The sequence below is a fragment of the Eretmochelys imbricata genome, chromosome 15 (assembly GCF_965152235.1).
Source record: "Eretmochelys imbricata isolate rEreImb1 chromosome 15, rEreImb1.hap1, whole genome shotgun sequence".
Lineage (NCBI taxonomy): Eukaryota > Metazoa > Chordata > Testudines > Cheloniidae > Eretmochelys > Eretmochelys imbricata.
Window position 1 is genome coordinate 19,477,067 of NC_135586.1, and position 288,358 is coordinate 19,765,424.

General features: G+C 42.6%; 1 protein-coding gene across 1 annotated transcript; it reads left to right on the forward strand.

Annotated features, from left to right (window-relative positions):
- Positions 1 to 13,337: 13,337 nt before the first annotated feature.
- On the forward strand, positions 13,338 to 229,479 carry GALNT9 (polypeptide N-acetylgalactosaminyltransferase 9). The gene is made up of 11 exons (XM_077835145.1): positions 13,338 to 13,581; positions 57,375 to 57,555; positions 90,589 to 90,755; positions 93,231 to 93,405; positions 114,064 to 114,261; positions 132,758 to 132,875; positions 205,384 to 205,569; positions 209,266 to 209,403; positions 212,399 to 212,494; positions 227,692 to 227,859; positions 229,332 to 229,479. The coding sequence occupies exons 1-11, from the start codon at positions 13,338 to 13,340 to the stop codon at positions 229,476 to 229,478; spliced, it is 1,818 nt and encodes a 605-aa protein (XP_077691271.1). The 3' UTR covers position 229,479.
- The last annotated feature ends 58,879 nt before the right edge of the window (positions 229,480 to 288,358 follow it).

Here is a 288,358-nt window from a genome sequence, read left to right on the forward strand (position 1 = left end):
TTTTGCTGATGGAGATATTGAGGACCAAGGAAGTTAAATGACTTGCAGCAAGTGACACAGTATATCAGTGGCAAATGCAAAAGATTCGATAGCAAGACTTCTGAATCCCAGTCTTATGCCTTCTCCCTCCCTGCACCATACCCTGTTAATTGTGTTGAAGATACAATGTACCCTGTTCAGTATGTGTCTATACGCTATTACTAGAAATAGTATTAGCACTGAGATAGGAGATTGCATGAGAGTGTAGGGTGATAGGTTTTGCTGGCATGAATTTGACTTGATCACAGTACTCAGGAGTGGGACATTCATGTCACCTCAAACAAGTGCCCATAAAACCTTTAGAGTGCTCCCAAGCATCATGTCCTCTGCATGTGCCTTACACCCTTCAAAGGTTTCTTCCACCTGCATAGAGGTTATTGGTTCAAGTAGTAATTCCTCATTTTAGTTCGGGAATATTGCTGGAAACTGTACTACTTCTACAAGTGGGATGAACTTTTCAAGTGTGCCTGTTGTAGGTCACCTGTGTCGGAGATGGCGTAGAGCCTGGTGATTTAGTTCGGAGTTCTGCAAATCTTTTCCTATGTGCTCCACCTGTACTATGCAGGTAGTGCTATTAGAGACTAATACTTACACATATTTAGCATTAAGCTGTTTGCGGGACCAGGGTCTACATCACTGGTACTGCAGCCATTTCAAATTCACCAATAATAAATCAACACGCAACTGAAAGAGAAAAAAGAAAAGGAGGACTTGTGGCACCTTAGAGACTAACCAATTTATTTGAGCATGAGCTTTCGTGAGCTACAGCTCACTTCATCAGATGCATACCGTGGAAACTGCAGCAGACTTTATATATACACAGAGAATATGAAACAATACCTCCTCCCACCCCACTGTCCTGCTGCTAATAGCTTATCTAAAGTACTTATAAATAAATACTTTAGATAAGTACTTATAAAGTACTTGTACTTATACTTACTTATAAAGTAAATACTTTAGATAAGCTATTACCAGCAGGACAGTGGGGTGGGAGGAGGTATTGTTTCATATTCTCTGTGTATATATAAAGTCTGCTGCAGTTTCCACGGTATGCATCTGATGAAGTGAGCTGTAGCTCACGAAAGCTCATGCTCAAATAAATTGGTTAGTCTCTAAGGTGCCACAAGTACTCCTTTTCTTTTTGCGAATACAGACTAACACGGCTGTTACTCTGAAAACTGAAAGAGAGCGAGCACCAGCATCAGATTTGAGAGTGTTCCCTGTCCCTTCACAGACTTCCTATGTGACCTTCAACAAGTCATTTAGCCTCTCTGTTTCTCTATTCCCCTTTGTATAATAGAGACAATACCACCTCACCTACCTCAAGGAGGTGAGGCTAAATTAATTAAAGATTGTGAGATGATGGGGGGGCCATACAGGTATCTAAGATACATAAAAGATGGGGATTTTGCATGTGTTCAGTGCTAAAACCAGAACTGCTTTTGGCCAGAAATGGGTCTATTTTTGCTTTAAAATGTGCAAACCCTCATTTAATTTGAACTGTTCATTGCCTACCAACTGGCTCATTTTCAGATTCTTTTCAAAAAGAAAAAAGAAAACCTTTTGCACCGGGAATCATTGCCTTTTATTTGGCGCATTTTAAAATACACCAATAGATAAAAGTGGATTTGTCATCCCATCCACATCCATCAAGGCTTTTCACTGGCTAAATTTCCAGGGTGGAATATAATTCTTTTTTTAGATAGTTGTTAATCATTTAAAATATTAGGAAGTCTTCGCTGCTAGAAAGGATTTGGTTTGCGTTGTCTAAAAATGCGGAACTGCTCCTTTAAAAGCGGACGCAGAATGCACAAAATGTTCTTTGTTTCTCACACACGCAAGGTGCCCCTGAAAATAATATCGTAACCACATCAGAGCGTGCACGTTGGCTTCAGACTTGCCCAACAACAAGGCACCGCACAGCTAGACTTTGCTAAAAATGTCAGTGTCAAGTCTATTTGCTGAAACATGTCTCCTTCTTTCAAGCTGCCAGTTGTTGTTTCAAAATAAATGGAATCTAAAAATCTCATTATTTTTATTGTTTCAAGCCAGCAGTGGCTCCAGCTCTGCAGGTCAGAAGGTAATAATGCCATTGCCCCTTTGCTGCTGCACTTAGAATATTTAATCTCCTATGACTTTGACATAACAACTGGCTGCGTGCCTTAATTTTGTTGTGGAACTTTTGCTAGAGGGCTTCACATCTCTTAATAATGTGCACTGATATATAAACAAGGAAATAAATAAATAAATACTGCATTAGGCTCTAATCCTGCAAATGGGTCTGCATCGACAGATTCCCATTGAAGCCTGTAGGACTCCATGTATGTATAAGGGTCTCCCAGCACCGAGTTCATTTTAAGATCAGGATTTAAGACATTGTGGGCAAAATCTTGCTGGATTTAGGCATGCCAGTGGTCCTACTCAATTTATTGGGCATGCTCGTATGGGCACGCCAAGCAGGATGTGACCCGAGGTACCACAGTGATGAGGGTGGTATAAGAACTTGTGCAGAATAGAATAGACTCTGTATTGTAGATATACATGCACAAAATCTAATGGAAATAGGCAAAAACGCTTCCAAAATGTTTGGGTACCTCAAAGCATAGGAATGAAAATGGGACATTTGCCAGCCATTGGCTATATATTCAAAATGGCGCAGCTGGTAGAGACCAGCTGACGATCTAGGCCTTTGGACCTTCTAATCACCTAATTTAGAGTCAGACTAGTTTCTGACCCCATCTCCTGCTGAAAATAAGGGAGGAAAAGCATGAAAGGCAGAAAACCTGAATAATTTTTATTTAGGGTTTCAATTCATTGCATTTATACGGAGTCTACAATTATCCCTGCTTCTAGTAACTTGCGATGTCTACTCATTTAGCCTCTTGTTAATTTTCACCCTCCTGGCCTTTAAATTGGGTGTGTATGTGATCACATACTTCCCAGTCATATTCGCCATCCGCATATCTGTGTGGGGTCCAGTGTAGCTTATTGGCTATTCTGCTGGTTACAGTGGAGCGCTCCCATGTTCAAGACTAGCCTGGTAAAATCTGCTTTCCCCACTTCTTGGCACTGCTTCCTTCTGTAAAAAAGGCATCTAGGTAAAAGGACAGACATAGACGTTAGTGAAAGGACACACAAAGAGAGTGACATTAATATGGAATTTGACCCAGATGGTACTTCCTGAAGTACCACGATTACCAAGGTGCCTGTGATAAAATACCACTGGGGAGGCCAGCTGTGAAAATTCTAAGTTGGAACAAGGTCCGTGATTAATAGTTTAAAAAATAAAAAAGCCTCCATTCCTGGCTCATGATCTCCTTGCATTGTTTTCCCCTCCTCCTTGCTACTTTATTTAGCACCATTTCAAAAAAAGGACAGGAATAGATGGGTTTTTATCAAGGAAGGTTGGAGCCTCACTGTGCCAACCTGCAACTTGGTGTATTGCTATTGCTACCCATCCATAGGTGTCCCCTGGAGGCCTCAGTCCAAAATGATTAATTGAGTGACGATTTATTATTGTTTATTTGTACTATGGTTATGCTTAGGAGGTCCAATCATGGACCAGGACCCCAGCATGTCAGGCGCTGTCCAAACACAGAACAAAACCATGGTGTCTGCCCCAGAGAACTTACAATCTAAGTATAAGACAGGAGACAGCAGGTGGACACAGACAGATGGGCAGCACAAGGCAACAATAAGAAAGTATTCGTCAGTGTGATAGCCGGGGGTCTCAGCACACCAGCTGCCTAACCCTTATCAAATTTTGTGTAGGCATTATGGCAAAGGAGAGTTTTAAAGAAGGATTTGAAGGAAGATGATGAGGTAGCTTCTGTATGTGCATTAACTCAATGCCTAATTATGTTTGTATATCTCTCTCTTATGTATTTTTCTTTACCAGAAACATTATAAATATAGCAGCTGCCCTTGCAGGCTTTCCAGCTTCGCTTTCGGTAGCTTGATAACGTTACCTGATCTTCTACTTACTGCAAGGATTTCCTAGGGAACGCTATAGCGAATTCGGAGGTAATGTTTTTAGTTACTAATACTTTGGTTTGCAACCTGGGGCTCACAAGCCAGCAATCTTCGGGGGAGTCTTTATAGCTTGAGTGGTGGAGGGGGTTTTCCTGAAACTTGTGTTAGGTGGAGGCTAAAACTTTTTTCTATTGTGACATTGGGCTCATGATATGACAAAGGGCAAGATCTAATGATTAAGGCAACTGGAAAGTTTTTAATGGTGAATGATCTATTTTAGCATATTAACATGTACTATCTCGATAGGAGACAATAACAAAGAGGAAATTAACAAGGGTCTGAATTTGTCTAAAAAGATGTGAGCTATATTAAAAATTGGCCTGAGTTATAGCTGTCATATAAATGAATTAAGAGCCTTGTAAAGTGTAAGCATGTGGGCTGAGTATTTTAGCCCTGGCAATTATTTATACTTTGTTTGCAGTGGCTGGATTATTGTCTTTTGAAATGTGTACTTGGATTGTTGCTGGGTTTTATCTATGTGTTATTTACTGTACTGTCTGTACTCATCAGCAGTGTAGTATTATGAACATGACAGCATTAGATCTGCATGGGACACTGTGCTATGTGTATTGTTCTATTCGATGTAGGTTTTTATTCAGCACTCCTCACTCTGAGCTCCTTCTAGTCACGCATTAAGCAATGTGACTACCCTTCTGCCACGTGCTGTTTGTTCTCTCATCCTTTCTTTGGGGAAGAAGAATGTACAGTGGCGTGTCTTCTTTTGGTAGGGGTTTTTCCCCCTCAAATGTATCTGTTGCTGTGTATTTGTCTTGCACTTGGCGTGGACTGTGATGAGATTGGTGATGGTCCTTAGTTCTTGGGGAGTTCATTCTTCAGTCTGAGACCATGTCTCAAGAAAGTTCTGTGTCCCACGCTGATGCACTTTATCCTTGTTGTAGAGAGCTCCATTGTGCCCAAGGAGAAGAGTTGTCGACACCATCTTTATTCTGGAGCATCAGGCTCTTTTAGATCTCCTGGATCTGAGCCATGGAGTCCCTTGAAGATAAGGACGGATAAGATTGATCCTGATTTGATAATCTAGGGGAAGCCAATGTAGAGAACAGAGGCTGGGTTTGATGTGCTCACAGCAATGTGTGTTGCTGAGGAGACACACTTCAGTATTCTGTACTAGCTGGAGTTTCTTAAGTTCTGAAGCCTTCATGCCCAGGTATATCACATTACTGTAGACCAACAGTTGCAAATCCCATCAGCAGATCAAACCTGTACTTGTAATGTGTGGAATCTGCTGGTCATGCATCTCTATATTGCAGCCTTGATAGCTGGGACTGACAGCAGACTGCTTTAATGCATTTCCCCCAGCTTGAACATTAGCATGCAGTTTCAGAAAGAAGGACCCCATGAGACAGTTTGGAACTATGATACAAGCAGTTGTGTTGGAAACTTATTAATACATTACAGTAAGAGAGAGAAAATAGTGATATATATAGACATCTTGCTAAAACGAAAAGGACACATTTGTACTAACTGCTAAAATCTAGAGTAAGAATAATATTAAGTGGTCTTATTGGAATTGGAAAAAGCCAAGAGTTAGTTACCATTAGGGCTTGCCTTGCAATCCCTTACTACCTGGCATTGCACTTAATGTGGTTTGTAGGTCCGTTGATGCCAGTGCTGCTGCTCACAGTAGCCAGCACCATTCGCAGTATGTGTGTGTCTGCAGGATCAGCTCTATAATTAGCATGGCAACGAGGTGGGTATCAGTGAAACATCATGCCCTCAGCCATATTTCACTGTGTTGAAAGCATAGCAGAACTGGGTTAGATCACTGCTCGAATGGGAGACCTCCAAGGAACAGCAAGGAAGTGGTGGTGTTCATGATGCGCTATAGGTATCACTTTCCCTACTCAGTCAGCACTAAGCTGGTGCCCCAGTTATGTTTTGGATGAGGTGTGGAAGGGTTAGGACACTCGTCTAGGGCTTGGGAGACCTGGATTCAATGCCATGCTCCACCACAGACTTCTTGTGTGACCTTGGGCAAGTCACTTAATCTTCCTGTGCTTCAGTTTATCTGTAAAAGTGGGGATAATAGCACTGTCCTACCTCAGAGGGGTGTGGAGGATAACACGACTGTGTAGCACTCAGATACTATGGTAATGGAGGCCATATATGTTAAATAGGTAGGAAGAGGAGGCATTTCAAATTACCTTTGTTTATTAAAGATCCCACTATGTTCTTCATAAGAGTCAGATGTTAATTCCAGAATCCAGTTGAGGCAGTTATATTATAGTCAGCTAAATTCCCCCCTGCAAGTGTCAACTGTAAAAAGTTTTGCCTTGTCTTCCATTTCCTCTCCCAAACTATTGTTTAATGTAGCAAATAGGTGCTGCATTTTGGCCTAGGGATGGCTAGAACAATCGCTGTGTAAAAGAGGCTCTGGGATTCTTTAGGAGGAAAGATGCTACATAAATTTAAGATTGTAATTATTGTATGTGCTGCAATACCTCTTCACAACAAGATGATGGCACCAGCACTGTATGACTTTGTAATTTAAGATAGAATTTAGGATGTTTACCTTTTAATAGCAAAGAATAAATGTAAGCAGGGTCTGAATGAATGCTTCCCTGAGCAGCTAGTTGGGAAGGGAAAAGACTATGGGTGTGTTTATGTAAATACAGTTTGCTCCTGCTCTGTTTACATACTCATCAGATACAGCTTTGTCAAAATGATCAACTTTGGCTGGCGTTGGGTACAAATGACCTTCGTACTGAATGCAGGGGTGGTGAAATATGGTTACCAATGTTGTAATTATTGTAGGAATATAGGAAAGCAGGACTGTGCTTAACCTGTCCCAAATATGGGGGGGTCACCCTCAGTAGAAGGAACCTCGTTAAGCAGGGGCTCGAATGTCAGAGCCCTGTGAAAGTAAGAGGGGAAGGAGTGGGTATAGGTATACCAGCCAGGAGGCTGCATACCATCAAGTGTCCTCCCTACACTGGTTTAACATGTTCTTCCCCACTGTTCAAAGAATAGGGCTAAATAGGCTTCATTAGGAGCCTCTTTTGGTATTTTAATTGCTCAATCAGAGCTGAAACCAGTTGTGGTAGGACTGTGTTTTTGTCCTGCCTGCCCAGAGCTGGAAATCACTGAGAGCTGAAATCCTGCACAGAGCTGAAATCACTAAGAGACTGGTTGGCAAGGGTGGCCGGTGGAATGTGCTTGCGAGAAAGGAAGAATTGTCTCTTAGAGGCGCCCAGAGGGTAGAGTGAAATTTTCCCAGGTTACTGGGTGGGGGCTTGAGCCAGTTTTGGTTATATTGTTGAAAAGAACGCTCTGGATATTGAACCTGGCCCTTCTTGTTGCCCACTCCAACTGGCAGAAGGGTTGCATAAAATGTTACAGAATATTAAATTCAGTCTAACTTGTATATTGGTAAATGCAGTTAGGATTTCATTATAAAGTGGTAGATGGTGTAACATATATCGGAGTGGCCAACTTGCATCTGAGGAGGAGCCTGAATTTACCAATGTGGATTGCCAAAGAGCCACAGTAACACATCAGCAGCCCCCCCGTCATCTCCCCGCCCCCAGTGTCTCCCACCTGCCAGCAGCACTGCCGATCAGCACCTAACCCTCCATCCCTGTGCCTCCTGCCCGCCGTGATCATCTGTTTGGTGGTGTGCAGGAGGCTGGGGGCATTGGGGGGCGGCGGCGGGAGGAGGAGGAGCAGCAGACTCCGGGGAAGGGGCAGGGCCCTTGGGAGAAGGAGTGGAGTTGGGACCGGGGCCTGGAGCAGAGACAGAGGTTGAGCAGTGAGCACCCTGTAGCACATTGGAAAGTTGGCCCCTGTAGCTCCAGCCCTGGAGTCGGTGCCTGTACAAGGAGCTGCATATTAACTTCCGAAGAGCCGCACGTGGCTCCGGAGCCCCAGGTTGGCCACCCCTGGCATTTTTGAAGAAAATAGCTACTGCTAGGAGCTATATTTGCAAAATTTCCTTCGTCAAAAAATCTGCTTGTTTTACTTTAAAAAAAATGCTAGTTTTCAAATATTTTTCACATCCTAATCTTCTTTCATCTCTCTTCATGCCCGCTCTTTTTCAAATATTATGTACCATCATGGCACACCTCTTTAGATATGATAGATCAGTCTTCCTCTTACTGTTGTTTATAGAGCTCAGTTGGGAAAAAATGGGGGAAAATTCATAAAACTCTTTCTAATTTTTAAAAAATAAAATAATAAATGCCATCTATATGGTTGATACCCGCCCCCTTCCCCCCAGGTGAAATAAACATCAATTATTTTGTAGGGTTGTCAAAATTAAAATTTTAGATGAAAAATTAAAATTGAGAACATTTCAACTCTATTTACTTATCATTTGGTAAGCCCTAGCAGAGTGCCTGGTGCTGTACAAAACAAGACACACATGGATGCTCTTCCGAGGAATAGCTTACCGCTTAGAGGGTTGGAAAAGATGAGATGTAACCCATTATGTATCCTGAGGATTGTGCTAGGTTATGATTCAGTTCTGTGAGGTACAGAGCACCTCTACCTTCTGGTGATATCGCATGATTGCAATCTTAGAGCATCATTTGGTGCTTCTTTGCATGTTGGAGAAGGTGGTATTGTTAGTTTTTAGACGGTATGTTTAGATATCACACACAAAGGAAAATAATACATGCTGAAATCTACCCCAAAACCCAATACTCCATAGAGGTGTGCTGGGCTGGGGGTAGAGGCTGGAAATGCCATCAGCAGGAGCTACAACAAAGATAGTGTTCTTAGGAGGGTTAGCACGGGCTCATGGTCTCAACCCCCAACCCCCCTGGGTTAACGTGTGGGAAAGCAGAGCTGAGGAAGTGTTACATTCTGTCCAGAAGGCGGTGAGTTTCCTGGTCATTCTGAGCTCCTGCAGGAATGAATTCCACTGTGTCCACAGCTAGTGAGGGCTCTGCTCCCATATCACTCTTGAGGTCAATAGTTCCATAATTCCTGAAGAGCCATCAGGAGGAGATTGTGGAAGATCTGTGACTTGTCCCATGAAGGGCTCTGAAGATGATAATGCAGCTATAACAGCTCACACCAGCTGAGGATCTGCTCCCCCAAACTTTAAATTTAGACTCAGCATTAAACAGGGAGTTTGTGAAGAGAGCTGGAGTGACAAGTGCTCTGAAACTTGGCAACCTAAGAAGGTGGATTGCTGCATGCAGAATCAGCTGAAGCTTTTCCAGCATCAGTGTTTTTGTGTTGCAGTAATCAAGCCTGGAGGTCACAAAAGCATGGATCACCTTGGCCAGGTCAGCATATGAGAGGCCTGGGTTCAGTTTCTAGGAAAGCCATAAGGCTATGAACCACCTTCACTGCATTAGGAGAGACTACTCTTAACAGATTGTCTTTTCCTTTGCTTACTGTTATCTCCATCTTCAGCCTGCTGTTCTTCACTTGGGTGCTCATCTTAGCTAGGCACTGGGATTGCTGGAAGATGGAGGAGGACATCCACAGATGGGTGGCATTACACAACACTGTGTCTTGTGACATCTCCCAGCAGCATCAGATAGATATTAATATGGGTGAGAAGACTGAGCCCTGTGGGACTCGTGGAGGTAGAGAAGTAATTAACCATCACAATAAGAGGCAGTATGGCCTAGTGGATAGGGCACAGGAGTGGGACTTAGAAGATTTGGAAGCTATTCCCGGCTCTGCCACTTGCCAGCTGGGTGACCTAGGGCTTGTTCCTTGCTCTGTGCCTCCCTTTCCCCATTTGTAAAATGGGGATCGGAGGTGATTGGAAAATTTTTTACTATATGTATTTTCATCGAAATATGCTGTTTCATTGAAGCCAAAATCTTGTGCAGAGACATGTCAATTTCAACCAAATTTTCATCTGGACCATTTCTGAGGTCCAGAGCTATCCTGCCTCTTCTGACTAGAGAGAGAGAATGGATAAATCTGACCCTCCCGAGAGGAAAACAGCCATTTTGACAGTTTCATTTCATGAAAACATTTGAAAGGTTTTGTTTTCATTCCAATATGAAATAAAAACAAATGTTGAAATCTGAAAAGTTTTCATAAAATGGAATGGTCAACTCTACTAATGAAACTGACCTCCTTTGTAAAGCGCTTTGAGATCTGCAGATGAAAAGTGTTATGTAAGAATTAGATGATATTTATTTGTTCAACATTCTGGGATTAGCCAGAGACAAGGGAGCAAAGCCACGTAAGCGTATTTCTATTACTGTACTACTGCATAAGCACAAAAGATTACTCAAGCTAACCAGGTAAAATGTTTACTTAACAAAAGAAAATACTGTTATGGCCTAAACCATATTATGGATGAAATTATGCCTTTCAAAGAACCCATTTAAAGCTACACTGGTGTGGAACACAAAAGGAAAAAAGAAAGCATGCTTGGTAAACTTCTGTGGTGGAAGAGGTGTTTTTTTTATTCACTCCTGGGACCAATTGCCTGCTAGAAAGGCTAAATCCAAAGTGAATTCTTGCAGCCAGCTTGTAAACTTGGAGTTTATAAGAGAAATAGTGATGCTGACAGACTCTTAACTATATCAGCACCAGCAGGTGTTGCTATAATATATTAAATCATATAAAGGCATCTAATAAACTATGTTTGAGTATTAGTTCAGTGTATTTTCTTACATCAAACTGGTAGTTTCCAGGAAAATATAACTGCTATGACAGACTTTTAACAAAAATAGTACTAAAATAATGAAAACATAAGTTGGTCACTGGAAAGTTACAAAACGCAGTCCCTTAAAGTCAGTTTGAGTTTTGCTTTTGCCCTCAGTGAGATCAGGATCAGCCCCTACATTATGTATTCTTAGAGGTTTTAATTTCTGTGTAGAATAAGCGTGATTAGTCTATTCAAAATAGCCCAGTCCTGTCCTGGCCGAAAGCTTATGCTCAAATAAATTGGTTAGTCTCTAAGGTGCTACAAGTACTCCTTTTTCTTTTTGTGAACACAGACTAACACGGCTGTTACTCTGAAACCTCTTTGAGAGTGGTAAAGCTACAAAGTTCTGCGGCCCATGTTACGCCATTAAGCCAATTCTGCCCCTCTGCTTCACTGTATAGGGAATCTAAATGAGCCACAAAGGACCAGGAGAGAATTTCCCCAACGCAGATTGTAAGTGGCCCTGCAATGCCACACCTTGCAAACTCCAACATAAGGGGCATGCTGTGTGCAGGAGGGTGTATAGCATGGAATGCTGTGGAGATTCTGTGCTGCAGTACAGCCCAGAGGCAGCCTTGGGGAGGCTGCAGTAACTTAGAATTGGCCCAAGGGTGCTCTTACACTGGGGTTGTGACCCCTACAACAGTGCAACATGGCATAATGCCAACCTCCCTCCCCTCCCCCTAGGGCAGCATCTTCTCTACGGTGTCCCTTAGGATACACAGCACAGAAGGTGGCTCTGGGAATCTATGAACGTTCTAGTTATTGAACAGCTCAAAGTTTATGGATGTTCAGAACTGGCGTTTTTGTGTGGATCTGCATTCTAGCAACCTTGCATAATTATGCTACCTTACTGGTCTGCCTTCAAAGAGGGATAGAGCCACAGAAACAAAGAGGTTTCTGTTGACTTGGAGGCAGAGCACTACTTAGCTGCTAGACTGCATTGTTACTGGCACAGAAGGATGTTATTATTTTCAGTCCTTAAGTCAATCAGAAGCTGCTAACTGAAGGAGTTTGTCCATCTTTTGTTAATGAGGCTTACGGCTTGGAGATCTTGTGGGATCTTTGGCTGGATGTTCAAATAGCAGCAGTGGCCTAGAGAACTTTTCTCCCTCTGTGTTGGGCAAAAAGGCTGAAACTTTTGAACGCAGACCTGTTCCTAGTTGTTCTCTCCTTTAGTTGGGATCAGTAGTCAACACACTCCACTTGGGATAGCTCCAGATAGGAAGTGTGAAAAATCAGGAAAGGAAGTGGGGGATAAGCACCTATATAAGAAAAAGCCCCAAATAGCGGGACCGTCCCTATAAAATCAGAACATCTGGTCACCCTAGCTATGACTGAAGATCATTAGGAAACTCAGCTGGTGCTGAATATAGCTGCCTTCTGCTTAGCGCTACCTCTTGCTGGGAGCATACCACCCTGACTTGAATTCATTTCTAGGTGCAATTCAAGGGTGATGCCTATAAAACAGTTTCAGCCCTACCTACTTTAGAAGACTGTCTGTCTTTCTCCTTGCGTTCGTGGGATGCTCAAGGTGGCTTGTCCTCGGTATTTTGGGGCTGGGGCAGGGCGTTCCCAGTGGAGAATAAAAAGAATGGCTGTTTTTAGGATTGTTGGTTTAAATGCAAGAAATCGCAAAATCCCACAAATCCAGTCAGAGCGAACTAAGCAGCTTTCTCCGCCCTCTCCGGGGAGAAGGCGGGATCCCATGTGCTTGACTCTCTCAGAAATCAGGTGCACTAGAAGGCACCTTTGTCTTGGATGGTTCAGACACAAGGAACCCTGCCTCTTGCCAGGGGCTCAGGCTGGGTGACCCTTGTGGTCCTTTCTCACCCCTAGGGCTCGGCTTCGGTCCCGTTCCCCTCCCCTGGCTCGGTGGGGCAGCCGGTGCTGTGGAAGGCGGAGCCGGGCAGGCTGGCCCCACGGGTGGGGCTCTTTGCAGCCTGGGGTGAGGCGCAGGGACCTCCGGCCGCAGAGACCGGCTGCCCTGCCCGGGCTGCGGGAGGGGGACCCGGCGGCACCCCGGGGAGCAGGTTCCCAGCCGGCTCAGGGGCAGGGAGCGCGCAGGGGGGCCGAGGCCGTTGGCTGTCGAGGCGCAGAGCAGGTCCCGCCAGCGCCCCCCCAGGGAGGGGGCAAAGGGTCGCCCCCCCCCCGGCCTGCGGAGGGGCGGAGCGGCCGGGCCGCCTGCCTGCCGCGGCGCGTCACTTCGCACCGGCGCCGTGCGTTGGGAGGGGAGGGGGCGGCCGGCGGGGGCGGGGGCGGGGGCGGGGCGAGCCCGCCGCACCACAGCCAGCCGGAGCCAGCGCGGGCCGGCCGCTCCTCTCGTGGCGCGCTGCTGCCTGCGCGCGAAGCCCGGGGGCGGGCGGAGAGCGGGGCGGGGGGGCAGCCGCGTGCCGCCGCGGGCGGTGGGGGCGGCCGCTGAGGAGCCGTTGGGCCGGACCCTCCCCCCACCCAGCTCCGCGCTGGCCGCAGGGGGGAGCCGCCCGCCCGCCCGCCCGCCCGCGTGGTGCTGAAGGACAGCTCCGCGCCGCCGGCCGAGGGGCACCGGAGCCGGCCCCGCCGTCCATGCCGCCGCTGCCCGGGCCGGCCCGGCTGCCATGCCTTGAGGCTCCCGGCGGCTCCCATGGCGGTGGCACGGAAAATCAAAACTTTGTTGACGGTGAACATCCTGGTCTTCGTGGGGATCATCCTCTTCTCCGTGTACTGCCGGCTGCAGGAGCGCTCCCCGGAGCTGGTGCAGATCGTGCGGAGCGCCGACCGCCGGCTGCGGAGCCGCCACGCCAAGGGGCTGGGCGGCCTGAGCGAGCGGGAGGCCATCCTGCAGCGCCTGGACCACCTGGAGGAAGTGGTGTACAACCAGCTCAATGGTGAGCCGGGGGCACCAGCAGCCCGGCCCCCTGCGGGAGGGGAGAGCGGGCGGCCTGGAGCTCGCTCCTCCCTGGGAGCAGAGCCGGTCGCCTCCAGCCCATCGGGGGAGCACGTGGGGAGTGGTCCCGGGGTGCCCGCTGGGGAGGGGGAGGCCGAGTGTGGCTGGGGGGAAGGGTAGGACTCCCGCCTACGGCTTGTGGTCAGTATCGCCTGTTGGATGCGAAGGAGGCGGCCGGGGAGGTGGAAGTGAACAGAGGGGGGTGGGGAAGGGGAGGGAGGTGTGTGTCCAGGAGTAGTTGTGAATTTTCTCCGGTTTCCAGGTCTACAGGTTGCCCCAAAGTTTGTTGGTCAATATTTTTAAAGTAAGGGGTGGATGGGAACTGTGTGCGCGCACTCGGGCACAGAGTTAAAGATCGGATTTATTAGCAATCCGTGTGTAACCTAGAATCACATTGTCATGTCTGGTTTCAACATTTACTTTCAAAGCCACGTCTGTTACGTTCTTAGAGTATGCATCTTTTGTCCCATTGTTGATAGTACCATGTGGTTCTTTAATGACACTGGCACTTAAATCTGATAAGATCTTGGGGGGTGATAACAAAGCATGCATCTCTTTTTTTTTTTTGCTGGACTCAGTTCTGATTCACCAGCCTTGAAAAATCTCGTTAGATACACAAATGAGATCATGTTCCATGATGGATAGAACATGTTAATTGATCAAAGTTACTATACCCATACTAGTCTTTCATACAGAAACTGGTTCTGGAATGATAAGTGCATTGAAATTTTTAAATATTCATAAACTGCTGAATGTGAAATACTAGGGGATTAAGTATATAATTAAATACATGAGTGCTTTGGACAAGAAGAGAGAGAAGGAATAAATGTTACATTTACAATATAATGTAACATATGCCTTACATTTAGTGCCAGATAAAACTTAGAAGTATTTTTAAATTATAGCAAATGTGCTTGCAATTGTACGACTCTTCTTAATCATAACATTGATTTAACACAGGCAACTGCAGCCCCAAAATGCAGAAAAACTCTAAGGTTAGTGTAAATGTATATTGCTGCCTCCTTCCCCCCCCCCCCCCGTACTCTTTTCTGAATGAGGGTATAAATCTAAACAGTTTAGACTATTATGGTAATAAGTAGTGTACCCAGGCAAGTAATAACGTAGCACAGACTGTTCCCCCCTCATCTCCCTCACATATGCAAGTGTGTGTGTGTGTGTATCATATACATACAAATACACACAAATGAGCATGAGAGAGCTGTGTCTACAGTTGGGTGTTTTACTAACAGCTCAAAGGAGATGTCAAGAATAAGCAAATATAGGGATAAATCCTGTCCCCCAGCTGCACCACAGCACTAGGGGGCCTGGACTGCAGTGGATCAGTCCCCACCCTGCGCCCAGTGAACTGTGGGTACAGGTGCCATAAGGATGCTGTAGTGGCTGCAGTGCTGCCAATCCACAGGTTTTGGGGCAGATTCCTTCTTTCCAAGCCCAAATCCCCAATATCCCAGTTAATTGGGCTATGTGCTGGGGATAGGATTTGGCTCTTAGCGCACTGATTTTTAGTGACTGCGTGCATCAGGTGTGACTCTAGGTGGAATCTTAATACCAGGAAGATCAGTCCTGCTTGATAACTTCTCTTGAAGTCAATGGGAGCGCTCAGTGTGCCAGGCATATAGAGCCAGGCAGGCACCACTGCATGTCGTTGCTGTGGGCTTGCATCAAACAGGAAGTTCTTTGTAATTTCAATTGTTTTTGTTGGCAATTTGCTGGGTATGGGGATCCATTTGTATTATATGCCATTTGGGCAACAAAAAGTCTCTGGGCCTTTGCTAAGTTACATCAGTGAATACTCAGGCCAAGCTCCACTGAAATCAGTCGAGTTGCCTTGGTATAAGTGCATTCAGAACCAGGCTATCTATGTTTGGGTTAGGCTCATGTTTTTTCTCTTTGAACATTTTGACTCATTATTTGGCAGGAAACACTTCGCTCTGACGCTGTAATTGCAAGTAAGTCGCTTTATGAAAGTGTTATGTACTGTCTTTGGGAAAGCCCATGATATTAGATACAGGTTCAAATTGTTCCAGAGCTGTGCAGTTTCATCCTGGTACACAACACTATTGCTCTACATCTAGGTTTCCCAAACTTTGTCATAATATTTGTCCTCTAAGGTGAGCGAGAGTTCCTAGGCCTTCTCTAAAGTTATCTTTTGTTGGGACCAGTAATCCACTAGGGATGCAGACTGTAATCATAAGGGCTCTGATCCTGCATTCCTTGTACACATAAAACACCCAGAGACATCAGTGGGAGTTCTGACTGAGTAATGGCAACACAGGATGGGGCCTGGGGTCTGGCCAGTTCATTCATTTTCCCCCTTATTGTTGAGTCATTTCCACGTTGGTCTCAGCAAATGAAGAATCATCTACTGAGTACTTAGTATTTTGGTAAGGTTACCCCAGTATTCCATACTGGGCTCTGATTAAGCTTAGTCCTAAACAAAGAAGACCTCATTTATATTTTCCATGAACCTGTCTGAAGCGCCAGTCACAGAGAAAGGACCTTCCATAGGGAGACCAATTTCATAGTTTGAAACGTGCTGGTCAAAAAACCTGTCTCCCATATTTGTTTCCATTCAGCCAAGAATAAACTTCGTAGAACTCACCTTCTCTAGAAAGGAGGAAAAAAAAAAAGAGGGGGGATGGGGAGTTACATGTGTATCATGTGCCAGCTCAAAACTGTTCAGCTGAAGTCCTTAGGCAACAACCATATTAACTTTCAATTCTGAGTAAAGTGTACCAATATCCCTTCATCCATGCAATGCCCACAGAGATGCCCATACAAAAGTTCATATGTGAAAGCCACTGTAAGTAAGTATAATCCTAAGAATTATATCTCATGAAACAGGAAGAATTTTTAGAATTGTATGAATAAGAATTGTAATGCATCCCTGTATGAATGTGCAAACATACATATTAAACAATTGTTTTCAATATACTGATCCTCTGGATTCCCATCATCTTAGAAGATACATATTTCTGAAAGCTTCCAGCATACCCAGCTGCTGCTTGCTGCAGAAGTAAGGCAACAAGGGGGAATCACGTGACTCTAGAATTTACTTGATAGGGTTTATATAAATCTGTTAGTTCATGGCTTTCAAAATATCTTCTGTAATGAACACTGAAATACTCTAGCTCCTGTTCATCCATCTATGTATTATCCTAAATTTGTTAAAATGTTTCTTTTCAGTGAATATTACTTATCTAAAAGTCAACACTGATATTATGGCAGAAATAACAGACAGCGATTTATGAAATAGAATAATGATAATTTCTGATCGTTCTGTTTTTTTATCTTGCAGCACTATTTAATTGACTAGATTTTCCCTAATTAGTTCTGCATCTAACTCTGTAGCTAATAATTTACCACAGAGAGTGAAATATGTTTACTATCCCCAACTAGTGCATAAGCTTTCGTGCCAAAAGCAATTGAAGGGTCAGACTGCAATTTTACTGTAATAGCCTTTTTCCCTTTTCACTGTCTCTTTCCAGAAATACATAACAATCAATACAGCATGTAATTAGATTTCATTCAATCTGAAAAGATTAAGAGAGTTTTCATCTTCTCATTATGTATGCTCACATCATGCCTTCCTACCCATGGTTTCCTTATTAGACCTCTTTGCCCTATTAGGTTGCAGACGTGGAGGGATAACTTCTAAATATTCTCTTTAATTCAGCAGATTATCATTCTTTACACATAATAATTTGATTTTGTTCTCTTTGGAAAGATTAAATACAACCACAATTTTCAGTGTGATAAATGGGTCTTAAATTGCATATGTATTGCATGAAGGGAAGAAGTGGACATTTCACATAATTGCAGCACACAGACTTAAAATTATGTAAATAGCAAGTCCTGGACACAGAAGACTGATTCATGAAGGCTCTGACTTCTGATTTTAGAGTGTACTGGAAGCAAAGTGATTGCATTTAAAATTCAGTTGGGCAATCTGCATACTTAAGAGGTACAGCAGTATTTTTAAAAGGACAGTTTATCCTTTGCAGGCTAGGAACTGGTTGAAAATGAGCCTTTTCAAATTTCCATATGGGTGATAAGGGTTGGAAACAGGTTGCAAATGAATCATTTAAAATGTCCACATCAGATTTGTCAAAAAGAAGCTTTTACGGCTAGAATCTTTCAGATGAAAGGTAATTCCTTTGCAGAAAGCAGAGGCAAAGCCATGTGTACAAGAGGGAGGATTAAGTGTGACTGCTAGCTTTGCATTAATGAAACTGCACCTTTCGGAGACCAGAGAGAGAGAAAAGGAGGACTTGTGGCACCTTAGAGACTAACCAATTTATTTGAGCATAAGCTTTCGTGACCTACAGCTCACTTCATCGGATGCATGCTGTGGAATTTCCACATGCACAGCATTCCACATGCACACATTCCACATGCACACATTCCACATGCACAGCATGCATCCGATGAAGTGAGCTGTAGCTCACGAAAGCTTATGCTCAGATAAATTGGTTAGTCTCTAAGGTGCCACAAGTACTCCTTTTCTTTTTGCGAATACAGACTAACACGGCTGTTACTCTGAAACCTGTCATTTAGCTTTAATGGTTAGGAAAGCTCTCTCTTAGTTATTAATCCTCTGGTGAACACATAAATTGAGCCTCTTTCCCTCTTTAATCAATATTGCTCTGGGCTAGAAAGTTGAGAAGCTTATTTATTTATTTATCTATTTTAAGAGAAAAATATTTCTTACCTACTGAGTTTTGCCAAAGCTCTCAGTGCTCTCCTGGAAGAACACAATGGATGAAACCCTGGTCCCATTGACTTCAATGGGGCCAAGGTTTTACCTAATATATAAGTAATTTTCATTCACGTATGATACTGTGTATTGCAAGTACAATATGTTTAAAGGTGATGAGCTGTACAGTCATTTCAACCAGGGGGGTAACATTTTACGCCAACTGTGCAATGGTGTCAGTGACTACATGAGGCGCAGGCAATGAAGAATCAGGCCTGTCTTTCCCATCTAATAGTGGGGGTTTCTTATCAAACATGTTTTATGCAGAATGTGTGCCTGATAGTAGTCTCGCACCTGTTTTACAGCAACATAACTGTTAACTTCAGTTGAGTTCTTCCTGTTTTACACAGGCCAGAGATCAGCATCTGGCTCTGGGGGTTTTCCATCTGGCAGGTTGCAAGTGATGAGTTATGGGGTTTTTAGTGCTGGTCAGACTACTTTATCCTTTGGGTTGGTGGTAGAGTGGCCTCTTCAAAGATGATGTGGACAGTCCCTGTTAGTAGGTGTCCTACGTGGAACAAGGCGGTAGTCTCAGTCCCGACGGGACACAATGGGGGCTGGTGTTAGCAGTCTCAGAGCAGTAGTCAAGGACTGTGGACATGGAATCCGAACAACCTTTCCGTTCTTAGACTGGCCCCTCCACGTCAGGAAGCTAGAATGGCAGCTGCTCTACTGGTGTGTCTGAATCTGCTCTCTCACGCACATTTAAACTGGTTTACCTCCACTGAATTCGGTGGAGTTACTTCTGATTGACCCCGGCGTAGGACAGCGCAAAATCAGGCCCCATACCTGTTTCATGGATGAGCAAGTTTTCAAGACTGTCTTTTGACCAACTCTAATTCATTTAAAACAGAGGTTTCAACGGCTGTTTAACAAATGGAACACTACAAGAGGCAAGCACCACTACTTGTTAGTATGCATTGCTCAATACAATTAATAAGGTACCTTGCCAGAGTAAATGCTAAAGGAAAACTTGGGTAATAAACTAGGTGAAAGCTTATGTTCAAATAAATTTGTTAGTCTCTAAAGTGTCACAAGTCCTCCTTTTCTTTTTGCGGATACAGACTAACACAGCTGCTACTCTGAAACCAGAGAGAGTCTTCCATTGTAACTATTTAATTTGATTATCCCGTGATGCTAACACACATCTGATAACATTAGCACTTAATTATTCTCAAGAAACAGCCACTCAGTTTGGGGGACTGCTCTCAGCCCTGCATTTATCTCATTATGTAGGGCTCATTCCTGCAGTGCCACTGGGAGCCTTTCTGGACAGCAGGATTGGGTGATGTGCAGGCAGGAGGAGAAAGTATCAAGCAGATTATTAAAAAGGCTGTGCTGAGTTTATCCGTTAGTCAAATGGCATAGGATAAATATTTACATATTTCAAGCCAGTTCCTCAAGCTGGTGCAAATCAGCTTTGCTCCAGATCTGGCCTTCCATGTTGCAAAATGACTGTGGAGGCTCCAGGACTTCTTTCTGATCTCATGTCAGTTTTACCACAGTAGGAGAATCAAGCCCACGCAGTGCATCACGGTTTTCAAGAGTTTTAGGGCTCACATCTCCACTGCTTTGGCCCTTGCATAGTCATTTACCTGTGTAAAGCTGCATGTAAAACACAACCCAATCAGAAAGGTAGCATTTGCACCCACTTTGCATGGTTTTAAATGACAACACAGTGGGGAATTGGACCCTTAAAGTCCCAGGGTGAAATTCTGGCTCCATTGAAGTCAATGATAAAACCCATTGATTTCAACTGGACTAGGATTTTACCCCACAACATTTAAGGGGGAAAAACCATGTAGAGTAGATTTATGGGTTGACTCCATAAAAAGTCAACACGTTCCTTTATTTATTTATTATTTTTTCCAAATACAACAAATATACCAAAATACCAGATTGATCATAATACACAAAGTGAATCAAGAGGGTTAGAGTAAAGGGAGGGGAGGGGAAGTGACATATCTATCTGCAGGGTCTATGTTAATCATAGACCTCTAAAAAGGCAGCCCAAATTGCTTTGAATTTTTTGGGCATTCCCTTTCTGCGGAATGCCAGTCATTCGTTAGCTACAAGGTCAGTTGTATCACTGAGCCACACCTCAGTTGTTGGTGGGGATTACTGTCCATTTTTGCAGGATTAATTGTTTTAATGACCAAAGCTGCATGTTGGAATCATGCCGTCTTGTTTAGGTTGATGAGGAATATATCCAAGAATGAAACTTAGAGTGGGAGAGGGAAAGCTCCAATTTAGCATCCAATATCAAATTGGTGCTTTGACTCACCTCATACCAGAAATTCCCAAACATATGAGCTAATGTATCCCCAAGGGAGTTACCAACTGTATTCAGCATTAATGAGACCCATTACCATTAGCCTATGTGGGGATCAGTAAATTCGAAAAAGCTGTAGTCTCAGGTCTGTTAGCCTTTTGCTTAAGTCTGTGTGCCAGCAGCTTGCCAGCTCTCTTGCCAGATTCCCAGTAGTTTTGCTTCAAACAGAATAAAACAAACTCAGCCTTTTTGGACAGAAGTTTGTTGATTTCATATCTTTAATTGATAAGCGTTCTGAGTATCTCTGGGGATGGCGCAGAAGCACAGTGTACATTCAAGGCCTTAATTTCTTTTGCAAGAGTATCAATTCTGTGTTCTCTCCATTTCTTTTTAAAAGTGATATAAGAGATGATACAGGTTCTGATGAAGCCTTTAAAGGCTTCCCAAAGTGTGGGAGCTGATGAAGTGGTGGGGGACATTTTTAAAAAAATTCTAACTCTGGATGGATGGAGTTAACAAATGGTGTATCAAACAGCAGAGAGGTATTTAATCTCCACATTTTAGTTGAGGGTACATGCCCTGGGGGCCTAAAAGACATCTGTGTAGGAGCATGGTCAGATATAACAATAATACCAATGTCACAGTCAGTGACAAAATTGATCTTGTCTTGTGGCACTAAAAAATAGTCTTGTGACACTAAGAAATTCAACTAAGACTATGTTGAATGAGCTGCAAGGGGGAAAAAAAAATAGTCTCTGGCTGTAGAAACTCCACACGTTTCGTAGGCCTAAATCAGCCATGTATGTATGAAGTACCTGATGAGCATTTGTGTTTTTATATAGAGATGGAGAAGATTTGTCAAGAAATGGGTCTAGACTTTTATTAAAGTCTCCAGTTGTTATAATAGCATGGCGGCCCATGTCATTTATACTTATAAAAATTATGAAAAAAACTGGAATCGTCCTGGTTTGATGAAAGTATTGAAAGTCTCTTACTGCATTGTGCATCTGATGTACTAATAGTGGTTTTCTATAGAATATATATATATGTATTCTTTTTTGCTTTGTAGCTGGTAAGCAAACATACTCTGACATAAATCGTGTAACAGTTTTATGGTTGACTCATTTGTTTATTACTTTTCTGTCTAACATATAGAAATGGAATAATTTGTACTGTGTAATATTAAAATTAACATTTACAATGGTGCCAAAGAAAAAATAGTTATTTGACTGATGTTATTTTACTGTATTTGAAAAGATGTTCCATGTTCTGTTCAATTTCTTTGTGAATCTGGTTAGAGTTTGGATAGTATATAAAGCACCATCATTTTTCTAGTGGAGAGCTAATACAATTTGGTTTTTTCATCTGTGTCAACTGACTGGCAGATTTAAGGGTTTATACTGACCATAAAACATGGCTGTGATTTAAACCATGGGATTGTTGTTGCTTTCTTGTTTTGTTAGTTTGTTTTTTAAGTAAATAAAGGAAGTGAAAAATCAAGAGTATCATTTAAAAATGCAGTTTCAGGCACTGAGCACATGGCTTTTCTCCAAGGAAATAATAAGATTTATGACTCTAAGGAACAAAAATGAGTCATTTTTAACCAATCTCCCTTTTATTAATGCCCTTCTCTAACCCCTCTAGTGCACATGCTCTCTTACTATATGTGGCATACTTTTTTGTTTGTAGATTTGGACTTCTTGGTCCCTTCCATCATTTCTTTTTATACTAGTAAGCTGGACAAAAAAAAGAAAATAACTTCAGGTGCTCTGGGTCATAGGAAATATGGGAGCCGTTGAGAGCAGAGGCACTGCGCTAAGAGAGTTTTAGCCCCATTGACTGAAATGGTCCTCTGAAACCCAGGACATTTTAGCTCCTGAAGAATGGAAGATCAGACATGAAGATCCTCCCCATTTCTAGGTATCCTGCTCGTAAGAGGTTCACGATATTTCAGGAAAGTCCATGAAATATGGTAACAATATACTTTTTAAAAATTGGTTTATAACACTAGTTCTTTAAGGCTCCAATTCATCAAAGCCCTTAAACATGTGCACATCTTTACAGGCATACTCAAATGTGTTGTTTTTCAGGCCCTGAATTTAGCACTGCATGTAAGCACATGCTTACTTTAAAACATATGTTTTTAAGTCCATCCCCATTCAGCAAAACACTTAAGTGCATGCTTAAGTTCCATTTCCTTAAAGTTAAGCCTGTGTTTAAAGGCTTTCCTGAAGTGGGGCCTAGCTGAATAGTAGTAACAATCAGAGAGGTCTCAGCCAAAGACCACTGAGGTCAATGGAAAGCCTCTCATTGATTACAGAGGATACTGGATGGGCCCCTAAGTAAGCTCTCAGTTCTGCTCATAAGGAACGTGTGAGTGAAGCTTCCATCTGTTGGAGAATGGGACTGCTATTGGTTTGAATGGTGCTTTCATACGGTTAGATTGAGCTCTTAACATTAATTAAAGAGGAGAAAATATAACTTAGCAACATTGTTCAGACAGTAGGGATGGCAAGGATCTTCACTGTACTTCCAAAAATTATCTCAATTTGCAAGGGATCACAGAATCAGATAATTTGCTCCCAGGTGCTGTGAATCAGATTGTCAAAGTGCGTGCCACAAAGAAATCCTGCCTGAGTGTTTGGTAAGTCTTATAAATTTAAAACCTTGAAATAGATTGACTCATACAATCACCATGGTGTATCCCCACAAGGGTATGTGACAAAGGGGGTGGGGGGAAGGGTCATAACCAGATCTACCCATGGCCGGTGACAAGATAGGAAGGGACAGGTGAAAACACCAATTTACCCCATGGCCTCCTTAGGAAAAATAGCTTATGAAGCTACATCAAAAGCACTGAAAATTAAGGTTGCCCTGGGTTACAGACAGTAACTTAAATGTAAGGGCTGTCAGTGGATAGCCCAGTCCAAGTATGCACAGCTCCTGGAGGCCTGTAGCTCAACAGGAGTAGAGTCCTGCTCATATTTTGATGACTCTTGTCCTCTTTTCTCAATCCACAACCACGATGCCATGGAAGTGGCCATGCACGTATGTGATACTGCAGTAGATGGAAATGTGATTTCATTGTAAATAGAAGTGTGGCCATTTCTGTCATGTGACTGTTTGGGTTTTCATGGCAGTCGTGGTACATTTTTGACCATTCCTAGTGCTCTCTCTGATGCTCAGATTTCAGAGAGGATTCAGTGATCTGTTACAATGTAACCTCATATGTCAGCAGGTCAGCAACCTTTAAACTATTAATATACAGCCCATAGGCCAGGTTCTCTCCTGAACCATGAGTCACTTGGCTCAGGGCTGAAGAAGGTGTCATCTGGGAGTAGTCTACTGTTCTGCAGTTCTGAAGCTGCCTGGGCTCCTCTGACTGAAGGGGGCTACTTTAATGTAAGATAGCTGACTAGGGAGCCCCCCTTAGGGAGCCCCACTGTGATTGCTTTAGGGGAGATCTACTCCACCTCTACCACTCTTCCCCTGATACAGCCCCTATGCCAAGGGAGAGGAAACTGGAGCAGGAGGTGGCTCTGTTGGCTTTCCCACCACGAGAATTTCTCAACTGATCACACTACATTCCCTGTGCACCACTCAGACAACACTAAGGGGGTGAAACGTACTGAACATCTGGCCTCATAAAAATTAATTGACCTGTTTGTCCATCTTGTCCATTCCCTCACTTGTGCAAAAGTATCTGCTACAGCACTTTCAGGATCTAATATAAATCAAGCAATGTGGGGGTTTCTAGTGCTTTTCTTGGGAGACCGTTCCCTAGTCAGGAAGACTTCATTTTTAGGAAATGATTTTTAGACCAGCTTAACTATAGTTTTTTTTTTCAATTTCATTTCATTACCCCCATTAACCCATGTAGGCAGTTGGATCTTTCAAGAACCTAGCAAACTCACGGATAATCCAAAATAATTAAAAAAACCTTCCTCTTACCTTGGTTTTTACTCTGGAGCAGTGGCACAGACGGTTAATGGTCCTCTGAAACAGAGGCGATCAAGGTTAATGTTGCCATTACAGGCTGATTTATAAATCACGCAGGGACTTTCTTACATTGATCTGTCATTTAGTTTATTATATTCTAAAACAACATATTTCAAAGTCTGTGATCCTTACTTAGGGCTAAATTCAGCCCGAAAATGTGTGTGACTTCAGTGGAAGTTGGCGCGTGTTATTTGAGGGCAAAACTTTTCCCCCATTTGGCACACAATTTAAGTGCTTAGGGAACGTGTGCTTATTGTTTTGGCCTCTTTTTTCCCTGGTGATTGCGTTAGTACCATATTTCAGCTGATTTAGTTGACTCAGAATCCAAAAAAGGCTTTGCATTGGTTCTGTTCCTTACGTTAGATTGCCCAACCTCCTTTCAGTTCTGAATGATGGGTTTGGTTTTTCTTTTTGTAATTTGTGCATCCTCTAGCTGAGAAGCATATTGAGTGAGGCTGTTTGCAGGACCAGATCTGATCATTGTAGCTTTGTCATTCAGACTCTGGAAGTAAGAGGACAAAATTAATGAATTGCCTCAGGAAAAGGAACACCTGCTCACTGACTGCCATCAGATTAAGCTACCCAAGTGTCTTGTTTGTCCATCCTTGCTAACTGGTATTGTGCCTTGGATGATGTGGGTGAGGGAGACAGCTTCTAACTCTACTTCATCAGGATGATGGAGATAGGGGAGAGGCACTCTTGCTGCCAGATGTTAGGGCTGAACTTGTGAGGACTGCTGGCTGGCCATTCTCAGTGGAGAAGGATCCCAACTACTGTTAGTCTCTCTATTTTGTCAGTTAGAAATCATCAGCACCAGAAATCATGCCTAAGTAGCCAAAAAGTCAGTGTCTTGGATTCTCTCCTGCACTTGAGATATGCTTGGAGTATCAGGGAGCCAGTCATGCCTCCCTGGTGCATTTGCTTCAGCCCCATCTGCATAAGTTAGAGCACCTTCTTAGAGGCTTATGCAAACTGGCTAAAGTTCTTATGGGACCTTATACCATTTGTGAGTTGGTATAGTGCAGGTACACTCCATCCTACCCTCAGCACAGCCCTAACGCCACTTGACCCACCCACTAGACTAGGACATGTATGTGGAAGAGGACAGTTGGTGTCAGAGCCATCTATATCCTTTCATCCCAGCTAAGCTTCCCTTCACCGGGAGAAATCTCGGCTGGACAGTTAGGGCCAGATTCCACCACCTGAGTACCAAAAGGTGGCCAACACCAAGGGAGAAAAATCTGGGCCTCTGTGCACAAGAAAGAGCTATAGAGCAGAATTGTGGAGGGCTTATATAAATAACCCAGCTGGCTTCAAAGGAACTATGCGCTCACTAGCGTAAGGACACCAATCTAGCCCACAGTGTACAAAGGCGTAATAAAACTCAGATTGCTGCAGATTGGTGCTTTATCACTGCTTGATACAAGTGGTGCAGTCGTTTATGTAACCCGCCCCAACTATGCTTTAACATGTGATAAGTGGATCTTTAATGAAAATAGATTCTAGCAGGTATTTTTCAGCTCTTCCTTCTCTCTCTTGCATAGGCTGCCATAAATATTCATATAATGTGAGCACAAGTATCATGTATGGAGATTTATCAAATGCTTTATTAGTCTCCATAAGGACAAATATGTAACAGGTATTGCCATGCCCTGCAAAATATTCCCCGCTCCACAGTTCTGGGAGGGTTGTCAGTCTCTGTGGTATTGACAATATGTTATTAGTTTGTGTCCCGAAGAGGGTTACTAAAAGACTTGTCTGTAATGAATTAGCAGTTGTGTTTGGACAGAGTGAATAAAAGTGAAGTGCAAAGAAAGAGATAACTTTAGAAAGCAAACCACATTCTCCCCACCCCTTTCCCCAATTCCCTGCCTCAGTATTGTCATCATCATAACTAATTGCTTAGACAATATAGAGGTATCATCATTTGTACAGTATTCCTTGATGGCTTTTTTCAGATCAGCTTGAACAGATGTTTTGTTTACTGGTTGTTTTTCTGTATGGGGAAATGTTCCAAATTCTCACCTCTCTCATGTGCTGTTGAAGTCAATGGCCCAAATTCATCCCTGGTGTCATTGCAATGCTTTCCAGTGATGAATTTGGCCAAATGAAACTATTTCCAGCAATAGGGCGATCAGGATATGGCCAGCTACACTGTTGTATGAACAGCATGGAGGAGTTGTATCTTCTGATCTTCCCATGTATTAGTTTCAGTAAGACTGGGAACAGGATCATTTCATTTGAGGGTCCATGTCTTTTGAATGATATAGAACCCTAGAATTCTATCCACCTATTGTACTCACTCTGACAAAGCTCTGTCCTCATCTCCATGGGTCCCACGTTTCCTGGCAGATTTCACTAGCCCCAGAGGCTCACTGTGACCCTCCACATAACCCTTCTCTCTCTAGAGAGAAGGGTCACAGTCTACTAAGCCATTTTCATCATAAGCCAGCAAGGAAGGTGAGGAGAAGTTATCCTTCCTTGCACAGTCTCTGTTGTCTCCCAGTCTCAGTGATTAATCAGGGGCCAAAGGTGGTGGTGGGGGAGCCTGGACCCACCCTCTACTCCGGGCTCCAGCCCAGGGACCCTAATAGTACCAGCTATGGTAGCTGACCTTTTAGAAACATGACATGTACAATTCCCTGGGCTACTTCCCCCACAGCAGCCCTCACTTCCTCAAGCTCCACTTCACCCTTACCTCAGGGCTTCCTTCCTTGTACCCAATATGGTGTGTACTACTCAATCTCACCAACAGCACAACTTCTTCCCACAGCTCCTGACATGCACCCCCACCTGACTAACTGGGAGGCTTTTAACTAGTTTCAGCCAGCCCCTGATTGGCTTCAGGTGTCCCAATCAACCTAGACTTCTGGAAAGTTCTTAATTGGCCCCAGGTGTCTTAATTGACCTGGAGCAGCTGCTATTTCACTTATCCTGGTACCAGGGATTTGTTTAGCCTGGAGCTAATATATCTATCTCCATCTACTTTTCTATAGCCATCTGGCCTTGCCCCGTCACATCACATTTCCCTTATACTATCGTATCTGAACACCTCACAATCTTTAATGGATTTATGCTCACAACACCGCGGTGTGCTGTGGTATTATCTCCATTTTACAAATGGGAACTGAGGCCCAGAGAAACTAAGTGACTTGCCCAAGGTCACAGTAAGTCTATGGTAGAGCGGGGACTTGAAGTTACACAGTAAGTCTATGGTAGAGCGGGGACTTGAATCCAGATCTCTTATGTCCTCGGCTAGTGCTCTAACCACCAGACCATCCTTATTTTCATGCAGGAAACAGGTGCTCTTTGCAGAGGAGCTTAATTTTCTTCAATGGTATCCACCCAGAAAGCAGGAAATCCCCCCTGCATTCTCAGCAAGGATAAAAAAGTTTGCCTTTTGTTTAGTTTTTGTGGGTTTTTTTGGTAGGGCGATAAGGGTTAATTGGTTGTTTTCATCTGGATTCTTTTATGCTGGTTTTTGTATTTTATTTGGCAAGGGAGGCCTTGTTGCCCTTTTAGAAATTGAATTAATTTTTCTACAGCTCCCGGATGCCTCTAGGAAATGCTTTAATAAATAAAAATGTATTTTTATTATATTAACTCGTTTTCCAACAGGCTTTGTGTTGTAGAAAAGGTTGGCAGTGTTTTTTTCCCCCATGCATACCAAACTGAAAGCAGTGATAAAACTAAATATATTCCTTGATTGAAATAGAATTGTCTAACCCAAAGGTTAGTTTTCCTTGGGATTAAAATTTGTTGTCACTTATAGGTTCCTTGTTGAAGATTCCTAGCCAACTAGCCAAATATAGAATGAGACTATTGATAGCCATGCAGTTTCGCATCTCCAGAGAAATTCAGCGCTATTAGCGGCCACTTTACTACCAACATAAGCCAGTTGATTAAAAAGATTTTGATGCCTGATGTGTTGATGTCAGCCAACAGACTGGGTTTACATAGTTCTATAGAATTGTTTTTATTATAGTAGCACATAGAGGCTCTGATCAGGGAGGTAGGCCCTATACACACGTGTAATAAGACAGTTCCTTTCACAAAGAGCTGACAGTCCTAGCACATGATGAGGTGTAGGTGGGTACAACAAGGAGATGGGAATGAAGCATGAGGTAATATAGGATGTTTAATATAACAAGCAGCAGTCATGCCACACAACTGCTTAGCCATTGAATTATTTGATGCCTACAAAACACTCAACAATGAGTAGGGTAGACAAGAAAGGAAGGCTGGTCCAGTGGGTAGGGTGCTAGCTTGGATCTTTTATTTCTCAGCTCTGCCACGAACTTCCGGTGTCACTTTGGACAAGTCACGTACTGTCTCTGGGCTTCAGTTCCCCAGATGTAAAATGGGACAATAGCACTTCTTTATTTCCTGGAGGTGTTGGAAGGATAGATATAGTAAATGATCATTAGGTGCTCAGATACTACAGTAATAGCATCGATATAAATACCTAAGGTGAGAGAAAGATGCACAGAATCCATTACCTGATTACTTTCTGTTACTGTTACAAAACAAATGCGGAAGGGGTTGAGGTATTCTATTGTTTCCTGTCCTATGCTAAGATTGTAAGCTCTTTGGGGCACAGAATGTAAGAACATAAGAACGGCCCTACTGGGTCAGCCCATAGGTCCATCTAGCCCAGTATCCTGTCTTCCGACAATGGCCAATGCCAGGTGCCCCAGAGGGAATGAACAGAACAGGTAATCATCAAATGATCCATCCTGTCGCCCATTCCCAGCTTCTGGCAAACGGAGGCTAGGGACACCATCCCTGTCCATCCTGACTAATAGCCACTGATGGACCTATCCTCCATGAACTTATCTAGTTCTTTTTTGAACCCTGTTAGAATCAAATGCCTTTCATTTTACTACATCTGTGCAGAATGCCTACTGCAATGGGGCCTTGATCCCTCTCTAGGGTTCTGTAGGTGCTACCATAATATAAATGAATCCAAAGTTGTAGAAAACAAGTCAGAGAGTGTAGCCCCTTCCAAACCTTGGTCAGAGAGCATAGTACCATCATTCAGTTTTGGTGACCGTTTGGCCTATAGGTAGGAATTAGTTTTAAGTGATCTTTGGAACTAAAAAGAAATATCTCCTGTGTGCATTTGCAACATAGTCTGCTAGAGCTTTTCATCATTACAAAAGGCTTGTTTAGCATTAAAAATAAATACATCTGACAATGTCAGTGCAATTATAAGTTCAGTTCCCTTTAAGATATGTGTCGCTGTAAGCACAGCATTTTTTAAAAACCTTTAACTCTCCCTTAGTGTTTACTTAAGGCTGGGTTAGATCTAAAACAGCTGTGTAGAAGACTAGCAGTGGCGGATTAGCCACTGGGCCAATGGGGCCTATGCCCTGGGCCTGGCCAAGTGGGGCACCCCTGTGTCCCAATCCACTCCGCCCTCCCGGCACTTCTGTCAGGGAGCGGGGGAAGCCCCCATGCCCCGAGCCCGCTCCCCCGAAGGAGTGATGGGTGGAGGGGGCGGGGCAAGCCCTCGTGCCCCAACCTCATTTTCCTGGCAGGAGTGCTGGGAGGGGGTTGGACTGCAGGCAGAAGGGGTGGGGAGGGGCCCCCATTTGCTCTGGCCCAGGGCCCCACAAACCCCTAATCCGCCTCTGAAGAGTAGAGAAGGCAGTGGTAAGACCCTCCACCCTATGTGTGACTTTATTAAGACTCCCTGGATTGAGTCTGTTCACAAGGGCAAGAGCAGGAGCTGCATACCTGATACTCCCACCCATGGGAGTATATTGCATGTAGTCCTCATTTACGCAAAAGTTATGCAATATGCAATGAAAAACTTGGAATGCACAGGGCCAGATTCTGATCTAAGTCCCTCCAGTTTTATACTGGGGTAACTGTTGTCTTCAGTGGAGTTATTTTGTAGCTGATCCCCAACACTACAATAGCTCCATCTGCCTGAATTAGTTTTTATCCAACAGAGAACTGATTCCCAAACTGAGGTGGCTTCCTAGCAGGTGTTATTAGTCAATGGAGTTATCATTGTATGATATCTCATGGTATCTCACTGTATATAACCTAGTCACTCTTGCTGTCATTGGGGATGAGATTTTATTCCCTCTTCACCGCTCCTTGTCTTTCTTTTTTTTTTAAAGCCCACATAACCATTAACTATTTATGGGCATGTTTGCAGACATAAGGTTATTTTTTTTCATTTGATTGCACTGAATCTGAACTGCTTATTAATCTGATTCTTTGTCTCCCTCTTTTCTATCAGTGCATTCTAAAGTACATAAAATAGGGCTTAAAACTGCTGTTCATGTAATTAGAAGAGCAAACAGAAGGTAAGCAAAGATTGAAGAAAAGCTTACATCAGCGAACAAAGATACAAGACTAGCTTTGAAGCTGGGACAGTGCCATCCATTGCAATGCCAACATGCTACAGGCATACACTGCATCAGAAGGAAAAAGGTGGGACTGGCAAAGAGGGTGTGATTGGGAGCTATTCCTTCATTCCAATGGGCATTTCCGCATATGTTACAATATTAGTATTTAGGCATCTTTCCCCTTAAATCCTACTGAGAGGGAGTTGCAAAACAAGTTGTGCTAATGTGAAGACATACAAGAGGTCATGGAAGAATGAAAGCAATGAAATATTTTTTGTAATTATTTTAATAATTGACAAAGAGCATAAAGGAATATTAAGTCACTTCAGTGCTGGTGTTCCCAGAACAGGCTAATTAGATGTAAAGGGACTGATTGTGCTGTCATAGACGGGCATAGATTAGGTTACTCCACTTCTGTGCCAGAGTATCTGAGAACAGAATCTGGCTAATTCAGATTATGTTGCTGTATTGTAGAAAAGAATCTGTTCCATTGTACTCTCATGTATGACCTAGCTCTGTATAGTAATGTAGAAAATTAAATTTTGGGGGGAAAAGTGCTATCATTTGGGCATTTATTTTTTAATCTTTGTCATTATACTAGCAGAAAATCCCTCTAGTCCTTTTTGTTGTGACAATACTAGCTGTAGCTCACGAAAGCTCATGCTCAAATAAATTGGTTAGTCTCTAAGGTGCCACAAGTACTCCTTTTCTTTTTGCGAATACTACACTGTGGCCTTTATATGCTAATTAAAAGTGCCTAGGGCCTGCAGTTGGGAAGCTCGTGGAAAAAGAGGCAGACTATTTTCAAAAGCAGTTCTATATACTCAGAGTTGACTCATTGACAAGTTCCTTGATTTTACTTCATGTGCTATTGATGGATGTAGAAATATGAATGCATGCTGCATTTCTTCATGCAGACTGTGAGAGGAGGATGCAAGGGGTTAAAGTAAGTATAACAGAGAAGGGGGTAATTATCTTCCAGAGGAAGCAGGAAGAGGGTCTGGCCCACTCAAAAGAAGCTGCTCAACCTGTTGGAAAAGGAGGATCCCGCAGCTGGGCTCATTAAAATGGGCATATAAACAGGAAGGGGGAGTTGCCTGAAGCATAGAATCATAGAATATCAGGGTTGGAAGGGACCTGAGGAGGTCATCTAGTCCAACCCCCTGCTCAAAGCAGGACCGATCCCCGACTAAATCATCCCAGCCAGGCATCTGTGAGGGAAAGAAAGTTGTTGTCCTCCTATCCCATGGAGGTAATAGGCCCAGGAAGCATGGAGATGATTGTTGCTTAATCACACAAGTGGGATGTGTTGCTCTCTCTCCCCTCTCAGCTCAGGAAGCTACTAAGGCCAGGAGACTCCCAGACCATCCCTGACTAGGTGACATGAGCCCCTGGAGAAGGACTGCCTTCCTCACACTGGAGGAATGAACATCCTTCCTTTTGTGTGATATTTATGTAACAGCATGTGACTCTGAAAGGTGAAGGCATTTCCATGTGAAAGCTGGTATTGTATCACGCATACCTGGAACCCTCTCATGCTGTGACTTTCACTTTACCTTATGTCAGGGAGTAGACTTTTGCACAATGAGCTTGGTTTAGACTGGGCTTTATTGAGCAGATCATGATTTTGTAGTCTATGTGCATCATTTACTTTTATCCCTTGTTACTGCTGTGGGTAAGCATCCTACTTTTTTCTTTTGCTTGCTCAGTGTATTCAGAGAAGTGTCACCGACAACTTCTATTACACACCATCTCCAAGTTTGTATCTATCACTTCTGAGGTGGGAAAAGCCAATTTATCAAGCCAGGCAGTTCTATGTTAATTTCCAGGGGCACGGTGCTTGTGTGGGGAAGTGTCTCTACATCATTAGAGCGACATTGTTATTTCATTCAGAAGTATGCCCTAAAGTGTGACCAAAAGGAATATCACTGCATCCCCTGAACTTGGCCCTTATCTCTGTCCAAAATAACTTGACAAGGACACATAATGTATAAAGATACACATATAGATTACAATGCAATTCCATATTAATGAAGCCCCAATTTTCTAAGGTAACATTGTCTATTGGATAGTACATTGGACTTGCATAGAGTTCTATTCCCAGCTCAGCCACGGATCTGCTATATGTTTCCTCTGTACCCTCCCACTCACTGATATATAAACTCTCTGGGACAGGAACTGTCTATTCAGTGCTTAGCTCAACAGGGCCCTAATCTACCATAATATAAATAAATACATATTCTAAACATGGAAGTTCAGTAATAATGGCTTTAATTAACACTAACCTTCAATTCAAAACTAGATCAGAACCAAATAGGAACGTCCTCTACTCATTTAGGGTGTGTCTATATGGCAAAAGAAATCTGTGGCAGCAAGTTGGAGGGCCCAGGTCTACAGACTTGGAGATGTTCAGGCTCAGGTTGGAGCGTAGGCTCTGTAGCTCAGGGAGGATGGCGGGTTTCAGAGCCTGAGACAACCGGAACAGCTACACAGCTGTTTTTATTACTATAGTGCAAATCCAAGTGTGTAGACCCAGGATCTGAGACTCACTGTCGCAGGTTTGGGTTTTTGGTTTTTTGTGTTTGTTTTTGTTTTTTTGCTGTGTAGCCATATAACCCTTAGACTTAAAAATGACAATAAAAATCAAGCTCTTGGAGAAATCTAACTCAGATCTTCAGGTTTGTTCCTTGTCTTTAAGCTTAGTCATTAGTGACACGAGCCAACTTTTAAACCAAGATCAAGCTCCAAGTTACTCCAGCTCCGGTGTTCTCAAACTTCATTGTACCGCAACCCCCTTCTGACAACAAAAATTACTTCACAACCCCAGGATGGGGGGACTGAAGCCTGAGCCTGCCCAAGCCCTGCCACCCCGGGCAGGGGGGCCAAAGCCTGAGCCCCACCGCTCTGTGAAGGGAGGCCAAAGCTGAAGTTCAAGGGCTTCAACCCCAGTCAGGGGGCCTGCAACGTGAGCCCTGCCACCCAGGGCTTTGGCCCTCGGGCTTTGGCTCTGGCCCTCGACAGTGGGGCTTGGGCTTCAGCCCTGGGCCCCAGCAAGTCTAAGCCAGCCCTGGCTACCCCATTCAAACGGGGTCACAATCCACTTTGGGGTCCCAACCCACAGTTTGAGAACTGCTGCTTAGCTATTGAGTATGGCTTGGTGTCATTGTTTGAGTTATCAGCCAGGGCACACAAACATAATAAGAGTTTCCTCTTTCTTTTCAAGTTCTTAAAATAGCAGATCACAGTTCCCCAGCTTATCTCGCTTGTCATTCAGTGGTGACCAAGCCATCAGAGGAAACAGTAACGTACTTCTCTATGCAGGGCAAAGAAAAGAATTCTCCGGTGCTGACGCAATCCTCTTCTATTACAACTTTTTGTGCCCAAGAGTGCACCCATTGAAGTTAAAATGGTAAAAATCCTCATTGACTTTGATGAGAGCAAGACTGGACCCTTTATGGCCAGTTCAGGGTATATTCAGTATTCGGTGCAGAGTCTACTCTGAAAGTGGGAGGCTGTATTTCCAATCTATCTGGTACCTCTTGAGCAGAGATGGACCCAAGCTCTAAAGTTCAGAGGTGTAATTTTGGTTCAGACCATCTGTATCCCTGATAAGCATTCCTGCTCTGAGACCGGTTGCGAGATCTTTTGACCTAATATAAAGTAATCCGGCATCACTACTTGCACTTCTCTATAATTAGTGTTTAGAGATAGTGGCTAATGATGTAGCAGGTAGAATATAACCTGAGGCAGGAGAGGAAACCAGGTCAGAAGTATGCACTTGTGCAGAGTCTGTTGCTGCTTAATAACAGCAAAAAAAAGCAGGGGGAGGGGAAGAGGATTTGAATCTTTTCCTGTTTTACCCGGGTGCAGGTCAGGATAGTTTCCCCTGAAGTCAATGGAGTTGCTGCTGAGCCTCAGCCAGGACGTTGCACTCTTCCCTGTTGGGATGCTACATACACACAATCGTTAAATGATATTAAAAAAAAAAATCTCCTCCTTGGAGATCAAACTTACATTTGGTTGCCAGAGACACCCTCTCAGCCAAACAGAGCAACTGTGATAAGCCAGGAAGATCAAACTACATGTGAGCTTGCCAGGATGGCAGCTTAGCACTGGCTGCAGTCAGTTTTTCAAGGAACCAAACCAACTCTTTAATGATGTGCCAGGTGCTACAGGTGTGCCGTATTGTAAAGTGCCCCTAACCATGGCTCAGAGCTTCCCTACCTGGAGAAGAAAATTAATTCATCCTTGTATCAACAGTAAACAAAAGGACAGAAATCAAACTGTCCAAGTTTTAAATAAAGCATCATGCCAACTTTCTAATATGTACCATGTTTATGTTCTCAAATGTATCCGCAGTAGCTGTTTGTCCTCTTCTCTTTCTTCCCACCCTACCCCATCCCAGTTGTTTTATTTCACTGTGAAGGAGGCTATGGCATTTCATTCTCTTTATATTATTCCCCTATTAATCCTTCTCAGATGTAAACTGCCCATGGGCATAGCGTACCTTTAGTTGTAAGCAGACCTCTTCATTGATTTCAGTAGGGAGCACTGCTCTGAAAACGGATGGCTCCATGATTGCTTAAGAAATAGACACAGCCCTCCAAATCTAGGCTGAGGGGTATCTTTTTTCCCTTCTGCTAGAGAAACTATACAAGAACATTTTTCTAATGTAAGAGATAACTTCTGCTCTCAGGTCCTGATCCAACCCCCTCAACTCCTGTTGAAAGCAATGGGAGTTGAGGGTTGCTCAACCTGTCATAAACTCAGGCCTTCTAAGTAAAGTAATGTAAAACCAGGGTAAAGAAGATTACAATAAAGCCTTTGTTTGTTTGTTTATTTATTCATTCTCCCAAATTATCATTGCTTTGCCTTTTTCTGTTTGGTGAATGACTTGTTGCCCCTTCTTCTAGGGGTAAAAATGGATTTGCCTTGTTTGCATCCTCAATATCCTGTCAATTAACCTGTGCTCCTCTTCACTGTTTCTGTGCTGGTAGCAATGTTAGTGGGCCATGCATAAGCACTGGGTGAAACTGAGCTCAGTGATTGGACTTGTCTGCAACTGGCTGGCTGACTGACTTGTCTGATGGCTACTCTGTTATTAGTGCTTGGAAACAGGGCAGTTTGTTATTTTATATGTATAGGCCTCTAGGGCCTGGTTCTATCTGTTATACTGGTGTTGCTTCAACACAGTGAATCAGTGGAGTGAACCTTGCACCACTCCTGATTTGTAAGTGAGGAGAGACTCAGGCCTTAAAGTTCAGGGGACATTCCTCATCACACAGACCTTCTTTAATAAATTTGTTACAGATTTGGGGGCTGATCTACTTGATACATGGACCTTTGAGTAGAAATTGAACTTTCCTCATCCCTTGTAATCCTCAAAATTACCACACAAGGTTGATTTCTAAGCCTTTCCTTTTAGATTCTGGAATCTGACTTTTTCTGCTACAAAGAAGGGTGTAGATGTTGCTGTGTTCATTTGCAACCTGACCCATTGGCTAATATCACACTCTTCCTGTAGCAAACTAAATCAGATACAATTATTTTAAAACAAAGACTAAGAGGAAGAGGCATGACAGGCAGTGGCAGATAGGGAAAAATCCAAGTACATGTAGGAGCAAGATAGGAGAATAAGAGCAAAAGAAGAGGGGAGAGGGAAAAAAGAAAAGATCAAAGTTCTAGGTAAATCCAGGCTTCAAAAGAAAACTCCCAGTGAGGAGACATAGATGCACCTGACCAAAAGGCACAGAAATGTAGTTCAAGAAAAATACATGTACCTACAGATGTAAAATATACAGTCTGTCAAGGAAATGAGAACGCTAGGAAGCTAGCTGTCAGTGTTGCTTTGTGGCAATATGAAAGGAGAGTATGTCATCCATAAACAGAGTAAAAAACAATGTCACAATGGAAAGAACATGGAAGTGACAAGGCCCTATACAGCACCTGTCAAAATCAATGGCCAAACGTATACTGATTTCAGTGGGATCAAAACTGTGTCCTTAGGGAGGGGTCTTAACAGGGGTACTCAAAATGCAAAGTTCAGAATGGTGGGTGAGGTAGTATATTTTATTGGACCAACTTCTGTTGGTGAAAGAGACAAGCTTTTGAGCTTACACAGATCTCTTGTTCAGGTACTTCTTCCCCAGACCCGAAAAAAAGCTCTGTGTAAGCTCAAAAGCATGTCTCTTTCACCAACAGAAGTTGGTCCAACAAAAGGATTACCTCACCCCACTTGTCTTTCTAATATCCTGGGACAAACACAGCTATGACAACACTGCACAGTCCAGACTGGCAGCTGATCAGTTCTTCCTGGTTGTTCATGAGAATAATCACCTGATAAAATGAAAGGGTAGCACCTTGGTTCTTAATGTTGCTCTACACAACTTTAACCAAGACCGGCACCCTCTCAGATTGCTTAGTTCTCTTTGTGCCCTTGTTGATCTCAACCATTCTTGTAACCCTGCTTGGGGAGGAGAACTGCAGACATAGATGGCTAATGCTCCTTTCAGTGTAGTTCTGCTACTAGGAATGGGTTCGGGGGAAAAAGATGGAGGCCCACCTTTGTAGTCTTGTATGGCTTTGAGTCCAGGAGTTAAATGTCATTGAGCTTAATGCTGGAGTCTAATCAAGTAAACCAAGTGGAGAACATGGAGCTGCTCTGTAATATTTTCTGAATACTGTATGTGATCTGTTGTTGGATTTGTTTGCTGTATGAATGTGTTGGTTTAGTTTAATAGCAGGCTGTTGGAAAAACAGGTAAGACAATGGCTCTAGATAATATACGTCCAAATAAACACTTCTGACATTGTTACAAGACAATGGAAGGGGAATTGGCTGGTAGAGGTTGGCTCAACTTCCCACTGTGAAGCTCACCCAAAATGTGTGCTGAGAGAACAAAGAACTTTGGTTGTGTTTGAAAGCAGTCCCTCAAGGACAGGGCAGGGAGTCTTAGGGATTCTCTATGTTTTGAATCTGATTACCCTGTAAGGTATTTACCATCCTGATTTTACAGAGGTGATTCTTTTACTTTTTCTTCAATTAAAATTCTTCTTTTAAGAACCTGATAGCTTTTTCCTTGTTCTTAAGATCCAAGGGTTTGGGTCTGTGTTCACCTATGCAAATTGGTGAGAATTTTTATCAAGCCTTTCCCAAGAAAGGGGGTGTAGGGTTTGGGAGGATTTTGGGGAGAAAGGCGTTTACAAGCGGGCTCTTTCCCTGTTATATATTTGTTAGACACTTGGTGGTGGCAGCAATAAAGTCCAAGGGCAAAAGGTAAAATAGTTTGTACCTTGGGGAAGTTTAAACCTAAGCTGGTAAAAATAAGCTTAGGGGGTTTTCATGCAGGTCCCCACATCTGTACCCTAGAGTTCAGAGTGGGGAAGGAACCTTGACAAAAGCTTATGCCGCTTGCGGGGCTGGAAGTATTTTGTTGGCAAAAGTGCCAACAAAATTCCGCAAAAGGGCGTTCGCACATGCTGACTTTTAGCGATAAGGCTGTATCGACACAGCCTTGTCGCTAAAAGCTGCGTAGCGTAGACAAGCCCTTAATAGTAGTAGGCCCAGCCCCCCCACAGTGTTGAGTCTGGAGTAAGATGGGCCTGCATACAACTTAGGTAAGAGAGGCATGCTCATAGACCTTTTGTTATGTTTAAAATTCTTTTTCTTTGACGGTATGTGTTGCTCCTACTGTTAAGATTAAACATTATGTATTTCTTACAAGGCTGCATTGTGTCATTGTGTTCACCACTGGTCACAAGCTCATGAAGGAAAGAACCTCAGAAATCAAAGCCCAGTCAGGACTGTTGGTGTAACAAGGCTCGGTTCATCCACAGGGAACTGTAACCCAGCACCAGGTCTAAGAATGGGAGAATCATGGGATTCCACATTAGGGAAGGTAATGAGGCCTGAGACCAAGGGAGTGCACTCAGAGAGGCCAGAGAAGGGGTCAGAGGCACAGCTTGCCCTGTATCTGTAACAAAATGCCCATTGATGTCAATGGGAATTTTGTTGGATTAGAAGCCTCCAGCCTTTGGCTCTTCATTAGCATGTTGGGATTTATCTAATTCTTTCGTCATATCTGATTCAGAATTCCTTTCCTCCAAATACGCAACCTTTCAGTTGCCTTTCTCTAATTTGCATTAATGAACTCCTTGCCATTCGGAAGATCTTTTACCCATTAAAAAAAAAGTCCTTTAACTTGGCTATGAAAAGCTTGTGCCTGAAGCTAATTAAATATCCCAGAAGTTTTAAGTCTAACGTGTTGGAACTTTTCAGGGAGAGCCCACCTCTCTGTGTCTGAGTGCATCTCCTCCTTGGAGCAGTTCTCCTGTCATGTTAATGAGCACTTCACCACAGGACTTCTTTGTTTCCTTTGGAAAATTAAGGCTAGCAGAAAATCCAGTGTGTAGATATAGCTGATCCAATTCATGTTGCTCAGTGAGACACCGATCATTACAGCAATGTGAAATTCACTGCTATGGGAGTCTGTCCAGTCAAATATTAGTGGCTGGTTTTTAGTCCCTTCCCTTGGGGTGGGACTGAACCTTGAACCAAGCACCTTGATGGGAAGGTTCATGTGTTCCAATAACTTTAAGGATTATGCTAATGGTAGTTTTAACTGCTGGTAGGGCCACCCAAGATGGACGGGACAAAGGGTAGGGACCAGATGAAAAGCAGTCTGCTGGCACTCCAGGTCAGGGGTTAAGCAGTAGGCCAACAATCTATCCTCATAAAGAAGTTAAGTTATAAACATGACCCGGTAGCCATTCCAGCAAACAGCTTGATAGACAGTGTTGGTGAACCCTCGTTCATGCCCTAAGTGATGTCTGATGCAGGAAGGATTCAGATTTTTCAAAGAGCTGGGTAATTTTAAGACTGCTAAGAATATTTGTAGCTGACCATGTTAAGATAATGATGAGGGTAATCAGATATTATGCTTCAGCTCTTAAGATGCTTAACAGTGGGGTTTGAGAAGGAATTTTTCCTCCATGTACTGTACAGCATTGCTTAATTGGCTAAGGACTTTATGATTTGTGTTTGCTTTTCTCTGAAGCCTCAGATATCATCCACTGCCAGAAACCAAATACCAGACTGACGACACTCTCAGATTTTGGCTTTCTTTAAAAGCAATTGGCTCTCAAGCAGCTACATAGACCAGAGTTTCAGCCCCTCTGGCCTTCTTCCATATGCATGCCATCATCATCGAGGGGACCTTTGGAAGTTTTCCTACCCTGCTCCATTCTTCTGCTTAGAGCACTCAATTAAATATATTTCAGCATTGTAAGCCACATGACTGCTGGGATTTTAAAACTAGGAGACAAGTCTTGGCATCAATTTCTCAAATTAAAAGAAAACACACAAGTCTTTCCTTTTCATTGCTCGATCATAAAAATAAAAATAAAAAATCAGGACAGCTGATGTGTGATTTAGAAGTGTGCTGATGATAGTGGGTTGTCTTTTCCTTTATGAACTAAAAATGCTCTATGTAGCTCCCCAATGTGTTTTTTTCCCCCAGAATCTTTCTTTGATGAAGCTCGATTATGGTCCCACCAAAGTAAATGGTAAAACTTGGTGGGACCAGGATATGGTTTATGATCTGTAGGAATGAGATCGGCATCTACTTCATAAATGGGAACTTTACCTTCTACTTCCTACAGCATCTGCATCTCCCCATTCTTGTCTCTCAGGAATCTGTTTATCTCCTTCCAAATTACCTGTTGTAATTAGAGAACATTTTCTCATCTCAAGGGGAAACAGGCTTCAAATGAGTATTCCATAAAAGCAATTACTTTTGATATTGGATATCTGCACATGTAAATGTAATATCTTTTCCAATTAAAAAAATAATAATGACTTTTATGTCCAGAGAGGGAGTAGTCTGTACAATGTTGTTCTGTCTGCTAAGTCTATGGGGGCATGATGGGCACCCACAGAAATGTCTGTGCAGGAAGGGCAGCTGTGACTTGGTGCTTATAAAATGGATAGCTACACCCACGCAGGGAATGCTGCTTTGCACATTGGGTCATCACACTGGAGAGGACTTCTATGATGGCACAATAGAGCCATGTGATTTCCCCCTCCCCCAGGGTTTCCTGCCTTATTTGAAAATGAGGACTTGGTCACGAATCATAGTGCAATAGAATCTGCTATTTTGTGCTCATAGCCAATGACTGGCTCGCCATTGCACGTTTTTTCATAATATTTCCCATCATTGCCTGATTCTCCTCCTCCTGCATTGACTGCAGTGGAGCTAATCCTGATTTACACCAACATAACTCAAAGGCAAATGAGTCCCAATGTGCACCCATGCCATTATGAGAGATCCTTGTAATGTTAAGCAACAAATGCTGTCTGCTCTTTGTGTGCAGCCTGCTTACCAGCTTAGCCCCGAGTTGCACCAGAACCCTCGTGTTCTGCAAGGCAGACATACTGTGTATTGAACTACATTGAATCTTTCCTCTGGCTGACATCGGAGGAATGGTGCTAAGGCTTTTCAGCTGGAAGTCATCCTTACATACATCAGAACTGCCATTTTTCATCTTATCAAACCAGCATGAGAGCATAGGGAGCTTTTCTCAAAATGTTTCAGCAAAGGAATCCTTTCTGCATCTTCTTGGTTGGGGTTATTTTTGAGAAAAGTCTGGAAAACAAAACCCAGGGCACTTCCCAGCAGGAGCTTCTTGCTTTTTGATCCCAAGAAGACGTCTGTGCAGATGGTGTCCCTCCTGAAGCACAAGGGGAGAGAATTTGTGGGTGAAATAAAGTCATAGAGGGCTCCACAGTAGAGAGTGAACCATTCTGATACCTTGCTGTGAATGTTATGGATGAAATCCACTCCAGCTTCATAAAATCAGGTGCAGTAGGGAGCAACTGAGATGAAATACACCTCGCCAACCTAGAATTGGAGCCCAGAGCTGCCGTGTAGCCCCTGCCTCCTGCAATGGCTGTCCCAGCCCATCAGGTGGAATGAGACAGATGTTGGAGCCACTGGATCCTCACAATCCCAGAGCCCATGGCCCCAACCTTGTTCTCCTCCTCTGTGGCCTATGTGAAGCCAGCATGCACAGTTTGCACACCATTTCTTCCCTACCTCAAGGATTCATTGGTATCCCTTGTGAGGTTGCTCTGACCTGGGCCTGCTGCACAAACCCCTATGTGAGGTTTAAATGAGGGGTAGGGTCTTGTGCCAGACCTCCTTCCCCTGAGTGAATTTTGCCCAAAGTGCATGCTGAGTATCTGGTTGTTTTATGCATTTACACCAGGGATTGTGTCATTTATAACAAATAATTGTTCTTAATTCTTTGCACTCCTATAGCACTTTCCATCTAAGCATCTCAAAGTACTTTACAACCTTTGATAAACTAAGCCTCAGAGTAGAGCTGATTGGGAAATTGGAAAATGTTAATTCATTGAAACTGAAACATCACAGAAACATTTCGTTTTGGACAAAACTTCTGTTGGAAAAATTTCTCAGTCCAGGAGGGAATTGAGAGAGAGCAAGAGACAGAGAGAGGCACCCCAGCATAGCCAATAGCCCATTGGTCACCTGGGATGTGGGAGACCAGATTCAAGGCCCTGCTATGAATTGGCCCTAACCACTAAGCTATTGGCTGTTCTGGAGTTCTCTCTCTCTCTGTCTCTGTCATTTTTTCATAAAAAACTTCAAAAGGTCTTGGTTTTGTTCTGCATCAAAATGGAACCAAATACCCAAGCTGCAAAAATATTGGTGAAATGAAAATCTTATTTGGTCAGTTCTACCTCAAAATACTGCTGTGTTGTAGGTAAGTGCCCACACCTACAAAAGAGGAAATGCTCTGACTTTTTGCAAAGTAATTTCATTTTTTTTCTTTTTTAATCTATTAACCCCAGTTTACTGCTCATCTTTCCCATGGGTGAGCCAGATATGTCTTCAGAGAAACAAGGGTACTCAGGGACATAAGTCTTTCAAGAGAGGATTCAGGAAACTTGGCTATAATAAATAATGGGATATTACCCAGTCTGGATTTCAGATAAACGAAAGTACTGTAGTGCACATTGAACTGGCCAGGCCTTTGCTTTTTTGTTTTGTTTTTTGTTCTTTGCTTCCTTCCTTTGCAGAAAGTGGGAAAGTTTAGGTCCCTGTGGTGTGTGACTTGGTGAATGTTTCCATACATGAGTCTAAACCTCATCCCTATACAGAGTTTCTCTCCAGCTCAGAGAATATTCATGATTCAGATTAGCTTGCTGACCAATTCACCAGTCCCTCATATATTGTATAGGCTTCATGCATTAGAGGGAACAGAGCTTTGGATATGCAAAGTTCAGATATGCAGGAGTTGAGGGCATATGTCTGTTTAACATTCAGATTGATTCATAAAGCAGACATGTTTCCATCTCAGCATACTCCATGTTATTCTTCTGTGAAATTGTCTGAAATCTAAGTTTTAAATAACACTTTCTTCTGGATATTGTTGAGTCTGGTGTATGCTTCTGCACAGCACATCCATTTTCCCAGTCCTAATTTTGGTGTACTGAGCGGATACTGCATTCAGTGACCTCTTTATATTTCTGGACAGGACATTTTTTGGATGCTCTCCAAGGCAATAATTTCAGGGAGCCATTCCTTAGTGGTGGCCATCTTTTCATTACGCCTACTTTGTATGGGGTTTATGATAGTCAGTGAAAGAGGCAGATTCCTTTTCTTGGCAACATGCAATCCTTTGACCAAAATCAGGCATCAAAAGATGAGCAAAAAATGAGGCACAGCCTGTGAAGGATGTTCAGCATTTTTGGCAGAATGAAATCCACTCGGGTGCCATAGAAGGAGAAAGAGAGTTGTTCGCTTCCATAGAAGAACACACAGCTACTGGAGCGGAGACATCATTCAGGACTTACGCAAGTTTCTGTGCACCCTAGACTCCAGGTCCCTGTGGTGTCTGAAGTCAGTGGTGTTTAGCATCTCGTGGGAGAAACTCCATCCCTTGGTAGAGTGGGTGTATAATAAAATAAATATATCATTTTGGAAAAGGGTGATCTAGTGGTTGAAGTCACTTAACCACATTGGACTGGGACTCAGGTAAAAAGAAAAGGAGGACTTGTGGCACCTTAGAGACTAACAAATTTATTAGAGTATAAACTTTCGTGAGTTACAGCTCACTGCATCCGATGAAGTGAGCTGTGTAGCTCACGAAAGCTTATGCTCTAATAAATTTGTTAGTCTCTAAGTTGCCACAAGTATTCCTTTTCCTTTTACGGATACAGACTAACATGGCTGCTACTCTGGACTCAGGAAAGTCGCTGGACTCAGGTAAGTCGCTTTCAGTTCAGCTCTGCCATAGACTTTCTGTGTGACCTTGGGTAAGTTGCTTCATTATTTCTGTTCTCCCTCAGTTCTCCCCTGTAAATTAGGGATGATAGTTAGGTCTGGTCTGAATCTGGAATGTATTCCAGGGGAAATTCAAACAAAATTGTTCTCCATTGGAACTAAACCTTGAAATGTTTAAATTTCCCACGGAATGGGAATTCCAAAAATGAAATGACATTTTGTTTTGACTACTTCAAATACAAGTGATGCTCCCGGTGCTGTCCAGAGACTTGGCAGTCCTCTTCCAGGCTCTCTTCCTCAGAGCAGGACCTTAGAAGCCCTGAGAGCCTCAGCTGAAGGTAACATTTCCAGGATCTCAGCTCTGAAGCATCCCAGATTGCTGGCAGGAATCCAGGCAGGTTTTCTGTGGGAAGGTTTGATAAAATTGAACACATTCCCACAGAATGTGGTGGTTTAGTCAACTTGGCCTTTTCTAATGGAAAAACATCCGGAAAATTTGTCTTAACAATTAGTTAGACCTGGTCTAACAATAACACTTTTATACCTCACAGATATGTTGTGAATTTATCCTCATTCGTGTTTTCAGTGCTCAGATACTATAGTGATAGGCCCAAATATAGCTAGATGACTGTTTTCCATTGGATGGCTTTGTATACCATAGCACAGTTCAGGGGGAAAAGAAAGGATAAAACCCAATATGAAAATGCCATATTGGATCAGCTTAATGTTCAAAATTTAAAACTTCAGGAGATGAGAGGGTTTTTTTTTTGAAAAACAGATTTCTGGTTCTGATTTTTGCCTTCTCATCTGTCACCCAAATTCCAAACTACTAAACTACTTCTGATGGATTATAGTAATTAACTTTGTGCAGTTATAAGGTACCTTTTATCCAAAATTCTCAAAGCATTTTGTAAAGATGGATACGTATTATTTCCTTTTCACAGAAGGGGAAACTGAAGCATGTAGAGGTTAAGTGACTTGCCCCACAGAGCAAATCAGCCACAAAATGTGAAATAGAACCCAGGCATTCTGACTCCCTTTCCCTGAAATGACTACTGCACCATACCACCCTCCTTATTATTAAATCTATTCTGGGTCTCTATGCTAAAATATATATGAATTCAGTCTGGAATTTGGACTAAACCAAATCACCAGATTGGAACGTTAGGGTGTTTGTGATCTGGATCTGGTTGTGTCCTTCTCTAAGGTAAGCTGATGAGATTTTCTAAGACTCTTTCCTCTAAGTTATTTTTTAGGGATTCTAAAAATAGCTCTATAAATGGCTAGGCTAAAGGTGAGCTTAGAATCATAGAATATCAGGGTTGGAAGAGACCTCAGGAGGTCATCTAGTCCAACCCCCTCCTCAAAGCAGGACCAACACTAACTAAATCACCCCAGCCAGGGCTTTGTCAAGCTAGGTTTTAAAAACTTCTAAGGATGGCGATTCTACCACCTCCCGAGGTAACCCATTCCAGTGCTTCATTGGAGTGAAATAGTTTTTCCTAATATCCAACCTAGACCTCCCCCACAGCAATTCGAGACCATTGCTCCTTGTTCTATCATCTGCCACCACTGAGAACAGCCTAGCTCCATCCTCTTCAGGTAGTTGAAGGCTGCTATCAAATCCCCCCTCTTCTCTTCTGCAGACTAAATAAACCCAGTTCCCTCAGCCTCTCCTCATAGGTCATGTGCCCCAGCCCCCTAATAATTTTCGTTGCCCTCTTCTGGATTCTCTCCAATTTGTCCACATCCTTTCTGTAGTGGGAGGTCCAAAACTGGATGCAGTATTCCAGATGTGGTCTCATCAGTGCCAAATAGAGAGGAATAATCACTTCCCTCAATCTGCTGGCAATGCTCCTACTAATGCAGCCCAATATGCCGTTAGCCTTCTTGGCAACAAGGGCACACTATTGACTCACATCCAGCTAATCATCCACTGTAATCCCCAGGTCCTTTTCTACAGATTTAGCCAGTCAGTCCCCAGCCTGTAGCATGGGATTTTTCCGACCTACGTGCAGGACTCTGCACTTCTCCCTGTTGAACCTCATCAGATTTCTTTTAGCCCAATCCTCCAATTTGTCTAGGTCATGCTGGACCCCATTCCTATCCTCCAGCATATCTACCTCTTCCCCCCATCTTAGTGTCATCCGCGAACTTGCTGAGAGTGCAATCCATCCCATCATCCAGATCATTAATGAAGACTTGAACAAAACCGGCTTTGGGACCGACCCCTGGGGCACTCCCCTTGATACCAGCTGCCAACTAGACATTGAGCTGTTGATCACTACCCATTGAGCCCGATGATCTAGCCTGCTTTCTATCCACCTTATAGTCCATTCATCCAATCCATACTACTTTAACTTGCTGGCAAGAATACTGTGGAAGATTGTATCAAAACCTTTGCTAAAGTCAAGGTATATCACATCCACTGCTTTCCCCATATCCACAGAGGCAGTTATCTCATCATAGAAGGCAATCAGGTTGGTCAGGCACATCGGCCAACTCCCTCAGCACCCTCGGATGCATTAGATCCAGCCCCATGGACTTGTAATGCATGTCCAGCTTTTCTAAATAGTCCTTAACCTGTTCTTTCACCACTGGGGGCTGCTCACCTCCTCCCCATACTGTGCTACCCCAGGGAGCTGACCTTGTCTGTGAAGACCGAGGCAAAAAAAAGCACTGAGTACTTTAGTACTGAGACCTTTATTTAATGTGTGACATCTGGCTCGGTTTGCTATTGCTTCACCCTTCCCAACCCAGCTGCGTGTCTTGGACATCAGCAGTATTTTGCCCTAACCTACATTCTTAACTCTTTGTGGAAGAGTCTGTCTTTTATTGTGTCATCTGTCAAACAGTCATATGTAGCTATATTTGGGCCCATGCGTCAGTTAGCACAATGGCACCCTGATTCTGGTTTAGAGTCTCTGTGTGCCACTTCAGTACAAATAATAATAAAACATAAAGGTGAGAGAATTGAGACTTGCAGTATTTGCTAGACACAGCCAATCTTGTATTTGCTTTGAGAACTGATGCTGTTCCTTCATTTTGTCCTGTACTCCTGTTCAGCATATTAACAAATTCTGTCTAGAGCTACTTTGGATAAAAAGAACTTTTGAGTCAATGCTTGCTTGAACTGTGTTAACATATCTATCGTATAGCCTACAAACCTTTTTTCTTGTAATTTAAAAAACTGATTAGACTACCAAAAGTCAGCTGCTCCAAATTATGTGAATTTCTCATTGCCCCTGAATTCCTTCTTTATTCTATGATTAAGCTAATGTCTAAGAGTATTGGTTCCCTCAGAAGATATTGCAGACAGGTTTTCAATTGAAAAATCTAGGGGCGGGGGGTGGGAAGGGGGAAGCTTTTAAAGAGATGAAGTGCCATTTCCCCCTACCCCCCAATTAAAAAAAACGTTTAGGAAGATGCAACCCTTGGAAAAGAAAATTGCAAGATGCCTATGCAAATAATCAACTAAGGGCTATTATGTCCTCCCATTTACAGCACTATAAATCAAGAGTAACTCCTGTGAAGGCAATGGAGTTATACTATGGTAAAACCAGTGTGAATAAAAGAGGAATCAAATTCAAAGGGTTGGGATTGGAGCCACTATTGATGTGGAGGGTTGGGACAAGAGTCAGACAAGAGCAGAAGCAAAAATGATGCATGGGGGTGGCCTCTAACAGGGCTGGCCTTAGGGAAAATGGTGCTATAGACAAACATGTATTTTGGTACCCCTGGCCTCCGTAGGCATGGCACCCGCACCCGCCTACTGGCCCCCTGTGAGTGTACTCCCATTGCCCCTGGTCCCTGTGGGCTCCCCTGGCTCTCCATCCCCCTTCACCCCTAACCCCTGCACTGTGCCCCCTGTGCCCACATGAAACTGACCTGAATCCATGGAGCAACTGGCATTGCTGCTTGTCCCTCAATGCACAGAGTGCTTGGTGTTGCTCCTTGCTCCCCCCTCACAGCCGCTTAGGGAGGTCCAGAGGAACATGGTGCGGGGGGCGGTGAGCAATATCCGTGTGTCACCGCTTGCTTCCGTTCCCATGTTCCTGCACCGGGAGGAAGGAGGGAGAAATCTGGCTGCCTCCACAACTGGTGCTCCCCTGCTAGCCAGGAGCAGTTTCTGACACTACACTGGTGGTGCTCAACTCTGCGCTGCCTAACGGTGCCCCCTTGACCGTGGTGCCCCTGGGCGGTCGGCCCTGGAAGAGGACTGAACTGCACCACTGAAGTCAATGGGAGTTTACCATTTGCTTCAGTGGTAGAAAGTTTGGTGCTTACCAGAACTGACAGTGGTGGAGCTGGCATGGTTGTGTCAGGAGATCCATTGTATTACTTTGGTAGAATCGGAAGGGAGTTGGAAGTGGTGCTAATACTAATAATGGAGAGTTGGGAGCAAAGCTACTGTGACAAAGGGGCCGGTGAACTAAGACAGAAGGTGCAGGAAAGCCAGGAAATAGTCTGGAATGGAATCTATTGTAGGCAATTGTAAATGCAGATGAATATTCTCTATTTGTTGTTCTAAGTTGGAAGGGGAGGAAGGTTAAGTATGGCTCAAACAACCCTGGATTGAACCTGAAATATTACTGCATGTATGTGTTCTGCAAGTGAAAAAAAAATACTAAAAAGGAATCACAGATGCAGTTTGATCTCCCTGTTTTATCAGTCTTCCACATACATTTGTTCTGTTATTTTCCCATTGTGACAGGATTCACAGTGAAAAAGAAAAGCCTTGTTTCTTCCTAAAAAATGATGCGTTCCGTGAAGTAATTAATCTGGTTAAGCAACCAAGACTGACTCTGCTCCCCATGTGTACAGATCTTCCTCTCTTCCACAGTGATCTCTAAAATGACCAAGATAAATTCTGAACTATCCCATCAGACCACACTGAAGTCAGTTGAGTTGTACCAGGTGTGATTAAGTGCAGAATTTGGACTGTATTTTTGCAGAAAAGCCTAAACATTCAGACAAATATATACATCTGCTGGTGGCAGCTCAACTGGGGAGTCCCTTTTGTGACCCAACTCCACTTTTCTATCCCCTAGTTATGGGATTGAAATAGGCAAGATATGCTGGAAATGTGATTTAGCTATAAGTCATTAGCTCAGACAATTAGCTGACAGCTCTGCCACCAGCGTCCTCACACATCTCGCCCATGACCTTATCACTAAGCAATGGCCAAAAGTGTTCCTCAAACTTCTTCTGCCTGCCTTCCTGAGTCTTTGATGGCTCCAACAGACAGTCAAAGTGCTCCCTCGGTCTTAAAATTTCAAGACAAAGGAGACCGTAGGGCCCTGTTCAACACTGAGTTACACCAGTCTTATGCTGTAGACTGGTTTTAGACCAATGTACGACCAGGGGGATCTGGGTCCTGGAATTTTTTCATGGTCTCCTATTAGCTTAATAAGCCCCTAAGAAATCTTTGATAAAGCAGAGTAAATATTTTTAAATTTTTTTCCTCTAGTAGTATAAAATAATCTTTTCAGTCTATTCTTCTGTGAAATAAAATATTGGCAATATCTGTGGCTAGTTTAAAGCAGTGGTTTCTTAAGAAAACAAAAACAAAACACCACCACTGTGCCACGGTGACTTACTGGTATACAATGAAAGGTTAAAAATGCAAATAGATTTTGAAGAAAATGTGACTAAAAAAAAGACAACTAAACATGATAAAAAGGGTTAAAACCCAGATGCATGCCAACATTCAGAGGTGGGAGCTTTTCTGTCTTTCTTTCATCTTAGGATTGTATACTGCTATCCATCCCTGTAGTAGCTGAGCACCTTCCACATAAAATCAATAGCAATTGCACCTCTGCCCAGTACCGATATTTCCAGTAGCTTATTTCTTTCCACAGATGCTGCTCAGACACAACATAGTAGAGAAAAGATCCAGGCACCAGAGCAAAATGAAGTTCTTAGAGTCCTTCCACCTATGTTGGCTCAGCACAGTATCAGTAGGCTACCATGGCCTAGAACCGGTACTTCATTCTCTCCATTGATTGTGGTGGCCTTGCTGGAGTAATACAGTTCTTATTACTCTTTCTATCTAATCTATTAATAAGACTTATAAAATGCTATTTTAACTTTCTGTTCCATATCAGACCTTTAAAGGAGCTGACAGTGTTATTTAGGCTGAAATCGTTGCTCACACTCTGCCGCACAGGACTGACGAGTCATCTATTTTACTAATACAAGCAAAGTTTCTTACACTGGATTCTTTTTCTAGTAAAACCTTCGTTATATTTTGGAAGGGACACCTGTAGTTGTCCTGATGCAGTCATTTGTGTACACTGTGAAGATTTGGCATCTGTTATTGACTATGAAATTGGATAGGGCATATGTGTATTCTTACAGTCTGCATTTTCTTACCATTCTCTTTTTTTTTCTTGCTGATTCTGATTAGCAGTTGATGTTACACCTTTACGATAGGTTTTCTGAATCTGGATGACCTTAGGAATTGTACAATTCCTAAGTGGCTGCTGTACAATATGGTGTTAATGTTTGTTCATTTGTTTTTTGCTGATCTCTTGGGTTTGTGACAGAGAGGAGTTCAGTATCTGAAATAAAAAAGAAATGTATGTGGGTTCTTTCTGTCTTCATCTTGAGATCTGTGAAAAATGATTATTCATAGTGAATAAGCTTTCTGTCACTTATAAAGCAAATTATGCTGGATTTAACGAAGCCAGTCTTTGAAGGGCTTTTCAGCTCTGCAGTCTTATTATCTGAGCTCCAAGTAGTTTGAGATATCTACTTGTTTGAGCACTTGGTGCTCTTTGGATTCTCTCAACTGTATTACAGCATGATGTGATCTCATCAGATCTCATAAGCTAAGCAGGAGCAGGTTGGCTTACTACTTGGATTGGAGAATTCTACGGGGAATTCTAGGTGCTGTGGGACCTGACCCTGCAGATTCAGTGAATGTAGCTCTTCGAATGTCCACATGGTGGCCTGGATCATCTGTGAATAAGGAGGAAGAAATCTCTGTGAGGATCCCCCTCAATCGTACTGTCAGGAGTGTGAGGGTTTTCCTCCTTTGGAAAGAGCTGTGGGACCTGCCCCAAATCTGCAGCCATCCTCTGGGACACAGAGGAGAACTTGTGCCTTATGCTGGGTCTCTGTCTCCCTTATACCCTGGGAGCATTGTTTCCTATGACTCTCCCTAGCAATGGCTGACCCACTCTCCTACTTCTAAAGCGTTGTTCCTCACCGTGAAGGGGAGCTATGCAGAACAGATAATACAGTCCTGAACTGTGTCGTTTCCAGGCAAGCACCACAGGGCACAAGAATGAACAAAAGATATCCGTACAGCCCTGGTTCCACCTCCACCCAATATGGGGCTCCTCATCCCTCACATCCTGACCCCATCTCCATGCAGAATGATGCTGCAGTGATGGCAAGCCCACCCTTCTCTTTCATGCTGGAGGGCCAAGTGCTGAGGGAACTGTCCATGCATGGATCGGGGGCCGTGACCTGGCCAAATGCTACTGGCTTTTGCAGTTATTTCTATACAGAAAGCAATTTGTAAAGCATTTGGGCATCATCTGAGACAAAAGGTGCTATATAGATGCTGTCTGATATGGGATCATTACATCTAACTGCTGACTAGCAAAGTATAAAAAGGAAACATATTGCCTGTAATTACTGCATTCGCAGGTATGGATGGAGAATATAGGACAAGTAATAGTAAATTGTTCTTAAATGCTAGTAGGACCACTTTTACATTGTACTTGCAGAATGACGCAATGTGTTATCATTTATTTTGCTGCTGTACATTGGTCAATATTACTGCATTATTATGATAATTGCAAGCAGGCTACAGTAGCACAGGGTAACGAGAACAAAAAAACCAACCCAGCAGTATCTTTTAAGTACAACTCTGGTTGTTTTCTAGAACGAGATCAGATTAGCAGCACGAACAGTTAAAATACTAGACTTGGGAATAAAGCGTACTAAAGTATTACAATTATACATGGTTGGGCTGTGTTACCTAGCCATCTTTCTAGCGAGAACAATAGCAAACAGACCGCTTGAGACTCTCCACATGCTGAACGCTTGATTCCTCTTGTCCTTGGGCCTTTCAGGATGCAACGATTTTGCTCATAAAGAAGCAGAACCTGAACTATAAGAAGTAAATACAGTTACCTTCTGTTGTAACCAAACCATCCTTACCACTAAAGTGAGTGGGCCAGAACTTACTTCCTTTATGCCAGTGTAAATTCATTGGCTTTGCTGGAGTCACCCTCTACGTACGTTGGTGTAACTGACATCAGAATGTGAGCCAGTAAGCCTAACGAAGAAACCTTCATACTCCAGGATCTTTCGGTGACTTAAACATTGCAGCCAAGCATTTATAAAGTGACTGCTAATGATTCTGAGTTCTTCAAATTCTTGGGTGCATGACTTGAGACACGTTAAAAGGGTTTGATTTTTGTTAGACTGTGCTGAGCACCCTCCATCTGAAAAATCAGGCCCCTTTAAAGTTGGCATCCAAAAACGGAGGTGCTCAAAATCACTAGTCAATACTGGAAATCATGTGTTTTGGAAGAAGTCTAAACCTGCATGTAGTTATTCTTAATAAAGTAGCATCTCAGAGGTGTAGTTCCATTGCTTTCTGAAGGGCTGCTTATGTGACCAAGGACTACTTGTCTGAGTATGGGCTTGCAGGATCAGTGCTTTACATTGTAGTCTACATTGCATCATATTAAATACTAGCATGGGTCAAAACTCAGAATTTCCATTTCGTGGAGGATTCAGACTCTTCAAAATTTCCTTTGGTCCCAAATCAGAACAAAAAGTAGAAATGTCAACATTTCCCACAATATGGAATTTCTGCATTTTTTTTTTTTGAGAAACTCCTAATGACCTGATTGAAGCACTTCATTTCTATCAGGTCCAAGAGCTTTGGTGTGATTCCTATAGTATGTAATAACTTTATACATATGATAGAATATTCCATTTGTTAAAGTGAAAATGAAGCTCTTCAATAATTTTTCATTGAAAATTTCAACAAAATCTATACAGTTCCGTGAAATGTTTTGATCTTGTCAAACTGGCATTTTCCTACAGAAACCTGGTCTGTTGGAAAATTTTCAACCGCAAAAATCTGAGGCATAGCACTATTGGTTACAGTTGCTCCATTTGCATGTACTGAATCATAGGCATGATAAAATCAATTCTTAATTGTACTTAGGCAACTTTGGTTATAGTTTCTCCTTATACTTAAAGAATGCAAAAATGTAATACTGTTGTATGTTGGTCAATAATACAATCCCAGCTGTTTTATTGGGATAACTACAAGCAGGTTAACGTACTTTAGAAAAAGATTTCCAAAACATTTCGGTGGAGTTTCAGTGAAAAAGGGGTGCTGGTTGGGCATTTCCTCTAAATGGGATGAGTAATAAAGAATAGCCATTCATGATGGATGGGGTAATGCTGCTTTTTTATAGAGCAAAATGGCAAATTACATGGGGGGACATTAACTTCTTACGGGCAGGAACTGTCTTTGTCAGTGTGTTTGTTTGCAAAGCGGCTAGCATGCTTCAGAGGCTACAGTTTTCAGGCTGTGGCGCCAGTTGGGAGGAGGTCCATCCGGGCCACCGTCCGGCCACTTTTTGGCAAGGCCAAACCTGAGGGGTGCAACATCTCTGCTCTCCAGGTCTCAATAGCACTCACTCAGCTTTGGTGGGGGTAGGTGTAGGAACACGTGCTCACAGGGTAAGGCTGCGGGCAGAGATGGGTGCCTCAGGGGAAGAGGAGGGTCCAGCGAGGGGGACAAGGCAAATCTGTGCCCTTGCCACACTTTAAATGGCACTCTACAGCCCCAGTATTTATCACTATTAGCATAGCACCTAGAGGCACCAATCAGCATTGTGCCCCATGATGCTGGGTACTCAACAAACCAAGGGCTCAGCTGTGCCTTTGAGCACACGGTGGGGTGGGATAAGCTGCAGTTCTCACAGAAGAGGAGTCCCAGAAGGCATTGTGATTCAGACTCCCCACTGAGACACAATGCCTGCCCTGTTGCCCTCTAAATCCACGGGTGAGGCAAGAGTGATTTGCCACTGGCCTACACCTGTGGCAAATTTTGACACCCTCCACACCAAGAGAGCTATGCTGGCCAGTAGTGGGAAGGATAGTGGAGCCAGAGCTGTGTCAGTTCCCCATCCTTCCACTCTCACTTGTTCTGGAGAGGGAGTAACTGGGTTCTGCACCCCCAGACCCACGGCTCAGGTAGCTTGGTTAAGGGCAGATGTGGGAGTCTTAGTAAGTCCCCTCACTGCAGGGATGCAGTCCAAGTTGCAGTGTAGCCCACAGAGTAGGAGGATGGCCAGTATCAACCAGACAGTTTTATAAATGTTTCAGCACATGCCTGAAGAAAGGAACAAAGGATTCCCACATGCTTTGTAGCTTGTGGGAGCTTTACTTTGAACAATTCCATGAATTAAAGGATAGCTTCAAAACACAGCCAACTTCAATGAAATCACCGGAAATGTTCTGGCTCGTCAAGTCTTTTGTTTAGTTTTGCTCATATTGCTGCACAATGCTGTATAGAAACAAATTCTCTGGGTTTTCTGCCCCTGCATTTGGCAGCGCAGCATAACGTGGAAAGATGCATTCAGCATTTGCATGCTGGACTAGCACAAAGACGACTTGCTGCAACATTTGTCAAAGCTGGAAAAGGTTCTGTGCCTGCTGCCAAAACTGCCTGATGTTGAATGTTTTTATACAGTCCAGCTGAGCTAACTTCTTGAATTTCCCCTTGTGTTTTTTTGATACCTTACTCTTGTTGCAAGACTCCCACTTGAAGGTATGCTCATTTGATTCCCAGATTTTACTTTTAAGGGGGAAAATTGGATTTTGGGAAGTGGAGAGTGAGGAAAGTGTATTTAATTACTGATATGGACCCTCCTGTTCCTTTCTTGCAAATAGATAAGAGGCTTATTTATAGAAAGGAGCGATACGTTTAATAAATCAGGCTTTTAATATGGACTCCATCCATTGCTATCAGATGCATTATCCCTGTGACACCAGCACCCACCATATCCACAGGTTATGTAGATGTGTAAGTGCAAGGGCACTTGTGAGGACACCATGGGCCAGATCTCCGCTCCGGTATCACAAAGGGCCAATAAAGCTGGTGAAATGGGTGGGCTGGGGATTCCCCTGGTAGAGTGCTCGGGTGAGTTTCTCCATCCCAAAATGCACTTGTGATGTTCATATGTTGTACCTTTCTGAGTTCTGTTTTACTTGCGGCTTTAGAGAACCTTTGTGCAAGTTAGCTTCTACCTCAAGCCAGATGTCACTGTTCTGTGGCCTTCCTCTCTCTACCTCAGTAAAACAAGAAACTTTTTAAACATTCTGTTTTGAAACTCCAGCCTTTCCCTCTCTCCCTCCCATGCCTACATGGCCTTGGGGAGTTCTGCTCCTGCTCACCTATTCTTTCTCTTCCTCAAAGCCAGTCACCCATCAGACCAATGGCTCACCTCCCACGCATACCACATAACCATAATGAGATCCTGCCAGCATGATACTCATGTTTTTCCTTCATTTTGACAACTCAGTTGGCTTCTTTGCCTAGAGCTGTTTGAATTTTTCAATGGCTTGGCCATGTCAAGAAAGATTTGCTGTAGTGTTTTCAATCCCTTGTAACCGAAGGCCCATGATTCACACTGAGAGTATCAAGTATTTCAGGGGCATGATGAAGAGGAACTTAACTAGATACTTGGCAATGAACTTGTGAGTTACCAGGGGAGATTTTCAAAGGCTCAAGTGGCTGTCAAGTGCCCAAATTGCATTGAGATTGCTCCCTGCAGTGTTAAGACAAATATTTTCAGATATGAGTGCCAACAGTTAAGTGCCTAAATCCACATTTAGGCACCTAACTAACAGTGGCTTGATTTTTAGAGGTACTAAATACCTGAGCTTCAAGTGCTCAGTACCTATGTTAAAGCAGGCTGTTTATATTTAGATGCCCAAGTATGCTTTAAGTGTCTCACTATAGGCTCCCGAACTTAAAAATGTTGGCCTTAAGATTTTAGCTCTCAAACTTATTGTCATCTACCAAGTTGTGTAAGTCCACCTTAGATCTGTAACTAGGGATTTGTGGTGCCAATGGTGGTGCTATGATAAACAACGAGGGCAGAGCTTAGCAATGAGGTACAAAGGAGATCCCCAAGAGTTCCATCTCTTACATAGTAAAGGCAAGATTGTCAAAGCCCTTGCACTCCTGTGCAAGGAAGAAGGAGAAATAGCCTCAGCCTCTTACTAAAAATATTGTCTGGTGTGTGTGTGTGTGTGTGTGTGTGTGTGTGTGTGTGAGAGAGAGAGAGAGAGAGAAAATGTTGACTATTTTTTCTCAAACCATCTTAATTTGACACATGTCAACCAGCTCTAGCTATAATTGTTTTGCTCTGTGTTGTGAATTATTTGTAAGCTACTGTACAGGACCCAGAAGACTTTTATAAATAAGTTCATAACTTTTAATGACTTATGGATAGGCAGCTCTTCAGAAAATGGAACCGCACCATTAAGGTTTGTGATATGTGATGAGATTATTTATTAGAATCCATCAGTAATCTAAGTTTCGTTGCCATGGAAGATGCATTTGACAATGTATCTGTAGATGGGTTTCTTTTTCTCTGTGTTTATATTTGTTGTTTTTAAATTGATTTCTTGAAATTAGCATTATTACATTAGTGGATAAAACATACCAGGTGCACTATTCATTGGCTAACATCTCAAGTGGGGATGGGCTTTTCAGCATTTTGTTTGAGTAAAAAAGAATTGAGCCTATGCTACATTACCTCAGCTGAGGATCTAGCCCAGTATTCCTAGAGGTAACATTTTCTCTGATCCTCACCTTCTTTGTCCAGTCATTGTACGCTTACTTAATAAAAACTCCAGAACAGATTACTATTTGCTTAAATGTTTAAAAAAACTAAACACATAAGCACAACCCTATTGTTACCTCCTATATACTATCCTTTCAATTGCATTTTTGTTTTCTTTCTAGGTCTAGCCAAGCCCATGGGACTAGTTGAAGGTCCAGGAGGCTTGGGCCAGGGAGGAATGGCTGCTACCTTGAGAGATGACAGTCATGAATCTGAGACTAAATATGAAGAGTATGGTTACAATGCCCAGCTCAGCGACAGGATATCACTGGATAGGTCCATTCCTGACTACAGACCAAAAAAGTAAGTTGAATCCTACATTTTTATTAGTGCAAGTGATTGTTGTTCCTCTGACCATGGTAGCAGCTCTGTATGCATGCCTTATGTTCAGAATGTACTGAAAGGTTAGCCAGATATACGCTCCTGAGTGTAATGAAAACTATAAAGACCAATTGTGATCTCAAGCATGGAGATCAGGTCAGCATCTGTAGCTAACCTTACAAGTAATACCGCAATATGCACGTCCATGCCTTTGGTTCAGTAATGACTTCAAAGTGCAAGCTTTGCTAAGCATTGTTCACTAAAATCTTAGCCACAGCCAAATGAGCTCAGATATTAGCAGCAGGAGCCTCTCTCTCTGCCTGTTGGATTCATGTACTATGAAAGATGAGGTAGCACCAACAAATGGAAACAGCTCTGTTTTGTAGACACTGATTGTTTAAGATTGAAAACATCAAATGCTTCATGTTTAATTGTACTTGGGTGTTCTTATGAAAGAACTGTAGAGGCAGGGTATTTACTCATGTCTATATTGTGATGAAACAAGGAGTAAGACTATCACAGCAGGGGCCTTTAATTACAGTCAGAGATGCACTTAAGATTTTTTACTGTCTGTGGAATGTGCATATTTGCACTATAATATCTCATTCTTCACATGTCTACACTGCATTTGACATGGCAATTATATGTTTAATATTTTTACAGATTTATTATAGGTTGTGTTAAGTGCCTTTCAAATCTTTCATATTTATATCATTATATATTCTCCAGAAAAGTCATTCTTGCAGTCATTCTGAGAATGACAATCAGTAATGTCTTAATGCAGTGAAGATCAGCAGCAATGCTTAGCTGCTCTCAGTAGACAGAACTGAAAAGAATAGTTAATTAATTTCTAATAATAATCTTCTGTTTAAAAATCCCCATTCGGGTTCCCAGGCAGAAGTGGAAGTTAAATAAAAGTACCTTGGAGAGAAAAGGGGGGGAGAAAAGTTTAGTCAAGCACAACAGCTCTATGAGCAGATTACAATTCAAAAAAGATCTTAGACAATTTAAGAAGCCAGAAACTAAATTTAGCAAAATAAAACTTCAGCCTACTCACAGATTCCCTTAGATGTTACATGCCAATCTAGTCTCAGAACCATTGACTCAGCATTCACTGACTCAGATGCTTGGTTTGGAAAAGTAATCTTAAATTAGATAAATTATAAAGAGAGAGAGAGAGAAGAATATTGCTTAGATGTTACACCTGACTTAACATGTGATGAAAATCCAGCATGGGATTCACCTGGAGAAAGGGTAAACCCTCCAGTATTGGGATTATCCTGTGACCACTAAAGTTATATATTAAGCCTGATTCAAACACCATTGAGGTCAATGGGAATCTTTCATTTGACTTCAGTGAGGTTTAGGTCATGCCTCTTGTTAGCTAAATAAACTCAAGTAGTTAGTAAATACGGGTGGGTGAAGCACTAAAAAGGTGAAAAGAAGCCAATGCTAAAGTTTGGATCTAGCTGCTATATCTTCAAAATGTGGGGATATTTCAAGTTGGTGATGCTGGAATTTGGAGTTTGGCTCTGGCTCAGCTCTAATTAGAAGCTTTGACCATTGGTTCAGATCAGCATCTGTGATTATCCAAACCTTTTGGGTGCCCCCATTTTGATTGGACTCCCATATGATTATAGGTTTCAGAGTAACAGCCGTGTTAGTCTGTATTCGCAAAAAGAAAAGGAGTACTTGTGGCACCTTAGAGACTAACCAATTTATTTGAGCATGAGCTTTCGTGAGCTACAGCTCACTTGAAGTGAGCTGTAGCTCACGAAAGCTCATGCTCAAATAAATTGGTTAGTCTCTAAGGTGCCACAAGTACTCCTTTTCTTCATATGATTATACTGTCTCATTAAATGTCTGAAATACCACGAGATCTGCTTTCTGTGTGATATTTCGATACTCTTGGGGTGGTTCTAGTTAGGCCTGGAAACATATATATTCAGACATGTCCAAGCCTCAACAAACCTTTAGTTTGAATTTGCTTTGAAAAATTAGTGAAAGTTCAGCAGTAGGGCTGAGTTTAATCTGTGTGTATCAGAGGGAGATTCTACCTCCATTCAGTTGGCGAATTTGATTAGATTTGACTTTTCTATGGTGATTCTCACAAACAACCTTGTTTTGATTCTGGCAACGACAGACATACAAACACTTAAACACCAGGTACACTTGGGAATTCTCTCACTTGAACACCCACTGACATGAAGCATTCAAAAGTACAGTATCCCACATGAGCCATGTACTAACACGAAGGAAGGGACAAGAGCAAAAACTATCAAGAGTTACTTTCTTGGTTTATCCATTGTTCAGTGTTATACATGAATGTTGCATCCTAACAAATCTACTATGGTGTGACCGATGTGCAGTTTCATCCATATACTAAGACTGAAATTTTCAAAGCTGACTAAGGGGGTTGGATGCCCAGTTCTCATTAGAAATTAGTGATAAGTGAGGGTTTGAAAATCCCACCCTAAATTGTTATGTAAAACCTTGTATGCCAAAGGACTCCTTATCTCTCTGTCTTCCTTTGTACTGTGTGGCCATCACAATCATTAACAGATTTTATCCTCAGACTGTAGGGAAATATCTCTATTTTTACAGATGAAGAACAGTGGTAGAATTAAGGCCCGTAAATCACACAGGAAGTCTGTGGCTGATCTCAGAACTGGACCCAGAACTCCCAAGTCCCACGTCAGTGCCCTGCCCTCCAGGCCATCCTTCCTGCCCTGTCTAACCTCCACTTTGCCCATTCAAACACCCACATTTGCACACACATGTAGGTGTTGTGGATGCAAACTGGGAATATTTTTGATCAACTGACTTTGTGCAGATTGTTATACCCAATTTATGAATGTGAATACAGTTTACCCACGGAAATGTGGAGGTTGTAATATGCAAATAGATAAACTCCCACATATTACTGCTCTTTTGGAAAAATTGTGGCTTTAAATATTGACTTTCATTATATTTTAACTGTTGTAAATGTCACCACTTTTGTCCATCTTCTATATAGAGATACGGTAAGCATTCTAGTTGTGACTCTTCCTAGCAGACCTTAAGTAAATGTACAGCAATATAATGGTTTTCAGAGTGGTAGCCGTGTTAGTCTGTATCAGGAAAAAGAACAAGGAGTACTTGTGGCACCTTAGAGACTAACAAATTTATTTGAGCATAAGCTTTCGTGGGCTAAAATCCACTTCATCAGATGCATGCAGTGGAAAATACAGTAGGAAGATATATATATACACAGAGAACATGAAAATGGGTGTTGCCATACGCGCTGTAATGAGAGTGATCAGTTGAGGTGAGCTATTATCAGCAGGAAAAAAAAACCTTTTGCAGTGATATAATGGCTTTTCTGGATGCATTTTCATCCATGCAATAAACAGGAAAGGCATATCTTGCAAAGGAGACATACAGCCAGACGGAACCAATGCTAGTGTACTAAATTGTAGCAACTCCCAGTGTCATTCCATTGCAAAGAAATCTGCAAACCTGTGTAATCCTGCCAGCAAGCTGCTTTTCCTGTATGTTTGCATTTCTCTGCTTTTCCACCTGCTGTTGTCACAGAGACCTTCAAACTCAAAGGACAGCCTGTCCCCATAAATGGGGAAACACTAACTCAGCACAGAAGCAGGCAGCAATTTTTTAGGCATTTTATTTTCATGTGCCAAATGGAATTAATTACAGTAAATAGTTCTCTTGAAATTACAGTTCCCTTGATTGCAATAAAAATCACCTTTTGACCTAAACATGGTGTAGGAAACATATCTCAACTCTCTCTTCGCTTGGTATCCCATGTACACCAGAGGCAGGGTTGTTTTTTAAATGGACTTTTTAGATGAGTTAATTAGATTTGATCTTGAACAGCATTTTGAGAAGTCCGATTTCCCATTGCATTTCACCTGCACCAAATCTGATGAACATGGAGTTGGACTGCTGACCATCACTTAGGAAATTTCATAGGCCTTCGTAGTCAATTTCTGTGTTCTAGCAATTTTGAACTGTTAATGCTCTGGGAAGATGCAAGAGTTAAATATCAGAAGGGATACTTACATATTACTTTCAAGTGCAAAATGGTGTATAATAATTATTATATGGATTAATTATGACTCAGGGTGATTTTCCACACATTTTCAGCTGAAACATTTTGCACTGGACTGAACTGGGATTTCATTTTGCAGCTTGTTGTTGTCAGCGTAATGTGCTCTATGTCTTTTAGATTTGTGAAAAAACAAGGTAATGCTTTAAAACTTATGGTCCAGTTAGCTAACAATGGTCCCAATTAGCTATCTAATTTCCAGTGGAAATCCTATAAAAGTATTTATAAAATCCACATTAATGCCAAATGAGTTGCACAGGATTATTTTTATTGCAGTGAATATCTAAGGAATTAATGCTTCTGGTGGAACTATTTGGATCCCCCTTCATACAAACAGACAGAAACTTCAGAAATGTTCACTATTCATCATGTTAGGCACAAGCCAAGAGAAGAAGGAATGAGGAAGGAAGGAAGGGTTTATGTAGCTCTCCCACATGCAGTCCCATTCACAGCTCCTTGCTGCTGCTGAGTATATTATTAATATCTGCAGGTTGTTCACCTCTAGGCTGATCTGTGGGCACTATTGACTAATGCATTTTTCTGTTTATATTTGCTCTGTTCCCTCTTCATCTCGCTCTCTATTTCTTGCAGCAGTTTCTCAGTTTAGTTGCAGTGCACAAAAAAGCACATATTGTGGAAGCTATCACTTTTGTTGCTACCATGAAAAGCATAATGCAGACAAGTGTCTCAGCATATAGGGGGTCAGCTCAGTAGTGATACAAGGATGCTACACCTCCTGCTCCCTCTTACCTTCCAGAGGGCACCTGCAGTAAAGCATTAGCAAAACTTCCTATGCCATGCTTAAATATTCTGCTCTTCTGTTGTAATTTTTACTCATGGACAGGAGGCAAACTTCAGTTTTCTATGGCAGCACCTAGATGAACCAGTAGCGACAGTGTGGAGACCTCTCTGGGCAAAATGTTGTTTAATAGAGAAATCACGTTTGGAAATACTGTGATTCATGATATTCCATGAGTATGACAGTTCGGTCTTCCTTACCCTTCTCCAAGACACTTCTGTAAGTTTCTCACCTGGGGAAAACAAGGTCAAAAATGTCTTTCTAAACATCTGTGTTCTTCTACCACATCCATCACCAAATACCAGAGTCCAGTTGGCCAACACCTCCTTTCTGATAAATCACTGTTATTATGCAGTGTGTTGGCCATTTTACATTTAGATGAGAAGACTTCAAATCTAACATCTGCCTTTTGATACTACTCGAGCTCCTGCTTTGTGTACCGATGAAAACATTGATATCTTGCTCCCCAGATCACTATGGGCAAGTAGAATTTTGATACAGATTGCAGCCAGAATGTTCAAACATGAATGCCTAAAGTTAGCTACCTAAATCCTGGCTTAGGCACCTGAATATGAGTGGCCTGATTTTCAGAGGTGCTGAAGGGGTAGAGAGAGAGAGAGGGCTGGGATGTGCCAGGCCACTACTCCTGGACCTAGGACATGGTCCCAGCATCACAACCCCCTTCTGGGACAACAGCTGTCTGTTGCGACTGGCTAATGTAGTTAGTCTCTAGCTCAAGGGCTAGCCATGTGTGCTACAATGCTGAAAGTTCAGCGCTCAGTTCCTCCTGATTGTGCATGATAGGGCAAGGGGGTTTACAGCTGTGCACAGCAGAATTTGTGCCTTTTTCCTAAAAAACAAAAACCAACTCAAATAAGTGAACCACATGTAGGAAATTGCATACAAAAAACCATATAAAAAGAAAGTTATTTTGATTGTAAAGTCAAGCCCTGGATAAGTTAGGAAATGCTAGATTTACAGTTGCCCAGGTAATCTTAATTCTTCCTTCTTGTGCATATGCATTATGATAAATTCTTCAAATGCATGATCACATACTATGTTTTCCCACACATCTCCTGCCTCATTCAGTGCACAGATTGGATGCACAGGGCCCAAATTAAGGTAGCACGGGCAACTGTAAGTCCAGCATTTCCTAACTTCCCAGGGCTTGACTTTGCAACATAAATAACCTAGGTGTTTTTATGTAATACACACAGGCTACATCTACACTTAGAGCTGGGTGTGTGATGCCCAGCTCCCGTGAACGTACTCGTGCTACTCTCATTGAGCTTGCTGGCTAAAAATAGTAATATAGCTGGGGTAGCACAGGCTATCTGCAAACCCACCTGACGCTCTGGGTGCATACTTGGGGTAGCTAGCCCATGCCGCTGCTCGATACTGCTACTGTGATGAGAACTAGCATGAGTATGTCTTCTGAAGCTGGGAATCACACCCCCAACTGCTAGTGTAGACCTAGCCCAGTGGTTCCCAAACTGGGGGTTCGTGAAATGTTACAGGGGATTCTCGGGAAAAAATTCCCTAATGGAGGACAGAGCTGTCCCTAGGGACCCCAGGCAGCATGGGGCCAGCAGCCCTGAGCCCCTGGACTTCCAAGAGCTAAGCAGATCAAAGCAAGCATATCTATCACACTGAGGAGATTTAAACTTCAAGACTTCTTATAAGAAATGGAAAGGGAGGTGGATATTTTTTGCTGTTTTTAAAATTAAATAGGCTGCTAGTGTTGTTTTTAAAATTATTATGAAGAACAAGTTTAAGCTTTGTTGTAACGTGCATTGTTTGCCTGGACTGCTCAAGACCTGAATGCTTATGTAGGAGGAACTCTTTGAATTGGCTTCTTAAATACCTTCATGCTGTTTCACAGCTGATACTCCTTGATGAAACATAGGAACCTTGTCATATAACAGGCTTATTCAAAGTGATACAAGCTATGAAAGTGAGATCTTGGAAGAGAGTTGCTGTTTTCATAATGTAATAAAAAATACTGCATTGATAAATAATAATTAATAATAAATAGTTTGTAATAATAATAAGCATGTCATAAAAACAAATTTTATATTTCCAAGATCACTGCTTTTATAATTTATACTCAGGTAAAGGAGAAAATCCCTGGAAATATTCATTTTTAGGAGGGGGTTCGCGAGACTTGATATTTTAGTGAAAAGGGTTCAAAGGTTTCTTAAAGTTTGGGAACCACTGACCTAGCCACACCCACACATACTCCCTCTTGTCAAAAACACTTGCTGTGATGCATTACGCACACACTAGAGAAAAGTATGATCCTAGAGCTCCATAAGAGCTAAATTGGCTTTTACAAGAAATTGTGGCCACTAGGTGAGGATCCTTACTTTAACTGATCTCTTTTGTGTAACTGTATGCCTAGAACATTGTGCTAACTGAGTGAAAGCCATAATACTAATAGATGGATTCGGTCTATCAGCTCTATTAGCCAAAGAAGATATTTCTTTGTGTTATGGTCATGGATATTTGTATTGAGAAAATGTAGCGTTAAAGAGCAAACTTATTAATGCTGAAAGAACTGAAATTTTCAGCCACAAAGAGCAGAGAACACCAGATCTTAGATAAATTACTTTAATTTATTCAGCCCTTTTATGGAGGCGGACATTTTAGTTGTTTGCTGTTAATGCTTCACAATAGCAAAGGAATTGCATCTCTGGGGTTCTGAAAAGTAATTAATGGTTCACTGCACACTGTACCTTAGGAAAAGCTTTTTTAATTACCTATCAAAAGGACTCTGGAATTGATCAAATGGGGCTATCAAGGGGAAAGACTTAGTAAATAGACCTCTGGTTTCTTCATTCAGGAGTTTAATAACATCAGCCAGCTCTGCGGCCTCTTGTTAGAAACCAGCCATTCCATCAGGGATTGTCCTTCAGTGCTCTAGGCCTTCAAGACTTTCCAGCTTCATGGCTGCAAGAGCATACATTTATTTTAGACATTTTTCTCTTTCCTACAAAGTATGATTAACTTGTTCCTCACCCAGAGGATCGTATTAGCGTGGTGGGTGTCCATTAATAGTTTTACCGAGGCAAGTCACCTATGCACTTTCAGCTTATCTGAGTGCCATGGGAGAAGAGAAGAGAAGTTTTGGTTGATGGGTTTCTGCCTGAAGGCCTGTACAAGGGAGCAGTTCTTGTGGCGATCTGCATTAGAAGATGTATCGGAGCAGGGATGGAAGATGAATTGCTTTCAAAGAGCATTGGGTAGATTACCCACTATTATAAAATCAGTTATTGGGGAGGGGCATATCCAATGTCATAAAGTTTTCTCCACCCACACTGTTCTCCAGTATTTCATGCTTTACTTCTGGAATAGTCTGGTGACCCCAGGTCTCCATCCCAAAGTTTGGGGAAAGATGATTTAAGATTGGTCACGTTAAAATTCATATTTTAAATTCTGTGCAGATTGGGCAGTGTAGATTAGAGTACAGGATTAACAATCCCCCAGTGTGAAACAACTCTTAATCTGGCACAAATCTAGATCTAGTCAGGACCCAGAATTTCCATTCCATGGGAAATTCTGAAATTAAAAAGAAAAGTCATTGTGAATCAGAACAAAAAGCTGAAATTTTGAAATTTCCCTCAAAACGAAAATCCAGAAAGTTTCGATTTGGGACCATCAAAATGTTTAGATTTTATTTTTATATTAAAATATGAAATAGTATGGATTAAATACACATACTGTTAAATTATATATATATATATATACACACACACACAAATTAATTAATGTTTTAATGTAATATAAAAGTCAAAACAAAATTAATCAAAACAAAAAAAGTCATCAGAATGAACATGTTCCTGAAAAACTTTTCAATTTTGACTCAGTTGCATTTTTTGATGGAAAACTGTTCTGTCAAAGTTTTCAACTAGCTCTACATAAATCCAAGGATATTTTGCTAGCTCTTTATGAAGCATTGCTTAGACCACATTTGGAGTATAGTGTCCCGTGCTGGCCAACCTATTTGACTTCAAATATGAGCTGTTTAAAACAGAGAGTATATAGCATAGAGCGTCCAAGATTAAAAATGAAATGGACAGAATTACATATGAGGATAATGACAAATTGGGATGATTTCTGTTTGAGAAAAGATGAGTGAGAAGTGACCTGATTAAAGTGTTTCAACCAGCTTCAAAATCCATGTCCTGATAGAGATTTTTAATACCCCTAGTGCCAGGACAGTACAGGGAAATTTTGCTTTGGGAGCATCTCTAAAACCCCAAAGGAGGAGTTGGGGGATGAATCATCCCTATCTGTAGTTTGGTTAGTGTCAGTATTAAAACAAGGCTTTTCCAATGGGGCTGTTTTCAAAAGCTATGATAGGTGGGGCTGTTCTCTTTCTAATTTACATAGAAAGGGCCAGATCCTCAGCTGGTGTGAGTCACCATACGTCTATTGGCTCCAATTTACTCCAGCTGAGGATCTGGCCCAAAATACAGACCAGATACATTAGTGCAGGGATGCTTGCCCACCCCATTGTATTGTGTGTACATAACTGATGTCAAGGCTTTTGAATAGGTACATCGTGCCCAGCTTTCATCTGACTTTCCATCTTGCCTGAGAGTAGAAGAGAATAGAGCCGCTGAGTTGAGTAAGATCCTCTGCTAGTTTCATCCTTCGGGTGCTAAGTTTCTGGATAACTACTGTGCAGAGTGCTTAGCTTTGTAATTCTCACTCAGCTCATTTGGGATGTCAGTTGACAATATACACGTTCTCATGCTGCTGCCTCTGGGCCAACTGGACTTATTCTGCTATGTATGCATCCCAAAGGGTTAGTGCTGCGTTTTGAAAAGCATTTCTTATTTGACTTGCAAGGGACAAGGTTCCTCCCCCACTCTGAACTCTAGGGTACAGATGTGGGGACCTGCATGAAAAACCTCCTAAGCTTATCTTTACCAGCTTAGGTCAAAACTTCCCCCAAGGTACAAAATATTCCACCCGTTGTCCTTGGACTGGCCGCTACCACCACCAAACTAATACTGGTTACTGGGGAAGAGCTGTTTGGACGCGTCCTTCCCCCCAAAATACTTCCCAAAACCTTGCACCTCACTTCCTGGACAAGGTTTGGTAAAAAGCCTCACCAATTTGCCTAGGTGACTACAGACCCAGACCCTTGGATCTTAAGAACAATGAACAATCCTCCCAACACTTGCACCCCCCCCTTTCCTGGGAAATGTTGGATAAAAAGCCTCACCAATTTGCATAGGTGACCACAGACCCAAACCCTTGGATCTGAGAACAATGAAAAAGCATTCAGTTTTCTTACAAGAAAACTTTTAATAAAAATAGGAGTAAATAGAAATAAAGAAATCCCCCCTGTAAAATCAGGATGGTAGATATCTTACAGGGTAATTAGATTCAAAAACACAGAGAACCCCTCTAGGCAAAACCTTAAGTTACAAAAAAGATACACAGACAGAAATAGTTATTCTATTCAGCACAATTCTTTTCTCAGCCATTTAAAGAAATCATAATCTAACACATACCTAGCTAGATTACTTACTAAAAGTTCTAAGACTCCATTCCTGGTCTATCCCCGACAAAGACAGACTATAGACAGACACACAGACCCTTTGTTTCTCTCCCTCCTCCCAGCTTTTGAAAGTGTCTTGTCTCCTCATTGGTCATTTTGGTCAGGTGCCAGCGAGGTTACCTTTAGCTTCTTAACCCTTTACAGGTGAGAGGAGCTTTCCCCTGGCCAGGAGGGATTTCAAAGGGGTTTACCCTTCCCTTTATATTTATGACAGGGGTCCTAGCTGGAACAGGGCAAAACCAAATAGGAGCAAAATTCACCTTGTTTCACATTTTGTTCTGAACATGAAACTCTCCATGATTCACACACACATTTCTAGCCAAGGTTTGCGTTAACCTGAGAGAAGAGTTGGGCTGCTGGTCCAGGAGTCTCATGTACACACAACTATCCTATGCACCATTAGGACATGAGACAATCCCTCCGTGCAACTATAGGCTCTAAGCAAGCCCCTGGGAAGCCTCTCCCTCTATCCCCACTTACATTTAGGTATCTTTAGATTCCTGCAACTCTACCACCCCCACTTGTACCTGCAGACCATCTGCTCCACTTTTCCCATCTTCCCAGCAGGGTAATAAGAGGGCCAGACTATAGGAAGGCTCCCCTGGCTGATCAGACCGTTCTTCCTTATTCATTGGCAATGAGTCAGGAATCAGTCTTGCTCTCATTAATGTGGACGCTCTGCCTGGGACCATGAGACACCTCAGTCTTTGCCAGGGTAATAATAGGAAACACTTCCTATGCTGTTTCCTGCCCCACTGCCCTAGAAGGTCACTGGACAGGCTGTCCTGTAGCTTATGCATAGAGAATCCCAAGGCTTGTTGGACGAGATAGGGAGATGTTCCATACAAGTCCTCACCAGGCCTGGCACTGCTTGGCTTATAAAATATGATAGGATCAGATCTGTGGTAGGGCTGCACATCACAGACATGCTAATCCATAAGCAATATTGGGTATACGTATTAGCTCTCAGCTGTTTCTGATATAAAACAAAAGTTCTTTCTGGCTTTTCCCATTAGATACATTATTGATTCCCCATTGTTTATCGCTAGCTAGGTTTTCTAATTAAGTAGTGACTTTAATTATACCACAAAGCATATAATATAGATATTGATTATTAACACTGGCCTATGGGATAATGACAGGAGAACTGGCAAATCCAACTTAAACAGAATCATAAAAATGAATGCACTTCTCCAAAAACCCATTCTACATTCATATGTAACAATTTCCCCTTGTTACGTGTTTGCAGTGTCTTATTGTATATTAATTGTGAAAGCCAAATTCTGCGTGACTGTTAGCTCTAGTAAGTGTAGATGTAGTGGTTGCTGCATTTGAGTAGGCAGGAAACCTGGAATCTCATTCTTAGTTGATTTCAACATTGTGTTTAAACAAATTACAGTTAGATATTCTTCCCTGTGCTCTGCCTGCTCCAGAAAGTTTGTGTGATGTGATGGAAAGCCTATAAGCACAGGAGACCTCAGTATGCCCAGTCCTGAGAGTAAACAGTAGCTGCTACACAAAATGTTGAGTTAAGAGATGTTGACAAAAGTATGAAAGAAAACCTAAGGGAAGTTTTCTACTAAAGAGATTATTAAAAAATGGAATTGCCTCCTTGGAGAAATTGGGGAAGAGGCTTGCACTATAGAAAACTGGAATCAGCACTAGATAATATACTACACTGACAATCTTTCAATGGACAGGTATGAATCAGTTGACCAAACAGGCCTTTTGCATCCTTAATTCCCCTTATTCACTCTCATGCTCTGTATTGTTGAGTGTGACCTGCTACTGCATGAGTGTCTCAAAGACACAATTGCTCTTTCTAATAAATGCAAGTAAAGTTTTGAGAGTCACGGTAGTTTCTTGGAGTTGGAAAAGAGAACTATTACTATTTTAAAACAAAAGGAGTTTTCTTCCATAGGAACTGCAGCCTCAGTCAAGCTAAACAAGGAACACTTCTCCATGGGCCAGTGTTCGTACAGTCCAAGAGGGGCTCATGTGTCAGATACTGCAGAACTGTCAGCCCACTTTTGCTGTAGTCTCTGTAAGCAATTTTCTCTTGTCCTGCTGTAGCTGAACATTATGGGCTTGTGGGTGGTAGCAGAACTTTCAGAAATGGTTTTGCATAATTCTGGTGAGGTGACACTGTTTTCTCGGTTGTGATTTGAAATCCTGATCCTTTATGCTGGGCTAGAGAGGCCAATGGTGAGTTTGTATTTCCTTTAAACAATATAGAATGTTACTACAACCTGGAGGGAAGGAAGCAGGAAGAGAGCTCAGTGTTTGGGAGACTGCAAAGTATAATGTGTACACCTGCTTCTTCAACGTAAAGGCAGAGAACTCCTCCGAAGAGGAGAGCAGGGAAAAGTTTGAGTATCTCCACAGGTTGTTCCTAGTTTACCTGGCCATCTCCTTTCTGAGCCAACTCTTGCTTTAAACTGGCAGATGCACAGTATCACTCATATAGTAAAGGACGCAAGGACAGTTAGTGCACCTTTAGCATTTGACACGCTTTGATGAAAAGGCAATGCAGCAAATCTGTGCAACAGTTTACCCAGCTGTGTTCTGAGCACCCGTTAGTGCCACCAAATTGAGCACCACTGATTGGACTCCTTTCCACTTGCACGGACACTACATGGGCACAGACAGCACAGGGAGAGATTAAATGGTATAGACTCCAAAGCACAGGTTACCCATGATTAGTAGCTCTGAGAGAAGTATTCAAAAATGTATTTCGTGTATCTGAACCTCTTAGATATGAAAAAGTGGGCTGGAAATCTCCTGGGAATACCTTTTCTTCCTAGATTTGTCATTTCTGTCTGTAGGTTGGGGTGGAAGTGAAGAATCTCCAAGATATTTGGTTTTTGAGCTTGGTTCTTAAGCAAGTTAAGATTCAGGAAGAAAAGAGAATAATTTATCTGAACTAAATAGTGTCTTCCTTACAATATGCAGGAATCTATACATCTTCCCCCTCCTTCTGATGAAGACTATGCATACGGATTTACTTGTTTTTAACAGCCACTTCGATGTAACCAGCACTTTTGGGGGGCCACCTGCTATTACTAGCAGGTGGCTTATTCAGAATCACATGGTGAGATCTATATAGCATATATGCATTCATTACTGCTTTGAAATCATTTGCTACCATTAGAATGAAGAAAGAAGTGAGAAAACAGCCTTGGCACATTCTTCATATATACAAAAGCCTTTCTAAACAAAATCTGTTAGACAGAACTGACAGCTGCCATGGGAAATTTCCAGTTGTGCTAGAAACCCAGCATGGAAATTCTTGAATTCCAAAGCTTCATCAATTGTAGAGGAACATTAAATATTATTAAAGTGATGACATTGAGGATATGTGAGAGTGTGAACCTGTAAGGATATCTACCACTGAGAGAGAAATGGCACAACTTCAGCATTTATACTTGAAGTGCTAGATGAAAATTGGGGCAGAAAAGCCCATTGTTCTGTTAATTGCTCTTTTATCAAATGTGAATTAACAATGAGAAAATCCTCAGCTGGTATAAATCAGTATTGCATTTAATAATAAAATAATATTATATCTGTATTATAGACACACAGCAAAATTCTGAATTTGGATCTGCACCAAAGAGTTGTCTTTCTTTTAACACTGAAGAAGATTTATATTGCATACTCCACCCTCTGTTCCCCATGCAGAATTCCTGATGGTGTGTATGGGAGTTTTAAGTGGCAGCCAACTGCAGAATAATCAATTGGGATCTGCAGTGCTGACCCAAGAGCAGAATTTTTTCCACAATCTGAAAATCTTTCTGGGGTGACCTCTTCAAATTGCATTTCTTGGTCTTTCGTATATGTAAGTTTAGTCAAATCTGACCAAATCAATCAAGAGCTGTGGAAGGACCATCCAAAAATATTTCCTCTCCATCAGTGATGCACAGTTAACACAGATGCACCTGTGCAATGGCATTTTAAAGCTCATTTCATTTCTGTCCCCTGGGTGTATTGCTGGTTGTTGCCTCCTATCAGTTCCAGGGAGAGACAGGTATTCCTGTACATTTCTGAACTGTCATGTCATGTTACACTCAACTGTATCACATCAGAAGATGCAGGTGAGGGGGGTAATGGGACAAATCCAGCCAGAAATTCAGATTATCCCTTTGGAAGTTTTGTTAAGTGCATCCCCATGAAGCTGAATCTCCTAGTCCATGTAAAGCTTTAAAGTAGTTAATTTAAATGCCCTGGGACTAGGGGTTTTCCTCCTTTTACTTAAAATTTGCACCTGAATTAGTTCAGTTCAGTTCTGAAGTGCATACGATTTCCAAATACATTCCTTAATACACCTTTAAAAATATACATCTCTTGATTCCGGTACTTATGCAGAGAAAATCCATCTTAGTGGATGCCTCTCACAACAGTTCAGCAATGAGAAAATCAAGGTTTGGGGCTAATCACGCAAGAGGTGTTTTTTATAAAAGCGTCAAGCAGTTTTACTCTTCTGCCTGAAATAAAAATGAGTTGTGGACTCAAAGTCAGTGCAATGTTTCATTTTAGTAGTGTCGGTGCTTGTTTGCTTTGCCTGTGCCTCTTGTTTTGTGTGAGTTTAGTGCTCATAAAAGTGAGGGACTCTTAACTGTAATAGAGCCACAGATATGGTACTAGTGCCAGCTGGCAAGATATAAGCTCCCTACCTTGGTATGTCCACCACATACCTCTGCCAGTTCACTTCAGCTTGATCTGCGTGCCTTCCCAGCTTCTGAACAGTGCCTGCCGGTTAAGCCATGTGATGGTTTTGTGGCTGGAAATATGGAGCCTTTATTTTATGTTTCTCCAGTAGGTGTGAAATATTCTTGGCTTCCATACTACCACCTTCCTCTGAGATTTCGCAGGCTAAACGTTCAGGCTGGATCACCACTTTGATGGGAGAACTCAAAGGAAAACCTAGGCTTTCTGGGAAGTAATGTTAGTGATGCATCAGGGACAGTCTTTTCTCTAGCTTGGTACTGAACCAAGTTCTCCATCGTGGGGCAGGGGCCACAGGGAAATTGAGCGCACTGTCTCGAATTCTGGGCTGTGTGCCTGTGGCTAAAAGGAGCCAGAAAGCAGCTGAATATCCCACACCTGGGAATTCCTCTGGAATGGAGAGAGGTTCCTCAAAAAAGCAGCACCATGTCTCCACCTCACAGCCCCCAGTATAAGGGTATGGTCAGCATGGGCGTAGTCTGGGAGGGTCAGGAGGGTGTCCACCCCGCAACTGCAGGTCTTGGGCAGGCTTGGAATTTACCCCCCACACACGTGCAGCCCCATTGGCCTGACTGGAGCTTCCCTCCAAATACAGAAGTCAAACTAGGCCTATGATCGTCAGAGTACGGCGTGTTCTGGCTGTTCTTGGCTGTCAGATGGTCCCATGGTGACCAATACAGTACAGACATAAAACAGAGCAAGTCTTAGTGAGCTGTACCAGCCTCTAACAGTCCCAGAACTCCAGCAGTACAAAGGTGATGTACAGCCACCTTCCTTTCCCACATACACTCCCCCACTGGAAGATGAGCTCAAAATTGAGGCCATTGTCCTTTGGAGCTGATGTAAAACCAGGCTGCTAATCATGGTGGTTATTAAAGAGCCTATGACTTCTGCAAGAATAGGACTGTTAGCCCAGATGTTCTGGCCAAAATCCAGCTGGGTATTTAAATTCTGTATACAAAAATTTCCTTGCAGTTTCGACTAATTATAGTATTCATAGGGCAGACATCACCAAGCGTCATTGTTACACATAGTCAAAGTTCTTTTTTCTTAGCATGAGATCAAATGTTCAGTCCTGCGATGACATGCTGTGGTAATATTAGTGCTCCCAGGTTCTATGCGGAGGTAGTGGTCCTTGGAGAGGAAGCTGGACCAGGGGTGGGCAAACGTTTTGGCCCGAGGGCCACATTGGGGTGCAAAACTGTATGGAGGGCCGGGTAGGAAAGGCTGTGCCCCCCAAACAGCCTGGCCCCCACCCCCTATCTGCCCCTCCCACTTCCCGCCCCCTGACTGCCCCCCTCAGAACCCCTGACCCACCAACCCCCCCGCTCCTTGTCCCCTGACTACCCCCTCCCAGGGCCCCCCGCCCCAAACCACCGGGATCCTGCCCCCTATCCAACCCCACCCTGCTCCCTATCCACCCTCCCCGACAGGCCCCCCAGGACTCCCACACCCTATCCAACTCCACCTGTTCCCCAAGTGCCCCAGAACCTCCGCCCCATCCAACCGCTCCCTGTCCCCTGACTGTCCCCCGGGACCCCCTACCCAACTCTGTCAATGCTGCATGTGCCGCTGCCACACCCTTACCATGCCGCTCAGAGTGTCAGGAGCTCACAGCCCCACCCCCCGCACGGCGGTGTGGCTGCGTGGGAGGGGGGACAGTGGGGGAGGGACTGGGGGCTAGCCTCCCCGGCCAGGAGCTCCAGGGCCGGGCAGAAAGGTCCCGCAGGCTGGATGTGGCCCGCGAGCTGTAGTTTGCCCACCTCTGAGCTGGACAGTTTGCTCTCTGCCTTAGTGTCGGAGTCAATTCTTGAGGCAGAGTTGCTGTCTTTGAACCAGGCATTGGTGTGAGCCAAGATTGCTGAAAGAAAGGTTTGCCCTATGTGCTATTTGATCAGCTCTGTTCTGGGACTGGTGGTATAAACACACACACACGCACGTGCGCATGAACATCCTGGAACAGAGGTGGTCAAATAAGGCACACTCAGAATATGCTCCAGGTCTGTTCTATTGATGTGTCATCCACCGGGAAGTCAATTTGCAAGGCCCCGGAATTCTGCTGTTGCTCAGCTGAGGGGGGATGCTGATGTCAGAAGACGGGGCAGTGTTATTCCTTTTTTGTTGAGAGCTGCAGTGTAGTGGACACACTCTGTGGAGGATCATGTCACAACTGAAGGGAAGTCAAGCAATGGGGTGGACATCAGCACTTGCTACCCAACTAAAAACTAACTTACGTAGCTGAGATATGCACAAAAGGCAAGGACAATTGTCATGCACACAAGAGAAAATAGATGATGGTAGGCATAAGGCACCCACTGTTTTATTTAATGTCTATAGTACATTATGGAATTGGAAGCCAGCTAAGTATTTGTTTCATGTGTGTCTGGCTGGCTGCTTCTTGGCTTTCAGGAACTGATGGAGGGGCACACTACGTGTTAAAAGTGGCTTTAGTTTGTCAAATAGCCACTTAATTTTTTTCTCCTTTGCTTTAAGGGCCAATTATAGGACTTAATGCGTTGCGTCCTCGGTCTTTATTAATCTGTATGTATGTAATTTGCCTTTAAAATGATGTAAAGATGGGCTAGTCTGAATTGCACAAAATATATCTCTGTGGCAGAGACAGTAGTTCAGATCTGACTAAAGACAACAACATTAATAATGTAAAAAAACCCCACTTTTGGGTTCTGCTGCTAAGTCATACTCTATCCCTAAAAACTCTCAAGGGAATTCGAGAAGGAAAGTCACATATTTCAGTTATCTCCAGCCAAAAAGCTCAGTTAGAAACTGAAGTAAGCTTTCATCCACTTTGTGGCTGTTTCATTAGGATACTGTTCCCCCAGAGGGTCACAATGCAGTTTACATTAAACTCAAGATAAAAATGATACTGAAGCTTTGCTCCTGCCTTTTCTTCACTGCCTGAAAATAAATATATGACCTAGAGCTAGTGCACTGGTTTATTGCCTTAGTGTTATTAACCCAAGTGCACCCAGAGGTGGGGAATTTGTTTTCTGTTTACTCATCGCAGAGTATTCAACTTCTTTGCATGACAGATCTGGGGAGCGTTTTCTCTGGAAGTTGGGGGAGGGAAATCTTTTAAGTGTTTTAATGTTTGAGGCAAAAGTTCTAAGTGAAATAGGGATAAACATTTTCACCTACACATCTACAGGTAGAGGGGAAGAGGAATAGAGAAAATGCCATTGCTAATGCAGCTTCAAATAATTGGGCAGATGGTATCAGAAATAATCTACTGTCAGTGGTGTAGTTTACTTTGTTCTAGAGTTCTTTGCATTTGCAGAGCATTTTCAAGTGGAAAGGGCCCTCCACAGACCACTCCACCTCCAAACCCTGAGGGCATGGTTGTCAATAAATTATGTTCTGTGAGTCACTAGAAAAAGATTTCACAGGCCACTGGTTATCCATGGAATAAAGTTTGAGAACCACCGGCTTGAAAAGATCAGATCAAAGAAAAACATGTGGACTATAAATGAGGAAATTAATTTAAACCAGAAAGATTAATGCATGTGTTACATGTGTGAATAGTTATGTGCTTATGAGATGTCTCCTTCCCTGTACAATACAAACTTCACTTCCATAGGTGCCTGATTTGGGAAAGCACCTAAGCACATCCCTGAGTCCACCCCTATTTGGGAAAACTACTTAAGTCCATTCTTAACTTTAACCAGGTGCTTATGTGTTTTCCTGAATCAGAGGGCATGTTAGTTAATACACTAATAATTCCCTACGAATTTGTGTGAATCATTTTGCTTCCTGTTGGGGGAATACAGTTATTGCATCGTATTGTGGTCTCGATGTTTCAAGATGAGGTAACTTACTATGGTTTTATGAGAGAAAGTATCTAATATGGAGCTTGGTTGCTGGCACAGGGAGAAAGTCTCTCTTGGTTTCGTTACAAATATGTAACTGCTAGAAATCCAGTAAGAATAAATATTGAAGAATACAGAAAAAATAGTAAAAAGAAAAGGAGGACTTGTGGCACCTTGGAGACTAACAAATTTATTTGAGCATAAGCTTTCATGAGCTGAGCTGTAGCTCACGAAAGCTTATATTCAAATAAATTTGTTAGTCTCTTAGGTGCCACAAGTACTCCTTTCCTTTTTGTGAATACAGACTAACACGGCTGCTACTCTGAAACCAGAAAAAATAGTGGATTCCATAGACCACAACACTGTCATGATACAGTCAATGCCTCTTAATAGGGATATGTTTAATAGGGACATTTGCTTAAGAAGAATGGCTGGGAACAATTTCCTCCCAGTATCTTTTTAAAAGGCATGAAAATCAATTTCTGGGTATGCATTTGGATTATGCTGGACAACAGAGATAGCTAGAAAATGATTTTTTAATTTAAATTCAACTGCAAGGTTTTTAAAGAGCCTGTTATAATTAGCTGATAGGAAATTGCTCTTACATTTAGCTTTAAAGTGCCTAAATGCATGTGATTGTTCCATGCTGTACCAGACAGTTTTAACTCTCCTTTCATTTATACAAATGCTGTAAAAGTGCCGTGAGGCCCCAGGAAGTACATGAGGCACACTGCTGCAGTCATGACCCATCAGAAATGTCTATGGGAGTTTTGTCTGAACTAAACTTGTAGAATTTGAGCCCAGAAAAAAAACATTTTTAAGTCTCTACAAGGTTATTTGTGCCTGCATAGTGGACCTGTACCTCTGAAATCATATGCTTTATGGACCTGATCCAAAGCTTATTTAACTTTTTTGATGGCCCTCATCTGTTGTTAATGAGGCATAGTTAATTTGGACATTTTTCTGTCCCTATTAGCCAGACTATTTCCGGGTGATGCTTACACCTTCACTTTATCCTCTCTGCCTAACTCTGTGAAAGATCCTTCCATAAGAATACATTTACTACTCCCAGATCCTGTGTTCAATCTAATATAAACATCAAGGATTTAATGCTTCCATTCTCAGTGCTAAATCAATGTTCTTTATGCATTTGTTCTTGGACCAGAGGTTCATGCTGCACCATAACTCTTCCCAGATACAATAAACTTGGTTTATTTTCAGTCTGAAATAAACTGTGCTATTTAAAGTAAAAGAAAAACCTTGTGGAATTAATACAAGGCTACAGTTCAGTTGTTTGTTTTTCTTTGTATAAGTTGCAGCTTCACCTCCTCTATCTTCCACCCCTCCAAGCACTCAGTTACCAAGAGGGAACTACCTGCAGAGTAAATTATGCATTGTCCTGCTAGAACCCTGAAATATTAATGACTGCTCATTATAGTACAGCAGAGCAAACTTTACTATGAGACAGATTTACTCAGTCTGTGAATGGCCTGTTGTTTGACTATTCACTCGTCCGGTAGCCCTGTATTTGTACATGGATAGAAAGGTACATTGTGCTGTTTAACCGTTTGACCAGAGATGAAAGTAGGTCTCCTGCAAACCAGGGAAGAGCCCATGTTGCCAAACATTGTGTTTCCTCCAGAGACTATAAAAAGCTTATTAGGTGAAGTAATAGCAAAGAATAATTGTATTCAACTGTCCTTCTCACACTACAATATGACAGTAAAACCCTAATGAAATCCAGTGTGACAGGGGTATGTACCAGGGCTTGCTGTCCCTCAACAAGAACTCAGCATTCGAGGACGTTGATATCTAGGAGAGACCATTGCTCTGTAAGTGACACAGGATTATCCTGCCATTCTGCAGCTGCAGGCCCATACCATGCATCTGGCAAGGCAGGTGGCCACATGCCAATGGTGAGACGTTGAGGCAGGCACTTCTGCTGTTGCTGCGTCGCTAGCAGTGAGCTTTTCCTCTAAACCATCCCACGGGTCCTACCATCTTCAGGTCCACTCCCTCTCTGTAGGAGTGTGGCAAGCACCCAAGAGAATACGTTTTGGGAACCTTGCACATCTAAAGTGAGGGTGTGTCAGGGTGCCTACTCTGCACTGTCCCTGAGAGTCCCGACGCCTGCCGGGGACATCAGCTGGTGGCTCCTTCATGGAGCCACAGGCACGGGTGTGTACGTGGCTTGGTTCACTCCTGTTCCAAACACCTGCCCCTTTTGTGGTGTGGGGGAGACCCTGGCACACGTATATCTGGCGTGCACCAGGTTGCAGCCCCTATTCCGCTCCTTCTCGATATATTATTACATTTTTGGTTGCACTTTTCCCGTCACCTTCTCGTCTACGCACTCCCTATCCGTGGCCCCACAAAGTCGCGGGATCTCCTTGTCAACTTCCTCCTAGTCTTGGCCAAAATGGCCATCTACAAAACCAGGGAGAAGAGGTTGGCCAACGAGGTTTCCTGTGACTGTGGGGCCTACTTCCATTCCTCAGTCCATTCACGCATCCGGGCAGAGTTCCTCTGGGTGGCGTCCTCTGGCTCCCTTGACACCTTCAAGGAGCAGTGGGCGCTTCCGGGGTTCTCTGCTTGGTGTCCCAGTCAGGTTCCCTTCATTTAACCCTGTGACCTCGCTCCTGATCCTGTTCTATCTTTAGTTGTCCCCTGCAATCATTTGGAATCCCGGACCTGTGGGTCCTCCCCTTAGGCTGGGAGGAGGTCCTTTATCAGTGGGCGGGCTTCTGCCTGCCCACTTCCTTGATCCCAACAAGACTGGCCCTGAGAGGGTTAAAACCAGCCTAGGGAGGCAGCCAAAGGAGTGGCTGCAGGGGAAACAGACAGTTAGGGTGGTGGCTGCAGACAATTAGGGTAGTGGCTGGACCAGCCAATCAGGGCCCAGCCAGCTCATATAAAAAGGAAGCTGCAGACTAGAGTGAGTGAGTCTGCTGTAGGGAGCCCTAGGGAGAAGACTGGCTTCCTAGAGGGCTCCTGACAGGCTGCCAGGACTTACAGGCTCAAGGAAGAGGGCAAAGGAACTGGAGCCAGAGGCAGGAGCAGAAGGAACTGAGGATGTGGGGAAGTGGCCCAGAGAATAGAGACAGTGAGCTGGAAGGAAGAGGCAACAGGAAGTTGCTGTTTGCAGGACCCCGGGGCCTGGAGTAGTTGGCAGGTCTGACCCCACTCCACCCGCACTAGCCGCTGAAGGAGCAGCCCAGCTGTGGACTGTCAAGCCGCTGTGAGGAATGGCTGGTCTCTTGTTGGAGGAGTCTATCAGAAGGGGGAGAAACTGGATGGTGACATGGCTGGAGGGCTGTGCCGTGAAGCAGATGCCGAGAGGAAGGAGTCGTAATGGGTCTGAAAGCGAGGACAGGAGAGCTACCACCACCTGAGGGCAAGCCCGCTGCGGTTGAGCTAATTCCCGAAATGCCCAGCAGGTGGCGCCAGTGTGGTGTGTGACACTGTGACAGAGGGGAATGAGTTTGATGCTTAGGACGTAACAGTTATTTTTGTTAGTGGGTCCGATGTGGCAGCAGGTAAGCCAGCCTGAACATATCAGTCTCTCTCAGTCAGATTATCACCAGTAGAAGTCTGTCAAAACTCCCTTTGCAAAAGGCATCTATAGCAGAGCACTGGCCAGTTGGGATTAGGCTCCAAAAATTCATTTCCACCATTGAGAATAAAAGTGGTCAGGAAAGAAGGAGCTGCTGGGGGGGAAAGGGTGAAAACTAGCATCAAATCAATGGATTCAGATAGAAATGGCATAAAAAATGACAGTGTCTCTGTTAGAATGTGATTCATGGTTTGATTATTATCAATAATAATGACACCTCTCACTTAATAGCCTTTATCTGAGATTAGCACAGGGACAAAGATTTGACTCAAGTTCTGCTGACGAATGTGTGTGTTTTCTCATTTGCTTTATGAATGCGAAAGAAAGAAAGAGAAAGAAAGATATGAAATGGAAAAGGTGGAAAGTCCAACAGGTGCAACAACAGACTTTTCCATCACAGTTAATGAGAACTCTGGAAATGACCATGGAATTGGTGTGTGAAGTTAGATGTGCACCAGGCATACAGGAAAAGGGATTATATTAGTTTATTTGACTGGCTTTTGGTATTTATTTACGAAGCACTGACATATTGTGCTGGGTGATGAAGTAAATGGAGAGGAAGCAACAGCCCTGTCTGAAGAGCTCACAATCCAATAACCAAATCCTACAAAGTGCAGTGTGGGTTCAGACCCTTTCACCCATCCAGATCCCCATTAAAGTCCATTGGGTCTCCAGGTGGGAAAGAGAAGTCTGCCTGTACGGCACACCTTGCAGGATTGGGGTTTGAGTTAGACAAAGGGAATAGGCACATCATATGCACAGTCATTGTTAGGGGTGAACACGTTTTTTAGAACACTTTTCTTTCCGTACTGGAGTAACACTGAAAGGCTTCAAGAAGGAGAGATTTCACTGAAGAGTGAGAAGGATCATGGGTGTTGAACGTTTGCTTGCGGGGTTTGTTCCTGGTTGAGTAACAGGGCTGCAAACTAATACTTGAGAAAACCAGGGAGAGTTCAAAAGAGGAGCAGAAAGTCTAGTATTGGAAATGGTTGGTATGACTTTCAAGATCCTGTGTGTCTGTCTGTGTGAAGTCCTGATAGGGGTTCTCAAACTGGGGGTCCTGACCACTTAGGGGGTCATGAGGTGGTTACGTGGGGGTTGCGAGCTGTCAGGCCCCCGGCAGCAGAGCTGAAGCTGTCAGCCCCACACATGGCCATGCCCAGGGCTGACAGCCCAGCCCCACCATGCCTAGGGGGTTGCACTCAGAGGCTTGCTATGTGAAAGAGGTGACCAACACAAAAAGTTTGAGAACCTCTGTATAGGGGATTCCTTTGAATAATGCATACAATGAACAATGATCTCCTGCATCCAAGATGTGGGGGGATGGACCCAAAAGACCCCCATCCCTTTGACATCACACTGAGTTCTTTCAGCACTGTAATAGACTTTTCTCTTAAGGAAGAATCAGGAGATAGGATACAAAGATTAGCTTCAGTTAATTGAACAAATGTTAGTGTGGTTCAATGATCCAAAAACTGGCTGGACATGGCAGTCGATGCCAACGTGGAGTCGTCAAATACTTCAGTGTAAAAAAGCAGATAGGAATGTAATGATGTTTGCAGAGTAGGAAAAGCACAAAGTATTTTCAGCTGCCATTTTGGGAGAACTTGGATTGTTAGTGCTGGGCTAATGGCTCTGAGGACCTGTCTAGAATAACAAGTTGACTTAGTGTTACTGATCTAAAGTGCTCCTTATCTTGTATCTGCTATCCCCAACTAAATTGAATTGTGGAGAAAGAAGAATGTGTTGATTTTCTTCTCTAGTGATTAAGGTGTCTTGAGACAGTGAAGGCCTATGAGGCAATACTGATTTTGAAAAGATTATCCATATGGGAAAAAATCATCCAGACATAATATTTCTAGATTTTTTTTTTTTTTTAATTTTCTTGAAGAGGCTCTGATTTCCCTTTCTTCCCCCAGGTCAAATGTAATCATCTCCTCCTTTAAGAGGAGGTGTGTTATTGGGCCTCTTTCTTCACACTGCTGGGAACTTCTGATATTATATTATCATTCCAATGGGGGAAAACTGAAGCATATCTTGAAGTCAGTAGTTTATTATTTTTGTCCTTTCATTCTAATTCAGCAGGACAAGAAAAAAATCCATTATTCTACAGGAAGAGAGGGTCGTAGAATACTTCAGTCAATCATAGAATCATAGGACTGGAAGGGACCTCAAGAGGTCATCTAGTCCAGTCCCCTGCATTCAATACCTTCCACCAGGAGGAATAATAATCTTTGGTTAGGGTTATTAGAAAAATTAGGATGGGGCTGGAATTGTCACTTCTACAGTCGATAATTAGCCTTGTTGCTGAATAGAGTTAGAGCTAACTCCTAAACCAAAGGTCATCAGTTCAGATGTATTAGCATCTGAAAAGTGTCTCTTTGCTAATTTTGTGCCTATATTGAATGAGCAGGTGTTCTCAGTCCATTTCCTGTTGGATGAGCATCCACATCTCACACACACACAAAATCACTGCGTCTAAACTAGCAGATACCCTTGTTTGAATGTGTGTTTTTATATTCATCTAAAACAAAAACCTGAAGGGGAAATGTAAAAACACGCATTCCGAAGGATGTGGCACTGGCGTGTGTTCCGAAGGGACTAAAGACGGAGAATCATATTGTTAGCAGGCTTGTCTGAGAGCGGGCTTTATTTTGGGGAGAGGGGAAAAGTGTGGCGGGGGAGTAGGTAATCTCACCCAGAAGAGGGGGCTGGACTTGGTGACTTCTCAAGCTCCATTCCAGCCCTACATTACTATGGTTTTCTGATTCTACATGCAGAACTTTCTCACTTGTTTTCCTCTCTCTTTTTCTTTCCTCCTTCCCCCTTTTTCTCAGCATTTCGGACATTCTCCCTCCCCCGCCAGCCAGAGGCTAGCAAAGCACTTAACACATGCTTAAGTTTATGCACATGAGTAATTCACTTGCAGTAATGGGGGGCATTTGTGTGTAACTGCTTTGGGATTAGATTTGGGGCAAAATATGCACATATCCAATCATTAAAAGTAATCTTTATTGATACTAGTTCTTTTGTTCCATTTCTTGTCTTTTTCATTTGCTATTTGATAGTGATTCTCTACCCCTCTGGCCCCGACCCTGCCATTGGCCTGAAAGTATGAAATCCAATCCCTTCTGAAATTCTGCGAGGAGTAGTGATGTTTTTTCCCTTTGTCGCTGAAATTAGGGGCCAAGTATCTGCATGTACATTAGCTCCATCTGTAGCGGAAAAGCAAGAGATAAACCCACAGTAGTACCCATCCGACTGGTTCGTTGGAAAGAACACATTCTGTATTAAATACTTCAAAGATTCATGATGCAACTTTAATTCCATTTGCATTTCTTCCTGGAGGGTAAAGCTGTCTGAAAACTCTAAATATATTGCATAATCCATTTTGAAACTCAGTGTATTAATGTCTGCAAGCAAAACTCATTCTGATGCTAGCAGATATACAGAGAGAGGGGGAAAGAGACTAGGAAAGATTTTCTTCCTCTGGTAATCCCCAGTAGTGTTAGCCATTCAGAAAATGGGGTAGTTAAAAACGATTTGGAAGACAGAAAATAGAAGATTGGATCAAATGCAGCTGCAGCAAAAGAGAGCAGGGAAAGGAGGTCCAGATAAATGTAAGCGGGGGAATACTCCCGCTATTGTGGGGAACTTTCCTGGCTTCTGCACTACCCTAGAGAAGTGGGCTAGCGAAAGGATCTGAGTCCTCGCTCCCACTTCCTTTACCCAGTGATCTCCCTGCCCTTGAGGACTCCCCTTCCACTCTCCTGTCTGGCAGAGTCCTCATAACCCCAACAAGGCTGGGCCCAAGATTCCTGGGGGGCTCGACCCCCAACCCTGCTGTGGTCACCTAGGACAGGGGCTAGGGTATTCCCACTCTGGGGTACTCTCTCTGCACTGGGCACTTCTCTGACCCACTGACCATTACGTACAAGTTAAAGCGAATGTAAGTTGTTTAATCAACAATTAATTTTAAAAAGAATAAGGAATAATGGGAAAGGTTCAAGGAAACACATCGACCCGCTCTGTGGCAGGGAACCTCACAAACAGTGTCTCTGGAATGTCCGGGCAGTTCCAGTCTGTTCCTTGTAAGTCCCAGGCCTCCTGCTGAGGCCCTGGCTGTGCTGCAGGGATGCTGTGGGTTGGACACTTGCTCTGGTGGTGGCCACAGGCTCTCAGGCTCTAAGTGGTAGGACCCTTCTTCCCAGTGTCGCCCCCGCCCTGTCGGGGTTATGATCCAAGCCTGGCCCGCAGAGCCTCTTGGCTGAGGCGTCTCCCTGTGCTGGGCCCGCTGCCCAGGGTCCCCCTCGGTTTCCCCAGCTGCTCACCACACCCAGCTCCGGACTGCTCCAGCCCCAGCTGCTCCACTCTGTCTCTGCACTGCTGTGCTGCTGCTCTGCCTCCAGCTCCCTGGGCTGCTTCTCTGGCCCCTCTGGCTCTGGTTGCTACAGCTCTGCTCCCAGCACAGGTCTGCTCTGCAGGCTGCTTCTGTGACTCTGCTCCCAGCACTGACCTGCTTCCTGGGCTGCTTTTCTGGCCCCTCCGGCTCTGGTTGCTACAGCTCTGCTCCCAGGGCAAGTCTGCTGTTTCTGGGCTGTGCCTCTGGCTTTGGGGCTGCAGCTCTGTTCCCAGGACAGGGTCTGCTCTCTCTGCGCTGCTTTTCTGGTCCCTCTGGATCTGGCCCAGCTCTGCTCCCCAGCTCAGCTTGGGCCCCTGCTTTCTCCTTAGCTCAGTCCCACTCTGTCTGACCCAGGCAAATCCAGCTCACACGGAGGACGGGACCTCCCTGGACTCCTGACTCCCTGATTAGCCTGCCCGCCCTGTCATTCAGGCTGACCTGGAGCATTGGCGTCTCCCCATTGTTCCTGGGGACTATCAGTCTTACGGTCCTGATTTCCCATAGACCCTTCCCCTTTTAGTACTGGGAGCTAGCAACTAAAACACCCGCACTGAATGTTAGTAAGGAGGCAACAGTCCCCTTACATAAAGGAAGCTTTCCTTTTCCTTTTTTGCTTTGGAGTATACAGGGTGTAAATGAAGTTGTTGACGTGCCATCAATGACCATTTACTTTCTGATTGGCCTGATTTTTAATGTGTTCTAGTTTTTTGTTAAAGTTTCTGTTACTCCTATGAAGTTGGTCTGTAAAGCAAACAGCCTGCATATGTGTCTGCAGCTGAATAGACAATGCTCATGGTTAGATTCTAGAGCAGTGGTCCCCAAACTGTGGGGCGTGACTCTGTCAGAGGGCACAGAGGAATGTCCGGGGGGCACGGTGGGGCCTGGGCCAGCCCCATGTGAGTCGGGGAGGGAGTGCCACCCAGCCCCACTCTTCCACCAGCTGTGCTCCAGCCCTGCCCCTTGCCTGGCTCCTGGCCACAGGTCCCCAGCCCTGGCTCCGGCCCTCAGCTCTGCCCCTGGGCCGCGGCTTGGGCCCCCGGCCCAGGGGTGGCATGGACATATTCCTTTCATGGTAAGTGGGGGAGCAAGAGGTAAAGTTTGGGCACCACTGCTCTAGAGATTGGAAGAAAGTTGGTATGTTGGGGAACTGGCATAACAGGAGGGGGACATTGCATGAAAATTATTTCTGCGGAGAAAAATATTCAGACGTTGAGCTCCCTGTAACATAAAGAGAAAATCCCCAGTGGGTTCCTAACCTGGGTTTTGGAATAACCAGCACAGAGAATACCCCCTAGCAGTCATCCTCAGTTTTACAAAAGCATGCCGTCTGGGGATTTGGGGAATAGTGGGTCTATGACAGGTGCAAGGAGAAGAATTCACATACCGGGTTTTAGCCATTTCTAGACACTTCAGAGCAGTGCTTAGCCACAGTAACAACAAATATATCCACTTTATTTGGAATCGCTGGTCTCAAGTTAAAGCCATGCTAATCTACCTTTGAGGAAAAATGTTGCTCATAGTAAAGTGCATGATTCTGTTCCTTGCGGGAAATTGAGAGTCCAGATAATGGCTCAGGATTTTGGCTTGTGACGCTAATTTAGTATCAGCCTTTGTTAAAGTCCATAATGAAGCTGGCTGGTGAACTGATTTTTAAGACAATCAATAACCACACACACACACATACAGTCAAATGTTTACCCTTGGGTATGTCCTTTCTGGAGTCGGTGGGGTTACACTGATTTTAATGAGGGCAGAGTTTGGTTGCCAGTTGTTTTAATTGCATGCCCTCTCATGGTAGCTTCTATTCATCATATTGTAACCAACTCCACTGCAGGGATTCATAGAGAGTACTGTGGTACACCAACTCCTTGTATATTTGGCAGTGAACTGGGCATACAGCTAGCATTGTAGGCACTCCAAATACTCATCTCTTTATGCCCTAGCTCTCGAGGGGTTGGGAGTGTCCCCAAAACACATACACAGTCCAAAGAAGGAAGGGGATTCATTTACTGGGGCTGCCAGAAATGAAAGTTGCAAATGCCCTCTGTACAAGTTCTGTAACAGTTACGAAAAAAAGATTAACCTGTTGACATTTTTACCCAGCATCTTCTCGGTTTCTTCATCCATTCTTATGACCTTGATCCAGTAAATAAAATTTCATGACCCAACTTAGATCCTGGAATTTGACCGCTTTATCTTAGTCCGTCTAGCTACTTCTGAAGAACATGCAATGCAAGAGCCATCGTAACGTGAGAAGATTTTCTAGTATGTTAGATTGGTCTTTTCATTTAGAGGCAAAACACTGCTTTCCAGAAATGTTCTGCTAATAGATGTGAAAGAATTCATTGAAGGAAAGTTAGTATTTGAATTGACAGCAATGATTCACTTCAACAGAAACCAATTTTATCTTAACAGAGTGCTTTTTTAATAGTGTCCCACTGCACACCACAAAGTAAGCACTGAGACAGGAAAACATCCTCATAAAAGTGAGCAGACGAAATTGCTGTCAGATAATAATGCATTGATTTAGGCACCCGATCAAGTGAGAAACAGAGGGATCAAATGGAGAGGTTTTGTTTTAGGATTGTGTGGGTTTGTTTTTTAATGTGGAATTAAAAATGTCGAGTATCTTAGCTGGCACTGAACTTGACAGCTAGGGTATAAGAACAGGCTTGGCGCTTGTGGTGTTTCAGGCCCATCAGTAAACCAGCTATTGAAAAGCTCAGCAAATGATCAGGACCAGAAGGCAAAGGAAGATTATTTGAATATCCCAAGCTAAGGTTGCCTGAGCCTTGCACTAGGTGCACTGTGAAGAACAAGGTGCAGCACTTCTGTTTGGGGTTCCCCTCCATGTGAGTGGCATGCATGTAAAGGTGTTACCTCTTCATTGGGGTCTCTCTTTTCCTGGGCTAGCTGTAGATTTTACAACTCTTCTCCAATTTATCCGTAATCTCTCCAGATCCTCTCTGTCTCCCTCCTTCCATGGCAAGCCATCCCAGGCCTGCAAGGCAGCCCATCACAGCTTTCGCCTGCCGTTCAGATCCTTTCTCTGCCCGTAGCTCAAAGCGAGGAGGGAAATCTCAAATTGGCGGCACCTCTTTTTTGTGAGCTTTCCTTCCTCACCCAGTGGGCTTGGGGAAGTAATTGCTCCATTTTAGGGCCAGTAAAACTTCTGATACTGTGCAATCTTCAGTAAACCTTTGGGCCTGACACAGAGGGAAGAAACAGCTCTTTTTAGTTTACTTTCATGAGTGCTCTATCTACAGTACTTTTATGGCCTCGTTCCTGTGGTGTCTGAGCACCTCATAAGTGCTATTATCCCCATTTTACAGAACTGAGGCACAGAGAGGCTAAGTGATTTGCCTAAAGACACACAGAAACCCTGTGGCAGAGCAAAGAATTAAATCCAGCTCTCCCACATACTAAGTTAGTGCCCTAACCACTGCACCATCTTTTCTCTCTAAGCCACTCAGCTCAGTCCTACTCTGCTTAAGGTTTATGAAACATCTAGGTCACATTGAATCTGCTCAGAGGCTTAACATGGGTATTAATGTATAATGACTCTCAAGCTAGCTTTACATCATCTCACTGGCATAGTTACTCCTGTATCCAGAACTTTTGGCCTAATTCTGATCTCTTGCGAGCATGACACCTGTATAACCCAGTTGATTCTGGAGTTGCTCTTGATTTGGCAGCAGTGTAAACAAGATCAGAATCAGACCCCATGATACCTTTATTTACAGGTCCTGCTATTCTATTGCATGCTTTCACTGAATACCCCGTGAAATCCTTCAAGGTGCGTGCAGGATCCCCTACCCCATAGTGGGAAATCCAGCATATTTCATACTTTCTAGCTGGTGACCCTGTGTGCTGCTGCATTTTAAAATAATGATCCTGATTGACTTCTGACATATGCTGGTATGAGTGGAAGGAGAACTGGGCCCAAAGAAAGGCGGCTTTAACTAGTAGAACTTTCACAGCTCTTGCAATATTCTGCTCTTGTCCAAGTTACTTTTAGACAACACCAGCATGCTTCTTACACAAAAGCTATGCCCAGTGGTCTTCTATATAGCACAGATCACTGGCAAGTGGGCTGTAAGTAGCTTCGGTAACACTGTAATCAATGACACAGCTGCCCCGTCTCTCAGAAAATGGAGTTGGGCTGAGTAGAAATTATGAGTAACAGCTCGTTTTTTAAATTCATAACAGATTTCCAGAGGTTACCCAGCAGTCAAACCACTGTCATCCCCAAAAAACTAACTGCTAATGGTGGGGAAAGAAGTCATCATTATACCGAAGTGATGAGCAAAGAGGTCAAAAAGTTTGACAAGAGCAGGAAAAGTCATTTTCTATGGTATCATTAACAGTATTTTAGAGGATAGGCTCCGTAATTGCTATGATAATTGAGAGTGAATTTTGGCTGTGAGAACATATAGGTAATTTTTTAAGTTAATGTCCATGTTAGTGAGAGAGATTTTCAATAAAATGAGGCAGCATGTACAGTAGAAGGGGCGCTGACTGGGGGAGACAGAGATGCTATTCCTGGCTGTGCCGCTCACCTGCTGTGTGAAGCACCCACACCTTCGAGAGAGAGAGAGGCACTAGGGCAGAACAGATTCAGGCCAGGAGGACAGACTTCATTAAAAACCCAACACTCTATCACAGCTGAAAATAAATATTTTTCCAAGTTCTAATACCGATCCATCAGATAAAGAGACCTAAAGGCCATGTGCAATGCTGTCACCCGATAACTCCAAATAATCACTATCCAACCCACTGATTTGCATGGGGTGGACATATGGATGAATATTTGGTCCTTTTGACTTTAAGGTTTAGGAAGCATTGTATTTTGTTGCATTTCTTGCACTGTATTAGATGCACTTCTGTTTTCTTTTCTGACTGACATCATCACTGATACCAGTGCACAAAAAGGGAGTGCACAGCGTTCCGAAGAGTGTGCCTTAGGGAACTCATGCAGCAGACCACCTGCGCTAGCATGTATTTTCAAGTAGCTGCGGGAGAGGCTTTGCACCTTTTGCAAAAATTCACACATTTTCCGATCCTACCAAAGTACTTTATTTCTGTATCTTCAACAGAAGCAACGAGTTTAATTCACAGCAATAACCTTGTCTTGCATGAACTCACTGTGCTGGTGTAGACAATTCATCCACAGCATAGGTCTCTGTAGTCTATAAAAATGAGCATAGCAACTGCAGAAGAAATGAGAGAATGGTCTGTGGAGGGCAGGAATAAGCCAGGATTTATTCCAGGCTTTCTCTTTGCTTTATCCAAAACTTCATGTAGAGACTGATTTGTAAATATGGTCTCACAAATTGTGGAGTTATGTTTTGTAAATACATCCATTTGTTTGCAAGCCGGACAACTGCATAAATAACACTTGTGGGTGCAAATTCTTGTTTGCATGGGAAAATGTGGTGCTGGCTTGGGTATAAATGGGGTTCACATGAAAAATATTCTGTATAATTTTGAGATCTACTTTTAGGCCACTTGAAAATATGGGGCTTGATCCAACTTCCTTTTAAGTCAATTGACTTCATGAGCAGAAGCAAGCCATAGTCCTTAATGTCTTGTTTTCACCTATTTCTGGACTCTTAGAATAAAACATATAAAGGCTGTACAGCATTTCATTTTGTATGAGACAATTTTAACCTTGCTGCAACTAAAATCCTCTACAAATTCTGCCTATGTGCAGGCATATATGCAAATATATGGTTCTGTTGTCATTAAGGTGATTAAATGTTAGCAGCACTTAACTAGGTGATTTTTCTTCAGGGCTAAAATGGTTTTCATTTGTACCCAAATAGTGTGTACCTGGGGGAATGCCGTTCATTATAATAGATCAGAATGAACAAGTACTCTGTGTCCAAATGCTGGGGAGGAGAGCGATGAAATCCAATCTTCTGCATGTTTAATATCTGTCTCTTACTGGGTTCTAGTTTTCGCCTTGTTCTCTCCAGGTGCAAACAGATGACCTATTCCGATGACCTGCCCCAGATCTCGGTGGTCTTTATTTTTGTAAACGAGGCTCTGTCTGTCATCTTGCGCTCAGTGCACAGTGTTGTGAACCATACCCCATCCCATTTGCTCAAGGAGATAATTCTGGTGGATGACAACAGTGATAACGGTGAATGTCATTAAAGCCTGCTTTTTTTCTCTTAAGTGTTTTATCCTGTGTATTGTAATGAGATTTAAATTTTAAATTGAAATAATTTAGTTACTTCTAATTTAAATGTACTTTTCTGAGGTTGGAATGGAACAAGCCTAATCTGAACACATCTGAAATAGCTGAGAGAAGGAACATCAGAAACCTAACTACAGATTTGTAGGTAATGGCCAAGATCCTCAGAGGATGTAAATCCCTTAGCTATGACCCAGTGTGTGTCAGTGGTGGATCTGGCCCAGCAACTCCAGGTATACAAAACTTAGTCACGCTGGCGAGAAGCTACTCGTGTGCGGAGTCCCATTGACTTCATTGAGACAACTCACGTGTGTAACAACTTAACTAACATGAGTAAAGGCCATACAATAGAACCTAATATATTTTAGTCTCTTGCCTAAAATTCTTGATAGAAAATAAACCGTCACCAAAGTTGTCTTTTTTTTTTTTTTTTAAAAAAGGTTCAGACAGTTTATTTGATCCCCCACACTTCCAGATTCAGGACAATGTGTCGATTATTAGCTCAGAAGATTAAATAAAGCAATTCTACTTACAAGGAAATCAGAGCTGCTGACTCTCTTTAAGGTTATATTCTGTTTTCATTTACACCGGGATAAATTGAACACAATTCCGGTGGAATGAATGGAATTGTTCCCAGTTTACCTTGGTGTAACTGAGATCTGATTCAGGTTCTGAAACTTTTTCATTTATTTTTTTTTGGTACTCAACAGCTAGTAATTAGAGTGCAAGAATCCTACTACAAGAATGCACACAAAGCCAGTCTAACGGTAAAGTAATATAATTAACTAATACAAAAATAGCATGTGTGTTAACTAATATAATTTCTTAGACAGAACTCAAAATGTAGGTCAGCATGATATTTGAGGTGTGAACAGTCATTATGGCTTAATTAGGTTAGTAACTCCCTTAACAGATTAGAAGAGTAAATCAGCAAATAGTGCATTTTTTTTTGTTTTGTTTTAGGTCATTTCTGCCTATTTCAAGCTCTAGGATGCATATCCCACCTTAAGAAAACTCCACTTAGAATAAGATCTGAAGTGTAGCATTTTCTTGGAAGCCCAGTAATTTGAACCTTCCTGTATTCGGATACTTCTCTTTCTCAGGAACCTCAAAAGAGAAATAAAAAAAAAAAACCAACCCAAAACCAAAACAAAACCAAAAACAAAAAACCACCACCACACTAAGTCCATATAGACCTGAAAGTACTTGGTCAAATTCTGCTCTCGGTTATACCAATGTAGGTAAAGAATCATTTAGTGGAGATACTCGGGATATACATGAGTGTAACTGAGAGCAGAATCTGACCCAGTGTCCCTGAGGCAGCTTTTGTGGCTAGTCCCCACTACTGAAGATTAACCAGATCCTTTGATTTGGCTGGTAATTGTTCCTTTCTCTAACGTAAGCCATGAGAATGGAGGACTCTAATATCACATAAGCCACTACAAGTTTATCTAGCATTTTAAAAAAGAAAGTATTGTAAATAAAAGCTAGCGTAGTAATTACAATAATAGACCAGGCTGAACTTTTTAAAGTACAAAGATCTTTATTCATAATCAGAGTCCATTTATAAATGTACTGAAGTGAAGGCGAGTAGCATGGCTGATGAGTTCTGAATCACATGTAGGTGAATGACTGGAAAGTGACACAGACGGGAAGGGAATCTGTTTAGATATACAGTATCAGATTCCGTTTTAAGGTGATGGTAATGCGGGGGAGGGCTTCTGAATTACATTTAATTGCAAACCCTTAAACTCAGGGGGCCTGCTTCTGATCTTTCTTAGGGCCCAGTCTAAAGCCTGTTGAAGTCAATGGAAAGACTCTTGTTGACTGGTGTAAATCAAGAGTGGATTTACACCACTGATGACAGTTGAGTTGCGCTGATGGGTGATCAGACTCAGGCTCACAGAGACTGACCTTAGCATGTCAGAAGTTGTTAGGGGACTTGTACAGTAATCATTATTTTGAAACTAATTGAAACTTGATGTTGTCTAAACATTGGACAAAATCCTGAGCAGTGCTGAGTCCTCTGCAAATTCCCAAGTGGCCCAGTACTGAGGGTCTTATTAAGGCAAAATGCCTATAAAAGTTAGTGTATAAAATCTGATATTAGTCCAGAGTAACACCATTGATTTGCATGGGATTACTCTGGGTTTACATCACTGTAACTCAGAACCGACTTTGGGTCAAGCCACGACCTTAGAACGGGGCCCATATACATCAGTGGAAGCTGCACGTGCCTAGCACCTCTTGGAATGTGGCCAATTGTTCCGGAAAGTCTCAGCCTCAGAATTGTTTTTGTGTTCATGGGCTTAAAAATGTTTGTTCCAGGGTAAATCATATTTAAATAAAATGTTATGTGGCAGCTATATATGCTCAGTGGAAATCTCTTTTGAGAGCGTGTGGTGTGTGTCTTTTTTACAGTTGAGCTGAAGTTTAATCTGGACCAGTATGTCAATAAGCGATACCCAGGCCTGGTGAAGATAGTACGCAATAATAAACGGGAAGGACTGATTCGAGCCAGAATCCAAGGCTGGAAAGCAGCAACTTCTCCGATTGTTGGTTTCTTCGATGCTCATGTTGAGTTCAACACTGGCTGGTAAGGCATTGTGGTGGTAACATGGATGTCTTTACATGCTGGATTTCCCACAGGGAGAGTATGCTGCAGTGCAAACAGCAGCACTATTACACTGTACGCTACGTTCCCAAAGCCTGTAAATGAGATTTTCTCGGTGATGGGAGCCAAAGAATTCCAGTGATGAGCTCGCTCTAGGCTTGGGAGCATTAGCAATTTACTTTGAATAATGTTCTTGGTTGTTGCAACGTTAGGGTGTTGAAGTCTCCTGCAATGGCTGCCAGATCCATTAAGGACTGTCATTCTAGCTCCTGTGCAGTTCAACGTACAGGGAAGCAATTTGCATGGAAATCAATCTGAGATCCCTGAAGTGAGCAAATGGCGAGAAACCATTAAGCAAGTTCTGTGCTCAAGGACATTTTAAAAATAAATTGTTGTGTACTTTCATTTTTGTTTTGTTTTGTTTACTCTCCATTGTTTGTAATTTCCTTCCAGAAGCTTGAATATAAACATGATTTTTTTCTATATATTTTCTTGCATTTACGTTTTGGGGGAAAATTGAATTATTCCCTGTGCTTCTAATGCATCTTGAAATCAGTATGCCGCTTTTTGTTTGCTTTCCAAACCAGCAACACTGATGATGTGAGCACGGCTCTGAGTTTAATGGGCTAGCTCCTCAGGTGGGGTAAATCTTTGAAGCTCCATTCACTTCAGTGGGATCAAGCCAGATTACACCAATATCTGTTGTGGTATAACTCCTGAAGAACCAGCAGAGAGAGCACAAGAGCAGAAAACGCTATTTTGGCATAAGTTGCACTGGACCTTACAGTGTATTTCTTTTAAAAGAACACAATTTGGCAACGGGAATGAGTTTATTAAGAAAATAATCAATATGTTAATGAATTTCCCAATAGGGAGCACTGTGGAAGTAGATCTGAATGGACTAATATCTACACTCAGCTAAAAAAGGACAGCTGGTACATATAGCGTGAATGTCTTTCCAAAACAAAAAAGAAGGAATTAATTGTAGATTAGGAAACACCACTGTGCAGTTAAGTGTATTTGCTTTGGGAGTCTGGGAGGAAGTTTAAAAAAAAACAAACCCAAAAAGTAGCTCTAGGTATAGCCAAGGAGTATTCTCTGGGGGATGCTTGACAGCAAAAGCCCTATGGATTTGGGGGGGCAAGTATTTTTGTTGATATGTTTGTGTCATAAATATAAAGGGAAGGGTAACCACCTTTCTGTATACAGAACTATAAAATCCCTCCTGGCCAGAGGCAAAACCCTTTCACCTGTAAAGGGTTAAGAAGCTAAGATAAACTCGCTGGCACCTGAGCCAAAATGACCAATGAGGAGACAAGATACTTTCAAAGCTGGAGAAGGGGGGTGGGAGAACAAAGGGTCTGTCTGTCTGGGTGATGCTTTTGCCAGGAACAGATCAGGAATGCTCTTCATAACTCCTGTAAAAAGTTAGTAAGCAATCTAGCTAGAAATGCGTTAGATTTTCTTTTGTTAATGGCTGTTAAAATAGCTGTGCTGAATGGAATGTAGATTCCTGTTTTTGTGTCTTTTTGTAACTTAAGGTTTTGCCTAGAGGGATTCTCTATGTTTGGAATCTGATTACCCTGTAAGGTATTTACCATCCTGATTTTACAGAGGTGATTCTTTTACTTTTTCTTCAATTAAAATTCTTCTTTTAAGAACCTGATTGCTTTTTCATTGTTCTTAAGATCCAAGGGTTTGGGTCTGTGTTCACCTATGCAAATTGGTGAGGATTTTTATCAAGCCTTCCCCAGGAAAGGGGGTGTAGGGCTTGGGGGGATATTTTGGGAGGATATTTTGGGCTCTTTCGCTGTTCTTTGTTTAATACGCTTGGTGGTGGCAGCATAGGCTTCAAGGACAAGGCAAAGTTTGTACGTCGAGGAAGTTTTTAACCTAAGCTAGTAAGAATAAGCTTAGGGGGTCTTTCATGCAGGTCCCCACATCTGTACCCTAGAGTTCAGAGTGGGGAAGGAACCTTGACAGTTTGCATCTCGCAAGTCTTTATAAAATAAAAGCTGAGATAAAATAAGTTCTGCCACACTGCAGCTGATGGGACTTTGCCTGGACTATTTCACACCAGACTCTACAATTACACTGGAGGGGGTGATTCCTGTGCCTGTGGTAACAATGTTACAGTAGCTCATGCTTTGTTTTTTAACCAGCAGATAGTGTCACTTCAAGTGATGTTGGTTGTCAGTGGGAGGCCATGTTGGCTGGCTACTGAACCGGGCAGAGGTCTGGGTTCTGGTCCTGGCACTTAGCCTATCTGATCCTCCGTTTCCCTTTCTATACAGTGAGGAAAATGATGCTGACCTCCTTTGTAAGGATTGAGATACAGCATGGCCAGAGGGCAGCAGGAGAGTGTTAGAAGGGAGCCTTATTCCTTGTAGAGGGAAGAAAGTTTGCTATAGATTTATTAAAGCACCTGAAGCCAATTAGAGCACCTGAAGCCAGTCACATGATAAAACCCCCCTGCTTCAATCAGACAAGAGGAGTAGTTGAAGCAGAGTGAACTGGTGTTGGAGCAAAGAGCAGTTTGGAGGAGTTGAAGCAGAGTGGATTGGTGTTGGAGCAGAGAGCAGTTTGGAAGGAAACAGAGGAGAGTTTGGAGAAATGCTGCGGTGGGCTAAGAAGACCAAGACCCTAGGTAAAGGGACACCTGGTTTGTGCAGAGGGAGGGCAGGAAGCGTGACAAGCTGAAGGGCAGGAGAGGGAAGTAGCCCGGGGAAGGAACCGTTAGTTCAAGTGGTTTACTGCTATCCCTAGGACCCCTGGGCTGGGACCCGGAGTAGAGGGCAGGCCTGAGTCCCTCCCTCTCCACTCCCCTCCTCTAGGACACCAGTGGGGCAGTTAGTACCCCAGTTCAGGGACAAGAAACGGAGCCCTGAACCCCCCTCAAGAAGAGAAAGCGCGAGACCCACATAGTAGTGTTGGCAATTTGCCACACGACTTTAAGATCTACTGCTGTGAACAGCTGTGTAAAAGCTAGGTGGGGTAACTACACAGTAAGAGGGGGTTGTTGTTTTCTTTTCTTAAAGGTTGTTGTTTTATAATAATGTCATGGAGGATCAAGGTCAGCATGGACAGAACTTAATACAGTAAATGAGACTATGTGTATACCATTTAAAAGCCTTTATGGAACAGCACACCCATTCTGGTATGCGCTCCTCTCAACACATTGCTTAACTCCCATTGTTACCACTGAGCCTGAATCTGCAGCTGCTTTGAGAGCATCACCCCCTTTTGTGAGAGCGCTGCTCATGCAGTCGCTGCAGAGTCTAAACCAATCAGAGTAGCAAATGCATCAAAAGGATAATGTATCCCATAGCTTCAGAGGCACAAGTGGAGGGCAACAACACTGCTACTTTATCTTTCTCCTATTCCTGCTCCCCCTCAAATCTTGGGTGTGTCTAAAACCATCTCCACCACTGAATTTCTGCTCTCCCTGTTTCCTCTCAGCTTTATAGTACCCACCTTTAAGGCCTCATGTAGTAGCCACTCCCGTTGCTTTTCCCATTCCAGCCGATATGGACTTAGATTGACAGGAGCTTATTTATCCTCCTGCTTCATTTTTCAAACGGCGTTACTGTTAAATACTTTGTGTGTTACTCCCACCCCATATCAGGACAAGGAATGGGAGATTCCAGCCCTGGGATTCAATCCTAAATCTTCCACGTGCCAGAGCAAGGCACTACCCCATCTACATTCTCTCATTAAAGTTCTGATCCTGTAGGAACTACTTTTTCCAGATTGCAAATCTATAATAATATATTCAGATGGCAAGTGAGTTGGTTCCATTGAGCCCTGCATACCTTGTCTTTTTGAGGCGACTGAACAGAAAACGTGGCTTTTCCTGTGGGGAAAAATGCTCCGGCTTTGTGCTCAGTTTGTGGTGTAACCAGCGAGTGGTGTATCTGTAATGCAGTCAGCTTGTGACTGACAAAGGAGAGTCTTCCAAGTATCACTTTGAAAGATAGACTGATGCACAAATGTAAAGAAACCACACCACAGTGAGAACATAAAGGGGGAAAAGAGTACAAAATTTCCCCTTAGTGATGAAGGGCCAGGTTCAGCCTTGGTGGAAGTGGGTGCAGGTCTCTTGACTTCAGTAGAATTCCACCAGCATACTTCAAGGCTGAATATGGCCAGAGGTTTCAAAATCATGGAGAACAATATGGGACAAATATTTGGAAGCCTGATGATCCTCTCGGATCTCTCTTCATCCAGTTGTTGGAGACACATTGCTGCTTTCCATTTGAGGTTTCTTTTAATTTATTCTCAGTTGGTCGTCTTTTACCTTCACAACTTTACCCTGTGTTATTGTCCCCATTCTGGCCCAGTCTTCAGTAGATATAAATAGGTTCAGTGGAGCAACCGTGATTTACACCAGCTGAGGAACTGGCCCCTTGTGTGTTTCTCTGGCTTATTAATCAAGCCTTGCTACCTTACATGTTATGAGACGGTCCGTCATGTCCTCAATAGACACAAGGACATGGCAACTGGTTGCTAAATGGTCCAGCATAATATTAACAGAATAGCACTGAAAGGAAAAGAGACTGAAGTTATGTGGACAGATTTTATTTTCAAGCGAATGTCAATATTTTTGGCGAGTGTTAAGTAAATTCCAGTCTCTTCTGTTGACACTCAGAGGATGCAAGACTGAGATAGTAAATGTACACTAGGACTTAATCACTCCAGGTTGGTCCCTGAATGTCATCAAAATAGAGCAGAGGTGAGAGTCAGTTTGATTCAGCTGGGTTAGCCAGGGATTTTGAAGGCAAGTCTTCTATATTAATCAGGAGAGAGATGGTGAGACTGTAACTTTCATATTGAACATAAATGATCTCATATGTTTAAACACTTTCCCTAATCAAACAAAATGAAAAAGTGGTGTTGTGTATTTTAAAGGAAAGCAAGTCATTCATGATGTTAGTACTTGAAATGAATATTTGGCCTTAAAACAGAGCAGTGTTATTTGCCTCTGAGCCTCTTTTACATCTTCATTGTCACCATCGAGTCTGTATAGTATGTGGTTACTGTAGTTGCAAACATCATAGAATTATGAAAACGTAGGGACCTTGAAAGGTCATCTGATGAAGCCCCCTGTGCTGAGACAGGACCAAGTAAGCTTAGACATCCCTCACAGGTGTTTGTCCAACCTGTTCTTAAAAACCTCCAGTGATGTGGATTCCACAACCCTAATCCAGAGTTGAGCTACCTTTATAGTTAGAAAGCTTTTCCTAATATGTAACCTAAATCTTGCTTGCTGCGGATTAAGCTGATTACTTCTTGTCGTACCTTCAGTGGACATAGAGAACAATGGATCACTGTTCTCTTTATAACAGCCCTTAACATATTTGAAAACTGTTATCAGGTTCCCCCTCAATCTTCTTTTCTAAAGACTAAACATTCCCAGTTTTTTTAATCTTTCTTCATAGATCTGGTTTTCTAAACCTTTTATCATTTTTGTTGCTCTCCGCTCGACTCTCTCCAATTTTATCCACATCCTTCCTAAAGTGTGGTGCCCGAATTGGACAGATGATTCCAGCTGAGGCCTCACCACTGCCAAGTAGAGTGGGACAATTATCTCCCCTGTCTTGCATACAACACTCCTGTTAATACACCCCAGAATGATATTAGCCTTTTTCACAACATCGTAGATTCATATTCAATTTGTGATCCGTTACACCCCCCAGATCCCTTTTAGCAGCATGACCACCTAGCCAGTTATTCCCCATGTTGTAGTTATGCATTTGCTTTTTCCTTCCTAAATGTACTTTGCTCTTATCTTTACTGAATTTCATCTTGCTGAAATCAGACCAATTCTCCAATTTGTCAAGATGCTTTTGAATTGAAATGCTGTTCTCCAAAATGCTTGCAATACCTCCCAGGTTGGTATCATTTGCAGATTTTATAAGTATGCTGTCCACTCCATTATCCACATCATTAATTAAACTATTTAATAGTACCGGACCTAGGACTGACCCCTGTGGTACTCCGCTCGGTATGCCCTCCCAGTTTGACAGTGAACCATTGACAACTACTTTTTGAATCTACAGTCTTTCTGTAGGAGCTCAAAGCAATTACATATTCTAGTTATCCTTGAGTTGATAGGTTATTATCATTATTAGGGTGGAGCCAGCCTGAAAATGGGCAATGAACAGAAGGTTCAATTTCTCTCTGAGGCTGTTGAGTGACCACTAAGCTTCTCTGAGACAGCAGTGCAGGTTGATAGTTTCCTGGGTCACAGCAGTGATATCCATATTTCCAACTACAGAGTCAGCTGCAGGATCTGAAAACCTTTAGCTCTTCAGTCATTTGTTGTTTATGGACTTCTCCATTCTGATCACCACTGCAATGTCTAAGCTCCTCACAGATATCCATACAGCACCCCAGGAAGTTCCCAATGGGGGAACTGGGAAATTGTGACTAACCCAGACTCGCACCGAAAATCTGTGGCAGAGCTGGGAGTTGGACCCGCACCTCTTGAATCCCAGTCCAGTGCCTTAACTACAAGCCCGTCCCTCTGTCTCTGTATCATTATTGCTCAGGGCTGCATCAAACTACTGGGTTGTGGTGAATCAGTATTGCTGTACTGTGGAGTAAATAAAACACCATTAATGGTGGTTTGTTGTTCTAATGACTGGTTTTGAATGGAACCAAAGAGTCCCAGTGGATTGAGTCATTGGTTGATAAATGTGAACATTACATGCGAACTCATAACCAAAAAACTCAGCATAGACTATCTTTAATTGCTTATCTTCGATATGGCCAGCACAGAGCTGGTTTACCTTCTGCACAGTGACTCGGCAGGTTGATTTATAGAAAGTCACTTTTATTAAGCATAGTTGGCTCAACACTTTCAGAAAATAAAAATATTTCCCTTTAAATAGTTTTTATTCCCTTTGTGCATGCTGTTTTCCATTATATTGCACTGCACCATGGTGTAGGCTTTTACAGAATAACTCTCTCCCAGGAGACTGAGTACAGTCTTATAGGAAGTAAAAAATAGGCTGAAAGCTGGCAGGTCAAATTAACTATTGAATTATTCAAATTGTGCTGTGCTTAATTGCTACTTTTTTGCCTCTTAGGTGCTGAAATATATTAGTGCAGGCCAGACATTTTCTATTGACCCATTCCCCATAAGAGTTTCTTTAGTGTGAGCTGATACTACTTCTGTGGCAGGAATAAGTGGAGAGGACTGGTTAAGAGGGAGGCCATTACCATTAATTCTTAAATGGAGCTTTCAATTAGAATCGTGCAATAATTTCACCAAACAGTTCTTCTGTAAAATTCCACCTATCCTGCAATAAATGTTCTTCTTCTTTACAGGAACTCGATGCTAATCAACAGAAGTCAGCCTGCAGGGCTAAAAATCTCTGCAAAACAGATGGAACTGTTAGGGTTCAAGACTGCAAATACATATGTGGATACCCGGGGCAGATCCTTGCCCCCATCCCGTCTGGCTGCTCTGATCCATAGCCAGAAAGCCAGTTACCTGGGCATTCTGCTAAAGGGGAATCCCCAGAAGTGGATATACTGGCCCAAAGCCCCCTGCTACTCAGAGCTTGTATAAGGGGAGGGGGATGTGGAGACATGGCCCAGGTAGAAGGGGCATGGCTGGAGTACTTGCACTCAAAATATTCTTAGCTGCTGGTACAGCCCACTGAGAGCTGTTGCAGCTAGGTGCAACTCAAAAGAGCCATATACCAGGGATGGGTGGAAGCATAAAGCCAGTGATGCTCCTCATGCCCAGCTGTACCAGTTTCAGCACAAGTGTAGCTTGAGGATCTGGCCCCCCAGGCTCACAAGCTTCTATAAGATGCAGAGACTTCTTTACCTTTCTGTACATTTGGAAGTCCCTGTGTAAGTCCTGCAGAGGTGTTCTGTGGTCTCAGATCCCAATCAATTTCTGGATGTCATAGGGCTATGTGACAGGGAATGAACCTATCTGTGTTTGATATTTTTTTCTCTGCTTATATCTTTTTAAAATTCACAGCTATTTCTCATTTTCCATCTCCCTCTCTTTTTATAGGGAACACATAGCAGGAAGGCACAGGAGTACAATAGGCTTTGAAAGAAGTTGAGTTGGGAAGAGTAACTGGGACCAGAGAGTTATGGTGAAATAAGGAGGGAAGGTCGGGGTGAGATACTGGGAGAGGGCTGCAAAAGAATACAATACACAGAAGGTACAGGATGATGTCAGGGTTTTAACAATGTAACATAATGATGAGCCACGCACAAAGTACCCTCAGATGCATTGTGCTGCTCACACTCCGGCCCATGAGAGTTGTGCAATCATATGTGAGAGCAGGATTAGGTCCACATCGTTTAGTTGTGTCTCCCTGCAGCTTTGTGGAGTTCTGCATTCACTCTGTAATGCCAACTTTCTTTCCTTTTTATTTAGATGCACCCATTTTCCAGTTAAGCAACACACTCATGGCTTTAGGTTACAACCACTGCACAGCCACGATTAACTGTGTTACAGAAGATGTGGAGCATAACATAGCATTCCATCTTTGAGATGGAGCGGGAGAGAGTAAATGACAGAGAGGAAAGAACTTGAATTAAGTTATTGGAGCCGGTGGGGCGGGGGAATAAAAGATCATGAGGATGGAGAGATGAGTGTGTTAATTCTATGGATGAGAAAGAGACGGTGTTGAGCTCAGGAAGGTAAAAATCAGAAAGTGAAAGACAGAGACTGCCACATATTAGGAGCCATGAAAAGAGTGCTGGGATCCATAAAAGGAGACATAATGACTTGCTTTCCATCATAGTTGTGTCTAAGCCCTGAATGGAGTTATGCAGTAGTGTAGTAATTAAAAATAGTGCTACAGAATGGAGTGTTGCCATAAAAAGCAGAGGAGTAAAAGGAGTTCATCAAGAGATTTTCAGTATACAAAAGAGGCCAAGAGAGCTTAGCACAGAAAAAAGGATCTGGGACATGTAGATCTGTGACTAGCGTAGCCCATCTTTGGAGATTATCCCCAGAAGCACGTGTTCTTTTACAGTGTAGAAAATATGGATCTTAATGAAGTTAGAGGGAACCAAGCTTTTGGTATAGCTTTGTGGGGCCCCAGGTCTAGGAATATGATTTTAGACCTGCTGTTTTATATAAAAATGTGTAGTGCATTATGTTGTACTGGGATTCTCAAGATGTACTTTAAAGCAAGGAAAAGGCTGATTTCCTAGTAATCAATAACTGACCTGGAGACAATGCTCAGGCTGTTTTGCTCAGGCTGTTTTATTACTCCAGATCTGCTTTTGTGGGGACCTTCAGGATGTTATAGAGATGTTTTGCACCCTATTATAAAATTCTGCTTCTTAACAATCTTGGGCAAAAAAGTATGGACCAAATTCCACCATCACTTGAAATCTGCATCACCAGAATGAAATCAATGAGGTGATATGGCATGTCTAGGGATAGAAGTAAAACTTATGGCTCTTTGGTTCCCACTTGTGAAAAGCCCCTTTATGATCACCCTTTGCTTATAGCATCACCCCTCTATAACTCTAAGATTGCAGGAAGAGCATTCACAGTAAGTGTTTGCTTTGCAATGCACTTATCTCCTAGATTCCATAAGGGACAATTGTGATCATCTAGACTGGACTCCTGTATAACACAGCTCATAGAACTTCCCCAATGTAATTCCTAGAGCACATCTTTTCGAAAAACATCTAATCTGGATTTTAAAATGGTCAGTGATGGGGAATCCACCACAACCCTGGTAAATTGTTCCAATGGTTAATTACACTCACTGTTAAAAATTTACACTTTATTTCTTCTCTGAAGTTGTGTAGCTTCAACTTCCAGCTGTTGGATCACATTGCACCTTTCTCTACTAGACTGAAGAACCCATTATCAAATATTTGTAGTTACTTATAGACTGTAATCATATCACCCGTTAACCTTCTCTTTGTTAAGCTAAATAAATGAAACTGTGGAGTCTGTCTCTATAAGACTTTCTTCCAGTCTTCTGGAACTTCCTCAGTACATCAAGACTTCTTGAAAATCAACATTAATGGTCCCGCAAACTCCTCAGCCAGCTCTTTAAAAACTCTTAGATGCAAGTTATCTGGAACTGCTAATTTAACAATGTCTAATTGTGTAACTTCTGTTTAACATCTTTCAGAGATAATAGTGGAATGGAAAGAAAGTTATTATCTTCATATCATAGAAGTGTAGGACTGAAAGGAACCTCGAGAGGTCATCTAGTCCAGTCTCCTGCATGAGACTATATCATCTGTTTTTTCCCAAATACAGAATATTCATTAAACACTTCTGCCTTTTCTGCATTATTTTTGATAATTCTACCATTCCATTTATATCTAGTAATGGACCAATTCTTTTTGTTCCTGATATATTTAAAAACCACCTTCATATTGTCTTTAACTCTGCTGGCCATAGATCTCTCCTTATGTCCCTTTGCGTCCCTTATCAACTTTCTACAATTTCTAACTTCTGATTTATAGTCATCACTATCAACTTCCCCTTTTTTCTATTCAATATATATTCTTTTTAATATTTTTTACAACTCCCTTCACTTCCCCTCTAAACTAGGTCAGCTTTTTAACCAACACAGGATTCTGGCTTTGGGGGCATCTATTAAAGCATTTTTAAATTATTTCCAATTATCATTCACACTTTCTTAATTAAATTCTTCCTTCCAGCTGATTTAGCTTATTATTGTTTTTAGCTTTGTGAAATTGGCCCTATTAAAGCACCAAATATATATACTACTGGTCTCAACTTTATTTTGAGTGCATATTACCAACACTACTGTTAATGTTTAGTTCTGTGATTAGTTCCTCTTTATCTGTTAGGACAAGGTCTAATAAAGTATTCCCCCATGTTGGCTGCAATACTTTTTGAGTGAGGAAATTGTCATTTAAATGTTTAGAAATTCCAAGGATGTTTTCGTACTGGCAGCATGAGACCCCCCCACCCCAACATTGAAGTCCTCCATGATTGCGCGGCATCTAGAAAGCTTCTCTTTTTCCAAAGCATTTATCAGTCATTTAGGATCAATTTTGTAGCTTAATGGAGTATACGTTTCAGACAGCAGAAGTATACTAAAATTACTTCATTGAATAAAGAGAGAAGCATACAGCATATGCCATGTGGGCTTTTGAGATTTATGGGACAGTGCCAGCATTCATATGGAGGACAAGCCAGAAAAGCAACTCCAACTATTCATCTACCTAAACAACGTGGAATACTCACTGAAGCATCCTCATTGCTTTTCAGTGATGCAGACAAGAGCTATTCAGATTTGGCTGCCAAAGAGCTGATCTTTTAACTCTGAAGCAGGTGTGTTTTGCAGTGTTCATTCTATTCTGGCTGGTGGGCTGCAGGTCTGAAATCTCGAAGGGCAGTTCAGAAAAGCTGATAAAGATGTCAGGTAGAACAGATGGGGAATTTCCTCTCTTCTCTTGGAGTGCGAGGAAATGGATATGATTATTTTTAACTCTCTGAGCACTTAGTTACTGCACAGACATACCCAGTGTAATATTTGTTTGACTATCTTAAATGGAGAAATATGTCTCAGTAGATTTACTGTTCTATGTACGATAAACTATATTGCCAGTGGAAATTTAAGATGGTGTATAAAATCATATGGAAAATGAGCTTTCTGTTTACCCAGATTATATATATTTTAAAAATATTTGAATGACATTAGCACCCCATTGTGCCAGGCACTGAACAAACATCAGAAATACAGTCCCTGTCCCAGTGAGCTTAAAATCTAAGACAGAAAAGCGTGGGAGGGCAAACAGGCATAGACAGGTGAAGTGACCAGCTCAAGGTCACAGAGCAGGTCAGTGGCAGAGCTAGGAATAGCACCTACATCCACTGAGTTCCAGTTCGCTGCCCTGTCTGCTGGACCATGATGTCTCTAATCTGAGTATATGTTGAAATTACTTCTAGACTATATCAGCTCAGAACTATTTGAGATGTGAGAGGAGCTGGAGATGTACTGAATGAATGCTTCAGATGGTGTAAATTGGCCTCGCTGCATTGAAGTCCGTGGAGCTACATCAGTTCACAACAGCTCAGGATCTGGCCTGTATCGTATTTATGATTTCTCTTGGATCACATGTTTTTATTTCTATGTTATGCCTTTAAAAACAATTGCTTGATGTCTGCGGGTGGCCTGACTTTCTTAAAGGCTATATTATAGTCTTGCAGCACATTGATGACTTCACTTCGAACCTGCTTTATCAGTGCTTTGGGTAAAAGCTATCGGTTTTAGTGTTGTAGCTTTGTGAAAAATCAGGCCTTCCAATTGGCATCTACGCCTTGACAAATTGATAGGGGTGGAAGAATATAAAGCATATGATTCCTGTTCCCACCGATTTGCCTCTGGCATTTGATGTGCTGTGAATTGGCCAGTCTCAAACATAGATTGCTAACCTATCCAGTGATAGACTTTTACAATAGGTTTAAAGTGATTTTAGAGGAGCCAATCTGATCACAGTACAAGCTCTGACCCCACCCCGATGTTCTGGATCACGTTACAGACTTCTGTGTTGCTTTGGGCCAAATTCTGCCTCCTGATTCTTGCGTTAACTCTCCTTGTTTTCCATAGAAGTCTTCAAATTTGAGGGCCAGCTCTTCAGAACAGCCCAGCACCTGTAGCACCCGTTGATATCAATGTGAGTGCTCATCACCTTTTAAAACCCGGCCCCATAATTTTTAAGAAGACAAAAGGAGTAAATGCACATGCACATCTATATTCAGGTGGATCTCAAGCATTTAACACTTTGGAGAAAACAAGCAGCTTTTTGGGGGCTGTTGATCAAGTCCACAGTCTGGACTTGCATATTCCTGTTGATGATTTATGAAAGAAAGAGATGCTTACTGAAGTCTCTTCTGCAGTTGACTGCACACCAGGGCATCTTTGTGTCTGCTGGGAGATCTGTTGAAGTCCAATGACAATCCATGCAGTTGCAGAACTACGCCCTATGCACTGTCAGTTACAGAATCGGGGCCTTAGAATAAAAAGCATTTCTGACACTGTTCTGGAGAAATAAATCACCATAAAAATACACCATTCACCTGATAGAGAATATATGAGAATCAAGTTGAATGTTCTCTCTCTCTCTCTTTCAACCTTAGCAATCCACCAGTAGCTAAGAGAGAGAAGAAGCATAAGAAATTCCTAGGTAACACTTCTCATTAGAAGAGAGAAAGGGAGACCTTTTCTTCCATCTACATTTCCAGCCAGTAGTCTCCACTGTGTGTGTCTTAGCTAAAAACTGAAGCAGTTCTAGGAAGAAGCACTAAATTGAAAACTGAATATCTGTTTAGTTTAGAATCCATGGTATCTATAAAATGTGTGTGAGGAAAAAATTGTCCCTTTTGGCTTAGTTAATTGTCAACAATAGATGCAGTTCTGCGCCCGTAAAGCATGTTAATTCATACAGAGGCCAACAACCCAGTAGCCATGAAAAATGGGCCCAAACTTCAAAATGCAGTTCTGGTGTTTGGAATGTATCATTATAGGCCTGATCCTGCACCCTTTGAAGTTAGTGGGAGTTTTGCCACTGGTTTCAGTTGCTGCAGGATTGAACCCCATGAGCCCATTTCTAGGGTCCGTGTAGCAGAGCTTGAATGTAAGGTGCCAAAGGAAGAGACAGTTGAGGAGCACTGCAGGCCTCCCTTCTGTTTCCACGTAGAGCTACAATGCTGACGAAGTATTTAGGGTTCTGAAATATCTGCAAAGCTTCATCTCTCTCACACGAAAAAGTATCCAGACACATTTGGATGCTTGTCAAAAGAGCATCTGCAGTTGAAAATTGCAGTGACATAGCAGGGCTACTGTCTGTTTGCTTTGCGTTTAGCAGAAAATGACACACAAGCGCTAAAAACATCTAGTCTGTTCTAAGAGGGATGGCATCACTTTTACAGCTGCAAGTGGCACCTACACAATTTATGCATCCATTTTTCTGCCCACAGTTGAACTGTGTGAACAAATCAGAATTTAGGCACATCTAGCTACCTAACTGCAGTGCCGGTATTTAGAGGTGCAAATGCTCATATCTGTGCCCACAGTTCATTCTGCCAACACAAAAACGCGAGCACAAATTACACCCTCAAGAGCAAAGGCTCATCCTCAGACAAGCTGAATATTATATGTCCCCCCTTCCCCGTGTGTGTTATAGAGAACTCTAGAAGCTAAAACAAAGCTTTCAAACCAAATCAGGTAAGAACAGAAGCATAGCAACTCAAGCCTTGAGGTGGCAGCTTTGATACCTGTTCTAAAGAGCCTTACATTGGAATGAGGTTATCTATAACTTTAGGCGATACTTGGAAAATTGAAATTGCCTATTCACAATTGCTGATCCCAGTTTCTCTAAAACTAGCCAAGATTCACTGTTTGTGGCCTATGACTTTTAGAGGCATTATCAGTGCTCCGCTAGTGCACCAAGGATCGTCGGACCTCCTCTTCACCTGCTTACAGGGTTAGTGCATCTACGTTCTTTCTGAAGCTTTTTTTGTTTGTTATGGTATCGTTTGATGCGGGAGGGGAGTATCTGTAGGTGGGATAGAAAGTAAGAGAGATCATTGGTGTAGGAGCTCAGGCAGGTGGTAGGAAGGGAGGCGGTAGTCTCCCAGTAAATGCACATTGAGGGCAGCCTCCTAGTGCTGTCCATCTTGGACACTTAAAATGCAGTCTAAAGAGGTTAGTTTGGCTTGGCTGCTGTGCAGCTACTTGAGGGAAGGGGAAAGCACAAGGAACCTCTCTCCTGACCTAATGCGCCCCAATTCAGGAGCCTAGCCCAATGGGGGTTCTTATGGTCAGGGAGTACCAAGAGATGGCAAAGCTGGTTCTACTGTCAGCAATAGCTTGAGCAAAATGGGCAGGATAGGGCCAGAGACATGGCTTGGAGGGGAACTCTATGTTGTGCCTGCTTTAAATCTGGTGCGGCAGCCTGCTTCCTAGCTTCACAACGCCTCTCAGAGCTGCACCTGGAGTGGCACAGCTCTGTCTAGCCCGTAACACAGGGCTGTTGCTTAATCCCACTATTCGGAGCTAGGCAGAATGGCTGCATGATTGTATTTCTCTGCAAACCACAGGGATTTCTCTGTTTCGTACCTGTGAAATTTCACAGCTCAAGCTGCTGAGGAAGTGGGAACAGACGTGCGGAGAGGAAACATTCAAATACTGTATTGCAGTTGATCATTCTGGAGCATTTAACTCTTGGAGTTTATCTATAAGCAATTTAAGCTTCAGCTCTCTCTGTACTGGGAGCTGCCCAGAACTCCTGACTTCCTTGTGTGCTGGAGGAGGTGGTACAAAGGTAGGGTAGAACAGTAGCCTCCATAAGGAGGGTGAGTACATCCACATAGTGTAGCATCTTAAAATGAGAATAAAACATAAATTACTTTAAAAGATTTAATATTACTCCCTTAAAAAACCATAAGTGATTAGTTTTCAGAGCAGCAGCTGTGTTAGTCTGTATCCGCAAAAAGAAAAGGAGGACTTGTGGCACCTTAGAGACTAACAAATTTATTTGAGCATAAGCTTTTGTGAGCTACAGCTCACTTCATCAGACGCATTCAGTGGAAAATACAGTGGGGAGATTTATATACACAGAAACCTGAAATAATGGGTGTTACCATACACACTGTACCGAGAGTGATCAGGTAAGGTGAGCTATTACCAGCAGGAGAGCAGGGGGGAAAAAACCTTTTGTAGTGATAATCAAGGGGGGAAGAGTTGAAGAGGAGCTGCCTTCCTTGAGAGCATCAGATGCTGCTAGGGGCAGGATACTTTGCTAGACAGTCTGATTCGGAATGGTAACTTGTGTTCCAAAAGGGCCTTTGATGCCATTAAAAAAACATGAAGAAGCAAGAAATATAAAAAGTGTTCAAACCACACATGGCTTTTGTTAAAGTCACTGTGTTAAGAACATAAGAATGGCCTTACTGGGTCAGACCAAAGGTCCATCTAGCCCAGTATTCTGTCTTCTGACAGTGGCCAGTGCTAGGTGCTCCAGAGGGAATGAACAGAACAGGTAATCATCAAGTGACCCATCCCCTGTCGGTCATTCCCACCTTGATTATCACTACAAAAGGTTCCCCCACCCCCGCTCTCCTGCTGGTAATAGCTCACCTTACCTGATCACTCTCGGTACAGTGTGTATGGTAACACCCATTGTTTCATGTTCTCTGTGTATATAAATCTCCCCACTGTATTTTCTACTGAATGCATCTGATGAAGTGAGCTGTAGCTCACAAAAGCTTATGCTCAAATAAATTTGTTAGTCTCTAAGGTGCCACGAGTCCTCCTTTTCTTTATAAGTGATTAGGTAAACAAAGCCAGAATTACTAGCCAAATTGACAAAGGATTTGCTGTCAGTGCAGCTCAGCCCATGGAGGCAATCTCAAATCTGGAGTAGTTTCCATCAACGGCACTGGAGTTACACCAAGCCTGAATTTAGCTGGCAACACCCAACAATAGATGGCTCATATTTCATGGATTACCTAAAACAAGTAATGTAAACACAGTATGCCACTCATGCCACAGTATGCCAGTCCTGTTATGGCAACTTTCCATTAGATCAGCTGGCTAAATATTTCATACAGGTCTTGGCAGCTGTTCTGCAAAACAGAGCACAATTAGGTTCTGCAGTAAAAAAGGTGTTGACGGAATCTGTGATAATAACAGTCCTGAGCAACATCAGGATGAGCTGTAGCATGGTGTTGGAATACCTCATCTCTGCATTCCTATTACCACTGATTTGGCACATCAAGCTGTGAAATTTCACAGGTACGTAGTGCTTAATGGAAAAATCAACTTGTTTTGGGTTTTGCTGAGAAATAGTATCAGGCAGCTTCTCTGCTTTTTAAATGTTTTCTAATTCCCTTTGTCTTGAGCCACAGATTCTAATGTCCCCTTTGTGAAGGTTGTGGCTAAAACGGATGGTGGGATATATAAGGAATACATTTGTTTTAAAAATCAGATCTTTATAGTTCAGAATATGTGAATGTGAATGATTTCTGTTCATGAGGACACGGGTACTCAGAGGTAAAGTTACTTGCCTGGAGATGCATTGGGAAGTTAGGGGACCTGAATTCCAGTCCTGGTTCAGATACTGACTTGTTGTGTGATCTTAACACGTCACTTAACTTATCCTCAGATTGTCCATTTGTAAAATAGAGGCAGGAATGTTTACAGACATAGTAATACCTTGCGTTTACACAGCACCCACATGAAGTCTGCTAGGCAGGAATAGAACTCAGGGCTTTCCAGCTTCCAGCACTCTGCTAATTGCTCTGGACCATGTGTTTTTGGTGGTATTGAGGCTCTAGCCCCTCCTCTTTTAGCTTGTTCAAAATTCACAAGTGCAAATTTTAACAGGAAAGTGGCTTTTTGGGGGGTTCACTGTGAATAACTTTCCGACTCCTCAAATTTCACAAAAGATCAAAATAGCTTGCAAAATTGTTTGTGAAAATTTGTCACCAATTTCATCCTGCTGTAATACCAGTTACCTAGAAGTCCCTCACCATGTGTTATTGCTGAAGATACTGGACTAGCTCGGAGAACTTGTAGACGGCCAGTGGCTTTCCTTGGAGTCATGAAGTGCATTGGGAGATCTCTTGGTGGTTAGAGGAGCTTAGGCTGAAGGAAGGAGAACAATGTGATGCCAGATACCAGTAGTTTGAAGGAGAAGGAAAATATGAAATGTCATCTACGCTTTGGATAGCTACCTACAGGATTAGAGCTTGCAGCTCCAGACTCATTGAATGGTCATCATTAGATGTCCTATTAGTTGTAAATCGCTGTCGCTTAATGTGGGCACTACTTCTTTCAGAGCAATGGGCCATATCTTTTGAGGGCTTTGCTTTGTGTCTACTCAGTGGGTATTTGACTGGGTTAGGATTATAGCTGGGCTTTTTTTTTTTTTTGGCAAATTGTAAGTGGGTCAAGTTCAGCCTAATAGTTTCAGCTGGAAAAAAACTGGGGGAAAAATTGAAATGGCTCAAAAAGAAAGGTTTTGATTTTTTGTTTAGAAATGGTGTCCCATTAAAAAATTAACATAAAAAAGGTGGGGGTGTGAGAAAACATCCCAAAATGACCCGAAACAAAACAAATCAAAAGGAAAAAAAATATCCAGGCAGACACAAACTGAAAAGGTTCCTAGTTTGCATGAACATAGTCCAGTTTGAAGAGGGCTACATTAATGTAAACTAGGAACCTTTTAGTTCACCTCTGCCGCATCTACAGGGAGGAGTTACAGGGCAGCACTTTGGTGCTCACTGCTATTCAGTCCCCCCATAGTCCAAACTGTGGGGCAGAGCAGACATAGCCTGAGACACAGACTGGTGAAGTGTCTTACCCAAGATTATACAGCAGTGGCACATTCTTATCCACTGTACCACATTGCAGACCATAGCTCCACAGTTATTGCAGATAAATGTACATAAGATGAATAACACCAGTAATGGCAGGACACTCCGACCCATTTATCAGTGCTGAGAAGAAACGAGGGGGAAAAATCCCTCTCTCCCTTTTCTGGAAAGCCTATAAATCCTTTAGGGCTCTTTCCTCAGATGGTTCTTATTTGACAATAATGTGCACCAAGGTGACTTCTTCCGTAACATATGTCACAACAAGAGGAGGGCTCCTCTTGCAGATACACCATTAGTGGTATGTCATAAGTGACATCTGCACCTGTTTGGTATTTTCAAATGCTTCATTTTTCAGGCAGAACCAGAGTGGGAGATGCTCCCACTGAGATTATTATCACTTCCGTGATAGGGGAAGAGTGGCTGGCTGACACCTCAGTCACTTTGGCAAGATCTTTCTGTGTGTCTTCTGATGTCTGTAGCCTGACAAGCACAGATATAATTTATGCAGATCCATCTTTTTGAATTCCACCCTGCTTTCTTAGAATATCAGGAGCTTTTCCCTTGGACACCCACTGTCCTTCAAAGACACTTAATCTCATAACTATAATCTTGTATAAATGGCAAAGTTGCTATTTATCCTGATTTGCTAGGTCACATTGACTCTGCATGAGTGTGCATGAGTCTGGCCCAAAGATCCCGCAAATTGGCATCCTAACTAAGGTACTGCAGTCTAGGAATCCACGCAGATGTTACTTGTCACTCCAGGAGAAGAATATGCTGCTTTGTGCTTTGGGTGCATTGCCTATTTAAACAACATGCAATAAAAAAAAATTGGTACGAATGCCTAAGGAACAGTCACAGCTGAGGTGCATATGGAACCTGATTCTGCAAGGTGCTGAGCAGCTCTTCAGAGGAGCTGATCACCCTTTACTCCTGCTGTGAGCTAAGGTTGCTTGGCATGCTTCACACCTTGCAGGATTGGACCCATGATGTTTCAGCAAATGGAAGGAAGCAGAAAACCAGAGAGGATGCATTTCACGATGAGACTTGGGGATGGTTTCTCAACGTATCTGCTGTCTGTACAGCTTTTATACCTAATATGCAAGAAAGTCAGCAAAGAGAAAAAATAATTTCACTTAAAAATAAAACAAAGCATGAGTTTTTAAATCATGGGGAAAATGAGTGTTTAACCTCTCAAGAGTTTCATGAATCCAACAAACCACCACTTCCACAAAAATTTAAAAAAAAATTAAAGAAGTTTGAGAGTTTTGTAAAATCTTCAGTGTTTAGGTTCATCCTTAATTGTTTGTTTTCTGGAAGAGGGAGCATTATCTAAGGGACTAGAAAGGCAGTAGGAGCTGGGAACTGCTGAGTTCTTCTCCCAGACCTACCACTGATTTGCTTTGTGGCCTTGCACCAGCCAGTGACCTTCATTGCCTCCATTTCCCTATCTGTAAGTTAATATTTACCTAGCACTTCACTGAGGGATAACGGTGTGCAGTATTTTTAGCATGTTCTTAAACCCGCTGGAGCATAGTTCCCTTTGCAATGCTCTTCATCAACTTAAGTATTTTGAAATGATTATAGTATTTGTGAAAGCTGCTGGGCCGAAAAGCCTGGGGGTTGAAGTCCTCTCTTGATGCATGTGGTATAGAAGGTACAGAGTAGGCTTACCAGTCGACCCTGAGCTAGAGGGACCAGTCTTAAAAAACAAGCAGTGTCTTCATACTCATTCAGCCCTTGGTGAGTTCTGTTCTTCAAGAACCATCAAGACCAAATTGTCCCCCCATCCCTAGAGGTGGTTCTTCCAGAGACAGCCAACCAGGACATCAATTATTGCTAATTCTGATGGTGTGTTTACAAATTTTATATACCCTTTCCCATGAGGAAGAGGAATGGGAACCCCAACTCATTTCTCAATGGCCACTGAAAAGGCATCAGGGGAAACTTTGGTTGCTAAATCCCTAGTCACCACTGACCAGGCTGGATCCAAACTAGTGACCTTGAAGATAAAATGGTGATATTTAATTCCTCTGATCCATCAATTCCATGCAACTGAGGAGCTGTTGCTGCACAAGTTATCTGCACCATGCCCCCCGTTGCTGTTGTGTGCGACCCTAACCGGCATTAAATCATTCTAAGCTGCACCAGAGGCGGCTGCTTCTCTGTGTCATTGCTTGCAGCATTAGAGAACTTCATTGTTCACTTTATCAGATTGCTAAAGGGGTTTGGATTATTGAATGGCCAGAAAACACTTTTGCTACTTTTATTGTCTCCAGGGTGGAACCAGCGCTTACCCGGATCAAAGAAGATCGAAAGCGAATCATCCTACCAGCTATTGACAACATCAAGTACAACACTTTTGAAGTGCAGCAATATGCCAATGCTGCCCATGGCTACAACTGGGGACTCTGGTGCATGTATATAATCCCGCCCCAGGACTGGCTCGATAAAGGGGACGAGTCTGCTCCCATCAGGTGAATCTACAGTGCAGTTGCTTTGTTTGTTTCCGTTTCAGCTGCTGCCTGCCGCTGTGCAAGGTAAGCGAGGACGTGCTGTAGGCTCTCTATAGGACTAGTCAAGGTAGGCAGAACAAGCATGCCCACAAACACACGGGTTTGCCTGTGGGGTCTGCAAAGCCTACAAGTGCATATGCCAAAGAGGTATTTAATTATCTGTGCAGTTACTGTATTGCCATGTGCAAATGCAGGATTTTGAGGGCATAGTGGGTGTACCAAGGTTTGAAATAGGGCCCTCAGTGTGTAAAGGTCACAGCTCTAGCCAGGTACATGCCATAGCTCCTCTAGCTATTGTTACTTATTCACATAATCTAAGTGTTTTCCAAACAAAAGAAGGCACAATCCCTACCTCATCTACCTACCCAACCTTGTATAACTATCTATCGTATTCCCCAGACACCATTCACCTTGATATCCAAGTACTAATATTCTATTGGCCTTTTCATATAGTTTTTGATGCCTTATGATTGCAAAAAAAAAATGTTTGTGATCTGGCATCATTTGTTGCCATCTAACTGCACCTACTGTGTTAACTATGCTGGTATATAGGATGGCTTAGGTCCTTCAGGAGATCCTGGGTAAGCTATGGCTTTCAGGCAATGGGTATTCTATTGGTACAATTTGCTAACCATGACCCTGTTCACATTTCAGATCTTGTGGAATTTCACCCAATACCTTGAAGCTTTCAAGGTGAACTGAAAGGTTGGCCAGTTGCACCAGCTGTGGATAGTGAGAATGTGTGTATTAGCTACAGATATCTAGCCAAAATTAATGTATCATGTTAAAGGTTCTTCACTTAATGCTAAGTGAATCACTTCCGGCACACTTTGTGCTGGAAATATATTAAAAACGGGATGGAAGGCTTTTATCTTTGGCATGCACCTTATTTTTCTCTACACCTTGCAGGACTGAGCTCTCATACCGGAAAGTGTCATTTCACTCCAGACCTGAGCAAACATTATAGAGACCATCAAGAACAAGACAGGGTTTTGCTGAGGTTTGGTAAAGTGGTAAGGAACTGTGACAGTGTGTGAGTAGCCCAAAGCCAGGTCCACACAAAAAAAGTTAGGTCAAACCAGCTACTTTGCTCAGGGTGTGAAAAATCCACACCCCTGAGTAACATAGTTAAGCCAGCCTAACCTCTGGAGTAGGCAGTGCAAGGTTGATGGGAGAATCTAGCCTGGGTCTTGGCTCTTTAGCACTTCTACTCAGACATTCTGCCCCAATGCAGTCTCCGAGTAACATGGAGATCTACTTTCCTTTCCAGGGCTCGATCCTGCAAGATGTTGAGTGTGCTGGCCCTGATCCAGCAAAGCACTTATGCATGTGCTTAACTTTAAGCACCTGAGTAGTCCCACTGATATCAGTTGAGTCAATGGGATTGGCCATGTGCCTAAATGCTTTGCTGATTGGAGCCAAAGTGCAGAGTCAAGCTCACATACAGGAAAGTATCATTCCGCTTCAGAGCAAACCTTGAAAGTGCACGTATATTCCTACCTTTGCCTCGTGACCACAGCACGGAGCTGTACCGTAACATTAACCTTATTTATCACAGAGCAGCACAGTCCTTCATCACTGACCCTTTGCTCTGTGTGAAACCTCAATAAACTAGAAAGTAATTACTTAGGAAATCAGTTTTCCTGGATAACTTGACTGCTTTCCTCATGTAGTTTTTAAAGTGCAGTTGTTGTTTTGTTTCCATTCAGCTCTTGGATATAGTTTATTAATGGAGAAAATACATCAACCAAGGCTTTAGTTTCTGAAATCAGTATTTGTTCTCTGTTCCCAAGGGTAGTGCATGCCTCACTGTCTCCAGGATATAAATAAAATCACTATATTAATTTTCTTATACATTGTTCCAGTGTCTTGAACATCTACCGTACTGGGGACAATTATTGTGCATCAAAGGAGGCTGAACCATGAAGTCTCACTTTAAGAAGTTCCTTTTGTCATTATGGACCTGATTTGTTGCAGTGTTGAGCATCCAGCTCTCCACCTGATGTTAGTACAAGCTACACTTACTCAGCACGTCTGAAAATCAGCCTCAAGATCCTTTGACAGAGGAAAAAGAAGGAAGGGATCATGTTTGTTTCTTGAAATAGTGGAAGAGTCCAGTATCAGGGGGTAGCCATGTTAGTCTATATCTACAAAAACAAGAAGGAGTCCAGTGGCACCTTAAAGACAAACAGATTTATTTGGGCATAAGCTTTCGTGGGTAAAAAACCCACTTCTTCAGATGCAAGATGGAAGAGTCAATTTCACTTTAAATATACAGGGTCTGATTCACCAGTGCTTTACTCCAGTTTTATGCCAGTGAGCTCAATAGGGTTACAATGGCATCAAACTGGATTAATGCAGTGGAAAGCCAGGCCCACAAACACAGGAGTAGTGTTGTTGAAATCTGATGCATTTAAGTGTCTAGTTCCCAAGAGCAGCAATTTTATTCCGTGCAGAACCTAACTGAAGAAACTCTCCAGCTGAACAATGCATAAGCTGCCCAGAGAGAGATGAGACAGCAGTGCTAGGATTGGGTGCCTGACCCTGATTACCAAATACCTGGGACACAGAGATGTTCTGATTACATAAGTGTCTCTTTTGAAATGATGAATTATATGCGCTGAAATGTAGGCATCAGTGTCGAGCCGTGAATGCTGACGATCTCACTGGGAGCAAGTGCCTCAAAAAAGTTTTAGGTTGAGATTTTCAAGGGAGCGTAAGGGAGTTAGGCATCCATCTAATATCGACACTAAATCAACATAGCTCGGATTGTTGATGGGCAGTCAGTGCATGTCCAGAAATGTGACACGCTGCTGGACTTGCAGTCCTTTTTATTAGAGCTGGCTGGGAATTATTCAGTGAAAGGTTTTTTTCACTGGAAAATGCCAATTCCTCAAAACCAAATCTTTATGTGGAAATGTACCAGTTTTGATGAACCATTACTTGGGCAGGTTTCACAGGTCCAAGGTATTGGGGACACAGAGACACAGATAGTCAGACACTGATCCAGAATAGCCAATAGCCTGGTAGTCAGGGCAAGCATTTGGGATATGGGAGACCCAGATTAAAGTCCCAGCTCTAAATCAGGCAGAACAAGGATCTGAACTTGGGCCTCCCACGTCCCAGATGAGTGCCCTAAACACTGTGGTTTTTTCATGGAAAATTTTAAAAGTTCTCATTTTGGTTCTGATAAAGAATGAAAACAAATTTTGATATTTTTTCACAAAACAGAATTCTTGTTTTCTTGCCAGCCGTAACATTTATTCTTCAAATGTCAAGCATCCCATCAAACCACGAAGTGAGCCTTCTATACAGTTTAAATACAATCCAGCTTTATAGCATTTCAATCATATAAATATCTACACCAGGCACTCAGCAGTAACAGCAATGGAAAAGGTGTGTATGAAAGTGCCATTGATGAAGAGATACAAGGTGGGTGAGGTAATAGCTTTTATTAGACCACCTTCTGTTGGTGAAAGAGACAAGCTTTTGAGCTTACACAGAGCTCTTCTTCAGGTCTGGAAAAGCTAATCAGAATGTCACAGCTCAATACAAGGTGGAACAGACTGTTAAGCATAAGGAGTTAACAGATGTTGCAAGAGACCATTCCAGGTGAAGTGGGCAGTCAGTACCTCTGCAGTCATAAGACAGAGGAGGGTTAGTTAGTGGGTTACAGATTGTTGTAATCTACCATATATCAGTGTCTTTATAAGACCATGATTTTTAGTGTCTATCGTAGTTGTGAATTTAGGCTCTTTTGAAAGCATTGTGCAGGTTTCCTTTGAGGATTAGGACTAAGAAGTCTGATATGGAGTGATCATTTTGTGCAAAGAGTTCACCCCCGAGTGATATGGTGTTTTTGTCTTTTATCCTTTTTTCTATGTGAAACTGATGAAGAGGAACAGGAAGTCCTTTTTAGAGCTGGCCTTTACAGCTACCAGTGGAGGAGGCTTGCTAACTAGACAATATATACCTGTTCTGAGAGGCTTTGTTAAAAGCAAAGGGAAACCAGGGAGGAGAGCACACTTTTTTCCCCAGTTCTCTGGGGCAGCAAGGAGTTGCTATCACAGCACTGGCATTCAGGAGATTAGTCACAGCAATCGCATATTTATTCTTCTATTTCAAAGCAACCAAGTTTGCCTCTCAATTATATTTGCATACTCGTTAGAATACCATGCTGATAAAGCATGAAGCATCAGGGGAAGCACACCAAGGCTTACCCCTCACAATCTTTAACAGATTTATCCTCACAACACCTCTGTGAAGTAAGGAAATACCATTATGCCCATTTTATAGATGGGAACTGAGACACGGAGAGACCCAGGACCAGGCACCTCCAGATGCAGATCGTTGCGTAGCAGGGTTTTTAAAATGCCTAGTTCCCTAGGGAGTTAGATGCTTAGGCCTTTGTCAAATCCCATTAGTGGTCTATCTATTTCTTTAGGTACCTAAATACCTTTGAAAATCTGGCCCCAAGTGATTTGCCAACTGTCACACAAGAACGTGGCAGAGCAGGGTCTTACAGGTGCCCAGGCGAGTGCCCTTACCACTAGGCCATCCTTCCTTTCCACTTTGGCCTCCCGTCTCCATGCCAAGTAAGTGCAACGTGAGTGTCAAACACTGTCGTCCTGATCTGACGGCATAGCAGACTCATGTCCAGCATCTCCCAAACGTTCAGATTTACAGCATATAGCTAGGAAAATCTGGGAATAGTTTTAGCTCTAATTAAGAAAAGCTCTGTCTTCAACTAAAAGCGCTTATTAAATGGTCAAAGACATCCCTGTTATTTTCCAATTAGTGAGAACCCTGCAGACTTTCCTGGAGAAAACAAATGAACCTGTGAAGAGATTGGCAGGCCTCGTCCTGTCCCATTAGTATCATTAATCTTTTTTCCCTCCCTAGGAAAAACAAAACACTTCCATAGACACATGGTAGCTATACTTTAAAAGTTAAAAGCAAGCCTATTTTAGGAGTTGCAGACTGATTATTTGTGTAAAGGCAGATTTTCAAAAGAGCTCAGTACCCAGAAGCTCCCATTGGTCTCAATGGAGCATAGAGAGGTGGAGATTCAGCTCCTGTTGAGGACTGTGGAGAATTCCCCCACATCTCCTGCAGAACCATGGGAGCTGCTGTATGTTGAAAATCTTTTGAGAACCTGGTCCCAACTGTAGCTGCTCAGCACTCTTGAAAGTCAGACATATCTTGTGCATGGATGTATTTAAATTTCACTCTGTCATTTAAAGACTTGATCAGGAATTTTTCAATCAAACATTTTTCATTGGAAAAATGCCGATTTGTCAAAATGAAAACATTTCATGGGAAAGGGTTGGTTCCAGTGGATTCCCCATTTTGAAATTTTTTGGAAACAGAGTTTCAGAATTGTTGGAATGCCCCATTTCAGCACTTTTAAAATAAAAACGCTCCATTATTGTTTTGAAAGGACTTTTTGTTGAGAAATTTCAGTTAATTTATGGGAGGGAAACGTTTTTTAAAAATTAAAAGGTCAGATTTGAAATTAAATGTTTCAATTGACCATATCTTGGTGGGTTGGTTATTTCAGATGTTTGGTGTGCAGAAATTTGTGAGATTTCAACCTTTCATCACGATTAGGGATGGGAATTTTTTTTTAAATCTCAAAAATTCTTGTGGGTTGGGAAAACTGTTTCCCACCCAACTCTAATCATGTAATTCCATTCTTCAAAAAGCCAGATGGCAAAGAAGAAAATAAAAGACAATATTTCCTTTTTTTCTGAGACAAAAGCATAAAAAATGTAAACAAAAAATAAAAATGAGAATTTTATTGAAAGATATCTGACACTTGAAGCTACTGTGGTTCTTATTTGGCCAATGGAAGTTAAACAAAGTCTACCCATAGATCTCTCCCTTGGCAATGATAGCTTGTATAGCAGTATGTCTGCTGATAGAGTTATCTCTTCTTAATCCATTCCCATATCTGCTACATCATTGAAAGCTCTGTTTACTGACCGTGCAGAGTCTTGAACCCTGTTCTGAGACATCTGAACTGGTTCTTTAAGGGAACATCCTTGCCCCATTAAAGTAAATGCCAAAATTCCCACTAACTTCAACAGGGCCAGGATTTCATCCTTCGTGTGTTAAGAACTCAGAGGCAGAAGACAGGATTAATTGGGGAAACAAATTGATGGAGTGAAAAAGTAGATTAGGGAATCGGAGGAAATTTAGAAATAAGATCTTTCCCAGTGCTTTTATTAAGTATTATGCCTTTCTCCATCAAAAGATAGAGATTCTTGATTATCTTCCAAGCTAATAATGTTAGGATCCTGGGATATCCAGAGGGGAGAAAATACTTTTTTAAAATTAATTTCCACTTTTTTAATAGCTCTTTACGTGAGTTTGATCTTCTCCTCCAGATATCCCTGTATTTAGATGGTCTAATACATTTCCTAGGAAACAGCTCGCTTTTCATTTACCACAATGGTTATTTTTGTGTTTTTTTTTTCAATAGATAGCTAGAGGATTATGCAAGGAAATTGGGAAGATGGGAGGAAGTAGACCTTGCATGTCAGCATACAAACAAAGGGAAGCCACACCACTCAGGCTCTCAGGAAGAAATGGTTGGTGCTTAAATTCGAGTTTGCTGAATTAGGTTATTATGCTTCTGTCTGTATTGCTAGACATTATGATGACGGAAAAGCATCGTTAAATTCTCTCTCAATTTTTAGAAATTTTTTTTGTCTGAAACTCTTGAGGAAGATTTCACCTTTGGTTACTGACTCAGTATTGCTCCCAATTCATTGTGGTTGGGTGTTTTTTACTGTATGTCTCTTAGGTTATGTCTACACTGCAATTAGACACCCACAGCTGGCCCATGTCAGCTGACTCGGGCTTGCAGGACTTGGGCTGCGGGGCTATTTAACAGCAGTGTGGACTTCCGGTCTCAGGCTAGAGCCTGGGCTCTAGGACCCTGTGAGGTGGGAGGCTCCCAGAGCTCGGGTTGCAGCCGGAGCCTGAACCTCTACACCACAGTTAAACAGCCGTGCAGCCTGAGCCCTGCGAGCCCATGTCAGCTGGCACAGGCCATCCGCAGGTTTTTAATTGCAGTGTAGACACACCCGTAGAGTATGTCTGCTCTGCAGCTGGTAGCGAGCCTCCCATGCTAGCAGGACTTGTGGTAGCAGGGCTTATGGTAGCACGCTAAAAATAACCGGAGCAGTGGCGGGGGTGCAGGCTAGCCACCTAGGCTCAAGCCCAACTTATTTCCTAGGTCCACGCTTGAGTGATTGGCCTGAGCCTCTGTCAGTGCTGAGCCTCCACACAGCTATTTTTAGCATGCTAGCACAAGCCCCACTACCACAAATCTGCTTACCTGGGCTGGTAGGCTTGCTCCCAGCTGCAGTGTAGACATCCCCTTGCATTTCTATAGCAAAAAGTTCTGTGCCGATTTCTTTTTGAAAATCGGCCTGGTGTCCAGTTGATCTCTTGTGCGTCTCACATCCTGATGTGCGGTGTGGCCTTTTAAAGTAGGGTTGCCAATCCTCCAGGATTGGCCTAGAGTCTCCAGGAATTAAAAGCTAGTCTTTAATTAAAGGTTATGTCATGTGATGAAATCTCCAGGAACGCATCCAACCGAAATTGGCAAGCCTATTTTAAAGTAGAGGAGTACTTGTGGCACCTTAGACTAACAAATTTATTAGAGCATAAGTGGTCGTGGGCTACAGCTCACTTCAAAAGTGCGACAGGACTCTGATGACGTAGCAGATAGTTCAAGTGATGGAGACCAGGTTGTTCCCAAGTTGTACGTAGCTGTCATGATTCCTGTGTCAGTTAATCAGAAGGAGGTTTTGGCCTAGATAAAGGACTTTAGAGTCTTAACATTCGTAAGGTTTTGATGCTGCTTGTCATGAAGGAAATTCTGAGATCACTTAGTCCTAGCTGACAGCTAATATTCCTCTTCCCCATCCTCAAAAATTGTGGAGGGCAAATATGTCTCTTTTTTCACAAAACATTACTGTTAGTGGTGATTAAACCAGCAGCTGCTCACAGGTGCAGATGCGGTTAAGCACTCAGAACTTTTGATACTTATTCGTACAATCCAAAGATCTTGAACCTGCAAAATTGGGCTTGACATTTTGGAAGTACAGGCTGCCCCATAAGATTTGTTTCTTTCTTCCCGTATCTTCCCGTATTCGTACCGCACACAGAATATGACAGGTTTCAGAGTAGCAGCTGTGTTTTGTGGTGTTTTGGCTCTTAAAATACAATTCTGAAGCTTGTTGCAGGTGGATGGGCCCCTGCATCCACACAGAACCCCACTGATTTCAGAGGTGCTTCATGCAGGTACAGGGATTTGCCAGTGTAGAGCCCCTTTGAGATCACTGAGGCATCATATAGGCAATCAGGTCCAGTACATGCCATGTGATGTCATCACAGGTGTTCCAGTTCCAGTAGCAGATGGAATCTGGATGTGCCGAGTGCAACAAAAATGAAAAATAGTGACACTCAAGTTTGGTCAATGTTTTCAAACCTCAGGAAATGTTGACTTTGAGATAAAGCTTTAAAAACCTTTGATAAAGGATAAGGGTAAAGGTGGTTCTTATTTCATCCCATGCTAATATCCTGATATTTCGGACAGTTGATGTTCCCCAGAAAGGCTTCTCGGGCAGTCTGTTTTCTGTGTTTGCTGTTTCAGGTGTGAGTCACCTCTAAAGTAAAGATTAACGTACAGATCATTATTTTGATGCACTACATTCATCATGTCGTTTTCCATTTGTGTTCCTTAGAAAACACTGCCTACTCTTCTTATCAACTTCTGGAAATGGCCCACCTTGATTATCACTACAAAAGGTTCCCCCCTCCATCTCCCACCCCTCTCCCCGCTCTCCTTCTGGTAATAGCTCACCTTTCCTGATTACTCTTGTTACAGTGTGTATGGTAACACCCATTGTTTCATGTTCTCTGTGTATATAAAATCTTCCCACTGTATTTTCCACCGTATGCATCCGATGAAGTGGGCTGTAGCTCACGAAAGCTTATGCTCTAATAAATTTGTTAGTCTCTAAGGTGCCACAAGTACTCCTTTCCTAAACCCTATAACATTGCAAGAAAATGTATAATACAGAACCCTATTTCAGAGGATTTTAAATGACCATGCACTAGAGGATACTGATTCCTTGAGGGTTTTCTTTCTGCAGCAAGGTATGGAACAGTAAGGAAAGCACCTAATGTACTGAGCTTTATCTGTGGGCCCTGTTTTTCTCACCTGCCCTGACTTTTGATGGACTGCTCTGTGTTTGCCTTCATTATCAGCAGCCACTAACACTGGAGTCATTAGTCAGCTGCACCCAGCCAAGCATGGCCTAGCCTTTCATTTTATCTTCCTACTGCAGCAGCGGTGTATTACAGCATTGCATATGTTCTCACTGATTGCTTAATATGCCATAGCTTTGTACCACTGAAGTGCTGTCAGGAGTACCCACAGTCAGCAAACTCCAGCAAGTGTGTTGTGACACACTGATGTATAAAAATGAGCTTCCAAAATGCCATGGGAGTGTGGTCTCCTTCGTGTTTCCATGGTGAGAGAGAGCCTGGCTTAGACAGGTATTGGGCCTAACTCTGATCTCTTTTACACTGGTGAATTCTACTGACTGTAGTGGAGCTACTCTGGATTTACACCAGTGTAACTGAAATCAAAGTATGGCTCATCTGTAAAGTCCTTTGGGAAAGAAAGTGCTGTGTTGTACTAATCGGTTCATCGGCAGACATCTTTTTTGGCTGCCGGTTTACAAAAGCATAGAACAAAATTCACCTGGTTTATTCTTTAAGATTCTGACCTCCAATTATTACTATTAAAAAGAACAACAACAAACCCTATCCTGCCTTGTGTCATCAGGACTCCATTGCTCATCCCAGTTCCCCCTGTTTATAAAGCTAGCTGCCCTGTTTTTGTTGCCTCTCTCCAATGGGATTTTCAAACCTTGCCATTGTTAAGCTTGCCAGCTCCTGCAACTCCAGAATACAGAATCTGACCTTGAGGCCATATCTCAGAGACCGTGTGACTGTTTATTACACAGGACATGATTTGTAGGAAAAATAAATGCATACACAGGTGCCATGCAGTTTTCCCACTGATCCATCATCAGGAGTCAAGGTGCTGCTTATGCACCTAAATCAAAAGGAAAAATTGGCAAGTCAGCCAGGCAGTAGAAAGCTCAAATATTTTGGGTGTGATGCACTTTTTGAACTGCACTCTTTTTGGTCAGGTGTATTGGGAATAGAGTGTGTGTGTGTGTCTGTCCGTCCATCCCCCCTGAAGTATTGTATTTCAAATGCAGCTTGGCTGCAAATCAAATGACTTTTTGGAGCAGAAAAATAATCTGTTATTTCAAGCAATATTTATATATCAAGCTAATGCTTTTCATTTTCTCTGTCACTTTGTCTGTTTTGTTCTTGACGAATCCACCAAGTAGTATCCTCAAATTTGTTTAGGAAAGAGGGGTGCAGGGGCATTACTCCCAAATGCCATCCTGGAGGAGCAATGTACCAGATGTTCTGTTCTTGTTCACACCCAAGGTCACAGAGACATGAGGTCAAAACTAGTTCAGCTCCTCTGTCCTTGCTGAGCTCTGGCTTTGACATTGATATTCCTTGTGACACAGAAAGGATTTCAAGTTGTGTTCATTGAAGAATATCTTAAAGTAATTTACACAAATTGACCACACAGTATCCTTCCCCGGCCAATACTATTGATTCCTCAGACAGCATTTCAAAGGTTGAGCCATGCCAAAACAAAAAGCCATTGTATTGTACGTTTCTAACCTTATCGTTTTCCCATTGCTGTCACTAATACTTGGTGCTTATATTACCTTCAATTAGATTGTCTCGAAGCATTTTGCAAAGACTGTCTCTCAACACCCCTTGGAAGTAGGCAGGCAATAATCGCATACATGCACTGGAGTTCTTTGTGGTGCTTTTCCAAGGTGAGGCAGTGGGTCACGTTTTCAGAAGTGCCTCAGTAACTTAGGAACCAAAAGTTGCCGTTTTAAAAAGCGACTGAGGAGCTTAAGTCCCCGTGACTTTCAATAAGATGCAGGAGCCGAAGTGCCTAAGTCACTTTTGAAAATGGGACTTAGGCCTCTGAGCTACTGAGGCACTTCTGAAAATATCATCCAGTATTACTATCTTCCTTTCCCAAATAGGGAGACAGAGGCGTAGGGAGGAGAAATGACTTGCTCAGTATCGAAGAGCAGATGAGTGACAGAGCTGGGAACAGAAGCCAGGTCTCCTGACTCACAGTCCCATTACCAATCCACCGTACTGTGCATAGCATTATAGCTAGTTAACACTTGGATGAACCAAAGCATGGAGAGGTTAAGGGCCTGATGCTCGGAGGGGCTGAACCCCCAAAACTCCAGCGGAAAATAATGAAAGCTGCAGGTGCTCAGCACCTCAGAAAATCAAGCCCTGAGTGACTTAACCAAGGTCTTGCAATGAGTCACAACAAATCTGAGGAGAAAGCCCAGGATTCCTGACTTCTGGCTCCCTGCTCTGTAGATCACAGTCTTATACAAGGATGATTTTCTGTACAATTTCTGAAGCTACTATTTGGTGACTGTGGGCTCCATACTGCCATATGGAACTGGAGAGGGAAAGAGGGGGACAAGGGGAATTTTTGTTTTACCTTCCTACACAAAGGGCTGCATTGTACTGTATCTGCCACTGTCTCTCTGTTACTTCTATTTTGTGGTCATGGTTTGTATTTTTAACATTTTGTTGGGGCTCCTGGGATTTGGGTGGGTTTGTTTATTTTAAGTCAAAATAAATAAAATGGTAGGGGTGAGAGAGAGAGAGAGAGAGAAAACAAACAGAAGTATGTCTCTGTTGCCCATAGAGAGAAAGATGAGCACACAGTCACATCCAGAAAATTTATACTCAGCCTTATTTAATTAAAGAGTCACTGCTTTATTGTACAGCGTCAACAGCTGCAAAATCCATTTTCCTGTGAGAGAGGATCCAGCACCTGGGAGAAGTCTGAGTGCCTGAAGATATTGTTCCTCATTAGGGAGGAAAAAGAAACGAGTCCCCAAGGGGAAGCATTTTATTGCTGGAAGAAGCTGCTTCCTGTTAATCTTTTTGGGGAATGCAAAAGGGAATCACACTGATTCCAAACTAAAGGCTTCCTCTTGCAAGATGCTGCACACTCTGGCCCTGGTCCAGAAAAGCACTTAAGCATGTGCTTTCATTTAAGCATGTGATTAGTTGATTTTTCTGCTCATCATCATTAGAGCTTGGTAAACAACTAATGGCTTGCTCACATATTTGCTCCTTTTCAAAACTATTGAATTTGCTTCAGCTTTATTCACATCCCCTTTTTTATTCCAGTTTCTAGATCAAATTCACTCCTCTGCAGTTGGCCAACAAAAGACATATAAATTATGTAAGTCACACTTATGATCTCACAATGGGACATGTTTGATGCATGTGCTTTGCACAGGCTGTCTGTAAAGGGACGAATCTCATCCTCTGTGAATATTCTGGAAAACACGTTTATCATCAGGAGTTTCTGCAGAAACAAGCGAATATATTTGTGGACAGCAAATTTTGACCTCGTGAACATGACTTGACTTACCAGGAAACTGGTTTGGAGAGTCACTCTCATCCAGTCAGGGAACCAAAACGGTACCTGATTGATGGATATGTGCAATCAAAGCTAACCGATGCTGCTCAAATTTCAGATATTGAATACACCTAGCATAATTTCCAGCAAATGATCATCAAGCCACAGGAAATATTTGTGAAATAATCAATCAATCAGAGAATATTGCAAGCTGTTCACACACATTTAAGGAATAGAAAGTAGCTTAATTATTCAAATAGTCAATATGAATTATTTGCTTAGTTTTAATCATCACTGTGAGTAATGATCCGAGGTAAATTTTTTAAAAGCGCCTAAAAGAATCAGTGTGATGTCTTACTTAGGATGCCCACCCAGCGTTGTGACCCCCTGTTTCAACTGCCTCAGCAAGCGAGAGCTTTGCTGCTGTTAAGCTGTTTGTTGTCTGCCTAGTCAGCAAACTCTTCAGGGCTCTGTCAGTCCAAACCTTGCCTTCCAGGTCACAATCAGTGCATCCCAGTTCCTGAGCTCCCTAGTAGAGATGTCTCTCTGCAGTGTCCAGTTCCTCTCACTGGATGCTCACCAAAGTTAACTTTGCTACTTCCAAAGAGACAGAGTACACACCACCTTATTTGGCTAGCTGAGGACTTACCCTCCAGTTTAATACAAGCACTGAGCTGGTTTTGTAATAAAACAAGAATAGGTTTATTAACAAAGAACAGACATTTAAGTGATACTAACTTCATCTTATCATTAGCCCTAGCAGATGTGACTAAAATGACACAGCAGCAGCAAATAAGGGCACAAGCCCAGTGCCATTTGCACAGTCTTTTTCTGGACCATAATCATCCTTCCATCATTGATTTGGTCCTGGTAGTCAAATGTTCTTACACTCTGGAAGGCACTCTGATTAGTATGGCTTCAGCGCCAACTGTTGTGCTCGGCTGAAAGGGTAAAACTCTCACATTCTTCATCTCCCGTATTTTCTTCTAATCAGACACACTTTTCTGACTCTAAGCTGGATTTTGTTCTCCCCACTGATAAACATCGAGCTGTTCTTGTATTAGCAGGAGTGTTGTAAGCAAGACACGAGAAGTAATTCTTATGCTCTACTCCGCGCTGATTAGGCCTCAACTGGAGTATTGTGTCCAGTTCTGGGTGCCACATGTCAGGAAAGATGTGGACAAATTGGAGAAAGTCCAGAGAAGAGCAACAAAAATGATTAAAGGGCTAGAAAACATGACCTATGAGGGAAGATTGAAAAAATTTGGGTTTGTTTAGTCTGGAAAAGAGAAGACAGAGGGGACACGATAACAGTTTTCAAGTGCATAAAAGGTTGTTTCAAGGAGAAGGGAGAAGAATTGTTCTTAACCTCTAAGGATAGGACAAGAAGCAATGGGCTTAAATTGCAGCAAGGGCGGTTTAGGTTGCACATTAGGAAAAATGTCCTAACTGTCAGGGTGGTTAAGTTCTGGAATAAATTGCCTGGGGAGATTGTGGAATTTTCATCAATGGAGATTTTAAAGAGCAAGTTAGACAAACACCTGACACGGATGGTCTAGAGAATACTTAGTCCTGCCTTGAGTGCAGGGGACTGGACTGGATGACCTCTCGAGGTCCCTTCCAGTCCTATGATTCTTTGATTCTATAATTTCCATTCAAATGAATGTCTCCAGGTTTTGTTCTCTCTCATCCTCAAGATTTTTTCCCCTTTCTGGGATGGAGAAGCATGAAATAAAAGTCTGTTGATAGTAAAATTCTGATTGTTCGTTAATCACCTTATATGCACTATTATGAATGAATTCTTGTGGAATTATCAAAACGCTCCTACTACATGCACACCCTGTGCAGAAACATAGTTTCAGAATAGGAGTACTCAGACAGTGAAAAGATTTGTTTTTTTCTCATAGGAGAGAAGTAGATTAGCAGTATATATAAATTATAATGGTAGCAACATCCTCAACATGGGGCATTTCCTTAGGAATTAATGACATGAGAGGTTAATGGCCCAGGGCAAAGTTTCAGGGCACTAGCTCTCCCAACCAGTCATTAATCTAAAGGAAACTGTACACACTTTACTGCTGGAAATGTAGAATCTAAGACAAATCCCATCATATTTCCCGAACCTAGTTTCCTCTTGCTAATGCTTCTCTTCAGCATGCTGTAACCACCTAGCTAAATTCAGAGGTGAAGATCTACTACAGCAATATCCTACATTCACATAGCATCTGTGACTTGCAAAGAGGTATTATTTCTTTACATGCAGAGTGTGTGAGAGCACGGGAAAACTACACACACACTCTGTCTCTGAGTCAGAATGCAGCAACTGTTTAAAAACACACATCACCACTGTGTACCTGTTAGATCAAGAAGTGAAAAAGACAGTGATACCACATCACATTAAACCTGTAACAGGTATTTAGGAAAGCATGTTGTAGTTACCCAAACTGGAATTTGACCAGGACAAATATTCCTATCGTACAATTGTCAGGGGTTCTTTAATTACCTTAGAGATCAGGAGCTTAGTTTGATATTACAGCCAGAAATAGGCCAGATCCTCAGCTGGTGTAAATCAGTGAGACTCCATTGAAATCAACAGCACTGAGTCACTTGACATCAGTTGAGAATCTCCTCAGAGCCCTGTGGCATTTGCTCGGTGCTTGTGTAGGAGAAAGAGCGTTACCCACAGCACTTCCTGCAGCACTCTGGGTTTTCTTGGCAGTTACCCATCCAAATGCTGGTAAGTCCTGACCTGCTTAGTTCATGGATTTTGATGGCCAAGTTTCTCCAGGGTGACTAGTGATTTGGGATGCCTCTCTTTTTGGATTCTTAGCTTGACATTCTTAAAAGGGTCCTGAGTTGTAGAAGCTGCTGAGCACCACCCTCTGAAAATCAAGCCCCCTTAGGTGTCTCAAGTTGGTCATATAAACAATGAGGCACCCAAATCACTAGTCACTATTGCAAGTCTTGGCTGATGACCCCCTGGCTGCAGGTGGTTCAGTCAGGAGCTTCTCACACGCAGTAAAAATGGCATTTTCTTTTAGAATTGTCAGCTTTTTCTAATAATTTCTCCCCCTCAAACCAAATTCATTTGTGGAAGCAAAATGCTCACAGCAGTTTATATATTTGTTTCTTAACCTGGTTCAGCTTGCTACCTGAGGAGTTTATTGGGTAATCTTTGGGGGGGAGGGCGAGAGGAGATCCTGAAGCTAATCAAGCCATTTCAGTCTCCATGTCAGAAAATAGCTCTGATCAAATGTGTTTCCATCAACAGCTGCCTTTTTCAATTATGCAGAGGAAACATCAGGGGAATGGTGTGCAGTGCAGTATAGCCCGGTAATGATGTGAGAGGCTGAAATGGCCAGCAGAGAAAGAGAGAGACAGCTGAAGCTGTACCAGTAATGTGAGTGTTACAATGGAGTCCATTATAGATAAGTAATAGCAGTGCCTCAGCAAATGAACCTTTTCAAGGGCACCAAATAGTTCTTTCCATAGGTCAGGCCATCTTCTTGGCTGTTAGATACATTTCAAGCCCAGCAGGGAAGGATTGTTATATCTATTTACTTGGCCATTTCTTTAAGGCTTTTTAACCTGTTGGCATATAGGCAACAAACCCCTGATGACAAAAGGCAGCTTACATGATGACACTATCACTGTGGCCACCTGCTGCTACCCGTGGATTCATCAGTATGTTTTGATGTTGCCACTATGGGGATTATTTTATCTGCATATGAAACCAACTGATGAATATGATACTCAGATGCCACCTGCTTCTAGTTTATGTTTCGTGGCTTTGTATGCTCACTGGAAAAACTAGGTTACCTGGTAAGAGTGAGCTGATATTTTAGCAACAAGCCATTAAAGAAAGGAGGGGGTTTTGCTGGATTTTCACGGTAAATAAAATATGTTTCAGGTCTTTTTCCATCCTCTCTCTTTCCAGAGACACTGTGTATGGACTGTTTCTAAAACCAAGGCCATAGAAGGAATTTTCTCCACTGTTAGAAAATCACTATTAGCAAACTTTGAGCCTGTTCCAAAGCCCATGAAGTCAATGGAACTCTTTCTGTTGACTTCAGTGGGCTTTTGATTGGGCCCTTGGGAACTGCAGCTATTGAAAAGCCAAACTCACAGCTGGGATATGACCAATTATTCTAATCATTTATCCTTGCTGCAGCCTAAAACTTCTGTGCTTTTACAGCCCTGGCTTTTCCTGATGAAGGTCCTGAACCTGCAATGTGAGTCACACAGAGCCATGCTGAAATCAGTGGGACTCTGCCCAGCTGCATGGGTCTGTCCCGGTGGATCAGATTGCAGGATGAGGGCCCATAGGATGGCAGCAAGAATTTGAGATGCAAATAAATGTGGTGCCAGCTGATCTTGGTGCCTTTTCTTTTTTAATTTAGTTAAGTTTATTTTGAAACCCTGAGCAATAACAAAGTCATTACAGACTTGGCAGGGGACTTGGCATTCCAGTTCATCAGATCTCCACATCATTAGTAGTATTTTTTTTAAAACCTAAGGAGAAGGGAGATATTCGTTGCATGTCGGTGAAATATCACTTCAGTAGTTAAAAAACGCTATTAAAAATCAAAGGCAGTATTAAAATTTCATTAGTGCAAGTTTGGGGTCAAGGTCTAATGAAGGAGCAAATTGGATCGTCTCACAAGTAAAAGGGTAATAGCTTTTTACAGTTATTTTTGTACCGTTGATGGATTTGTCATCAGTGTGTGTGTTTATATGTGTACACGGGCAGAAAGTTGCCAGAGCCTTTTTGCTCAGTCAGACAGTTGCTAATGCACCTAGCCATTCCCCCATTTGCATGTGTAAAGTTATGGAAGGGGAGGATTGTGTGGTTATGCAACATCACAATGGAGCATTTTACTCAACGTACCCAACAAGCAAAGATGCCCACAGAAACTCCAGGCAATTTCTGCCTTCTCAGCTAAGGGCAGCAGAAATGCATGGGAAGCATTGTAAAACGTAATTAGCAACTTTTGCCTGTTTGCCATTCGCTGGCGCAATTTTCACGTTTATAATATAAATTAAAAATAGTGGGGGGTTGTTTTAAATAGGGGAGACGCCATGAAAGTGACAAGTTGTCCAGAACCACGACTCCTTGCATTCCGGTGCAGCTGAGTCATATTTTTCTCTGAGGGAAAAAAAACCTCCGAGAGATGAGTCCTGTAATGCCACCATTTAATTATCAGGTTTGACGTGAACTCTTTGTGGCAAGGAAGTAAAGGAGAAGTTCTGCTGAGCTCTAAGTAGCACACAATTTTTACAGCCGTTTCTGGACGCTTTGATTTCTTTGGAGCAGCTCTTTAAAAGCGGAATTAAGTTACTTTACATTGAAGGTTTCAGACCTAGCTCCAGGGTTGCTTGTAAACTTTTGATCTTTTCAAAGTGCAGCCCTGGGATTGTTTTCTCTTTCCCTGGTGAGTTTTCCTCTTCTAAGAATTCACCTTAGTGAAGTGATGCATTCTCCCCCTCCCCCGCCCCGAATGACTTTATGAGGGGAGAAATTCATTCACAAGCAGAGTGCCAGCAAAAAGTCCACATACCACTTATCACCTTAATCCATCAAGAGCCCTTCAGCATGTGCTCTACTTGAAGGGACTCCTGCCTGAGCAGGGACTACTCATGTGTTTCAAGTTAAGAGCATTGCTGGATGGGGCCTTAATCCCCCCCTAAAGGGTTTAATTGGGCTCTGCTGGCCCTCTGCACAGGGGTGAATTTAACCCTAAAAGAATTTGGGGCATCTCTGCAGTAGCTTGTTTATTTCATAACAGAGCTCATTAGAGCTCATTATAATCAGGTTCCATTATATACTGTTTAAACACCTTTGTTTCTCCCCCTTTTTCTGGGCAGGACGCCAGCAATGATTGGATGTTCGTTTGTGGTGGACCGAGAGTACTTCGGGGAGATTGGCCTGCTTGACCCTGGCATGGAGGTCTATGGGGGAGAAAATATTGAACTGGGCATGAGGGTGAGTGGCAAATGAGAAATTTCATGTAGTACCAGTGTACAGAGCACAAGAGGAGCGCTTGACCCTACAGAACTGTCCTCTATCTTTCGGTTTACTACACAGAGGTGGCTGGTATTGCAGAAAAATCAAAAACAATAACAAGACCACACTCAAACACAATAAGAAATTGATCATGGTCCCGCTAACACTGTGCAAATTCATAGAATTCAGCAGTATGGTTTTTACTCTGTGTGTGTGGTTCAGCTCATTGGGCCAGATCCTCAGCTGTAATAAATCAGCATAGCTGCATTGACATCAATGGGCCTATGCCAGGGTGGATTGATTTAAATCACCAGTGTTAATCATGGTTTAAATCAGCAAGCAGGAAACCTTGATTTAAATAATCAATTTTAATCTTGTTTTGCCTTTGTCGTTTTTAGTTATTTTCCTAAAGAACTACTGATTCTCATTGGCTGGTAACCATTAAAAGGTGGTGATTGACAACTATGTATAGCCTTTACACTACATTTGTTACTTTCTTTTGCTAACCAGGAGGATACACTATATCTATGCACATTTTAAGCTGTTCTATAGCTTAATTTACATTTATTCAAATTCTTAATTTTTACATTTTTTGTTTATATTAGAAAATGATGAATGATGCACTTCTTATTTACTGGATGATAAATTTGGTTCAAGCTCTACATGGATGGAAATTAAAATTCAATTAAAATGCACAGCAAGAGTATTTTAGTTAAATAAAACTTCCTTAAATGTGCTAGATACACAAGACAAAAATTATCAAAAAGTTTATTAAAACATGTTTTTCATTTAAGACTAACTAATTTATTAGACAAAGGAAGTATCATCTGTAGTTAGTGAATTGAACTGATTGTTTCTGGTCACCATGTCCTTCAAGATTTTAGAGCTATTAGATCTCATTCTCTCACACCTACCGTTTATTCATAAATTGGAAGAGGAAAACAAGCTCTCCTGCTTTTTCATCTCCCAATTGGTTTCTTAACTTTGAATGAAATAATCAAACTGATCTAGCTGAATTAGCTAAAATGAAGAGAATATTTTTTCTGAACATTCAGAAGAGGCTGCTGCTGTCAAAAGCTGGTTTAGCACTTCAACAGCTCTGGTTCCAGGTGCTTGGCCAGTGACTTCCACCAGTTCAGTGGTTTGAATTTTAAAGAAACTTGGCAACGAGCATGTACTGCTTAATATTTTACTAATAAATTGAAACTATTTTAATACATTATAGTCGGTTTAGGCCTTAACATGGATTGCCATAATTTCAAATTTAATTTTAAATAGGTTTATATTAAAAAACACTTTATTTAATTTGAATAAAAAATCCTCCAATTTAATTTTTTTACATCTGTTTTTTTATTTTTAAAAAATTATTTTTATCCCCCCTGAGTTAAGCTAATTGACTCCATTTGCTCATTGTAGTGTATGTAGCACAGCTATCATACATGCATGTGTGCACACATGCGCACACAAACAAAAATACTCCCAGTTATCCAAATAGCCCAGGGGACAGAGATTTCCTTCAGATATTCGAGAAGGCAGGACTCATTCAGCAGCAGCATGGCCTTCCCCATGGCCGGGGGCTCGTCTTCCTCCTCCTCCTCCTCCTCACAGTCCTGGCTTGGGGTCACTGCTCTGCCCTGCTAGGACTACAGCCTCCCCACCCCCATTTCTGCACCTTGTGCCTGCAGGAGCCATGTGTCCTCGGCCCTGCGGCAGCACCAGGAGACCTCTTCAGCTCCTCTGTCATGGCCACGCTCACTCCATCCCATAACAGCGGGACTGCAGAGGGCTCCCTGCACTGCCACGGGAACCATTCAGCAGCAGCTGGGGACTCCTCCTCTCAGTCATGGCTGCGGGTCTCCACTCTATTATCCAACCTTCCCTGCATTATCCAAATCCCTTCCCATTTAATAATGTATTAAAATAGTTTCAATTTATTAATAAAATATTAAGCAGTACATGCTCATTGCCAAGTTTCTTTAAAATTCAAATCACTGAACTGGTTTCAAGGAATCCCTGTTGAGGTTACAGGGACAAACCATCCCGATGTGTCGAAAGAATAGTAAATATGGCAGGCGACCAGCTTGGCTTAACGGTGAAATCCTAGCAGATCTTAAACACAAAAAAGAAGCTTACAAGAAGTGGAAGGTTGGACATATGACCAGGGAAGAGTATAAAAATATTGCTCGGGCATGTAGGAATGAAATCAGGAGGGCCAAATTGCACCTGGAGCTGCAGCTAGCAAGAGATGTCAAGAGTAACAAGAAGGGTTTCTTCAGGTATGTTGGCAACAAGAAGAAAGCCAAGGAAAGTGTGGGCCCCTTACTGAATGAGGGAGGCAACCTAGTGACGGAGGATGTGGAAAAAGCTAATGTACTCAATGCTTTTTTTGCCTCTGTCTTCACTAACAAGGTCAGCTCCCAGACTGCTGCGCTGGGCATCACAGCATGGGGAATAGATGGCCAGCCCTCTGTGGAGAAAGAGGTGGTTAGGGACTATTTAGAAAAGCTGGACATGCACAAGTCCATGGGGCCGGACGAGTTGCATCCAAGAGTGCTAAAGGAATTGGCGGCTGTGATTGCAGAGCCATTGGCCATTATCTTTGAAAACTTGTGGCGAACAGGGGAAGTCCCGGATGACTGGAAAAAGGCTAATGTAGTGCCAATCTTTAAAAAAGGGAAGAAGGAGGATCCTGGGAACTACAGGCCAGTCAGCCTCACCTCAGTCCCCAGAAAAATCATGGAACAGGTCCTCAAAGAATCAATCCTGAAGCACTTACATGAGAGGAAAGTGATCAGGAACAGTCAGCATGGATTCACCAAGGGAAGGTCATGCCTGACTAATCTAATCACCTTCTATGATGAGATTACTGGTTTTGTGGATGAAGGGAAAGCAGTGGATGTATTGTTTCTTGACTTTAGCAAAGCTTTTGACACGGTCTCCCACAGTTTTCTTGTCAGCAAGTTAAAGAAGTATGGGCTGGATGAATGCACTATAAGGTGGGTAGAAAGTTGGCTAGATTGTTGGGCTCAACGGGTAGTGATCAATGGCTCCATGTCTAGTTGGCAGCTGGTGTCAAGTGGAGTGCCCCAGGGGTCGGTCCTGGGGCTGGTTTTGTTCAATATCTTCATAAATGATCTGGAGGATGGTGTGGATTGCACTCTCAGCAAATTTGCGGATGATACTAAACTAGGAGGAGTGGTAGATACGCTGGAGGGCAGGGATAGGATACAGAGGGACCTAGACAAATTGGAGGATTGGGCCAAAAGAAATCTGATGAGGTTCAATAAGGATAAGTGCAGGGTCCTGCACTTAGGACGGAAGAACCCAATGCACCGCTACAGACTAGGGACCGAATGGCTAGGCAGGAGTTCTGCGGAAAAGGACCTAGGGGTGACAGTGGACGAGAAGCTGGATATGGGTCAGCAGTGTGCCCTTGTTGCCAAGGCGGCCAATGGCATTTTGGGATGTATAAGTAGGGGCATAGCGAGCAGATCGAGGGATGTGATCGTCCTCTCTATTCGACATTGGTGAGGCCTCATCTGGAGTACTGTGTCCAGTTTTGGGCCCCACAGTACAAGAAGGATGTGGATAAATTGGAGAGAGTCCAGCGAAGGGCAACAAAAATGATTAGGGGTCTGGAACACATGACTTATGAGGAGAGGCTGAGGGAACTGGGATTGTTTAGTCTGCAGAAGAGAAGAATGAGGGGGGATTTGATAGCTGGTTTCAACTACCTGAGAGGTGGTTCCAGAGAGGATGGTTCTAGACTATTCTCAGTGGTAGAAGAGGACAGGACAAGGAGTAATGGTCTCAAGTTGCAGTGGGGGAGGTTTAGGTTGGATATTAGGAAAAACTTTTTCACTAGGAGGGTGGTGAAACATTGGAATGCGTTACCTAGGGAGGTGGTAGAATCTCCTTCCTTAGAAGTTTTTAAGGTCAGGCTTGACAAAGCCCTGGCTGGGATGATTTAATTGGGGATTGGTCCTGCTTTGAGCAGGGGGTTGGACTAGATGACCTCCTGAGGTCCCTTCCAACCCTGATATTCTATGATTCTATGATTCCTTCGCCCCCAGCATGAGACAAATACCCTCTGCAGCATGTATCTCATGTTGGGGGACAAGGCAAAGGATTCAGATAATAGGGTTTTGGATAAATGGGAGTATACTCTATATAGTATACGGGATCGCAATCCACTAGAGATTCGTAGATTTTAAGGCCAAACGATTGTGATCATCTAGTCTGACCTGTAAAACACAGGCTATACAACTTCCCCAAAATAATTCCTAGAGCAAATCACTTAGAAAAACATCCTATCTTTATTGAAAAACTGCCAGTGATAGAGAATCCACTAGACCCTGGGTAAATTGTTCCAATAGTTAATTACTCTCACTGTTAAAAATTTAACTCTTGTTTCCAGTCTGAATTTGTCTAGCTTCACCTTCCAGCCACTGTGTTGTGTTATACCTCTTTCTGCTAGACTGAAGAGTCCATTACCAAAAAAAATTTCACCATGTAGGTAATAGACTGTAATCAAGTCATCTTTTAATCTTCCCTTTGGTAAGCTAAATAGATTGAGCTTCTTGAGCATTTTTTCTAATCCTTTAATCATTCTCATGTCTCTTCTCTGAACCCTTTTCAATTTATCAACATCCTTCTTGAATAGTGGACTCCAGAACTGGACAGAGTATTCCAGCAAAGGCCACATCACTGCCAAATACAGTGGTAAACTACCGTCTCTACTCCTACTAGAGATTCTTCTGTTTATATGCATCCGAGAATCATATTAACCTTTTTGGTCACAGCTAGGAGCTCATGTTCAACAGATTATCCACCATGACCCCCACATATTTTTCAGAGTCACTACTTCCCAGAATAGAGTACCCTGTCCTGTGGCCTACGTTCTTTGTTACTGGAAGTAAGTTTTTACATTTAGCTGTGTTTAAATGCATATTGTTTGCTTACACCCAGTTTGCCAAGCAATCCAGATTGCCCTGTATCAGTGACCTGTCTTCATTATATTACTGGTCTGGACTTTATTCTGCTTGCATATTATCAGTGTGATCATGTCAGGATCACTTGTATCTAAGCCATCATTAATTTTTTAGTTCTGGGATCCATTCCTCTTTGTCTATCAAGAAGGTACATGTCTCTCTTAAATCTCCAGGGGCATTCTTTGCAAAATAAGGACTTAAGTGAAAATTGTGGCTCATCCCCATCATCATGAAGGCTCCCCAAGAGTGAATCCAGAGTGGCTCCACTGTACAAGGGGGAGTGATTCTACTGTACAGGATTTAGGGATAGTTCCTTGTTGCACAATGGGGCATGCCCACTCCTCTGCCTGGCAGAGAGCTCAGCTCTACAGGACCTCCCCATCTGCCAGTGCATTGGGGATGAGACTGTAGCATCCAGTGCATTGAGGATTCTCCTGTTCTCTTCTCTGCCCAGCCCCGCAGCCAAGGAGCAGCATGATGCTACCACAGAGACGCCTGCAGCCTCAGGGCTCAATGGCTCGGTCTTCATTTCCCTTCATGCATCTCCCCAGCTCTTAGCCCAGTTACTCAGGCTGCCTTCTGGACTAAGGAGATCTGTTACTTATTGGGGAATGTGCTCATGTAAAGCAGCACCATGGAAACAGCAAGAAATGCCCCCAAGAGATAAAGAACTTAAGTTCTTTGATGTACTGCAAAATGTGGACCCCTTAGTTAAGGACAGTGTCTGTCCGCATTAAGCCAGAGCTGCCTGGCATATTGCAGCTTCAGTACACTGTGATCCTTTGCCGTGATGTTCAAGGGTGCTGCTCACCCACAAGTCCAGAGGACCTGTCAGAGGTCAGCACTTCTGAAAACTAGGCCACTCAATGTTGCTAGAACACAGTCTCCTCATTATAAAGCTGAGTGTTTAATTACTTCACCTTTCACTATATCCCCTATCTCACACCAGCGTGCCCCCAGTGCAGGTAGTGTGCTCATTAAAGCATGTATTCTGCTCATGCTGGAACATTAATCCTCAAATTAGTCCAGCCAGCTCGTTTATATAAAATAAATGCAAACCTTCACACCAACAGATTGCGGAAGATGGTCACTGTGACAGGTGTGTGTTTGCACATATTTGTGTACATTTGTTATTCCAGCAATGGGGTTTATAATGGGATTGTCTGAGTAGGATACCCACAATTGGATGAGGTGCTGAATGCAGGTTTGGGGCAGATCGGCTATTACCGCAATTCATTCCTTTTTCCTTAAGAGATGTAAGAGGATCAGGAAATTGCCAGAGTTGTGTGAGCTCCCCGGCTTTCCTTTCTCATTCAGCAGGGCTTTGAGCTGTTTGAAACTTTTTCCACATGACTGCTTAAAGAATAAATTGAACATCTTGGCAAAACTCTATAGGAACTGATGAATAAGCCTGGAAAGGAATCTGAAAATTGTCGGTCTTCCTTGTATGAGAAGAACTTGCAGTGTGTGATGAGAACTTTTGGTAAATAGAGGAAAGGGTTCTAATAGGATTATGAAATCTGGAGCCCTGTGCCTATTTCTGTTGCCCAGGTATGTGACCCTCGGCAGTCATTTAGGCCAATGTTTTGAAAATTGCCGTCTACTTTTGGGTGCCTGGCTCTGGAATCCCAGGCTAGAGCCTGGTTTCCAGAGGCTCAAGCACATGCAGTCTTTGCTGGCTTCAGCTTGAATGGCTGGTTCTCAGCACTTCTGGAAAACCAGGCCCTTAAGGTCAAGATGTCCAAAACTGGATACCGAGTTAGGCTGCACTGCATGGCCAACCCCAAGTGTTCAAAAACCATGGGTCAGGCTGAAAAAACCCCCATGACATTTCAAAAACAATGAAAAATTTGGGTTCTTTGTTTTTGCCCTCTGGTGCTTGAACTTTTCAGGTGTATACACTTGATTTTTTGAAGTTTTCCTCCATGACCATGAGGGCTAGAAATCCCCCCACCCCTTTTTTTTTAAACAAAAGCTGAGATTCCTGCAAAATCACATGCGAGCTAGTGCTTTAAAAATAACACCAAATAGGTTTATTTGGAGCCTCTTTTGTTATTTTAAATGCTCTATCGCTGAGAGCTGAAATCACTTGAGATGGGGCAGTGACTCTGCCCAGCCTGCGAAGAGCTGAAAATCACTAAGATGCTGATGTGTAGAGTTCATGGCAGAGAGACAAATGGCAGACGAAGGTGACTGACAGTCAGCTGGCGAATGAGTGACTGGCAGAGTCGGAGAGACAGAGCGAGTGGCCAGCAGGGCGGCTGGCAGAGAGGCGCAGCGAGTGGCCAGCAGGGCAGCTGATGGAGAGGTGCAGTGAGGAAAAAAAAAGGGGGGGGGAAGTGGGAGGGATAGCTCAGTGGTTTAAGCATTAGCTTGCTAAACCTAGGGTTGTAAGTTCAATCCTTGAGGGGGCCATTTAGGGATCTGGGGCAAAAATTGGGGATTGGTCCTGCTTTGAGCAAGGGGTTGGACTAGATGACCTCCTGAGGTCCCTTCCAACCCTGATATTCTATGAGTCATTATGCAAGGTAGCCTATTTCCTCTTGTTTTTTCCTACCCCCCCCCCAGATGTTCTGGTTTAACTTGGATTTAAACTTGGAGAATGGTCAGTTTGGATGAGCTATTACCAGCAGGAGAGTGAGTTTGTGTGTGTATGGGGGTGGGGTTTTGGAGGGGGGTGAGGGAGTGAGAGAACCTGGATTTGTGCAGGAAATGGCCTAACTTGATTATCATGCACATTGTGTAAAGAGTTGTCACCTTGGATGGGCTATCACCAGCAGGAGAGTGAATTTGTGTGGGGGGGTGGAGGGTGAGAAAACCTGGATTTGTGCTGGAAATGGCCTAACCTGTTGCTCACTTTAGATAAGCTATTACCAGCAGGACAGTGGGGTGGGAGGAGGTATTGTTTCATATTCTCTGTGTATATATAAAGTCTGCTGCAGTTTCCACGGTATGCATCTGATGAAGTGAGCTGTAGCTCACGAAAGCTCATGCTCAAATAAATTGGTTAGTCTCTAAGGTGCCACAAGTACTCCTTTTCTTTTTGCGAATACAGACTAACACGGCTGTTACTCTGAAACCTATGATTCTGTGATTGACAGATCTGGCCACACTGACTCCATATTGCCCTCTGCACCTACGCAGTCTTTGCAGAGGTAGGAAGGGGTGGCTGCTTCTCCTGTTCTGTGCATTCGCACCATGGAAGAGGAGAATCTACCCCCCACACTGGAGTTTGTGTTCAGTTTAGCAGAGACTTTTGAATGGGAGACAAGAGAAGGAGCAGAGAGATGGGACAGCGGAGAAGAAGGGGAAAAAACAATGAACAAAAAAAGGAGCAGAGAGAAAAACTACAAGACTGAGGGGGGAAGGGAAGGAGAAATTCTGTTAAAAACAATGGCCACCAATTAAAAAAATTCAGTCCTTTAAATGTCTTTGCAAATGCTGTGTTCACGCTAAAAGCAAAGGGATTATTCTTGGAGTGCTCCAGCTAGATTATAGTACATCTAATGAACCTTGATTTTAATTATTTTAATGAAGTGAAATTGGAAAAGCCAGCGCAACAAATGAGCCTGATTTGGTTAGGATACTGTTTGGTAATCCAACTAATCCTCCTTAAATATATCATTTATTACAAATATTATCTTCTTGGGTATTTCTCTAATGGGTTTTCCCTATTCAATAGTGGGTAGGCTGGGAAATTAAATAGTTAACATATGGGATTTCCTTTTAGTGCATAATATGTAATGCTCCTGGCCAGCTGATGGAGGTTATGCAAATTTCACACCTGCCCTAGATATGTGGAAGCCTGGAATTAACTAACACTCACTCTAGCATCTTTGTAAAAAATCCCTATGCTTTTCCCAGAGGTGGGCTGGAGCTAGGAGAGACTGTTTAGTCTGCAGGGAAGCCAGTATATGTTTGCAGGGTTGGAAATAGCAGATGGGCATGATTCTGTGAAAAGTAGCAAACAGGAAGTTTGTGTAGTTCAGCTATATAATCTCCTCTCCTATAGTCTGTTTTTCAGTTGTAAACTGTTTACCATAAAGCTAATACATTTAAAGCTGAATTCTGTCACTTAGTGTGCTCATAAGGCTGCCACTGAAGTTGATGGGAGTGATCCATGAGCACCTAAAAACAGAATTTGGCCCATATGTATATAATATTAGATCAGATTATAGCTGGTTCTTATTTGGGTGGGGAGAGCCTTAGCCGACACCTACCCCATGTCCTCAGTGCAGAAGCTAGGCACAACAGCAATCCCTGTATTACTCTCCTTCCTAGCACTCTGAGATTCTAGCCACCCTTAAGGGAATGGGGGAGGGATGAAGAGAAAATGGGATCAGGCTCCAACTGCCCTCTGCCCCAGGTGGCAGAGCTAGCTGGATGCACAGGGAGGGGAGGATGATGTATCTTCAGGGATGGTGAATGGTACAGTACAGAGCTATTGTGTTTCCAGGAGACACAATCCATCCCCACACTGAGGTCAAGTCAGTGCCTGTCTTTGCCAACTCAGTACAGTACAATGCATTTCGGGCATGATCTGGCCTTGAATGGCCCACTGGGATGGGAGAGGTGCACAGCCCTTGTTCTAACATGCATTTGGAATAATTATGAAGAAGAAGATGGGAGTCTCTCTTTGGTGTAATAGTCCCAAATTATTAAACTATCCAGGGGATACCTTAGATGGTTTAGGGAAGAGAAATAGTTCTAACAGACTAATAGATTGACTCGCCAACTCATTAATGAACTGAGTGGTTTACAAGCCTCATATAAGTTCCCTTATTAGTGGGAGCTACACATACCCTTGATTGTTTAGAAAGGGATCACATAAACTTTAAAAGCCTAGTTTATGATTTGACCTAATACAAGGAGTTTATGATCCCTCTTTTTATAACAGAACCGTTAATCATCACAGTAAAGATCTTGTCTCTTACTCCAGGGCTCCACTGATAAGGAGGATGAGTTGTTGCTCTTTCAATTTTATACTCATATATAGCATGGGAGGATGGGAGCAGTCTGAGTGTTTATCTTAAAGGATGCATAGTTTCAAAGAAATTCCCTGTTACCACCATTAAAAACACAACAATAATACATTGCCAAGTTGACAGCTGGAGGCAGATCTTCCTGTCTTTTCAGATAATAGCCTGGATCAACCAGATTCTTCTCTCTCTCTCTCTCTTTTTTTTTTTTAATATATATATGTAGCGCTCAGGTGTTAATCAAAAAGGGTCCATTACTGGGAGATGGATTTTTAGATACTGTGGCCAAGATTTTCAAAAATGGCTTGCAACTTTTTCAATTTGAGATGCCCAAAAAGGGAGCCGATGTTTAGAAAGTACTGAACACCCACCCCTACAAGGTGTCTCAAAATGTGCACCCAAAAATGGAGGCAACCCAAATCAGAGTAACTTCGGCTTTTATACTTGCCTAATCTCCCAGATGGGAGCTGACAATAGGAAAGAGGGTAAGAGCATGAGTTCCTTGGCTTGCCTTGGTGAAGGTTATTGAGTAGAGAGAAACAAGAAGCTAAATATGAGTCAACAGTGTGACACTGTTGCAAAAAAAGTGAACATCCTTCTGGGGTGTATTAGCAGGAGTGGTGTAAGCAAGACACAAGAAGTAATTCTTCCGCTCTACTCTGCGCTGATTAGGCCCCAACTGGAGTATTGTGTCCAGTTCTCATTTCAGGAAGGATGTGGACAAATTGGAGAAAGTCCAGAGAAGAGCAACAAAAATGATTAAAGGGCTAGAAAACATGACCTATGAGGGAAGATCGAAAAAATTGGGTTTGTTTAGTCTGGAAAAGAGAAGACTGAGAGGGGATATGATAACCATTTTCAAGTAGATAAAAGGTTGTTACAAGGAGGAGGGAGAAAAATTATTGTTCTTAACCTCTGAGGATAGGACAAGAAGCAATGGGCTTAAATTTCAACAAGGGAGATTTAGGTTGGACATTAGGAAAAACTTCCTAACTGTCAGGGTGGTTAAGCATTGGAATAAAGTGTCTGGGGAGGTTGTGGAATCTCCATCAATGGAGATTTTTAAGAGCAGGTTAGACGAACAGCTATCAGGAATGGTCTAGATAATACTTAGTCCTGCCATGAGTGCAGGGGACTGGACTAGATAACCTCTCAAGGTCCCTTCCAGTCCTACTTTTCTAAGAGTGCAGTGTAATTAGGGGAACTGAGAAGCCTAGGTCTCTGATATGCCTATTAGGAGTCACATGCCTTCAAAAAGAGCTCTTGTGTAGTTTTCTGGGGCAGTAAGAAGTTGCCCACTTCTACACCATGCTTGCCTCTGCTCAATAGTCCTGCCCTGTGAGCCACTGCACAGTGGAGGCTGGGCATCGATTGCATGAAAAAAAATCTGATGTCAAGTTGTGACACGTGTGTTCTTTTAAGGATAACTGCTGAACCTTCTTGACATGGGAGGAGAGAAAAGAAACAACTCACTAATTTCCACTTTGCCTTTAGGGGCTGATCCTGCAGACATGACCCTGGTGTTATACACATGAGTAATCCCGGTGAACACGTGTGCACCACAGTTAAGTATGTGCATTAGTGTTTTTTGGATTAGGGCCTAAATCCTGTAGGACATATTTTCAATGGGAATGCTACTTACATCAAAAGATTTCATTGAACTCTTTAGCAGATACAGGATGTGTGCTTGTTTTCATGCAACTAATATTCCTGGGGAGTACTGATGAGATGGCCATTACATTTTCAAACACTGTGGCTGGTTAATGTTATGACCAATAACAGCATATGGTCTATAACTATGGATGATAATGGGCATAAGCTGGGGGCTGCCAGGGTTAAGAGAATATTTTTATTTTCTCCATATACAGCATTAGTTATTTGGCTATTTGTATCCTCAGGGAGTTTCATCAAAAGCATCTGGTACAGTTCATTACCAGGGTGAGGTTCCTAGAGATGGTAGACCAATGACACGATCTGGTATGGCAAAAACCTGTGTTTCTGTGATGATAGCTCTTTCTTTATGTATTATATAAAGGATATAAGCATTGTCTGATGTCTGATAAAGACGAAGGCAATAGAACATGACCTAAACCAGTTGCAGAAGTAGGAAAAACCTACCGAATTATCATTCAAACTGGCATGTCCTTTTATACCACCAGGACACATTCATCCTGCTGCGAACAAAACAAGACTGTACTGATGATGCTATTCTCTTGAGTTGACCAGCAATGCTTGGTTGTATATTTAGACTTGGGGGCAGGGTACAAGACACAGATTTATTCAGGTCTCTACCAGACACTAAACGGAGGTATGTAATACATTGCTGCACAGACATCTGCCATGATATTGTCCAAAGGTCAGTGTTTTTAGTTCAGGGCCTAGCCTATTACATACACTGATATGAAATCTACAGAGCGACTTATCACTTTAAATTCTGAACCACCCATATGACAACTAAGTGATGCATCAGAGCCTCAGGCCCTGATCCTGCCTGAACAGTCTGAGCTGAGTCCAGTTGATTTCAATGAGGCTCCCACACAGCCAGAGCTCAGTGCAGGATTAGTGCTCTGTGAAGTAATGCACCGTGAAAAACAAAATGTAGGCCATGCTGGTAGCATTGGCTATAAGGTTGCCTGGCATTTTGCATTAAAAGGCTGTTTCCATTTGCTAGTAACTTCCCTAAATGTAATTGTTTGGGATGAGATTTTTCATGCCAGATGTCTGCTTCAGGCTGAATTTTTTGGAAGGCTTCAGCTAAAATGGTTCATCCATATATTGGAATGAGATTTAAGGGAAAATACATTGTTTTGCCTGTATTAAAAATTTGTAGTAGTTTTGCTGAGAAACTCTATCATCTCCATGCTTTGGAGCAGGAACTTCAGATTTGGTAGTGGGGTGTCCCTGGAGCCAAGAACATGCCTTTTGCCTTTCCCATGAAAATCTGCCCTCAGAAAACTTCAGTTTGCACATGCTCCGTAGAGACTGGTTCAAGTTAGGCAGCTAAATTCTCTAAGGATTCTATATGCACTGAGTATGCCTCTGCCTAGGGTTACAGAAGCTAAGCAGGACGTTCCTTCTAATTGCTTCTCCCACAGGGCCACTGTGGCTTTGGGCACAAGAATCCAGACAGGGAGATGGTCTCTATCCTATGCTCTCAGTGCTTCTTTGCTGGGGCCCTTGTAGTATGGTGGAGGAGAAGGGGGAAGCAACCTGATTGGAATGCAGAGCGGTAAGGAACCAGGATTCCTGAGTCTCAACCTTTCTCTTCTGTAAGTAAATAGCTGTGAAACCTACTGGCAAACGTGTGCCAAATTTCCTTCTAGTGGAAGACAACCTACTATTGCTATAAGGTACCCTATTTGCGCAAATGGCTGAGGTCTGTGCTGTGGATCTAAAAGTTCCAACCTGCCGAGGAGCGATGTGGGTGCCAATAAGGAACATGTGATGGATTTTCTGGGTGGAGGAGAGGTTTCAGTTTGGCTTTTTTTCAAAACCTAGTAAATTACAACAAAAAGCTACTTTAAAAGAATGATAAGGTTGCAAAGTCAAGCATACACGTACAGTGAGCCAGACTGGCAGCTGCTCTAAATGTGCATAGCTCCATTGACATCAGTGGTGCTACATAGCTTTACACCAGCTGAGAATTTTGCCTGGTGTGCAGATGAAGCGACAGCATGTTTGCTGCATAGAACGTTGTTGTTAAACAACGGAGACAAACAGCCATAAGTAGAGAAGATTTCCCTGGTGTTTTATCTCATGCTGAATAACTCCGGTCGGGACTCTGTGCCAAAAGTGTGTTGGAAAACGAATTAAATGAATCGTATTCGCCCACATCCCCAAACGTTTGAATTGTCCAATTTAGCAAAGCATTATGGACAGCAATGTTGGCAAACTTCTGTTCTGGAATGTGGAAACTGCAACCCTTCAACAAATGCAACAATCTCCTTCTGGCTGTGTATACTCAACCCTCGCCTCTCAGCAGCTGTCACTCTTGCATTGCTGCCCTAAGCCAAGGAGATGTTGTAAGCAAATGAAGAAACCATGAAAAAGCCACTGAAAAGGACAGATTGCGTTCCAATCTTATGGTCAGCTTCCGATGCCAGGTTTCAAATGCCTGACAACAACCATGCTTGAAACCAAGGGTTTGTCTTCTGTGTGATATTCCAACACCTGAAAGAGACTAAAATAAAGCATTGCAAAGTCTAGGAGCCACATGATACCTTTTGAGCTATCCACACTAAGAGAGAGTACTCAACACTTTACTTAAGGACAGTTTACGTATTTCTTAAATGAACTCCAGATGAGTTCCACATTCTAGTTTCTGTGGGTGGGATCTATGTACCTACCTGTCTGATTTATCTGGGCTGGATTGTGATAGTTCTTACTAAATTGAAGATAACTGTAACCTTGAATGGGGAGCAATGTTTTCATCAGAGAGACTAGTGATAAACTTTACACATGAAATTGCCAGCAAACGACAGTACCAGAACTTGTGAGTAATGTTAAAAACACTCTCTAAAGAGAAAGCGTTGTAAATAGCTTAGAAAGCAGCATCTGGCTATTTGGCTTCCACATCACATCATGCACCATGAAGTTTGTTGCAAATTCTTTCATGTACCAGAACATTATAAAAGCACAAGTCTGGAAATTTCAGAAAGAGGGCTACAGCAAAAGAGATTAGGAAGGAAAATATTCCCTTTATAAGTCTTTGCTGCTTCCTTCTCATCCTCCTCCATGCAACTTTAATTTAATCCACAATGACAAGTATGAACTGAATCTGAGGGACAGGGAAACTGGAAGGAAGGTGGGTGTGTTAATTGTTCTGTGATTGAAATAGTTTTGACTAGTGATTGAACCAAAACTCTGGGTATGAACTAGAGCTGGTTGGAAACTTTCCAGTGGGAGGTTTTTCCATTACAAAATGCTGATTCATGAAAATGGGAATGTTCCAGAGGAACAGGTCAGTTTCAATCAATTTCCATCAGATATCTGTGTGATTGTCTTTCAGCTCACCCACTTCTCTAGGAGAGCAAGCTACCCTGGAAGTTGGGCAGCTCAGGGAGCCAGCTGCCCCAGGAGACTTGCAGTCTGGGAAGGCCTGGCTCTGAACCTTTGGGGTCCTGAACATCTGTAGGCTTCTGGTTCCCTGTCAGCCTGTTGGGCAGAATTTTCTTTCAAACTTTTCCAAATGAAAAGGTCTCCTTTTTTTCAAAACAATAATTTGCAATTTCTCTTTCACTGGCAATGTCAGAATTTCTACTTTTTGTTCTGAAAAGGAACAATTTGTTTTAAAAGAAAATTCAGTGTTTCCTGCTAAAAGGAAATTCCAAATTTTGACCAGCTCTAGTATGAGCTCCTCTGTAGGTCTGACCCAGACCTCTGGACTGTAACCTCAATTGGTGACTGATTTTAGTGTGGCTATACCAGTTTACACCAGCTGAGAATCTGATACTCTGGATCGAAAGCCGCTGAAACTGTAGGAAGGTTCAGATTTTCACACCTCAGGTTCATGTGTAGACCTGAGTAATTAATAAGTGTTGGCAAGTTGTAGCACAGTTTTGTTGTGAGTCTGAGGGGAACAGAACTGTATCTCTGGTGTGCTTTTTATTTATTCTGTCTTGAGACTTGCCTGGGATCATTTTGGGGTTTTTTTCTTTGCAATCAGGTGAGGAAATGTCAAACTCTGACTAAAAATCACCCTTGTTATTAAGTTCTCGGAACACAGCAAAACAGGATACGCTGACCTGTACTGTACACTATCTCCAAGCTAAAGAGGGAGAAGGGAAAGGGTGACTTCTTCTGACAATGTATTTTCCTGTGCACTTGAAAAAGCCTTTCTGGATTTCACTCTATATTACACAAAAGCTATGCCATTACTAACCATGCTGCATATAATCCTTTAGAGGAATCTCTGGGAATAAAAAAGCCTTTTCCAAAATACTTTTTCTGCACCAAAATATAAAAGTACCAAAAATATTAGGCACCAGTGAGATTTTAAATTAATTTATTAACTTCTTTGCAAATCATTGTTGGTTGGACTACATTCATCAGGGAAACAACATGGCCTAATGGTAAGAAGGGAAGCAGTGTGGTCTAGCGGTTTAAGCATTGAAGGTGGACACAGGAGATCTGGGTTCTGTTCCTGGTTCTGCTGTTGGGAGAGCTTGGGCCAGTCACTTCCCAAGAGCCAGTTGGGAATTTGCTGTCTGACATAAGGGAATTGCACATAGGGAATTGCATAACAGAGAAGATCATGGGCTAAACTGGAATCAGTTAGCCTGTATTGGTGGGGATTGTTGACATTTGGGGGCAATGGTTGGGCTAATGAGGTGATTAGCTCAATGAGGGGAAGCTATATAATTGGCAGGAACAGGAAGTACGAGGGGAACTTGGAGAGTGAGCTGGGTGAGGTAGAGAAGGCGGGGTGGAAGGAACACCTGGCTCCTTAGGACATGTGCCTGTGCTGCGTTCTGCAGTGGAGCCTGAAGATTAAAGGTACGCATGGGGGAGAAACAGACTATGTATATGCTGTGGATAAGAGACCAGGCTTCTTCTTGGGATGTAGACATGAATTTCAGATCTGCTGCTTTTAGTTTAGTGTAGCAGCTCAATGGTGGCTTCAGCTGCATCCAGTTCATATACGTTATGGGGATTGTGATTTCATGTAACAAACTGCTTCAGTGAACATGTGAGTGAGGGTGTTTTTAAAGTCCAAATGTGTCAATTTCCACACCGAGAGTATCCTCTCCTGAGGACAAAGCCCATTTCGGCTGAGCATGAAAAGTCATGTGAATTTTTTTTTTAATGTTTGTTTTATAGCAACAAGGAGAAAATACCCCTCTGTGGGAGTGTATTAAAAATCTCCTTTGTGAAAGGGTGAAGGTTGCTACACTCATACAATACTCCTAACTCAACACCACAAAAGCAAGACAATGAAAAATTAAGCCACCAACCCTCTGCTTCTTCTCCCAGAGGCACACACCATAATACTGCAAACTACCCCACAATCTTCCATTCTTCACACTGCCCTTTCCCAGCTTGGGTGTTTGGTTGGGGTAGCTTAGTAAAGGGTGAACAAATGCAACCAAATATATTCCTGTCCTCTGTAGACATGTTTATAATGATGATATTTACAACATGCATTTCAGTCTCCAGCAAGTCTTGGGTGTATATATTACACCAGTAATATAGAGCCCAGTTGCATTGTTATGTGGTAATAACTGCGTAGGGGCCAGGGAATGCCATGAGGTTTCCCTTGCAGTTTTTGCTTGTTTCTTCTCTCCCCCTCGCTGCGCCTCCTAGAGGCTCCTTCTGTGCCCTTCAAAGGTCAACTTCTGGGAACTAAACCACTCCACTTTACAGGCAGGAAACAATAATAATAATAATCCTGTGATGGGTTCGGTCACAGAGATCCTCTTGGGACTGTCACCTGATGTGCTGAAATTGCCTCTGAGCCTGTTTTCCCTGCCAGTTTGGGACTCAAGAACCCTGCCATGTTGAGCCAGACACGCTAGCCTGCTGCAACACAGACCTAACCCAGGGTCTGGGCCACACCCCCAAAGCTGCCAGTCATGAGAATACCCCTGCTTACCACCTGAGATGTCTGCTGGATCTAACAAAGACTGTACCAGGGAAAAAGATTGGGCCCAGACTAGGAAGGACTCTAGTCTGTGAAAGAAGCTTATTGGAACATCTTTGAGGGTGAGATATTACCTGTAATCAGTTTCTTAATGTATTAGGTTTAGACTTGCGTGTTTTGTTTTGTTTTGATTTGTGACTTACTTTGTTCTGGCTGTTATTACTTGAAATCACTTAAATCCTACTTTTTATACTTAATAAAATCACCTTTGTTTATTAATAAACCCAGATTAAGTGATTAATACCTGGGGTAGCAAACAGCTGTGGATATCTCTCTATCAGTGATATAGAGGGTGAACAATTTATGAATTTACCCTATATAAGCTTTATACAGAGTAAAACGTATTTATTTGGGGTTTGGATCCCATTGGGAGCTTGGTGTCTGGGTGGTGGAGACAGGTAAACTGCTGAGCTGTTTTTAGTTAAAGTCTGCAGCTTTGGGGGCATGGCCCAAACCCTGGGTCTGTGTTGCAGCGGGCTAGCATGTCTGGCTCAACAAGGCAGGGTTCTGGAGTCCCAAGCTGGCAGAGAAAATGGGCTCAGAGGTAATTTCAGCACATTAGGCGACAGTCCCAAGGGGATCCCTGTGACCAAACCTGTCACAAATCCCAATAAAACATTTAAGAACTCTCCAAAACATTCCTAAAATGTTTGTTCTGTAACATGTGTTGTACACAAGATACACAGTGATATAGTGCAGTATAAAGCTTTTACTGCCATTTGTTTGGCATGACCTTCAGAACACATGTGGCTTCCCTACTTGTGAGTGATGCTGCCAGTCACAACTCAGGCAGGAAAAAAATCTTTACACCACATCAAACCACTGTATATTTCCTATAAAGATCCACATACTTTGGATTGCTAAAAACATGACGTACACAAAAGTATTAGTATAAAGGCCTGTTTGCTTTCCTGTTGTAACTTTTTTCCAAGATAATAGGAAGGCGTTTGCTGTTTAAAACAAAATCTGGCAAGTCTATTATCTCCGTTTCTAATTTTGGCTTGGAAAATGCGTATGCGGCTGAAAATCATATTTAGTACGACATATGGTATCTGTGCTGATAGCGTGAGAGCCACAGCCAACAAGAAACTCAGAAATGAGTCAAAACACATCTGTGAATGCTGGGTTAGGTGCAACCGTGTCATGTATATTAAAGTGTTTGAGCTATAATAAAATGATACATTGGTATGCCTCAGTAAAATCAAAGCTGCATTTTTTGTACCTAAAAACCTATTTAGATTTGCCTCTGCAGCTCTAATATAATGCTATTTACCTGAATATCTTATTGCTAACAGAAAAGCAAACAGTTTTATATCTTCAAAGCACGGTATGGCCATTAATTCCCCATGACACTCTGGAGAAGCAGATAAATAAGTGTATCTCCATTTAACCATGGGAGAAACCAAGGTAGGGATGTTAAGTGGCTTTCCCAAGGGAATAAGGATAGTCAGTGACAAAGCCATGACTAGAACTATCTAACAGTGACTCCTATTATCTTCATTGTGGGGGAGGGGGAGTTTCCCACCAATTGCAAAATTTCGAGACTTCTGTGAATTCAGGGCTTCAGTCAAATGCCTATGCCAGAGTGCACAGTTTGCTCATATTGCAAGGACTGTAGTTTCATTTCCCACATAGCTTTAGGCCCAGATTCACTTAGGAAAGCACTTACATGCATGACTTCAATGGGCTTTAAGCACATGCATAAGTGCTGTCCATAATAAGGATGGTTTCCTGAATCGGGAGCATGGCAAACACGATTTTAAAACTTTAGGAATTCTGTTAAGAGCCCAGCTTTCTGTTAATTCCTCTAGCTGACTGCTAGACTGTGCTGCCCAGCCCAGTCTATCGTATAAGCTGAAACAGCAGTTACTACCGCTCTGTGCTTCTTGGAGAAAAGGGAGATGTTGGCCCACTCGACCCCCTCGATTGGCTCATCTCCAATGTCTCCCTCCCTACTGAACTGTACAAAGCCAATGTGGCAATCCCCCTCTTCGATGTGTATGAGGTGTGGCAGCAGCATACAGGTTCCGTCCACTCAGGTCCCATCCTACAACCAATGAAGGGCTGTGGTGATGTCCTTCCCCAACAATTTACTATCCTGTTCATGCGTCCTTCTGTAGAACAATAGGACTAATTCATTCTCACCCCCCGCACACACCCCTCTTTAACTTCTTTAATGTAGTTGTAGTTGCCCTGCCGTCCCACTGGTCCCAGAAGTTCATCATTCATGGAGCCAGAAAGTACCACTTTTGATCATGGGAACAATTTACCAAGGATCGATTAATTTTAATTTAAGATTGGATGTTTTTCTACAGGATCTGCTCTGTGAATTGTTTTGGGGGAGGTCTGTAGCCTGTGTTACACAGGAAGTCAGTATAGGTTAACACAATGGTCCCTTCTGGCCTTGGATTCTAAGAATCCTCTAGACCAGGGGTTTTCAAACTGTGGCTCACAGCTCCGCAGGGTTAGCTGCTGGCGGACTAGAGACGCTTTGTTTACCTGCAGCATCCACCAGGTATAGCTGATTGCCGCTCTCAGTGGCCGTGGTTCACTGTTTCCAGCCAATGGGAGCTGTGGGAAGCAGCGTGGGCTGGGCCACCACTTCCCGTAGCTCCCATTGGCCTGGAACGGTGAACTGCAGCCATTGAGAGATGCAATCGTCCGTACCTGTGGACGCCACATATAAACAAAGCATCTCCGGTCCGCCAGAGGCTAACCTTGCCGAGCCGCAACCCAGAATTTGAAAACCCCTGCTCTAGTCTGACCTTCCGCGGAAACACAGGCCATAATTTCACCCATTATTGCCTGCATCAAACCCAATAACTTGTAAACATGTTTTGGACTGGGATTTTAAAGTTTCTAGAGGATTTGGATAGCCAGTTCCCATTCATTTCTAATGGGGATTGGGCATCCAAATCCCATTGGTGTCTTTGGAGGATCTTAACCGAAGAATTTCTGTCCCTTTGTCCAAGTTGTTTCTCTTGCCATCCTCTCTTCTCTGTTATAGATGCACTTTTATTAGTGTACAGAAAAGCACCTTCTAGCTTACTGGTGGGTTTCTGTCTGAGATGGTACTTGGCATAGTGCAAAGAAGTGGGACCACTGCCAGACTTGTCTCTTGCAGGAAGATAACCAATCAGAGTACCTGTCACCATTTCAAATGCCATTTCTCCCCTCTCCCCACCCTTCCATCTGTGGTTCATCCTTTTAATTTCAGTGGGCTGTGTGCTGGTTTCACTGAGATTGTGCCTTTGGCCCAGAGGTACATGACATGCCAGACCGACTGAGCCTCACAGAGAAGCTGACAAGTTCAGCTCCAGTTAGCTGCAGTTCAAGGTCAAATGGGACTTTAAAATACGAGTAAATGTCAGGGTTTGCTGGAGCATTGATCTCAGTCTTTTTGATTACTGCCAAATCCTATGAATAAATTAGCCTTGACGGGTGCAGTAAATTGTATAGACTACCGAGTTTGAACAGTAAATGTTAAAGAAGGGCATGGGAGATGTTGGGGGTGCAGTGCCCTGCACAGACATTAATATTCAATGAGAGGTAAATTTTGATTCTGCACTTCAAAGGAGTGATGGTTGGAAAAAAGGGAGAACTCCTTGTGTTCATTTGCAATTCTGTGCCAAGATGGGCGTGTCTTGTTCACAAGTGTTGATTTGGTTTGGCTTGCCATGTGTTATGTGAATTTATACTACCCTTGCCAAAGGGCTATATGAGAACAGCTTACTCTGAGATCTCAGTGTTTTGAAGAGTGATCATGGCTGCTCAGTTCCTGTACGAAAAAGACAGAAGTTGAGCGTTGGAAGGAGCACTTTGCATCTTATCTTACTGCTTATAGGAGACCACGTGCTCCGAGTCCGAGTGATGATTACTTTGCAAGTCAGATATTGTTGTGAGGGGACATTTTACAGTGAAACCAGCATGGATTTTCCTGCAAAGCATAATTATAATTATAATAATAGTGTGTAGCTTTCTTCTATGGCTATCTGAATTGTACAGCTAATCTCCTTCAGTTCCCCCCATGCGTAATATTAGCACTAGCAGGGCAAACCATTGCTTCATAAAAAAATCCTGTATTCAGATGATTGCTAAATCTTATTTTTTTCTTCTCCCCATCAAAACCATATCCAGGTTTCAAACAGAGTCTTAGATTCTGAGCCCATATCCTCTAAAATCTAAATATTACAATATCACAATACTCCCAGCAGAAGACATTTAAAGTAGGCGACTCTCTCTTCATTAGAAGCACTTAGTATAATTCCCCCATGATGTATTGTTACTCAGATACTTCTTGGATATTCTTTTTCGGTAAAATAATATTTTTAGGGCTATCTGAAGACTGCAAATATATTTTTGTGAAATGTTATGAAGTAGTGTTCACAATTTCCCTCTGGGCCATTTCTCAGCCCTGCAGTTTTGCAATATGGTACATTTTGCAACTTCACTGCATTGTTTTCAAAATTCACAATTCCAAACATATAGAGGGTTGGGTTTATTTCAGCAATAGAACCATATTTGAGTGAAATACCCTATTTTAAAGCAAAACAAATGACAAAAATGTCGGGGGGTGGGGGTTGAAAGATTGGACCATTTTTTTAACTTAAAACAAAATGCAGAAACCTTAAATTAGGAGGGGTTTCAATTTTCATTGTGTATATTTTGTCCAGCTTCCAATCATTTTAGCCAGTAAATATCTATTTAATTCACAGCTTAATATATGCATGATGCTATTAATATACATAATCAATAGTACAACCAAGGATTTAAGAATGACAGTCTGTGTCCCCCTAATAAATTGATGGACTTCAATTGTACACTAGGGAAAAAGATTGTCATCTAGTGGAAGATTTCAGTGCTCTAGAAAGGCATTTTTTATTTATGCTGAAATGAACCATAACAGAGTAATGTCATCTGAGGTCAAAACAGACAGAGGAGGCTGGAGAGAGATGGCTGGCGAAGAAAAAAGGGCCAACTGGGAGGAATTAACCAGACAAACAGACAAGATTATGCAAAAAGAAAAGGAGTACTTGTGGCACCTTAGAGACTAACAAATTTATTTGAGCAAAATTTATTTGAGTCTCTAAGGTGCCACAAGTACTCCTTTTCTTTTTGCGAATACAGACTAACATGGCTGCTACTCTGAAACCAGACAAGATTATGTTTGTCATCCAGTGTGTTTGCAGTCAGGATGTCCAGGATGCCAAAAAAGAAGTTAAACTGGGGGGTCTAGTTGAAGGTAAGAAGAAGTATCCCAGAAATAATGCCTATGAAGTAAATAGACTAATAAGGAGGATACTGAGAATTCTGTGGAAGCTTTTGAAAGATTAGCCAAAGCATGCGGGTGGCTCGAAGCCTAAAAATATGTACTTTTCTGATTACTGGTATTATGGAGAAAATGTTTACAAAGCAGTCAGGAAGATGATGATTATATTTTGAGAGCCCAAGGAAGCATTGTGCTAAGCTTATGAATCACACTAAGAAGCTGTTAAAATGACTAGATAACTCTACGACATGGGTCCTTGAACCCTTGCCAAATGAAATCCGGAGTAATTTATACGTATGGGTCAGAGAGGCTACACGGACTTTAGCCCAGGTGGCTGCTCAGATTACCAAGGATTTCTTTCTCCTGCCTGCAAAAGTGTGTCTCAGTTTTTTCACTTATAAGGTGGCTTGTTTTCAGATCTTGTAAACATTAAACCCATCAGGCTAAACCTTTAAAGCTTCAGGGTTAGCCACAGGCTTTATTTTCTGCTATATAAATACAGTACTGTGGCGGTGAAAATCATGTGATAAAGTTCAGCCAGGTGTCAATTGCATTTATCACCAAGTTTTTGGCTACCTTCCCTGCACTGTGCCCACTAGTCTGTCTCTACATCTAACGTTCCACACTTCTGAGTGAACTCAGACATTGACTGAACTGGTACCTTCTAAAGCAGCGTTTCTCAACAGGGAATCATGATGTGTTGAAAACTTTATTACAATCTAAAGCAATGAAAATCTCACTCCAGCACGCCCTGCACACCCTTACCTGGCAGGGTGAAATATTTTCTGTTAAACTCTCAATACACACACACACAGTATTTGCTTATCATTGATACATTTTTTACTCTTATTTCTATAGTGAATGTAAGGAAGTTGTGAAATTGTTTTACTTCAAATAAGAGGTTGCCAGCTTGGAAGGGCTGAGAAACACTGCTCTAAAGACAGGTTTCAGAGTAGCAGCCGTGTTAGTCTGTATCCGCAAAAAGAACAGGAGTACTTGTGGCACCTTAGAGATAAACAAATTTGGTAGTCTCTAAGGTGCCACAAGTACTCCTGTACTTTTTACTGGTCTAAAGTAAGGTTCACACATGAAACCATCTCAATTTACAAACCACTTTCCTTTCCTCTAGCTGCATATTATATTGTAATGTAGCTTTATTGGTGAAACAGCATGTTCCCATACAATGTAGTCATTACTAATGCGTGCATATGTGTTACATAAGTGATAGTCCTCAATAAGCATTCCTTACAATGTCACATGTAGTAACCAATTCAATCTAATTGCAATCATAGTAAATATCAATTATTATATTGTCAGGTGACAGCTTTATAAGAGATGTATATAGTATCTATTTCAGCTATTGATCCTCATTAAATCTATTTTGAGTAATCAGTTGGAAATGACAGTTGGGGTCCGAATTCCCAAAGCAGAATATGTCTAGGCATCTGCAGTGTCCACAAAAACCAGCAGATGGAAATGGGCACTCACAGAGCAAATCAGGTAATTTCATGCCTAGCTGCTACCTGCTTAGAGGTGTAATTACGTGATGTCTGAGCACAAATTCTTGCTTGTTTGAACACATCTGTTGTCTTTGTTAAAGATAAGCCAGAGCTGCCAAATTTGTATCTGGATCCACACACACCGGGGGAGGGGAGAGTGGGGTAACTTTGTCCATCTCTTGCTTGTCAGATCATTGCATGGTGCTTAGTGCCTCTTGACTCTCTTTGAAAGCAACTGGAACATTGGCTGCCCAGCACCTTACACACAGTTCATCTGTTTTCTTATCTGACTGTATTACTCTAATATCATTTGAACTCACTCCTCCTCCCAGTGACACTCAAGAGGCTGATTATTGAATCCATTATGAACACCACATACCCTTGTGTTGCCTCCCTTGGGGTATGAAGCGTGAATTATGAAAAGAAGAGGAGCCCGATTTGACCTGTAAAAAGAGGAGAGAAAGAAAATGAACGAAGGAGAATTTCAAAGAGAGGTTGGATGCAAGGTTATGCGGGACAGGAGTGGATTGATGCAAATGAACTATTTGAGGGAATAAATAAATGCCAGAGATTATGGATTGGAGGACAGATGAAATCTGGGTTTTAAATAAAGGGTGGCTGGACTATGGGACAAACTAATAGTCAACAAGAGAAATGCTGCAAAGAAATGTAAATAATTTTGAGAGGATCTGGATTTTTTGGAAATGCAAGAAGAGAATCATAAGTAGATATTGGGGGATGGAAATAAAAAGGTAGATTGATTTGTAGTGCCTATTTTATAAGAGTGGGCCTATGCAAACATTACAATCCTCTCTGTGTCCATTATATTGTGGTTTACCATGCAGGGGTTTGTTTCAGATTAGAGTTTTCCTTTATCATTAATCTGACTATCGCCATCAGACAGTATCTGCTTGCACTTTATATAGATTAGGTTGCAGGGAAAATGATTTCCGAAGTACTTGGAATTAATATCCACCAATCCCCTACAGCACCACTTCATTGAAGGACCAATAAAGAGAAGGATCTTGCCAGGAAACTAAATGTTGGGGTAATGAATCTGGAGGTAATGAATAGCACGGCCTAAGAGGCACATGTTATAGCCCTTCTGAATGTGGCTTAGATATACTGATGGTGTTATTTAAATATGTCTGTCTCTAATAGTTAATGCCACTAAATTATATAGTATCAAATAGTGGTCTAAAGCAGGGATGTTTGTGATAAACACAAAGAATAAGACTGTGAAACTTCAGTTCACTGGAATTATGCAGTTAGACAGGAGAGCAACTAGTGACAAAGACACAGCCAAGGCGAACCTCATCTAGAGAACTATGGCACAGCTACTGTGGCAGTGGGTTGCCCACGCAACAAGATGGAAAGGCAGAAGGTTGATTGCACTTAGATATAAGTGAAGTCAGTGGGCAGTAGGAGCAGTAATTCCTGACAGCTGTTGCTGGATTGGTAGATCTTTCGTGATCATTAGACCAAGGATAGAAGTGCTACTGGGAGCCTTTTTTCCTTTATAAAATGATGAGAATGAGGCTACAATGACCTTAGCAAATTCTCTTACATATGTCCTACAGTTCTTTGTAAGTGTAAAGTATGTGCAAGATGTCCGCTAGAAAATATCACTGTGCAGATATAAACTCCGTGCTAAATCCTGTGAAAAGAATCTGTTCAAGAAATCTACATTTTCATGTGCCCACTACTTTGGGGCACCTCAGTTGCTAGGTGCTCAACTTGAGGCTCATGGGGCCTAATTTTCAGAGGCATTCAGCACCTGTTGTTCCCATTGAAGTCCAATTGTAAGTGCTCAGTGTCTCTGGTAACCAGGGCCTAGGTGTTGTTACAAGTTGGATACTCAATAACTGAGGCACCCACAAATAGTAAAACCATTAAAAAATTTAAGACCAGATCCTCAGATGACATAAATTGGTCGAGCTCCATTAAGTCCTAGAATTTTTAGTCCCTAGAATTTTATTCCTATGTGTAGCAGTACCTTGGACTTACAACTATTTCCTAGTTTATGACTCCTATTTGGGTGGTCTAAGCTGACAGCCAGTGTGGCTTTTCCTAACATTCTCATGCTGATGCACTTTTTGGCAGTTGCAATTCGTAGAAAGTGAATTTTAGAAAGCCGAATTCAGAAACAGACTTCTTGCAGTCCATTCTCAACAGTAGCTGTGTACATTTCTGCCTGGCTTCATTGTCTGAGCTTTCACTCAGTCTTCCTCAGTTAGAAGCAAAACTAAGTGATTACTAAAGACAATATCATTTACTCTTTTTTGGTCCATTAATTCAGATCCAGTGTCTTTTCAGGCACTTATGGCAATGGTAATAATAGGCAAATACAGTATAAGAATCTGGGTTTAAAATTCCCTCTTCCACCGATTTGAATATTGACAACATGCTATGATTAATTCTTGAAGCATATCCTGTCATTTCAACATCAGTGGTCACTACCATGTGAAGAGATAGCGACTCCTTATAACTTGTTCCACGGACTTACACAGAGTGAATAACTCTCTGGGCACTAACCGTTGCATGTCGAAGAAAGCAGATAAGGAAAGGAGAAAGAGAGCGATGGAATCCTTCTTTATAACTTTACATTTTAGCAGTGAGTAAAGGTGTAGACAACAGAAGAAAGTATGAAGCAACTGAGAGTAAGAAAAAGAGGTAACACTGTAGCTATCTAGTCTATGCATTTCTTTTAATGAAGAAAGGATAAAGAGAGCTCTTTTTCAGTGGTGTGAACTACTTAATGAGGTATTTCAACCCACCCCTTAGATGTAATGAAGTAAATTGGTATAATTAGCAAAACAGAACAATGCTGAATAACAAAGTTGAATCCGGGAGCTTATTAGAGAAGATATGGTAAATCTTTCAACACACAGCGTGTTGACCTGCTTTAAATTGTGGCACACAACCAAATGGAGTACACAAAACAAATTGCAGCCTGGAAGACCTTTAGACCTTCTCTCAGTGGGTGTTGGAATTTAGCTTTGAGCATGGAGCCAAAGCAACCACAGATTTAATTTAATATAGATCTGAATAGCACTTGCTTTCAAACCACCTCTGGTAAATCTGATGTTGTACTGCATTTCTTACTACATTAAGAAAGGTCTCCCCTGACCTCCTGAACTCTTCTGTTCGATCTTCTAATTTCTATGATGTTTCTACCTCCTTTGCTGTGGTGGCTTCATGCAGTGATTCCCCCTTAGCATGTGAACAGACTCAGCTTTAACTCTTTAACAGAAGAGCATTTCTGTCTTGGTTGTGCCCTTTCCTTTTTATTATTGATGGGGGTTCCCCCAAGGCTTGCAGCAGAAAGTGAAGTGAAGATTCACTCTCCCGCTCCATCCATTTCATTTTCTTTAGCAATGGACCCCAAACCAAAATCCCAGATCCAAATATCCCCAAAACGTTGCAGGTGGATATGTATGTGCGCAGATACCAGATCTGGACTGCTGGCTGACTGTTTCCTGGGGTCACTGTATCTCCAGGCACCTTGACAATGCCCCACCCACCCCCAGGAAACCAAAGGTCCAAAACCCATTGTCTCTTAGCTCTGCAGAGGTATTTTTACCAAACCAGGAGCAGATAAGGAATGGATATAGCTGGGGCTGATTATACTTTCAAGGCCCAGCAAATGTGCATGAAAGGAAAAAGAAGAAAAGAAGCATCCAGTTGTGAGGTGGAGTGCTTGAAAGTTGGTACTTGACCCAAGGATAGACTTGGTTTCTCTGCTTTCTCCTTGGAGGGCTTAAAATTTAGATCTTAATTCCATGGCTCTGGTTCATGTTTTTTTCCACCCCTGCCTGGTAAGTCTTTAAACCTTTTTTTCTGTCTGACTGACCAGCATGCCTTGAACTCCCTGCCAGTGTCCCTCTATGAACCGGCACTGCTCCTTAACTAGGCTTTTACTCTTTCCATTTGGAAGTCTTCTCTGAACCCCTTGCCTCTTAGACATGTTGCGGTTAACCCTCAACTCTGCTGGACCCTAAAGCCTCCATGCTCATTTCTTGCCTGTGCCAGTGAATCCTGTGCAATGTGCAGCCTTGCACACCAGGGTTCACAAGAACAGAAACAGCCTCCAGCAATGCACACAAATGGATCTCACAATGTACACTCATCAGAGGCTTGAGGAGTCATCTTTAGGAGGGATAGGGCTTGGAAGGTGGGAAGGAGAGAACTAGTTAGCAGTTTGTGGGAAGGTACAAATTTTTATCAGTGGGGGTAATTACCCACAGGAACAATTTACCAAGGATTGTGGTGAATTCTCCATCACTGGCAATTTTTGAATTGAAACTGGATGTTTTTCTAAAAGATGGCTGTAGTTAAAACAGAAATTAATACAAGGAAGTCCTAAAGAGGCCTGGGCTATGAAGGAGGTCAGGTTCGATGATCACAATGGTCCCTTATGGGTTTATAATCTATGCATTATAGACTTATAGAAATGTTGGTATGGAAGGTACCTCTTGAGGCAGCACTAAGTGAACCTAGACCATCCCTGAGAGGTGTGTGTCCAATCTGTTCTTAAAAATCTCCAATGATGGGGATTCCACAACTTCCCTTGGGAGCCTGTTCCAGGGTTTAACTACTCTTACAGTTAGAAAGTTTTTTCCTAATATCCAACCTAAATCTCCCTTGTTGCAGATTAAGCCCATTACTTCTTGTCTACATTCAGTGGACATGGAGAGCAGTTGATCACCATCCTCTTTATAACAGCCCTTAACATATTGGAAGACTATTACTTCCCCCCACAGAGATAGGAGAGTCTCTGGAGGGAGTCACCCCCAGGCCTCTCCCAGCTCCTCCTCTGTCCCCATCCTAGGAAGGTGCCCCAGATACTGCCACTGGATAGGGAAAAGGATGTTTGAGTATTTGGAGACCTGAGGTGCAGCCTGTGAATTTGAGGGAGCAATGATAGGCATCTACAGAAGGGACCTGAGAGAAGGAGGCAAGATAGAGCTGGATGTCCAGGAGGAGAAGGCCAGGAGGAGAAAGCAATTTGGAAGCATCTGGGGAGGTTTCTGATGAGAATCTATGAGTACAGGTGGAAGTTGCCAGAATCTAAATAACTGAACCAGCTCTGAGCTTAGGCTTGATCTGCTATCTTGTCTCCCTTATCATTCTCTTCCTGTTTTCTACTACTGTGCTCTCTGTCTCTCTCTCTGTCCTCTTATCTTTACTCCACACTGTCTTCTTTCTCTTCAATCCCCATTCTCTCTCTCTTTTATGCTCTCCCATCTGTCTGCTACATTCTATTTGTTCTGCCTTCTTTTCCCTTCTCATACCTTTTTGGTGTGTTTTAGGACTGATGCTGAGATGCTCCCCTGCCTCAGAGTTGATTAGGTCCTTCAGAAAACCAGCTGTGCATGTCTCCACAAAGCAAAACAGCATTAAATTACAGAACCTGAAATTTTATTGTGGGCCTGGTCACTTCTATGTAGCAGAAGTTTCTTAACAGCTTGAATAGATATGTTTGAATGATAGACTCAGGGAGCTCAATCTATTTAGCTTAACAAAAAGAAAGATTAGGGATGACTTGATTAGTCTCTGAGTATCTATGTGGGGAACAAATACTTAATAATGGGCTCTTCAATCTAGCAGAGGAAGGTATAACACAATCAAATGGCTGGAAGTTGAAGCAAGAGAAATTCCAGCTGGAAATAAGGCATACATTTTTAACACTGAGAGGAATTAATCATTGGAGCAATTTACCCAGCATTTTAGTGGATTCTCCATCACTGACAATTTTTAAATCAAGACTGGATGTTTTTCTAGAAGATCAGCCCTAGGAATTATTGTGGGGGAAGTTCTCTGGCCTGTGTTATACTGGAGGTCAGACTAGATGATCATAATGGTCCCTCCTGGCCTTAAAACCTATGAATGTGTGAGGTATAGCTAAACATTTGCCTCAGAGAGCTGGTTGAAAGTACTTGCACAAATCCTTTTCGTGTTAACAGGAGTCGTATGTGCCATTCACCAGCCATAATGCACCCTCTGGTGCAACATCCAAATTTTCTCAAATGGTTCTGTTAAATAAACCAAATGTAAAGGTGTATAAGGAATGTTGCTGGCATTATATGCTTCTATAGTCGGCACACTTTAAATCAACTAGTTAATCATTCACTTATTTTATTATTATAACAATTGGAGCTGATCAAATGCTTCACACAAAGAGATGTCAAAGCATGCAAATATTTCAGGAATGGCTGATCGCTATATGATTATAGATGTTTTGCTTGTGGATGAGTGTGTTCACACACAAATCAGTGTGTTCATTCTTCACTATTTACCATTCGTTATTCTTTAGTCTCTTGTGTGGGAAGTTTCAGACAATGAAGGAAAGAAGCAATTCCATGTGACTTGGGTGGCCAGTTGCAGACTAAGTAATAATTAGTAAAAGTTAAGTTTGCCAGCACTCCTACGGCAGACATTTGTTTACACAAACTAGCAGAACAATTATCAACAGTGCATGAACTCATGGAAATCGTAGTTCATTCATGAGTTAATGGTGATCTGTAAGAGAAGCAAAATAATTTATTCTCTGTGATTCATTCAACCAATTCAAGACTTGAGGATGCCTGTTCGTTCTAAGTAACTACCATTTTGTCCATGCCTGTTTTCTCTCCTCTGCTGCTATTGCCTTGCCACTTCCTCTAGTCAGCAGGGCAGGTAACAAATCAAAGCTAACTCCAGCAGTGATTCCCGACTCAGCCAGGAGGAGACACTTGGGCGTGGGTGAGAGTGACTGTCCATAGCCTGATTGTTTGAACTTGAGCTTCACAAACTCAGTCAGTGGGAAACTCAAGGTCTATGGGTCTCTCAGGCTGAAATGTGCAATAATGCCTCCGATGTACCATGGCCGAGATTTTCAAAAGTGACCCATTTCAAAATGACCCAACTTCAGACATGCTAAAGAGGCCTGATTTTCAGGGGGTAGAAGCTCAGCACTTTTGGAGCATCAAGCCTCTTTAAAATATCTCAAATTGGCCACCCAAAAATGTAGGCACCCAAAGTCCCTAACCCCTTCTGAAAATCCTGGTCCCATAATTTTAAAGCACTCCCAGAACAAGCTAATATTCAGTTTAAAACCCTGACTTTTTAAATTATTCTACAGCTGAACTCCTGAGCAAACATACAGCATGGTCAATTGTAAAATTATATCTGTTTCTGATCATAATCCATGATTGACTGTTGTTGTCAATGGAAATTTTGCACTTATGTGGCCCTTACAATCTTCATAATTGCAGTGCAAATTTCAGATATATACTACCTTGTGTGTCCTGCAATATGTTGGCACCAGAAATTAAGGCACATTAAGTTTCTATCAGGGTAAGATTTCCGGGTTGTTGATGGCAGTTAAGCCAGGCAATTCCCATTAATGTTAATGAGAATTTAACAGATAAATCTCCATGGATCACTTACAAAAATTTCAGAGACTAACCAATTTCTTTGAGCATAAGCTTTCGTGAGCTACAGCTCACTTCATTGGATGCATCCAATGAAGTGAGCTGTAGCTCACGAAAGCTTATGCTCAAAGAAATTGGTTAGTCTTTAAGGTGCCACAAGTACTCCTTCTCTTTTTGCGAACACAGACTAACATGGCTGCTACTCTGAAACCTTACAAAAATTTGTTTCCCTTAATGTGCCTTATATTTCAATAGACTGAACCCTAGTCTGAGGTTACATTCGAGAGGGGTAACATGAGTGAAATAACAAGAGACATAAAAAAACAATAGGACACAGATTAGATTCCTACATGACACTGAAGACTTAAATTGCTACGGTACCTCTAAGTCAGAGCATCATGAGAACATAATTAATGAAATCTCCTTTAACCTTAAGGGGTAATTTTTTCTAAGTGATCCATGGGGAATTTAGCAGTTAAATTCCCATTAACATTAATGGGACTTGCATATCACATAGCTAGATCCCCACAAGACACTCTGCAATTTTACCCTCACAGTAATTAATCATGATCATTGGTTTCTCTGATGCAAATATGCAGCTCCTTCCCCCCATACCGGGGTCACCCATTCTGCCCATCCTGTCTGGGGTTCTGTGCAAGTCCCTCATTCACCCCCATGCCAGGGTCCAGCATTCTCCCCCACCCATGCAAGGGGCTCAATGTACATCCCTATTCCCCCTTTTTCTCCCTCCCGCTCCCCATTTCAGGGTCATCCATTCTCCCCTCATGGCACGAGCTCTGTGTTCCCCCTTTACCCCATGCCCTCCTTATTCTCTCTTTCCCCCACCATTCTTAGGCCTTGTCTACACGACAGAGTTAGGTCGCATTAAGGCAGCTCATGTCGATCAAACTCTGTAAATATCTACACTAAAATTTAGCTCCCACCAATGTAACTCACCCACTATGCCTCCATGAGAGGCGTAGTGCTTAGGTCGATGTAGTTAGGTCATTGCAGTGTCAGTGTAGATACTTGTGGCACCTTAGAGACTAACCAATTTATTTGAGCATAAGCTTTCGTGAGCTACAGCTCGCTTCATCGGATGCATACTGTGGAAACTGCAGAAGACATTATTAGACATGTTATAATGTCTTCTGCAGTTTCCACAGTATGCATCCGATGAAGTGAGCTGTAGCTCACGAAAGCTCATGCTCAAACAAATTGGTTAGTCTCTAAGGTGCCACAAGTACTCCTTTTTGCGAATACAGACTAACACGGCTGTTACTCTGAAACCAGTGTAGATACTGTGTTGCTTACATCGACTCTTGCTGCCTTTCAAAAGCCGCCCCACGATGCTCCACACTGACATATGGACATGCAAAAACAAATTAATTACTGTGGTGGTTATATATTGGATGTAATTTAGGTTGACTTAATTTTGTAGTGTAGACTTGCCCTTATTCTCCCTCCTCCTCCTTTCCTTTCAGTGTGTCATATCGTTTCAGAACTGTCCTGGCCTGGGAGGATGGGTAGAGGCCATAGAGCTAAAACGAGCGGTATTGTTATGCTGCAACATGTTAATGGGCTGCCATCAACTGATTCTTTGATCTCTCGCCAGTTGCAGAGGCACTAGTTAAAGCCAATCGTTCTGTTCCCCAGATGGCAGGATTCCAGGTGTACTCCATTCCTACCATTTGGTTTTCTGCTTTTTGCCAAAATCAATCGGATTCTTCCCATTGATGCCTGGAACATTCCCTGACATTTTGGAATTGCTTGGACACATCTGTCAAAAGTTATCGTGTTACATGCAGAAATCGAAACATCCAAACAGAGAAATGCCCTCGCATTGAGCATAAGACTTCACAAGATTGACTCCGCACTATTGTTATAGGTTTCAAAGTAACAGCCATGTTAGTCTGTATTCGCAAAAAGAAAAGGAGTACTTGTGGCACCTTAGAGACTAACCAATTTATTTGAGCATGAGCTTTCGTGAGCTACAGCTCACTTCATCGGATGTTATAATGATCATTGTTATAATTAACTGTTAAAGACAACAGAGTACAAAGTGAACCCCTAAGGATCTTGTGCTTACTAAATCTGAGCAGCCTGACTAGTTGATTTTCACCAGTGCACTGTGAAGGTTGAACACACGGCCAAAAAGGCAGCTGTAGACTGCAAACTCAACTAAATCTTAAGACGCTCTTTGATGTAGGTTATAGTATTATGATTAAACTAACTGGCAAGCATGCAAATCCAGGCGTGCCATACAGAATCAATAGCATTCCTTCAGGCAGAACTCTAATTTATAGCCACGCTGCATAACTATGTCATTCTGCTAATGAATTCTCCAGAAAGTGTAGGTGCACTAACCAAAATTGATAAATACTGGTGTGCAAATGTGTGTAATATTGATTTATTGCCTCCATGAGTACAGGGTACAGATGTTTTGCATATAAGCAGGATTGTTTTATGGGATTTTGCAGGGAGGAGTAGCCATAGTCTAACTTAGGACTGTTTTTCAACAGGATATAGAATGAATAAAGTAGCAGGAAATTCATTTAAATATGTTTTAGTAACATCCAAATGGTTGCTTATCGTTTAACTACATTACCATAGACTCTGCTTGAAAGCTGTCAGATGGGATAGCTTGGATGTCCAGAAGGGAGAATTTTCAAACTCACTTAAGTCACTTAGGAGCAGAAGTCTCACTGAAAGCAAATGGGACTTATGTTGCTAAGTCATTTAGGTGATTTTGAAAATCCCACCCTGTATGTATATGTTTGTTAGCAACAACATCTATGTATTTAATAGCTTTTGGTGTCCTATTTTGTCAGTTAGTACTGGAAAATTTAAATGCCTTCTTACTAGTAACTGTACATTTAGAAGCCTATTTCAGCAGAAATTTTGATTTCTCTAGGAAAAATAACAGTTTTTATTGTGCAGTTTTCTCCAGGGGGAGTCTCACTAACGTACATAATATAAAACAGCTGACAGCAAGTGATGATAGGTTGTAGGTACCACTAGGAGTTCTGGAATGAGTGGTTTACAAAGCTGGTGAAGTAATGAAAGTCCACAAACAAGACACTATGAAACAACAGAGTGACAGAATGTTGGCTCTGAGCTTTGGGCTGCTTGGCTGATATTGGAAATCCATTTAACATCCCATCCTCACATCCTTTGTTACTTTGAAATGGTTCAGCTTATAACAATAACACATTCCAACTATTCATGATTATTACTGTGATGTGTTTGCTAACACCTTGGAAAGACAGAATCAATGAAGCATCTCATAAGCTTTTCTCATACTAGTGAGTGCTGTAGGAAAATTCCTCCATGGTTAACAGAGGCTTGGTAGTTTGTCACTCGCGGACTCTAAGCAGGTTAGATACTCTGGATAGTGTCTGATTTGTAGTTATTGAAAGTGGCCCTTATAGCCTTTCTGATCAATTCAACCTAATTAAAGGAGTAATTCTCTGGTTTTAGAGCCAATTTACCTTTCTATGATTGTATGAATGGCAGCAGCTCAGCCAAGAGTGAGGGTAACGTCTTGGAGCCAATTAAGTGAAAATGGATCAGTGGTGCCCATTAGACTTGATAAAGTTCAATAAGAAATAAAGCAGATGAATTTGTCCTTATTAAAAACTCTAGTGTTGTGTGGAAAGTACTAACCCATATAGATTTTATATTAAAGAATGTCAAACTCTGTGTTCCTGAAATCACTCCTTTTGTTTTAACCAATGTTCTGATGGTTTCCTAAGATAGTCCTGTACCTTTCAAGGGTTTAGAGCTTAAAAAAAAAAGGTTATGTATATTGTTTCTGGCTGGATATTGTCCTCACAGCTCAAACTTGATCTATGAAAATATTCTATTAATAAAACCGGCTGTGGAACAGGAAGACGGAATGATGCTATCAGTAACTGCAAAACCTTTTCAAAACTCTATTCATCATCCAGATAATTTACTAAATGGTTTCTGAGGGGAACAATTAATTAATTGGGAAGAACAAATCACATTTAAGTTTTATTGCTTTTCTTACGTTTGCCTGAGGTTTGTAGCATAAAAAAAATGATTAAAAGAAACACAAAGGGGCAAATTCCAGGTGCCTGTTGTTGACCATAAAACTTCTCCTTTGCCCATAGGCTATCTCAACTGATTCAGGTTCCCTGCAGAACCCGGGGAGAAACCACTTGTAAAGTGCTGGCAGGTGTGTCTGTGAGGTTGCCCTCCGGTGGCTTTGCCAAAGAGAGAATATGGGATCTAGTGTATTACTACAAGATGAAGAAATTCTCCTTTAGCTCAAATGATACAGGCCACTGCTGCTGTGTTTTTTGATGGTTGGTTCTAATCCTGGCTTCCTGTAAGCATGTAGGATTTATATTGTGATTGTGGCTGATATCTGAATTTGTTACAGGTTGCTGCCCAAAGTCTGCAGTTGCCTGCTGGGTATGGATTATTTATGGGAGTTGCACACCCTTCACAACAGTTGCCACCAAGGGATGTTATGAAGCAGCAAGAAGCCCACTGAAATTAAGGAGAGTCTTTCCTGGGCTCTGAGCTTTGAACTAGGCCAATAGTGAGATGCTAGACCACACCCTGGCTCTATCAGTTACTTGAGTGCTGACTCTCCCAGCTTGCATGTTTTGGCCAGTCTTTTTCACAGGTCTTGGTATTCCCCCATTTCCCTTCTGTTTGCATCCTACACAGTGCAAATAACAAAATCTCTCTGATTATTCCTGCTTCTAGCAGGAATAGTCTGTGTAGGAATTGCTGTTAGCCCTGCTAGGGGTGCAGATTAAGGGTCTAATTCTTGTAGGTTCTCAGTACTTCTTGACAATGGGAGCCCTGCACTTGGCATGATCGGAGCCCTAAAGCTATCTTGCAGCATGAATTTGCAGCAGTTTTTGTACAGCTAACCCAGCAATACCAGTATTTAATCTAAAATCTGGAATTGCTATGTTATGGGAAATGTGAGGACATGAGCATTGATTCGTGGTTACTGAGGAATTGTCCTTATAACTTTTTTTACCTGTTGGTTGAATTCACCTTACATGTCACACCTGCCATTGCATGTAGCATGCTGCACTTCTAGCTCTGTAGAGACATTGCTAACAGCCTGGTCATGTTTCAGTACTTCTGTTTCCTGGCACAGCCAAAATCAGGAAACAAATCCCCTCCCCTCTCCCCATTTCAGCCAACTGTATCATGCTTGGTGATCCAAGATGTTAATTATCTATAATATCAAAAATGAACATTTCATAAACCTCAGATTGCAGTTGAAAGTTAATTGTTGGTCTCAGTTGAGCTGCAGCACATTCTACATTCCTTCCATTAGGCTGGTTCAAAAAGATTTTTTTCCAGCCCTCAGCAGGTTCTCACCATCATTTTAACCACTGATTTCCAGCCAGAAACAATCTAATTAGCATATTTTAACTAGTCATACAGGTACAGTGCTAAGTGATTGGATAGGAGGAAGGAGAATATTTTCTATTTAACATTTTTATTTGTTTGTTTGTGAAATGGCGTCAGTTTGAAAGTACTGCGTATGTTCAGGTGTCAGTCACCAATTCTTTTGTTTTACTCAGCTTTCCTCTACTGCAAGATACTCTTCAGGAGCCACTAGGACACCAAAGTGTCTGTTTTGTCTCCTCTCTTTGCCGCCTCATTTGTATATTTCCATGGTACCCTGGGTTGTGAACACAGATCATCAAAGTCTCTTAGTTCTAGAATAATATGACATACAGTTCTCTCTAAGGGAAACTACTGATCTCATGGACAAAACAGTCAAGTAAGACAGGTGGTATGGCCCTATTACAAAGATTCATATAAATCAAAGTAATAAACAAGCTCATTATTGGTTAGCAGTCATAAGTGTTTATTTTATGCCTCAGTTAACTAGGCATCACAGCTCTTTTCTCTCCCAGGTGGTGTGATAAGCAGCAAGGAAGACAAAATATCAGAAACACGTGCCAGGTTGAAGACCCATGGGTTACAATCAGTACAATTTAAAGTGTGAAGGTCTAAGGTTCTGTTTATTTCTTTACTCCTCACAAAAAGAACTGGACGGTAAATTGTGTAGCATTAACTATCGGTCCCCAAATGTCCCAAAGTTACATTCATACAATGCAACTGAAATCATGGGATTAAAGCAAGGGAAAGTAATGCGGAAGTGCAGCTCCCCTTCCTCTTTCTCCCTTGGTGGAACTGTGCTTCTTGCTGGTCCCCTTCATCATTGGCTGGTGCAATAAGAGCTCTGTAGGAGTTTTGTCTAAGAAAGAGACACAGTGTCTGGCCAGTTCCTCCTTACATAGGGGGGAAAATACGAATACTTTGAATGTGTGAACAGAGCTGCTAATCCCAAGTGTCTGATACTGCTTCATCATATACAAATAAGAGAAGACAGCTACACAGATGGTAAGCTTAGTAAATAGATCTCTGACTTTGCTTTTTAATGAGGTGTTTTAGTTCAAAAGCCATAACGTATGGGCATGTTAGTTCATAGTTAGTTTTTCTAATCCAGAGTGAGCCATAAGCAGCTTTTAAAACCTTCCTAACTAGCAGGTGTTCAGTCTCTAACTTCAGACAGATGGGCAGCATGGTTAGTGGGATGATCTAAAGTTTAGGCCAGTTGATAGTTTACAGGCAACAGTAGGCAGTATCTCAATGACATTCACAGAACTCCTTTGACAAATACTGGATGAGGTTCAATACACTAGCATAGTGAGAAAGATGGAATGCTGGCACCTGCTTTCCGTGATGAGGTTCTTTGAAAGAACTTTATGAAGCTGTATTCCTTTTCTTTGGTCTTTTTACAAACTCCAATTTTAGATTTCTTTTGTGAGCAGTGTAAATTATATTACGCTTCACTTCAGCCTTTCAAACAGGTCGCAGCAAACCATTTACTCATGTCAACACCAGAAAAAATCATCTTTGGCACTTTCCTGTGGGTGCTAGGTTTCAAAGTGTTGCTAGAATTTCACACAGCCCTTCAGAAGAGGCTGTGAAGGAACTAAGTCGTCCTGGATTGAGATGTAAGGTTCTAGCATTGTGTCTCATGTTTGTGTCTCAGAGTGAAAGCTGAGGCTGCTATTGTACTGTGCATGTCAGAGGAGCAAGGCTGATGGTCTGCGGGTGCCAGATCAGCATCCTCTGTTCCAAGTATGTATCGATGAGAATGAGTAGCCTGATTTCAGAAGGATGGCGTGCCCTGGCTGTTGTGAGAAAGGAGCTATAGACGCTCAGCACCCCTGAAATTCAGGCCCTCGCTGTCAGTGTTTCCAGCTTCTTCAGAGAACAAGACCTTGTAACTCATCCATCTCCATGCCCATTGAAACCTTTCCTAAATGACTGTTATTCAGACTGAGCTTGTTCTCAAAGCTGTCAGTTCTATTTCCTCTAGGTGAGCAATCTCTACCATACATTGTCTCTTTTCGCGTGTGACCATTCAGCCTCATCATCTGATTTTCAGGTTCTCTTGGCCTCCTAAGAGTGATAAGAGAAGCCCTAGCAGATTTGGCCTGGTTCCCATCCAACACTAGCATAACTATACCATTCATGAGCTTGCTAGCCTGCAAAAGGCAAAATGTGGTAAGGCTCAGTATCCAACAGAGCGAAGGCCTGGGGCCTGATTCTCCTCTAACTTGCTGTGGTGTAAAGTAGGAGTAATTCCACTGAGCTCAATGAAGTTACGATAGTAGCAAACCACCTTGAAAGGAGAAGAAAGCCTTTGTATTTTTTCAGCATCGTGCCCACTCATGCCTTTCGATTGACAGTTCTTCAGTGCTGAGATTCTCCTGGCAACATCCTCCATATGGGTAACTCTCCCGAATTTATCACAAGTCTCACTATATTTGGAGTTTTTCTTAGACCTCTGGCTCATGGAGTCTAGTCATTTCATGGGAAGCTCAGCTTTGTGGGGTTTGTTTTGTTTGTGTGTGTGTTTGATTGTTTGTTTGGGGGAGAGGGGTTAAAGTAAGTTTCTAGCATCGTGGTGGCAAAGAAAATCTGAAACTATGCTCCGAGCACATCCTAAACACTCTGAAAGCAGAGAGAAAGAATCCCCAATCTGCTATCTTCATTTTATTGTTATTTTATACTGAAAAATCTTGTGATATTTTTAAGTCTCAGGCTTCTGGGGGCTTGACTCCTGAATTTCGAATGTTTGAATTCTGCTGTGACAGTAACTTAGCTGATATAGTCATATTAGGGACTATAAAGCAGGGAGATATAACCACGTTTCAGGGAGAAAAGAGACTGTAAAACAAAAAATAAATGTAGTTCATAACTCTCAGCACCAAACATTTCAATTGTAATTTAGGCCACAATTCAGCAAAGTCCTTAGGAATGTGCTTAACTTAAAGTATATGCTTAAGTCCCTTTGATGTCAATAGGATTTAAGCATGTGGTTGACATGAAACATGTGCTTAAGTGCTTTCCTGAATAGGGATTCCTTTAGGCACACTGTTAAGTGTCCCGCTGAACTAGAGCCTTTGCTTTCAAAATGAGGACTTAAAATATACAAATAGAAGTAAATGCTGCATTGGAACAGTGGTGCGGTATCTTTATAGACAAAGGCACCTGGAGGCAGCATGTGAGAAAACAGCAGGGAAGCGCACAACTCAATATAGTCTTCCATTGACGGTGAAGGGTACGGCAGCAGGATCTTGACCAAACGAAGAAGAGAAAGGAATTGCTTGAGAGGGAACAACAAACACTGACTGACAACATTTCCATTCTTCAAATTCCAAGGCTGCCATCCATGGGAACAACAGCACCACCGCTGTCTCTTGATTTAGATCACAATGAACCATTGGGGCAAGTTACTTCACTTCACGGTATCGCTCTTTCCTTTGCTGCCATTTATCTGTCTTGCCTGATTAGACAGTCTCTCCCTATGGGTTAGGACAGTGCCTAGCACCCTAGGGCCTGTTCGCAGTTGTGGCCTCTAGGTGTTGTGGTAACAAAAATAGTAATGACAACGTGACTATCTTACAAGGAGCGGAACAGATAAAGCCGGTCTGTTCAAGTGAAAAATTACTTCCGTCACTACTCGTCCATCATTTGTCACCTCGCAGTTGGATGAAGAGAGAAATGAAAATGTATCCAGGGACTGATGGAGCCTGATTGTGGTGGGCTACACTTGGCAGCCCTTACTCACACTGAGTAGAACTTCCTTAATTACGGAGCTCCATTGGGGTTGCTTGTGATCACCACCAGGAGTCAGGATTGCAGAATCTGGCCCTTTGGTTTCAAACATTTACCCGAGAAATGTGACCGCTACAGTTTCAGTCTCAGATCTTCAGAAATTGAAACCACAAAATAGTAATGAAGACACTGACAAGCCAATTAGTACCAGTGGGATTCATTCCCAGAAGGATTTCTCTGTGCAACAGCTGGACGTTTCTTACAGCATTCTTGTTTTACTAGAGATGGGTGAGGAAGGACGTGTTTTGGTTTCATTCATGCAAAATCCTGTCAGTTAGATTTGTTAGCATTTGTCTCTAAGCAGCAGTCGCTTGCTCTGTGTTTTCTCTTAGGCTGTTTTCCAGGGTACCATGCTCAGTACTTTGTGTTTTCCCCAACTTCTTTCACATTTCCACGTCCTCTCTTTGTGGAGTTTGCCTGTCTTCTACATGGGAATCTTTCAGTGCTGGAAGTTATGGCAGAGTATTAAGGTTTTGCTTCATACCTGGGCTTTTCAGGCATGATTTCTGTTAAACTACTATAGTTTTCTTCATTCTGCAGTGGGTAGAGCCGGGAGACTATATACTGGCCTCATATTAGTTACGTTTATACTCACATGGTAATTTCCTATTATTACAGTGAGATATGATGCTGGATGAAAGAGAAGACCTCTGACATCTTTTTCTTCTGTGTTTGTACAATACTTAGCACAGTGAGGTCCTGCTTTCCAACCAGGGTTCCTAGGTGCTACTGACATACAAATAATGGTAGAGTGGTAGATTGGGAAACATCCATATACAGTTGATAGATGAAGCCAGCAGGGGAAGCCAAGTCACTGAGAAGCCCAAGCAACAGAGATTGTCACCAGTTTTACAGATCCATGTGTTGTCCGAGTTAGAGTACAAGATTACAGCATGCTGCTTTCTTCTTTCTTGCTTTGCTTCCATTCTCTGGACAAAGCCACTTCATGTTGAACTGCATCCAGTGCCAGATATTCCCTGCAAATTGGACAGGATTCTGCGCACTCCTCCCAGCTTTCTACATTGATGTTGAACTGCATCCAGTGCCAGATATTCCCTCCAAATTGGACAGGTTTCTGCGCGCTACTCTCAGCTTTCTACATTTTTGCACACATCGTGGTACCCCCATAAAGAGCAACCCTGCTTTCTAGAGCCATCCCGAATCTCACTGTACAAAATATTCTTGGAGATACAGTCTCCTTCCATTCTCTTGATATGACCAAGCCATGTAACCTGCTCTTCTTGATACAGTTACTCCATAGAGAAAGCAATTGGCAAGATGGGCTTGTCTCACTCTCAGTATGACACAGTGACGTATGGTACAAAGTCCAATGCTGTCTACTCTGCAACTGATAATTCCACTCAACAGGCTCCCTAACCACCACCTGTTGGCACTGCGCATTTGTTTCATAGAAAAGTGAAAGTCACACTGAAGTTATCCTGTGTTAAAAGCACGATGAGGTTTTCCAAAGATGAGAAATGCTGCAATGACATAGGCATTCCATCCTCAGTACCCTTTGATCCTCGACTTAAAGATTCATTACTAACCGATGAAAGATGCGGGCCCACATTTTTGGCAAAAACAGCTTATTGTTCTTAGAAGGGATTTAATCTTTCTGAAACCAAGGTGTTTCTCCTTTTTCTTGCTCTCAGGAAGCAGATATTTTATACTCATAGATGCAGTCTCTTTCTTTAAAGCCTTTTGTTTTATCACCGAGTTAATGAACCATCTAGGCACTTTCCAACTCCATGGGCAGATTCTCAGGCTGCAAACGCTTGGTGCAGCATAGTGGGGGCATCAGGAAGATTGTTATGGCTTCCCGTTTCTATACTTGGTGGTGACCCAGACCCAGTGTAAGTTAGAGCAGCCCTGAGGGCTGCTGTAACTGATCTCAGCTGGTAATGTTCCCCAAGAGACTCTCCAGTAGCTGGAGTTCACCATGCTTTAGACCTGTCCCAGGGTTGTACAGAAGGGAAGAGTAGGTGAAGCCCCACTTACAGAGAATTGGTTGATTTCTCAAACAAAGACCTCAGCAGGGGAGCCCCCAGGAAAGCTCAGGGAGGAATTGTGCTCCAGGATGGCATGATCCCTGGCCACACTTCCCAGCACAAGGTGAAAGGGTCGTTCATTTGCATGAGGGATGTTTGTTTATTGTCCTACCCCACTGGAGGTAGAGCCAGGGCCTCATCTCTTCTTTACCCCTTGTATAGAAATGACGGTGATCACAGATGCTGCAACACTTGCTGTAGAGAAGCAGTTGAAATTGCAGTCCCAGTTGATTGTAGGCTTAAAAAAATGTCCAATTCATCCTTGGTGTAAGTTCATTGAAATCAGGTATGAATTTGTCCCAATATATGTTTTGATTCAAATTGCTGGGAACAGTAACCATTCCATTGGTGTCTGCAGAGATACAACTCAAGATCTTCTGTTCCAGAACCTCTGGCCCCTACCACATAAGCTAAGGGAGAATAGCCTTTAATTACATGCACCCCTCCCCACATGCCTGTGAAAGTAGATCTGACCTCCCATCCAGTAGAGGACACCAATGACAATAAAAAATTATACGGCGAAGTTGATATTTGTATGAAGTGGGTATATTTGCAATAGGGCAAATATGACCAACTGCACTGCTAATTTAACAACATGCTATAGTATTCTATATATACATATAACAGGACAAAAGTTTTTCCAATGCGAGTAGTGATTTTGAGTGCCCAAACTGAGACATTAACTGAGCCTGATTTTCAGAAAGCACTGAGCACCCACCCTCTGAAAACCAGGCCTCTTTCAGGTGTCCCAAGTTGGGCACTCAAAAATTGAGGCACTCCAAATCACTATTTATTTTGGAAAGCCTTGGCTATTATAATAATACCTAGCTCTTATATATCCTTTTTCCTCTTTAGATCTCTTTATAGAAGAGGTCAATATCATTATTCCCATTTTATAAATGGGAAAACAGAGGCACAGGGAGGGAAGTGACTTGCCCAAGGTCACTCAGAACACAATGGCAGAGCCAATAATTGAACCCATGTCTCTCGAGTCCCTCTCAAGTGCCTTAACCACTATTCCTCCCTACGTATATATATATATATATATATATATATATATATATATAGGTATAGTTTAATGCCCATGAAATCAATACCTGAGTTTTATAAGGTCCCTTCATCATCTTGAAATGTGTTTTTAAGCTCCATGCTTTAGAAGACAAAATTTATTTTGACTGCTGTCACCGTGTCTATTAGAGGCAGTCATGGTTTGATACTAATGTTTGCAGTGGTTTCGACACAGTTGAAGGCATGCATATCTGAGAGCCGCTGTCCTTTTTATTTATTTTTTTGTTTCCACCTTAATGTCATTCATCTTGCTGAGCAACTGAATTTATTCTGAATGCAAAACAATTGTACATTCTTTTTAAAACCGTTTCTTGTATAGCAACTTGTAGCAATTGTGAAATATCACAGAACTGAGACAAGCTATATATTTTTTTTCTTTTTGCTACTAGAGCAGATTTTGCTAACTTGGGCTTCCTTGGCTTAGCTCCCAAATTATTCTGGACAGAAACTTTTATTAGCAAGCACATTTATCACATGGTTTTTCTTTGACTCTTTTTTGTTATTCTGTCTCATTCAGGATTTGTCCTTCCTCATTGATTAAATGGCAGTTTTGAAGAGGTACTAATTGTATTAACTGTGTAGTACCTGCCCATAACAATCAGAACTAATTAGAATAAAGGGTGGAAGTTCTGTTGTTCTCAATAGCTATTATTTGGTTCCAGAGATTTTCCACAGATCAAATGAAATAGAGGATCCAATTATCCAGTGATTGCAGTAAAGATGCTATGCCCCCAGTTTAAGCACATGCTTAAATCCATTCCTATTCAGCAAAGCACTTAAGCACGTTTAGCTTTAAGCACATCTTAAGCCCCATTAAAGTCAGTAGGGTTTAAACATGTGGTTAAAGTTAAGCTTGTGTTTAAGTGCTTTGTTGAATAGGGATGGTTTTCTGAATCAAGGCTTATAAGAATGCCCAAACTCTCCCCAGTCTTGCCATTGGATCCATGCGGGCAGATCCTGGTGTCCACACACTGTTCCATTACAGTCAGTGGACCAATGGCACAGGAGTAATGGTTGTCCTGCATAGATCTAACTGGAGGATCAGAGCCTGTCACTGTACGGTTATAATGGGCCTGGATTGCCCAATCTGCTCAGGTCACTTTTCATTGCTTACCTTGGTTTAGGGGGATTTAATTTACTTAATTGGTGCAAAGTGGTTTTAAAATGAGCAGATGTAGAGGCAAATTCCGCTTGCGTTGGGGAATTCTCTGCCATCAGAAAGCTGGTGGAGTAGGCTCCATTGTCTCCTGCTCTAGCTCCTTCTCGTGTAAGGAAAGGGAGGGAACACATCAGAGCATTTCAGTGGTGAGGTATGGAAAAGAGCTGGTATAGCATAGAGCAGGCCTCCTGATTTTTTAATTTCTGCTGGGGCTGGGTAGCTGAGGATCAAGAAAACACCATGAGCTACTTGCAGCTGCCATTCTTTCCTACTTCTGAGCACAGCTCAAAAAGAGGACCTCCATCTTCCCTGTTGGTTTAGTTCATATCTGATAAGATATGCATCTTGAATCAATATGTTTGGGATATTTGCTTTTGTAGGACAAGTTGATGAGAGGTTGGAAGTTTAGGCACATTTCAGACTTTCAGCCATACACTGGTATTTGCTACTTACAATTAGTTTTCTCTTATGCCAATATCTGAAAATGCAAATACATGTAGAGGTGGCCCCTTCAGATGTTAGCTCTTGGCCAGTCTGCCTATGAGGTTGATGTTTCATCACAAGCTTGAAGGTGTCAAGTAGGTTTCCAACAAGCCATAAGATAAAAACTGGAGAAGACCTAATAGGCCTATTCCCTTGCTAGTGTGTGATCAGACCCTACAATATTATTAGTAGTACTTGTATTACTTTCTCTGCATGTGAAGCAGATAATCTATATGTGCATTTTACAGTATTTTATTTGAGATGAACTTTAAAGATGTGAAACATCACACCACATAGCTGATGAGAGAGTCAGAAGTATTCTAACTATTGATTTAGATACCAGCAGGTCTGTATGTGTGCATGCAGAAAATAAGCCTAAAACACTGCTGGTTAATGAGTCCAGTTCTGATCATAGATATTCCTGTCCAACCCCACTGAAATCAAGGTGGTTGCCTGGGTGAATTTGAGGACAGTCTTTGGCTCACATTGTTCAAGGAATAGCGAGAGGAAAGGAGAGAGAAAAGGAACACTGACTTACAACACATAGAAACTGGTTTGGGGCCAAATTCTGCTCTGTTACTTCTGTGTATTTCTGGATTAATTTATAAGCCAATGGCTTCATTGCAATTTTATAACAGCTTAGCCGAAAGCACAATTGAGCCCTTTAATGTATTAAAAGCATGAGAGACAGGGGCATAAACTGTGTCCCAAACAATGTTTTCCAGAGCATGTTTTCCACAAAACATCAGAGAGAGAGAGAGAGTAAATGGCTATTCAGAGCCTTCAACGTGGCAAGTGAAGCATGGACATTTGACCACCAAGGCAAGGAAGCCTGTTACCCTTTGTGGCTCTTGGGATTTGCTTGGAAATATTCCCCTTCATTTTATGGCGAGAGAAAGTGTTTCAGTGCATCAGAATAGGTGCATAATGGAAAATTTTACTTTCACAAAAGACTCCCATAACTCACTTATGGCTGGGCACTCATGAGTTATTAGGCTTTCAGACATGAGAAATAACCCTCATAAGTCATTGCTGCCATTGTAATATCCTCTCCTATTCGCATATGCAGCTTTTCGTCCTTACCTTTCTGGCTGAGATCTATTACCATCAGTTGACTGGGGTGAGTAGATGGGAAAAAATGCCTTAGTTAGAGGAGAGGCTATGATCTGTATAAAACGCTTAGCTGTGGCTCCAGGGTATGGCGTTATTTGGGGATTAGTAGAATTTATTAATGGTGTGTGATGAGATTTTAAGGCACGAGAGGTGACCATTACATGAGTTATATGTTTGGAAAATGCCAGCTTGCTATGAGGGATGGGCACAAGAGCTCAGTACAAATGAGATTCAGCACAAGCGTTTTCCTGAAACTTGGATTGAAGCTAAAACACAACTTTCTGATGTTAACAGTGAGGGTAATTAACCACTGGAACAACTGAGCAAGGGTCGGGGTGAATTTTCCATCACTGGACATTTTAAAATCAAGACTAGATGTTTTTCTGAAAGATTTGCTGCAATGCGAATAGGAATTAATTCAAGGAAATGCTGTCAGTACTGGAAGTCACACTAGATAATCACAATGGTCCCATCTAGCCATATAATCTGAGTCTGTGTTCCAGAAAGTTCTTTTTAAAATGGCTTCCATTGTCCCGTATCTGCATGTCCTGGCAACAGTCATGGCTGGAAATGGAAGTGCTGAAATAACATAAGAGACCGCTTTGGTACTATTTATGATGTGACTTAGCTGGAAGGGCAGTCTGTGTCTTCAGGTGCTTATCCAAATCAAGCCACCAGACCATTCCAGGTCTGACCCTCAGGGAGCACTGCTGATACTAGCAGTAACTCCCATGCTGTTCAACTCAATGTCGTACAAAGTTTTACTTGGGAGACTTCTATTATCCATAGTGGGGCACCTTATTGGGTTAAATCCAGTGTGAGATGGCCTAAATATTCTCTTCTGAATTCCACAGTGCAACAAATATGGTAGCTGTTGCTAGGCTGTCCAATAACTAGGGAGAAATGGGAGTGGAGGGATTCAAGACACTGCTGGTGTCTGGAAAGCCCCTGAGATTTCAGCCCCTCTATCAGATACTCTAGGCCAATAATTGCTGAAAATGGAACTTATCCTCCCACACACCTAACAGGTGGTTTTTGGCCCGCCATTACCAAGGGGGCTGCTTTGTGCTGTGCCACTTAATGAATTGGGCATTAAATTGATTTATTGCATATTATATTGGTTTAAAATGTTACATTCCAGACTACAGTAACTGTAAAGATTTCAGTGGCTATTCATGGGCATCACAGAGAGGCAGCAAAGTTATCAGTCATAGGAAAACGTGCCCACATTGTATATACAACCTGAGGCAATGACTACTAATAGAATAAGTTGTGCTATTAAAAAAATATAGGTAAGAAAGACATCAGGTTCCTCAACACATATGCTTGCGTGTATTCAGAAGCATACTTGCTCATTTGAATTAGAATAAGATATTTGTACTACTACTTTACTCCTGGTAGTACTGCAGAGCCACTGTAAGTGAGAGTGAGCTGCATTCCAACCTGGCTCGGGCATCAGCAGCCAAATTGTTAACTAAACGTCAAATCCAACAAAGCACTTAAGCGTGTACTTAACTTTAATCATGTGAGTGGTCCCATTGAAGTCAGTGGAATTACACAAATGTTTAAAGTTAAGCATGCATTTAAGTGCTTTCCTGGATTTGGGGCCTAAATTTCAATTTCAGGTCCCAGTTCTACCCTCATAACTCATTGGTGTTGAAGAGGTATGATCAAGTTACTTCTTGCAATCAAGTGCAAGAAGTAACTTGATAACAATCCACAAGAGCCTACACGATGAGAATTTCTGATAGCAGAGGGCTCTTCAATCTAGCAGACAAAGGTGTAACAGGATCTCATGGCTGGAACTTGAAGCTAGATTGAAAAAAGGTTCAAATTTAAAGGTAATTATCCTTGACAACAACTTGTCCAGGGGTGTGGTGGATTTTTCCTCACTTGAAACCTTTAAGTCAAGACAGGGTGTCTTTCTAATAGGTATGCTCTAGGACAATCAGAAGTTAAGGGGTGGATGCAGGAATCACTAGGTGAAATCCTATGCAGGAAGTCAGACTAGATTATCATAATAGACTTTAAAATCTATATGACTCTACAAATTTGGCCTGCAGAACCCTTATTAATGGCAATGATACACCAGACAGAAAGAACCCAGGTTAACTCTCAAGTCCCAAGTTGAGTGCAGGGTGCTGACAGTTGGAAAACCACCCTTTTACTTGTAAAGTGAGCAAATTAGATATGGAGTCAGCATGAGACTATAAAAATGGTCCCCAGGATGCCCTAAACACAGCCATTTTTTAGTACTTTGAGTCCCCGTGATTGGTGCATACTGGTGGCGGTAGGGCTTGGGAGATGCCCTTGTTATGGTGTTTAGAGAGACAGTGGGGTTGTTCCTTTACCTGGACTTTCTCTAATATGTTCTCTGAGATTATTTCTTGGCATAATGCTGTCAGCAGCTTCACTGCTTGCACATTTCTGTATCCACCCAGCTACCTATAGGGCCTGTAGATCTCTCCAGAAGGACATTGACTATTTCTTTTGTCAAGTTTTATATTTGGAGTAATGTGTTCTTATATTTTTTAAGTAATAGGTTAAAAATAAGGTTCCAGTTTCATTTTGAGGGAAAAAGGAGCGCCTGGAATATTTACTACTAACTTCCTTCTGAGATGGTATGGGGTAAATTTTGTGCTATGTTATGCTCATTTGTAGCCATGTTGTCTGCCTAGGGGTTGCCTAAACATCAAGTTTATTTAACATAAAACCATTAATATACTGCTGTTCTCAAGCACATTTAGTTCTGTTCTATCTGCAGCAAGCAATTGGCTGTAGGTAGCATCCCCGCAGCGTTTGAGAAGCAGCTAAAATTAGCCAAGATCAGGGTTTTGCTCTACTACGGTATTTTAGATTAGTATTATTATAATTAAGACACTGCTGTCTTGGAATGCTGCATACAGGTCCCTGGTGAAGATGATGTTAACCTCAGCTCAATATTCCCACCCCTTGCACAGGTGTTCAGGAGAAACACTGTAAAAATGGCTGCTTAGGAAACAGATGGAAGGAATATGGCTTTGGGCAGGTCAGACTCCACACCAAGGTGTCATAGATATTTAGGGATCCAGAGAAGCAGCAAGGTAGGTGCTAGCCAAATGGTGAATGCTTGGGATGAACCCCAAGATGGGAGCTTTCCTAATTATGTTAGCTGATTTTAGTTTCTTGTTATGCAAATTATCCCATGTGGAAAAGACCTTGCTGACTGCAAATGGACCCCTTTCTTCTGAGACAATCTGCTAGTGTTGCTTAATTCCAAAAATACTTTGTAGACACAATACACGACCTTGATTTTTCAAAACAAATTCTTCTTCTTATTTTTGTTTCATGGAGAGCTTTTAGAAAACAAATTTCAAATTCTCAAAATCCTCCACAAAACAGAATTGCCATTGTTTGCCCAGTTCTAGGCCAAATAGAGATCCATTTTGTGCAGGCACTGGCCTGGAATTTGGGAAATCTGGGTTCAATTCAGGCTCTGCCGCAGACATTCTGTTTGTCCTTAAGTGAATCATTTAGTCAGCCTGTGCCTCAGTTCCCCATCTACAAAATGGGGATAATGCTTCCTTTCTCCCACTATTTTGTGTATTTAGATTACAAGATCTCCATGGCAGGGACTATCGCTTATTACGCGAGTGTATGGTGCCTTGCACAATGGGGCCCAAATCTTGGCTGAAGCCTCTTAATGCTACTGCAGAGCCACTAACAATAGTAATAACGTTATATGGACCTTGAATTCATAACTCTGCTAGACACCAAAAATCATGGACTCAATCGAGACCCTACATTTATGGCTCATTACAACAACCTGTAACCCACTAACCCTCCTGTGTCCTAGGACTGCAGAGGTGTTAACTTGCAAAATGTGTTAACTCCTTATCTGTTCCACCTTGTATTTAGCTGGGACACTCTAAGTACCTTTCTCAGACCTGAAGAAGAGCTCTGTGTAGCTCTGTGTAGCTTGTCTCCTTCACCAACTGATGTTGGTCCAATAAAAGATATTACCTCCCCCACTGTCTCTCTCCTATCTTGGGACCAACATGGCTACAACAACATTGCAAACAACATTGTATAAGGGTAATTCATTCTTTAGCAGGCACTGGACAACATACACTTTTTCAGGTAATTCTGATTCTCAGCAATATGACATCTGTCCCTTGGAGCCTGCTTTCGAGAATGTAGAGGATGCCTGAATCTTTTAAAGTGCAACTTCATGCACTAAGGGGATTGCTCAGCATAGTTCAGTTGCATTGCCAAAGCTGATGACCGGAGTTAGTTGGCAATAGGTGGCATTGACAGGTGAGAAAGGAAAAGGTAATAGTAATTACCATCACCTGGCAAAGCAGATGACATGGTTGTAATTCCTTTGGAAGTGCAAGTGGCCATAGCAGAAAAACATGTAAACATTGACACAAGGGCTATAAGGCAGGCATTTGATACAGTGGACATCTTGTAGGTAGAGCTAGTGAAAAAATCCCTAAGGCATGAGCTATGGTTATTGCTTCTGTCTTATTTAATCTCTGTAGAGGTATTACCCTGCATGTGACAGGCCGGGTGCAATGGAAGATGGAAAGGGATTATTTAGAAGCACCGGAACAGACAAGCGGATTGTATCCTACGTTACTCACAGCAAGGATGCTGCAGGGCAAAATTAAATGAACTGAAAGTCCAGAAAAGTGCCTTCATAAAAATGATGTAGAGCTATATTTTCTCACTTTCTTGTATAGATGATAGGCAAAGGAATGCAGCCCCGGTTATTGTTTTTTTTACTATACATCCATTTTGCGGGAAAAGACTCCCTTTTTAACAGTGAACTGGCTTTAGATCTTCCCACCCAGCCACGCTGCCCCAAAAAAGCCTTTTGATTGTTCCTTTGGCAGAGGAGGAGACTTTAAAAAAAAGTGCACACACAAATAAATAAATAAACAGACAACCCCGAGGTCTGTAAAAGAAGAGCTGTTGTGATCCAGTAGAAATAAAACCCAGCAGATGTGTGATGGGAGAATTACTTCATCCTCTCTGCACATTATCTGCTGGAGGTTTGAAATCCAGATTCTAATGAGATAAATTATCATTTAATGACTTCCATTATTCTCCAAAATAACAAAAACCAGCGGGCTAATACAGTTTTTTATTAAGCTATGGTTGAACTGTACTTACTGGAGTAAAACTATAGCAACTATCCAGGAACATAAGATGCCATAGTTCATGAAGTAAACACTATAGGCAATTTATTCCAACTACAATACTATTCTAGTCACATCTGCCATCCGCCAGAATTCAATCCTGTATTGATACTGATGTATTGTGACTGAGATTTAGAGAATGGACACTGGCTTACTGTGGTCATAAGACAATAAAGGCCACACAAAGCATTGTTTGTGGGTTTTGATTTGTATGGCTTGCCAGGTAGGTCTTTTTAATGAATAGTAGTACTTTGAATATCCAAGGCTGCTGGTATTAGTGAGTGAAACTCCATTGAAGTCAATGGAACAGCCCATTTACACCAACAGACAAAGAAATTGGCCCATACTATATAGCACCTTTCTTCTGAAGAGCTGAAAGCACTTTACAAATAGGACCTCAGTGAGATAGGGAAGTGGTGCTTATACCCATTTTATGGATGGGTGAATTGAGACACAGAGAAGTTTAATTGGCTGCTTAATGTCACATAGCAATTAAGAGCTGAGAATAAATTCTAGGGGTATGTCTACTCTGCATTGGGAACCAGGGTTTGTGGGACGCTGGCTCATGGACTCGATGTTTCTAAGCCTGCACTTGAGCGTCCATTCTGCATTGCAAACCTGGGTTTAAAGTTGTGGAACCCAAGTCTCACGGCCACTGCACTGTGCAGACCTTGTGATTGGGTCTGCGGCTTGAGCAGCATCCACACTACAAAGTGACAGGGCTTGGACCCAAAGGGGGTCCAAAGATCTGGGTCCTGAGTGCTTGCTGATCCAGACCAGACTAATCTGTGTCTAGACAGAAGCAGGGCTTGGGCTCAAACCTGAGTCAGAGCCCAAGCTTAGTGTTTAGTGTAGACATACCCTAGAAGTCCTGACTCCCAATCCCTTCCCCCAATACCCTTCTTAAACTTCAGGCCTTGTGTGTGGCTAAAAACAGGAGACTGGTAGTTAAAGCAGTGTGGAGAATTGGCCTCCCACATGTACCCAAAGATTAGCCCCTGGGAAGAGATGCGCTTTTGCTGACAGGTTTCAGAGTAGCAGCGGTGTTAGTCTGTATTTGCGAAAAGAAAAGGATTACTTGTGGCACCTTATTTGAGCATAAGCTTTCGTTGCTCAGATAAATTTGTTAGTCTCTAAGGTGCCCCAAGTACTCCTGTTCTTCTTGCTGACAGGCAGCCCAGAGAGTCAGTCCTACGAGAGATATTGTAACTATTTATTATTTTGTTCTTTTATGGTAAGGTGAAGGCCTTTCAGATGTAGATGATCTTTTTTTAGGCGTAACTAGTAGAGATGGGTCTAAACTGCAAAATTAAGATTCAAAGTTGAGGGACTTTCCAATATGTCAAGTTTGTTCAGATCTGTCTCTACTAGAAGGGCTTTCAAAATCCATTTCAGGAAGAAATTTGTCTTATAAATTCTCAGCCTAGGAATAATGAATTAAAAATGAAAGATTCAAACCAGTTTGTCCCTGTCTCTAATTCAAGAAGTCACTAAAAGGTTTAGAAGCTTAAATACACTCTGTGTGTGTGTGTGTGTGTGTGTGTGTGTGTGTGTGTGTGTGTGTGTGTGTGTGTGTGTGTGTGTGTGTGTGTGTGTGTGTGTGTGTTAAATGGAGTTATACCAGAGATAAATTTGGTCCAGTAAATGTAAAAGGAATACATGGTAGATATTCAAGGGCAGGATCATGAGGCAATGCTTATTCTCCCAATAAATAGAGGTGAATAATTACAAATGTTCAGCTGGGAGGGTATTTTTGGTTCATGGGCGAGGAAAGAGGGAAATATTGCCATATGCAAAAAGCTATTGTCTAATTTTCACCAGAGAACTGGTTTCAAATTCATATGCTGGATGGAATATGGAATGCATTTAACCTAGGGAATAAATACCACAAAATGTAAACTCTTTTGTGTGTCACAATCGATAATTTTTTCATTTGTTTGTTTTTCACGATAGAACTAAAAAACCAGCCTGCGAGTTAAATCAGGCCTTACTCTAAGTTTCTGCAGCTGGGGATACTCTGCACTGGAGAAGTGAGATGATAAGAAACAACATGATCCTTGTCCAGCATCCCGGCTTAGTTTAAATTTCCCTGGAGAGGCAGCAAATCAGCGAGCAAAGTAAAAAATAGACTATTCTGGGATCTGCACAAATGTGACAAACTAGTTTACAGACTTCAGATTGGAGATGCTTTAGGGAGTTCTTCACCAAAACAATGTACAGTAGTTTTTGTCCCTTACCCTGCTTTTCTTCTCTACCCCCATCCCTCACCCCATCCATCAAACAGACGGTAATTTCCTCTTTAGCTTTAGCACATTGAGCTCTTTAGCACATTAGATGCAAAAAGTGATTTCTCTCTGGCTGTCAATCATATCATAGCCAGATTAATAATGCTCTTTATCAATACTTTTAATAGCAGTATTTAGGCCAGTGCTAGCCCATTGGGGGCCCTAAGCAGGAATATTTTTGACCCCGCTCCACCCCCCAACACATACTAATAATTATAGGGGGCCCCCTTGAGCTGCTTTGGGGCCCTAAGCAATTGCTTAGTCTCCTTCTGCCTTTAGTCATCCTAAGGGCAGTGAATGTCGAGGGCATTATGGCATTTCTCATTCACTAAAATCACGCTGCCTCTGGCTTTGTCCTGTAGAGCATCATCCAAGTTGTCCAATAATCACTCCAGACATGCGCTGTCACTGGGCTAGAAATCTTGCCGGAAGATACTTCTGGTCAGGACAGAAATCATTCAAAACAGATTCTTGTGGCCTTTTGTCACGCTCCTTTTTCACCTGCAGCTCTGAACTCTTGGTACATGTGAGAAATTATAGGTGTGGGAGAATGGGGCCATGGGAGAGGGGGTAAATTATTCACATTGTTTCAGACCTCAAAGGTTTGATTCAGGGTTGGCTTGAAAGTTTGGGTCTGTTTTCACTTCTTTCTCACCAGCTAGCTCACCCCAGCTATGTATTGTCTCTACGTCTCCCCAGTCAACATCCAGAAGTATTGAGGGGTTGCATGTATGCACTGAGAGGGGAATGCATCCTTAATGGTGGTCTCCTCGGCTGATGTAAATGGACACAACTCTGCTGAAGTTAATGGATCAGCTGGGGAGTCTGGACCCCTATGTGGCTGAAATGACCATGTATTAGTTGAGGAAGAACAAGTTGCTTATTAAAATCAAAGGCACTCACCCAGTCTAGGCAGAAAGAAAAGGAGTACTTGTGGCACCTTAGAGACTAACCAATTTATTTGAGCATAAGCTTTCGTGAGCTAAATTTATTTGAGCATAAGCTTTCATGAGCTACAGCTCACTTCATCGGATGCATCCGATGAAGTGAGCTGTAGCTCACGAAAGCTTATGCTCAAATAAATTGGTTAGTCTCTAAGGTGCCACAAGTCCTCCTTTTCTTTTTGCGAATACAGACTAACATGGCTGCTACTCTGAAGTCTATGCAGAGTTTGTGTTGTTTTAGCTCTACCATGTGCTTGTTCCACTTGCTGAAATAATTCGGGAAGGATTATCTCTTTGCTCTTTGCTGTGATGACTTATTTCAGCCTTTTATTTTACTGCTCAACACTGATGGTTGATTAACTGTACTCCATGCAGTCAATTTTCAGAGGGTTTCCTGCCTTCCTCCCCCAGTTTGAATTCTGTTTGTGAAAGTGCAAGGAGGGGACACCATTGTAAGGCATGACTAGACCTTTTGTTCTTTTCTAGGGTTATCTGGGGGATGGGTTCACAGTGCTCTTGTGGCCGTGCAATTCGTGCTAGCTATTATCTGTACTGGGCACATTTGGTATTAGGACTTCCTATGTCCCTAGCTCATTTGTAATGGAACAATAGATCTTGCTGTTAGTCATATCTATTGAGTGATAAGATGCACAGAATATCTATGTTCCTTTAACTCATGCCTTGGGAAGATCCGATCAGGGGGACTCCTGCTAAAATATTAAAATGAAAACAAGATTGTATTCTGCAAGGGCAGCAGACCATGTTCTGCTCTTGCATGTCCACCATCAACATGGCTGCATGGTGCAGCCACCAAACTTGAGTTCCAGAGCTAGATCCCAACTGGTGTGAATCAGCGTAGCTCCGTTGAAGTCACCAGATTTACAGCAGCTGAGGATCTGGCCTCAACGTTTAATACACTGCTTGTGCTACCATGTCTTCTCTCTGTTTCATTTCTTCCATCCCTCCTTCCACGATTACTGACCCACTTCATTTCAACTTCCTTCTTTTGTAGTGAGCTGGTGTAGTAGACCCGAGGAGGTTAGAATGTTGGGTTCACATGTTAATTCCTTTGAAGCTCCTGGTATATGAAAAACTCTCCCTCCCCACCCTGCATCTGGACTAGATGTTTAAGATGCAGGCAAATGAATAAACCCTTGGGTATGCTACAGGCCTAGAAGCTGACTGGGAGTTGTGCCTAATGGATGATAGCTTTATAATGTGGACTTAAGTCAACCAGGAACTCAACTGAGTGACTTTCCAGCAGCATTATTTTTATACCCTTTAGAAATATTGAATTACAGTGACTTTTAGTAACCGTGTTCAAGGGATGAATTCAAGCTGAGACTCTAGATGTTTTCATAGCCTAAAATATTAGTAATTAATCTGAGTTTGTAGCATTTCTGTATTATAGAATGCTTTTACTTTAATAGCCTTTGTTTAGATGTATTATTGTAAATACATCAGCACGCTAAAATTTGCATTGTAAAAGAGTGTTTTGGAACAAAGCAGGATCTAATGAGCATATAGGAAATCCCTTGGCTCTGTACTGGAAATGGCTCTCGCTGAATGAATCTTTAGCAGCATAAAAGCTTTTTTCTTTAAAATAAAATGAAATAAAAAACCCTCCAGGACTTAATGCAGACAATATGCAAAGATCATTTACAGCTTGTTGTGGGAAAGACAAAACAAATTATGACAACTCCACATTGGGTCCTTTGAATGGACCCTTAGTGGTCACTTCATTAGACAGCCTATTTTCGTTTTTTGAATTTTTGATTCAAGAATGACTTGACTCGAATGGAGGCATCAATATATTCCACTCTCATTTTTCCTCCCTCTGGTTTCAGCTGTAGCCAACATCAAGGAAAAAGTGGCAGGAAGCATTTTATCAGCTCTCAGACTTCTTACAGGGGTTGAATATGGAGTAAATATTGTTCCTCTAACAAAATAATTAAGCCAAGAGCTAATATTATTACAGGAGAGAATTGAGAACTCACTTATTGGAAAACTTCCTTGCCCCTTTCTCTGAGACCTGGCCAGCTGGAATAGCTATTGCAGTGAGATGATATTAGGGGTGCTAGATAGTCCTAGCCCAATGTGTTGACACTGTCTATTTGACTGCCTGTCATCCTTGTCAACCTTTAAATTATATGTCAGCTGCCTGTTCTTTCTGAAAGGATGTAAATAGTTTATTGCCAAGACCAAAAGGGATAAGCTCTCCAAATAATATTTTGAAATCCATTTTTATAGGCCATTTTCAAGAAAGTCTAAGTAAATCAAACTGTTGATATAGAATTCAGCAGCCACATGTCTGGCTCTGACTGACTCGAACTTGTAGCATAAAACTCTTTTCTCTCTTTTTTTTTTTCTGGGTGCAAAAAAATATATTTATGTTCAAAACAGACCAAACCAGAAGCTGGAGTCTGAATGCTTTCCAATATAGTTTAAATTCAAATAACTGGATCCGAACTAGACCTCTGATTTTGGTTCCAAGAGGGGCTGTGTCCAGGAGGAGACTGTTTTCTGGCTCCTGTGAAGGTGAAGTTCACCTGAGATTTGAACCTAAAATGGGAGAAATCCCTCAAGAGAGATTTGAGCTCAAAAGCTTTTTGCACCATTAGATCCAAACCCCAAGTCCAACCCTTATTTGGTCTCAAATCCCAAACCTAAGCCTAAACCCAATCCACAGTCAAACATCACCACCTTGACCCAAGTGCAGTTTAAATATGATCACATTTGGTTTTAAGTCTACTTTAGGTCAATGTATAAAGTGGATTTAATCCAGCCACATGATTTAATCCAGCCACTGAACCAAATTTGGCTGTTGTCACTGTAACCAGCACTTCTACTGGGGAAAAGTGGGTTTCATGCAGAAAACTGAAATTTTGAAGCATTCAGATCTCACTCAGTATCTCGGGCAAGATCATCTGCACAGACTGAACCTGGGACCAGACCTCTTGATCTAAAAGTATGAGCCCCCTTCCTTACTGTCTGATCTGAAAGACCAGTTCCATTGTTAGAGCCAGTAGCAGAGTCTTAATGGTGTAACCACTAGAGGGAGCCAAAGACCCCAAGGTTCAAGATTGGTTATCTTTTGGAAATCAAAGTCTCAGACCATCACATGCCCAATATCAGCAGATTTGCCAGATTAAGCATCTCTTTAAAAGATCTCAGAGTAGCAGCCGTATTAGTCTGTATCCGCAAAAAGAACAGGAGTACTTGTGGCACCTTAGAGACTAACAAATTTATTTGAGCATAAGCTTTCGTGAGCTACAGCTCACTTCATCGGAGCTACAGCTCACTTCACCCTTTTTTAAAAGGTCTGTTCAGCCAATGCTGGATTGCTCAATGGATGAGGAACATGCTGATATCGATTTAAATTAATGACACTGTAGACAGAAATCACAAATGTGGTAAATAAAAAGATTCTCTGTGGGTGGTTTTTAAAAAAAAATCTGTTTTGTTCTTTAAAGAGAGAATTTAGCAGTTATGAAAATGAGGGAATAATAATGTTAATGCCTAGACACTGCCATGCTTGGATGCATTAGGAATACCAGTGACTGATAGAGCCAATTATAGCATGGCCAGGTTTTCATAGTCTTCCTTATGCAGCTCCGGGAAGTCATCCCCAGTCTTCCTTGCAGTAGCCCAGCTACTCTTGTTGTGGGCTCACAACACCTCCATCATATCCTGCTCAATCCACTGCCATGTTCTCTACTGATCCAGTTCTGGGCCTCTTTTTAGCAGATGCCAATTTGTACAGGACTGTGGCAGATTGAATGGTGGTTCTGTATTGCATACAAAGCTTACGGATTGACTAGTCAGCATCATAGTTGGTTCAGCTGCAGGTTAGTAAAGATTAGACTATAACAGACTATAGACTATAATATTTCCTGAGTACTTAAATTCAGCAGGAGCTCAGCTGTTGATTTTCTGGTTTAAGCTTAATGTAGGTACATCTTTATCCCTTGCTGAGACTTGAATTTAGGGGAAAATTTTCTCTAGGGTCTTTTGGGATAAGCAAGAAGAAACAACCTAAAGCAATAATCTGATTGGGAAGTAGGGAGCCAGGGATGATTGACTGATCTTTAATGGCATTTCACAGACCCTATGTGAGATTTTTTTAAGTGTCCATTTATTGCATTTTAGGAGATACAATACAATGTGCCATATGTACCAACAGATGATGTACTAGCAGATGTGTAGAAATGAATGACAGGGATTCTGTTGATTTGGAAAAAAGTTGTACTAATCGCAAAGGTAAAATGATGCTCGGAAAATGTGTTCTCAAAGAATACGTTACAAGGAACAATGGCCAGCATAATTACTCTTTTAAATATGAGATAATTGCATTTACAGTGTGCAAGAGAAAAACTTTGGGAGTTATCAGAACCAACAACAGTTCTGAAAGAGAAAGAGACTGAAAGAGAACATCTGCAGTGAGGAAGTGACATTTGTCTCCAGGCATCAGTACAGCTCGGAGGAGGGAGATATTAGGAACTTCCAGGCCAAATTATTTAGGGCATATCTCAAATTGGGGCCCATTTTTATACATGTGTGTAGACTTCCACTCTACCTTGCCTGATTTTTCTTCTCAAATTGCCAAAAGGCCTCACCAAGAAAAAAAAAAAAAAAGCCTTTAAGAGTTGTTGACTGTGTGCCCCACGCATGATGGGAGCTGTTGATACTCTGCCATTGCTTTTTAGGGCTGGTAGCTTGTATTCATTCCCTAAGAACAGCAAGTCTTTGAAGACTGAAAACTCACCCTTGGGAGACCCATCATTTCCTCTCTATGCCCATGCCCCGATTGCACCCATTGCTCACATTTTAGGTATCATTTGGAAGGGTCACCTAATTGCCTTCTTGGGGTGACTGACTGGTTATTTTCCCCATCTTCCCTCTTTAATGGGACATGGTGCCAGGGTGTCTGCCAGGTACCCAAAATCTTCAGAGGAAGGATTGGGCCACTGCCCCTCCTCAACACTACAGCTGCAGGACCCAGCAGGTGTATGGCCTTATGTCAGCCAGGTACTTGGAGATCTCACTGTTTGGCCCCACTATTGGACAAGGCGTCCCAGAACTGACTCACCACATAAAGGTAGAACGGGGATCTAGGAAATCTTAATCCAATAGGGTAGGTGGTAGAGTTCCCCAGGATCAGGTTGTTCATTTGAGCCACCTGCATCCTACAGCTGCAAGGTTGGGAAGGGGCTACAGACTTTCTCCTGATGTTTCCATGCTTCCGGCAAAGGGAGGGTCCAATTTCTATTGGAACTGATAGATCTGCTTAATCTCTTCTGACATTCCTAACAGACTGCAGTCTGTCTTAGAATATGACTCTCCAGTTGCACCTGACCACCACTTCAACCTCCTACTTACTGCCTGCTATGTTCTGCCACAGAACAAAACAACCTCAGCAGCTCATTAGAAAGTGAACTGATCAAAGGAGGTATTCTTTATAACCAGTTACCACTACAGTAATACATGAGCTACCCTCTAAGCTACTAATAATTGCTGAACCATCTTGGTTTGGATGTTTTCTTAGTGTCTTATGTGATTGCTTTGTGCAATATTATTCTATACTCATTTCATGAAGGTTTCATGATTTTTACACACACACACACCCACCCTCTTCCAAAGTAAATCATTGCGTCTGAAAGAGATGGGGTTTTCTTTATGGAAGGGATTCTAGTCCACTCATAAAAACATCAGTTTCATTCCCAGACATATTCCAGTCAAAGATGTCATGCCCTTTGTAAAATTGTACAAAACATGAGTTTGTGGAGGTCAGATTAGTAGTTGAAGAATATGGGTCATTTTTAATATTTTATGCCTTATCTTCTCCCTCCCATAGCAGCCAGACTATTAATTTACCTGATTTAGCTCTCCACTTGTAAAACTTAGCTTTGCAGTATGACGATTGCTGAGTGCAAGTTTCTCCAGGAATTATTTCGATTTCAGCATACTTACGTCGTCTTCTTCTGTAAGAGGGTTAACAGAAGTCCTTCTCCTCCTCAATACTGTGACGTCTGAATCTTTAATTACTATGAGATCCCGCTCTAACTCTAAAAGAGTATATGAAGGACATCCCATAAAATTCCTGGTGAAAAGACAGTGGAGAAGTTAGAAAATGTGTGACCACTTTTATTGGATGAACATTGTGATTCCACTATCTACATCACTGATTCTTTCTCAAGGACCGACACAGCATATTTTCTGGAGAAGGGTCCTAAGGGTACATTAGTTTGGTTGCAAACAGGTCCAATCCAATAGAATTCTAACAAATGCTTAAGGAAATTCTAGTATCTATGCAATGAATTCTAGGCTTCTGTAAATAAAGAAGCATTCCATGTCTTACCAGCAGTGGGTTGCTAAGGGCATGAGCTGTAACCCTTGAATCAGTCCCCACGTTAGAATCGTCATTCTGTGAGAGGGCGTAAAACAAAATGCAGTTAAAGCCCTTACTTTTGTGTTCAGAACACTCAGCCTGTTGCCAAGAATTGTTCGGGGTGTGTGCAGGAGAGAAACAATAGGAGCTGGGCATGTATTAAGAGTTTCAAAATACTGAATCTGCCCATCTCATCTGATCTAAATTGTATGGGTCAAATTAAGCTGCACAAATTCTCCATGCTAGAAAAACAGTGAAAAGCTGCAGGCTCTCAAAACGGAAGACAACCACCTAAAATTGGCTTCTGATAAAAAGAGGCAGAGAAATGCTTCTGCATATTCTCCATGGCTAGTATTTTAGAGGGAAATAACAATGGTGTGGTCCACATGTTTATAGATATACAGCTATGCAACCACTTAGAAGGTACTCTTAGAAAGGGTGCACGTGTAATCTTTGTCAGTCAAAATACAGGTGATAATTGAAGTTGTTTTTCTAGTCCTTCTTTGGGATCATATCACATTTTCAGGCACCAGCAAGAATTGTGCCCTGTAATCTTAGCTAGAATCTCTAGATCCAGAGAAGTGTCTCTTTCCTTCTTCCAGTTGAGTATAATTTTCTGTAGGTAAATGTGATCTTTTCCAGTTTAACTGTTTTGCCAAAATGGAAAGATCTTTGCCTCTTGAGTGCACTGTGTAAATAGCACAGGATATTTCAAGAGGCATTTTTTTAAACCATAATTATGGTGGGTATTAGAGACAATCATAAAAGTGTGATCCGTGACCTTAAATGAGCTCATATGATTAATCTGATCACATAATATATTTTATTATAAAAGCTTCCTGACTACAAATAGCTTCATATATGAACAAATGAAAGGCAAGAGGGCCCTTTTCTAAGTTACCTAATTAAATACGGAATGCTGAAGACAGGACTGACAACACAGGGAGGAAAAAAATCTATTAAGATCAACCAGTTTTAGGGCAACTTCAATTAAATAATTGCCACAGTATGTTATAATCCCAATGACAAAAGTAGAGATATACCATAATGCACTAAATTGCATAATATTAGCTCTCTCTCTCTCTCTCTCTTTTTTAAGTCTAATTCTCTGAGTAGGTTCAAAGAAAAAAAGAAATATTTAACGTCAAGTTAATGTTATGGAATCCTCTAACACCAGCAAACAATGTTAGTCCTTGGTAGAAAGGCTACTAAGATGATCAGGGGAATAGAGATCCTAATTTATGAGAGGAGATTAAAAGAATTTGGCTTGTTCAGTTTAGCAGCACCAATTCGGAGAGGGGATGTGATTGCTCTCTCTAAACACATCAGAAGGGTGAACACCAAGGAGGGAAAAGAGCTTTTTAAGCTAAAGGACAATGTTAGCACAAGGACAAATGGGTATAAATTCTAAGATGGAGCTTGACAAGTCTATGAACAGGATTATATGGTGGGGTTGCCTGTGATAGCTGGGGACCAGACTCGATGACCCAAAAGGTCCTTTCCATTCCTATGGTCCTAGAAAGTAACTGGCAAACCAAGAAATATAATCCTACTGTAAACATCAATGTTAATGCCTGTTAAAAATGTTTCTAGTATGACCAAGAGCTGGGCTACATCCTTAAAGAACTGGGGAACAGCTTAAATCAGTATTGTTCTGTGTTTGGCTGGCAATAGGAGACAGTGCTGGCATGTTTTTCCACTTTCCTTGGGACAATGCCCATTGTGTTAGTCTTTCACATCCCATGTCATGCGAGAGTCAGAGATGAGTCATATGGTTCTTCTGCATTTTTTGACCCTGAAGATTTCTTCTTCTCTTGCAAACAATGAAACTTTGCCTTGCCTGGTTAGGAATATTCCTGTGGCTTTTGTTTCAGTGTCATACGGTTTGCTGTGTGCTTGGGTTTTTATTTTAAACAAAATTTTAAAGGGAGTTGGAAAAGGCCCAAATAGATCTGATGGGAATGTAAGTGTTACTTGTGGGTGCGTCTACACTGCAGTCATAGGATGTGATTGCAGCTTGTGTAGACAGACGTAAGTTAGTTTTAACCTGGCTATCTTGGGTACCAGAGCAATGAATCCAAGGCATCCTGGTGTTCAGTGTGGGCTGGCAGCCTGATTCCAGGTGGAGTTCTATAGTCCATGAGCTTCTGGTAACAAGTCAGCAAGATTAAATTAGCTCAGGCATATCCACATGACCTGTAATTGCACACCATGATTGCCTGGCTACTGTGTCCCTACCTTCCTAGCCTTCAGGTGTTGCCAGCTTCTTCCAGGCAGAGCTCATGATGACTTTCATACCAGGGACCCCACAATTAATCATTCTGAGAGGGCCTCCTGATCTCCATGAGCCCCAAAGACTAACGGTAGTCCCACTCTATCCTTGTTCCATCTCGGCTTTAAAGGAAGTGTCAGGTCCCACGATGCTCCAGAGGAATTGGTGCAAGGGTTTGGAGGCATTTGTTGTTTCTGGGGACTAGAGGAGCAGTTGCAAGTGACCTGCTTCAGTGGAGGACCAGAGAGGGAGAGAGAATGGGAACAGATGTTCAGACATGACTGTAATGGGGGCCATATAAGATAGATTGACGCCACCGGCACCTCTAGCAGTAGTTGGTGGCCTCCTTGAATGAGTTGCAGGGGCTGCAGCCCAGAGGATGTCCGCTGCTGACAAACACCAAGAAAGTATAGACTAGAGTGCAGGCTCGTATTTTCCAAGTCATCTTAATCATTACGAAGAGATTCCACCACCTCTAGAGCCTGAATAAGGTTAGTGGAAACATTACAGTCTTCCAGAGCAATACTAACTTGATTTTCAGCTTCCTCCACTTGTTTGCAAGGCTGGGCCAATTTATTTTCTGCTGTTTTGTGCTGCTGATGGTTAAATAGGTTCCTTCTGGTACCTAGCGTGGGATGTATTTTTTTTTTTTCCTTTCCGTTGCCTTCCTGAATTTCTTTTGAAATCGCTTTGATAAATTGAATTCAAAACATCACAGGTAGAAAACATTAAATCTCTGAGAGGCTTTACTTTGAAAATGTAAGTAAAACTCAGATCACTGGCTTTTAAGAATTCCCATGCTGGGATATCATAAAACGTGTGATGTCTGAGCAGTACTAAAAACTCCACTATCTGATCTGTTGGTTTCATGTGCCATGTAGAAAAGTGAAAGTCTGGCATTCAGTGAAAGGCTCCCTACATTATTCTCTGTGGTATGCATTGTTTAGGTGGAGTTCAGAACCATTTGAATTAAATATCAAGGAGTCCAATTCTAGCAGGTTATGGCTTAAATGCCTAGCTTTCAGAGGTGCTGATCATCCACCTTTGTGAAGTGCTGACTCAGATGGAAATAGCTATAGAAGTGCAAAGTATTATTAAAACAACAAGGAGTCCGGTGGCACCTTAAAGACTAACAGATTTATTTTAACCTTTAGTCTTTAAGGTGTCACCGGACTCCTTGTTGTTTTTGTGGATACAGACTAACACAGCTACCCTCTGGTGCAAAGTATTATTGTCATCATCAATAGGATGAGACTGAGAAGAAGGAACCTGCTGCGGTGTGTGCAATGCAAAGCTGGCTTCCTCCAGTCTCTTACCTACTGCATGAAAGAAATAGTGACTAGGACAATCATTATCCCTTTTAAAAAGGGATCCCCTCCAGTGCGCTGGATCTCCTGACACAGGAGAAGCTGCTAGCAGTGAGCCTGGAAGGGTTCTTGATTGTACTATCTCAAGCAGGCACACCTCGTGGCAGAATGTAGACTTGAACAGTTGAAATGAATGGGAAACAGCAAGTCTCGGATGATCTTATATTTGGCCTGTTTCAGTTTGTCTGAGTCTCCCTGGGAGATAAAGAGCCTTCTTTCACTAGAGGAGGGGTGGGGAGGAAATAAGGAAAGAACCTTCACAAGGTGTGTGGGCAGGAGGGCAATGCATGGAAATAGCCTGGTGCTGAGGGGCTGAGGTGGCTCCATGGGCCTATGAAACTGGTGTACAGTCCACCAGTAAAACATCTAGGTCAGTATCCTGAAAGGGACAGGGTAGAATATCTATTCCTGTCCAGGCACTGCTAGCATCACTGCTTGCTGACATGACTGCTTGGGGTTTTCTATACTAATATCACCCTTTTCTTTAGGATGGAGCTTTATATAATAAGGCACAGTACAATGCAGCCGTGGAGGTTAAGGCAAATTATGGCTAACGACATCAGGATTTACAAAAAGTACCAAGGAATCTTTAATATCTACAAAGATCAGATAGAAAATCAAATCTGTTCTTCAGGGCTCATGTGAAATTCCCAGGCTCACTGGGAGAGGAATTCAGCGAACGGGAAGACGGTTGAAAAGTTAAATTAGTGTTTGTTAAACTAGTCTTGAAGCAGGTTGGAAATTATTATGCATAAAAGGCCTGACCTTGTTTCATGCCGAAGTCTCTTTGGCATCCACAGTATGACGCCGAGGTTAATTAGTCCTAGTACAATATACTGATATTTGACACTCGTGTAAATCAGGCATAAATCATCTGTATAAATGCAACTGACCGTGGCCCACACTCTGAGGTTCCCGTACAACAGTGTCCCAAATGCCTATAGGGTGCTCTCTTTAGTACAATGACCGCTGCTAGCAGCAGAATCATCAGTACCAGCATGTAATTAAATCCTCTGTGTCTTTAAAGGGATCCCCCACTTGGGTCTAGGTGAGAAGTGCTTGGAGAAACCTTAAACTTTCAGCCTGATGGGTTGGGCGAAACAAAAACGGTTAGAGCTTTGTTTTAATAAATTTGTGCCTCAGCTTCCAATAAATGTGTGTGCTTCTGGAGTGGCAATGTAAATCCTCAGTGAAGGGTGATTACTTGGAAGCAAATCCATCACAAAAGTTGAACACCTGCTCTAATGCCAAGCATTCTGGATACTTCTTCCTCTGCGGTTGCCTTGAGTGAAAGGTTTTATTAATGGAGGGGTTTGCTTTTTATTTTAGTTTCTTCCCGAACAGTGACATATCTGAGCTGCAGAACTTCAAAGCAGGATACAGATTTCTATTTTTTATTATTATAGTCTTTCTTTCTAGACTGGGTTTTCATACTGCCAACTATATCCCTGGCTGTGCAGTTACAATTCGTATGAACGTGTCAGAGTCCTGGCAAGGGCAGCCAGGACCAAGGGTCAGAGCAGGGTCAAACATGAGGCCAAGAATAATGGAGAAGTTCATGGTCAAGTTCCAGGCTGGGGACAATACTAAGGATCAGCATCTGAGTCAGGTTTCAGGATCTGGGTCAGGAGGCGAGGTCCAAATTAAACCACGGCCAAAACTGAGTTCAAGAGCAGAAAGCAGGAATGGTCGTGGCAGGAGACCTACACTGTTGCCTGGACATGTCCTCAAATGCCCCTTGGGTTTATATAGAGTAGGGAGCCAATGAGGCTTCTGCCTGTTAGACCCCTTGAAGTGGGACTTCCTGTGGTCTGTGTCCATAGTGCGACAGGGGTAGTGGAAGATGAGCTGGTTACAGCAGCGTGGAGGTGTTTGCTGCCTAGCAGCTCTGCAAATCTGGGTTTGAGACCTGCTGGGCCTTGCAGAAAGTCAGTAGAAGCTGCAAACACACATCCAAGGACAGACTGACTTTTCTTCTTCTGCCATAGAATCATAGAATATCAGGGTTGGAAGGGACCTCAGGAGGTCATCTAGTCCAACCCCCTGCTCAAAGCAGGACCAATCCCCAATTAAATCATCCCAGCTAGGGCTTTGTCAAGCCTGACCTTAAAAACTTCTAAGGAAGGAGATTCTACCACCTCCCTAGGTAATGCATTCCAGTGTTTCACCACCCTCCTAGTGAAAAAGCTTTTCCTAATATCCAACCTAAACCTCCCCCACTGCAACTTGAGACCATTACTCCTTGTCCTGTCCTCTTCTACCACTGAGAATAGTCTAGAACCATCCTCTCTGGAACCACCTCTCAGGTAGTTGAAAGCAGCTATCAAATCACCCCTCATTCTTCTCTTCTGCAGACTAAACAATCCCAGTTCCCTCAGCCTCTCCTCATAAGTCATGTGTTCCAGACCCCTAATCATTTTTGTTGCCCTTCGCTGGACTCTCTCCAATTTATCCACATCCTTCTTGTAGTGTGGGGCCCAAAACTGGACACAGTACTCCAGATGAGGCCTCACCAATGTCAAATAGAGGGGGACGATCACATCCCTCAATCTGCTCGCTATGCCCCTACTTATACATCCCAAAATGCCATTGGCCTTCTTGGCAACAAGGGCACACTGCTGACTCATATCCAGCTTCTCGTCCACTGTCACCCCTAGGTCCTTTTCCGCAGAACTGCTGCCTAGCCATTCGGTCCCTAGTCTGTAGCGGTGCATTGGGTTCTTCCGTCCTAAGTGCAGGACCCTGCACTTATCCTTTATTGAACCTGATCAGATTTCTTTTGGCCCAATCCTCCAATTTGTCTAGGTCCCTCTGTATGCTATCCCTGCCCTCCAGCGTATCTACTACTCCTCCCAGTTTAGTATCATCTGCAAATTTGCTGAGAGTGCAATCCACACCATCCTCCAGATCATTTATGAAGATATTGAACAAAACCGGCCCCAGGACCGACCCCTGGGGCACTCCACTTGACACCGGCTGCCAACTAGACATGGAGCCATTGATCACTACCCGTTGAGCCCGACAATCTAGCCAACTTTCTACCCACCTTATAGTGCATTCATCCAGCCCATACTTCTTTAACTGGCTGACAAGAAAACTGTGGGAGACCGTGTCAAAAGCTTTGCTAAAGTCAAGAAACAATACATCCACTGCTTTCCCTTCATCCACAGAACCAGTAATCTCATCATAGAAGGCGATTAGATTAGTCAGGCCATAGATTAGCCATAACCACACCTGCCAAACTGACGACTCCTGTATAGCTGTGTTGACCGTACAAAACCACGTCATGAGAGCACTTGTTGGAGCGTGGGTGTAGGAATAATCTCCAACCCCAGTTGCTTTTGAAATGCAGGTGAACTCCTTCCCTCAGTGCTTTTAAACACACACACACAAGAGTGGTCATAAAGCATTTGGATTCCACTCTAATTTTCTGAGGTAAAACAAATCATTTCACGCACTACTCAATGGACAAATGTTTTCAGAAAGTGGGTCTCCAAGGGCTGAATGGCTGACAACAACATAGGACACATTTCAATTTAAAGAGAATTAGGTCTCTGTAGAGCAATCCTGTAATTTTGTAAAAGTTACTTCAAAATTGGGACCACCCTGGTGGCAAATTATTCAGTTGCGTTCTAAATCCTGGGATGTTTTTGAACATTAACAGTCACCCAGAGGGGCATGGCAGTATTGGAAATAGCTCTGAGCTGCAGTGTTTGAGAGCATCTAGACATTGTCCTCTTTCTACGTGGCAACAGGATTTACTACATAGGAATTGGCTTCTATCAGTGAGTACAAAAGGTGTAAGCCGGTGTTTGACTGACACACCAGCTTCCAATGGGACACTTGAGTGAGCTGGACAATTAATTGCCACATTCCCAATGAGCTAGTTTCGAAATAAAACACACTTATTTATTATGCAAAAAGAAAAGGAGTACTTGTGGCACCTTTCCATGGTATGCATCCGATGAAGTGAGCTGTAGCTCACGAAAGCTTATGCTCAAATAAATTGGTTAGTCTCTAAGGTGCCACAAGTACTCCTTTTCTTTTTGCGAATACAGACTAACACGGCTGTTACTCTGAAACTTGTCATTATTTATTATGGGCCACCGAGTACGTGGTGGGGTGCGGGGGTGACTGATGATGGAGACATGCTGCCAGGCAGATGAGGCAGGAGTCCCAGAACTAGTCTGGTGGGCCCTGGCCTCTGGCAGATGTCTGGAGACATGCAGACTTGAGAAGCCTGAGCCTCTCATCTCTCCTCCTGTGGAATAACAACACTCTCACTCTCATCTCCACAGAACAACCTGCAAAGTCTGAGGTTCCCCTGCTGGTAAATATGACAATGATGAGCCCAGTACAAGAACTTCTACAGAACAGAATAAAACACACAGCTGTTTCTCATGTCTGGGGCAATCCGAGGCATTGTTTCAAGAACAAATGGTTGGCTAAATGCCTTAGTTTGTTCCCATCTCTCTTGTACCTTCCCTGTCCTGCTTGTTCCAATGCTACAGCTGGGCAGCTCTCAATATGTGAACCAGGGTGGCTCACTGCAAAATACTTTCCTGTTGTTTTTGTCTGTTTTTTTGTTTTTAAACAGCAAAGAGCATTGTACCACATCTGGGCCATGTTAAATCACATTAGGGAGAAAAAGAGCCAGGTTGGGTCTTGTGTTCAATAGTCTTGAAAAAGATACTCACTTTGGCATTTCCCATTAAATGAGCAAAGAGCATGGCTAGCCTCCTGCTGCTAGAAACATCACTTGATATCGTGGGTTCTCATCACCTATGAAAACCAAGTCCTACGTGTGTTTAAAATGGACACCCAGAAATGGAAGACTCCAGAATTAGTGACCAATCTGGAAAGTGTGGACCTTAGACTCTCTGCATCTCTGGTTCGCCATCTGTGAAATGAGGATCTTGATGCTTACTCACCTGAATAAGGCACTTCAAGAGCTCTGCGTGAGAACTGCTGTGTGAGTGCTAAGTTTTATAAGATGTGGGAATGAATATGGGATATTCCTCGTACTCTAGGACATTTTAAGGGGTGTACCCCTCCATAGAGAATTGACCAGCCAGTCTGAGTGGCAGTAGCTCAGAACTATCTTGTTTGTTTCATATGCTGAAATGTTCCACTTCCTGGCATCTTTGATCACAGCTCACAAAGGATTCTTGTGCCTCATCTTCAACAGATACCTCATTCCTGTTTAGAGGATGGCAGAAGAGGGGAGACAGGAGTGAAATGTAAAGTAATCTGAGTTCTTGCAGATGGGTTAATTGCGCAAATGTGCACGGTCTGCTAAGCAACACACAGCATGTTTGACAGGGTGAGCGTTCTGTACCCTGAGGCAATATATTTCTGATGCTGTTTTCTTCAAAATGAGGTGTCCAGGTCCCCTGTGGATTTCATCTGGGGAGAATTCATCACCAAAATATAACTACTTATGTTGAATTTATAGATGAGCTAAATGGTTTCTCTTAATGCTGTGGTTTAGTACCTTTTAGTTTCTCTCTTTTGCCTAAGCATCACTGTTAGAGGGAAATAAATCTGCCACTCAGATAATGTATTTACCCTTGGTATCAAAATATATACATAAAAATTACAAGGTCATGAACCATAGAAAGAGAAAGAAAAATGTACAGCATATTACATGGCTGGATCCCAAGCCAGGTAGGACAAATAACAATACACTGAAGAGTATTGCTCATTTCCCTTTTTTGAGGGCAGGGGTGCACTTTCCTTTCACAGTGGAAGTTCTAGGCGTATGTCAGTCCAAATTTATGAGCAGTGTGTTTTTCAGTGTGTTTCATTTATCAAATGCAAATTTCTGTGGCCAGTGATTTACTAGTCAACAACTAGTAGGGCAATAAATAAATATTTACTAATAAAGTATTTTTTAAAAAAAAGCAGTGTAAAGGAACAGAATTTTATCTGCCATTCTCCAAGTAATTAGTCTTTCTTTCTGAAAGGGCATGCTATGTGTAGGGTACAAATCCCTTGTCTTTTCATGGAGTCCAACTTGTGTGGAAAATGAGCTGTTCTTCTCAGCAATATGTGACCTTGGGAAGCTATGGACTCTTGCTTATATTTTAAGATCTCTTGTTTCCTAAGGGCTGGATTGAGACTTCAGGTGCAGGTTGAGATGCATAAGCTGCACCAGCGCTGGGATAACGCTAGGAGACACTGTGACTAGAGAGATGCCTCTGACACTGCTCCTGCTCTGCTTCCCCCTGGCTTTGTCAGGGGACAGAGGGAATTTACCGCTGGCTTATACCAGCAGCAGATTATGACATTATGTGTATTGCATGGTCCAGGGCTCTGTCCATTCCCCAGTCCTCTTGCCCACATTCTCCTGGAGCACCTGCTCACTTACACAATGAAACCTAGAGTCTATGCAGTCCAAGTAGTCTCACCCTCACTCCCTTGTGCAGGCTCGTAGCCCAAAGGCATGTCTATACAGCAGCTGGGTGATGTAATTCCTGTCACAGGTAGACATACATGGGCTAGCTCTGCTCCAGCTAGCACCTAAAAGGGGCAGTGTGGCCATAGTAGCCTTACATACCCAGGGGGTTGGGCAGGATTGTTCTCGGGCAAATTTTAAAAAGGAAGAATATCCTGACTTTCAAAAGGAAAGCATGTGTTTTCTATAATGGGAAGCCGAATAAGGTGTGCCACTTGTTTTCTGTTTACATTTCTCATGCACATAATTCCTTTCCTGACTGAAGGGCAATCTTCAAGCGCCTACAGGCTCCAGTGCTGAATGCCCCATCTGATATGTTCCATGCCCACTGCACAGGCATCACATAGCTTCTTTCAGAAATGGGCATACCTGAGCTGTTAGCAATTAATTTGTTTATATGGAAATTTGGTGCAGGAAATAAGCCCCAGTGTACACAAGCACACAGCCCGTGAAATGGAATATGACAGCCACAGTTAGATCCTCAGCTAGCTTCAGTGGACCTGTGTCAGTTTACACCACCTGAATCCAGTGCCTAACATCCAGATGTCAGGGTTTCTCATGCAATTGCTGCTTTGCCTAAGGGCTCAAAGAGCAGTAACTCTATCTCAAGTCATCAGAGTCTGATGTATCACCTGCTGTACAATATCTTACCATAAACAGTCATATCAGCCTGTTTTCAAGGAAAAAGTTCTTGTTTGATGGTTTGTTTTATCCTCCAACTCTTGCACAGGTCTGGCAGTGCGGAGGAAGCATGGAAGTCTTACCTTGCTCAAGAGTTGCCCACATTGAACGCACAAAGAAACCTTACAACAATGACATTGATTACTATGCAAAGCGCAATGCCCTGCGGGCTGCTGAGGTCTGGATGGATGACTTCAAGTCACATGTTTACATGGCATGGAACATCCCAATGACGGTAAGTGGAGAACACTCTATAATTGAGTAAATGGAGGCAGAGAACTATGGATATCTGATCTAAGTTACCTCTGTCTGTGCTGGGTGATACTATTAAATCCATCACCTATTGACTGAGGGTGGGAGGAAGAGCACTTTCATAGCAGCAAATATTCAAAACAAAGAACCCTGCCATCTTAATTTGTTGCCCCAGAATAAGTTCAGTTGCACACTGATGAGCAGTGACCCACGTTTATGACCTAATCCTAACACAGTGAACTGGGCTAATTTGATTCCTGGGAGGAAGTCATTCATTTATGATGATGTCATTCATCTTTGAGATACTCAGATATTACACAGATAAGCACCCCGAAATGTCTACAGATAAATGTCATGGTGCGTGATAGGAATAAACACGCTGAGCCTGATTCTCCACTCCGTTTACACCAGTTTATGCTGGAGTGATTCAGTGGAGCTCACCATTGGTATAATGGATGGGAGAATCAGGCCCAAACGGTCTAGCTTTGTAGTTTGGTCACAATGGTGTAGGCACGTTCTATCTCTTGCTGTGTGTGTATATATAGCATCTAGCACAATTGGGTCCTGATCTTGGTGTGGGAATGACGTAAAAATGTGCATCGATAAACATTTTCCTGTAAACCCACTGTGGTCGGGTTTGCATCCCTTGGAAAGGGCTCTTAGACTTCCGCTGGGAAGAGAAAAAAGAAACTGCTAAATCTGTTTGCTTGATGGTTTCCACAAATCAATGCTGAGAGTAAAAAAAAAAAAAAAAGAGAGAGAGACATTTAAATAAACATTTATGCCAAAATATGATTTTCTTAAATTTCTCAGAGATTACTTTTTGATGCAGTTTTCTGCACTGAAACCATAAAGCAGTGCTTTGAAAAAAACAGATGCATCTATATTGGAAGGACATAAAATCAGCAAGAAGCCTGGTACATTAAAACTTACTTTCCATCAGAGAAAATGATTGATAAAATGTAGGTCATAAAACCCCCATTCGTTCTTGAAAAAAGTTAGAGTGCTGCTGTTTCACAGCTCTGTTGCACTGGGGCATTAAACAAAACGTACGGTACTCTGGTTAGCTATAGGACTAGATCATACAGGTGTTAGAGGAGTAAATACCTCCCGCTCCGTCAACAAGAACTATCTACCCTATTCATCTCCACGTGAAGCATTGAGTGTGTTGCACCAACACCACCAGCCAATAATCCATACACTATAGGACCATAGCTTACCTAGGACAGACACAATAGTACAGGGAGCTGCGAAGCCTGTCTGTTTGTCATACTAAGTTTCACTTTCAATTGAAATGACAGTGAATGAGATGATGGGTTGCCTAATTGTAGAACAGTGAGTGCTCTTTGCCAGTAAAGTAGATAGTAGCATTGCTAACGCCTGCCCTATCAGTGGACAGCACCCCATTGTAATTCACACTATCCTTTCTGTACTTGATTGCTGTTTCAAGCCACTGAGAGTCTATGAATGGCTTGCATTCTGGCTAGAGGATGGTTGATTGATACACAAAAGCAAAACAATGCTCCTATGAACCGGCAAACTTCTTTACAAAGTCAAGAAAACATTGTTTCAATGCACCAAAGATTTGGTTATACCCTTTCTTGGAATCCTTTCCCTGCCAACTGTGGTGATCCAGGTATCTAGCAATTAACCTTCTTCATGCTGAATGATGTGCAATATCGACTACATATGAAAGATACTCCCCTTCAGTGTAGCCAGAAGTAACACACAATTCAGCTTCACATTCCTTTGAATGTATGCTGAACTTTGCATCAGCAAATGTACAGAACTTTGCATCAGCAAGCAGCAATGCACCCAGCAAACTCTTCATGAGACCAATAGAAAAGGCTGTTCATTACTAAAGTTGTGTTCTCTCCAGAAACCTGTCTAGTGGGGATACTAATAAAGCTCAAGCTAAAATATGCTGCTGAACTGTAAGCCAGTATTCAATATTGTCTGTAAAGCACATAGGGATCTTTCTGAAGGAAACATATAAGGTGCTTACAATTAGATCAGTGCAAAACTTCTCAGTGTCAGTTCACTGGGGTTCCTACAAACATTGGGACAGATCCTTGGGTGGTGTAAATCAGCGGGATGTAAATCAGTGTTGAAGTCCTGCTTGCTGTCAATGGAGCTATGCTGATTTACACTAACTGAAGATCTGGCTCGGTTTTTGGATCACATGAGTTGATGCGTCAACCTGAATTTTTGTTTTTAATTTTGTTTTCAAAGGCATGCAAAATCTCAAAGCACAGTTCCATCACAGGTGCTGAGTTTCATCACATGTTACGTCAAAACTCCACAAATCAACTCTGATTCATATGAAACTGGAGAAGGGTCTACTCAAAAGTTTAGTGAAATGTAATGAACCTTTTACCAGGCCTGATCTGAGTTTTGGGGGGCTTAATCCTGATCCCATTTACGCTGATTTTAACTCTGTAGAAGTCAGTTACTGGAGTTATACCAGTGTAAAACTGGTATAATTTAGGGCCACAACCTATTTAGGTTGTGGGCCACATCCATTATTACCTGTATGGCCCTGAGGATGTCACATGGGCCGCAGCTGTGTGCTGATTGGGCTGCAGGTTGAGAACCACTGATTTAGGGTATGTCTACATTGCAGTGTAAGCCCAGGATTTGAACTCAAGCTCAAGCCTAACACCCCTTCCTTCTATAAACAAATTGCACTAACCTAGGGCTTGGAACTAGGGTTCCAGAACCCTAGGGTGGTGGGGGGGGGGGATTGGAGGGTCTGAGCCTGAGTCAAACTGGGACCCAGGGTTCAAGCCCTGTTGCTTTACAGTGTGGGTGCAGCCCCACTGGGCATGCCCACTGGACTCATGCCCTGGGAGTCTGCCACAAAGTATTCCACAATCCTACGGGCTGACTTTCTTTGTTCTCTGGACCGTCAGGTTGGGCAGTCAAGTTTTCCCACACTGCAACACGAACAAAGGGCTAGAGCAGCCACGTTTTGGGACGGTGGTTGGACTCAGGCCTGCATAATGCAATGTAGATGCTGGAGCCACAGGTTGGGACCCAGGGTTCTGTAATTCCTAACCTGTGGTTACAAATGAGTGTAGATGCTAAAGCCCTAGCTTAACAAACCCAGGGTCTGCTAACTCGAGTTCTACTAACCCTGAGCTTACATTGCAGTGAAGACGTACCTATAGGGTGTGTCTGCACTGCAGCCAGGGGTGTGATTTGAAGCTCCTGTAGATGTACCCAAGTTAGCTTTAATATAGCAGAGAGGATGCGGTGGCATGGACTGCCACACCCCCATTGCTATTTTCAGCAAGTTAGCATGGGTACGTCTACACAAGCTGCATTTCACAGTCCCGGCTGCAATGTAGATGTACCCTTAAATCAAAATTAGGCCCTGAGTTTGTAACAAAATCTGTAACCAGGGCAATTAGATTAAAGTTTCATTACAAACATTTAGCACAGCTCTATGTGCCAATAATCTCAGTTTTTTAAATGTTGTTTTTACTTTGTTTTTTGTTCGTTTTTCTTCTTTTGCCATTCTCTGTTGTCCAGGCCAGCTGTACAATAAGTAGCTACTTACAAAGGAAAGGCGGAAATGTAGCTTCCAAACAAAAGAAATTCCATTTTGGTTTCAAGTAAAGAAAACAACTGTAAAGTCAATATGATGGGATTTCTCTGCTATATTCCTGCTTTGCAGAACCCGGGAGTTGATTTCGGAGATGTTTCAGAAAGAATAGCTCTACGACAGCGACTGCAGTGCCGGAGTTTTAAGTGGTACCTGGAGAACGTCTATCCTGAAATGAGGGTTTACAACAATACAATCACTTATGGAGAGGTGCTGTATAACATTGAAAATACATCATAACTGCATTAGAGCATTCCTTTCATCTTAATTAGTGGGCATCAGATGACACAGTACAATTTAAAATCGCCTTGACAGCAGGAACACAAACTTTCCCATACCTCTTTTAATCCAGTCTATAAAGTGTAGGCTATAAGCAATGTTACCCTTCCCATTAGAGTGCACCAGATTAAATCACTGTCATGAACAATGAGACGCACCTTCCTGGTTTTCTTTTGGTATGTAGCAGCCTCGATAATGTAAATCCAAGGCAATTTGTCCCAAATGGGCCAGCATGAACACCAGAAACAAAAAGTCTTTAACTAGTTCAGCTGCCTAGAGTAATCTAAATTAATTGGCGTAAGTGGGGGTGGCGTGGGGCACTGTATCCTCTAAGAAAAGGGTCTCTCTTTGGACCACACTATGATCTTGGGATGGAATACATTGACTTAGGCAGCAGTTCTGCAGAAAAGGACCTAGCGGTTACAGTGGATGAGAAGCTGGATATGAGTCAACAGTGTGCCTTGTTGCCAAGAAGGCTAACAGCATTTTGGGCTGTATAAGTAGCTCCAATTTATGCCAGCAGATCGAGGGACGTGATTATTCCCCTCTATTCGGCATTGGTGAGGCCTCATCTGGAGTACTATGTCCAGTTTTGGGCCCCAAACTACAAGAAGGATGTGGAAAAATTGGAAAGAGTCCAGAGGAGGGCAACAAAAATGATTAGGGGGCTGGAGCACATGACTTATGAAGAGAGGCTGAGAGAACTGGGATTATTTAGTCTGCAGAAGAGAAGAATGAGGGGGGATTTGATAGCTGCTTTCAACTACCTGAAAGGGGGTTCCAAAGAGGATGGATCTAGACTGTTCTCAGTGGTAGCAGATGACAGGACAAGGAGTAATGGTCTCAAGTTGCAGTGGGGGAGGTTTAGGTTGGATATTAGGAAAAACTTTTTCACTAGGAGGGTTGTGAAGTACTGGAATGGGTTACCTAAGGAGGTGGTGGAATCTCCTTCCTTTGAGGTTTTTGAGGTCAGGCTTGACAAAGCCCTGGCTGGGATGATTTAGTTGGGGATTGGTCCTGCTCTGAGCAGGGGGTTGGACTAGATGACTTCCTGAGGTCCCTTCCAACCCTGATATTCTTTGATTCTATGACTTTGCCCATTGAGTTTTGAAAATCCTGCTGGTCGGAGGAAAACTGATACCCTTGAGAGAGCATGAGTGGAGGTTACAGTTGGGTGTGTCTTATGCTCAACACATGTGACTCAAAATAGATAAAAACATCACAGTTGGTTTGCAATTAGCTTCTGCTTTTCCTCCTCTTCCCCCTCTCACCCATAGACTATTGCTGAATAAGATCTTGCGAAATATAACCTAATTTTTGTAGACAGATATATTTAAAGATCAGCCCAAACAAAACTCCTGATTCTAGACACATCAGAACTTCAGAGAGGCTTTGATCCATGCGCATACTGATTCCTTTGATTTACAATGGCCAATTCAAAAAACAAGATCCAAAACTCCCTGATAATTAGGAAAGCTTGGATGTGCATCTGTGGCTCAGGCTCACCTGTAGGGGTTTTGATGTTGTTTGTTTTAATAACTATATAAATAGCATAATCTCCTATTTTAAAAAAAAAGGCTGATATGACTTATGGCCTTGAAATTATGCAAAGTTCTGATAACTTCACTGTCATGCAATTTGTAAAAAAATCTGAAATTGCCTACTGACGATAAATTCAAATCCTAAGGGAATGAGCTTTCATATGGTCATTCTTCTTTCCTGTGCCGTTTGATTGAGCTCATATAAAAATAGGTCATTCACTTTAGATATTGATACAAAGTGCACGTTTTATTGGGTAATATCACTTTGCATCTTAATATAACAGTCACTGGCACTAAATGAGAAAAGACATTTAGTAAATTCAACATAAGCTATTAGCAACCATCAGGTCCAAGAAGGTTGTAAACTGAGAAGCGGATTGGCACTATCAAGTCATGCCTATTACACCAGGTTTTCAGCAAATCATTCACTATAACGAAGTCTGTTTCCATTGAGTGATCAGATAGAAGGTCCTTGAGTTAAACAGGAAGCTTGATGGTCAAGTATCTTAGTTATTAAAATGTATCAAGATAAAGAGTCAAAGCCAGATATTTAGCAGATGTAAATTGGCATAGCTCCTCTGGAGTCTTTGTCTGTGTTGAAATATACTGTAGGTAAATATATGTATTGACACTAAGGATGACTTATGCTCATGCTCAAATAAATTGCTCAAAATGCTCAAAGCTCATGCTCAGATAAATTGGTTAGTCTCTAAGGTGCCACAAGTACTCCTTTTCTCCTAGTACTATTTATTATTATTATTGTGTTGTCTCATGACAATACACCAAACACAATATATTGCTCCCATACTTTACTATATATGTTCCTACTTCAGCTGAGGTTCATTATATATACTTTTGCTTTATATACACCCTACACTAACAAATAAAGTGCTCTTCTGTCAGAAACACCCCAGTGTAGTTAGTCATGTTTTCAGCATAAACAGCTAAATTCTCCCCTTATTTATTCCATTGTAAATCTACTGAAGTCAACATAATTAATCTAGATTTACACAAGCATACCTCGGAGCAGGATTTGGCCTATGGCTTTTACAGTGAATTTTAGTGGTTTATGATCTTTGTGCAATTACTTGAAAATACAGATCTGGTCCAAGTTGGTAGTTTGGCAAGATTGTAGCACATTTTGATAATGCAGCTGTGTTTTTCATACAAGGAATTCACTGTCAAAGTCTCTCGTAGGACACTTGTAAAGGACTAATGAAGTGTCAGTGATGGTGAATGAGAGTGTTTTCCTTCCTCAAAGAAATGTTGAGCATCTTCATATACGGTTTGCTTTGGTAATTGTAAAGCGACAAAGTTTCAATCAACTGGGCTTTTATTATGGATAGCGGTGCCTAAAGCAATTGTTTTTTCTGCTCTCATTGTAGGTACGTAACAGCAAAGCTAGTGGCTACTGTTTAGACCAGGGAGCAGAAGATGATGACAAAGCGATCCTCTATCCATGCCATGGAATGTCCTCCCAGGTAAATTAACTAAAATTCTTGTTACCATTAAGTGATGGAAAGCCTTAGACCTAAACAAAGAAACTTTCAAAGGAAACAAAAAGTGATTTGATGGTGTAACCGGGCACAGACTCACCAGCGGTGCCCCCTGCTGGTCATCTCTGGGAATTAGGTCACCAGCCTCTGTAGCACCCTCTTCAGGCCGGTGTCTCGCCTTGCTGCTGGTTCCCGTGTCCCTCCCAGGACCCCGATGCCCCTTTCACTGGGTGCTGCCCCCTGGCAGTACCCCACAGTTCTGGGTCTTCCCCTCCCAGGGAAACCCCCCCACCCACTATCCCTACCTCACCTCAGTCATAGGCTCCTGCCAGTCACCAGCTAGCCCCCGCGCCCTGGGCAGACTGCAGTATGAGCCACTCATCACAGGCAAGGTTGGATTTGGACCTGTCTAACTTTGGAATGTGCCCTGCAACCCCAGTACCTGTTGGGCCTAATGCTAGGCCGCAGCCTGGGGCTTTCCTGGCTAGAGCTCCCCAGCTCCTTTGGCCCTTCCCCAGCCCTGCTCCAATCTAGGTACTTTGCTTAGGTCCCTGCAGCCAGATCCCTCGCTCTCAGAAGCTAGAGAGAGTCTCTCTGGGCTTCTGGCTCACAGCCTTTATAGAGCCAGCTGGGCCCTGATTGGGGAGTGGCCCCTTACCATCTCCCCCAGCCCCCCACCCCGCTGAGGCTGCTTCCACAATCAGCCCAGCTGCCTTCCTCTGCCCCAGCCCTCTCCCAGAGCTATCTTAAACCCCTCTGGGCCTGAGCAGGTGTCGACCCACTACAGATGGATATTGGCAAAATTTGGGCTTTTGGTCCCTACTAGTTTATCCTTTGAGTAACTGAGGATATTTTTTCTGGCGCAGCAGTGATCAAATGAAAGCTGAAAGAGCAAAGCCACATTTATACACAGAGCTTGCATTGGGTTAATTAAAAGTGGTTTAAAAACTGACTTGGAGCAATTCCTTAGAGCAATTGGAGCAAATCCTTGCATCAGACAAGCTAAACTGATGTAAGCCCGTTTTAAATTTATTTAAGAATGTCTACACAGGGTTTTGAGGCCTTGTCCGCGCACACACCACATGTTTAGTGAAACTGATATAAACCTCTGTGTGGAGAGTCTTATTTTGGTTTGTGTGTCTTATTTCAGGCTAGTTTAAACCTGCTTATAATTGATTTAAACTACACCAAAATAAGCCTGGTTTAAACCGAAATAAGATTTTCCACACAGCTCTTTGCACCAGCTCAACTAAATCATTTTTAAAACCTAACTTTAGTTAAACTGGTGCCGCTTTGTGTGTAGACTAGGTTTAGCAGGGGTAGCTTGTATGTATAAAGTAGTTGTTACCAAAAAGTTTCATTTGGACCTGAATCCTGCAAGTGCTTATGCATGTGTTTAACTTTATGCGCATGATTAGTCCCATTGAATAAGATCTCTCAGGGGCCTGATCCGAAGCCCACTGAAGTCAATGGGAAACTTTCAATTGACTTCAGTGGACTTTGAATCAGGCCCCAAGTGGTTAAATTAAGCATGCACATGCTTGCGGGATTGGGTCCTTGGTTTGAATAGCAATGAGTAGTAAATAAATGTCACACCTACACACAAAAATCCCAGTTGATTGTTAAAATGGGTTTTTTCCCCTGGAGAAGAAGGCAATCAAACGGTGTGACACATTTCATACATAAAGTAAAGCTAATTGAATGTATGGTTTTGCCATTTTTATGAGCAGTCAAAACATCTCAGCTATTCCTATGCCAACAAGTTTCACAAAGAAACAAGCTTTACTCAGAAAGCTCTTTTCACTGCTGAAAACTATTTTTCACTTCACAAAATTGTCATTCCTTCTGCTACCAAAGCCAGAGCCTGATTAAACAATGCAGCCATGGGAATTTTGCCTGCATTAACAGTCCCAGATGAGCCCTGAAGCTTTTTGAGCATGCTTCCCACTTGGGTGGCTATCATTCAGCTATCCCCTGGGTCCCCTATCAGGTCATCTGTGATACTCTAGTACTCCAGCGCTTTTCCCCTCCATACCTGTACAATATCGGCCTGTGCCAACACGGTATCACTCATTTGTGTGAATATGTCCTTCAACAGGATCATGCAGATAACTGTCCAAGCCAGTTAAATAGTTTAGTCAATTAATTGTGGCAGTGGTGGTTTGTTAATTATTTGCATTACAGTAATGCCTAGAGGCCCCAGTCAGAACCTCATTGTGCTATCTGTAAAAACATATAGTGAGCTATATCCATGCCTGGGATAGTTTACAATGCAAATAGCTACAGGCAGACAAAGGAAGTAGTAGTATCCCATTATCCAGATGGAGAACTGAGGCAGAGAGAGATTAAATGACTTTTTAGAGGTTGCACAGTGAATCTGTGGCAGAGCTGGGAATTGAACCCAGATATCCTGAGTCTCAGGTAAGTGACTTCACCACTAGATCATATTTTTGAATGGAATAATTTTGGGTAATGTCTTTTCATTAGAAGCTGGGTGAATAATTCACAGATGTTTGCAATGCCACGACCTTCTTTGACGAAAATATGTTCAAAACTTTTTCCCCCATTCTTCTCCTAGATCCAGTGGGAATCCTAGCTGGTTTTGGTGGTATAAGTATGCCATAGATATAAATCTCAATGGTCATTGGATGTTTGGCGTATCATATCATTTGGGAATTGCAAAGATCCATAGCATAACTATCTAGGGAGTGATGAGACCCAGAGAGTCATTTAAAATGTATTTTTTTAAAAATTAGACTAGACTAGACTTTATACTATGTTGTACTTTACATTATACCTGTAACATCACAGTTCAGGGCAACTGCACCCCTAGCTCCCCTCAGTGGTTCAGCGAGGGCACCTACTCCCAGGCTTCAAGCTCCCCAGCTGTTGCCTGTCTTGGGTGGAGACCCACGTCTCTCTCTTCTGGCCAGGGTATTTCCAGGCTGCACAGTTCCCTGCCTTCACTGTATATTTCCCAGCAAAGAGAGTCTGCCTAAACAGACCTGCTTGCTTTCTCCTTAGAGACTAGTAACTGAGTGATTGCTACAGATATAAGTTACCACATAGAGTTTTCTAGGCAAACCTACTTTATTCCTATGGGAAAAAGCACTACACAGAAAAAAAGATGAAAGAAGCTACACGCATGCTAATAAACTTACCAGAGTTCATCCCCACTCTCTCACGGGTGCTGGCAACAGCAATCTTTCAACACTTTACCCTAGGGCCTTCCTTGAGGTCACAAGTTCATCAGAGCTTCAGCTCAGAACAAGCACACAGTCTTATGAGGCCAGCTCCTTCCAATCCTCTCCTAAGGGTTCGGGTCCTCCAAGGACCGGGGGACATATCCATTTGCTGGGTCAGAAAGAAGGCCCTGAGTCAGCCTAAAGTCAGGCTTTTTGTCTAAAAGTCTTTTCTTTGTCTGTTAGTCTTTGGAGAATCCAGTTTGAACTAGTATACACATATCTCCCAAAGGCGTATCTTCCAAAGGTTGGCTTTCGAGAGGGAGAATTTGCATTTCCCTCACCTCAAGATATTTCATAAGGAAATCCACCTCACTCACATTGTTCCAGAAGGATTTTTGAACTGCCTCGTACCTTCCAGAGATTTCATTAATCATGTGTTCCTGCTAAAGAAGGTCAGTACAATCTCACACTAGTACATAAACATTTGAACATAAGAATGGCCATACTGGATCAGACCAAAGGTCCATCTAGCCTAGTATCCAGTCTTCTGACAGTGATTGGTGCCGGATACTTCAGAGGGACTGAACAGAACAGGGCAATTATCGAGTGATCCATCCTCCATCATCCAGTACCAGCTCCTGGCAGTTAGAGGCTTAGGGACACTCAGAGTATGGGGTTGCATCCTGATCATCTTAGCTAGTAGCCATTGATGAACCGATCCTCCATGAATTTATCTAATTATTTTTTTAACCCAGATATACTTTTGGCCTTCACAACATCCCCTGGCAACAAATTCCACAGGTTGACTGTGCATTGTGTGAAGGATTACTTCCTTAGGTTGTTTTAAACTGTTGCCTGTTAATTTCATTGGGTTACCCCTGATCTTGTGTTACGTGAAGGGGTAAATAACACTTCCCTATTCACTTTCTCCACAGCATTCATGATTTTGTAGACCTCTATCATATTTCCTTTTAGTCATCTCTTTTACAAGCTGAACAGTTCCAATCTTTTTACTCTTTCCTCATATGGAAGCTGTTCTATATTTCTAATAATTTTTGTTGCCCTTCTCTGTACTTTTTCCAATTCTGATATATCTTTTTTGAGATGGGGCCACCATCACTGCGTGCAGTATTCAAGGTGTGGGCGTACTATGGATTTATATAGTGGCATTATGATATTTTCTGTCTTACTATTTATCCCTTTCCTAATGGTTCCAAACATTGTTAGCTTTTTTGACTGTCACTGCACAGTGAACAGATGTCTTTGCAGAACTATCCACGGTAACTCCAAGATCTGTTTCTTGAGTAGTAACAGCTAATTTAGACCCCATCATTTTGTACATGTAGTTGGGATTATGTTTTCCAACATGCATTACTTTAGCAGCACTAAATCTTATCTGCTATTTTGTTACCCAGTCACCCCATTTTGTGAGATCCCTTTATAACTCTTTGCAGTCAGCTTTGGACTTAACTATCTTGAGTAATTTTATATGGTCCGCAAACATTACCACCTCAGTGTTTACCTCTCTTTCCAGATCATTTATTAATATGTTGAACATTACTGATCCCAGTACAATATTAGCCAAACAAAGAGAATGGGATATTAGGCACATGCTTTTCCAATTTATAGGGGATATTTTCACAAATATATTGACCTATAATAATTATAAACCAAAAATTTCTCTAAATCCTAAATGAAAATGTCTGGCTTCACCGTAAGAATTTAATTGAACAAAATCCAGTCATTTTGTTCACACTATAGTAATAAAAGAACTACATAATTTACTATGTGAATCTATGTTCTGAAGATGTCAATTAAAGAAAATAGTAGAATCTTGTTAATTTGTTCTTATAACTCAGAGACCCATTGCAAAATACTAAATTTAGCTAATTCAGGTTAGCAGGTACAACCCTTACACATGTTTGTTATCACTTGCTCACAGGAGAAGTCCTATTGACTTAACTGAGCTTTAGAGTAGACCGGTAAGGCCCGATTCAGGAAAGCACTTAAGCATGAGCTTAACTTTAAGCGCATGCTTATGTGCATTGCTGAATAGGGATAGAGTGAAGCACATGCTTAAAGTTGATGTACGTGGTGTTTAAGCACATTTTAAATTAAGACTATTATGAAAATTGGTTTAATTTGTATGCTTAAGTGCTTTTCTAATCAAGGTTTATTTCCTAAATACAGACGGTCCCCGGGTTACGCAAGACCCAACTTATGCAAATCCGCACTTATGGAAAAAGTTCCATAAGCTAGAAATAGGAGAGGGTTTTGTTTGTTTGTTTCGGTTTTTTTCACAATGGTTGGGTATACATTTCCGACTTACACAAAATTCAAGTTACGCGAGGCGTTCCGGAACGGAACGATTGCATAATCGGGGAGCGTCTGTATGTATATAATTTTTTTCTTACAAATGTTTTGAGGTTTTAAAATGAAATCTCTTCATGCCACACTTGTATTGCTGTTACTTTACTTTTTTTAATGAACATAGATATTATTTAAATCCAGGACTTTGTTTTTTTCTGTGATGTTATTTTAAATTCTGTTGAAGCACCATCTAAATCAGACCCGCATTAATGAACAGTCATTCATGCATAAATAAAGTCTGACCTTATTACCGACTAAACGATTAACTGAAGTTCAGCTATACATATTATTGGCTTGGAACCTTAGCTTGTACATTACCATGGAAGCATAACAAGATTTGCAAAATATAAGTATTGCCTATTGCGGTTAATTGCAAGCCAGTGACAGGTCGTACCTTATTACAGCAAAGTGGATAGATGTTCAATTCACACTGCCAAAGCATCCACCCTTGGTGGTCTTACTTTGAGACACTTGACTGACACTTTCAGAGTAAATTTAGATGGAGTAGCCTTTGGTTAAGATAACAAAATAGAGTTTCTTAATTAGATGCAAATGAGATTTCCAGGAAGAGTCCATTTCAGTGAGAGGCTGCCAAGGCTCATACAGAGAGTTCAATCTCTAGCAAAATTTTCTTTTAGCCAGAAGGTCCCAGTTTAAAGTCCTTGTAGAAGGTCTCTTTTCAATCTCTAATATTGTGCCTAGTGCCGGTAGTCGTGGAGATAGTGAGGTAAATGGTTCTGACTGTAATTTATTTTGCAGGTTCAACCTAGAAGTGGGTCACCCTGACTCTCTTATTTGATACAATACACTTCACTCTCAAAAGAAAGGGGGATGGGATGCATCACAGTTGTGGTTTAGAAAGTTGCTAAGGTTGAACAACAGCCATGAAAAGCAGAGTAGTCATTTCCCCCAATGTCTACCAACTGGCTATCAGGCTGCATAGGTCTTAAGCTTCAGTTAATGTCTCAGCAGAGACTAGGTTCTCCCATGACTTTCCAGTCGGATCTTAGTTCATTTCATGTGGGACGTAACAAGTCCCCCTTGCCTTTCAGGATCACACGGCACTGCCCAGTAGATGATATGGATCCTCTTCTGAGGGTTGGGAATTCTTCCCATTGAAGTAGCGCATCCATCATGCAGCTACAGTGCTCAGTGATGATGGACCACACACGTTCTTTTCCACGAGAACTGATGTGTCAAAGGAAGGTAATAAACTATGCTCCTCTCGGGTGTGAGCATGGGAGACCCAGAATTCTTGATCTTGCAGAGACAGCCAACATGGCAAAGATCTGAAAAGCCCTGGAGCCCAATAGCGAGGGAAGGTGAGCAAGAAATTTGTTTGGAAGGGCTCTGAGGAAACAGGGACCAGGCATTTATTAGCGTTGGGGAGAAGGAGGTGCATGAATCTGAATATTTTTGAACCAAAACGGCATTGATATTTGGTTTCCACATAGCTGGTTGATGGGCAGTACTGCCTGGAATGCTGCTGAAGATGCCCTCCCAGATAGCTGCTTGCAGCTGGGCTGGCTTATCTGCTGAACAGCTGTTGTGGTCCCGAGCACAAGGAGGAGCAGCTCCGTAGTGGGAGAAGTATTGTCATCTCATAGACTAAGCACATGATGTTAATCTTAGTTCTGACATGAACTCTTCCTTAATCAAACCACTTAATCTCTGTGTTCGATGTGTAAAATGGGGATCATGATATTTACCTACCTGTATCATAGGAGTATTTTGTCTCTTGATTAGTTAATAGGTGTCAATATGCCAGAATGCACACAAACCCACTTCACCAGCCAGGAGCCTGGCAACCCCCCAAACCTGCAAGCTTGGGAAGTGTCCCTGCAAGCCCTTTCACCAGCTATGCCCAGTCCTAAGCAAGAGCATCTGAGCTTGGCTTCATATGCAACTGGAGACTGAGGGACACCTAAAGACTCCCCTCCCCTCCCCCTCATTTACACATTTATAAAAGGATTCAGTTAGCATTGGACTGTAACACTAACCCCTCCCCTTAATCCCTTAGGGCTGGAGGCAGGACAAGAACTGTTTCATAGCCCTGTCCAAAATTTGCTACTGATGGTTCTGTTCAGTACATCAGGCTGGGGATTTTTCTGTCTAAAACCTCTTGCATTCAGATACTCAATACCTACTGCAGTCATATTTTGAGAGAAATGTTGAAACTCTGTTGTTGTTGTTAATATTACAGTAGCACTGGGGGTTGGGGGTTGGGACTGTACAAAGAATAGGAGGAGACAGTCGCTGCTCCAAAAAGCTTGCAATTTGAATAGACAAGACAAAGGACGGGAGGGGAAATAGAAGCGCAGAAAAGTGAAATGACATGCCCTTCATGCCAGCAGAACCCAGAATCAATCCCAGTTCTCCTTACTCCCAGTCCAATGCCTTCCCTACCAGACCACACTACCTCCCGCTTCCATTTGCATCGCTCTATAAAATACCTTTTTCCAGGGCCTGAGAATGATATTTAGGGGAAGTAAATCGGCAACCTGGAGGAGTTAATCTACTGGATCATCCAGTACTATTATCCATCCCCCCTCCCCCGCCCCAGTTTAGTTTACATTCTGTAAGAAACGCCAAGCTGTATGGAGAGGTGCTGTGTTATCTAAGATGAGCATTTAGCAGATAAGCATGGATTGGAGTCACTCACATGGAGCCAAGTTAATTAATGATTACACAGCTGGAAAAGTTATACCATCTCACCACAATTTACAAAATTAATTCAGTGTGAGGACCGCAGCTGCACAAACCCTAGTCAAGGATATTCAAGTAGATAGCACGAAAGGTGTTGACAGCTAGCACTTTACTAGGTTAAATCATTTTTAAAACCCCTCTGTAATGAGTGTGAGTAAATATAGTTGTCTGTCAGGTTTAGCTTTGAGTTCCTGACATTTTAAGTCTCATGTACTAGACATAAGATGCCTGTATTGTATTGTGTTGGGTTATTTTAATGCTCCTACTGCATGTGAGACTGTATCCCATCTAGACCGGCACTTGTTTTCACCAGTTGGATTATCACCGATGCTTTGTGCCTCTCACTGCTGTGAAGGCAGCTCAATACTCATCCCATGAGCTGTTAGATTTTGTGGCCCCGATTCTGCCAGGTACTTGAGCATGTGCTTGACTGCTCGTATGTGAGAAGTCCTATTGAAGCCAGTGAGCAACGGCATGCTTACAATTAAGCACATGCTGAATCAGTGTCTATGAGTGCATTATTCATTCTAGCCTCCTTTTCCACTACCTATCCTTTTCACTCTTTCTGTGTTGCATAGCCTAGAACCATAGCCTTCACCATACAACTAGCCAAAGACACCCCAACCATTCCACCTTTAACTCCTTAATCCTCATCATTAACAAAACTTCTTTCTTTGGGTTTATTTTTTCACTAGCTAAGGTCTTATCTTCTTGCATAAGTTGCACCAGTTTAACTAAAATCGATTTAGTTAAATCGATGCAAACTCCTGTGTGGACACTTTTGACACCAGTTACCGCTGGGTTACCACTAGCTTAACTTGTGAAAGAATTGACTCAAGCAAAATCAATAAAAGCCAGGTTTAAACCAAGTGAAGCATGTGGACACAGGGTTTTGCACTGGTTTAACCAAATCTATTTAAAAACACACCTGTAGTTAAACTACGGTGAGTCATTGCTGGACAAGAAATGACTGAAGAACATGCAAAATGTGGTATAGGGTTTAAGAGTTTTTAGGAAAGAAATAAGAATGACAAGAATCTTGAACTGCTAAGACCGGGGGTCTGCAAGTTTGCCGTCTTGCACCACCATCTCTAATACTCATTGGTTTGCATTGCTGTCTAATGAACCATTATTATAGACTCACTTCTGAACGAGAAGATGAGGCAGTCAGTGGAAGATATGCTGTCTCGTAGGAGAATCATTTCCAGGCTCTCCTATTCCTGGCTAACTTGGGCTGGGAGCATTGCAGAATGGCTGCAGAGTTTATATACAATCCTGCATCAACTATCTGCGAATGGTGGCACAGTCTCAAAGGAATTCAGTATCTATCTTGAATGCTATGAGGTAGCCCTGATATTATACAGTGTGCGAAAGAGGAAGGGGATTTAATAAGAGGGGAAATGGCAGCCGGGGACATAAACGTGTTGATGAACAACGTACAGCAACTCCCCTTCCTCCCGCCGCCATGCATACACACTCCCCCACTGGCACAGAGATGAGTCACTGTCGATGGGGAAGCGAGAACTCTCTTGGCATATAGATCAAGCAGAAAGAGGAGAGGTCAGCATTTGGATTCCCGCAGCACTGTAGCTACAGAAACAGAGGGGAAAGGAGTAGATGAAAGGCCTCGCTTGAACTGTTGCTTGAGGGCAGATATTTAACAATTTACTTGACAGGGCTCTGGTGTTCTAGAGTTGCATACCGGATGGTGCGGTCAGTTGTTTGGAACCTGGGGTGGATGAAAGCGTGATTGCTTGTCTTCTTGGCACCTGCATGTTCTGTACAAATCTGTATATTTATTCATCATTTCTTTATGCTCCCGAGTAGGTTGGAAGTTTCAGACTCCAAGGGGACTATCTCTCTTTTTTTCCGTACAGGTTTACAGATGAGAGAGCCTGCTTTAAAATTAGCCTAGGAAGACAAAACAGTGTTGGAAGTTTTTAAAAAAAAAAAAAGTTTAATTTTAAAAACTGCCAAAGTCCATCAGTGTGGTAATTCCTACAACAGTTATCTGAGCATGTGGAGATCTTCACACTTTGTCTCTGTGGAATGAAAATGAGGTGGAGCAGACACTCTAAGCTACCAACCTTGAATTAAAAGCTATCTTTTACTTATCAGAAAGTTACCATCTGGGTGACACCTTCCAGAGATAGCACTGCTTACCATTTTAAAACTGGAGATGGTTGCTTTGATAAATAACCTCTGGCGGTTTTCTCATTCCATTTTGGTTCCTGAAGGATAGAAGGAAAAAATCCTCTAGTGTCACATGTACAACAGATAATCAGAGGATTATATCTTGAGGTATTCAATAGAACACTTGGCTTCAGTTTCACTTATATGGATCGCTTAGCTCTTCTCTGATAAAAGGGAAACGCTTGGCTAAGGTTCAGCCTCATGCCAGTCTCAAAAGCATATTTTTGTTTTATTCTGGACGACAGAAGATGAACATGTAAAACAAGCAGGGATATAATCTACATCGAGACAGTGTTATACTTGTTTTTATAGAGAGAAATGAAAGGGTTAAATGCCATTGACTTTAGTTGAGTTACACCAGGGAAGAATTTGGCCCAAGATGTTACAACCCATGCTGCAGGGAGAATGTATAGATGCTCTTCTGGTTGGGAGCATGTCCCACAAAGGTTGAACCCTCTGAAAAGAACTTTTAATTTAACAGTTGCAGTATATATCTCGCTACCTCGCCTCAGCCTTCAGCTTTTCTCTTAATAAGTTAACAGAACCTTATGAATGTGTGTTAGGTGATTAAAAAAAAAAGGAGCACACTATAAAATATTGGTAGAAGGCCAGGCTCTGGAATTCAGGAGGTTTGTGTTCAATATGTGGTCTCATTCCCTGTGTAACCTCTGTGCCTAAGATCCCCAGTATAAAACGGGGATAATAGAATTTCTTTCCCCCCACCTTTACTCTATCTTGTCTGTTTAGATTATAATCTCTTCAGGGCAGGAACTGTTTCTTCAGTATATGTATGTACAGTACCTGGCACAATCAGACCTGATCTCTGTTGGGGCCTCAAAGTGCCACCACAATACAAAGGAAGAAGAAACAAATGAGTCCCATGCAGTCATGTAGGATAGTATGAACTAATTTCACCCATGGTGTAGTTAAACTGACCTCAGTGAATGATCACCAGAGTTGAAGTTAGCTCTCTAAATTCCCCTCTGTCCTTGATAGAAAGTAAAATGTTAGTCAGAGAAAGAACTAACATTTTCTATTGTATCCATTCAGATGCTGCAGAGAGATTTCTCTTTCTGACTTACAATATCTGACAAAATCCAATAACATTCCAACAATTTGGCATCAAAGCTCCAGATCTTATTTATATTGTTAAGGAAGGCCACAGGGGAGTTGAAGCATTGTCTTTGCCCCTTTTTTCTGATCTACAGTATTAAACCACTTACTTTAATATGAAAGTACTTTAGCACTGATGACTTGGGATGTTTTAGGATCTGTTAGCCATATGCAAGTTTGGAGTAATTGGAGGACTATTACATTTTATCAACCACCTGATTGTGGGCATGAGTTTTTAAACTCCAGTTCTTACAGGAGTGGATGCTAAGAACTGTGTTTCTTATTATGGTGTTAAGGTCTTGCATGGTGGACTGAAGTCTTGATGGCCAATGTGACTCAAATGAAAATATGAATCCTTGATGACTAAACCCTTGACATGCCCTTTACAACAATGGCACAAATGGGACCATTTTCATCTACTGAGATAATTGAGAGCATTGATCTGTTCTCTGGCTGTAGCCTTCACTCCGTCACGGTAGCAGGTAGACTGGCTTCTGTAGACTGACTGTATCTTTCACCCTATATATATATACATATATATTTCCTATATAAGACCTAAGCAGAAATAACATTACTTAGCAGGTTATCTGTATTTGATGGGTCTGCCCTATAAATACTATAACATCAGAATGTGCTGGTTCCTGTGATGTTCAGCACACACAATTCTAGGCTGTAGGGATTCCAAAGGAAATGAAATATTTTATCATAGAAAAGCTGTTTATTTTAGGGCTTGCAGTGGCAAATTCTGTCATTTAAACCACAGAGTGTTCTGATCCACAGGGGAAATTGACCCTGGACTATAGATCATGTAGCTGATTATCAACACCGGACTTAGTTGTCTAGCTAATGCAAGTTAACCAGTCTTCAGTGAATATTTTGATTTGGAGTTGTGCGGGGGAGGGGTGGATACATAAAAACTACAATAACACAAGCCAACCATATTGCCGTGGCTGCAATTTCTAGCCACAACTGCGTCTCGTTCTCACTCTCTGCTCATCCTTCCCAGTGAGTTGGAAGTGTGAAATATGCAGAATGTTGAAAAACCCAACAGATTTTACCCTTGTATGGAAGGAAAAGAAGTTCACTTGTGTGAGCTGACAGGCCATTCAGATGTTGAACTAGTTTGCCTGCTTTAAACACTTCCCCAACCCCGCACAGGCAAAGGCAAGAAAAGGTGTCTTATAGACCTTGATTTGCAATGTACAGACAGTACACTGACTGATGTCATTTACTCATCCACAAGAGAAATCCTCATGGGGTTATTCTACTGCTTTCTCTGATGCAGTCTCCAGCCTAACTCCTTGCTCCACATGATTGCACTGAACAAAAATGTCAGGTGGTAACATTGAACACATGCTCTGTCAAAGGACCTCGGGTCTAAAAGTGAACAGATAAAGCTCTTTTGCCATGGGAAGATATGATTATTCACAGTATGTGCTTGCTGAGGCTAAGAAGAATGAGGAAATATCTTTAGCAATCTAGCTTTTTGATTGGCCCTTAATGATATCATCACTTGCCCTGGTCAGTAATATCCAGTAAATGCCAAGGGTTCACGACCTTCCTTCCATTCCTTTTTAAGTATTTTCAGTCTCATAACAGCAATAAGACAAGACAGGTAGTGAATTTCTCGGTGATAATTGCATTTCTCCAATGGCTGAAGATTTTGCTCTGCAGCTCTCTGCCTCATACTAAATGTGAGCCATGCAGTAGTCTCCAGTTAGCAATATCCTTAGAGCTAAATTCTGCTCATGGTTAAATCTAGAGCCCAGGGACCAAAATTTGATCTCATTTACATGTAAATCGAGACATCAGTGGAGTTACCCCAGATTTAAACAAGCGACTGATCGGAATTTGACGCAACAAAGTTATCCCAGAATCACATTTATGTAACTGAGAAGGGCAGAATATGCCCTTACTGTTTAACTAAAAAATTCAAAACAGTTTATAGAGGAGAAAGAGCATTTGATAGTGGTTGGGAAGGAGGGACTGGGAGTTAGGACTCCTGGGTTCTATCCCTGGCTCACCTTCGACTTGCTGTGTAATCTTGAACATGTTCCTGACCTCTGTGACGCACGATCGTGAACATGTTACTTGACCAGTCTATAAAAGAAGGCTAAAAATACTTCCCCATTTCAAGTAAGGCAAATCACTTCACCTCTCTGTGGCTCAGTTTATCTGGTTGTAAAATGGACAACACATTTCTTCACCTGAGTGGGCAGGGGTGTTATGAAATTTAAGATGTTTTAAAAGTGTTTTGGAGTCTTCTGCTGAAAGGCTGTTTTATAACTCTGAGGAAAGTACTATTAATTATTATCATATTCAGTTTGTGAAATGCAATGAGAACCTACCATCATCATGGATTTGTTGGTACTGCATGATGTACAAGCAACCCTTAATCATGAGCAGCAATGGCCCTCCTCTTGATTTTTTTAATATTTTCCCCAAACCAGTAATAAATGTAATAAAATGAATCCTTGCTTCCACATAGTGACAGCTCCAAAAGATCCATTTTTCACATCTCCTGGACTGGACAATGGCTTCAAACAAGTGAAATAGTCGTGTGTGTGTGTGTGTGTAATGAAGAAAGGGTAAATTCTGAAGGTCATTATACTCTTATAGGAAATATTAATGAGTGTATCATGTGTTGTGTGTGTTAAGCCATTAGTGCTTGCATGCAGCCTGCTTAAACTTTTTTCTTTATTAAAAAAAGCTCAAAAATAAGAGATGTCATTTACTAAACCCTTTAATTATAGCCGATAGCATTTACCACATCACTAGACTTCTGAATATTTAGCCCTCAACAGAAGTGAAATAGCCGAGTCTAGCTCATTGTTGTCCAGATCTGAAGCATACATTAGCAGATCTGCTATTTCCTTCATGAATTGACTGTTTTCCTCCTCTCTTATTTTTGGATACCTGATGTACAAGTTGTGCTGATGGATTTTTTTCCGTAATGTTTATTTACAAAAACTAATTAGAGTGGTTGCTATCAATAGGCTCTGACAGAGCTCTTAAGAACAAACTGCATGGCAAATTGCCATTGTGTCCTTGTTAAATCAATTCCCACTGAATGGATTCAAGAGTGGTTATGATTTACATATTGATTACTTCATTTTCTTGATTGCCCTTTTGCAACGTTGTTTTTTTTTTTCTTTTGAGAGGGTGGGGAGAAGGAGGAAGAACTATGTGTCTTATGAGCGATGCCATGCTGGTAATATATGTTTCACTCCCTCTCTGCATAAAAAGTATGTGCTGGAATAGGACACCCCAACCATAAGGGATAACACAAAGGAGCTACTGGGCCCTGTTCTCAGTTGCTCCATTCCTGCACTTGGGGCAGAAATGGATGGTGGGGCCAGGGTGGCTTTAAGCCATTTGTGTGTTCCCTATATTCTAACCATCCCCTGGTGTAAGTTAGTCCAGCCTCAACTCCCTCTGAAGTTGGCACACCTTAACTCAGGCCCTAGTTGTCCAAAGTAGGGCACCCAAAACAAGCAACCACAGTTGAAAATGTGGTGGGTGAGCATAATTTTCCAGCCTTTGGCACTGGAAGTCTCTAGTGGTGCTGATATGGCTTAAAATGTGTGTTGTCTTTCTCTTCCTTCTTTTCTCCAGCTTGTCCGCTATAGTTCTGAAGGGCTTCTGCAGTTAGGGCCTCTGGGCTCTACGACCTTTCTGCCTGACTCCAAATGTCTCATTGATGATGGGAAAGGCAGGACCCCTACTCTGAAGAAATGTGAAGATGTCTTGAGACCAGCACAAAGACTCTGGGATTTTACACAGGTATGGAAGAGAGCTTTCAAAGAGGTTTGTGATCCTATGAATTAGACCAGAGTGCTTGCTCTAGGTAATAGGGAATCCATGTAGTTGTTTGCTGCTAAGCAAAAGTAAAGCACATTATTTGCACTGATTATATATCTCCAACCACAGGTTCCTCAGAAAGTTCAGGAAAAGGGAGAGAGCTCAGAGCTCACAACACAAGACCAGGTGGAAAGATATTGAGATTGCGTCAACTCTTTTACACACACACACACTTCTCTGAAGCTACAAATGAGACTTAACTCTTCCACTTACCCCTCCATTGAGAATACATTTACATTGCAGCAGGGGGTGGGAATGGTAACTTGCGTAGATGGACTCACATGAGCTAGCTAGCGTCCAGCTAGTGCTGGTACATCTAACTGAGCTGCAAATAGCACCCGCTGGCTGCAACATAGATGTACCCTTGGAGTCAAAGGCTGGTTTTAAAATTCTCAGTTTAATAGAAAAACAATGACATAGGGTGTTACCGTTTCAAATGCGTACTGGCAAAGTATAAAGTCCTTAGTGTAAGAGAACTTCAGCCATGAAAGCCAGCATCCCCGGGCTATGTCATGCCATCAGCAGGGCTCTCCCTTGCGCTGAGCACTGTACAAGCACAGAGGCCAGAGACAGTCCCTGTCCCAGACAGCTCCCAGTCTTAAATAGACATGACAGACTCAGAGCAGGAGGGCAAAAAGAGGCAAAGGTGAGCCGGTTTGCCCAAGGTCATGCAGCCAGTTTGCCGCGGAGTTGAGAAATGAAGCCAAGCGTCCTGACTGTTACACCAGTACCATATCCACTCGACCCCTGTGCCTCCCCAGCTTTTATCACGTCTTTGTTTCATGCTGACGGATTAACAGGAAGAAAAAAATCATTTTGTGTAAGATTCTCAAAGTCACAATGTCCCCGTAAAGGCATCAGAGCTCAGTTAAGGATGTCATCAGCTTCTCTGAACTGATCTACAAATGAAACGTGTGGCTAGCTGTCATAGAGGCTTTTGAAACAGCAAGAGATAGACTTTTGTTACTCCTGCACTGCCTCCAACTGGTTGCAGCTGCCATATGCACCTGTGTCATCACACCAGGTCTGTGTGTGGATCCAAACCTATTCCCGGAGACTTCAGGCAGAGCAGTATTTGCCTTGTATGAATCCACTTACTGGGCTCTAAACTTTTGCCGATAGAAAGTGATCATGCTGCATATTTACAGACAGTCCCGTCCCACCTTTCTTAGCAGAGGTTCATCCCAAGGAGCCTTAGCACAGCTAAGTTGTTCTGTTTTAGAAATTTCTGTTCTAGCCACACTGCCAAGCACAACTCTGTCAGCAACCAGCCACAAATGCAGGCTCATTCCTCGCTCAAATACCTGAATAATGGAAAGACTGTAATGCAAAAATCAGCCATTGGGTAGTGTGGACAAATCCTCAGTGCTAATGTTTTTCTTTCTTCAATTCAGAATGGTCCAATCATCAGCAGAAACACTGGACGGTGTCTAGAAGTGGAAATGTCAAAGGATGCCAATTTTGGGCTCAGACTTGTGGTACAAAGATGCTCGGGGCAAAAATGGATGATTAGAAACTGGATAAAACATGGTCGACATTGACTACTGGGGCTGAGAAGCTGTCACCTCTGCCATCGTCCATTGCTCGGTGTGTGATACCCTTCAAGGCATTTGTGTTAAAGCAGACTACTATGAAAAGGAGTTGACTCCCCAGGGCCAGGGACTATTAGGCACTGATTAACAAACTGGCAAATAAGCATCCTGCCTTCTCCCTCAGATCAGTGGATGCCCTGAAAATCTTGGGATGGTCAAACTGAACAGAGAAGTGGGCTCATTCCAGCTCTCCCAGAGGAATTAAAAGACAGCTGTGTCTGTGATGAGTTCAAAGGGGAGTTCCCTCTACTGCCTCATTAAAAAGAATCCTCTGATGGATAGCTTTTTAGCTTTAAGTTATTGACTGGTGCACAACTCCTATGATGAATAATCATGTGCCTTTTCTACTGTACTTCCTATACAAATGGAAATCCCATCTTTTCAGCATGTCTGGTTCATTGTATTAAACAGCTAAAAACTGTGAATAAATAACACTTCAAAATATGGTATATTATAAATTTCAAGGGTGGTTGCCTGAGCGTCTGTATTTATAGGAAGAGCCAGTTCTGCACATGTTTACAAGTGGTTTTGTACCATCAGCCTGCTCAAAAGCAGCATCCAGGTGGTCCTCATGTAAATTCTGAATAGTTAAAACATCAACATGCTCCATTTTATTGTCACCTCTAGGTCTTGCCAGTATAAAAGAACCACAGTACAGCACTTCCTTATTTAATTCCTGAGGGACAATGTATGTACTGTAGTTTGGATTTATAGAACATCCATCTGGAACCTACCCTCTGACTGCAGTTACAATGTAAGGCATAACACTGCACCTATGAAGCTCTGCACTGAAACCAAGGGGAACTGCTGGATACTCAGATAATTAGGTGATTTATTTAGGTGCCTAATCTGCATTTAGGAGCTTGACTTTAGGCTCTTATTTTTAAAGATCTTGCACCCCCTGCTACACATCCCATAGGTGTGCAGAATGTCAGTGATCACAAGGGCACATTTCCTGCTGTAACCACATCCTTTTATCACTTGAGAAAAGAGACATGGACAAATCCTAAAATTGTCCAAGATTAAAACAAGAAAGAACCAGAAAACATAAAAAGTAACGTTTCTATTAATGTGCCATTGATACGTTTTACTATTGTTGACTATATAATCCTTAGCAGTGACAGCACCTCTGTAGGCTTGCACTTTACTGTGTGACCCATCAGGGTCCATATGCAAAGGGCTAGAACAAGGATGGAACCTGATCCAAAGGTCACTGAAGTCAATGGAAATACTCCTATTGACTTCAGTGAGCTTTGGATCAGGCCCATGGTGCACAGCATTTTGCAGCACAGGATTCAGTCACAGTGTTAAGGGGTAGGAGGGGAAGGGAATATCTGTTAGAATTCACTAAGGAATCATAGGTAATTACAGACACCATGGTAGAGTGAATTAGATGATCTGCTTGTCAAAGAGCTTGCAGTCCCCATTTCAAGGCAAGTGGAGCAAAATGAAATAGAAGCAAAGAAAGTTAATTTCTATCCAGGGCATTGTACTAAATAAAACATTAAAAGTAAACATGTACATTTCATTGGCTCCTGTCAATTTTTAGCTGAAACTTGGAGAGCACATTAATATGATTTGTCCTTATTTTATTTCTTAAGCTGAATATGTGACTATGTAATATAAAGGTATTCCTTCTGGAGGTTCTGGTGACAAACCACTGATCTTTACTCCTGGGTCATGTGGATGGGGTTATGTATTAATTAAATATACAGTTTAATAATATATATAGAATATGGGTGAGATTCAGTACAGGAGATCCACAGAAGCTCACCACTTAAATCCTCTAGCCCTATATTATACAGTAGGTCTTAAATAGTATGTGCAGGGATTGGCACAGGATTTCTACATAGGTTTGAAAAATGCACTCTATTCTTATGCCCTGTAAGAATGAAAGTTCATCTTCTCCCCTGATACAGTGTAAAGAGAGAAAAGTTGTGTTGAGGCCTTGTTCTGTGTCATTTACCGTGACTGGAGTTTATGCCTTGAAATATTTGGCCTGGACAAACAAGACAAAGGAAAGGAAAGTTTTTGAGGAACAGAGGCACACTGATTCCCACTCACCGCCATTGTAACAAGCAGCCTTTCCAGTTCACAAATGCCCAGTAATGGTTTGTGTGAGGGTGGTTTGAAGCTGAGGAAAAGACTACTCATGTACCTATTCAAGTGTAATATTAACCTTAACTGTCCCCCCTTAACCTATCCACATATTGCACTTACTATTTCTACTCTTTTCTCTTGTGAGGGATCATGAATCCTCACATAATTATGGATTTCGGGTGGGACAGCAAGCCCGCCTGAGCCCTTGCAGGCCTGGAAGGAATAATAGGAAAGAACACATCTCCTAGAGATACTTGAGGGAATTCAGGATTCTTAACCTGACATCGAAAAGGGAATGTTGCATTCCAGCTTGGTGACCTGAGCTGAGAAGCCAAGGCAGATCTGCAGTTCCCAGCAAAGAGTTTCACAGGAGCAAGGGGACCTCCTCATTACTTCAGAGACCTACACATGTTAATGAACAGGAAAGGATTGTCCTTGAGATCCGCTTCCAGAAAGATTGCAAGGCCTGGTGCCAAAGCCCCACTCAGTGACACTATGAACCTGATCCAGATTTTCCAGGTTCCTGTGCAAAGCAACACATGAGTGGCTCAACCAGCTGCCTCTCTACATATGGACAGGTCTCTGCGCTTTTGTGGACCCAGGACATTTGAACTCTAACATCTGCCTTCCTGACACATACACACCCTCCACCCCCAGGTTTCATAGCTCTTGGTGACCTCCGTAGATGATCCAGGAAGCCAGGGGATGGAGAAGTTTCCAAGCTTGGAGCAGAAAAAAAGTCATTCAGGGACTCAATCTCTACTGCAGCCTGATGGGAATGTGACTGGAGAATCAGGGCTGATTCTCCTCTAGTTAGCAGCTTAGGTGTGTGGTGCAGGGTCTTATGTTGTAAAGCCCTAACATAACTTCTGTTGCTGAGTTATTTAGAGTCAAGGAAAATCTTTCCCATGATCTCTCCTACACTACAGATCCAGACTATCACCTACTTTAGTCAATCAAGCCATCTGGTGCCAGCACCATTACTTTCAAATATCTAGAGCATTGTTTCTAAATGGCAATAGTTGTTTTATCTATTGATGGATTTATTTAGAGACTTGCTTGGCACCTGTCACCATATTATCTGGACTGTCTACAAAATTCAGAAGCCAAACAGGCACACATGCTTCCCTAGTCTGTCCACTAGCAGCACTAAAGCACTAATCCACACCAACAGTTACTACCATCCATCCACCCAAAAATGTTCCTCACTCCACGAGTGCGGGTGCTGAGCCCCCCTCAATAGGAAGCAAAGGTGCTCTGCTCCTTACAGGGCTGGGGATCAGCTACAGGAAACCCCCGGCTGAAAAGATGCTTGATGGACTTTGCACTGGGCCCTGAAGGTCATTGTAACCCAAGCTTGCTTCGCAGGGGCCCCATCATGCCTAGAGATGAAGCACTCATCTCTAGTCAATGGAATCTTTCAGAATCAGGCCCTGGGATGCTATTCTGCTGGGCTGACATGTGACTCACAGTATGGTTTGCATGTCCCATGGCAAACCCAGGTATAGAAATCAACCAAGAACTACAAGATTATTAAGGATCCATTTTTGTATCAACAGCTATGCCTATAGGTCTTTCCCAGGGTCATCCCTGCCTCAAAGAGCTTAAAATCTAAGGGCCAGCTCCAGGTTCACTGCTGTCACCCACCTTCAGTGGTGCAGCAGGAGGCTCTTCATGCTGCTACTTGCATGCAGCATCCTGTTGAGTGTACAGCCACAGGCAAGGGATCTGAAAAGATATTCAGGGCCTGATTTGTAGAAGTGCTGAGCCCTGGCAGCATCCTGAACTTCAGTGGATGCTCCTGAACTAAGCACCTCTGAAAATCAGGCAATCCTTCCCTGCTAATAAGGATACAGATCCTTCCCTGTTGTTTAGTATAGTTGTTCTTTTCCCATTGGCCCATTCATTTATAAAGATGCTTGACTGCATATTGTTCCATAGATGGAATCTCCACTCACCATATAGCAAGGGCAAAATCTTTGACACATGACTTGAAATTTTAAATACCGAAGCCTTGACTAATATGATTCAGTGACATAACACTGACCCTCATCAATTCCTTAGATTAATTACACAGTTTGTAATTCCTTCAATATATAGCATTCATTTGAAATGACTTATTTACAGCCATACTAAGCAACCTGCCTACTTCTGCTCCCAGTGAATAGGGTTGTATGGATTATGGATTTCAGCAGAAGTAGGATTGTATCCAGAATGTTGGATACAATATACAGAGTTAAAAGATACAAGCACCTGGACTTTGTGCAGGGGCTTTTGGGAGGAAGAGCAATGGTCAGAATTCCCTTGATCAAGTTCGTAGCAATGAAGAAGGGCCATGTGGCTCATGCCGTTTTGACTAACTGCTACTTACTGCTCGCTTACTTACTGCTGAATGCTATATAGTAACTCCCCTCCTAGAGTCTGGATATGGAGAGGACAAGATCATTCAAAATACAGGAATTAATTAGCATCCTGGATGGCTCGTGGGGTGGAGGGATGCGGAGGGGGGTTTTCTTCTCCCATTTTTAGAACCTCAGACCATCACACTGGTCTCCATATCATGCCCTCTCTGGCATTAGTCCTGAGTTGAACAGGGGCTAGCTATTCTATTGCTTCTTCATGAATAAGAGTTGAGAATATACTTATCGCCTTGTTGTAAGTCCTGATCCTGCCTCCTTGATGTTAATAGCATATTTTCCATGACATCCGTGGGAATAAGGTAAGGGCCATAATTACAGGAAATTATATTAAATGGCACCATGATCTAATGGAGTGCATGAATCATGCATCTATAGCTCCTTGTGTGTTAAGAAAAAAACAACCATGAAATGTTCTTGGAACATCTTCATGTTCATCTGGAAATGGAGTCTGCATGGTTCATGAATTGAAAGAAACTCAAGGAGTAAACATTGTACATATTGGTCTAAGAATTCTCAGTTAACACAGTGTAAAGTTCATTTATGTTTATATCACCTAGGAATATTCTAAAAAGTGAAATGTATTAGTCACCTCTTGGATCTTAGCTGACATTTAAAACTGGGGATTGTTAAAATAACGGCTTGGCCTTATAAAACCACTTGAACTTTTATGTCCACATGAAGCTTTGGCTGAGGTTCTACAACCACCTGATTGTTGGTGGATTTATACAATGGCACGTCTAGCACGTGATTGCTGATTTCATGTATGGTTTTACAAAGTTTAACAACTTAGTTACAGAAGTATCAATACAACGTTTTAGATAGAGTACTTTCGGCTTGTTCTAATAAATCAAGACAACATTTACTTATCAGAAATATCCAGCTCAACCAATGCATGTCAATCTGATAAGAGTAGAATTTCTGTACCAAGATATTACTTCAAGGACTTGCAGAAGCATCTATTATTTTTTCATAGGGCTACAGTTTGCTGTTGCCCAGCACTGAGCATTACCTAGGCTTTAAACTATTTCTAATAAATCTGATTTAAAAAAAAAAAAAGGCTAACAGCCAACTGCAAGGCAAGTTGCAATTGCAAATCATTTTTCATCCTTTTGTCATGCTAAGCCCTTTTGTACTTACACCTGAAGAATTAATAACCACTATGCATTTTACCAGTGACATGAGCTGCAGTCTTGATTATTGTAACTTTTGAAATCTTCTAATAAAATGTAAAGTCAGCAACAAAAAGGTATGCTTCATTATAAAATGTAGATTAAATGTAATATGTTATGAACGCTAATGAGCCCATTTTGGTAGTCTGCACTGATACCTAGTTGAGCTCCTCAGCTGAAGTCAAAGGTGCTATGACCATTTACACCAGCTGGGGATCTAGCCCTTTAAAGTGAATTGCCAGTTCTAGCCTCATAATTCTGCAGTTCAAGATTGCACTGTGTCTATTAGATCACGGGAAAGTCTGGTCTTGGAATCCCAGTTCCAGTGCAGATATGTAAGAGTACAGCACCTGCAGTGGCCAATCCATGTAGAAATATCAACTAAAGTTCTCGTAAGTCCTTCTGGGACTAGTAAGTGTTTCACAGACAGTGGTCAAAATACAGGTTAAAAAAAAATTCCACATCAGGAATTTCTTACAGTGTAATCAGCATGAACAGGTAATAAGCATCATGATAACAGGTGAGTTTTTGTATTACTTATCAATATGAAACACACAGCCTGTATTTACTGTATTGATTCTGGATCCAGGCTAGGCTGTTTCTATAACACCAAAAGTTCGTAGTACGGTACGTGATGTGATGAGCTGACTGAGTTAAGATCGTAGAGCAGCTGGAAAGAATCAGATAGCATATGGCAGTCATTCCCCTACATGTGCAGGAAACAGTACCCTTGCAAAAGGGTCTCTCTCTCTAGCCCAACGTTAGTAATTAGCCATATTTTCTTTCTTTCTTTCAGTTTAGGCCAGCTCTGCTAAATATTTCCTTGTCTTTCTTTAATATAACTGTGTACGATGATTCATTTTCAGACCGGTTAATAGTGTGAATGACCTGCACTTTAGGAAAGCGTCTGTGTTGGAAAGGGGAGCATTTCTAATTAACAAAGATCATATTGCAATCTACAGTGCTTCTTTCCGAAAGTAAGGTCACCGAAGTAAAATGGCATTCATTAAGCACTAAATACTCATTATAACAATCCATGATCTGTCAGAGAAAAGTCTATTGGAGCAGTAGATCTTCACAGTGGTCCTTATCTTACTGAAAAAGGGAAAGTGACAATAGAAGCAGCATGGGCCTTGTTGGTATTAAAGTCTTTATATCAGGAAAGATACATTTTAGTTTGGCAATTTGAAATGATCTCTGGGGTCCTAGAAGTGGGAGTATGGGGAGGGGGGAGGTATGAGGGAAAGGGTGCTGGTATTAACCTTCATAGGGGAGGTGGGAATGGAATTTAGTTTCATTATCACTCCTCCCCCTCGTTCCATTTGTGTTGAGTACAAGCAACTTTAGCTGAACTTTGGTTTATGTAAAGCCCTTTACCTGTGAGATAAGGCCTGCCAATGCCCCCCTCTTTTCAATGCCTGCTTTATCAGGGATAAGCTTCAAGCATGGAGCTCCTTACCATAATAAGGGCCCTACCAAATTCAGGGTCCATTTTGGTCAATTTCACAGTGTTAGGATTTTAAAAATCGTAAATTTCATGATTTCAGCTATTTAAATCTGAAATTTCAAGGTGTTGTAATTGTCGGGGTCCTGACCCAAAAAGGAATTGTGGGGGGGAGGGGGGGGTTTGCAAGGCTATTGTAGGGAGGGTCGCGGTACTGCTACCCTTACTTCTGAACTGCTGCTGTTGGCGGCGCTGCCTTCAGAGCTGGGCAGCTGGAGAGCGGCGGCTGCTGGGCAGGGGCCCAGCTCTGAAGGCAGAGCCGCCAGCTGCAGCGCAGAAGGAAGGATGGCCTGGTGTGGTATTGCCACCCTTCCTTCTGCGCTGCTGCCTGCAGAGCTGGGCCCTCAGTCAGCAGCCGCCATTATCCAGCCGCCCAGCTCAGAAGGCAGCAGCGCAGAGGGAAGGGTGGCATGGAATGGCATTGCCACCCTTACTTCTGCACTGCTATTGGCAGGGCGCTGCCTTCAGAGCTGGGTGCCTGGCCAACAGCTGCCACTCTCTGGCTGCCCAGCTCTGAAGTCAGCCCAGAAGTAAGGATGGCAATATCGCCAAACCCCCCCCACCCCCCCAAAATAACTTGTGACCCTCTTGCAATTCCCTTTTGGGTCAGGAGCCCCAATTTGGGAAATGCTGGTTTCCCCCGTGAATTCTGTGTAGTATAGGGTAAAAGCACACAAAAGACTAGATTTCACAGGGAGAGACCAGATTTCATGGTCCGTGATGCATTTTTCATGGCTGTGAATTTGGTAGGGCCCTAATAATAAGTGAAAGATCTGCAAGATTCCTGAGTGACCTGGCCACATCATGTTGGAGAAGTTGGAAGAACACAGGTCTGTAAACTCTTTGGTTTTTAAGTCTGAAGTTTGGTGGGTTCCAGCAACTGTATCTCTCAAAAGAGGGCTTAGCTAGATTCTGGAAATGCTCCACAGTGGAGTTCTCAAGGGGCAAATGTTCAAAAGTGCCTATGTGACTTTCCTTCCCCACTCTGAACTCTAGGGTACAGATGTGGGGACCTGCATGAAAACCCCCTAAGCTTATTTTTACCAGCTTAGGTTAAAACTTCCCCAAAGTACAAACTATTTTACCTTTTGCCCTTTGACTTTATTGCTGCCACCACCAAGCGTCTAACAAATATATAACAGGGAAAGAGCCTGCTTGGAAATGTCTTTCCCCCAAAAATCCTCCCCAAACCCTACACCCCCTTTCCTGGGGAAGGCTTGATAAAAATCCTCACCAATTTGCATCAGTGAACACAGACCCAAACCCTTGGATCTTAAGAACAATGAAAAAGCAATCAGGTTCTTAAAAGAAGAATTTTAATTGAAGAAATAAAGTAAAAGAATCACCTCTGTAAAATCAGGATGGTAAGTACCTTACAGGGTAATCAGATTCAAAACATAGAGAATCCCTCTAGGCAAAACCTTAAGTTACAAAAAGACACAAAAACAGGAATATACATTCCATTCAGCACAGCTTATTTTATCAGCCATTTAAACAAAACAGAATCTAACGCATATCCAGCTAGATTACTTACTAAGTTCTAAGACTCTATTCCTTTTCTGTTCCCGACAAAAGCATCACATAGACAGAGAGAGCCTTTGTTTCTCCCCCCCTCCAGCTTTTAAAGTATCTTGTCTCCTCATTGGTCATTTTGGTCAGGTGCCAGCGAGGTTATCCTAGCTTCTTAACCCTTTACAGGTGAAAGGGTTTTTTCCTCTGGCCAGGAGGGATTTTAAAGGTGTTTACCCTTCCCTTTATATTTATGACAAAACCTAAGGCCCATTTTCAAAAGCGCTTAGGCATTTAGAGGCTTAAGTCTTATTGAAAGGCGGTGGGACGAAGGCTGCTCAGTAAAAATGTCACTTCTGAAACTGGAATTTCAGCTCCTAAGTCACTTATGTGCTTTTGAAAATGTTACCCCATTTTCACTGGCAATGTGTGTTTTGAACAAATCTTTTGTTTTATTAAGTCACTCAAAGTAGATCCTGGAGTGACTTATTGCTCTGGGTAGGGAGGCCAGCAGTATAGAATACTCCCCTTACACATGGTCTCAAGTTACCATAGTATTTATACCCAAGATACTATATTTCACCCTTCACCTGCCCTTTGTAGTCAAAAATAAACCTTGAAGCCCTCTAAGCAATGTGGCTCACTTGGTGTAGTGAGGAAATTATACTTGTCTGCCTTACACCATTAGCAGAAAAAATATGGACAATATTTGTGTCTCATTTATTATGGTATCCTTGATCCAAAGTTACTACTTCTGTTTGCAGCAGTTACAGGGAGAATATTTCAAGGTATGGCTGCTTCAGTGCAGAAGCATCCTTCTGTTTCGGCTACCTTCATTTCTCTGGCTTAGTGGATAGGGAACTTCACAGCTATTCAAGGTAAATAAATCCTACACATCTAAGAGTTATGAAACTGTCCCTTAAATCCCTCCTCATTCACATGGTTTCTCTGGCTGTCTGTTACTCAGCACGGCTTGTGCTTTCCCTGTGTCCAAAGACAGTTTTCAAAGGGAACCCTGGGCTATTGCCTCCATGACAGCATGACCAGAGTTGATTCTGATCTCATTGTGTAGATTGGGAGTTGCTCTGTAGCAGTCCATAGAGCTACATTGGGGTAGCACTTTAAGAAAGTGAGGTCAGTATGGGTCCCAAGGAAATTAGATGAGCCATGCACCTGGTGCAGGAGACCTAATAAAAGGTTTTCTTAACACCACCTGGTAACATGTCCTGTCAGAAGAATTTGGCCTTGTCTCCCAGTCGCTCTGTTCCTGTGCTTGGGGCTGAAATTGGGGAGGGAGGAAATAGGTTTAAGCCATGTCTGTGCTTCTCATATCCTGTGGCCTTCCACCCCCAGTGTAAGTTAGAGCAGCCTCGGGGTTGCTTTAACTTGTATCCTGCTTCCTGTGGCCCCTATGGAAGCAATGAATAATAGCCATAGATCAGTGAGCTGGGCCATGTCCCTGACACACATGCTATGCTGGGGAATGGGAGCAGCACCCGCATCCAGCCCTCTATACCAGGGAATCCCCCTGCATTGAGGGGACCCTTAGGAGCTGCTTCCACCCAGGTGAAGGTCCTTTATGCCACCGGAACATTGTAAAGGAACTGAGAATCAGGCCCACAGTCTTCCATATACCACTGTGACATCTTGTAAGGCCAGAGGAAGGTTTATTTTCTCCTCCCTCCTTGCTTCTTGAGTTTGCAGCATAGAGACTTTAACACCAAAGTATTTTGCTTCATTCATTTCAGGCCCAGGGCTTTCAGCATTCCAGATTAGCTGCCATGCAGTCTGTTCTCACTAAGACATCTATTTAATTTTTATAACAACCCACTGGTACATTAAACTGATGACTACACCTATCCACAGACCCTAAGCGCTAGATCTCTGCTTTCTCCTCCCCTGTCTGCTTGCTTCTGGCAACGACAGGCTCAGGGAGAGAGAGAAGGTACACTAATAAAGCTTTCCCTTTAAACTTTAAAAGGACCAGCACAGTTCTCAGACTAAACTATTCATTGCGATCTGCCGGGCAGATGGTATAGACTCTCACAATCAAAAAAGGGTTGGAGAAGCAGTTTCCTAGAGAGCCTGGCTAAATATAAATATGCCAATTATATAATATAGACTGTATAATTATACACGTAACCATTATATATATAGAAATTGTACATACACACTCACCAAGTTTAGATGAATTGGTGCAACTTCTGGGTGTAGCCAAGGCCTAACTTAAGTTTTCTCAACACAGTTAATTTTAGCGCTTGTGACAAATGAGAGCCAATTGCATTGATCTAGATCATTCTTGCCTGCCAGCCATCCACGCTCCATTTATTGAGCATCTTCAAAACAGACCAAACTCTCAGTGCCAAAGGATGCTGCATAACTTCTGCATGTGGTATCTAAGGGAGCAATCACAAACAATGATCAGCACGCTCAGCGCCCCTGGAATTTATATCTTCAGTGGGGCCTGAGGGTGCTCCTCTTTTCACTGGACGGGATTGACAGCTTTCAGGGTGCTAAGGGAGGCCAGCCAACCCCCAAAATGTTATTTCATTTCTGACCTTGCTTTGTGGGATATTTGGAGCAAAAACCTACACAGCTGAGAGGGAGACAGATAATGGGACCCCCCCTGGATCCACTTGCCTCTCTCTTTGAAATGCTTTGAGAAGCTAGGACCAAATTTTTTGCTGGTGTACGTGTGCAGAGCTCTGGCGATTCTCATTGAGTTTCACCCACTTAAACCAGCAGAGAATTTGTCCACAAAGCTGTGATACGCTATTTGCTGCTTAAGGAACCTGCCAGGCTCCTCATTCATTTGTTTATGAAAGGCCTGCAGACTGCATGCTTTGCTCTACAACTGGGTGTGCTTATTGGGCTCACAATGAAGAGCAAAGGTTAAGAAAACTTGAAAAGTCACAAGCACCGGGAAAATGGGGATCATAGGTGTTTTACAAGCTCAGGAGTCAAAGAGCTACTGAAGTGACAGGTACAGTATCTAGGCAGTAATATCAATCATTTTATTGTTGAAAGACGCCCTCCCGCCTGCACAACACAGACTAAACCAATGTAAGAGGAACAAAAGAAAAGCTCTCAGAAGCCTGCTGCGGTATCTGCAGATTATTCTAAACACCCATAGGACCTCCCTCACCATGCTGACTTACCTCATAAATAATAATGAATTTATCCCCATAGCAGGTTTCTGAGATATTGTGAGTGGGAAAGAGAGGCACAGAGAGACTAAGTGACATGCTCAGGGTCACAGAGGAAGTTTGTGATAGATCAGAAAGTTAAACACAGGTCTCCTGAGTCCCAGGTGAGTGACTTAACCAAAAGACCATCATTCCCCCTTGTTAGCCACCTATTCATATAAAAGTGGATTTGGTTTGTTGGATTTGGCGCACAGCAGTTACAATTTTCCAGCTACTTTCCCCAAAAGTAATGTACGGTTTGGTAGAGATGCAAGAGCAGGTGACTCAGGACACCAGAGCTGAGAGCATGCCACTCAGGCCTGTGCCTACGTATAATGGCCACTTTCTCTGGTCTCCTAAAAAAGCCAGTCCATGTTTGCTGAGAATATTTATTTTGGTGCATTTCTCTACTGATTTCTCCTTTGAATAGCGCCTTATCAAATTCCTTCAAATCGGCCTCCACAGAGATGCACCGTCTAGGGAGAATGGGTTTTCAGGAGCAGATTCAATTTCATAATGAGAGGGAAGTCAGCAGATGCTTCTCAGGATGTTGGTGCTAAATCAGTTTTTATGATTCTGTTTCTGGCATCATTACTCCAGATTTTCAGTCCTGCTTTTCACCATCCACAGCACTTATCTCCTCTGCAATAAATTCAAATCGTGGTCTTTATATCCAGCCTTCTGATCTGAATTGCACCAGATAAAGACACCCAAGGAAAACAGATTATCATTGGAATTAAAGAAAGAGAACAAACCATCCTATAGCAGGAATGTAGGTTTCCAGACCATGCTGTTGAATTTCACCCCTGGTGTCTCTTTGGCAATATTAGTTTGGGAGATGGCCTTAAAAATAAATAAAGTGAATAACGTGGGGATTCTGCCACCCTACTCCCAGAAGTCTGCATTTGAGCACTGTTTATTTGTATCCCATAACTTTGAATGATGATTTTGCCAAAAGCTTCATTATATTCAAACAACTAAGTAACTTAAATCTCAGCTGTCCAACCTAGTGGTGCAGCAGGGCAGAGAGAGAGAGAGATCTTCCTGGCGTGGATGGTGTTTATTATCCGTGTGTGACCCAAGGAACTGTTGACACCAACTGTCAGAAGGCGCAGGAGTACATAGGGGTACAGGGATCCCCTGGGTTCACCAAAAGAATGTCATGTAAGGTCTCTAATGAAAGCCTGTGATGTATGTGAGGAGTTAAGTGTATATATACTAAAAATCATGTTCTCTAGGTCTGTGAGTTACAACAGGTCACCAAAAGGTGATCCATGTCCTGCTGGCAGACAGGGGGCAGGGGATAGAGAACGCTCTGGCTGATCATATACAAACTGAGTATTGTATCATTCGCAATGAGTGCCCATTTACTGTCTGAGCAAAATGCTAAACAATAGATTTCAGGAGCTGGAGGAAAAAAACCCAGCAGCAGTTATCCAGTTTATCCAATGAATTTTTGAAACTGTATTTGGGGTCCAGATGTTCCTTCAGTTTGTGAGGACAAGCTGCCAGTGGGCTTGATCTTATGAGATGGGGTCTCAACCAAATTTGTTGAAACTGCTGGGCCAAGAACTTGGGGTTAGCGATCTTGTAGGAGATAGGGGAAAGCCCGGTTAGTTTAGTCTCTAGAAAGCATGTTATGATTGTGTTTTATATGTAACCATTTGTTTCCAGTATTTTTATGCACTATCACATGAATCGCTGTGCTTTGATGATACACTTATTCTTGTTTCACTATATATATATATAATCTCTAAGGGCTTTGTCTTAAGCAGAGTGGTGGTCCTGAGTTGAATCTTACAAGCTGGTGTGGCCTATTCCTTTAGGAATAGCAGATGGAAGAGTTCTAAAAGTGTTCCGTGGAACAGGGGCTAAGGACTCCCCAGGGATGCCTGGAGGACTCGGGTTGGTGTGAGCCTATCGCTGACCTGTACAGAGAGAGTGAGCCCTGAAAGGTGGTGCTTGTGGTGCTGGTGGTTTCAGGGAGTTGATCCATAGCTAGCACAGACAAGGCTCCCGTATGCTAAGGACGGGGAGTGGAGAGGTGCCTCACAACCAAGAGTTCTCTGCGGAAGTGTCACACCATAACCAGTTTGTGAAGGGGGCATACAGAGCTCTGCTCTCTGTAGGTTATCTGCTTTGAAACCATTTTATCATAAATGTTAGAGAAAATCTTAATAAACTGGAGTTAAACTACTGCAGCTATTATCTCAGAGGGGAAAAATGGAATTGTACACTTTTACATCCACCAGATGCACAGCGTCTTGCCGTTAGTAATTAAATTCTCACAACACCCTCTCCCAGTGCCAGGTGGAGCATATTGGCTTAAGGTTGCCTGGTTGCCGAGTGTAAGCGCAATGATTTCTAACAGCAATCAGCTACATTTGGAAACGCGCTTGTAAAAAAGACAGCTCGGCGGCTCAGAGCAATAATGATTCATGTATTAGCAAATGAACCTGTCCTTTGCTGGCTAACACTTGAGATGCAACAGAGGTTGCACCCCAGAGTCAGAGTGGGGTGTGTTCCTTAAGATCATTAGAGGCAGTTATTGTGATGGGGAGGGTAATTCTGGGAGGGCTGCAGGGAAGAATCTGATGTTTGTTCACACAGGATGGTCTTGGGATTAAGGGGGCTGACCTGGAACTTGGAATATTTTTCTAGTCTTGTCTCTGCTAAAGATCTGCTATGTGACATTTGGCAAGTCACTTAGACCCTGATCCTCAATGGCACATAGGTACTTGACTCCAATTGATTTCGATGGGAGTTAGGCACCTAAATACCTTTGAGGATCTTGGGCTTTAATCTCACTGTACCTGGTGCCCATGTGTAAAATGTGGATAAGTAATAGTCCCTTTCCCTGTCTTCTCCAACTAGGAGAAGCTCTCTGGGGCATGGACTACCTTTTTCTATGTGTCTTCATGGTGCCTGGCACAATGGCATTCCAATCTCTGTTAGAGCCCACAGGACCTATCAAAATATAAATAGTACAGCATTGCTTACTCCAGAAGGATTGTGAGACCTTGGTGAGCAGCAAGGGTGTGGAATTCTGGGTGCACCCCAGGCCAAAGTCTTCTCTGTTACTCCTGGGCAATCCCCATCAACCCATTGTGCTCTGGTCTAGCAAAGAGTAATGACAACAGGGAAACAAAAACAAAAGAGGAAGCAACCTAGGAAGAGAAGTGGCAATGGCTCAAGTATTTCATGGGGAAAGAACCCTCTTTAAAAAAATCTGTGCACAAACCCCACCTGTACATCAGAGATTATGGTCCATTTTATGCTGTTTGGTGTTAATTTCTTGCTTGAGGCCATTGGGAGAACTGGCATTTAGTGAATCGACGGAGGAAGGAAATGACAATAAGGCTTGCACACTTCAGAGAGCTGTGACCTTTCCAAGCACAAAGGAGAAAATCTGCCGATCTTGCTTACAACGAGTAACTGTATCTCAGAGCTGCAGGTGGGAACAAGGAACCCCGCTGCCAGCACCATCTGTGAAATCAATATCTCATTAGCCTGACCTCTGCTGCTACCCTTCTGCTTCACTGGCATTCTGGGGGATGCTGCAAAACTGGGATGGTCCAGGCTGAGCACGCAAATCTCCAGTGGTAGTCCAGGGGAGCTGCAGGAGCTCTGCACCTCTAAAAATCAGCCTCAAGCTGCCATGGATGTGCAATGGACATTTTCCAAAGGTGCAGAGATGGCAGAAGCCATCCTAGGAGGAAGGCAAGTGGTATTTCAGCTACCATCCAGCAATGGTTCCACCTGGGAGAGGAGGCACTAGCCTCCACCAAGGCTTTATAGGAGGTTTGCATTCTAGTCATACCCTGTTCATGGCCAGCACGTTTGGGACAACCATCACTTCTTGCTGGTCCCTTGGTGAATCAGAGTATTTTAGGGCTGGAAGGGACTCAAGAGGGCCATCCCTCCTGCACTGAGGTAGGACCAAATATGGACCTATGTCCTATGGACCAAAAAATGGTCTAGGACACCTAGACCATCCCTGAGAGGTGTTTGGCCAACCTTTACTTAAAATCCTCCAAAGACAGGGATTCCACAACCTCCCTTGGAAGCCTGTTCCAGTACTTCCCTACTCTTACCGTTAGAAAGTTCTTCCTAATATCTAACCTAAATCTCCCTTGCTGCAGATTAAACCAATTATTTCTTGTCCTTCCTCAGTGGACATGGAGAACAAGTAATCACCATCCTCTTTATAATGGCCCTTTGAAGATTATCAGGTCCACCCTCAGTCGTCTTTTATCCATTTCCCAGTTCAAAAGGATGGATGGTAGGTTCCAGGAGGCTTGTACTGTGATAACCTCTCCCTGGCAGACTGGAGTCTGCCACCAAAGTACTGGCAATGTAAATCTGGGCTTCAGTTCTAGAATAGTCTAATAGGCCATTACTGCCATTCTCACACAATCTTCTGAATCACTGGGTACTGACCATTATTGGAAACAGGATACTGGACTGGACTGACCACCAGTCTGACTCAGCATAGCAATGCCTCCATGCCTGTCCTCTGTGTAGGGGCTACAGCAATTTTAATACAATTTACTTTCTTTTTTTTCATAAATATGCATATTTGCCTCACTGGAGACGTTACACTCCCCAGCTCTTAATGCTATTATGCCTTATTTATAATATTCCCATCTTTTCCCTACTTGATGGTTGATGTTCTCACATGTGCGTTAGATGTGAAGGCTCAAGTTTCATCAAAACAGAAAAAGAGACAAGTTTTCAGGGGTTTTTTCCTCCCATAAAATCTGCAATTATTTCAAACTGAGAGATTGTATCCCAATATTGGCAGAGCCTGGAATTTTCTCACATAAGAACTGCTGTGAGATCTGAGGCAGAGATTTAATCAGGACCAGGGGCAGCTATCAGAACAAGCTGTCATACCTAGAAAACCTCAATTTATGCTTTAATTATCTACCTACATTGCCAGAGAATAAATAACTAATGACTTCATCTCACTGTGCTAAAGGTAATTCCGGTTTTGAGAAGTTTGCAGGCTGCAGCTTTCTGCCGTTTGTTCTGGGTGCAATAATTGGGGATATTTTTGATCAAGGAAAGCAAGGCAGTGGGCTTTGAGGCCTTTCACCTTGGCAAATTTGGAGTCAAAGCCCAGAGCAGTCATCAACAAGGGGGAGGAGCTCGTTGACTATTTTCCAGTTCACTAAAGCATTGCACAATGATATGCAGCTAGATGGCCATTCAAGAGAGGTGGAGACCTGAAATGTCAGGAGGTTACACAGGTTAGCAGGAGCATGGGCAGAGCACTTTGGGGAAGCTTGCACAGCTTCAGGAAGTAGGGACACTTGTTTCTAAGCCACTGAACTGGGCCTCTGGAGATCAAGGGTCTATTGTGAGCTCTGCCATAGATGGTCCTGTGTGAACTCACACTTAGGGCCAGATTTTTAAAGGTATTTAGACATTGCTCCCTACAGCCCAGAACTTCAAGGTATTTAGGCACCTAACTCCCATTGAAATCAATAGGAGTTAGACTGCTAAATGTCTCTGTGGAGCTGGGCCTAAGTGACTTAGATAGCTCAGTCCTCTTTTCAAAAGTGACTTAGGCCTTTAGGAGCCATTGAAAGTCAATGGAAATCAAAGGGGGCTGAGGTGCCTAAGAGCTTTTGAAAATGCCTATCTGAAACTTTCAGCCACTAGATATTTTTAAAAATCTGGCCGTTTGTCTAAATTTTTCAGCAGAGGTGGCTCATACTTGAATGCATAACTGAGATATCTTAGCCTGACTCCCAGAAATGTTGAGCACTCAACTGAAGTTAGAGGAAGTTGGGGGTGCTCAACAGCACCACAAATCAGGGCCTGGGTGTCTAAAGTTGGGAACCCAGAAACTAGAGGTTCTACTCTGAAAAATTTCTGTTAAAAACAACCATGGGGGACCCATATTTATTGTCTCTCTTGACTTCTCCATCAAGTGTGCTCTGTTGATAAATAAATAGCTGCTCTCCATTTTAACTGCTAGCCCCTGCAGAGGCTGCCTGGGACTTGAGACTCAAGATGGGTTGTTGCTTTTTCATATATCATCACCAGTAATAATAGTCCAGCTGGTCTTCATTTTCACCTGTGCAACCCCACTGTCTTTCAATGACACCCCCAGTGACACCTGTGAAACTCCATTATCTTCAACAGGTTTGCACAGGAGCAGCTGGTGGGAATTTAGCAAGCTATTCAGTTGATGATACACCCAGTGGAATAGCATCTGCAGGTAACTTTCAGCACTGATGGCTCTGTTAACAGGAGTGAAAAGAGTAAGGCCCAGATCCTCAAAATCAATGGGAGTTAGGCACCTAAATACTCTGAGGATCTGGGCCTAAGAATTTATCTTTGCTTCCAAAGTCAGGAGATATGATTCTGAATATGCATGAGGGACTTGAGACTTCAGATACTTTAAGGGTTGTTATAAAGAGGACAGTGATCAATTGTTCTCCATGTCCATTGAAGGTAAAACAAGAAGCAATAATCTTAATCTGCAGAAAGGGAAATTTAGATTAGATATTAGGAAAAACTTTCCAACTCTAAGGATAGTTACGTTCTGGAACAAGCTTCCAAGGGAGATTGTGGAATCCCCATCATTGGAGGTTTTTAAGAACAGGTTGGACAAACACTTGTCAGGGATGGTTCAACTGTACTTGGTCCTGCCTCAGTGCAGGGGTGGGGGGGTGCCTCAGATGACCTCTCGAGGTCCCTGTCAATCCTATATTTCTACGATTTCTATGATTCTGCACCTTTTGTGTTCCACCCATGCAAAGTGGGTTACGAATTAGGCTTCTATTCTAATTTGGTAGCATGTCACACTTACTTTCCACTAAAGAAAGTGACTGCCCAATGGCCGCAGTGACAGAAAACCAGGACCGAGGAACTGTTGAATAAGCAGGTGCTGTTTTTTTAATAAAGTCACTGCTCTGAGTAAATCCTCACTTCAACGGTTTGCAGTCTCATGGAGTGAAAAACTAAACAGCAAATATCACTAAAGTCAAACCCTAAAAGGGGTCTTTCCTCTTTCCTACTGTCAGATCTGTCAGACAGTAATCCATTCATAATCACCGGTTTCTTTTCTCCTAATAAACAAACAAACAGAGAGAGCTTTCTTTAACTAGGAGCTTCTTCTCAGCTGATCAACTCTTATTTGATCCTGTGGAGATGTCATAATACTGACTCAGGGACAGATTGGTTATTTCCATAGCAACAAAATCTGATGTCACAAACACCGTCGGGGTGGGGGGGTGTACAAATGAAGCTCTGGTGCAGCTCCACTGAAATCAATAGGATCCCAGAGAAGAAGCTGGGCTCTGAGGGAGAACAATATTTTTGTGACCACAGAAAAGTGAACGGCTGAAATAGGCAGTAAAGCTCTCTATGTTAACATCCATTTCTCATAGTGTGAAAGTTTCTCCTTAATGTTGTCCTTAATCATAACAGTTCTCCTATTCTTTTTCATTCCTTTCTATTCCAGTTAATCTTAGGAAGCTGAACTGGATAAAACTTAAATGTAACAGATTCCTTCCCACTTTTTTCCTTAGCTTAACAAGCTTGGGTAATGATGAAAACAAGACACCCCTTTGGGTGCAGAAGCTTTGAAACCATGTTAACGATAACATATTTCATCTGGCACTGTCCAGCATATCATACCCACAGACTGAGTCATGCTAATGTGAATAGGTGAAAAACGATGCTAGAGATCGTTTCAAGATGGATCGATTTGACCCTCGAATCACATACGCAAAGAACTGCAAAGAAATAAATCCAGCAATTCTGGCTGCATCTGCAATTTATGTAAAGGAGGTTGTTGTTTTTTTCTGTGGGGGAGCGGGAGTTCTGATCCCATGTTATTTAAATGGCTTGAGGTTTGCTTAAGTTTGTACTAGCTGCAGTCCTAGCATCTCTGACAACTTGAGCTATCATCTGCCTGTACCTTACCTCAGTGCTCATCAGAGATGAGATCAAACAGATCTTGTTTTAAGGCACCAGCTGAGTAGGAAAGGGCCTCATAATGGTAGTGAATCTGCTATTGTGGCTACTGTCATTTTTGGCCTCCCTGGGTCTCATATCATCTTCATTCAATATGGTTGATGCTTAATATCTAGGAAGCTGAGACGCCTTTTCAGAAGGGCCACTAGAGCTCGTACAAGAAGGGCACCAAAATTCAGTTCAGATTCTTGTCATAGTTATTCCTGCTGCATTAACAAGCGAAGCTACTCCTCTCCCCTGCCCTATCTAATCCTGAAGCAGATCTCATTAGCTAACACTTTTCACATGTGGAAGCCAGAGGTTAAACCCCAGACAGGATGTGTGTGTGTATGCGCAAATTAAATTCATTCTGGCTTCACTCACTATTCTACCAGCAAGACTTGCCCATTTGCTGAAAATAAATGGTAACCCGTTGGTCCTGGGGGTTTGACTTTGCGATACAAAATCGAAAAGCTCTATCGGTGAGGGCATGATAATGGCAGAGAGTTTAATCGTCAAATCTAAATGCACAGTCCACCTCAGAACCCCGGAGCTCTTTATGTTTTAATAATGCCTTTTTGTTTATAACTACACTTTAGGAGCCGTGTTGCCTCCAAATATTGATTTGTTTGCATTAGTAATCACTTTTCCCCCCTCTGAGATTGGAGCCTAAAGCTTAGCCATGACTGGAATGTCCAGAGACAAGCTTGGTTAAATTACTGAGCTGTCCCAAGTGAAATGAATTTGGTGCTCTCTCTCTCTCTCAATTTAGTTTTCCATGGAAACTTGTTTACAGCAATACATAGCTTGGAGGAAGAGTGGAGGTGGGTATGTGTTTTGTTCCTGAAGTGAACACATACTAGTCTTTTTCCCCTGGGACAGCGTTTCTCAAACTGGGGTCCGTGGGCCCCTCAAGGGTACTCCAGGGGGTCCTCTGACCCCGCTGATCAACTCCTCCCCCTTCCTCTCAGCACATCCTGCACGCCGTGGGACAGCTGTACCCCGGAGTGCAGGAGGCACTGGGAGGGAGAGGGAAGAGGGGGTCACTTGGTGGAGGGGGCAGAAAAAGGTGGGGAAGAGGAGGGACAGCGGTGGAGCAGGGGGGAAGAGATGGGTGGGGCCTTGAGGAAATGGGGTAGATTGAGGGCTGGGGCTGAGTGGGAGAGCTTGGGGGTCTGTGGTAAAATTGTAAATCAAAATGGGGGTCCTCAGGTTCCTAACGTTTGAGAACTGCTGCCCTAGAAACAAAAAGATCTCCAGACTATCATTAGAAACCAATAGCTCAAGCTGTGATTTGTACCCAAGGACTTTCTGAGTCTAATTTTCCCACTTTTGTGCAGCTGAACAGATTCCCACCCAAGTGGTGAGCGAAATTACTCATTTTTATTCACTGGGGTGAAGCATGAGCCTCTATGCACCACCTCAATGTCACTTACACCCTCAAAATTCTAAGCGGATCTTAAATTAGAAGAATCCACTTCCATGGTGATATTTATGACTTGAATGGTTTAAATTTAGCATTGGTATTAGTATGTTCGATTCCATGACCCATTATGATTACGTTCACTAAATTCCCTCAACTTCAAAGCCAACAAATGCCCATGAAAGTCCATATCTGGTAAGTATCATTAGAATTAGCTGAGTACTGTTAAACAAATACTAACTATTGGGACAGATATTGCCTCCCGAAGCATTCATGAATCCGACCTTTTTTTCCCCCCCAAAATATATTTAGTATTCAAAAATATTCAACAGGTGACTATTACAAGCTAATAACTGGCAATCTAGAGAGAATTTACACAGTATTCAAAGCTTATATGAGAGCGTCAAAATTAGTCACATGATCTTGTTTCTGTTCTCTGACTGGATGGCCAAAGAACATCCGTGGTTCAAATATATTTTTAGACAACAAATATTGCTATATGATGTAATATAACACAGATATTCATCCAAATCAACAGGACCCCTCCTCTGAAGCATCATCATTCATCAACATCGATGGGCTCACTATGGATGAAATCAAACAATATCTCTAGTAGTCTCTCTAATTCTAACGACTCGCTGTGCACGGAGCCAGAGCTTGTATTCAATGCTCACCTTGTTTTTACTTGAATATTATCTGCCTCTAACACAGCAGCAAGCAAAGCCAGGTGTTGATGGCAACCTTCAGCTCCCTGCAGACCAGAGCCCCACCTTCCAACATGGTGGATGACAATGCAGTTCTTTGGCCTCTGCACCTACACCTACATCCTTTCACAGCTATTACAGCTACTTCATGCATTGGATACTGTGCAGTTTTTCAAAGATGGGAAATTTTCAAAGCTAGCCTGCTGAAGGCAAAGTCATATCTTGCGGCACGTGCCCCGGTAGCAAGTATGCCACCACTGAAATAGGATTTCATCTGTGTTGTTGAAGTATTGGGGCATCAGGGAAGAATGACCTAGAGCCCTTTTTCCCTATGAGTATATTCTCTTCAAGAGTTTGCTTTTCATCAGAGTAGACAGCAAGACATTACTAGCTCCTTTTGGCTTTTAGCACTTCGTAGCTGTATATGGGAGAGTAAAACAGTGCCGAGAGATTCCAGCAGCCACAGAAATGTGTAGTGTTAGCTGTCCACATTTTAGTGACAAGAACAAACCAAAGAGCACCAATCTACCTCCATTTCCATATAGGCTTCTCATTGCAGCATTGGTCCATAATGTTTTCCAAACTGAAGTAAATGAAGTATCCACATATCAAAGGAGCTTTTCATTGCTGGATTAAATAATGGAATAATAGCATCATTTTCAGATTTAAGACTTCAGTCATTCCCTTCTCATGACAAGGGGAAAGCAAGCTTCAAGTCATCCCGTGATCTGATTGCAAAAAGCTCCTGAGGATTTCAAGCACACACTCCTTTCTTTCCTGATTTCTCCCCCCCCCCCCTGCCTTTTTTTTTATGGCAGCTTCTTCCACTCAGCTATGCAAAGGGTCATTATTCCATTCCGATATAAGGGTGCAGACGCCTTCTGATTCCTAGCCCTTAGAATGAGATGAATAGCTTATTTTACTCAAAAGCTACATAAAAGCAAGGCCGTTTTAAAAAGCGCGCGTGTGTGTGTGTGTGTGTGTGTGTGCATATACATACACACACTTTTATCAGCAGCAGTAAATTGAAAGGGAAACACAAAGACATCCAAGAAAGTAAGAAACCAGAGTGGTGCATTTCAAGGCAGTTCAACAACAGCACTGGTGGGTTTGTTTTCATAAGGGTTTTTATGGAATCTAGCAGGAAACAAAAGCATTAGACAACTGAGCCCAACTTAGATGTGAATAGTTAAGAACCTTTAAAAAATCCATTTGGATGCAGTTCTATACATGAATGAAGAGTCCTGAGCAATGAGCTTCCTTTTCCAAATCAGTTCAGCTATCCCTTACATTACATATATGGTGCATGCCATTATAAAGGCCTTTCAGCCTATGGAATTCCCAACAAGGGCTACAATCCTACAAGCTGCCCCATGCAGCCAGACCCATGCACCCTCACAAAATTGGACTATGTGTAAGTACACAGGGCTCACCACATGGAGAGTCTGGAATCTTACATATGTTAGGCCTCTGGGATCAAGCTATAATTAGTGTCATTCAGCACTCCATACACCATGATAGCACTGGAATATGTTAATACACTAACCCTCTTTCAAAAACCAGTGGTGCACTGAAGTAACTGCCCCTTCTTCTTCTAGCAGCTCTAAGAAAAGTGAACTAACACTTCCACATGATAGCTGTATTTTTTGTTGTTGTTTTTGTTTTGTGCAGGCATGAGAAAATAGAAGAAAAAGTCCCTTTTCCTTTTGTGCAGGTTTACACGTTTTCCCCAGGAACACGTGGCAGGGTTTGCTGGCAAAAAATGGTAAATGTCATGAACACCACAGAGCAATTCATAAAACGATTGCTTTTAAAAAATACACTGTTGCTGATTCCACCGAGCAATTGCATAAAACTGAATGGAAGGCATGGCTGAAAGCATGACCGTGACACTTCACCAAATGTTGATAGTTTCACAAAGGGAAACCCAAAGGGTTTTGCTCTGCTCTGAATCTCACTGTTAATCTTTTCTCCCCTCCGCCCCCATTTACTGCATGCTGGTTGGGTATATTTCTCCTTTCCTGTAGCTGGCTGTAAGCACGTGCTTTCCAGAAAAATGAGCTGCCGATGGCCTGTCTACCTCATAAATGAATGATTATTCTCGTCAATTATAATGTATCTTCACTTGATTGTGTTTTTTTGCCAAAAGCATTTGAAGACAAAGAAAAGGGCTAAATCCATACCATACCGGCTGTTTCAGGATTCCTGGGCCATTAATAATAATAGCTACGTCCTCTGCATTTTTGTCTCCGCTTCCGAGAGGGTTTTAATCAAGCAAACCACTGGAACCAATGGGAGTTTTCGTAGAGCAGGGAGCAAACCTGGTGGGATTTGAGAGAGAAGAGGGGACCGGAGAAGAGAGAGAATAAGCTGTTGGGGGAGGACTGGTTTTTTTTCTGTTTGTACGATGCCTAGCATACTGGGGTCCTGGTCTATGACTCTGTTCCTAGGCACGATGATAATAGAAATAATAATAATAGAGAGGGTAGCCTAATACTGCATCCAGGAAAGACCAATCTTTCTAACTCGTATGGCATGGTCTGGTTTTGCTGCACTCGCCATCAGGTACTGTCTTCTTTTCCATGGTGATCAGTGTCAGGAATGAGGGACCTGCAGCCAGGCCTGGGAGCAGCTAGCTGACTGCAGCTGAAACCCCTAATTGGCCAGATTTCCTAATTGGCTGAGCTGAGCAGTATCACTTCACCAGTGGCAGCTCAGTCCACTGATGCTGCGATCGCTCCTGGGTCTGCCTTGCTCCCAGCGCTGATCCAGCTTTGCTCCTGCTTTGTTCCAGCCCTGCCCTACCTCTGTTCCTGCCATGTCCCCACCTATGCTCTAGCCCTGCCCTCACCCTGTTCCAGTCCTCCTGGTTCCTGACTCCAGCTCTGACCACAAGGCCTGACCATCCATGTCCCAGTCTGTGACAACGAGCCACTTGTATGCAATGTAAAGGGCCGAATTCTGCTCTCACTTAGGTGCAATTAACTCCTATGGGATGGAAATTCACCCCTGTGCTGCAGGATCAGCCCAAGCCTATATCCCCCTTGATGCTTTCAAAATGGGACACAGATGGTGGATAGGGCTTGTGTTGGCTTTCTGCAGAAGGGTGAATCTCATCCACAGTGCACGTTTGAGAATCCTCTAAAATATGGTCCAAGTGCGAGAGCATCATTTATTGCTTCCTATGCCCTTCAGCGATAAATACTGCATGACTATCAGCTCTTCTTTTGAATTAAAGGAACAATTCAATATCCATTTCAGTTTCCTGTGCTTTTTGCCAGTCTGACAAGCTCTTTACTAGTCTTCATAAGGCACAATCCAATGAGGTTTATTTTGAACAGTCTGTCACAAAAAGAAGAATAATACTTTCCATAGCAAATCCCTCATGTAGGGGTGCTTTATATACTGTGATGATCTGCTTTTTAATTTGATAGAGGGGAAGCTTTCCAAATCCTTACCTGCAGGACAGAATAATATCTTACATTCTCTCCTGCCAAGCGCCACAGAGTCAAGTCCTGAAAACTGTCAGCTGTGGAGCCTTGCAAATGTTTATTTTTGCCTTCCTGCTAGTTTGCAAGCAAAGCTGCAAAATCCCCACCTGCAGACAGGACCTTATAATGCCGTCTTGAAATGTATTGACAGAGCAAAGGCAAGATTCAGACCTCCAAATCCCAGGTTCTAGCTGCAAGCAAACTTTTTTTTTCCTTTAGAAGAGCCCTGATGATTTCCACCAACAAAATCATTGCAATTATAGATTTTTCAAAGAACACAGGTCAGCTACTTATTCTTAAAGCATACCTTTCTGTCTGCCAGAACCCACCCATTTCCCACGGATCTGTACACACAGTCCAGATTTTATACCCTGACATGATACAATAAAACTTCTCCAATTATTTCAACACCTTGAAGCCCTAACTGTAGAAAATAAACAGAGCAGTGACAGATTTGTGTTTAAACCCACTGTGCAGTCACAGTGCTTATTAATTTGTAAAGCCATTTGAGATTTAGGGACAAACCCTAAATAAAAACTAAGTAGTAATGTTTTATATATTTCTATGGGCCCTCAGAGGGAAATCTATTCCATATATTCACTGAAAATATGCTCCTTCTGTCAGAAGTCAGGAAACAAATATTGGCCCATGCTGTTATCTTTGGGTGTCTTGAGCTGCACTGAATCCATGCTCATTGCTTGATCTCACCTTGAACAAACACTCAGTGGGTCCAGATGAATTGTCAGAATCAAATCCTCACTGTTGCTATTGCAAGAGGATGAGAGAGAAAATTTCCAAATGTATTTTTCAATTGTAATGTTAATTTTGTGTCACTTTATATCTTGTTGTGAGGTCAAGTGCTTGAAACATTGCGCTTTCCCATCGTGCCATGAAAAAAGATATAATCTACTTGCTTAAAAACAATCCCAGTTCCATTTCACTCAAAGAAAGGTATCATTTTATTTCAAACCATTTTGCAATAATATAGCATAAATGAGAAGAAGCTCTCATTTTGCATAGTTCTTTTTTTACATTTTTGTCTTAGTTAAGTTGCATAGGTTTTACTGGGGTGAACTGATTTCTTATTTCCATCCTGTGTAGTTCTTTCCTTTTTCTCCAAAGATCTGAAGTTCATGGTGCAGCTACATTTTAATTAGCTCGTTCATAATATTATAAACTGGATTAACAGTTTTCTGTTCCCTGACTGACCAGAGCAGGGGCTGCTCCAGGCTAATGAGAACACCTGACTCCAATTAACCTGCTCACTCCAGTCAGGCAGAGGGGAGCCAGAGGAGAGGAAGTGCGGCTGAAGAGCTGGTTAATGAAGACACCCTCAAGTCATTGGTAAGGGAGCCCTAAGGTAAGGGTGAAGAAGGGAGAAGCAGGAGAGCTGTGGGTCCAGGGAAATGTATCAACTCTGGCAGTGAAAGGTTGGCTGCCAACAGCTGCTACCATTAGGGTCCCTGGGCCGGAACCCGGAGTCGACGGCGGGCCTGGGTTCCCCCCAACCCACCACTACAGAAACGCCTCCTGGGAGGGGAAAACAGGCCTGTCAGGACAGGAGGCTAAACTATTTTGGCATGAGGCCGTAGGAGCAACAGAGACAGTGGCAATTCTCTCACCAACCTCCATTGCTGGCTTATGATGAAAAGTGCTCAATAGACTGTATCCCTGGCCCTAGAGAGAGAAGGGCTACGTAGAGGGTTGCAGTGAGCCACTGAAGCTAGCATAAACCGCCTGGAAGTGCGGGACCAACAGGGACAAGGTCAGAGCTCTGTCACAGTTTCTTTGTTGTCTCTTTGGTATTCAGTGTGACATATAACAATTGTCCCCCCCCTCCCCAATGCTGGGGAGACATAATGTAGACAAGACTGTATTTGGTGTTGCCAGGAGACAATTCCTTGTGAAATGCAGAATATATTCTCCAGGGGAAAAAATCAATTACTGCAATTAATTTAATGAAACTAAAATCAAGCAAGCAAAGCTTTGCCACATATTCTTGGTGATGACTGAAACGTGTGAGTGTGAGTGAGTGAGAGAGAGATCAATTGCTAACTAAGAATTTACAAGGATACGAACATGTGCCCAAGTGTTGAAGATTAGCTGTACATTAATTTAGTTTGTCTTATTATTTATAATTCAGGAAAACACCCTTATTTAGGATAGCACAATGAAGTCAATGGGATTTAAACACATACTTAAAGTTAAGCACATGATTAAGCCCTGTATTGAATGAAGGTGGCTTTCAACATATCCTTAAGTGTTTTTCTGAATCACTCTCATACTGTTATTTAGATCCATTGACTTCAATAGGCTTCACTGACTACCCTAATATATACCAGCCTCTCTCAGAAGAAGGAGATGGGGGGAGGTCACTTGTGAGCAGCTGTCCAGGCAGATGACTGGAACAGATAGGCTCTATGGGTGAGTCTGAAAGAATTGGGCCTCCCAGATCCAGGCAAGGCTAAGCCTTAGGGAAGACCAAGCTTTGCATTGAGTTTGCTTTATTGTGTTTTCTCTGAAAGTCTTTGTTCTAAATAAATTATGCTTTAAGGAAGCTACTTGGTCTGGTCACTAACTACCTCAGTCATTGCCCTGCAGAGTCTGAGCCGAGCCCAGACCTGCTAAGGTGATTGCTGTTGTATTGTGACTCAGCATCTGGTCTGAGTAGGAGAAATGTATGTTTTCACCCTAAGAAAGCTGTGATGGCTCAAGGCCTGGAGCGAAAAGAGCTTAGAGAGGTCAGGAGGTGTCTGAGGTACAGTTAGCCAGTAACCAAGACACTGAGATTCTCATAACAGCAAGGCAAGTCCTTGACTATCATATTAGCAATTGTATTTGCAGCTTTAAATACCTTGATGCATTTATAGCTGATCATTGTCTTTCATTATAAGGCCAGCATTTAAAAGACAGACACTTGCCTCAATATTGCCAGTGCCATTCCATCCAGATAGAACTTCTTGCCATGGCAACCGACTGCATTGGTGGGTTGTTGGTTTTTAAAGTAATTAAACTCTCTAAGACAATTTCTCCTCAGCTGTCAGATTAGGAAACAGAACTTTGTTTATTGCATCCTATTGAAGAAAGGAGGTAGCTAGCAGGGCTACCAGCTCATACTTCTGTACTGAGGTTCATGAAGTCAGGCCAGCTGCCAACCATTATTAAATGTGTTATTTATTTCCAGTACATGCTATAACATGCGAGTACACATTAAACTCTTGGATCTAGATCTTCGGCTGGGGCAAATCAGCAGAGTTCCGTTGAGTTGGTCACATCACTTCATCTCTCTGGGCCTCAGTTCCCTGTCTATGACATGGGTGTAACAGCTCACTCCTACTACCCAGGAGCTCAGACCCTATGATTCCGGTGTCTATAAGTACCTAAGACGGATGCACTAGTGTGTGCTATAGGAAAGCGACACCTCTCCCAGAAACAGCTAGGAATGTGACAGCCATCCCTGATTTAGCACCTGCTGCTGTCAAGCTCACCTAGCAGCCCACACCTGTGTCAGAGTCTGATGTCTCTTTCTAAGACACCTGTCTTATTTATGCTGCCCTAATACATTGAAAGGAGGTAAGGGCTGATCCGACCCCCGACTTTGCACAGTTTAAAGCTCTGAGAGGCAGTGGTCTCCCTGCTGTAGGTTTTGTGCAATGCTAAGAACAATGTCCCCTCAGCATTCTGTTGCTGAGGTCCAGCCTTAGGAGCACTCAGAACGTGGAGGACGGGTGGTGCTTTTAAGAGTGGCAGGGGCTTCCTTTTATTTCACAATAAAGCAATGATGTGCTCGCCCCTCCCCACTCCAGTTGCACTCCTCAGCTGCCAAGTGGTGAATCCTCAGAGGTTTAGTCTCCCCTTTGTCGTGTATGGGACAATTCTTAAGCTGAGAGACCACAGAAGGATCTCAGTCCCTGTGGGAGGGTGAACGCCAATATGGAACAAAAGCAGATCCTGAAACCTCGGAAGATGACATGATTTGGAATAGTCATTTTCCAGCCAGCTCTGCCCCTTTGTCTGTGAGGGGGGGAGCCCCTACCCCCACCCCACAGTATGGCTGAAGAGAGAGGAGGAAACACTGGGCCCTGTTTAGCATTCAGCATCTGTAGGCCAAATTCTGTCTCTGTGTGTTCACATAGGCCTCTCATTTAAGTCAACAGGAGCAGCTGAGAGCAGAATTGGGCCCCATATGTCCCTCCAGGTGCCTAGCTATTTATCCATCAATTGCTAATGCTATGAACGAGGAGCCCTTGCACCCTGTAATTCCCACTAACAAATGAGCAGCTTAGCAGACCCTACAAATCATCTTCAAGGTCCGTGTTTGCTGGCTCACTGAGCCAGCAACATAACAAATGATAGCCTGCCACCACTCTCTTTCTTTCTTTCTTTCTTTCTTTCCTTTTATCTTGGGTGCCTACAAACTTAATTACATCGTGAGGCTGATAAGGGAAACCCTAGAAATAATTTGGCACCTGGGCTTTTATCTGCCTGAGCAGAGGTGCCCCAATAAGGCCTCATCCTGGAGCCTTGGGAAAACAGAAGGATGACTGACTAAGATTACAAAAGCACAGAGGAACAGGTGCGCCTGTCCTCAGCTGCAGGGGACAATAGGTGACATTGGTGCATTGGTGTCACAGACTACACAAGCTGCAAGGCAGGCAGAATTAGCCCCAGAGTTGAAGAAGCTGGTCTTTCCTCTCCTCTCCCCCTTCCTTTAATGTTTCCCTTCCAAGCAAACCATAATAAGTTCACTCGTGGGGAGTCTTTGATCTTAATGGGCTTTGGATCAGGACTTTCATGGGTCCAAAATTTCCCCTAGCACCTGACCCCAGGAAGCTTTAAAGGGTCTCTCCATACAGCATGTAGTTACATGTTTTAAAATGACTCGTTTCAGAGTAACAGCCGTGTTAGTCTGTATTCGCAAAAAGAAAAGGAGTACTTGTGGCACCTTAGAGACTAACCAATTTATTTGAGCATAAGCTTTCGTGAGCTACAGCTCACTTTGTAGCTCACGAAAGCTCATGCTCAAATAAATTGGTTAGTCTCTAAGGTGCCACAAGTCCTCCTTTTCTTCATGTTTTAAAATGTTCACTCATCTAGTAACAGTGAGAATTACCCTGGGATGTTCCCCTGGTGAGGCACACGCCTCAGCAATGTCTTTCTCATCCAAATACGTCTAGGAGCACTGGGAAAGTGCCAGAAGATTGGAAGAAAGCTAATAGTGTGGCACCTTTTAAAAAGGGTAAATGGGGTGACCGGGGTAATTATAGGCCTGACAGCCTCATATCAATCTTGGGCAAGATAATGGAGCGGCTGATAAGGGATTTGATTCATAAAGAATTAAAGGCAGGTAATGAACATGTGTTTTTTGAAAGCAGATTCTGTCAAACTTAATTTTTTAAAATGAAATTACAAAGTTTTGGTTGATAAACGAAGTAGTGTTGATGTAATATACTCAGACTTTTGTAAGGTGTTTGACTTGGTACCACAAAACATTTTAATTAAAAAATTAGACCGATATAAAATTAACACGGCACGCATTAAACTGATTGAAAACTGACTAAAATCATAGGTCTCAAAATGTAACTGTACCTTGGGAATCATTGGCAAGTAGGTCTGGGGTCTCACAGGGATTGGTTCTTGGCCCTCTGCTATTTAACATTTTTATCAATGACCTGTAAGAAAACATAAAATCATCACTGATAAAATTGGCAGATGACACAAATACAGAGGGGATGGTAAATGATAAAGAGGACAGGTCACTGATTCAGAGTGACCTGGATTGCATGGTAAACTGGGCACAAGAAAACAATGTGCTTTTTAATAAGGCTAAATGTAAAGGCAAACATCCAGGAAAAAAGAATGTAGGCCATACTTACAGGATGGGGGACTCTATCCTCGGAAGCAACAAGTCTGAAAAAGATTTGGGGGTTGTGGTGGATTCAGTCTAAGGGATGACTTGATTACAGTCTATAAGAACGTACAGGAGGATCAAATATTTAATAACGGGCTATTCAATGTAGCAGATAAAAGTATAACATGATCCAATGGCTGGAAGTTGAAGCTAGACAAATTCATCCTGGAAATAAGGCATAAACTTCTAGCTATGAGAGTAATTAACTATTGGAACAATTTACCAAGGGTCCTGGTGGCCTCTCAATCACAAGTTTTAAATCAAGATTGGAGGTTTTTCTGAAAGATTTACTATAGGGATTATTCTTAGGGGAAGTTCTATGGCCTGTGTTATACAGGAGGTCAGAGTATAATAGTCCTTCTGGCCTTTGGATCTATGAAACGATCAGCTTCCCAATATAGTCCAAAGGCAGTAGCAGTACTAGTCAGGCTTATCCATGGCAAATCCCTGGACAATGGCAAACCAGCTGCATGCTGACTAGCTAATGCTGTCAGGGCTTGTTTAACAGGGAACATGCAGGAAAATTAATCTGAATTAACTGAAGCTGTGGATTTAAAGTGGACTAGTTAAACCATATTAATCCCCAGTGTGGGTGCTCTTATTGAGAATTAGAGTGGCCTTAATCCAGTTGCGTTTAATTTGCTATCAAAGTGAATTAAGGCCAGGGCTAGATTCAGAAGTTAAGTTGATCCCGCTACATCACTCAGGGGTGTGAAAAATCCAGACCCATGGGTAATGTAGTAAAGCCCACATAACCCCCAGTGTAAACATGGCTAGGTCAAAGCAAGAATTCTCCTGTTGAACTAGTTACCACCCCTTGAGGAGGTGGATTAACTACACCAACAGGAGAACCCCCCTGCCCTCCCCCATGACTGTCGTAAGTGTCTACACTGAAGCACTATGACAGCACGGCTGGAGCACTGCAGGGGTAGAGTTTCAAATGTGGACAAGCCAAAGAGATTCTACACAAGGATTTAATGTGATTTAACTGATCCACTTGGAAAGTTAATTCTGATTAATTTGCTTGAGTGTCTCCATGTAGACAAGCCTCCAAAGTGAGATTCAAAGAAGAGAGCAGGCACTACTGTCAGAAGAAATATCTCTGGGCATCTATTGAATATTGAGATGTGGGGTCGGGACAGAAGATAATGAAAAGAAAAACAAAATAGTGAGAACAGACTATATGACAGGAGGCCAACTACGAAGCAGTGAAATATGGTTTAGGTTTAGAGAAACAAGGAAAAGCTGAAAAATCTGTCGTAACCCTGCTCTGTGCTGTTAGCAAAGAGAGAGCTGTTAGGAAAGCACAGAGCGTGAATCCAAAGTACTTTTATGCAAAGGCTACAGTAATGAATTCCAGTCTTGCCTGAGAGCAATTTTTAAGACCAGTACAGAGGAGAGTTTGGAGTATTGTTTTTTTTTTTTAAAGACAATAAATTGGAATGAGTTGTTAGAATTAGTGCTGCCTGGAACAATTCACATTAAATCAGTGTGCAGGTGAAGAGGGCAGGTTCATGGAGAAGGGTGTTGTGCTTCAAATTTTGGATCCTTGAATCAGCGTGTAATAGAGCTACTCCCAGTTCCCCCTTCCCCTGCTCTATAGTAACCACCATGGATACAGCTCCAATTAATAAAACTTACCTTTATCTATGCATTATCATAATACAAAGGCTCAAGGGGGACACAATCGCTTCATGCACAAGCTAATTTAAAACTCATGGTCCTCCTGAGAGGCTTGCTGGGAAATAGAGAAAGGGAGTAAAAGGCATTCTCACATTTCAGCGAAATGATGGTTATACTTTGCAAAGCACAATGAAGTTTAGATTCTGAACATTTATGGGAACCTTATTGCCATTACATTCAGCGATATGGCTATAATTAAAAAATGCCGGTCCACTGACATGGAAGGTCTGTGCTGCATGTTAAACTGGAAGCGTCCCAGGGAAATTAGACCAGAGATCAGTAAAACTAAAGCAAATGGACAGATATTTTAACTTGCTGGCAAATATTATTATACCCAGCTTTGGCTATAATAAGAAACTCCCCTGTCTCTTTCCCTTGGGTAGGGACTGCTTATTAATTATTGTTGTTAATTTTTCTTATTTGTGCTGCAGGATTGACCAGAGGCCCCACGCAAGGACTGAGGTCCCATTGTGCTAAGCACTGTACAACAATAGAACAAAGACAATCACTGTCCCCAAGGGCTTGCCAAGCATGTGCATGGATACAACCACCACCTTGTCCTCCCTACCCTCAAACAGTGAGAAAGTTATGATCAAGGTGATAATCAGTGGTCACAGCTCACCTCCCTTCCTGGCCCTTGTCAAGTGCTTTACTCAGTGAGGAGAGTTTTAAGCAGAGATTTGAAGGAGGGCAATGTAGCGGCAGTGGAAATTTTTAAAGGGAGTTTCCAAGGGTGTGCTCCACCCCGAACACATTTAAGGTTAATTGTTGTGCATTGACTTCAGCTTAAACATGCACTTAAGTGTTTTTCCTCAGTCAGGGTCTTCATCTTTCATGGCTTGCATGAGCTCACACAGTGAGTTGGAACTAGGATTAGAACCCAGGAGTCCTGAGTGCTAGTCCCCTGCTCCACGACAGATAGACCCTGGTTTTGCAGCACTCCATTCTGGACAAAATGCCTTTGTGGCCCCCAGCTGAAGAGAAGGCAATTTTATTTTCCCCCTGATTTTACAAAACCATGACTTTATGAAAGTTTTGTGAGTGTCTTAAGACTCTTGTAAAATGAGGTTTGCCTGTAGGCTAGCTCACTTTCCAATATAAACATATTCCTTGAAAGGCAATAACCAATGTAATAGGGAGTGATCTCCTGCAATGGGAACATTGTGTGCACTTTTGTTACATTTATCAATAGGAGATAGATTCCCACAAGGGCCCAGTTTAATTAAACTGCCAATCTCAGTAAGTCATATAGTTAACAGCTAGTGGATAAATAAAATGAGCCTAGCCTTATTTGTTGTTTGTTCTTAGTCTTTAAACCCAACAGTCATTCCAAAATTGAATTAAATTGCTTAACTATTCTAATACAAATTGATGGGCTTATATTTCTTCAGTGAGTAAATGATTGCAGTTCATTATTCACTTACACATAATTAACTTTATAATAATTATGCTACTTATAAATTAATTCAGAACTGGATGCATTTTCATCATGGAGGTCATAAGTTAACAATAACTTTGCCTTTTTATATTTTTCTCCCCTTTATTTTTGAAGGGGAGGAAGATTTTCTGATAAAGCCACTGGACCCAGAATACTTTGTTGAGGAAGCCAACAAATCTAAAGGTCCTGTGAAATCAGAACCATCACAGTTTCAGAGTAATGGCACCTGTATTCTCTCCTGCGTGGTCCACTTCTGCAGTGCCCAATCAGCACTCAGGTCTCCAGCTAGAATTTGAAGGTTCCATGTCAAAGATTATCAACCGTGATGAGTGATGTGTGCATGCCTAACCTGAGCCATTTTAAGGAAGCCTGACTTTGAAAGGCTAGATGTTGAGCACTTTTTGGAAATCAGCCCCCTAGAAGGGGTCTTACGTTGGTCACTCAAAAAATAAGGTACTCAAAGGGTATGTCTACACTACGGAATAAGGTCGAATTTATAGAAGTCGGTTTTTTAGAAATCGGTTTTATATATTCGAGTGTGTGTGTCCCCACAGAAAATGCTCTAAGTGCATTAACTCGGCGGAGTGCTTCCACAGGACCGAGGCTAGAGTCGACTTCCGGAGCATTGCACTGTGGGTAGCTATCCCACAGTTCCCGCAGTCTCCGCTGACTTGACCAGGTCATTCTCTTTAGTCCTGCAGTCAGTCCTATTGAACCGTCTTATGGTGAGCAGGCAGGCGATATGGATTGCTAGCAGTCGTACTGTACCATCTTCTGCCAGGCAGGCAAGAGATGAGGATGGCTAGCAGTCGTATTGTACCATCTTCTGCCGGGCAGGCAAGAGATGAGGATGGCTAGCAGTCGTACTGTACCATCTTCTTTCGAGCAGCCATGAGATGTGGATGGCATGCAGTCCTTCTGCACCGTCTGCTGCCAGCCAAAGATGTAAAAGATAGATGGAGTGGATCAAAACAAGAAATAGACCAGATTTGTTTTGTACTCATTTGCCTCCTCCCCCATCTAGGGGACTCATTCCTCTAGGTCACACTGCAGCCACTCACAGAGAAGGTGCAGTGAGGTAAATCTAGGCATGTATCAATCAGAGGCCAGGCTAACCTCCTTGTTCCAATAAGAACAATAACTTAGGTGCACCATTTCTTATTGGAACCCTCTGTGAAGTCCTGCCTGAAATACTCCTTGATGTAAAGCCACCCCCTTTGTTGATTTTAGCTCCCTGAAGCCAACCCTGTAAGCCGTGTTGTCAGTCGCCCCTCCCTCCGTCAGAGCAACGGCAGAGAATCGTTCCGCGCCTTTTTTCTGTGCAGATGCCATACCAAGGCAAGCATGGAGGCCACTCAGCTCACTTTGGCAATTAGGAGCACATTAAACACCACACGCATTATGCAGCAGTATATGCAGCACCAGAACCTGGCAAAGCGATACCAGGCGAGGAGGCGACATCAGCGCGGTCACGTGAGTGATCAGGACATGGACACAGATTTCTCTGAAAGCATGGGCCCTGCCAATGCATGCATCATGGTGCTAATGGGGCAGGTTCATGCTGTGGAATGCCGATTCTGGGCTCTGGAAACAAGCACAGACTGGTGGGACCGCATAGTGTTGCAAGTCTGGGACTATTCCCAGTGGCTGTGAAACTTTTGCATGCGTAAGGGCACTTTCATGGAACTTTGTGACTTGCTTTCCCCTGCCCTGAGGCGCATGAATACCAAGATGAGAGCAGCCCTCACAGTTGAGAAGCGAGTGGCGATAGCCCTGTGGAAGCTTGCAACGCCAGACAGCTACCGGTCAGTTGGGAATCAATTTGGAGTGGGCAAATCTACTGTTGGGGCTGCTGTGATGCAAGTAGCCCACGCAATCAAAGATCTGCTGATATCAAGGGTAGTGACCCTGGGAAATGTGCAGGTCATAGTGGATGGCTTTGGTACAATGGGATTCCCTAACTGTGGTGGGGCCATAGACGGAACCCATATCCCTATCTTGGCACCAGAGCACCAAGCTGCCGAGTACATAAACCGCAAGGGGTACTTTTCAATAGTGCTGCAAGCTCTGGTGGATCACAAGGGACGTTTCACCAACATCAACGTGGGATGGCCAGGAAAGGTACATGACGCTCGCATCTTCAGGAACTCTGGTCTGTTTCAAAAGCTGCAGGAAGGGACTTTATTCCCAGACCAGAAAATAACTGTTGGGGATGTTGAAATGCCTATATGTATCCTTGGGGACCCAGCCTACTCTTTAATGCCATGGCTCATGAAGCCGTACACAGGCAGCCTGGATAGTAGTCAGGAGCTGTTCAACTACAGGCTGAGCAAGTGCAGAATGGTGGTAGAATGTGCATTTGGATGTTTAAAGGCGCGCTGGCGCAGTTTACTGACTTGCTTAGACCTCAGCAAAACCAATATTCTCACTGTTATTACTGCTTGCTGTGTGCTCCACAATATCTGTGAGAGTAAGGGGGAGACATTTATGGCGGGGTGGGAGGTTGAGGCAAATCGCCTGGCTGCTGGTTATGCACAGCCAGACACCAGGGCGGTTAGAAGAGCACAGGAGGGCACGGTACGCATCAGAGAAGCTTTGAAAACCAGTTTCATGACTGGCCAGGCTACGGTGTGAAAGTTCTGTTTGTTTCTCCTTGATGAACCCCCCCACCCCTTGGTTCACTCTACTTCCCTGTAAGCTAACCACCCTCCCCTCCTCCCTTCGATCACTGCTTGCAGAAGCAATAAAGTCATTGTTGCTTCACATTCATGCATTCTTTATTCATTCATCACACAAATATGGGGATGACTACCAAGGTAGCCCAGGAGAGGTGGTGGAGGAGGGAAGGAAAATGCCACACAGCACTTTAAAAGTTTACAACTTTAAAATTTATTGAATGTCAGCCTTCTTTTTTTTGGGCAATCCTCTGTGGCGGAGTGGCTGGCGGCCCCTCCACCGCGTTCTTGGGCGTTTGGGTGTGGAGGCTGTGGAACTTGGGGAGGAGGGCGGTTGGTTACACAGGGGCTGTAGTGGCAGTCTGTGCTCCAGCTGCCTTTGCTGCAGCTCAACCATACACTGGAGCATACTGGTTTGGTCCTCCAGCAGCCTCAGCATTGAATCCTGCCTCCTCTCATCACGCTGCTGCCACATTTGAGCTTCAGCCCTGTCTTCAGCCCGCCACTTACTCTCTTCAGCCCGCCACCTCTCCTCCTGGTCATTTTGTGCTTTCCTGCACTCTGACATTATTTGCCTCCACACATTCGTCTGTGCTCTGTCAGTGTGGGAGGACAGCATGAGCTCGGAGAACATTTCATCTCGAGTGCGTTTTTTTTCTTTCTAAGCTTCACTAGCCTCTGGGAAGGAGAAGATCCTGTGATCATTGAAACACATGCAGCTGGTGGAGAAAAAAAAAGGGACAGCGGTATTTAAAAAGACACATTTTATAAAACAGTGGCTACACTCTTTCAGGGTAAACCTTTCTGTTAACATTACATACATAGCACATGTGCTTTTGTTACAAGGTCACATTTTGCCTCCCCCCACCGTGTGGCTACCCCCTCAACCCTCCCCCCTCCATGTGGCTAACAGCAGGGAACATTTCTGTTTAGCCACAGGCAAACAGCCCAGCAGAAATGGGCTCCTCTGAGTGTCCCCTGAAGAAAAGCACTCTATTTCAACCAGGTGACCATGAATTATATCTCACTCTCCTGAGGATAACACAGAGAGATAAAGAACGGATGTTGTTTGAACGCCAGTAAACATACACTGCAATGCTTTGTTGTACAATGATTCCCGAGTACGTGTTACTGGCCTGGAGTGGTAAAGTGTCCTACCATGAAGGATGCAATAAGGCTGCCCTCCCCAGAAACCTTTTGCAAAGGCTTTGGGAGTACATCCAGGAGAGCTGTGAATGCCAGGGCAACGTAATCCTTTCACATGCTTGCTTTTAAACCATGTATAGTATTTTAAAAGGTACACTCACCGGAGGTCCCTTCTCCGCCTGCTGGGTCCAGGAGGCAGCCTTGGGTGGGTTCGGGAGGTACTGGCTCCAGGTCCAGGGTGAGAAACAGTTCCTGGCTGTCGGGAAAACCAGTTTCTCCGCTTGCTTGCTGTGAGCTATCTACAACCTCATCATCATCATCATCTTCTTCGTCCCCAAAACCTGCTTCTGTATTGCCTCCATCTCCATTGAAGGAGTCAAACAACACGGCTGGGGTAGTGGTGGCTGAACCCCTTAAAATGGCATGCAGCTCATCATAGAAGCAGCATGTTTGGGGCTCTGACCCGGAGCGGCCTTTCGCCTCTCTGGTTTTCTGGTAGGCTTGCCTCAGCTCCTTCAGTTTCACACAGCACTGCTTTGGGTCCCTGTTATGGCCTCTGTCCTTCATGCCCTGGGAGATTTTGACAAAGGTTTTGGCATTTCGAAAACTGGAACGGAGTTCTGATAGCACGGATTCCTCTCCCCATACAGCGATCAGATCCCGTACCTCCCGTTTGGTCCATGCTGGAGCTCTTTTGCTGGGACTCCATCATGGTCACCTCTGCTGATGAACTCTGCATGGTCACCTGCAGCTTGCCACGCTGGCCAAACAGGAAATGAGATTCAAAAGTTCGCGGTTCTTTTCCTGTCTACCTGGCCAGTGCATCTGAGTTGAGAGTGCTGTCCAGAGCGGTCACAATGGAGCACTCTGGGATAGCTCCCGGAGGCCAATACCGTCCAATTGTGTCCACAGTACCCCAAATTCGAGCCGGCAAGGCCGATTGAAGCGCTAATCTACTTGTCAGGGGTGGAGTAAGGAAATCAATTTTAAGAGCCCTTTAAGTCGAAATAAAGGGCTTCATCGTGTGGACGGGTGCAGGTTTACATCGATTTAATGCTGCTAAATTCGACCTAAAGTCCAGTGTAGACCAGGGCAAAGTTACTAGTCACATTTAAAAATCTTAGCCCATGGTTGTATATCCACCATATCAGGAACCAGCTGCCCTAGATCTGTAAATATAAAGCTTGAGCAGGTGCTCTTTGGATTGATTGAAAGGAATGTAATTTCCAATGATAGCATTATATAGCACGAAACCAGGGAAGGTTGGCAAGTTAAGGGTTAACTCCTTAGCCAAATGGGCAGGGCCTCTACTCTGTTCTGATCAGACCGTGATAATTGGAGAAGCTACAAATGCTGGGGATTTGCAAGTGGAACAGGTGAAAATGTAACAGGTGATAACTGACGGCTAATTATCTTCAATTAGCATTTGGTAAACAGCTGCACTGAGCCATATAAAAGGAAGGAGTGGGAGATTCATGCTGCTACTGTTGTGTTGCTTTCAGGGTTGTTAGTAGCAGGAGGTTGTTGATTAGAAAGTCTATTGAAATGCTCTGGGAAGGGGATTTTTTTGTATTTCTGCTCGGTTTTCATTTTGCCCAGGAGCTCTGTGCTGGGGAAGGAAGAGCCAGCAAAGTAAAGAGATAGGAGGAATTTCTCATGGTGAAGAAACCCAGGGCTGACCAGCTCTTTTAAAATCATTCTGTAGCTATGTCTTAGTCTTCTGGTAGCTGGCTACCTAGACTGATTAAAATAGTGCATTGTAATACTAACATAGGGGGGCTTGTAGCAATGGTGAGGCTTATGAGCTAGCTTACTGCATCACCTTCATTAAATAAGAGCAATGTAGGATCTGAGAGGAGCATATCCACTTCTTTAGAATCTAGTCCTATGCTGTGATAATGGGTAATTTGCCCCATAGCAAAGGGTCTCATGGACTAAAGACTATGTAGGAATAACTCATCCAACAAACCATGGCGCCCCTGACTAGCTTGCTTAAAAAGGCTTTGAGAGAGAGCTCTGCAGATGAGCATCAAAACAGCTTTGATGCTCCTATAGCTTTACCTGGTTTAGAAGCAATCTCTAAAGCCAGTAGTAGTATGAGAAGCCATAATACCAGCACTGAGCTAGGAGAGCCTAGGGAAATTTGGGAATTCACTGCATTGTGGTGTATTCTAGGAGTCTGGTACCATTAGTCAGGATGCTGTGTGTGTGAATTTAAAAGGAAATGTCTCTGGGTGTAATTACAATTTGAGCTTGTAAGGAAACATTCATTTTCAGTTGGGAGGTAGAAATAAGTAGTCAGGCCCTGATTCTACTGTTACTTACAGCAGTTTCATACTGCTACTGACTCAAGTGGAATTGCTCCTGACTGACTTTGATGTGAGAGGGGAATTAGGCCCTCTGAATCATAGAATCATAGAATATCAGGGTTGGAAGGGTCCTCAGGAGGTCATCTAGTCCAACCCCCTGCTCAAAGCAGGACCAATCCCCAATTAAATCATCCCAGCCAGGGCTTTGTCAAGCCTGACCTTAAAAACTTCTAAGGAAGGAGATTCTACCACCTCCCTAGGTAACGCATTCCAATGTTTCACCACCCTCCTAGTGAAAAAGTTTTTCCTAATATCCAACCTAAACCTCCCCCACTGCAACTTGAGACCATTACTCCTTGTCCTGTCCTCTTCTACCACTGAGAATAGTCTAGAACCATCCTCTCTGGAACCACCTCTCAGGTAGTTGAAACCAGCTATCAAATCCCCCCTCATTCTTCTCTTCTGCAGACTAAACAATCCCAGTTCCCTCAGCCTCTCCTCATGAGTCATGTGTTCCAGACCCCTAATCACTTTTGTTGCCCTTCGCTGGACTCTCTCCAATTTATCCACATCCTTCTTGTAGTGTGGGGCCCAAAACTGGACACAGTACTCCAGATGAGGCCTCACCAATGTCGAATAGAGGGGGACGATCACGTCCCTCAATCTGCTCGCTATGCCCCTACTTATACAACCCAAAATGCCATTGGCCTTCTTGGCAACAAGGGCACACTGCTGACTCATATCCAGCTTCTCATCCACTGTCACCCCTAGGTCCTTTTCCGCAGAACTGCTGCCTAGCCATTCGGTCCCTAGTCTGTAGCGGTACATTGGGTTCTTCCGTCCTAAGTGCAGGACCCTGCACTTATCCTTATTGAACCTCATCAGATTTCTTTTGGCCCAATCCTCCAATTTGTCTAGGTCCCTCTGTATCCTATCTCTGCCCTCCAGCGTATCTACCTCTCCTCCCAGTTTAGTGTTATCTGCAAACTTGCTGAGGGTGCAATCCACACAATCCTCCAGATCATTTATGAAGATATTGAACAAAACCGGCTCCAGGACTGACTCTTGGGGCACTCCACTTGATACCGGCTGCCAACTAGACATGGAGCCATTGATCACTACCTGTTGAGCCCAACAATCTAGCCAACTTTCTATCCACCTTATAGTCCATTCATCCAGCCCATACTTCTTTAACTTGCTGGCAAGAATACTGTGGGAGACCGTGTCAAAAGCTTTGCTAAAGTCAAGAAACAATACATCCACTGCTTTCCCTTCATCCACAAAACCAGTAATCTCATCATAGAAGGCGATTAGATTATTCAGGCATGACCTTCCCTTGATGAATCCATGCTGACTGTTCCTGACCACTTTCCTCTCATGTAAGTGCTTCAGGATTGATTCTTTGAGGACCTGCTCCATGATTTTTCCGGGGACTGAGGTGAGGCTGACTGGCCTGTAGTTCCCAGGATCATCCTTCTTCCCTTTTTTTAAAGATTGGCACGACATTAGCCTATTTCCAGTCATCTGGGACTTCCCCGTTCGCCACGAGTTTTCAAAGATAATGGCCAATGGCTCTGCAATCACAGCCGCCAATTCCTTTAGCACTCTCGGATGCAACTCGTCCGGCCCCATGGACTTGTGCACGTCCAGCTTTTCTAAATAGTCCCTAACCACCTCTTTCTCCACAGAGGGCTGGCCATCTACTCCCCATGCTGTAATGCCCAGCGCAGCAGTCTGGGAGCTGACCTTGTTAGTGAAGACAGAGGCAAAAAAAGCATTGAGTACATTAGCTTTTTCCACATCCTCTGTCACTAGGTTGCCTCCCTCATTCAGTAAGGGGCCCACACTTTCCTTGGCTTTCTTCTTGTTGCCAACATACCTGAAGAAACCCTTCTTGTTACTCTTGACATCTCTTGCTAGCTGCAGCTCCAGGTGCGATTCGGCCCTCCTGATTTCATTCCTACATGCCCAAGCAATATTTTTATACTCTTCCCTGGTCATATGTCCAACCTTCCACTTCTTGTAAGCTTCTTTTTTATGTTTAAGATCCGCTAGGATTTCACCGTTAAGCCAAGCTGGTCGCCTGCCATATTTACTATTCTTTTGACACATCGGGATGGTTTGTCCCTGTAACCTCAACAGGGATTCCTTGAAATACAGCCAGCTCTCCTGGACTCCTTTCCCCTTCATGTTAGTCCCCCAGGGGATCCTACCCATCCGTTCCCTGAGGGAGTCGAAGTCTGCTTTCCTGAAGTCCAGGGTCCGTATCCTGCTGCTTACCTTTCTTCCCTGTGTCAGGATCCTGAACTCAACCAACTCATGGTCACTGCCTCCCAAATTCCCATCCACTTTTGTTTCCCCCATTAATTCTTCCCAGTTTGTGAGCAGCAGGTCAAGAAAAGCTCCCCCCCCAGTTGGCTTCTCTAGCACTTGCACCAGGAAATTGTCCCGTACGTTTTCCAAAAACTTCCTCCAACTCCTTCAAATAAATAAAATAGAATTTAATTTGGGTGCTTCTGAAAAGTAACAATGTCATAAGAACGGCAATACTGGGTCAGACCAAAGGTCCATCTAGCCCAGTATTCTGTCTTCTGACAGTGGCCAATGCCAGGTGCCCCACAGGGAATGAACAGAACAGGTAATCATCAAGTGATCCATTCCCTCCTGCTCATTCCCCGGTTCTGGCAAACAGAGACTAGTGGCACAATCCCTGCCCATCCTGACTAATAGCCATTGATGGACCTATTCTCCATAAATTTAGCTAGTTCTTTTTTGAACCCTGTTATAGTCTTGGCCTTCACAACATCCTCTATCAAGGAGTTCTACAGGTTGACTGTGCGTTGTATGAAAAAATACTTCTTTTTGTTTGTTTTAAACCTGCTGCCGATTAATTTCATTTGGTGGCCCCTAGTTCTTGTGTTATGAGAAGGAGTAAATAACATTTCCTTATTCACTTTCTCCACACCGTCATGATTTTCTAGACCTCTATCATATCCCCCCTTAGTCGTCTCTTTTCCAAGCTGAAAAGTCCAAGTCTTATTAATCTCTACGCATACGACAGCTGTTCCTAATCATTTTTGTTGCCCTTTTCTGAACCTTTTCCAAGTCCACTATATCTTTTTTGAGATGGGGTGACCGCATCTGCATGTAGTATTCAAGGTGTGGGTATACCGTGGATTTATATAAAGGCAACACGATATTTTCTGTCTTATTATCTATTCCTTTCAGTCAAACTCTCCTTATTGTAAAGGAGACAAACATCCCAGAGCCCAGCAAAAACACACACAGCATTTTAGTAAGGAGGCATTCCCCTACCCCATGCCACCCCAAACTCCCCTCCAAGAAAGGGAATAGGGAGAAAAGCCCACAGTTTTGGGGCCTTGCTTAAGAACCTGAAAGACTGGACTCTGTTCCTGTTGCCTCAGTCCCTTAATTGCACATGCAGACCTCCAAGGGCCCCTAGCAATGTGTGTTGGCTGAGCTATGTTCTCTCCTCATGACTTTCCCTGGGTCTGTGTGCCTCTCGTTTTCCCCCTTCATTCCCTGCTCATACAGACACTCCTATGAGAGAGAAAAAGGCTATTCAAAAAAGGAATTGGGCATTGTGAGTCCACTGGTATGTAACATGCTCAAAGAGTGTTCTACTTAAGTATCCCAAGAGAGAGCAGAGATTTTGGACGCTTTCCTACCACCTGGTCCAGTTCACCTATCACACTCCTTACCCTAGAGTATCAGAAGAGTGGTTGTTCCCCAGACTAAGACTAGTTTGAGCATCTACCCTAAAGTCAAGATAAAGACCCCAATTCTGTTGCAACAGAAATCAATAAAAGTTTTACCATTCAGTAGGAAATAGAACGTACCCCATGTGTGCTGGTACCATAGATTATATTCTCAAGCACTCCCATAGCAATGGGCTCATTGAACTTGATACGTCCTAAGTGGTATGAATTGTTTTTCGTCCCAAAGTGCAAAGATGCTCTAAGCTAATTTCATTTGTGATACACTGTATTTAATTTGAGATGGTAGAATTATTTCTTGCAAATATGTTCACTCCAGATTTGCTGCTCCTTTATTTTCATAAATAGTTCATTTATGCTTTTCTGTTTGTGAATATGCTCATCATCTGTAAACACTTACTGAGAGGTTTAGACAAAACTGTTTCAGCCTATGGGGTGTTGGCAAACCATTTGGTGCAACTATCAGCCTGAGGTGCATGTCTGCATGTTGGGGTTGGTCCTGCTTTGAGTAGGGGGGTTGGACTAGATGACCTCCTGAAGTCTCTTCCAACCCTAATCTTCCATGACACTGACTGGTCTCTTAGATCATGCGGTATTTTTTCTGCTCCTTTTTGGCCAGGAGAATAGCAAATAATGAATCATTCTTACTCTTGCTGTCACATGAACCTTTGATCACAAGTGAATACAGCCATCCCCCAAATGACTTCCACGTGACTGTTCACTAACTAACTAAGCGAGATGTACCAGGGCTAGTCAAGCGGAAACTTGGAATTTGAGTGTTTGGCTGTTCTGCCTTTTTCTACCACATCTATACTAAACATAACTTTCAAAAGCTTTCCCCCTTAGCACTTTGAGGTGGTAGCTGGCATTTCTGACAGTGACAAATAAATGTTACCTGCAGTTAGAGCTCAGAGCATAAAGTAGTCTATTTGAAACAGTTTTACTCGAGGTTAGAAATTAAGTTTGCCATCAAAGGCGGCTAATTGGATTGCAAGGCTTGTTGCCTGTTCAAGAAACATCAGATGTGCAAATCATCCCATTGTTACCCGTGCCACATTCTAACAATTAAAGCTTTTACTTGAAAACACTAGACAATTGTATGCAAGGGCGGGGGCGGGGAGAGTCTGTCTTTGTGCAGGCTCCTGTAGAGAAAATGTCTGGCACCTGGTTAGTATCATAAATGTGCCTTGAGCTGCATCACTCAGCCCCAGCTTTCTCTACATGTTCCAAATCGTAAGTTTCATTTGCAAGTAGGACCCCCAGCTCTCACTATCCTGTCACTCTTTGAATCCTCACTAATGAGGTATTATTTATCGAGCTATTGTTCTCTGTGTTCTTTAAACTAGTTCCTGTCAATAATGGGATCATTTGATTCTAGGGATTGTCACTTTTCTCTGTGTTTGATGATCACTAGTGTGACCTTCTTTTTTCTTCTTTTATCATCTGCTTCCATTTCTCGTGGTACTCTTATGCCTTCAAAAAAAAAAAAGGGCAAGACTGCAACACAGCTGTATCAGCTGCAAAGATCAGTCCCTCTGCAATTCAGAAGCTTTAGCATATTTTAATTGTAGACATAACAATAGGGGACAGTGGATTTTCTGATGGAGAGAGAGAAGAAAGCAAGGAGAGAAAGGGAATGAGGCAACTCTCCATTTCATGCCAGTGGCCTCTTCAGAAAGCCAAAGACAAGGGGGGAAGAATAGTGAAGAAAGGCTGGGTCTAAATCCAGAGTCCTTTCCCTGCTTCTGCACGTGTGTTAACATGGAAAGGGCAAAGGGCTCGGATGGGGGTGCAGATTGTTAGGCAACATCTTGTTAGTAGAAAGTATGAGTGTATGTCGCTCCTAGCTCATCTCACTGAAAATGTGCCCATAAGGCATTCAGTTGTAAGAAAATTATCGGAGGTGTCCAGTCATTTTTTAAGTCAGATTTGACATAAAATCACTCTCCTCTCTAAATAATGAGTTATCAGGGCCAAAAAATGAATGAAATCTCAGTGTTACTGTCTTATTTTCCTCCTGTATGTGTACAACTGATGGGCCTGGATGGGGGATAATAGTTGGATATGTTGTAGAATCTCTACTGTCCAGGACAGTGATGTATCCAGAATACAGCCAGAGGGAAAGTTTCATAAGAGAATGGAAAGACTGTAAGGTGTCAGTGATAGGCAGAGACAGCTAAAGACGAGATTGCGGGAGTAGATATATTAAGGGCCCAGTAACCTTACACTGTTACAGAAGTGCTCCGTAAATGAGAAATGTTCTATATATGAGTAAGTAGCTGATAGATAAGGTGCCAGAAGATGGTGCTCCAGAATATGTAGTATAAGTTTCTGGATTTTGTAGGAGCAATACAACTTGTTGTGCAATGAAAATGGCTTCATTTGTGCAACTCTTTACATCAGACCTCCTGAGGCCCCTTCCAACCCTGATATTCTGTGATCTTAATACACACTCCTAGATCATCTGTTCAAATCCAGTTTAGATATGGCAGTCACTAACAACATGCTACACTTGGCTGATGCCTGCTCAGTGGTTTGTGTGCGCTCACTTAGGGTTACGCAAACTGCCATCAAAACTGATGCAACCCTTGCTGGCACTCTGAGGAGAAAGGCTATGTAGAATGGACTTCGTACCAACTCACCTCCAGAGTAGGTCCCTCCAGCATTTGCTGGGGTAGGATAATGGAAGCTTGTACCACTATTAGCCAAGCTGAACCCTTTCAGTAGATAGAGGACTTCAGTCTTTCTAGCTATCAGCCTGGAACATTTCACAAGTGCTAAATTCACCAAAGAACTGTAGCCCATATAGCTAGCTTTAGCATTCAGTTTTACTCAGCAGTAATGCAAGGAACCTACAGGCCTGTATCGTACCTGAGAGTCTTGAGTTTAAGCTGTTGGCATAAGGCTTTGAGACCTATGAACTTCAGCCTGGATAGATAGCCTGACAGTTGCCCTGAGTTTTGGGGAATTGGAAAAGGAGCATTTAAGGGGGGAAAAGTTCATACCAGGTAACCTCAAGAACATTGAACTGATACTAGGCTTGGATATTTTAGGATAAAATGATGGCAAATGCTTAACTGTGAATTTGCATTGGCAACAAATTGATGTACGTGGTAATAAGCTAAAATCATTAATATACTAATCTATAGGATAAATGTACCCCAACATTATTAAGGTGAGAAAGTTAGATGTGGACTAGGGGGGCAGAGCCTTTGAGTGAATGTCCATGGCAGCCCCAAGACCCTAAAATAGGCTGGAGCGCCATGTGAGTGGGGTCGGTTGATCTAGATCTGGACCATCAGACTCGTTTGGCATGGCAGGACAGGGCTGGACTTTTGTCTCTTACCGTCAGATCCCCAAAGAAGGGTGTGAGTATATGCAAGGAATGGTACAAGAGATAACCCTAACTCTGTATTATTGCTATATGTTTCTGTGGGTCAGAGCTTTTCTGTCTTTACTCACCTGTGCTAATAAAAGTGGTTAAAGCTTTGCTCTGCTTCAGTATGTCTTTGTTGTGCACACCGGGGTTCCCAACCAGATACTGAACTTGATCACCTTGATTCTGTTGTGCCTGATTCTTGGACTAAAACTCTGCAAACCCTCAGTTCTTTAAATTACAGTGAATTGGAACTCAATAATAATCAATAACCACTAAAAAAACAGGCAACAGAACTATGCAGAGATCTACCTACTGCAAGTCAAATTCTACCAGTGTGAACCTGAGAGAGAAGGTGGGTGGGGGGATATTTTTTATTGGGCCAATTTCTGTTGGTGAGAGAGACTAGCTTTCGAGCTTACACAGAGCTCTTCAGGTCTGGGAAACTTACTCAGAGTGTCACAGCTAAATACATGGTGGGACAGATTATTTAGCATAATGATTTAACACATATTTCAAGGGACCATTCAAGGTGAAGCGGCCCATACACTGAATACAAGTGTGAACCAGGGAAGTTCCCCTGGTTCAGACCATAGATGAGAACCACAATAGGTGGAGGTTGTGATTCAACCTTGCTGGAAGGCCTGGCAAAAGCCATTGTCTCCCAAATGGTGTGTGATGCTGACCTGGGAAGGGGCATCGCCAGAGCAACGTAGGAAGTGTGAATTAAGAAAATCCTTGCTACAATCTCAGCTATGGAGAGCCCAGTGGTGACTGAAACTTGAACTCTAAAGACAGCTTAGAATGGAAATGCTACCTGTCTTCCCCTGCGTGAATTCCCCCAGGGCTGGAACAGGGAGGTACATTTAAACAACATCTTCTCCTTCACTAGCAGGAATTAATTGGGCCCATTTCTTTTGTAAAGAATTTACCAGTGGGCTGTAGTAGGAGCCCTAGGCCTGCATGACTTCAGCAAGGTCTCCAAGTGCTCAACTTATCAAGAGGATCTGTTTAATTCACAGTGGAACTACCTCTGGAAAGTGGGAAATGACATCCGGGCAGCAGCATCCAAACAGTAGCTCTCAGTGCCATGACTTCATTCCAAGAAGCACCATCGCCAAGAATAGCAACAGTCAGAATTGATTGGGTTTGGTGATTTTGACTGAAGCGAGATAAGCAAACTACACAATCTGCCCCCTGAATTCTGACGACCCTTTCTCCTTTTATTTGTCCTGTCCTTCATCATGGCCACAAGAAAATGGCTACTTTCGAAAACAGCAGACTGGAGAATCTGACTGAGAAAGACAGGCTTGTTATGACCCCTCATATCCCTTTCATAACTCTACTTTCCTCAGTTGCAAGGGATAATGATGCTATCACGTACTGTTTGTAGCAGTAGCTTGAAGAGTAATTGAGAGTAATGATAACACAGTAATGGTAATGATATCATGCTGTAGCTTTGTTTCCAGGCAATGGAAGCAGGGCAATATTTCCTTGTCAGTTAACTAAAGGAATTGATGCATGGGATTTGGATGGGAAGGGTAAAAAAAAAACAACCTTTCATAGCATTAAAAATAATCTAACATAAGACATGTTTAGAATCTGCCAAATGTGTTTCAGGGAATGCTAAAGACAGTTGTACTAAGTCCAACATTAGCATGATCTGTGAAAACAGATGTTCTCCCTCAAGGACTATGATGAAGCTATAATTACAGGTAAAGATGAGTTGAAACAGAGTAGAAAATTACTGTTACCAGAGTCATTTTTGTGAGCTGAATTATTGCCGCTAACTTTGAAAAACAAGTTCTAATTCAGGTGAATCTTGACGCCACACAGGCAAATGTATTAGTCCATGGCCTAGCATGATGTGTTCCATTTACACTATATTGGAATTTAGAGTTGGTATGAATTGGAGTTGTAATGAACACCTCACCCTGTAATTTTTGACAAAAGCACCTGATGTTGATAACTGGTTTACAAAGGCTTTGGCCATTTAGCCCCATTTGCTGTAAAATGCCTTGCTGGATCACATCATTTACAGTGTAACAAAGGTGCAACTCACCTAGATGAAAATGAATACGTTCCACTGGCTAATTAAAGGATGCTACTTGTGGCAAATATAAAGCAGGGCAGAATTATTTTTAACAAGGAGAGATTAGATCAATTTATAGTCAGGTTTTCCTAGCTTAAAAATGGCAATAAACAGGTTGGAGACAGGTACAGACTTTTCTCCAGCAGCTTGTAAAGGAAGCATAAGTCGCGGGAGGTTCATACATCTATAATTTAAAATAAATAATAAGCAAAGAAGTGATCAGAACAAAGTGACAACTTAACTAAGGCTGGATATGTAAATGTAACAAATAGGAATCAATCTTTTGAATAAGTCTTTTAATATTTTATTAATTGGGTCCAAGCTCAGAGAACTTCTCCAGTGTCTCTGACTATAGTTTTGGTTTAATATAATGATTCATCTACTAAATTGCCCAGTTTAGCTAATGAGTCACTATAAATATGTCCTGTCTGTTACTGCTCCTGCTTTTAGGTGTTGGTTGTGGCTTTGCCACAAGCCCTGTGCATGGGGGAGTATGTAGCTGCACTTCCCCCAGAGCAGACTGAGGGATGCCCATTGACACAGTCACAATCAGCCTCCCATTCATGCTCGATCTCTGGGGAGGTGGGTAGCAGAGCATACATGGTGCCAGCCCTATTCTGATCCGACAGTGCATTGGCTAGAGTTTTGGTGGTAGACACAAGACTTCACCTCGTTCCTGCCCATTCCTTGCCTGCAGGCGTGGCATTGGATGTAGTGTCTTGGTGAGGCTATCCTCACCACATTGCTAACCGCAATGTGGGCTGCATGGCCATGTTAGATAGGCCAAAGCCTGGCCCCAGAATTGTCTGTAGAAGCAGCACCAGCCACTGGGCAATCAGTGCAACAACCACTGTGACTGGATTTAAAGGTGTGATCATGCAAACAGCACAAAGTTGGTTTCTTGTCTTGGAAAGTGACAATCTCACAGCACAACAATGTATCACTAGGCTGTTGCTTTGCACTAAAATAGAATACGTGAGAGGAAAACAAATCTTGAAGATGCACCACAGACAATCACTAGAACAACCATAAATTCATCCCAGGGGTCTAATCGTGCCCTCCAAGGCGGGCACATACCCTGCAATTCAATGGGAATTGCGCACACACATCTGAGAGCAAAATTTAGCCCTTGGAGTTCAGGCCAGGTCTGTTTACAAGGAACATATCCGCCTTCAGGCTACAGTGAACATGATTTCAATTTGTTTCAATATTATTCTTGCTATAAAGCCTGAATTAATGTTCTCTGACTTTATCCTGAAAAAGCAGCTTGATTCTGCAAACTGGTTTCCATAGAGTTGCCCCTATTTACATCCAGACTGAATTTGGCCCCAGCTACTATTCAATTCTCTTAGATACAGAATTCTGAATCGCTTCAGCTAAAATGAAAGTGAAATTAAACACGGAAGTATCTGAGCATAAAGAGAATGAACTCGTTCATAGGATGAGAAAACTAGGAAATGCTTGTGCAGTACCATTGCAGAATGGGGGTTAATATGCATGAACTATAATTTATCTATCAGGCGATGAGAAGAACAACACAGAGAAACTTGAATTCATAAAGAGGAGTTAATCTTTCTGTGTAAAATAAAATGTAATGAAAATCAAATGGAAAAAGAGAGCGGTAATTAGAAGTGAAATTAAATTTTAAAGAAATGGGGCACAGTAAAATTGTTCTAAAAGCAGAATACAGAAACTGGAAGATGAAAAGCTGCACACGATTAATTTCATTTTAATACAATTAAGATAAGGAGCAAAGTGTAAATAGGAAGAAAAATAATGGCGAATTGGAAATTTTCAGGAACTGCAGTGCTGTGTCTTACCCTTCCATAAGAATATAAATGAGCTATTTTGATACAGTCACTGTTCAGACTGAACCACACTTTAGAAATACCTGACTATGTTCAAAGGAAGCTTCCTCCTATCTCAGCCTTAGCATGGGTATTTTTCAGTTTGCATCAAGCTTTGGGAAGGGAAAACCCATTTTCTGCGGCACATTAAAACTTGGTCACATTGCACATCTTCTGTATATTTAATGGGAGATACTGAATGTCCATGTATCACCAGGCATATTTAACAAGATAAACAAGAACAGAAAACATATTACCTAGAAACTTTCCTTCTTGGAATCATTTTTGAGTGTATGAAAGCCACGAACATTTCAGGTAATGAAATTTCCTTCCTCCTTAGAGGAATTTCTCAAACTGTAGAAAAATCTTCTTCACAGAGAAAATTGGGTTGCTCTGGGGATAGTGCTGCTCAAACTTTGACTGTCAGTGAGCCACCTGTTAATTACATTGTGCAGAGCATCAGAAAGAGTCCAAGAAGGCTTAACAAATATGTGTATTGATGACAGAACAGGAAATATTGACAGAGATGATTGCATGGAGCCAAAGGTCATTTATTGATCACATTATAATTAAGATCAAACGTGCAGACCTTGAAGGAAAGCTAACTAATAATCTAGTTCTAATTAGAGCAGAGATTAATTGTAAGGGGAGAAGAGAAATAAATGTACCTGGGTCTCTGCGACTCTGGCAGACCAGATGCCAGCTCATGCCAAGGCCCCTAGGCCACAACTGAACACTAACCTGCTGGAAACCAGTCTGGCTCACCTGTGTGTTAGTATTGGTAAAATCTATGTTAAATTTGTACGAATGTATTTAGTGTGTAGACCTTATGAAATGCTGATAAATTGCTTCATGCATTAATCTCACTTATAATATCTGTATCCCGTGTTATAAGGTAATATTTATGTGTCTGCTCTGTAACTGTAAACCCTCAGTCAAGAGAGAAACATTACCAAGTGTGAAATACTAGTTTGCCACAGGGTTTATCTCCTTCCAACAAAAGATGCCCATAGACACCAGACAAACCATTGTGAAACATGAGAGGACAAAAGACTTTGTTGATTGCTTCCCCCACCTACCCAGGAAGAAGAGACATGCACACAAACTCATTCCATCATTTTGAACTCTTGGGGGAAGGGAATAAAAATCCCTGACAAGATAAAACTGTCTTTTTGCTGGTTGAACTCTGAAGGGCAAGGATTACTAAGCATAAGCAAAGATCCTCAGTGCTTGGCCTGGCTTAGCCCTGAAGGACATACAGAGCTCGCTTATTATAGAAGCGTCTATTGCTTTTTGAAAACTCAAGACTATAACTCATTTGTGTGTGTATGTAAAACTGCTTTAACCTTGCAAATAACTCTCTCATTTCTTTTTCTTTGCTAGTAAATCTTTAGTTAGCTTATTATAGGATTGGCTGCCAGCATTTAGTGTAAAATCTAAAGTGCAGTTGACCTGGGGTAAGTGACTAGTCCTTTGGGATTGGGGGTAACCTGAATATTATTGTGATTTATGGTGTAAGGGACCATCTATCTTAAAGACAAACTTGCCTAAGTGGCAAGATAGACCAGAGTACCCAAGTGGACTGTCTGTGACTCCATGTTAAGGCTGTTGTAGCTCTTGAAGAGTTCACACTTGATGCTTGGTTGGTGAAATCTAAGTATGGTTTGTAACAGTCTGCCCTGAGGTTGATTGGTCACATTCTGGAACCTCTCCTTGACAGTCTCCATAAAAAAGCCAGTTATCATGCTGTGGTTTTGAGATACCACGATATCATCTTGTTCTTCATAAGCATCAGTGTGATTGTAATGCTCAGACAGGACATAGCTCCATGTGTAATGGGTGTCACTGAAATTTAAGTGCTACTGGAATGGTAACGTGAAAATTACATCTACATTTAACACAGACCTGACCAATGGAGCTAAGGTTTGTGTGTTGTCATGGATGATACTAGACATGTATAGAAAAATGTTTTGTCCAGATAACATTTTACTTGCAAAACACAGAATTACCTTATTATGGAACATCTCCAAAACCATCATCAGGAACAATGAACTCAAAACAAACAGGAAATTCTACCCCTAGAAAACAGCTTCTATAGAGCATGAGGACAAGGTACAAACTGATCTGATCTGACTCTTCGTCAACGGGCACATCAAAGAGAATTCCTCAGACCAGAAATCAAACATGTGACACATTCTCTGAAAAGTTATTCTCTGGATCCATAAATAATTCACCAGATAACAGTGAACTGGATCTCCCCTTCCCAGGTTAAAACCTATTGGTTGAGTCTCTATGGCGGCACAATAGTGTAATGAAATTCTACATACTATTTCAACCAGGAGTCACTCCCAATGGGATAAGCTAAACACAGAGACTGGCTGGTCTCCACTTCTGCCCCATTTCACTCCTAACACATCATGGGGCCAGTTCTCTGTACAGCCTCAGTAGAGGGACTTCCACAGGGCCTGAAGCAGAAGGGACTGTGCCACACAGAACCACAGCTGCCTCTCCTTCGGCATCCCTGGGAAAGATCTGCTGGTCCTCACTGCCCTTCTCTTGTAGAAGATCTGAGTCAAAACGATGAAATTTAATTTAAAAGAAAGACCTGCTTTACAATAGCAATGAGGCTCACCTGTGTGCACACATGCAGACACACTGCAAATACACCCACAGAGACACAGGCATACTGTTCTACTACATCTGTACTTCTCAGGCTGCTGAAAAGCAATCAGTCATGGACTGCAGAGCGTACACATTCATCTGAGGCATGGCAAAATCCCTTCTTGCTGAGGTCTTTTAGAAGTTTTCAGTTCCGTCCACAAGAGACCCGTGGCACAGGATCCTTCAGGGATTGTAAAACTTGTAACTGCTTGAGACAGGAAAATTGGGGAAGGAAAACTAATTGCTGAAGATGACTTTTGACACAGATGAGACGCAACTGGAAGTCTGCATGGAGAAAGGATCATGGATTGTGATATAGTCCTTGAATAATGAAGCCTGACAATGTGCAGCAAATGATTGTTTATAAGAATGACTAATATTAATTGCTTGAGAAGTTATCACCTGGGCATAGCTCACTTAATCAATACCCTGCCATTGCAGGTCTTGGGGACTGGTGCACTTGAGTCCCTCCTCTTGTAGCACATGATAGTTTAGTCTCTTGAGGGCTGTAATCTCCTGGGTTTATTGGGTTTAGTGTGAGGCTGTTGGCTGGCATTTGTGGCCTGTGGTTCTAATAGAAAGTCCAGCTCTTCAGAAAGCTGTAAGAATATTTGTATCTTCCACACACGACACCTTTTGGCTACCTTGCTTTACAACTTGTTCTGACTTAACGGCAGAGTCAATCCAAGCAATACTTGCCAACTGTTTAACATACAAAATAGGGGGCTTGGCTATTGGGAGGAAGAAATGGGAAAGGAAGCGAAAACAACCCGGTGAGAAAGGGGAGATGGGTTTGGAAACAGGGAAGGGGAAAGATGAGAGGGAGGGAGGGAGGGAAAGGAGAAGAAAGGGGAGTGGCAGCTGACCCCACCTTTCCCTGATGCTTCCCTTTTCTCTTTTCATTCTTTCTTTACCTAGTTCCCCTTCCATCTCTTCTACCCCACTCCCTCCACCACCATCTCCCACCTCTCACAGCTTTCAAAAAATAGTTTTCTCCTGCCATGCAGTGACCACCTTCCTGCGCGCCTATTGCTAGTGGCCTGAGAAGCAACATGAGTGAGCGATCCCAAAGATTCTGAATAACTTGGGTTGTGCTGCTTTTTTCATTTGCCCATTGTAGTGACAAGGGGAGTTCCTGACCCTCAGAAAAAGCCTCTTGACTGACCCACATTTTGCAAGGTTTCACATTTCAAATGATTGGGGTTTTCAAAGGAGCCTATGAGAGTTTGATACCTAACTTCCATTGACTATCAATGGTGCTTGAGTATCTAACTCAACATCATCTTAAATGTATACAGTGACCACAGTTTTAAAAGTTTCTTCCAGTCCTGGAGTGTCTCTGAAACGTGTATATAAACTGGCCATCAGGAAGTTTAGACTTGAAATTAGACAAAGGTTTCTAAACATCAGAGGAGTGAAGTTCTGGAATAGCCTTCCAAGGGGATCAGTGGAGGCAAAAGACATATCTGGCTTCAAGACTAAGCTTGATAAGTTTATGGAGGGGATGGTATGATGGGATAGCCTAATTTTGGCAATTAATTGATCTTTGACTATTAGCGGTAAATATGGCCTGTGAGGGGATGCTAGATGGGGTGGGATCTGAGTTACTACAGAGAATTCTTTCCTGGGTGTCTGGCTGGTGAGTCTTGCCCACATGCTCAGGGTTTAGCTGATTGCCATATTTGGGGTCGGGAAGGAATTTTCCTCCAGGGCAGATTGGCAGAGGTTTTTCGCCTTCCTCTGCAGCGTGGGGCATTGGTCACTTGCTGGAGGATTCTCTGCACCTTGAAGTCTTTAAACCATGAGTTGAGGACTTCAATAGCTCAGACGTAGGTCAAGGGTTTGTTACAGGAGTGGGTGGGTGAGATTCTGTGGCCTGCGTTGTGCAGGAGGTCGGACTAGACCATCATAATGGTCCCTTCTGACCTTAAAGTCTATGAGAACCTCTAAAACCAGAAGGAACTTCTTAAGTGCACTCACATTGCAATGCTTTACATACTGTGTACCTACAGTAACTAGTAGTAGGAGAAGCACGTGGATATACTCAGCTGGAAAAACTACTTCTTGAAATAAATCTTTGGGAACAAGCATTGTTCATGACTTTCATTTCAAACCAAGTTCTGAATAAGATACCGATATACTATTTGAGCAACAGAGCCGAGTTCTAGCATTGTAGTGATACATCTCCTTGATGGCCCATTGAATGCTCCAGAAATAGTGTTCTCAACTAAAGAAGGACCATGATTGGCTCTTCCAAAACAATTTTCTTTTAAACTGTGAAGGATCAACATTCTGTTTTCTGTCATCCACTGTCCTGATTCTAAACCTAAGGAAGTCATGTATGGTCTGATTCTCCTCCCACCAGTTTTACACCAAGAAGATGCCATTCACTTCCATGGAGTTACCCCAGTTGTACACTGACTTAAGTGAGAGAAGAATCAGGCCCATACTGGCTTGTGGCATTAGAAGCCCTCTAACCTAGAGAAACAGTGTTTCAATATCAATGCAATGCTCTTGTATGTATTGGATCATACTGTAACCCTTCTGTGCAAAACTCTTTCCTGTGCATCGTTTCCTGAATCGTACTGTTGTCTATACTTCAGTCCATTCTCTGGTGGAAAACAGAATGAGTGAGGAAGCATTATCATGGTGCTGGTGAACAGCTTTTCACTTTAAAGTAGCAGCTGCTCTCGGGCCATGCTAGGTTGCAGTTCTAGGTTGAGGACACCTTTAGGAGCATCACCCAGGCTTCAGAGAGTCCCAAGCATTAAGGAATATTGCCCTCAGACTAAAAAGAACTTCAGACTCCTGTACAGATTTTTTTTTAACAGCTCCCTTTTAACAAATTGCTTAAAGGATTCTTGCAAGGTGATAATTAGAAGAGTCCTGGAATGGGGGTAAAGCCATGCTTACAAATATCCTTAAGCCAGTCATCAGAATTTCCAATGCTCCGTGACCACACCTGACGATAGAGTTGTTATCATGTGGGAAAGCTGCGTCTGTTGCTGGTGAGCCTTGGATGAGTGTATATTCTTAGTGGGGATGATTTAGAGACAGATACTCTTTGGTAAAAAGAAAAGGAGTACTTGTGGCATCTGACAGACTAACCAATTTATTTGAGCATAAGCTTTCGTGAGCTACAGCTGAAGTGAGCAGTAGCTCACCAAAGCTTATGCTCAAATAAATTGGTTAGTCTCTCAGGTGTCACAAGTCCTCCTTTTCTTTTTGCGGATACAGACTAACACGGCTGCCACTCTGATACTCTTTGGTGGCATTGAACATCCTGCTAGGGAATGAGGCCCCCTAATGGGCTCATGGAAAACTGCTGGAAAATTTTAGTGTGAGATAAAAATGAGCTTCAGTATGAAAGAAATTAAGGCAACCATTGAAGTACAAGTCTTGAAGTTCCTTAATTGGGTCATGGGCTTTCTAATGCAGGGGTTCTCTCAACCTTTTCCATACTGGGGCCCTTTTCCCATACCTGGGACCACCTTCTTATCTGACAGGATCTAGCCAGGACTCTCAAGCTGAGCACTTATGTTCTAATGCCACGTAGAGCATTCTGCACAAAGCAGTTGGCACATGGCTAGATCCAAGGACACATCAGAAATGGTTACTCAAATAGCTGGGCACATCTGACAGGCATATGTTTCGCTAAGGGTCTTGCCCAAAGTCACACAGGAAATCTGTTGCACGATTATGAATGGAACTCAGGTTTCCGGACTCTCAGTTCAGGGCCTTATTTCCAAGATCATCCTCATTCCAATTGCAACCATACTTCCAAAATCTCTGTTGGGTCTCATTCCTTAATTTCTCCAACTGTGCATGGCGGGATTTTTATCTGTTTTAAACCTCATCTGTATCAGAAGCCTAGGGAGCTCTTGATGGAAAGCAATATACCATGCTAATGCCATATTGCTTGGGATCTCGGAGGGGATTGTTCTTTGTTGTTCAGAGCTCTGCTGAACAGAATTCTTGACAATTAAATTAAGAGGTATAATCTCCTGTAGATACATGCTTATAATTCTTACTAAAGGTAATATAAATTAATAATAATGCACATTCTTCTGGAATTCTATTTATAGTATCTTCCTTAGAAGTATAACAAAGAGCTGGACAAATGGTGAGAGGGAAAAATTATTTGCTAATATTTTCAAAATTTCATTAAATGTATATTAACAAATATTTGTGAAGCATTAACCTAACTTGATAAGGGGAAAAGACAAGTTGAATAATTTATGATAAAATATTGTGTAATTCACTAAATAAATTATTCAGTTAATATAACTCCGCTAGTTGTAGTCTCAGACTGCTAGCCAAACATGTCAACACAAGTCATGTGTGCCAGCTTGGCATGCTAGATCCTCAGCTGATGTAAACTAGTGTAGCTCCAGTTAAGTGAAGCGACACTGAGTTTAATCCAGTGGTAATGTGACTCATTTTATCCCACTGCTAGCATTTCTTTGTCGTGAACCAGA

Bases quoted from the DNA above. Each gene is read 5' to 3' on its own strand.
- GALNT9 (XM_077835145.1), top strand. From the start codon at position 13,338: ATGGCGGTGGCACGGAAAATCAAAACTTTGTTGACGGTGAACATCCTG. The intron at 90,756-93,230 runs GTGAATGTCATT...TCTTTTTTACAG, and splicing joins GGATGACAACAGTGATAACG to TTGAGCTGAAGTTTAATCTG. The intron at 227,860-229,331 runs GTATGGAAGAGA...TCTTCAATTCAG, and splicing joins GACTCTGGGATTTTACACAG to AATGGTCCAATCATCAGCAG.